General features: G+C 32.4%; 6 protein-coding genes and 1 long non-coding RNA gene across 11 annotated transcripts; 5 read left to right on the forward strand and 2 right to left on the reverse strand.

Moving 5' to 3' along the window:
* The first annotated feature begins 261 nt into the window (after window positions 1-261).
* LOC135122807 (cardioacceleratory peptide receptor-like) lies at window positions 262-173,853 on the forward strand. 3 transcript variants are annotated; one of them, XM_064047245.1, is made up of 9 exons: window positions 262-543; window positions 66,812-67,153; window positions 129,925-130,060; window positions 136,805-137,002; window positions 148,733-148,828; window positions 155,980-156,162; window positions 160,350-160,478; window positions 168,252-168,432; window positions 171,172-173,853. In XM_064047245.1, exons 2-9 carry the CDS (start codon window positions 66,917-66,919, stop codon window positions 171,440-171,442), a joined length of 1,431 nt encoding a protein of 476 aa, XP_063903315.1. In that variant the 5' UTR covers window positions 262-543; window positions 66,812-66,916; the 3' UTR covers window positions 171,443-173,853. The 3 variants fall into 3 exon arrangements, with proteins under 3 accessions (XP_063903315.1, XP_063903314.1, XP_063903317.1); XM_064047244.1 differs by having other exon boundaries at window positions 262-539; XM_064047247.1 differs by having other exon boundaries at window positions 262-539; window positions 171,214-173,853.
* Window positions 161,763-162,794, reverse strand: LOC135122808 (uncharacterized). Its single transcript, XR_010279463.1, has 2 exons — window positions 162,226-162,794; window positions 161,763-162,178 (listed from the first exon to the last, which is right to left on the reverse strand). It is a non-coding gene; the product is annotated as an uncharacterized LOC135122808 (long non-coding RNA).
* A 5,005-nt stretch (window positions 173,854-178,858) lies between the features above and the next one.
* Window positions 178,859-190,119, forward strand: LOC135122809 (uncharacterized). The gene is made up of 8 exons (XM_064047248.1): window positions 178,859-179,012; window positions 179,278-181,675; window positions 181,731-182,111; window positions 188,183-188,337; window positions 188,387-188,606; window positions 188,660-188,884; window positions 188,939-189,061; window positions 189,114-190,119. Exons 2-8 carry the CDS (start codon window positions 179,285-179,287, stop codon window positions 189,234-189,236), a joined length of 3,618 nt encoding a protein of 1,205 aa, XP_063903318.1. The 5' UTR covers window positions 178,859-179,012; window positions 179,278-179,284; the 3' UTR covers window positions 189,237-190,119.
* On the reverse strand, window positions 190,108-191,240 carry LOC135122812 (large ribosomal subunit protein uL29m). The gene is made up of 5 exons (XM_064047253.1): window positions 191,046-191,240; window positions 190,830-190,991; window positions 190,549-190,782; window positions 190,360-190,500; window positions 190,108-190,307 (listed from the first exon to the last, which is right to left on the reverse strand). Exons 1-5 carry the CDS (start codon window positions 191,153-191,155, stop codon window positions 190,166-190,168), a joined length of 789 nt encoding a protein of 262 aa, XP_063903323.1. The 5' UTR covers window positions 191,156-191,240; the 3' UTR covers window positions 190,108-190,165.
* A 412-nt stretch (window positions 191,241-191,652) lies between these two features.
* Window positions 191,653-195,272, forward strand: LOC135122810 (uncharacterized). Of its 3 annotated transcripts, none has more exons than XM_064047250.1 (11): window positions 191,653-191,866; window positions 191,922-192,167; window positions 192,220-192,430; window positions 192,476-192,612; window positions 192,667-193,036; window positions 193,315-193,466; window positions 193,524-193,831; window positions 193,883-194,281; window positions 194,409-194,612; window positions 194,662-194,871; window positions 194,924-195,272. In XM_064047250.1, exons 1-11 carry the CDS (start codon window positions 191,800-191,802, stop codon window positions 195,086-195,088), a joined length of 2,469 nt encoding a protein of 822 aa, XP_063903320.1. In that variant the 5' UTR covers window positions 191,653-191,799; the 3' UTR covers window positions 195,089-195,272. The 3 variants fall into 3 exon arrangements, with proteins under 3 accessions (XP_063903320.1, XP_063903321.1, XP_063903319.1); XM_064047251.1 differs by having other exon boundaries at window positions 192,667-192,806; window positions 192,864-193,036; window positions 193,315-193,831; XM_064047249.1 differs by having other exon boundaries at window positions 193,315-193,831.
* Window positions 195,273-196,355: 1,083 nt separating this feature from the next.
* Window positions 196,356-212,403, forward strand: LOC135122811 (plexin domain-containing protein 2). The gene is made up of 9 exons (XM_064047252.1): window positions 196,356-196,509; window positions 206,270-206,409; window positions 206,675-206,779; window positions 210,012-210,308; window positions 210,356-210,487; window positions 210,539-210,941; window positions 210,996-211,150; window positions 211,220-211,585; window positions 211,643-212,403. The coding sequence occupies exons 1-9, from the start codon at window positions 196,425-196,427 to the stop codon at window positions 211,709-211,711; spliced, it is 1,752 nt and encodes a 583-aa protein (XP_063903322.1). The 5' UTR covers window positions 196,356-196,424; the 3' UTR covers window positions 211,712-212,403.
* Window positions 212,404-212,487: 84 nt separating this feature from the next.
* On the forward strand, window positions 212,488-215,070 carry LOC135119739 (germ cell nuclear acidic protein-like). Its single transcript, XM_064044125.1, has 7 exons — window positions 212,488-212,758; window positions 212,807-213,532; window positions 213,585-213,729; window positions 213,777-214,141; window positions 214,192-214,558; window positions 214,611-214,718; window positions 214,769-215,070. Exons 1-7 carry the CDS (start codon window positions 212,686-212,688, stop codon window positions 215,025-215,027), a joined length of 2,043 nt encoding a protein of 680 aa, XP_063900195.1. The 5' UTR covers window positions 212,488-212,685; the 3' UTR covers window positions 215,028-215,070.
* Window positions 215,071-225,637: the final 10,567 nt, after the last annotated feature.

Consider the following 225,637-nt stretch of genomic DNA (forward strand, 5'->3'; position numbering starts at 1 on the left):
CGCAATTATCCCGAATCGGGAATCGCCATGAGGCAAGATGTGCCAATTAAAATATCGTTTGCAGGAGTGTTAGCCGTGTGCCGTTAATCGTCCATAAGCGTTGCGCATCCGGTAGTCGCCGTCGATGTCGACAGAATAAGAGGCGAAGAAGAACCTCGCCGTGTTGGACACACTCCTCATCGGAAACGAGGATAGTCGCGAGAATCGCGCGTGCCTTTGGGGGCGTACCACGAATTGTGTGGACTTAACCGCGCGGCTGTTTCTTTGCTTTAGTATCACCCGGTCTTCGAATGTTAAAGCACCGATTCTAGCTCCAGGGGCCTCCGCACGACGACGATCCCTCAGGGAGCTCATGAATGTTCGCAAAATTACCGTTCGAAATTTTTGTGAATTGTGCTCCGAAGGGATGACGATGACGCTCAGTGGTTAATGTTGTGTGGGGCATCGCGATAACAATGCTAATTTCGAAAGAGGATTTGCAACAGACTCGGTGCCGACTTTCAGGAGATATGACTTCACGTTTCACTTTGATTGTAGAAGTAGGTAATGTTTGTCCGCTTTAGAAAGAAGTACAAATTTTCCTATATTCTACGGTTTTTTTGTCCGTCGGCATACGCTTCTGGTGATGAGAAAGTCATTTTTTTAGGTGTATAAAAATTTTTATTTACGCAAAAGTTGTACTTAATTGGAAAATTTTAATTATTTTAAGGTTCCGCATCTTTTAGTTAGCGAAGTTAGGAGATGTTATGTTAATTATAAGCATCTTCTTTTACGACTTTTTTTTTAATTTTTAAAGTCGGTATGAAAGTTTTAACTAATAAGGAAATAAAACGTTATCAACGGCGGATCAGATAGTATGTATTTTATGCGATATTTTTTAGAATAAATAGTTGAGCGTGTTCGCTTAACATATTTAACAAAACTGTTTCAAGTTTCTTTGTTTTCAGTATATTAATTACATTTGAACTGATCAGTATTATCGTTATAAAATCACTGAATTAGATACCTATATAATATAAATATGAAGTTCCTGAACTATGAACACTAATAACCGTACACGATGCTTAGATAAGAAACGTGCAAGCAAGTGCATTTTAATTAGTTTTCCCATAATTAATAAACATGGGAAAAGTAATTACAAAATTGAAAATCAGGTGAATACAACAAATTAGAAAATTCTTTTTGGGTGTTTAAGAAAATAGTCTACCATCCTCAAGCACTTTTATAAAAAGATTTATTACTTGAACTGTTTTCCTTAATGAGTTACTTTTAACACAAAATTAACAAAATTTTATTAAATGTCAAAGAAAGTATTACTCTTAAAATTACCCACAAAAAATCTAGTGTGGTTAGTATGATATACCGTTTCACTTTTTGTAAGGAATTTTATGGCGTTGCCACTATTAGAAACTTTTCCTGGAATAAATCATATTGTGGCTGATATTTTTGCTACATCTAAAATAAAATATACCACTATCAAATTAAAGGAAAATTTGTGGTATCAAAAAACTATTATGTGAGGTAGCCAAGTAGTTAAATTGTGTAGTTTTTAACAAATGAAATTTCCACCATATGTGCAGAAATTCGTAGTAAAGTCTATTAAGATATCATATCATATTTTGTTATCTTTTCAAGTCGGCCAGATTAAGTACTCTAGCGAATCTATTTCTCAAGGATAATAAAAAGCAAATTTGTTGATTGTAAATATATTGTAATTATTAGACAAAAACTGTATATATCGGAGTATACTATTTTAATAAGATATTGTTATTTATATTACAATTTAACTATAGTCGACGTTATATTATTTTTACGGATAAAATTAAAAAAAAAGTTCATTTACTTCGTAGGTAAACCATTGAAAAATGTTTGAAATTCTGAATTTTTAAATTTTAAAAATCATTTTATTATTAAAAAACGGTGTTAAAACAGAATGGTTTAAAAGTGCGTTTCTTTTGCATGTTTTTGATTAAAAAATCATAATCGTTTTTTTTTAATTTTTGGTTGAAATAGTGCGTCATTATTTTATATTTGAAACAGTTTTAGACAAAAATGTGTCGAATTTTTTACGACATTAGTTACATCTAAAATGTAAGGTTTAGAATAACAAAAAGCAAGTCAAATTCAGGAATTTTTTAGTGCTGCAAGTGGTTGAATTACTAGTTTATGAAAACAAGGAGCGAATGATTTTGGAGACTCAGAAAACCGGGAAATTTAATGAACGTGTGAAAAAAATCTTATGAGAGCGTGTACACGTTGCACAACAGGAGCATGTAATATGTTGCGAAATTGTTAAATTTTTTCACAGTAGAAGAAATCTAATTTAAAATTCTATTAAAACATGGTAATATTTTCTAGTCCAAATGAGAATTAAATTTTACGAATCATTAATATTTTAAACAATAGAACAAAATCTGTTACGAAATTGTTAAATTTTTTCACAAAAGATGAAATCTAATTTGAAACTTTTATTAAAATATGATAGTATTTTCTAGCCCAAATGAGAATTAAATTTTACGAATTATGTATATTGCAAACAATATAACAAAATAAGTTATGGTTTTCAAATGCACTTCAAATAATTTCCCTCTCAGTTTTTCCACAGCGAGAATACCGGCACACGTTCTTCTCCACTATTTATTTATTTTAAGCCATATGAAATCCAGACCTTGTTGAAATTTCCATGGCATAAATAAGATATTTAAATATACTTTTTAAGGAGGTTTTCATTACACTGTCTCCCATTTAATTAATATTTAGTATTATTATTTATTTATTTATCCTATTAATTTTATCATCTACATAGTTACTAACATTTTTACATTTTAATGGTTTACAGTACACTTAGATTTTTACATAATCTTCTGGAATTGTTTTATACATTTTTCCTTTCATTTCGTGGTGACTATGTTTGTTTCATTATTCTATATATTTTTCAACAGTTTCAGTATGTTTTTTTTTGTAGTTACTGTTATCTACCAGACAGGATTACCCTTTATATGTGATATTTATGTACTTATCACTTTGCCAACTCAATGCTATTCACGATCTTTTTGGATAAGGGCCGACTATGGAAATTTGGCAGTTTTTTTTAGCTTAAAAACTGCTTTGAAAATGAGGTTATGAATTCAATCATTCACTGTGATAAATTGAGAAGCTGCTTTGCCAAAGTGAGATTTTGTTTATGGGATGGTACGATAAACGTCACTCTATTTAAGACCATAGGTATATAATTAATAACAAAGCACATAATAATTAGTTCATTAATTTTTAGAGTTAGTGATTTGAAAACTTTCCTCTTCCAATTTTGCTTAATAATTTCACCATAAATCTGGAGCCTTTAACATATGAATTTGACTGGGTGGTGTATAACTTTCACTTTTTAGCATATTTTTTGAACTTCATCTCTGCTGCAACAGTAATAAACAAGTTAAAATTTTAAAACAAACGAGAGCAAATTTACTGGCTGAGCTTAATCTTTCACTTTGAAAATCAAGATTATTAAATGTTAACATAATAATAAGGAAGTATTTAACTTTAAACCTAACATAACTCTGACAAGTTTAGTTCATTATCTTCCATCCATATTATTTCACTGGAGGAATCTAATTCATTATCTAGATCATCGTCATCAATTCTGATTTTGATTCAGAATCTCCTAACGAGAATCGTACGGTAAATTTCCCATTTCTTTTTTCCAGTCGGCCAAAATAAGTCCTTCAGTATATTTACCAAAAATTTTTCATTTGTCAGGATAAAGATAAATTTGCTATCTTATCTGAAGATTTAGGTCGCGAATTTAGGAAATGACAATAGTATCGGGGTAATCTAAAACTTCATAACCATGTTGTTTCACTATTCCATGAGTCACGTAACGTCACGTTCTTTTTTCGAATTTTTTTCATTAATTGGCTTACTCAAACCAGGAATAAGTTGATTATTCACCCAATTTTTGAAAATATTGTTTTATGGTAGTCCCTGTCGTTATTTTTTGAATTTAGTAAAATTACCGGCTTGTCCAAATTGCGGCACATTTCTAATCCGCAACCCAACTGCGGTGCAATATTTTGCAACTACCAAACAGCGGTAAAATTCTTACTTACGGGTTAAGTTGTCTCGGTTTAATCAGGTACCTAAGTGAATGATATAGTAATTTAATACTTAAAATTACGAATGAAGAACTTAATGAAAATTTAGTAACTCCATTTTGTTTACTTTTCTGTCCTGTTATGTAAGTAAAACGAACCTAAATTGTTTAATAAACCCATCATAACTCTTTAAGGCAACAGAATATATTGTATTACATGTAAGATACATCTTACAAGCTAAAATTATGATATGACAGACACTAACAAATTTGTAGTTGACACGAACGACATCTTTTTCAATATATCGTTTTTCGTTTTAATGTAAACATTTGATTTTATTCTTTGATTCTAAACAGAATTTGGTTTTCCTCAAGATTTAAATTTGTACCACTAAATACTAACTGACGTTTCTATTCTTTTTTAAATTTATTCAGTTGCTTTAAGAACAATGCTGAAACCATTCGTTCAGAAGTATCACGTTCAGTCTACATAATTTTTCGTGCCACCAACGTCTGCAATTAGCATTGAACCATCGTCACTTATGTGGTCAAGAGTCATTTTTGCCAACTCTGTACTAGATTTTTTTGATTTATATCCTTTATGAATGACTTACTTTTTATATTTCCAAATATCTATGTATCATTTCAATTTGAGTGTGAAATGTGCCTCCGTAAGGTTGATGGTTTTATTTTTTTCTGATGTACATTGGTACTAGTTCTTCGATTATCTGTTTCACTTTTTTTCCGTTGCACCATGAATCAAATTTCTGAAAAACTTTTTCCCACGGCACAGAAGGTATCAAATTTTCACCTTAGCGTCCTTACTATTGTTATTTTCACACTCTAAATCACTTTCCTCGCTCATTCTCAGTCCAAAATTCACGAAAAATTGTAAACAGAATCGCCGATTTTATAAACTGAAAAATGTTTATTGACTGGTTGCTAAAGCAACACACGGGTAACATTATAAGCAGCGTTAGGCACAGCGGAACTGATGGGGAATCAACCAAACAAATATTAAAAACGCCTGCGCGACGTCAGGCGATAAATTTGACCGACTGTGTAGTCTCAACCACGTCTCAACCTCAGTGACGTTTGATGCAAATCGGGGTTTATCTAGTCAAGATCATCACGAAAATTGTGATGTTGAACAGTCATTTTTAATTTTTAAAGCACTCTTCCTGGTCTTTGCACACGCAGTAAAATCGAATTTTCCGAACTAGATATGTGTAAATTACCACAATAATTTAAACAAGTTGACAGTTAGCGTTTCTTTTCTTAATCAAGTAGATTGACGTAACAGTGGTTGCATACTTCCTATGCATTGATGTGTGTTTTTTAAAACTGATAGGGATTAAGCCCATACTTTTTTCAGATGTTCAAACTTAAAAAAAGTCCTGGTGTATTTATATACTTGTTTAAATATCTACAATTTTTTATATGCGCGGTGACTTCTAGTTTAAGTTGCTCAAAGTTTAAAATCTTCATATTTTTATTTTTTTGTATTGTCGTAGGATGACTATCTAAAAAGTATTCTACCTTACCATAAATAGAACACTTATTACTTCCGATTTTTTAATTGTTGAGCAAATCGCCATAAAACCAATGAACATTTTAACAAGCTATGAAGTGCAGATGCGGGCTTGATTTATGTACAAGCTGTTACCACAAAGTAATTTTTTAGCTTCGCACAATTTTATTACACATTTCCTATAAAAATTAGGTATCATTCGCGTAATCAGCAATAAAAATTTTATAAATGCCATCTACCCATCCTTGACAGTAAAACTGACGCGATTTAACAATGATGGGCCGAATTTAATTAACTTTCCTTAAAACACTGAAGTAAAAGTCTTATTAAAATTATTCTTCTTATATCAACATTTAAATCTTTTCATCACAAATATTACATTGTATTCATACTGAGTTTAATGAAAATACCTAAAATATATTTTTTGAATGCAGTACAACCTTAATTTTTCCTCGATAAAAAAAGGTAAAATAACCACCTGTAAATGTTTTTTTTTCTTTTATTCTTAAATATTATGCTTTGCTCTTCATCAATAGATGATAATGGCAATAATAAATTGTTACACGAATTTATGTCTTGTTAAAAATTGATTTTTCCATACATATTTACAAAGTTGTAACTCTTCTAATTAAAAAACTTGTAAACTTAGTTACACAGAAGATCACTCTTTTATAATTTTAAGTCTGCGATACTGCTGATTATTATAATATTAAACAATATTAAACTTTGATGGATCGTAGGAGCAATAAAACGGTGTGAGTAACTCGTCCCGAAATTGTTTTTGCGACGTTCTCGTAGGTATAAGCGTTCGGCTACCTCTTACACCTGCGTATTGTGTTATATTTCGAAGATAATAGGGACATTATAAGTTGTAATATGAAATTCTCATAAAAAAGAATTAGGCCTACGTGACAACCAAGTATGCCTTTAGAGCGTCTTTAGCAGCACTTAAAAAAAGATTATTGTGGACATATTCCTGCAGTGATTATGCTAAGTTGTTTGAAATTCTGTTCCATATGTAGGAATAAATTTCGCAATTTTAAACCATATTTAGAAACAAACCTTGAAGTAAGCACGTAATTATGCTAAGATTCGGTAAAATTATAAGAATAATAATAGAGCAACAAAATGATCAATAAAATAAAGACTAGTTTTTATGAAAGAACCGTGAAATAAATTGTCAAATTGTTTTCTTGCGAAAATCAGCCCATATTTTAACAAAACCTAATTTAATTCTTTCGGCCGCCAACTACAGAACTGGTCATCTAACCCTCCCCTGACCCAAAACTAACCAAGTCGTTCCAGATGAAAGGCCTATTTTCGGTTGATAACTTATCAGATGGATAATTTTTATTGCGCTTCCTTCCCGTGCACTATCTGCTCGTTTGTAGTCATTAAATCCGCCTGAAACAGCAATAATAACAACCTTACTTTTTTAGCGGCGAATAATGACACATGATACTTTTAGGGTGCCATTACAGGCCTAATAGATTTTTTCCAGCAAGTAGTTTATTACACGATCACGAAAATATTTTTGCTTGAGTGCATCACGTTCTTTCTATATGTCGACGCTCGGAACATCAATATTTCTCAAAAATTCACTCAGCCCCTAATTCCTGCAATTTATTATACCAACACGTTGTAAAAATGTCGCAGTTCATTTGCTACTCCGTTGATTAAATGGACACGATACATAAAATTATAAAGTTACGGCTCTGCAAATTTATTCTGATTAACTTAATTTCTCGCTCGGCTTTTATAAATTTGTTTTGTTTGGGAGAACCGTTTTCGAGTCACCTAAATGAGCAATAAGCCTTGAAATATTTTTTTATCTACCCACTTATAACTGATGTTGATATATTTATGAAATGTTATTGCTGTGACATTTTTATATTAAAATTTCTGAATGTTGATTGGTGCGGGGAAAGTAGGGTTCCGAAATTGCGGAGAAGTGGGTTTTCCGTACAAAGAAATATTTTCTCGAGTCTTAAAGTTCAACAATAACTATAAATCGATTGCAAATGTGTCCCTTAAGTGCATTCCGGAGAGTTTGGTCTGTAAATTTAAGTATGCTTGGAAAGCGTTCTTGGATTAACGCTGAAGGAACTTTTTGCAAGCTACTATTGTTTTGCGGCAAAAACCACAGCGATTCGTTCCACTGTGTAACATAATTTTTTCGTATTTATGTTCTACATTTGTTATAATGTTCTATGTAATTGTCAGTACCACTCAAGACTAACTGATGTTGATAGTTTATCTTAACAGATTATGACTATTTAACTCGGTCGTTTGGAAGATTATCTGTATACTTCTTGCTGTCACGGCAGATTATCTATGTTCCGTAACAGCACCAGTTATAGTCAGTTGGTAATCTTATTTTATGTGGTGTTATGGTTTAATAAACTTAACCTGAGTGTCGATAAAATTCGGGACGAATTTCCTATGTGAAATAAATAACGATATACGAAACAAAATTAACATAAGCTTTCTACAACACATCTAACGCTATTATTACAATAATTCTCACAGTTTACGACATTAACTAAATATTATGTGCAGTCGCTTCCACAGGTTCCATTTCAGAATTGTCAGAAGTTTAATTAATTTCAATATTTTTAGGTTGAATTGATTCAGTGCATGCAATGAGCGTGCTGGTGGTACTGTCACCACAGATTTAGCCGACATAAATCGTCACACTAAATGTTTAGTTCTGTAGAGATTTGCTTAACATTGGAAAGTTTCAGTGTGCCTTTTATTTATTTATACGATTCTAATTGTGAAAACTTTTTAAAATTAATATTAAACAGAAAGTGTAGATAGATTAAGAGTGGAATATTGTTTTAAAAGTTGTTGTTAAAATTAGTCCAAGTTAAATAAACTGGGGCCACTTTCAAAGTCATGGAATTTTCAAATCATTTACCAACTTGAAACGCATTAGTTGCAGCCAACTCTGACTCAGTTTGTTTTTGGTTGCACGGAATGTTTACTCACTGCTTAGCGTAAGACACATTTAAAATTATGGAAACCGATTAATTCTACTGACAACGTATTTCCTAGCGTTGCAAGCTCTCTCGTATTGTATTATATTAAGGGTCCAATTATCTGTTTCTTAAGAAAATTTTTCTTGCACCCAATTAATTTCCAAATATCATAATTAACAATTTAGAAACACCGACAACTTAGACAAATATTACTTGTAGTCAGTGTTTGTTGTTTGAAAAATGTATTTGCTGTCTGATGGACTTTACGGTTGACTATAAATATAAACACCACCGGCTGCAACGTGTCTCTGTAATTGACGGTTGTAACACTTAATAGGCCGCGGTTCTTTAAAATAACAATGTTTATCTCAAAAAGCAGGGTTTGTTTTCTTAATTTCTCATTTGCAGGTTGTTAACATTCGTAGAGCTAATGATTGCGTGTCTTCACAAGGATGCCGAACGAAAGCGAGCATAATACCAGTTACTCTAATAACACTTCTTTGTTGGGGTAATTATAATTAATCATAATTAAAATTCCCTTACGCGTTTTTTGTGCATATGCGAAGGAATTTTTGTCGAGGAGAGGAGTAATTAAAATTAATAACTGTGTTAATGCGCGGTTACCTTAATGCATTTTTGTCGTGTGTACTTTAAATGTCGCAAGAAATAATTTTATTCATGCAAGTTACTTGTAGTTATGTAATAGTTCTTTCAAAATAAAATTAAACAAATGGGTACTATTACAAGATGATTGGAAAAATTTTCAGGTGTTTCAAACAAACAAGTGAATGTTTTGTTTATTTAAAGGATAAAGCACAGGTACTTTTGTGGAGATTTTTATGGATTGGTTTATTCTGCGTTGTGAAATATTCCTCGCCTTCAGACGTGTTCAGAACATGTACCTTTAGTTTTTTGTGAAAGAATTTTTAATTACTGAAGCATAGTTATCTTACAGTAAAATCTAACATACTTAAATCTCTTTAGACAGCATGCTAATACAAGTGAAACTAATAGAGTTCATGTTAAAGACGAACCTCAAACCTTATTTAATTAATCTGAAACCCTGACATTATTTCAAATTAATTGTTTTCAATTTATAGTTTTTGATAATTATAGACATTAACACATTATCAAATGATCTATGTGTACGCCATTCGCTCACAGAGAATTTATTACCTTCATATTAGCACGGGAATTCTTTATACGAATCATGTAGAAGTCGAGAACAATAACTAATGACACACTCTTAACTTTTCAACTTGACTATGAGTTTTTACTTACACTTGATTTCTCTTCCAGCCCACTTACACCCTTGGTAATTGCGTACTCATGATTTGCAGTATTTTTGGGATCCTCTTATTTAAAGGTTCAGCCTCCACTCAAATAGCACTCAAGACTTAAGTATGTAATTTCTAAAGACCTTTCATTGTTGGATAGAGTCATTTTAATATGGTCGGAATACTTATACGGAATAAAAGGCCGTTTAATTCGTGATTAATGACAATATAAAATTATAACTAACTAAATTGAAACCAGAAGTGGGGTGTGCAGAACACGGCTGCGAATATTGTGCAAACATGAACGTCAGCATTATACAGACAGTACGTTGATGCGCGAATTTTGTTTGACCAGGGCTCAGATTTTGTAAACAACCCTGTATTATTTGCTTTTTTTGCAAGTCGATGGAAATAATATGACTGTAGTGTGAACGTCGACAAGACAAGCAAATGTTTATAATAACAAAAAATAATGGTAAAAAATCGTTTTAATGTTAAATTTACTACAATAAAGTAATAAATTAGCACTTTTCCTTTTTAAGATTTTAAGTTACATTTTTTCCTTCATCGCAGACAGATTGCAGGAAAAGGATGTGTCGAATTGCCATTAGATCGACGGATATTAAAAGTTAAATCTGTTGCTATGCCGAAATAGGCAAGAATAAGGCCAGCCGGTCCTTCATAAGAACCAATGTAGACATGGAACTTGCAGTGATTACGGAAAAAAGTACCTGCTGTTTTATTTTACATTATTTCTCAAATATGTTTAATGACATAATGACTTTAAAAGAGAAAGGGCCGACTTGTGTTTGTATTTTTATGTCTGTAATAATAATTATAAAGCGATCAACATTTTGTTTAAAATTTAACAATAAGTTACAGAATGATTTGTCATGAAATATTTATTTCTTCCACTTTCTAGAAAAAGCGTAAAATATAGTAGTAAAGTGTTATTGTAATTTATAATGTCTAATTTCGTGATTTCATGAAGTCCACAGCTCATAGAATACGAAGTTATAGGTTTTTCGTTTCCGCCAGTTTATTTATCAGATTTTTTTCGACTCTACTGATTATTTACCATGTTGAGAGAATAAAAATTGATAATGTGACATCTATGTGCTTTACTTATGCCGCTTATTCTAAAAAAAAACTCATAGTTTGCAGTTATCTCAATTATAGTAGCAATTTTGTTGAGACTTTAATAGTGATTTAAACTAAAATTGATTTATCTATCTCCTTTAGAGAGCTAATAACTGAATTATAATAAAACATATCCAGTTTTTTCGAAAAACTATAAAATTTGATTTTGTGATTTTTTTTTTAAGCCCTTTAAGTTAAAATAAAGATGTATGTAATATTAAAGTAAATCTAAAGAAATGTGCTATACGCGTGTGTTTCAAATGAGTTTTTCCTTTAACAAAATTTTGTGATGACATAATCAATATTTTTGTAAAGGCATATACTAATTTGGATATGTGCAGTGTAATACTATAGTAATAACAGTATTGCATCCCGAAATTTTCGGAAAAATGGGGTGAGCCGTTTCTGATTTATTCAGTAAAATAAATTGATTCAGTAATTAATTTTTTGGAGTCACCCTCTGTATAAAAAAAATTATAAGTATAGACTCATCATATTCTGCAGATTTTAGATAGGATTTATTCGGCAAAATTTTGAGTTGACGTGATCCATTTTTTGGAGAAGAAAACAGATCTATTTTAATTGAATAATTGTTTGCGATATTCTTAAAACGTCTGCAAGATTTCAGAGCAATCGGTTGTACAGTTTGACAATTAAAATGCAAAATACATATTATTGTACAATTTTGAGTTTTTTTTCCAAAAATCTGGATGTTTCATATAAAAACTCCACACAGATTCATAAACTACACATGTAGGTCTGTGTTATTTTATACAATTTAAGACCTACTCATTGTGTACAATTTTGAGGTTACGTCATCACATTGTTGGTGGGGACGATTAGACAAAGTTTGGTTAGCGTTTTGCCATCTAGATGATATTCCTCATAAATATGTAGGTATATATAAAATTTGACAACGATCGGTTGAGTAGTTTCGAAGATTATCGCCACAGGCAGACAGACGGAGAGACAGACAGTTGAACAAACGGATAGACGGACAGACGGATAGACAGACCGACACGCGATCCATTTTTTCGTAGTCCAAGGGTAATAAAACGTCGAGAACACATGAAATTGGCAAGTCGCCTACATACATATAGGGTTCATCAAACGAATGGCTATTTTCATGTTTTCTCGACGTTTCATGGCCTCTAGCGTACGAAAAAAATCGATTTAATCGATTTTACGTTTTCATCTGTCTGTCTCTCTGTTTTTATTAGGCAGATATAATATCAGAAACTACCGGACCGATTGTTGTCGAATTTGATATGTATGTTAGGTATATCGTGTGGATGATAAAACGCTAACCAAAATTTATTTAATAACCACTAACAATTGGATGACGTTCCCTCAAAATTTTTTTAGTAATCCGACAAACGGGCTACTTTTATGTTTTTCAAGGTTTCAAGACCCCTATAGTATGAAAAAATAGGTTCCTTGTCTTCTGCTCTCACCTGTCGTCTGTGTCCATTTTTATTAGTTATATATTATCTTCGAAACTACTGGATTGATTGTTTTATACTATTTTATAGGCATTTTAAGAATATCCTGTATATAGTAAAACGCCCAATCAAAATTTCTGTAATAATTCGTACTAACAATTTAATGACATCACTTCAAAATTTTGTGTGGTAAATGTTTTCTTCATTTTGTCAAATAACATACTCTGGTACCTGTGGTTTATGAATCAGCCTTGATTTTCATCATAGACATCCAGCTTTTCCCAAAATATCAAAATTGTACCAATACTAACATATACATATGAGAGGATCGTTCAAGAAGGTTTTGGTGTCTCAGATGGTATGGCGGATGCGAAAGTCGCTATTCTCGATCCCTTCACGGGCCACTTTTTTTGTCATACTCTGTCACTGGTATTATCTTTTTTTAACTTATAGAGGTTATTATTAAATTAATAAAAATTTTCAAAATTAAATCTTATAATTTTCCGAATAGCTGGATTTGGTGGACAGTACTTCAGGGTCGTGGGCCAAAGGATTTGCGTAAAATTTAACATCATGTTGGAAAATTATTTTACTTCGGAGAAAGAAATTTAGTTCTCCTTTATAAATTTTGTTTGGCCAGTTCTCAACACTTTAAAATAAACTTATCAGATATTCCGACTGTAACCTAAGGAAGTATTGTAACAGGGTCCATCCGGCGAACGGCTACATTCTACATTTCATTACCCTTAAAGTTTCCGTCTGTCTGTCTGCTCTATATGTTGTCGTCTCTCTTCTGTCTGTCGTTTGTGTGGTTTTCCTGAGCAGTATTGTAGTAGGATCCATCCGACGAATGGCTTTTTCATGACTCCTAGATTACGAAAAATGGGTCCCCCGTTTCCGTCTGTTTGTCGGTTTCTCTGTCTGTTTGTCATCTGTCGATTTTTTATTAGGTAGATAATCTCTGAAACTAGGGGACCGATTGTTGTCCAATATCGTGTATAAGGTTAATCACTAACCAAAATTCTTCTAATAATCCCCATTAACTATTTAATTACGTCATCTCAAAAGTTCGCATACTAAATGCTCTATAAATTTTATAAAATAACGTACTCAGATGTATTTGTTGTTTACAAATCGGTCCTGTTTTTTGCCCTTAGACATCTAGATTTTTGAAAAAAAAAAATGCGTGTAACAATATTTTGCAATTTAATTTAGAAAATGCAAAACCGAATGTTGTTTGTAAAATCTTGCAAAGGTTTAAGGCTATCGTAAGCATGGTAAATCGCTAATCAAAATTTATCCGTATATTCCTTCCAAAAACTTGACGATCTCCTTTCAAAATTTTGAAACATATGCATACTTTTTACCGGTATTATAACAGTCCATACATATCTTTATTTTAACTTATAAGAGTTATCATAAAAAAATAAAATTCGCAAAATTAAATTTTATAATTTTTCAAAAAAGCTGAATTTGTTCGACTGTACTTGAGGAGCGAGGGAAGTTATGTCTAAATAACTTTAGACCAGTATTTTTAACTAATAACTACAAGACACTAATGATCCTGACGGAACTCTGGTAAGCACTATTTGTTGTCTTTTCATCGATGTGATAGCCTTAGACTAACATATTAGATCGAGAGAGCAATAAAAAACACGATCAACGGCAGCAACGTATTTTTAAACACTTGTCTTTTTCAACTCAGTCTTTCAAATTCACGGTAATTCCACACGACGAACATTATATCAAAGAAAAATTTTCAAAAACCCATGGCTGTATTTGATCGTGTTTTTTATTCTTCTCTCGGTACAAAACTGTAGGAAATATATAATTACGTACTGAGAAAACATGTTAATACTTACATACTGCAAAGCTTGTACAAACATATTATACGTACTAAATGTTTTAATGATTGTTAACAATTAATAATACTTTTATTGTAAAAAGTGATTATAAATTCACGAATATTTAAGTAAAATAGAATTTCTAGTGTTGATGTTTAGATTAATTCTTAAGTATGTAATTCAGAACTAAAAACTACAATAAATGTGGTCATTTTTCCCACAGAACACACAATTATTATTAGTCAGATCTGTTATATTCAACATTCGATGCTTCGAAGTTTATTTTAATATGCAGAATTATGTTCAAGGTGTTGAAATGAACGATTTATCATAATTCATAATCATCATTATTATTTGAGGTGATAATCACCATAACTTCAACCTTCTTGGAGTGAAATAAATATTAACCGTAAAATTCATAATTCTTGTGCACGTAGCGTAGATCCATCATTTTGATATTCTTCGCAAATAAACATTAAAAATTTTAAACACTATAATAATGTTCTACATTTAACGATGGGTCACTGTTCCAAATTTCAAAAAATTTGCTCCATAAATAACGAACATATAAGTCAAGACAATCTTAGCAGAGGCACGGTGTATGGTCAGTTTAAAATCTTGTTTCTAATAATAACGTAGTTGTACAAGAGCATTGCCATACGTATTATTATTCACCTGTGAAGATTTCGTGTTTTTGAAATGTCATTCTATTTTTAACCAGCTGCATTAACTATCTTTTTTATTAGCGTGTTTGTTTTATATTAAAATGGATACAAAAATAAAAATAACAAAACCACGTAACACACGTGTATTTTCATTATAAGCTAAATTTAAACGAAACCAAAAAAGCAGGTATGCTGCGGTTAAAAGCTTCAGGTTGTTTGACTAATGCGACAAGCTTTAAATGAATGACACACACGCACATCAAAATTTTGAAACAATTTAAAGCTGTATGAATATGCTGTTGTTTTCTCGTATTTGACTGCTTTTGCATTTTCGTGTTTAATTAAAAGAATTCCAAACGTTATTGCGCAAACATTGAGAGTAAAATTACTGCCAGAGGCAGACATAAATTGTAAGAATAAATAGTTTTTGTGTATTCGTTAATTTTGTAACGTATCTACTAGGCTTGGGGGTCATTATTCAGTGGCTAATTGGATAAATATTCGGGACTTTGAAGTTTACAATTTACAGTATAAAGGTTATTCAATTTAAATGAAAATGAAGCAAATAAAGTTAAAAAATTACACCGCATTGTGTGGATTTCTTGAAAAACGCTTCAGAGGGGTTCTAGTTGCTTCCAAGCACAAAATGAATCGCCCCATCATTAATTCGTTGTAATTACAAAGTGAGAATAAACTCGCCATTCTGTTCACTACACAACTCCGAATAAAACTGCACACGAAGTGAAATACTCGTTGATCACACGCTTGCAAGCGAGTAGTAAAAGAATTAAATTGAGTCGTAAATTAGGTGGAGTGTTCCTATGTTGTAACAAAAATCTGAAGCATTTGCTGTATTCTGATCAAAAAGTTATTTTATTATGGTGACGTGTTTTCTCAAAACAGAAAATAAAAAAAAAAGCTGGAAAGTTTTATGGAAATATAGCCGTAAATCTGAGGTTTTGTTAAATAAATCGAGAAAGAAACGTTTAATTGATTCGTGTCGCAACAAAATGTGTAAACAATCTTCCCTGTTGTGCCACAAATTCCTTTTGGTGTATCGAACTTGTAACAAAGATGACACAAAATAGTTGTTTTTTTATGTGAAACTCTAAACTGAATTTTAATAATCTTGCCGAGTGCTCCTTTTAAGAGTGAATCCATTTTCAACGTCTAAGTTTTAATTTAAAAGTAGGGACGGGCGGTGTAGTTGAATGCTACTTTTATTTTTAAAGAGAGATTTATAGCTTTTCGATTAGTTTTCATTTCGTTCGGATAAAACATTCTAGAAGCACACTATTTTTTTGAAAGAGTAAAATTTAGGTCAAAAGCTCATTGCTGGCTGGGGATTTATAAATCTGACGATTCTTATGTAGAAAACTTCAAAGTTTGACATCAGTCAAACAGAATATTGTACTTAAACTTCTTACATTTTCTGCAGCTACAAAAATTTTTAAGCATCCTTAAGCATAATTTTAACCTTCTAACTTTAATTCCGGCTGTTAAATGACACCAATTTGCAAAGCCAATTTTCACACTCACTTCGCGAAATAACGTCAAACTTGAGAAAGTTGCAGACGTACTTACCAGCCCTCACAGCCTCCTCGGGATTAAAAGTGACTATATGACGGGTTTACATAATTCAGTTTGAAATAAACGATTTATCTTAAATTGAACTTCGTAAAATCTCTCGAGGATGACGCTGTCTGCTTTTGATTGGATCCACAGCAACCCCACATTACACTGGATAAAAGGTATGTAATGTGTGTAAAACTCGTCACCTTGCCCCACGACTTATTTAATTTTAAACTTATCACTCAAAATAAGTGCTGGAACTTTTAATTTATTCGGATAAACCACATTTAACAATAATTTTCAGACATTATCAGCACCTTTTTCAATTATATAACGTACTTTATAGCAACATAAAACGTCCTCAAGTTAGCAATCGACGTTCGATTGTTTTGTGTCTCTTGGTGAGCAATTTGAGTGCAGGTAGGCGCAAGTTAAAAGTCCCCATCAGTGTTGTAAAGTGGTTAAATTACGAGAAAATTACCGGTAATATACCTTAAATGAGCGTAATGTACCAGACGGTGCTAATTTTGAAGTGGCACCCTCTGTTGGTCCGTAGACGCAATCTACGCACAAATTTAAAAGGAACAAGTTTTGCTGACAAATGGCAGTAGATTATAATAATAACAGTTTCACTTTTTTATAATTTTTTAAATAAAGAGTTTAATTTTTCTTATATTCTGCAAAATTACCCAAAATTAGAGCAAAATTACCAAAATGACCGATTTTACACAGCAGATTTTTAAATTACCCTAATTTTGCAACACTGGTCACCACCACGGCGCCAACCGGGTCTCTGAATTTTGATGGATGGGATTTAAATTTTATACTATTTTAACATACTCCTACACTTGTGGTTTATGAAACTGTTTCGATGTTTTACTTTAGACATCCAGATTTTTTAAACAAAAATCAAAATTGAACAGTCAACCTGAAAACAAAGTTATTTTTTACTGACGTATTGTTTTTTAATTTATGAAAATGCAAACCCTGCAGACATTAACAATGATAATGAAAAGGTTGAACTTCTTTGTTAAAAACTGGAATGTGTGATTTCTTTTCCGACTTCTTTTTCACGAACACTCATATGGTAGTCATTTTTTTTCTTCATTTTCCACGTTTTGCCAAAGTATAGTGATAAAATAAGGAGTACAGTCAATTTTTGTGTAAAAATGTTTTTTTTTATTAATCTCAGCTGAGGATATAACATCCTGTTCTTTATTGTCTAATTCAGATAAATAATATCCAATGATTCCTTTTTCTTCATCTTTAAAATTAAACTGTAATAAAAAGAATATTTTTAATATAATATGTGCTCGTAACCGAAGTTAGAATTTGAAATATGTTATCCATCACCCTTCAAGAGTGAACGAACAATGGAAGAAATTACAATTTATAACGACGCCGTGTTGGCGACATTTACCTTACTTTTTTTTCAAAGATGGATTTATGTTTCTTCGATAGTAATAAATTCTGGTATGCAGAATAATTCTAATTCAATTTAATCGCGCAAGTAAACTAAGGAAATTCCAGGCAGTGATTTATTTAAGGAAAAGTAGCGAATTTAGAAATGTGGGGGCAAAAATATTTTAATTGTCACTTTTAATTGGCCATTCTTTACCTGAATGAACTCGATTCTCATTCAATTAACTTTGTAAGTTTTTCCATTATTCAAGGGTTATTGACTGTGCTCGTAATAACGACTAATTAATTTTCCGTAAAACGATGGGTAAAAAAAGGATTAGCTTCAATTTCCAATTCATTTAACTTTCTTATAATCCGCAAATATTCACTTAATGAAGCAGGGAGAGGTATGGCAGGATTTTATCTCCAATTCAGCTTCCAAATTGTTATCTTTGGTAATTTTCTTGGTCTTGCTGCGGCCGTTCGGTGCCATATCAAGGATCAATATGGCAGCTATTACACGAAACCAAAAATCTCTCGGAATTTAAGTCAATAGCATCATTTTAGTTTTTTTGTTGTATCAGCCCGCTTTCGGAGATCAAAGTGTATTATTAGCATTTTCTATAATGACCGAATGACTAAATATATAAATTGTGAGATCCCGAGACGCGGTCTACTAACCCGGAATTACTTCATGTCCCGACAACGTAATCTATAATCAGTTTTTTATCTTGGGGTAAATACTATTTACATACGAGCAATAACAAGCGCGTTTTTAATAATAGCCACCAAGGCTCCCGTCCATAATAAACCAATCATTCTAAGCTTGGAAGTTGATATTATAAATTTCCCACATGTAATTATCCTCATCTCTCAATACCTCGTGGAGATTTATGATGATTGATTTACTCGAACGCTGCAGTTGACCAAGCTGTTTGTGTCTCCGCTTTTTGTCTTTTTCTTATTGTGATTTATTGGATTTTGCAACATAGAAAAGTTGATTACACGCAATCCGGCCCGAATAAAACTATTATATAAAATAATAACAACGATATGAAATAATAAATTTCCGTCGGTTGTCTTTTATAAATAGGCATGGGTTGTGCCTTATCTGTGGCGAGTATCTTGAGAGCCACACAAACGTGAGCAGCTATCATACGCCTAATTATACGTTTAATTGCATCAGTGTTATTATGCAATTTATAGAAATACCATCAGTGTAAATCTTGCGGGACAACTCCGCCTGAATCACACTTAGGGGAGAGTATAACAAAACGGACTTCTAAACTATCGTACGACATTTTTTTCCAAAATTTTTATGAGATAAATTTCGAAATTTTGAATTAAATTATAAATGTTACATTTTCACAGAACGGTTTTCGCTTTGTTCATTAATAAAATTCATTGTGCTGCCATTTCACCCACGAATATCGAATGGAAAAAACGATTTTATGTAATATCGAATGGTTGTTTATGCGACTAGAGGTGTTGTTCCTTTTTATTATAACTATAGATTTCATATTGTTGTCAGAAATGAAACAAGTAAAATAAAGCATTAGCATATTTTTCCGTAAATTATTATTAACGTTTGTTAAGTATGTATAAAGATTTTAGTTTTAATATAGTATATGTAATACATATACTAACATAATGCTACTTTTTCTACGAACTTCATAATAATAAACAAAAGTTGGAAATGTGGGAGATCCAAACGGGCTTTTATAATACTCTATTAGTGAACTTATACACCGTGTGCTTTACGGCGTTGATCCTATGGTATTTACAGAGCAGATCTGACTATAGAATAAAGGAATAATAAAACTACTTATAAGAAAAAAATTAGTGGATAATTAGTTATAATCTTTAAATTAAATAATAATAATTATAAAAACGTTATAATAAATACAGTAGTAAAATGTCAAAATTGATTATAAGAGAAAATGTAGGTAACCCCAAAGGTTATATTAACCAAAAGTCGAAAAAAAATGTAGCTAGCACAGCTCCCAATGAATTTAATGCCCTTTTTCGTCAGTAGCTTCAAATATTATTTCCAAATACTTGCACCAAAATTCAATTTTAACAGTGTTCTACAAATGTTTATATAAATAGTCTTAATTATGGCAGTTTTTATTTTATTTAAACAGCTTCAGAGCCCACTTAGGGTTTTCGCGTCTGTTATAATAGACCTCCAGCAGGTGTTATATTTAAAGCCACACGCTTCCATCCTTTGACATTGAGTTATTTCATAATAGACTATTAATCCTCTATTATGTCTATCTATCTTTATTTTGGCCTTCTTTTACCTCTTTCTCCTTCCGCTGTACATTCTAATATTATTCTGATCACTCTTTTCTCCTCTTTTGTAGTATAGCTTTTCTCACTGTTCCAAATACTTTGTATCCGTTGTTTAGTTTTAATAACAATGCTTGATTGTATCTTGCTCGATACTGGCCGTTGTCATATCTGTATGGTAATAAATTTTTCTCACCTTCTTTAATGACTATGTTTCAGCTCCATCTAGTGGTACCACCTTTCTCATATTGCTCTTCTTCTTTAACGTTTTCTTCTTTTCGATTCTTAAATTTTAGTAACTTCAGCTTAATGTACTTTATTTTGCTTATATTAACTGCTAGTCTTCTGTTTCCAAATCTTGGAACGACTCTTTAAGGGTTTTTGGTTTCTTGATATAATAATCGTGATTTCCTCGTATACGAGTTTTTATGTTGCTTTGTTAAATACCGTTCCTCTTTTATCTACTTCAGGTCTGCTTACCATTGTCTCTAATACTATATCAAAAAAATACTTCTATATTCTTGAGTCACTTTTCCATCTCTGACCTTTTTCATTCTATCATTCGGATGTGCTTTTCTAACAAGGCTCGGAGTGTAGTTTTTCCAGTGTGCGTTTTTCTAGCCTATTGCAAAGAACAACTGCTAATATCTTATAACTGTACTTAGTAAAGGAACATCCATAAAGTTCTGTCTTTTCTCCTTTCTTGTAGATTGGATAGATGACTCCGACTTCCCACCCCTTTGATTCCTTTGTTATGATATACTCGCGTGTTGCCTTTCCGCTTTTCATTTTCTTTATTGCATCCCTTATTTCATCTAGATCTGGAGCGTTCGGGGATTCCTTTGTGCACTTCTCTATTTGAGCTAGTTTTTCTTCTCCAAAGTCTACACCACTTTTAACTCTGGGGTCCAGTAGTACTTTGAAATACTCTGCCGTTCTTTGTGTTCTTTCTCCTTCTAAATTTATTATCAGTTGACCGTCTCTGTTTCGGCACATCCCTATTCGTGTGTTAAAGCCTGTTCTTACCTGTCTCATCTGTCACACTACTATCTTATGATTCTTTTACAGGTTCACTTTCGAACTGGCGTTTCATTTTTCAAAACAACCTTCTTTGTTTTTCTTCTGTTAATCTGCCATTCTCTATTGTTCCTTTCGATTTAATTTGTTAAGCACTGTAATCTGTTTTCGTTTCTTTGTTTGACCATGTCCTCATGTTACTGATCAAAACACCCTTTTTCTTTTTTTAAATAGTTTCTTCCCTATTACATTTTCTGCTATCTCTTATAATATCGTTTACAAGCTATTCCATTTATGGTTTCCGTTTTCTTGATGTTCTATACACTCCAGCTTATTCTCGATTTTTTCGTTCCATTTTTCTCTTGCCTCTTTCTTCTTTCTTCCTTAGAGCTTCCATGTATCACTTTTGTATTTTCTCGTGCTTGGTTGTGAATGCTGTGAGTTAATAAGTTTAGTGTTTTTTGGTCTGGTGACATCCAAAAACACGTCAGTTTTACTAGAAACCTTGCCCTTTTTCGATTAAAAATTAAAAAAATTGGTTGACAGTTCAAAAAATTATTATCAACGTTAACTATAGTTTATTTAGCATCTTGGTGTCTTTACGATTCCTATATTCTAGTGTCTAATTTTTTTCAGATTTTCTAAAATTTATAGATCTTAAGAGGCTAAATCTTTGGAATTTTGGTAATTTCTGGAATCTTTACAAGCAGAAGAGAATTTTAGCTTTTGACCCTTTTCAGTCTTTAGACCCTTTAGAGCCTTTAAAATTTTTAGTCTTTAGACTCCTTAGAGTCTTTCGAATCTGTGGAAATTTGGAACACTTTGGGAATCACTAAGAGTTTTATAAAGCCTGAAATTTCTGCAATTTCTAAAATCATTAATTCCCCCAGGTTCTTTAAAATTTTTAAGATTTTATTGACTCTTTTTTTCTTTCCATTTAAATCCATATTCCCTTCTCGATGTTTCGCAATCGAGGTCTTTCTCGAATCCAGCGCGACTTCCGCTTCCAGGCCTTTCTTTAGTGAACGCCGCTTCGACCGGCCGATGAGTCTTACAACATACTAGAAGAAACATACATACTAGAAGACCCATAGGCGTCGTAATGGGGCGCCGTATGGGTTTATTTCGTAACAATATTGAGAACATTAGAACTTTAGTTTATTTAATAACTTTAAGTGTCTGTATATTCGCAATTTCTAGTGTATGTATCTAGAATCTTTAGAGATTTCAGATTTTGATTATTTTTATATAGTTCAGTATCTCTAGAATTTTTTATCATCTTTCCAATTTTTAAATATTTGGAACCTGTGAAATCTTCGGAATTTTTGAAATCCCTGAAATCCCTTTCGAATTTTTAAATTGCCATCTTTCCTATCCGTCTTTAATTTTTTGAAATTCCTAGAATCCTTGTCCTTACAGTTTTTGGCATCCTTGAAAGCCTTAAAACTTTTGAAAGGGTTAGAATAATTGGGACTTTCACAACATTTGGAATCTTTCCATAAATTCGGCCAGAATTTTAGAATTTCGGTAATTTCTAGAGTTAACATTGTGCATATTTTACATTAAATTTATTCGGCAAAATAAACGCTATATTTTTGGAATCAACACGTCGGGCTCTATATCCCTGAATTTAATCAGAATTTTTAGATGACTTTTTGAAAAATGAAATTTCCCACTATGTATTCGTATTAAGTACCTCCCTTATGCATATTTCGACCCATTCTCGGCATGTAGATTTTAGACCGCAAAAGTCACTTCTGGCTTCATTTCTTCGATAACTTAAACCGTTTTTCCAGAATCGTCCATTGAAATAGCGCAATTTTTTAAAATTTCAAAAAATTTGAACTTCATAACGACGTCGGGGTATATATATCTGAGTTTTTTCAGAATTTTTAGACAACTTTTTCAAAAATGAAATTTTACACTATGGTAGTACTTGTCAAATAACCTACCCTCTAAGAAAATAAGAGGCGAGTGGGCCAGGCTAGTATTTGCCAAAATAAGTCTCATTTTTTTATTTTTACTCTTCTAAGAAAAGGTACTAGAATCTACATATGGGCTACATATTCGTGTAACAGTGTTTCTGGAGCTGGCCAAGCCTATAACTCTTATTAGTCCATTATCATTACAGTCTGTGTAAACTATGTCTTCCTACAACTTTTTCTAGATGTTTTTCTCCTCCAGTCACCTAATAGAATTTCTATATCGTATTCTGGTATTTTTATCTACTTTTTCTTCTAATTGCCTATTTCACTGCCTCTACTTTTTCTTCTGTGAGTGTGTGTATTTATGCAGGTTATGTTAAAACTTTTAGTTTTTATGCGTATTGTACACATTTTCTTTCACTAACAGATTTGAAATTTGTCACTCTGTCTTTGGTGTCTTCGGGACCAAAAAGCCTACTCCAAAATGACTCTTCCTGGCTCCAGAATGCAAGATCATTGCACCTATTTCTTTCAATGTTCCATTTGCCTCATTTCTTGCACTGCCATTATCGATATTCCATGTTTTCGTAGTTACAGTAAGAAGTTTTTGTAAGCTCTTGGTGATTATGATTATTAGGAATTGGTTCGAAGGACCAAAATGAACAGTGCGACCGTTGTACTTGGGATTTATTCCAGAACTCTTGTCTACATAATTGTGTGTACCGGTACCGACTAAAATGGGGTGAGTGGGACACACCCCCACCTCTCACAACCCCAGGTACCTGCTAAAGATGATTGGATATGGAATTTCCAACACTTGGTTTCAGCAAACTTACAACATTCCAAGTCGCGAGACTAAAGTCATTAAGTAGGTAAGTCTTTCCCGATTATTTGAAAAAGTCAGTAATTATTTTTCTCTATAAAAAGGTAATCATACCGTTCAATATACCTAATTGTTAGTCATTTTTTCTAAAATCTTTGAGAGATTATTGTTGTGGTAGATCTTAAAATTCTAGGATAAAAACAATGTATTACCGTATAATAAATTCAGATTTACAAAAAAATAGCTCCACGGTAAATGCAGTTTTTACTTCCTGAGTGTGAACTACGGAAGTGTTGTAATGGAATCCCTACGTTTATGTTTTCTCGACCCATAGAGTACGTTTCCGTCTGTCTCTCTGTCAGTCTGTCGTCTGTCTACTGAATCGATTGTCGTCAAATTTTGCATGTATATTAGAAACATAGAAACATCGTGTACATGGAAAAACGATAACCAAACGCTAACCATAATTTATCTAATCATCCTCATCAACAATATGATGATTGGCTCCATTGTGGCTTAATTTATTAACCAGTCCTTTCGTATGTTTAAAGGAGACAAAACCACTCGAATTTCATTTTATTTTAACACAAATGCATGAGCTCTTGATACTTGTAATGTGAACGTGCTAATAGTAGAATTCCTTGGAAGTATAAACATAAACATTTGAAGTTAACAAAGTTATTGTAGTACGCGCTCCAGTCCCTTTGCACTTTGCATCCCTGTGATGCAAGGGCTGCGGGGATGTTTTCTAGGCCACTAGTTTTTATTTCTTAGAGGTTATCACAGAGCAAAAATCGCAAAATCAAATTTTATTAATTCAAAATGTTTTCGGTCGTTCTGCATGGTGTGCCGCAGGAGATTATTCTTGGACCGCTTCTATTTGTGATTTGCATTAACGATTTGTCGCCGTACATGTCTGATACTATATACTTGCAGAGGTGAGAATTGTAGCAAATTTAAAACGTAGATTTGATTCGCAGGGATATTTCAAAAAACTCAATATTCTCATCTTGCCCAGTCTGTACATTTGCAGATACTTAGAATATGTATACATCTTATGTCAAATTACATACTGGCCGTGATTATAACATTCGTAATTCTTACTAGGCACAGATTATTTATTAAAACTTGTTAAAATTATTCCTATGTTGTTTTTTGTTAAAAAGAATATTTTATACATTCACAAATTATGTTACCTGCTCACCTGTCAAGACCTAGTGTAATTTTCTTCATTTCAATTCTATATTATTTTATCTATACTATATTGTTCAATTTTAGCTAATCTGAAGCTACATTAATACTTGTTGTAGCTACTAATGTTATTAAATTATTGACAAAACAGATTTGAGTGGACAAGCAGCAATTAAAATAAATAAAAAAAAAACCACAAAGAACATAAAATTTCCTACTAATTTGAGATTTTTATGCTTATTTTAATATGTCCAAACCATAAATGCATCTGTTATATTTAGTGAATGTCATGTTTATATTACATTAAATCATCTGAATTAACATCCAGTTTGGATGTTTTTTTTTTAGTAGTAGTGCGACCATTTTTCTGATTTATAGTGGACCGTGTCTAATAACCCGCGATTGGCATCACTCATTTGAAATGACAGTACGCCAACTTGAAACTGGTTTCTTTGCCACACACAACATAAGTGACACATGATAGATCTGTCATATCTTACCACCCTGACGTTTGCACACGTGTGCAAATGCTACCAACTGCAAGTTTTACGTCACAGTGACGTACAAATCAAAAAGTAAATGATCGCGCCGTATTTAAATAACCACAATTTCAGTTATTTTATGTAGGTAAAAATACCCCGATTACGCACACAATAGTTATTTTTGTTTAAGGTTAAAGTGCAAATTCTTTTTGCGTTAGTGATAAGTTAACCGTGAAATCAAGAAACGTACTAAATATCTGTAAATGTTTGTTATTAGTTTAAGCATTAATTACATAAACACATAAGAAAAATGGCTTTATATAATCTGCAGATTTTATAAAAGTGTTATAATGGTTTTAATGAAAACCACTTTCAACGATCTGACGTTCTAAATCAAAACAACTATCCGCTTTTTCTCCGCTCCCCTAAATAACTGCAAAGTAGTGTATCAAACCGCATTGTACGCATTAATCAAAATGATGTAGCCTGAACGTTTGAATTACAAATTTATTACAATGTCTTATTCGACACTTTTCTGTTCACTATATTATTATCATTTATAATTATTATGGAGGCACAGAGCTATAAGCTCGCTTGCATATATATTATTTTTGTGGTCTATTGTTGGCAGGCCCGCACCTTTGATGTGGTCTATTAGTAATCAATCCTCCTAGGGCTTTTATTATTCAAATAGCGTTGCATTCAGTCGAACTAAAATCTATACTTTTTGGAAGAGGTTGGTCGTTGCGGTGTCTCGAGTTTTAAAAAAGTAAGTAAGTTCCAACTCATGTAACCTAAATAGCTGAATATTAATGGCCTGTTTTTGATATTTACGTAAAAGTTGAACAAACGGCGACATCGACATTTCTTGGATTCGCTAATCACGATTCAGATTGTTTGTGAGGTCACAATGTCACTGTTATGTTGTGTATAATAAAAGTTTGAGGTAGTTTATATGAAAATGTGCCTAATGTCGAAAAGAACGTGTTTTAGCGCTGGTTCTTCATGTTTTTGGTTTACATATTTTAATTAATAATTTTAGAAATTTGAATGAATTTGAATTTGAAATCCGATGAACTTAGTCGCTAATTTGTCAGGTTATAAATTGTGGACTATATTATCCAATTTCCATCGTTTTTAATTTTTTGATTGTTGCGACTTTTGATTTATTGCATCGAATATCAACTTGTCATAGCTGTATTCATTGTAAAGCTACGGATTTGTCTTCAATAATGCCTGTGTTTCCGGGTCGTTTAATAATGTTCAGCTTCGTTGTGATTTTACGTCAGACTGATGTTACTGAATAAGCAACAAAATATTTGGGTTTAAACGGTGTAATAGTGTGTAAAATGAAAATAAGTTGACGAACTTGACGCGATTTCTGAGCAAATCTTGTCTCAAGTGTGTGTTACAGCATGCATGATAAATTTCCATATTTCTTGAGCGATAAGTAAATATATAGAAAAAACGTAAAAGCTTTTACCATAAAATAAATCTTAATTTATCAGAATTTTCGAATTTATGTTTGGCAAGATTTGCTTCGGCTTGGTGGATACGACAAAATATTAGGAATAAATCTACGTAATATGTCAACAGTTCTGTTGGAGTCATAATTTCTGAAGTCCGATACCGTAAATTATAAACATTTTGTTAATATATAACACAGTCAACTGGATACAACTCCACATTGAATTATTTTTTACAGTTATCTGTTGTTCTCTATGAAATTAATCAAGGGGTAGTTCGTTGGAAAGGCTGACCATAATAATTTCAGTCATTCATTTTAAATGAAAAAGGTCTTTGTTGGTCACTCTAATAACGTAAATATTTTAGTGCTATTGTATTTGGTACTAAACCTGCATCCATTAATTTCATTAAAGCAGCCAGAAATTCGGTGGGTGGTGAGTAATTAATTGCTGTTGACCACTTTCTGACTATAAACTCATTTTTCAAGGTAGATTTTAAAATGTCACGGTAAAACAAATGGAGGCTGAAGAATGCGACAAATTCAAAATGAAACAATGACTTCTAAACTTTTTATAATTAAAATTTATGTTGTAACTGTTATGATAAGTCTGAGAGTTATGTTAATAAATCTTCTTTTTGAATAAACGGGTTATTGAAACTTAATTTTGAGCTGACCATAAAGAATATACATAGATGAGAGCATCAGAAGACGTCTTATTAGTTGCTCATGCCGCCGTAGACATATATTAGACGCTAAATTTGGGAAGAATATTCACAGATTCCATTTATTAATTTTGTGGTATACGGGAAGAAAACAACACTTTTTATTCTGAACGAAAGAAGGGAGGGAAAGTTTTGTTTTCTATAGTCTCTTATGAAACACGTAGTCGAGGTAATTTAGAGTATTATACACAGATAAATTAAGTGAATTAGAGAGAAGGAATAGAAAAGAAGAGCGATAGATGAATTTGTACTTATACTTGTACACGAAACAAAACTGATAAAAATATCTCGAAAACAAAATGTTGTTTCCTCTGGTTAGATTTCTTGTATGGAACTTCCATGATGTGAGTAAATTACAACAAATTTAATGGTGAATTCAGACGAGCAAAATTAATTTAATTAGGATTTAATTTTAGTTGCATGAACTCTGGCTATTCCTGTACGTTGTATGACATATTCTAAAAAGAATAAGAGATAAATTCTCGGTTTATGTTGTCAAGGTACTGAAAGACTTACTGCTATTACGACTGCGTATGACATAACTGTTATTCAATAAAATTTGAAACTTCCTGACGATATAGAATTTCCAACTCCGGACAGGGAGTGATTAAATATCGAAGTTTCGTTTACGTCGGTTTGAAACTGTGTCGTTCAGTTTGAACTTTTCAGTTGTATACACATTAAAAAACTTTGCAGAAAATATATTATCCCCAAGGATCGTTTTTATGCCGCTTCAAATTCACAACCCTTATTATTTTAGTTCGTTTAATAGCTTTCACAAAAATTAATTTTGCTTGTCTTATCTGTGTTCATCATCGCTTCGCCAACTTCCTTCCCGAAACCATTAATTTTCTTGTATTTCTTTTTTAATAAATTAATTGTCAATAAAAATGTCCGACGAGAATTTTAATAGCGACAGTTTCTTTCGAATCGTATGATTAATGGTTAAATAATTACGCATTGTTTGAACATTCATCATTATTAATAAGTAAAAAATTATAAATGGAACTTTAATTAAACCAACATATCATCGCCTACATTTTCGTTGTTATTCAAAGCATATAGTTTAATCACACTTAGTGTGGGGGCGGATAAATCAAATTAGGCACCTGCTCTGAATCTTTAATAACAATAATTTCTGACAAGATTTTCGATTCTAATTAGAATTTTTAAGCCAAGTGGAATTAACGCACCTTCATTAATATCATGGCTGGCAGTCATAAACATATCAGTTCATCCAATGCGCTTTCAGTTTTTTATCGTAATAAATAAAATTATACTTCTAGAATTCTCGTTATATTGCGAGAACTCCATGTTCGATCAGATGGAAAATGCAAATTAGTTTGCTTTTTAGCAAATGGTCTACATTTATTTTTAATGATATCTTCGTTATGTTACATCGAGTGTAACTTATTCTATTGGCAAACAGAAATAACTTCTGCGAAATACCTCTAAAGCGTTGAAATTGCTAATTGATGAGTGGAAAATAGATTTAAAGATTAATTAATACGTGAAGAACCTTTGCTACAGAGGTTCAAGATGGGTGTAACGTAATTTTAAAATCGTGAGAACGTTCATTTAATTAGTGAGCAGCTTAATAATTTTTCTTTACATGAAACATTTTTCCCCCAGTGCAAATTCTTTTTATATTCTGAATTTCTGAGCTTTATTGAGTTATTGGCCGATTTTTAAATATTTTATCTGATTAAATTTTTCTCCCTCGTGAAGGAAAAGCGGAGAAATTATGAAACAATTAGTGTCAAATTTGGGATATCAAAGCCTTGTCATTCGCTTGTAAAATTATTACTCTCGATTTAAATTTCCCTTGGTGAATAATAATTATTGATTGGTTCATGCTTTGTTACTGAAATTAATGAAGTTATTTTCTTCTTTTTTCTTCTTGAAATCAAATTATCTTTATTGCTTTATAACGTCTAATTTTCGGACGTTGCCTCAACGTTCTCTTCCTCTTAATAAAGGGTATCATCTAAGTTCAATAATTAAATGTCTACTTCAAACATAATAAATAAGCTAAACTTGAAGTCACAAATGAAAACGTTTCTACTTTAACAAGCTGTAGATAGCATCTCTTGGCATTTCAGCCTCAACGATTAATAAAAAATTTCAAGTGGGAACGGTCTGAAAAGCACTGTGAGAAGTTGGACGTAGTAATAATTGCTCTCAAATGTCTTTTCGAAAAAGATATAATTAACAGGCAGATTAAAGTAGTTGGACTCTAGGCTAAAAACTGAATACTAAATAGAAAAAAAATTATCTTGATTTTGTCGGTTATTGATAAATAGATCAGCTAAATAGGATCTGATCCACTGACAGTAACTTCATTTAAAAAATTAATGTCAACACATTTTTATCAAAAGTAATTATAATATTGGACAGCGGAAAGTTTTAAAAAGGTTAATTTATTTTTTTGCGCTTGTAACTATTCAAAGGTTATATTAAGTTGTATTTTCATCTGTCACTCTGTACACGTCCTTATCATCTTTCATCTTAATACCAACAATTTGCTTGTCAAGTTCATCCTTAGAGAAGATTTTGTAGGCTCCTATTGTATGAATAATGAACTTAATTTATTGACGACTTAATTTTTCGTTGGCATTACAATGATGGCATCAAAAATGCAAGCATGTTTACTAGTTTGCTTTTCTGAGTATCAAAAGTGCCTATTGTGATTTGTCGCAGAGATGATGTGCACATAGAATACCAAATTAGTAAATTACTCACAAATTCGTGATCATTTGTAATCATTATCATAGATTTTTCGTCCGTAAACTCAGAACTTATCACATTACTGTATATGAAGACAGATCGGGTTATTACAGAATATCAGCACTTGAAATTCAGTCTCGTCGGGGTATTAAAAATAAATTCAAAATCACTTAAGGGTGCCGGATCACGTCGTTTCCAATATTTTAGCACGACTAAATATTTAGTTACACAGACATTAAACTGCACAGCTTTTAATGCAAACGGGTTTATTTTGCTGCAAGATTTAAATAGAACCCGATTTATAAGCAATTATTTTAGTTTAAACAGACAATGGGAGCGTAATTAGGTCTCCTGGTTTGAAGAATTGCAGTTCTGCGTGAATGTGAAGGTGTTATCTGTTTATGTTGCACATTAACACCTCAATGAATCTTTAATAGGTGATGGTCGCTTAGCATTCTCTTTGATGAAGAAAACTTTATGACATTCCTTTTTAATATCGTTGCAGGAATAGAACGAAAGATATTATTTCCAATGTCGCTTTCAGAATTACTTCTCGAAATGATGAATTTAATGAACTTTCGTCATTGTTTTATTGTAGAGAGAAGTAATAAATATATCCTGGGAAAATGCAAAACACTTTTTTTCCCGAGAAGATATTATGAAGTTTTTCTCTAACTCAAAAAATAAAGTTCCAAATCTCTCAATAAATAAAATTACGCTTGAAGTTACAAACATGTTTATTTATAGCGTTTTTTGTTGTCCATTTTCATATTCAGTGTAGCATTCTCAGGAATTAGGGGTGAATCCGCATAAAGGATGATGGTTTTCCACATCGAAAACCGAATGAAATTTCAATTCCGTTGTTTCGCGCGACAAAGGTACGGAAAATATGACAAAGATATATAAGCCTATCAAGCAGACTAATAAAACACTGGATCGACAATTTGATTCGCATTTCTTTTTTATGCACGGGGGTAAAATGAAAACGATTTCAGACAGTTTTTTGCCACTTCAACACAGATATTATGTAGAATATTAAATTAGGGACTATATACTTTATTAGTATTGGATAAAAATATTTGAATTCTCATTTCTCTAATCTATTTTGCGACATGTTTTCATAATAATTGAACGGTTAATCTACAACTACTCGTATCTTGAACCTCATTTTTATAATTACACGCTTTAATGCAACTTAAGGCTATAGTTTTATCGTAAAATAAATTTTGAAATCATATGAAAATCGCATTTTATGTATTTTTGGGTGAACAGAATATTTAGTTATCATCCAATCACACCAAGGCGTGGATTCGTGGTTTCGGGAAATTGTCACTATTTCTAAATTTTGGTTTAAAAATGCACCTTTTTGATATCGTTATCTGGTCAAGTGCTCAGTAACTGCACCTTATTTTCATTATATTTAACAATATAATGTAAAAGATATGTTATCACCACCAAAAATTTCATAAGGTCATTCCAAAATTGCTAGTAAATCATACTTAAATTGTGCAGGATAACGTACTTTTATGTTTTAATGGACAGTTTGTCTGCCGAATTTTGTACTAAACTATTATTACTGTACCTATGCTATTAATTCACCCCTATTTTAACCTTATTTATATACCTACTTTTTGAAAAAAAAAATCAAAATTTTGAATAGGTAATCCGATCCAAAAATGTGATGACATCATCTTAAATTTTTGTTGAGTAAATATGGTTTAAAATTTATAAAGGATGTGTTTTTTTATTTTTGGTTTAATAATGTAGATATCAGTCACAGGTATGAGAAAAAAAGTGGGCGTTCTGGGAATCGAACTCGTTATTAGCATGACGTTCTAACCAACCAACCTAATGGGCAGATGCTTAGTATTCCCCGTATATTATTGTACAATGTTGCTATACAATTTTCATTTTCGTAAAACATAAATAGTATCCTATTTTATAAAATTTAAATAGTATCTACCAGGCAAAATTTTTAAATTGTTGGTGGGGATGATTAAACAAATTTCGGCTAATAGCGTTTTACTGTACTCGATATTCTGAAAATACCTATAAAATTTGATAGTTAATTAGTCTAGTAGTTCCAGAGATTATTCTGTTTAATAAATATCGACCCAGACAGTAGACAGCAGACGACAGACAGACGGAAACGGGCGACCTACTTTTTCATCGTGTAAAAGTTATGAAATGTGGAGAAAACATGAAAGTAGCCGTTCGACTGGTGGATCTTATTACAATTCGTAGGAATTGATCCGAGACTATTTCTTTATCAGTCTTACTGCCTAATAATCAAAATTTGATATCGTCATCTCAAAACTCTGGTAGTAAAAATAAAGAACAAAATCTCATTTAAAATAATAGTAAGTACCGTCGTTTCCAAAAAATTTCGGTCAAATGACATTGACATGAAAATCATATTCCATTGCTCTTTATTGATCTAGGAGAACCTGATTTGCTCATCTGACCCGATTTTTTTTGGAAATGACTGTATATCATGGGTCTTTGTGTTCTAATTCACTCCAAATTCACAATAAATTGTGGGAGAAAGATCTCGACAAGCTGAATCGAAAATCATAGCTCGTCAAAGATTTTGGATCTAGACAAAATAATCGATTTCAAATTGAAATTTTTAAAATACCTCAAAAATTATCTTATTTCATTTTGGAAATTCTACAAAAATGTAGCTATTGGAGTCAGAAACAACTTATTAAGTCGAAATCAACAACATCTTTTATGTTAATTTTGGAAGATACTCGAAAAAATAATATTGTTACGAAATAAACCCATACGCCTATCCGGTACGACGATGGGTTCTAGTGCACGGGGAATGATGACTCATCGCCGATGACGACCGCCTGGCGGCGTTCGCTACAGAAAAGCCTGGAAGCAGAAGTCGCGATGGACAATCGAGAAAGACCTTGACTGCGGAACTTCTAGAAGAGAAGTATGGCTTTAAATAGAAGGCATTTCGGGGACGAGGATTATTCAATTAACAAGTCGAGCCGAGTGCATGTTCAGAATCCAGTTGCGCCGGAATTATTTTGTACATAATCGCTGTGTAATTCGAGTTATTAAGAAATAAATTGATGAGTTTTTCCCAGGCTGATTTTTAAAGCACCCAGTCATCGTAACAATATATAGGGTTCTCAAAAATTATACACCAAGTTCACAAGTCAAAGTGCAAGAAAAATCATTAAAAGATCCTTACGTCAGTTCGAGGTTCATTTCCAAAAACAAAATATCTATTTAGACGGAAAGATAAAAAACGTGAAAAATTAGCCACTGTTGTCAAACTCATCCTAAACAATGTTCCAGTTTTTTATTATATGTATTATAAAATGTAAAATATGATAGATACCGCCAAAATTTTGTATCGAAAAGAAAAATTAATTGAAGGGCTTCAACATTTGGTTCCAAGAATTTTTTAAATTATTTCTTCTCTGCTCCATGAACTATCATAGATTTGCTGCGCTATTTTTTGACAACCCCCTATAATTCGTAAAAAATCGGAATGTTTAGAAAAAATGATTACTGTGTGAAATTTTATGTTAACGAATTGCGTTTTTGTTCAGACAAAAATTTAGATTAGCTTCCTCTCCTGTCTTCAGAAGAAAATAATTTCAGTCTAGAAAAGATTTTCGAAATTTTAGGTATAAATTGTTTTTCATTTTTTTAAAAGGACGGTTTCCAAATTGATGTGCATTTTTAACTCCCGAATGTCCATACACTTGGCGAATGACTACTTTGACGTTTTTGCGACATTTCGTGACCCTTAGAGTATCTTTTACAAATGGATCTCCTGTTTTTCTTTTTGTTGTCTGTTTCATTTGTATGTATATATGTATGTTAGGATTATCGTGTAGATGGTAAAACATCAACCAAAATTTGGCTAATCATCCTTGACAACATTTCGAGAGCGTCCCCTCAAATCTTTGCTTAATAAATGCTGATTAAATTTTATAAAATAACGTACTTCTGTACTTTGGTTTATGAATTCGCCTTGGTCTTTTTCCTTGGGTATCTAGATTTTCGCAAAAGTATCACAATTGTACTCGTATATTAACGTTTTATATGAATCTAAGAGCCGTCTGCCGCAAATTTGATCCCTTTTTTTTCTTACACTCCGATTGATATTGTCTATAATGAGTTTTCTAAACAACTAGATTTGTTTAATTGTGCTGTAGAGGCGAGGGAAGTTCTGTCTAATAACCTAAGACCAATTTTTACATTCGAAAAAGATGTGTCTATTTATATAAACTTTCTTACTAAGGATATTTATAAAAAAAACCTGAAATAGAGTAACGTTAAGAAGTGTTACATTGTATATACAGGGCGACGACAAAAAACCTTTGACGCTGTATGCTGATTATTTTTTACCCGCTTCGAACAAATGATAGATTAAATGAAATCGTTACAAAAATACTTTATTGTGATCTACTAAAAAAAATGTGTTTTAGTTTTTGACAGCCTTGTTTTTTTAAATTGCACATTTTTTTTTTGTTTATTTTTCTAGAGTTTTGTTTTCAAAACACGACTCCATAAGATTTAAGATTTTCTTTTAATTTAGTCAAAAAAAAAAGGAAAAAAGGCACACGTAATCATTGTTATGGTTCATTTTCCGCAATTCAATTTATTTATTTAAATAAAAAATTTATACAGTGCCAATTAAAAATATTAAATTGAGTATGATGACAGTGTTATCACAACGATTTTATTTGGTATATATGTCGTTTATTCACATCGGGTAGAAAATAAGTAACATACAACGTCATGGGTTTTTTGTCACTCAACCGGTATATAAAACTTACTGGAGTTTTTTCAAAATAATCCTGATTAGAGTATTGCTTGAAATTTTTATAAAAATAAAAATAGATTTATTTTATTGATTACTTCATACATGGCTTATTTTTCATTATTATTATTTTTAATTGGAAAAATTCACAGAATTAAATAATATGGAAATATTGATGACCTAAAGTCAAAAAATTATTAATCTTTGGTGTACTGTCTGACAAGCATTTTAAATATTCAACATTTAAAGAAAATAATATTTACACGTCCTACTTTAACTATACGAATTTTATTGGATGCCCTGGTAAGGTACAAATTACACTAAATTACAATTTGCATAAAATGTATTATTTTACAGTGCGAAAACGTGTTTTATAGGGTTATAATTTTATTATTCTAAGCCCTATATGGCGTGATGCAAATGAAGTTCTTAAGAGATTTTTTTTGTAAATTGATCATCATTTTCCTCTACCCAGATTTTACCGAGTACACTTCTATTGGTTCACTAGTCTTAAATCATTTTTATTACAAATGGACCACGGAACAACCTAAGCTTAAATGTAATAAAACTCAAAATGTTAAAACATTCATTACCAAATCATCCATAAAATCGAAAATTAACAACTCCATTACAAAGATTTTTTGGTCAAAACTTTATAACGCTGTAATAAATCGCTGTACAAAATTTTTAATTCATTAGGAAGTGGGAATAAAAGTTTTTTTAATTTATGGGCATGTTTTGGTGAAATTGGCTATCAAGAGAACGTAGCTTAACGATTATTAATTAGCAGAGGCTATTGATTTCGTCTAAAGCTGTAGGTTCGATGTTGATTAATAAACCAAAAGTGTAATTTTATACGAAGTTACTTATCTAGAGTTGCTATTAATTTTACAAAGTATTTTAGACACAGTAAATTGGTTCGCGTGTGCCAGATGAATAGCCATATAACTAGACAATTAACATACCTTCCTCGTGTATTTCAGTTTGAATTTCCAAGTAAATAAATAAAGCTATTTTAATCATCGTAAATGGAGGTGACAAATAAACGACTCGGGTAAATGATGGTCTGCTTAAAAATTATGAATTATCGGCGCCAGCGGAAGCAGCAGGAAAGGACTCCTGAATCTTTTGCAAATTTATAAACGTCAAAAATCTTAACATGCGTACTTTTTGGGTCATCATTTACATAGTTGTGTGTATCTGTCGTCGTGTTTGCTTTCAACCAAAATACTCGTATTTATTTATAGAGGTACATCGGCCAACATGCTAAAGAAAGATGAATCGCTATTGTTGTCGCTAAAGCTCGATGATTACATTATCGGAAATCCTTCAGTAGGTACGCTGCTGAAAAATTTTATCACTGTCTGTGGCAGAGATAAATTAATTCGCGGAAAATGAACTGTGCTGCTGAAAAGTGTGGAATTTATGAGCACATTTCTCGCGGAGAGAATAAATACCGGTATTTATTATTTTATTGTATCAACAGGATCTTATTATTAGCAGCTTATTTCTGAGCTGCATTATTAAAGTTATTTATTGTCAATATATCTCGCAAGAGGATTATCGAGACAAGAATTTTTTAGAGACTAGATTTTGAGAAAAACAAATTTATGAGAGTCGGGTATTAAGAACTAAACTAATTCAACGGACGTGTAACATTTCCAGACGAATGTTATATATTGCAGCCCAATACAATGTGACAAAAGTACTTTTTTTAGATATCACTTATCACTAATTAAATAAACCAAACTGTGTTCTTTAAAGGTAATTAGTTGTGGATTGCACTGCAGACCTTTTTCTTTCATTTATTTATATAAACACTGAATGTAATCTTATTCAGTCTCTATACAAAATATGGAAAACGAAGCCGAGAAAAGAAGGAATGAGGATCAACTGGGTTTCTCTAAAATGAAATTCTGAGGCCAACACGGACCGATACAAATTTGATTGAAAGCCTTCTCTTGAAAACCTTCACTAAGCTGTTTATTTTTTTAATGTTTGCAGGGTTGGAGTGTCGTACAAAACTATCCCAAATTTATAATCTTAGAATTTAAAACGTTTCTCATACGATTATATTAAATGGTGAGGTAAGCCTGCAACTTCGTTCAGATACTGATCAGGTCCCTCTTTACTGAAGGAACTGAAGAGGTTTATGGAAAATGAAAATTTAAAATTTTGACAGTTTTGGTTATACATTATATGGTTATGTATAAGTCTATGGACTTAATTACTCTGAAAAGCGTTGTTCTTCTTTACTGAAATTCTAATTGTTTTTGTGTATCATCCAAAAGTTTGTCTGCAGTAAAATATTAATTTTTTCATTTCACAAGAATTTTTGAGACAGTTGTACATACAGCGTACTTCCCTAAGGTTTGTCTTATAAACTACTAAAACAATACCACAAAAAATAAAAAATCTAAAGAATTAAGATTGCTGAGTGACCAAGGAAAGGGACCTCATGTTGTAAAAAAATCTAAGTAATTTTGGTTATTTAATCGATTTGGTAAAATCATTAAATTATCATTATACAACCAGTCCACGCAGTTATCGAAAAATTATGCTAAGGGTGAATTATTCTGTCAATTAGTCTGTCAATATTGATCAAAATTTTTCTTTTTAGAAATCGCTGTCTGTAGAGTCTTACTTCTTCTCTACCTTTTTGTCGAGTTTCTCGGTAGAATGCTACTGATTATAGAGGGCACTTTTGAAAATTCCAAGAGAATTAGATGAAAAATAACATGCTACATGTTTCTAAATGAATTTGGGCAACGGGTTTTGATTAGCTTTCTTAATATTTCTCCAGTTCTTAATAGAAGGGTTTTGGAAAAAAAGCGTCCAACAAATATTACTTCTATTAGTCAGGGGGATTACCAGTTGAGAGTCGTTCCTCCATTTACATAAATGTCTGGACACTTCTTTTCAAAAATTCACTAAATGTCACACATGTAAAATCCAGTAACATTAGAATATATGAAACACTGTGCTACGGTGTTCTTAGTAGTGGCAATATGGTACGGAAGCAATTGACAGCTAGTGTTTATTCCGGACACATTATATGCCCGTCGATATCTCGGTGATGTGTTAAGGCCCATTCTTCTTCTACTACTATAAGACTTTCCAGAAGTCAGTTTTCAACAAAATAATGCCCGCCTTTATATCGCTAACATAACTTTAGACTTCCTAACCGAAAATGTCAATCTTTTGTCCTGATCGCCACGGTCACCTGATTTAAATCCAATCGAACATGTCTGGGACATGATCGATAAAAGACTGCGTCGTTTACCTCATCCTCCCAACACATTAGATGAATAACGTCCACCGCTACAGATAGCCTGGGACACGTTGCCTCTAGATGTAATCGATCATCTAATTTCCAGCACGTCTAGGAGGATTGCTGAGTCATTTGAGTGCGCGGCGATGAAACACATTATTAATTTTTTTGTAAATAAATATTGTCAGTTTTTGTTAAAAATTTAATCAACTGTTTGACTTTGTGTCTCACTTTTTTTTTTTTAATCGCAGTGTATAAAATTTAAATATTAACATTCTTTAAGTGCGTGTTGCAAATTATTTTAAATATTCATTTAATTAATTTAAATTTTATTTGTGTGGTGCAAATTTGATATAAATACCTTCGTATATGAAACATTTTATTAAAATTATTACAGTTGATAGTAAGAGCATTAAATTAATTAATTAATAATATTCGCAGAGGTTCAATACAAGTATATACTTTAGAGTTTATAATTACTACTGAATTTGCTAAATGTCAATGATAATGTGGTCTCTTGACAACAAAGAGCAAATCATAAATTCATAAAATGACTTATTATAGAATAAACAAAAATGTAATATGGATTGCAGTAATTTTCTGGTAAGAAACTATTAACTGAGTGATATAGTAGTCTTTCTTAGGTTCATCAGTTCATCATATATGCCAAAGTTGGAAATAGACATTTTGATTAGCATAAAATCACAATTCTTTTTGTAATAGTTTTGTATACAAATCAATATCAGCGAAACACAAACTGGATAGATGTCTTAACTGATTTTATTATTTTAACAAGGGAATATATTTCAGCAGTTTTTTTCCGTTATTATCATATTCTCCACATAAAAATGATAATAACTAAATTAGATTGATACTTATTTGTTTCTTTTTACAATTGTATTATAGGCACTCTGTAAAAAGCTCTTTGATAATTGAAACTATGTATTGATGAAAATCTCGATATCTGATAATGCAGAAGCATGATAAATAAAATTTTAGGAAAAATATCTTGGTTAACTTTAAAGCAGCTCATTTTTGGTTAAATGGTAACGAAGTTTAAACTGTATATGTAATGACGTTTGGCAGACTATTAGATACACATTTTAGTTTTCAACCTCATTAAAAAATAATGTCAACATTGTTCATTTCCTGAAAAAGAAATGACGTTAGTGAACACAGAATTCAATAATGTAAGTTTTGTATGCTAGTTATTGTTAAGACGGAAAAGTGACCATTCAAACTGTTTCAGTGTTATTTATGTTATCAATTATTTCGTCTACCGTTTGCTTCAAAATTAGCCTGAAAATAAAATAGACTGTATTAAGTCTAAGACGCAGTGGAACAAATTACCCTATCATTGTTGGCATGTGGCATTTTGAGGTTACTGATCTCCAGAATTGACACTGACATGCATTATTGTAGAATTTTTATTATATTATATTCATCAATTATCTATCAAAAGTGTTTGTCATGTAAGGAAATTATTTTGTGCAGATCATTGTTGTAACGCCTCTATACTCGGGTGACACAATCATTTTTTTTTTAATTGTCCTTAATTATGTAGTTCATTTGTCATGTCTAAAATTTTGAGATTATTTTGGTTTCTGCAAAATAAAAAAAATACAGCTTTTAACAACTGTTGGAATTAACCCCCTTGCGTAGAGTTTGTACACCCGTGAAATGGTTTCAGGTCGCTGAAAAATATCAAAATCAGCAAAACATATTACGCAAGAACAAGTGTGCTAATGTCTAAAATTTGAGTGAATAAATAGTAGTTGAATTTTTTAAAACCCCTCGTCTCGTAGCGACGTTGTTCGATAAAAGCCTGACAACGATTCTTTTTCTTCCTTTAATGATCGTTTCCTATTTACAGCAGCCATTTGAAACTTTTTCAGTCAAGTTGTTGTCTAGTCGTTTCATACCACATTATCCGATAAAAACTAACAAGTCTGGGATGAGAAAATCTGAGCCTTTATGTGCTCTCCGCTTTGCAAATAAATGTCGTGTTTTTAAGTCTGGTACTGATTAAATGTTATAGCCTGATTTAGTGACCGCTTACGTAATTATGTAAGGATAAAATTAGGTCGTCTTGTCTTCTAATTAATATTTATTAGTAGGAGACAAACGTGCTGGATTTGTGTTAAATAATGAGGATAATAACATGTGTCGCAACTTGAAAAAATACAAAACAGTCTAACTTTGAAATATCACGGCGATAAATCCCAAGTAAAATAGTGAGGAAATTCGCCCACTGAATAAAGTGCAGTTTAATAAAAAGCTCGTCTAAATGTACATTTATCAAGACTTTAAATTGGTACAACTTAGTGATACGCATGTGAAAGTGCGTCGTGTCATTATTCATTAAGCACTCTCTAAATTTTCCAATTTGTCTTGTATTTCTCTAGCCAGTTTTGTACTTTGTGCTTTATCGCATCTGACAATTAAACTTTTTCTGCGCTGTTGTAAAGAACATTAATTTATCCTTCTAAAGAGGGGCCGACAGGATAAACGATCCGTGCTTCTATAGCTTTTTAACTTTTTTACTTCCCGAGAGTAGCTAGGGAAAATTGTAACAGGGTCATTTTGACGAATGCCAGTTTATGCAATACGAAAATGTCGGTCTCCCGTTTCCGTCTGTCTGTCAGCTGTCAACACAAGTTTATTGTAGGTTTCGTTGCACAGATTTATTCTTTATAACATGATTTACCCTGTGCGTCAGTCATTTCATTATTTCCAGGTAAAATATATTTCACTTTTTCATCGCCGCCACGAGTGGGAACACATTTGAGTTTTTAAATGTTCAATATTATCTTCAAACAAATTATATGCTTTGGCTAACTGTGAGACATTTCGTATTTATTAACCCAAGTTTTTTTTTGAATAATAATTTGTAACAAGCAAAATTTAGTTAACTTACTGACATAACAAACATGTTAAAAAGTCGTAAAAATAGTGACGTTTATTAATAGTCGTAAAGAAGATTGTAAAATGACGTCATTTACGGGACATGTGCATGATTTTAAATTATGCGAACACTATCTTTTACTATTTGCTTAAGAGGAGTCGCTATCTTTGGCGCTTGTGGAGTATTCAATGCATTTTTAAAATGTTATTGTTATGAAATGTTTCATCACGTATTTTTTCAGATATTTATGGAAATTTCGAAACGCGGTTTTCACCACTGTTTTTAGTTTTTAAAACTTTAGAAACTGCAGGAAAAATATATGCGCTTTTTTTGTGGGAAACTCTGTGCAAGCAACTTTGGAGTATTTTTAACAATAATGTGTTTTAACTTTCTGTTAACTCGGCGTTTAAATATTTTGAGAATACAGTTTTTGCACGAATATGTAGTTACTCGCATTTAAACACAGCGCTCCCTGAATAATCAGAGTTCAAGGAAGAGCTTTAATTACCGGATTATTTATGTGCTTCTGTATTTCTGCATCTTGTATGTTTATAGAAGTGGAAATGCGCACGTTAGCGTAGCGCTGGAAATAACAACAGCAGTATGAATGATTAAACGAATTACCTAGCAAAGTGTGCCAGATTATACTAATGCAAGTGACATTTCTTTTTTTAGTAGCGACATTTTGTAATCTTGTATTTGAATACAGAGTAAATTACTTGTTAAACTTTCATGGGAAGAGATTTTCACGTTTTGATGCTTCGTTAGTGCATTTATGAATTTCTGCAACTGTTTCTATTTCGTAGCGTCACTTCTCCCCAACCATCTATTAATGGAAAATGTTTCTCTCAGTTGTAACTAAATTTGATATTAGTAAACCTATACGAGACTGTTTGTTTGATTAGTTTTTGTGGCCTTAATTAAATATGCTGTTGCAGTATGTTCTGCAACTGTAAAGTACATTAGATAAAATGAACTACAGTATATTTTACCCATTGTATTGGCAGTGTTACTAAATTCTAGATAAAATCTAAACGATAAGCTAGATATTTCGTAACAAAACTGAAAAATGTTAATTGAAATATTGTTTTGCTGACATTTCATAATCTCTAGAGTGTGAAAGTGTAGGTCTCCTGTTTCCGTCTATCTATCGTCTGTCTGGTGTCGATTTTATTACACAAATAATTGTTATAAAATTGCGTATACAAGGACTGTAATTAAAGAAAGCTTCTTTATTTATAGTTTAACAATTCTCACCTACTTAGTTTATAAAGGCTATCATAAAAATAAAATGCATAAAATAAAATTGGCAAAATCAAATTTGTAATTTATTCAAGAAACTGAATTTATTTCGTTGTACATCAGGGGCCATATCATTATCAAAACAAGCACAAAATAACTTTTCGCGTACATTTTCAAATAGATAAAATTTATGGTAAGTAAGGAATTCAAGAATTCTATTTTTAAATGCTTAAAACAATAAAGCGACCGACATCGATATAGTGACTCGTGTATATATTTTATTGCAGTGTTAAGTACGGATTATTTATTGACTGAACGCCTAGGATGGAAATTTTGTGCATAACTTTTAGAAATACATGCCGAGTTAGGTCATTTAAGTAATATTTTTATGACTATCATAACATAGCATAGTTTGTTGACACTTATTTTACTTGCAGTCATTCGTATTAACTTATAATGAAAATTAAAATATGGCGTGAAATCGCATAAAAATAATGACAGAAATGATCTTAAATCTGTGAATTTATTCACTACTGTTATGTTTAATGCTTTTTAAATTTATAGTCCACTAAAAACATTTTAGAGTATATTTTATTTAAATTATCACCAGTATAAATTTTTATGAGTTTAAAATAATGTGCATTGAGAAGACATAGGCGTTGAATTGGAGATTAGCAAGCTTTTAAGAAGATCAGACACCCACCGTAGCAACGGTAGCATATCTAAAGAACTCGTAGAGAAGCATGTTTATTTGTTTACACACTTGAGTGGATAACGAGGATCTCATCATTAACAAGTATAAAAAAGCGTACAAAGGCGACTAAAAAAGTCACCTAAATGTGTACACATACCTATTCATTAGTTTACTGGTAGCTGTCACAGAAATTTAACATTTGGCGCATACTCTTAAAAATATTGCACCGTCCTGTGGCATCCACGAAATTTAAAAAAGAAAAGTCTTAATTTATAGCTTCCAAGCTCACTAATTTATCAGATGTATTTGAAAAACTGTTGATTAGATGAATGACAACCTGCTTGTTATAAGGCGCCAAGGAAAAGATTCCTTCGCTTCTGAACGTCCTGAAAAAGACAAATTTTTCGAATCTATCATCTTTTCGAACCAACTGACTGCAAAACTTTAATAAATCATGAGACTTGTCGGCCCCGCTTCCGACAAAAAATACAAATAAGGTTGTCAATTTATGTCTATTGAAAACGACAGTTTGTACAGACGAGACGTAGCGCCAGCTCATTAATTCTGGTAATCCAAGATTTACGCACGCACAAAAATAGGCACATTCCACGTTCAATCTCTGAGTATGTAAGTAGGTAACGGCTTGCATATGTTGAAAATCAAAGCTAATTTTTCTCTTAAACGAATGTCGTTAATGTAATAGTTTCGTTGAGCAATAAAACATGAATGTATTTTTGTCTGGTCGAAAATTATTATATTTTCTTCTCGCGCTGACGAAATTACGACAGTTTTATTGTTAAGAAGAAAATCTTCCCAGTTTAATTAGCCAAACAGTTTTACTCATATTTTCTTGACGTTTCATGACCCCTAGATTACGATTACTATTCCGTTTCCGTCTATCTGTCTGTAAAAACATTAATCAAAATTTTTCCAATCATCCCTAATTTGTTTCTTAGTAAATGCTATTGTACTTGTGGTTTATGAATCCGCTTTGAGTTTTTGCTCTAGGCACTTAGATTTTCGTAAAAAAATTGTTTAATAATAATACTAAAAATAATTTTTAAACGGATTTGCATACCACGATAATTTTCTACTATTTGTGATGAACGTATCACTTGTTGGAAAAAAAAGTGTAGTTGAAATGCACGACGGAATGTTTCCGGAATGGTTATACGATCAAACAGCGCTCAGTAATCCATTAGCGATATTTTTAGCAGTTTTATTAACCTTTATCAAAAAAATTGACATTAAAAATAAATTTCGTTGATAACCGCGAAGAAAAATTGCAATTAAAATTAGATTTAGCCGCGCGGCGGTAGATTTTTTTGCAGACACTCCACTGCCGTCTTGTAGAAATAGAACGACCCACCGTGCAGATTATTATAATTAAATAAAAAGTCATTCTTTAATTAGAATTTAAAATGTAGGTTTACGTCAGTTATTAGAGGTGAATTTCATTCTTAATTTCTCTTTAAATAAAATTTATGGCTAATATCGCCGTCGAGTTATGAATATTGCAATAAAGTGTAGAGGTTCAAAGAAATATTAAATTTAGAAGACACTTCTAGAGTTATTAGACAAACAAAAAGCCCGTGAAATAAGAAATAAGTGGAGAATAAAATAACGAGTGTGTTTGAATAACGCGGTCAGCATATCTGTCACGTATATGTCATCATTCGGGTAAACCCACGAGAAACAGTAAAAAGGTCATAAAATGTGGGCTACAACTGCGGTTCCACACTAATGTCTTGTTAAAAGTAATTTTACGCACATTAAGAATTTAAACCCTTCCGGGGTCACACGAATGTAAACCACATCATCATCTTCGTAATGTTCCTATACATTTTCCTTACGCCTTTTCCTTTCACTGTATTTACAACAAATTCATAATGGCAAGATTTATTAAGTCGGCTTTTTTGATCATGTTAAATGTTCTAGCGTTTCTCCGTACGCTTTTACATTCATTTGTTGAAACGTCTTAATTATTTCTGCCTGCAGGATTTGTATTAAGTGTATCTCATTTATCATTTTTTCCTTCGAAATTTATAGTCATGCAATTTCAACATTAGCTAGTAAATGAAATAGTAATTTACCTGTTTTGTGTTGTGATCGTATATAAGCTTTTACACACTACGATTTAGTCGGCAATTATCTTTCTTTCCTTTCGACGTCGAATTCTGAAAGTGGACAAACACATTTCTTTTATTAATTTTGGGATTTGACCTACACATCCTGGACGTTTCTCCGTTATTCATTCATTTATCAACTTAATGAAAAGTTTTCTGGCACACTTAGTCAACTTTTTGTTCGATAATCCATCTGGCACAACATTCAAACAGAGATTCCTAAGTTCACGCGTTTGATTATTCTTTATAGTGCTCATATTTCAATAGCTTATTCTTGTTTCGGCACAACTTCATTGTTTGTTCACACAAAGTGAGTTTTCCTGTTGTTTTTGTTTTTGTTGAACAAGTAGCCATGTTATCGCATTACACAAGAACAATTTAAGTTTGACCTTTTGTTTGAATACATTTTTTTTCATGACGGTACTTTGTTCATTGGTCTAAGTATGTGAAAGAAAAGTCAAGTCATTCTCCCGTTAAAATTAAATCGGTTAGAAGTGAAATATTAGAAGAGTTATTTTCTTTACGGAAGCTAAAACGGTACAGAACCTAACATTGTTTTATCAAAAAAGTGAAAAAAGCAACAAAAGTATAGCTTTCACTCGCAGTAGTAAATTAAGGACCATGCGGAAGACTTCACAACAACGATCTGTGGCCACAAATTTCCAAAAATGTCTTAAGGGTTTTAATTAAAAATAGATGATCACGAAGTATAACGAGCTTAGTGGTTCATGATTGATAGTTTCGGTTTACTTCATGTTTTCTAAAACGCACAAGTGACTAGTTTAAAGCCCACAATATCTTCTTTGAAAATAAACAAATATGATTCTAAATCTGCTTTATTTTTATATATTCCCCTAATCGTAGTGGTATAATCTCTTTTGTATTTTGGTTTCACTTTCAATAAAGAAAGCTTTGAATATCTGGTACATTTAAATTACGGTAACGAAAAATCAGCAACGTTCTATAGCACGTTATAACGAGAACGGAATTTAAGTTCCTTGCCGTCACCCTTCCTCGATGCTTTGACAGATATAACATACACACCACATCTCATGCCCAAACAAATCTGCCGCATATTATACTCTTTACCCTGCCATTGGCTAAACAACAAGCCATTGAGCCAAGCTGCGCGTTTAACGCGGACATAAGTCTCTCCATGAAGTTTTCAATTTTACATTTGTTATGGCACACTGACATGAGACAAAAACGGTCAGCTTTAACTAGAAATCGTGTCTTCCGCTTTGGCCCCGCGATTTTGTGCTCTTATATGTCAATTAAAATGGAAATCCTAGGTTTCTCGAATTTATAACGGTAATTGAATGAGTATTAGAATTACAAGGAATTAAATATGCAACATTTAATTACGTCGCACTTCATCAAGAATTTCAAACAACGAATTTACATGATGTTAAAATATGCATTAATTCAAATTAATAACTAAATCAAAAATGTGTTCACAGATTATATCGTTGTGAATCAAAAGTTTGCTAAACCACAAGTTACATAAAATAAAGCACATATGAAAATAAACACAGCATAATGATAAAATCTCCAAATTCAGCTTGTCGAACAGTGATACACAAACAACAACAAAAAAAAAGGGCAAATTAAACTCCATATTATATGGGTCCACGATGCTATTAATTTGAAGCATGAAAATTTTTAAGGAACTTTCTCTCAAAATGAATAATCTTTTAAGGTTAGTTTAAATGCCATAAATGAACTACCTATTATACTTATAAATCTTCAGGGAGAAGTTTATGAAGTATGGATAATACATATAATAAATTCAGTAAAACCGTCTAGAACATTTAGAGGCAACGTTAATCCAAAAATCTAAATAAGTCAATTTTCGTTACGTTTTAACAAGAACATTTTTCATTATTGCATTTAAATTGTATTAGGTATAGAACCATGGACCGTTAAAAATCTTAACGTGAATAGTGAATTTACACGTGTTTGTGGAACAGTCAAAATTTTACACATTTCACCAGATTAGAAAATCATTACTAAACTGATATTGCACTAATTACACTTGTTAATGCTGACTGTGGTCTGACGTACTTACGGGTCTTTATTTTGGCAAAATATTCTATGAAGTTATCAAAACTTACTTTCCTCTCTTTTTCAATTGATAAAATAGAAAGAATTCTGAACAGCTTCTTTCACATGAAACCACCGAAATGAATGGTTAAAAAAATCTTAGACACAACGCTAGACTCGGAACAGACTCAGAATCGCCCCATTTTACGATGAATCTGAAAAGCTCCAATGTAGTCCACTAATCCGCTTCTTGGGAAGAAATGTTGGCGGCTTCCAAGTGGCGCTTCAGTCGTAAAATTTCCAAAATTATGTCCTCTCCAGAAAATTCATCGTAAATTTTTGTCAGATTTGGAACGATTCCATGAACATCTTTTTTTGATGACGTTAGCAGTGGGATTTATAAACTTACTGTTGACGTTGAAGTTCCCGTTGCAGTTGCTGTTCCCGCTGACGTTGCTCTTAGAGCTGAAAATGCTTATTTATAAACTTGATTGCCAAGTTGCCATTGATAGTAACTTTGATATTCAACTTTTGCGGCATTTAAAGGGGTTGTAGATTAAAAGTGGAGGATTTTAGTTTATTACATAAAAATTAAAATTTACCATTTTAGGAATGTTTTAAGTTTCTTGTTGTCGAAATAAGTCTACACATACTAAGAAAAAAAGGCAAAATGTATCCCCGCCCACCCGCCCCATCTCAGTTGTGACGATTTTTTTTTATTCATCGTAAGCCAAGCAATATCCTTATTTCTCTACGAGAAATTAAAAACATGTTTTTGAGTATCGTGTTGTTCAAAGAATACTATGTATATTACGAAAAAAATAAAGCCAAAGATTAGGCCCCACCTATACTCGCTCCGATCTTTTCAATTGTCATGAATTTTCATTCGTTTTATGTTTCTTGTTCTGAAAATACGACTACGTATATAAAGAAAAAAGGTAAAATATAAGCCCCGCCCACCCGCCCTATCTCAATTGTAATGCTTTTTTTTAATCGTCGAGAGACAAAGGAGCGGAATTTAAACGCTAAATTCTTATTATTTCTGTATAAGAAATTACCATGTAAAACATATTTTTATGTGTTATTCAAAGAATACTCTATATATTAAGAAAAATTAAAGCCAAAGATTAACCCCACCCATACCTGCCCCGATGTAAATAGTAATGAAGTTTTCATTTGTTGGCAGACCTAGGGGCGGAGCCTTATTTGAAAAGTCCATATTTCCCTACAAAAATTTACCATTTTGAACGTGTTTTAAGTTTCTAGGAACCAAAAAAATCATCACATTTGTATAAGGAAATATTGATTTTGCAATTATGCTCCGTCCCATAATTGCAAAATCCATACTTCCTTGCAAAAATATACTATTTTAACCATGTTCTAAGTTTCTTGAAAATATGGGTATGTATATTAAGAAAAAAAGGAAAAAATATGAGCCCCACCCACCCGCCTTATCTCAATTCTGATGACTTTTTTTATTCGTTGCAACCTGAGGGGTGAAGCTTAATTGTAAAATCCTTATTTTTGTATGAGAAATTATCATGTGAAATATGTTCTTAAGTAATCGTGTTATACAAAGAAAACTAAATGTATTAATTAAAAAAAAAAAACAAAAGTGAACACATTTTTTACTTGAAGGTTGGTAATAATGCTCTTCAACACAACGGTATCGTCTACGCGAGCGAAGCCGCCAGCGAAAAGGTAGTTAAAGCTATAAGGTTAGAAATAAAAACAGCCAGAGTACTTAATAACTAAGTATTTCTGTTTCATATTTATAATATCTAAAATAATTTTTTCAAATCGGTATGGACGAACATGGTGAATGGAAGTGATTTATCGCTGATAATTTCACTTCAAATTCAATCAAATTAAGTAGTAAGTACTAAGTAGTGTAAATCGATACGTATACTATTGTTCTAGCACGAGATAAGTAAGTACAGTATAAGTATTTACAGAGTAAACATTTTCCCTATCATTAGAAAGTAAAATTATAATAGTGTAAAGACTACAGAATTTTAGTTCCACGCGAGTTTATTTGCTAAACAAACGATTTAGTGTCGATAGTTTTCACAACAAATAAACGCTGGGTAACATACTATACGTTGCTTCTGTACTGTCAAACATTAAATCTTACACAAACTTAAGGGTTTTTTGATGGTTTGTATTGTACTTACGTAACGACTGAACTACACATCTCAAACGTCTAAACAAAGGTAATTGTGACAATTTATGTGGGTGTACATTATGCCTATGACAGTGTGTATATCTATGAAAAATTCTGTGAAATTTGTTATGTAACTGTGTCATAAATTTTTCAACATTTAATACGCAAGTTCACGACGAATCTAAGATTCACGAGATTCCTGCGTTGGCCATATTTATTACGAGGTTGCTTTATTTTTTTATAGGGTATTTCATTATTATATCGTAAATGTACCCAGTTTTTGAATAAATAAAGTTCCGTCGATGGTGACATCTCGTTTCATAAATAGAACTAGTACACAGAAAAAATTAACCCCGCAGAAAAAGTCTAAATTCAACTGTTTCTTTACATTAACGTTGCAAACAAGTTCATTTTGACTTAAGTCAATTATAAAGAAAGTAATCGTCTTAAAAACAGAGTGTTTTTCACTCGTAATGACCTAAACAGCAAATAACCAGTCACTTTTCCGTGAAGTAAGAGCACAAATTGGCCAACGTTCAAACTTAAAACCAATTTACTTTGTAAACTTTTCGAGTAGCTAAATTATGATAATGCCTCCAATAGAGTAAAAATTTTAAGGAGTCGTTTCCGTAAATGATTTAAAGAAGCTTCAGTAAGTTTCCGTTTTATATCTTGGCGATTGTAATTTCCCCTTATCTGTTTGTTCCAATTTCGATTCTAAAACGTACAACAGTTAGACAACGGAACCGCATTTTAGCGCTCTTCATGTTTTCATATCATTTCCGTTTAATGAATAGGATGATTTATTGCATACATACTCCTATCAGTTGCAGACAGAGTAAGTCGTCGTGCTTAATGTGCTCGAACTTTGCATTCGATGTTCGTTGCTGATGTAAGAAAGCTGTCCCAAATGTGACATTGTTGATGATGTTATTGTGCAGCCCTCGACAAAGGGTTAAAATTGGGCCAAATATTTCCCGTCTGGCACACTACTGAAAAATATCGGGGGTTTTCACTTTAACAATATATCTTATTAACGTAAATTGTACCACATGCTGAGTTCAATTTCCTTCATTATTGTATAGATTGTTTGCTTTTCACCATTCCTGATTATGGTGAATTACTTTGATTGCGCAATATCGAATGAAATTTCCAAATCGACATCTCGCCTTGCATACACCGTTTTATGTACATGTTCATAAAGTTGTATTAAACTTTGTTAATAACTCTCTTCGACAACTTTTCATTGTAGTAACAATTACACAGCGAGGTGTATAAGGTGGCTTGTGGTGTTTGTTTTTGCTTAACGAATTGTCCAATAATAATCTAGTCTATCTACTGTAAACTATAAACAGTCTACGTAAATTAAATTAAACTCGACACAATAAATTAGAGCTTTTGGTTTCTGCAATATAAGTACTTTGGAAATTTGTCTGCTAGAAAAATATATGTTTATATATAGATGACATTGTGTAAGAGGACGCTTTAAAACTAAAGTCATGCTAGTATGTGAGAACAGTTGTCTAATTTCCTGAGAATTAAAAAAAAACACGAAAACTGCTTTGTTATATGCCAGTAAATTGATTTTAAATCCCCTAGAAACACAAGTCTATTGTAACGTCTTCGTAGCTTGAAGATAAAGTTAAACTAATTATCTTTTATAGGTTTCAACTAAAAAGTACGCTAAAACTCTACAGCAGAAGAACCGTGGGGAAGATAAATTTATAAACTTGATCCTACCGTCTTACGATTTAACCTTTGCTTAATGTCTTATGTTCTTACAAAGAAATATCTCAACATTTTGTGTTTTTGTTCGTTTAAGTAAAGTGCAAAGGGAAATTTTTCTCATCGTAAAGGGATGTTCGTCTAATAATTATGCCATGATTAAAAAAAAAACAAACTTCAGTGTATCTAAACCAAATGGAGTAGTTAAAATCAAGTAACTTGTAACAGATAATACTTATAACTCAACTGACAACACAAGAAATATAATAGATAAAAATAATTATTACTAGTAATTCTAACACTGCGTTTGCGAAATATTTTTGGCGTTAGTTACACAAACAGCTATTTCAGAATTGCGTTTGAGAAAAACATTCCCGTAAATTTTATCATGTGCTTTAAAAGTTTCGAACCTGTTGAAATAAGACTCACTTTTAACTTAATCTGTGTAAACCGTTTACAATTAATGGGTGATGTGTTTCAAAAATCTGCTGCGTGTGCCATCAATTTACAAACACGCTATGTAGAAATTAAAACGAAAACAGTTTTATTAGTTTTTTAGTGGAGTTAAAACTGTCTCGTACTGAACTTCGTAGACACTCTGCTCGTTAGTGGTTGAAGACTGTGATGTACAAAAACAAGTTTAATGACAAGTTGGGTAGTATACCATGATGGAGTCTGATCATTTGAGACTCCTGCGGTTGGCGTCAATTTTTTAGTGTCATATATGTAGAACGATATTTTGTTTGCAATGTCTTTTGATTGTGCATGTTGGGATTACCCCAGTTTCAGTCAAAGGAACGAATTAATGAACGGAGAATAAGAGACGGAATATTTTTGATTTTAGTGTTAAATTGGGAAAAATTAGAACAACAGGTTCTGAGAAGTTCTACTATTTTACTGAAAATAAAACTTTAGTGACTTTACTTAATACAGAATGGGTTCATATTAGTGAAACGTTCAAATTAAAAGATTTAACCAAAGCTTAGAATTTCCGGGAATTCGGGATGAAACTTCTGGTCCAATTCTTTTGTCGTCCACTGTTCGACTTCGATGCTTTCGAGGTCTCCCATCACATTGTTATACCATCTTTTTCTTAGTCTTCCTTTCTTCCTCTTCTTTCTAATTGGTCTTCTGTCACTTTTGGCATTCTTTCTGTACTCATCCTCTGTATGTGATCTAACCGTCTCAGTCTCTGTAGTGCAGAGAACGTACTTATGGTTGGTTTCTTGTATAAATTTTTAATTTTCCTGTTTGTTCTTCATTTCACTCCCAAATTGATTCTGCCGATTTCTTCAGCAGCCAATTCTCGTTTGCGTAAATTATTGTCTGGTATATTTGTTTTTCTTGTAGTATTTTAACTACGTAGATTATCATATTTTTGACTTTCCGTCGCTACACTGTAATTCATTTGTAAGTCTTCCTTTCCATATTCCTCTGTTGTACCCCTAGGTACATACATTTTTCACTCTTTCAAATTTATATTGTTTTCCTGTTTGGGATATTACTCGTAGTTGGTTTTTTCGGCTCCTTCTGTGTATTTACATATACATAATTATTTCAACTTCTTTTGGTTAATTTCTAAACCAACTTTTCCAGCTTGTTTTTCTACTTTCCATATAAATTTTTGCAGTTCCTTTTTTGATTTTGATATTATTGCTAAGTCGTCTGCAAACGCTCATTGCTGAAAATAGTACCGTCTGTTTTTAAACTGCTATTTTTTATAACTACTTCATATATAGGGGATCGCCCTGTCTGAATTATCTGTTTACTTGAAATTCTTGGATTAAAGACCTTTCCAAATCATTTGGTTTTTCCATTGTTAAGCGTTATTTCGATTAGCCTTAGTTAACTTCGTAACAATACTGAATTATAGCTCTTCATATATACGATTTCTGATTATTTGAAGTCTGCAAAGTCTGTACTTCTTTTTAGTGAAAAGATCTAATTTGTTATTGATCTGTTGGTTCTAAAACCTGCTTGGTACTCTCCCAGAGATTTTTCAATATGTTTGTTCAGTTTTTCTTCTTAGACTTGTTATTAGCATTTTATATCACCTATTCAGTTTGTCTTCTTTTCTGTGATCGGTGTTATCGACACTTTGAACTTTTTTTGCTTATAACATCTCAGCCACAATCTCACTATCTTAAGGCCTCTTGTTATTTTTTATTCAATTAATTATATTTTTTGTATCATTTTTACTCGTTGCCTTGGTTTTCTACTTCTGTTCCATTCTTCTCATAGAGTAATTTCCTAAAGTATTTCATGAGTGATTTTTATGGGTTCACATATTAATTATACTTCTGTTGTGATCCTCAATTGCTCAGTGGGTTTTTTCTTATTTTATCTCTTTTTTCAGAAATGTGTCTTCTATCATTTGTTTCGTTATGTTGTATTTTCTTTGTTCTACATATTTTTTGATACCTGACTAGCTTTTAATATCGTACATTTTATCCGTTTCCTTCGATCCTTATTAATCATATCAATATTAATTTTCGCTACATATCTTCGTGCTATTTCCACGTTATTTAATTCCGCTATGTTGGATTGTATTCTTCTTGCCTTAGTTGGGGATCTTTTTCACTTTAGGATGCTTCAGTATTCAACCAGAAGATGGTCTAAGTCACATTTTGCACCGGTGGGACGGGCCGGTGACGGTCCGGAATTTCGCTGAAATGGAAACACGTCTGGCCGACCTAAGCTTACGCGGGCACCGGGAGCACCAGGAGCACCGGGGTTGCTCTCAAGCCGGAGACACGGATCTCCGGATGGTGAACGCCCGCGAAAACAAGAGAATAAAATAAAACAGAAATAAATATTTTATAATAAATCGGGTTTCTTCCCTGCCACCAGCTACATGGCTAAAATAATAAATCTCACGTCTAAAATCAACTTAAATAATTACAATACGAATTAAATAAACAATAAGGATAAGAAAAAACGTCCGACACGGTCGTTCTCTCTGGACTGCGACTTCCTGGAGGGGCTCCTCCTGGACCTGGGGCGGCGACCTTGAAACAGGAAATCGCGCGGGGACGGTACGGCGACCAGGGAGGGGAGCGCGGCGGTGGAACAAGACCCGTGCTCGACGGTTTTGACTTTTAACGGTGACCACAAAAAAAGGTGACAACGGAACGTTTTCTCACTCGGGGGCGGCGATTCAAAACCGGTACGCAGACATGCAGAAAACCCACTTACGGTGGACTCTGCACTTCTAAAACTCACACTCAAAAACTGTTTTCATTGCTACAGCAGTTCTCTTTTCAAGGGCTCAAGCAAGAATTTCCTTTTTGGCCGCGTCACCGTGGCGATCGCGGATTTTCCCCTCAACCCTCTCGGTACGCGTCCCGGTTTCCGGCACGCTAAAATTCGCTTCGTTACAATACGAATTAAATAAACAATAAGGATAAGAAAAAACGTTCCTGGTCAATTTGATTGGCTGTTCTCCCGTTGGGTGATATTCATGTTTCCTTATATACTTCTTTTCTTTCCATCTGTGCACTTCTTACCACCATTCTCCAATGAGAAGCCGATCAGTCTTTGCTCATTATCATTTGTTACGTCGTGCCCACTTTAGTTGCCTGTTGTTGTCCTAGATATGTATATCTTCTTTTCATGTTTTTGTTTTGCAGTCACCCACAACTACTTTTATATCGTACTTTGGTGACTTTCATATACATTTCCTAACTGTTCATAAAATGGGTTTATCTCTTCTTCTTTATCTTCTGATGGATGTATATTAATTGTTTTTAAGTTTTCTTTTCTGTTCTTTATACATATGGATCACAACCTCTCTGACGCAGGGTTGAGTCTTAAAACTTTTTCTTTGATCTTCGTTACCATGAAACCTGTTCTCTCAGCATTTTCTTCCTATACTTTTCCTAATTCCACTATCTCCAAGCCTAGTTGTATTAAGCATTTTGTTTTTTCGCCAAATCTTCTAACTATTTTTATTAGAACATGGATCTCTAAGGTCTTATCCGCAAAACTGATTATTGCGTTCCTTAGATCCCTGGTGTTTGGATTGTCTATCCCGAGCCTGTACATTACCACAATATTCTCTTTCTCCATGCGTTCCAATATTTTTTGGGTGCTATTCTGTTCGTTTCTCATTCTTCCATTTTTCTTTTCTATGCGTTCACATTTAAGTTTCGCACAGTTGTGTTTCTTATTTGAAAGTTCGATTTCTTTCTGAGATTCCCTCTGTCATTTCCGATTTCATATTCCGTATTAACTCTAGAATCAAAGATTTTCAGAGCCAAAGTCTTAATGAAGTAAGACGTTTTCCAGATTTGAAATTCTCGTTCTTCTTGTCTGTTATTTTATGAAGATGCGTCTTACGAAAGTAAGCGAAACATGGAAACCTTTTTTAAATTTGACATGATCCAACCCAAAAAACGCTTTACTGTTATGTATTTAATATTTGTTGTTTACAGAATACGGAATAGTAGATGTATGTTATGTCCACTACCTAAGAAGGTTAATTTGACCATTAAAATTGTTAAAAATTTGCTTGCAGTTTTAACCTTAATCTTTCAAATAGACCCAATATATTTTTGATATGCTTAATTAAATCATACAATCTTATGTTTACATTTACTTTTTGAATTGTTTTTAACAATAGCATGTAATATTGTATTAGATACTCTATTAAACACCACAACGTGCAACGTGAAATGTTTGTAATTGCGTTTCACTAATGTACCAAACAACCTAAAACACTAAATTTACACAGAAATCCATTATAATGTTTCAAATACAGTCCCACAACAATTTTTTCCTTTTAACCTTACATTACAGAAATATTTTCAGTGTTCTAACATGATTGACGTTACAATGCTAATTGTGCAGCAAAATAGTAGTCGCTGCATACGGTTGAATTAGGTAAGTGGTTAGAGGAGGAACAACACACTAATAAAAATATATCTCCTTCCTTTATTTTGTATGGAAAAATGTTGGTAAATGTTTGACAGGAAATGTTTTATTGTCCACAACGACTTTTTTACTATTTGATAGTAGACAAATATATACAGTGTGATCCATGTTACGCCCTGTTGTCAAAACTGACATGGTTGACAATGACACAAATAATTTACATCAAAATTTGTTATTGATTATTACTACTAAAATGTCATAACCATTAATCAAACTTTCTTGAGCGTTTTAAAGTGACATAGCGCCAAGCATTTGAATCAGGTTTGGCAACTCAAACAGTATGTTGATCAGGCTTCATTAGTACCAGATTAAGAGTACACACTGTCATTCTCACTGTGTCTGAAATGTAAGTTGGATTCCAGGATTCTACAGGCTCATATTCGTACATAATATAATTTGAAAAATAATAATGTGTCGAGTTACCCAAGGTCATTTAATTGTGTTAGTTTTAAACAAAATCAAAATTGTGTAGAACAGTTTGGAACATGACGACAATTTTTAAGCTGAGAAATTGTGTAAATTAAGTGGTGACTAATTTTTGTCTTCGTTGATTTTTGACACTTTTGGATATAATAAATCGTACTTGACATTTTGTGTAGTTTCTGAGCACAGACACCTACGTATGTGATGCTGATGACTTGTCACCAGAAAGTCAGTCCGATGACATCAGTGAAACCTCTTTAAATAAAGAATTATTCATGAACCACCTACTTGTCACATGAAGTTCGAAACTGACATACGCTACATGTCAAACGTGACCTTCAAGCATCAGTAGTATTAAACTACTTCATTAAGAAGACATTTAGAAGTTCACCAAGTATAGTAAAAATCACGAAGGAAAAAACCTCATTGGCATCATCCTCCTTAACATGTTCATTAAAAAAAGTAACGGTACAACTCATAATACAGAAAAAATCTTTCACAATACAATTAATCTCTCAGATTCTTGATTACTTCCTACATATGTCAATAACTGTTCGAAGTAGTCGTCCTAAGGTGGATTCCCACTGATATCTGTCGAAATCAAACCTGATAAAAAACAATCTTAATAATAGACCAACGCGAAGAAACAATGTGCCCCCATATTTTGTTGCATAACACCTCTGGAGCAAGCGACTTTTAAATATCTCACCGCGGTCGGCAGAATGGCGAATCTGTTAAGAATTTTTTAAGTCGAGTGAAAAATATGACAGCAATAAAAAACGTGCAGCATGAACACGGATAGCTAAATATCCCAACCGGTGACAGTTTTATGCTAACTGTCGCGAACTACACTGGTATTTATCTAATAGTGCGTGGACAACATGCTACTTCACATTAAATTCCACAATAAAATGGTGAAATGTAAAATATGTGACAGGACATCCAGTTCGCGTCCAATCGCAATATCCTGAATCCATTTGAAACCCACGAGTTTTTATAAACTGTTGTTGATGCATTCTTGTTGCATCTCAACGGTGTATCACATCAAGACACCAATTCAGGGCCGGTCATTCCACAAATTCTCCAGAAAAGGAGTGGAATTCGCTGAAATTTTGCAAGTACAAAGTGTATTTAACGTAGCTTAACCCCATAGCGTAACTTGAACAGCTTTGCGAGCATATTTGCAGTTTATAGATAATTTTCGATATACGTGATCGCACTTTTTTTATAGAAAGTCAACTACTGATAGCCGCGTATTAGGTTCAACTTTTTAGCACCGTTAACAGTATTGACAATTTGTTGTCGTTAATTAGGGCTGCCGTTATACTAGTATGCCGCCTTGGTAGTATGTAATAATTGTCGTTGCTGACAGATTTATAAAATTCTTGTATGAATCATGTTGAGGTAAAGGTAACTTTTTATCGCATCGCGTGTTTCTCATCTCGGGCGTACCTTGATGTTACAGTTATATTATTAGTGATATATAGAAACACTTCTACCACTTGTTGCTTGAACAGCAATTGTCCTTTCCTTTGCTATAAATCCGAACAAATCGAAAGCAGTTGTTTTACTTTGATCATAACTTTGCTTGACACACTATTTTATACATATTGTATTACTTTAGAAACAAATTTAATCTTGAAATAGGAGTTTATCAAAATACTTACTACACTATTATTTACAATCTAATACACAACTACAATGAATACTTACATACATCAATGGGTGTTTCAAATTTTAATATATAGTTAAATATTCAATTGTAAAACAAGGACAATGGCGATTTATGTTTATTTTTTCAAAAACAATTTTTATACCCTTATTTCACTACATACATTTTTATCGAAATGCGTAAGTAGTCATCCGGAGATTGACTACTTTCATGTTTTGTCGACGTTTCATGACTGCTGGAGTATTAAAAAATTGGTATCCCGTTTCCGCCTTTCTGTAGTCTGTCGTCTGTCATCTGTGGTGATATTTATTAGATCGATCTCCAAAATTCGTAATTGATCGTTTTCAAATTTTATAGAATTGTAAAACGCCAACCAAAATTTGTACCCATAATTTGATGACGTTACATCAAAATTTGTTCTCGTAGTAATATAGCTTTAATGCAGAAATACGTTCAATATATTACAGACGAATACGCTTTTATTATTTGCCCGCAAAAAAGGAGGGGAGATAATTTTCACTTAGTATTCCGACTGACATTGCCATTAAACTTAGTTTTTATCACACATGGAGATCTCAAATTGCAACCAATAAGGGTACTAAATAAAATGACCACACAACAAAAATTTATTCTCCGAACATTGTGTCTGTAGTAGAGAATTACTTTGTAGATACAAAAGTTCTAAACAAATCGAGACCTGTATTTGTTAAAAAATGAATTAGGACTGGGCAATTATGCTAAGATTATTGACAAAATAAGGCAAAAATAGTATCACTTTCTGAACAAGACGATAAAATCGAGTTGAAAACTGGTTTTCCTAATGAATGCGGATTTCTGAAAAAGGATGATAAGTGGTTATTTAGAAACAATTCATCAGTGGTTAAATTTTATTCGTCTTTCACAGCTCTGTTACAAGTTGGTCTTAATTTTAATTAAACAAGATTGCTTAGTGACGCTCTAACATTTGGTATTCAATTTATTTTTGGAGTTGTGATAAGATCGTGTCAAGTTATGAATTAAATTTATTTTTTGCACTGGATGAGAGCACTGTAAACTAATGTCCAAAATTTAAAGTATATTTATAAGACTAATTAATGATAAATAATTGATAATTACAAGCATGAAACTTTGAAAAGTGTACTAGAAATGTGAGAAAAGTAAAGTAAAAGAAGAGTACAATAATTTATTTTTCTTCAGATGTCAAAAAAAACATGACAATTTACAACAATCTACACGATAGATAATAGAATAACCAACAGACAGACGACAGACCAACAGACGGAATCGTATTGTATACGTTATGAAACACCGAGAAAACATTAAACTTTCTGCTAAAAAGTGGATTCTTTGAAGAGTGTTACACAAAGAAATTACTTTCGGAAGTACTAAAAATAAAAAAAAGTTAAAACTTTTAAAATTCGTTACATTGATCAACAAAAAGGCAGCAAAATCACTCCGTATTGCTTTATTTTTAATCGCTTTAAAATTGTTTGCTCAGAATTTCTTTATAAATGTCGTACAATAAATTTAATATAATAATCAACTAGGAAGTTTTGAAAATAATAACAATAGTCTGTGCGATGTGTTAGATGAGAATATTAATAGATAACGAATAGTGCCGGAATTAATTATTGTTTTAGGTGACAGTAGCGAATTACTTCCTTAGCGACTAATCTCGTACCTAAATAATGCACAAATAAGAAATTATCCGTATTTGTGTTGATATATTCATTATTAATACTATTACTTGGCATTATTTTGTCACATTGATGAAAGTGATGTGTTAGCTAGACACTTTTACAGCCCCTTACGTTTAAGGAACAGTCAAGATTCGTGAAAGTTAGTAACCACTTTGGGTCGTAATGACACTATAAGGTTAGTTGAACCATAAATGTTTTGGATAGCTGACGCGGATCTCACGATATAGCTCTCATACATTTTTAAATCTGCTTTGGATACGATTTTGTCTTGTTTTTCTTATTAATAAAGAGAATTTACACAAATAAACGAGATATAACATTCTGTTTCCCCTAGATATTTAATCATTTCTGTTGTTATGGTGTCATGTTCGGGTGCTTTACCTATCTTCAACGTTTTAATAGCTTAACATAATTCTTCGTATGTTATATTATCTTTCTCTATGTTTGTCTTGGTTAATGGTGGTGTGTGTTCGTTGCATTTTTGAGTAGAGCCGTTTGTACATAATCGTTCTTGGTAATATTCTTTCCAGAGTTTCATAATTTTTTATTCCTCGGTCGCTAGGGTGCCATCTTTCTTTCGAATCTGGTTAAGTTGCTCTTTTTTACTTGATCTCATTGTGTTTAATACTCTGTAATTTCTTCAAACCCAATTCCTACTACAATAATAACTTATTTTCAAAACCTTGTAAAGTTCTAATGTTCTAAATGACCATAAATTTATACCCAATCTACAAATGTAAAAATAAAGAAACTAAATAGGGCTAACTCTTTTATTATTAGAAAAAAACTTATTAGTAAATGTTATTTATTTTCCTTACATACGTATTTTCATGTTAGATGAATTAATTTCTACGTCTGTAATGACTGGAAAAATACGAGGTTCCTCTGTGGCCATGTTAAAATCCTGAATTTCACACTCACATGCTATACGAAAGTACTCGACGATTGCAGTGAGCCCACTAAAACTCATTACCGTTACATCTTTAAACTATTTTCCTAATGATCCTTCATCCTTCGGTAATGGTGCTGCTGTTACTATCGTCGTACTCGAATTCAATAGGTATTTTTATTTTTCAATTGATGTATCCTCCAAATACACGCTGGTTTGCAATTACTTCTAGCCGACTCCACTGCAGTAATAAAAACATTCTTAAATCAAACGCCTTGAAAAGCTTGCTTGGCTTCGTCTTTGTCAAGCTCCTTCAGACCAGGCGCCTGACACACGACCGAGGTCCTATATTTTGATCAATTTCAAAATTTTGAAATCATATTTCATTTTGTAAATACAGTACAATCTCTATAATCCGAACTCACGATTGTCTCAACATGCAGTAATCCGAACAAAGGCTATTTGAAGTCGATGCCTCTTTAATTCGAACAAAAACTCTGCAATCCGAACTGAACTTGAAAACATGCATCTACTTCCAAAAATGACGCAAGATCTTTCTGCATATGTTGTATGGAATATTTTGAAATTTTTAAAAATTGCGATATTTCAAAGCACTGAATTAATTAACTAATTCTGGAAAAACGGATGAAGTTATCGGAGACCCGAAATCTACAAGAGAAAGTATTTAGCTAAATTTCGAAAATCGTCGAAAATGGGTCGAAATTTGCATGAGAAAAATTTCATTTTCGAAAAAATTTTCTAAAAATTCTGAAAAAATTCAGAGATATTATATCCCGACGTGCTGTTTCCAAAAATATACCATGTTTATGGTAACGGAGCAATATTTTCGGAAAATTCGCTGTGAAATTCGAATTTTTCGAAATTTTTAAAAATTGCGATATTTCAACGATTCTGGAAAAATGGTTTAAGTTATCGAAGAAATGAAGCCAAAAATGACTTCTGAGGTCCAAAATCTACTAGAAAATATATTTAGTTAAATTTCGAAAATCGTCGAGAATGGGTCGAAATTTGCATAATGGAGGTAATACGAATACATAATGTAAAATTTCATTTTTGAAAAATTCATCTAAAAATTCTGAAATATTTCAGGCTATAGATCCCGGGATGTTTATTCCAAAAGATAGCGTGTTTATGGTCACGGAGTAATATTTTTTTAGAACGTATCTATTATCCATTGTTGCTTAAGAATTCTTTAATTTTTGTTTAATAAAATTTAGGTTTATTTCTTGAAGTTTGTTTTCAGTTGTGGATGAAGTTGTTATTCAATTCCCTTTCAGATTTTTGAGAAAATTGCTGATCCAAACAAATCGTTAATCCGAACACACCTTTTCCCAATTAATTAGGATTATCGAGGTTCTACTGTACACTATACGTGTATTGAAAAGAACCAAATGTCACCCATGTTATGTGAAAAAGAGTATACTAGCTAAAATTTTATAAATTTTCTTATTTAGAACGAATTTCTGGTAGATAGGTAAAATTGCACAAAAATTGCCCCCCCCCTGAACGAAATCCTGTATCCGCGCCTGCTTCAGACAACCAATAAAGTGTGGTAATTTTGCTAAAATATTTATAATAATCTACATTAAAAGGCAAACAGATACATACGTATTAAAACTTGCGATTAACGAGGTTTGGATAACTTTCTAATAACCTGACTATACGGAGAACAACGTTGCACAAAAGCGTTCATTAACGTCAAAAGTTTTATGTCGCTCGACTTGAGCGGTCATTAACAACACTTTAAAGCCACACAGAGTGCTCTCTTCCCTGGTGGCGTGAAAGTGACTCCATAAGCCTAGGTCGGCCAGACGTGTTTCTTTTCAGCGGCACTTGTCGGCCCAGGGCTTGGCACTGAGGTACGCCACCCCTGTGCGATATCGGTGAAATTCCGGACCGTCGCAGACACCGCCCATTCACCGGAGTTTTGTCGCATATTTTTGGCGCCCGAGCAGGGACCTAAAGTGAACCGCCCCCGACCGTTCGCTACCACCTACGGTCATCGTCCGCTATCAGCAAACCATCGTTTTTGTACCGTCACGTTTTTTCCCGACGCTGCCGAAGCGAAAAGACCAGTTTTCATTCCGTTTTTATTTTGTTTTTGTGCCGTTCTGTGGTCGCCGCCACTGTTCTCGAAGTTATCAATCGTCACCGTCAATATTGGTGACGTCTTAGGACATCATGGGTAAAGAGGACCAAGTTCGGTTGTATTCAGCTTCACTCGCCACGTGGGTGCACTAGCTGCCGCGTCACGAGCTGGAAGCAGCCCTACGCGAGATTGGCATCTACGCCATTGGCTCCGTCGACACGCTCCGCCGGCGGCTGAAGAACTTGCATTTACGTCGTCAGGCCGAAAATGACCTGGAGATGGACTTGGAGGAGCTGGCCACGTCTCTTGGTCACCGTCGTCTCGTCTCGATCTCCACCGCCCCCATACCGACGCCGACCAGCGGGTACGTGGTGGTGAATTCGGCTGCAACGACATTGCTGACCTGTAGCCTTTCCCTACCCAGTACGACAGTACATTTGTTGAGGTGACTTGCGGAATATCGGGGAGTTGGTGAGGGACATCGACGAGTATGAGCAGCTCCAGATCGAAGTGAGGCGCCGTTTTCCAGTTCCGACTCCGAGCCGAGCTTTAGCTGCCAAGTCCATCGACGCCACATTTGTAGGAAACCAACCGCCCAGGTCCGAAACCCGTCTGTTCAGGGCCCCACTGCGAAGGCTGGAGACCATCCGTCCCCCGCAACCGTGGTCCAGACCCGTGCAGCCATCCAGAGACGTCACCGCCAAAACCACAGGCACCGTCCGATGTTGAAGATGTAGATAAACTGGACATTGCCGCTCGGCCTGCAGGAAGCCGTCTGGATTGTTGTGTTTCAGGTGTGGGCGAAGTGGAATCACGTCCAGAGACGAGCAGAGGGTTTTTGCCACGTCTAGGACTGTTCCACCAGTCAGAGCAGTCACCGCCAACGCTGCCGCCTCCGTCAAGTTTTGGAGCTGCGGATAAATCGGGCACTACCGTTCGGGCTGCTCGAATCCGCCCCGCTTATTCTGTTCGAGGTGCGGACGAACTGGAATAATGTCCAGGGAGTGCCCCGGAATAATGTCCAGGGAGTGGCCGTATGCCTGAAGAAACGAGTGTGAAGTATGCGCCAACTTCTCCGACCGAAGTCTCTGTCATCCTTTTTGGCATCGTTTACAAGGCCCTGTTGGACACCGGAGCCGTTAGCACGTTTATTGGCCAGGAAGTCCTCGCCGTGCTGCGCCAACGAAACGTTGCGCCTGTATCGGCCCCCTAGATTCGGATCTGCATGGCGCATGGCGCATGGCGACATCATCCCGTCCGCAGGAACCTTGAGATCGTTGTTTGTTAAACTGACTTATACTTTTATACTTATTTAATGTTAGCCGTAAGATTATTTCAGCCGTGTAGCTGCTGGCAGGGTATAAAAACCCGATTGTTAGAAAAATTCCGCTGTTTTATTTCTTGTTTCCGCGGGCGCTTACCAGACCACCTGGAGATCCGTGTCTCCGGTTTTAGAGCCACCCCGGTGCTCTCTCCCTAGAGAGGGAGCTGGAGCCCGACGTGTTTCTTTTTAGCGACACTAGTCGGCCCAGGGCTTGACACTGAGGCACGCCACCCCCACGCGATATCAGCGAAATTCCGGACCGACATTCACCGGAGTTTCGTCGCAGTATAAAGGTTGCTATGTAGAGAATTTTTTCAATACCAATTAGACATATTAGGAGAAAGTGTGACTTATTATGTCACTGATAGTATAATCAAAACAGGATGTCTATTGGGAGATTGGACCGATGAATTAGGTAAGGACGGCTGAATTGTTGACTGGGTATCAATAGGCCAAAGAGTTATTGTTATAAGACTAATACACGTAAAGTTGCTTGTAAAATAAAATGATTTACACTAAATTATGAAACGTCCGAAATAATTAATTCCGATACTACGTATAAATAATATTTTAGAAAACAAAGATAATAAAATCAGTACGCAATACCATCGAATAACTAGAGATATTAAAACTAAAGAACTTAAAAATAAAATAGAAATAAAAGAATTCGATTTTGTTTATGACAAGAGAGTAATTCTAGAAAATGTTGATGCAATACCATTTGGATACTTTAATCCTTTTCGTTGTTAATTAATAACGAATTAATTCCAAACTTTATATCCCTAAATTTAAAGGAGAATGATATCTATACAATTCAATTAAAAATAAATGATCAAGTTTTTGAAATTAATCTTGATGGAGAACAAGAATTTGAGTCGTGACCAATAGAAAATACTATCAGAAAAATGAATAAGGTTTTCAAGATAACTTTTTAAAACAACATTGTTTTTATCAACTGTATTTTATTTTTATCACTATATCTTACTATAGTTTTAAAATCTGATTTTGGCTTATCAGTCGTCAGTTTCAAAAAAATAAGACAGATATGCCCACACATATTTGATAATTTGGGCTGTATTCTTTTTCATTAAATGCAACTACATTGTTTTAAATAAATTGTTGTTTTTTTATAAAATATTTTTTGATTTTTTGGCCACTAGGATCAAGATAAATTACAGTATCATTTAGAATTATATAACAAGTGGCATCATGATAGTTGGACAAAACTGCACACTCATTTTTTGTAAAAGTATATTCAAATTTATTTTTAAAATTGTTAATTTTCAATTTCTTTGCATTTCTTAGAGTAAAATTTTTATCCGTTGGAACAACAAAAAATTTGTTCAGCTGTTTGTTGTATAGACTTAATACACAAACACAAGTATTGTTTTTTATAGCTTTTTTTGCTTTTGCTTCATTTTTTTTTTTTTAATTTAATTGAGGTGTGTGATTTTCTGCATAATCATTGTAATGAGCTTTAGAAATTTTCAGTGTTATACTCTTATTATTGTTCCAGGCGTCTATTTTTTCTTGATTCTTAGTTAATTCTGTTTCCATTTAATTAACTTTCTTTTATCTCTATGTTGAATTATGAAATAATTCCTTTCTAAATTCTACGTCGAAAAGATACAAACCTAATTTATTAGCAGGTAAAGTAATAACTTACTTTGTTAAATATACCTTAATACATCAAATATTTGGTTCTTGAAACAAGCATTGAATTTCATTGGTTCCATGTGAATCCTGTGGAAACGTGGTATAAATCCTTAAATTTTAATTATTTTCCGATGGTGAATTTTTTAGCCGAAATCGAATTTTATATTTCTTCCAAACAAGACAGAATCCTTAAAATTTGGATTTTTTTTAAAAGGAGCCTTACAAACAGGGTAAAGTCGATAAAAATGTAACTTTTTTAAATCTTTGAAATATTTGCTTAAAAACGGGATAAATCCTTAAAAAAGTGTTGTGTTGTGAAGGGGCCCTACAAGTAATCAAATTGTATGAAATTTGTATGCAGCCCCATCAAGACATTTCATGGTACATGAAAGACCGCTAAATTATACCTATTGTACGCTTAAAACAAATTAAATAAAACGTTTTCCGTCATAAAGTTATCCTGTCAGCATGCGCTAGCTGAACAAAGCTTCAACAAAATCCCACTTCTTTATTCGGCGACATTTCCCACCGTCCTTAACAGAAAAACTTGTTCCAGGTTTGAAGATGACCTCCGATTCTGTGGCGGCGGTTAATTGACGAATAAAGAGAGATGAAAAGTGATAAGAATGCGTCGTCAATAGGCCGGTCTTAAATCGAGTGAATGATGAGCGGAGCTCCGATACCGGATGTCCAGTTCAGCGCACCCTTCATAGATATCCCGCTGAGCGGCGGCAACTACAGTGCCACACCAGGACTTCAGGGCACACACACAGTCATACTTCCACCTCTGAATAAAGGAGCTCAGCCGACGTTAGCCGCCTTTGACGTCAACTCCTCAGAACTATTGACGACACCGACGCCGACGCCGACTGGTGTTAATTCGTTCTATTTCTACAAGGTAAGAACTAGCAAATTCACTAATATTGCCAAAATAGTCCTGGCGAGCTGAGGGGATATTTGGAATAAAATTGTAGAATGAACGAGCACAGGACAGGGCAGTTGAACTTGACGTTAAGTCGCTACAATGGACATAAGGGAGTGAAAGTGATAAACTACTGGAAACTACGTTTCTTACATTCCTCTGCTCTTGGTATCGGGTGATCATTTAAATCTGGGAGGTATCAAGTGACAAAAGCGGATGTCACACATTGTTACCTCTAGTACTAGATTAACCTGTCATCGATTTTAAAATAATAATTTAATACCAATGGTAATACTGTAAAGTAAAGTAGTGCAACAAATACAGTCGGTTATGACGGGCCCAAAAACAATGAATCTTTTAAAATACATATATAGTTATTTGCAAAAAGTCAACATTTTAGTGTCTTCAAAATCTTGTCAGGCTAGAACAAATTCTATGTATAGAAATTATGGAAAATTATTTTCGACCTACTAGTATCAAAAATACTAATAGAAGAGCTTTCACAAATGATTCGTAGATTCGAGTGGGCAGTGATTTGTTCCGCCTCTTTCGGAGCAACGAAACTTCAAATGTCATCAATTCATCATTGTTCTGACATATGACATATTAATATATTAATTAAAATTTAAAAAATGTCTACCATTACAAAGACGTGGCCAGTGTTAGGGACAGATACTTTTAAAAGTATCTAGATACAGATTTAGATATATGGAAGATAAAAGTATCTAGATACACATTGTTTTCGATTTTTTCGAAATGTATCTAGATACAGATACAAGAAAACAGATACTTTTTGAAGCTTTGGCGAATAAAATAACTGAAAACAAGTTTATGTATTTTTTTATGTATTGTTTAATGAATTTTTTAAAATTAACAACATTTCGAACATATTGTCACCTAAATTATTTCTTCTTGGTGTCAGAATTTGGTTTCCGCTACTAAACACCCGTTCAACAGGTGCAGAAGAAGGGATTGTGGTATTAAATTTAAAAAATAAACAGTTTACTGTAGCATATTTATTCAAGACTGAAAAATCTTTTCTTTTTTCCTGCAAGTAGGCCATCGTTTCGCTGTTTGATGTGTTGCAAATTGTGCAATATTTATTACGTAGGCTTAAAAAGAATATTTTTTTCGTTTTTATTCCCATACTACAGTGTCCAAATTGTGTTTGAGTATATCTAATAATTATCTCCAGCATTAAAATTAATATTTCAAAAGAATACGGGAAATGATTATTCTGTGCTGAAGGTCTGTTGTCGGCAACCTGTTATAAATTATTATTCTTCAATATCGGCTTACGATGTTTTTATGACCATGGCCGGTAATCGTCTATCCCGGTGCGGCAGGTATATACATTTTAAGAAGAATTGTTGGTTCCGTTGAAGGCAAAATAAGTACAATTTCTTAGAAAGGTATTTAAACCCCTTATAGGATCATAGGCTGCCTGGCAGGCCTGAATCACCAGAGTGCAACTTTAAATTTTCAGATTTTTGTTGAAACTCATTTTATTTTAATCTCGTTTCACGATTTCTGAGAATATATGACGATAAATTATTCTACCGAGGGTTGTAAAAATATTAATTTTATTGCCCAAGATTTACACTTAAACATGATCGGCACATTCTAGGGCAAAACGGACCTGCCAAGCCCGCCTCGCGTTAGGTCCAACAATGAAAAAGTGAAGAAATGACACATATGGCAACAGGAAAAGATGCTACATTTGTCTGAAAAATAAAGGTATAAAACAGTAACAAATATGCGATTTATGTATGTATTGAACATTAGATTAGTCGATTACAGAACTAATTTGTGCTAATTGAAAGAATTAATCATTATGTAACACGCAATTATTATTTTCTAAAAATAATACCATACCTTAAACAAATATTTTTACTATTACCAGTACTCTTATTTAATAACACAAATACAACCAGCGGGCCTACCGGACCCGGGTTGCTCAGGCACACAGATAAAATGCATTGCCCCGATAAGCGTAAAACGCAGTGAATAGTGAATTGTGGTTTATGGTTTTTATAATACCATCTTACCATGGCTTAGATTTATTATCCCTCAGGATTATATTTAAAGATGTATTAGTACTGAAGGCTACAATGTAGGAAATGATGTTATTTAAAATATGAAAATTTCCGTGACAGAACACTATTAATAATAATATGTTTAATAATAATATGTTTATTGCCCAACAGCTCATATGAACCTATTACAGAGCAATTGACACAAACTAAAGTATTATCAATACAAAAAAAGAAAAGTAAATAAATAAGTACAAATAAATATACCGGATACCTGAATAATAATTATTAGTGGACCTCTTACCTCTATTTTTGTTTATGTGACCAAAATCACCAACATGAAGTATCAAAAATTACTACTAGTATAACTCAACTAATAACTACTGAAAAAAAAGTGAAATAAAAAATGTATCTGTATCTGCGCCATTAATTTTGTATCTAGATACAGATATTTTGTGCTTAAATTCGATTTTATCTAGATACAGATACTAGATACCCAAAAATGTATCTAGATACTTTATTTAGATACAAGTATCTAGATACTGCCCAACACTGGACGTGGCATTTGGAAATTTCGTAGGTCACTAGATGAATTTATGAAAGCCCTATATAGTGAATTTTACACAGCCCTTCTAAATTAATTAAAAAGGATTATATCTTTGTATTTAGCCGCTCATGTAATAATTTTGACCACAGAATTCCAAACTATGGTTTTTATAGTTTTATTATTTTTCTTTATAATTTTGTATAAATAAATAAATGCAAAAAAGTGAATTTAGCAAGTATAAACTGATTTAAAAATCAAGCCTAAAGATGTTTTACGATGCTTAAACTTCCTCCATAGATTGCATATTATACTGTACTGAGTTAAATCAAAGACTTGTTATCTGTAAAATGTCATGCAAAACAAATACCGCCAATTTGCTTCGCAAAAATATGATATAAAAAAATTTGTCTTATGGTGTTAAATAGAACTTGTAGCAAACAAATACAATGTTTTTAGAAAAATGTATAGATAACACTATTGACAATGTAAGAAAAAAAATTATGGGCTACTCTATTTTCTTAAAGGGTATGTCTTTCACCAATATCAGTCTTGTCTTAACAAGTACTGGCCCCGCCCACCCGCCCTCTGTTTCTTAGAGGGTACGTCATGCGCCAAAATCACTCTTATTTTAGCAAGTAAAAATATTAAAGAAATGAAATAGAAGAAATAAAATTGGTGGTTGCTTCAAATAGTTCAGTAATTCCTAATTATAAAAAAGGATCTCAAAAATAAGTTTCAGATTGACAACTTTTTTCTTCTTTTTTTTTAATTTTTGAAGAAGTGCCATCTTTTCTCCAATTACATATATTGAATTAAATGATTTTATCTGACTAATGTTGTTCAGAGAGAGTAGGTACGTTACTTCAGAAAATTTAAAAATACACGAAAAGTAGTAAAGTAGTTTATTTTTATGCATTTGTATTATTTGAACAAGTAAGTATTGATTTATATTTGTTTATATTGACCCTTACGTTTGTATAGTTACACATTTAACTGTTTTGTAAATTATACGTTCTACTTTATGGCGACATTTCTAAAAGAAATCGAAAACTTTCTGAGCTGCAATAGCCTGTCACAAATAGTACGTAGTTGCCTTCACTGATTTAAGAATGACAAAACGTCAATTACAAATATATGCTTTTAATCAGACGGATTAAATTCAGGCGTAATGTGGAAATACTACTTGATGTTGGGTTATTACAATCTGTCACTTATTGGGCTTTTACCACCGGTGTTTTGAGGTGGTGTACTCTGGTTGTATAAATGCATGAATGATGAACGATTATTGAAATCCATAAACCAGGCCAAGACGAAACGAAACATTGTTAGGTTAAAGGACGAACAGTCACAAAACAGAATGACGAACACCGCTGATCCTATGACCAGTCAAGTTTTCTCCCTCCAAAGTAACAAGGACCTGGACGCTTTTACATCTAGTTTTATTGATGTGTTTTTCTTAAAGTATTTCCACTCTACTTGTCATATGATAGGTCAGTCGGTTTGTCTTCGTTTGTGAGCTGACTGTGCGTAAGTCTTGTGGCTCCGCAATAGTTAAATGGGGGAGTTTTTAACAAAAATAGTAATAATATTGGTACATTATATATCTGTTTACCGAAAAGATGGAGTGATCACGTGTCTGCACAGGGAGCGTCCAAGCATACACGATAACATCAAAATTGAATGTAAAGACTTCGTTAGAAAAAATTTTTCTGTTTATAAATGTGTCTTTCCTACTTCTTTCCCTCGTAGCCCGCGATAATCTAAATAATATTAAACAACCATCAGTAATTGGCAGTCTAAATTTATTTCAGACATTTCAATAGAAACGTTATTATTACATGGTGACTGGTGACACGTATTCAAAATGCATTATATTGTGCTTGCGGATATTTTAGTCACTTAATAACAAGTTTTAAATTTTTAATTTAGAAAAAGGACATCTGTTTGACCCAGATTTAACAGAAGTATGAATTAATACTGAATGAAAAAAAAATGCAAGTTGATTCAAATTTTTTTTACAATTCCAAAAATTATTCATCATCATCACTATCAGAGAAACTAAATTCTGTAATTTATAATCAGAGCCTCCATTACAAAAGAAAGTAAGAGTCTTTAAAAAGACTGTGTTACATAAAATATCGAATAAACGATTAAAAAGGCTCAACGATATTTCAAATTTCTCAGTTTCTTCTATAACGCGATTTATAATATGGACATTGTTTTTTTGTTATATTTCAAAACTGGTATAACGGACTAATCATCCCATTAATAATAATATACGTAACAAGGTATTGAGTTATTATTATTAAATTGTTACTTGTGTGGGAACTAGTGTTATTCCCGTTGAGGCCATTTTTTTTAATTTAGTTTTTATATAATATGTTCTCGTATTACATTAATTATATATATGTAGTAATTTAATTTTTCTGTACTTCTTGATAATATCTTTAATTATGGGATCATTAATGTCACATAATTTACCACCATGTAAGTCAATTTGTTTGAAAGTAGTCGCAAAAATTGCTTAACGTCTTCCTGAACAAACATGTTTTTAGAGGAGTCAGATACCGGGTGTCTTTCATTTACTTTGTAGCTAATATTCGCTATTCAAGACTTTAACATACAATAAAAGTGGTGACAAAAAGCGTCAAAAAACAATATCTGTAATATTTTATTGTCAAAAATAACTACAATTTTTTATGTTACAATTATATACCAGAGGAGTAACGTAGTATACAAAAATATTGGGCACACTTCATTTCATAGAATATTAGTACTTTATTTTCCGTTATTTACGTGCCCTTTAAAGATTCATACTACAATTGTAATGAAGTTCATTAAAAAAATTATTCCATGAATCTTTTTAAACTAGGGTTGGTAGCAGATGAAAACCAATAAATAAATAACTTATGGCATGGCGCTCCGTTTATCAAAGGGTGAGGGCGGGACTACTATTTGTCAAATTGTTTGAGTTCGTAACAAACTTTTGCTATACATAATATGAAGTTGTACAGGGTCCCGATCTCTAGATCAATCTGTTTAGATTAAATAAACTCTATTCGAAATCAGTGGACCTTGTCCAGTGTATCGAATAGATAAATTTTCGACAACACAGGCAATCAAGCCAGTAGCAACCGAAACACTTGTATCTCTACCTGTCAATAAAGAACCGAAATTTTTGTCTTGTTTGTTATAACACATCTACGTTAATCGTTTAGATGAAAATATTTTCACCTACCTTTAACTGAAAAATGTCATTCTACGGGATGTACACAGCCTAAAAGTATACAAATGGTATTTTCACCGTTAAATTACTGAATGATGTTTGAGAAACGGATGAATGGACCTTATCTAATTTATATGATTGTTAAACTGATGCATCCGTGAATGAGTAGTAATAAAATTTTGGTATGGGGCAATTAGGTGGTTATTTTTGACGCAAATGGGCAGATGTTAAGCTTTTTCAGAAGACGGCGTTTTAAAAATAACTGTAAAACAGGTTTCTAATTGCAAAATCCGTTTAATTTAATACGCTTCATAATCAAAATGTCGCTTTTAAGTCTACGTGATGGACCCGCTGGAATTTAGATTGTTTACATTAACGATAAATGCATTAAAATTTGTTTAAAAACCACATTTATATTATAATCCAATTGATTATGGGGATTACTCGAGCATAGTAGTATTCAAATAGAAATTTTTGTAATAATTAGTCAAACAAATCTTGAAATAATTTTTACGTGAAGCGTGAAAAACGCGCGCAAATTAAAATTCCCTGACCACGCATTTAATGAGATGACATACGGACGAATAAAAAGAGAAGACGACATGCAATCGCTGTAGGAAGCTTAGTGTGACCAGATACGAATCCCTGGGGCGAAGTGGATGAGGAAATGGTAAAAAGACTGAGGACAATGGCACTTGAGAGCGATGCAATTTATGCACTTAAAAAGCTCCGACAGATATATCTGTGAAGATCCGATGAAATTGACGCAGTAGCATTTTTAATTAAATTTTACAATTTCGTGAATTGCTAAAATCTGCAAATTCATAAAATATTAAAAATAAGCTGATTAGGTTATGAATATCAAGGGAACATTATATTTTATGTGTCTTACAGAAATAATTGTCGAAAAGAATGCTGAAGATTCACGACTGAAAAGAACTGAGTTTATAAGTTGCAATTTTTTATTGAAAAATGCTGCCTTAATTACCATCTTCTTGACGCGTTACTGCAGACGATGCTAATTTCAGTTTGATGCTTTATGACACCTGAAGCCTGTACTTATTTTTTGACGCGTAACAAATCATTCGGCGCTCATAACTTTTTTTGACGATTAACCTTGATACCTTTTTTCTAATCTAAAATTAATTTAATTGGATATCGTATAATTAATGACCGGTTTATAAAGATTTCTATTTCTCCTGAAAGATGTTATTAAAGCAGATGCTTGCAACGCAAGGACGTTTTCGTTGCATTTGTGAAACGTCTTTATGTTCCGTGGTACAGGAGCTTTGTATTTTCCAATATGCAGTAAAATTTGTTTTACAAGTGTGAAGAAAACTAAGTAAATAAAAAACATAAAATAAGTATGCGGTAATGCAAGAATAAGATGACTAAAGGCTGCTCTGTGTATTCTGTTAAAATATGCATTAAAAACTCAACTTATCATGTTAAAAAATGTCGTTGATATTAATTCTAAACTCGCTAACAAGAAATTTCAAACTCTTCCCAAAAGAAATATGGCTTGAAAAATCAATTTTATCCCTGTTAAAAGTTCTGGCTCCACATGTATGATAAATTCGACGAAACGCTACGCTGCGCATATATGTAAAATGAAACATTCGGAAGAAGTGGAATTAAAGCGTCGTGAAGTTAAAAACACGAAAGTTGCTAGAACTACGGCACTTGAATTTTTGCCATATGACTGATGTGTTGACTTATATTAGAACCGAAAATTTTACACAACTACACCTAGTTTTTTCATTCTTTCAAAATATATATATGTGTATACTGAGGATGTTATTTTTGTACACACTAAAATTTTAGGAGGGGTTGGATGGCACAATAGCAGAGTATCAGAAATCAGTCGTTTGGTTTCTTGCACAGCCAATCTATTTTTTTTACACTCCATTAGGTATTGTCTGCGTTATGGAAAAAATTCCTCTATATGCCGTGGTACACACCACATATTTTTCTTTTACTCAATGTTATCACAAAAAAAATATAGCATTAGGGTCATTTTTTAAATTCATGTTACAATATTTTGAGAACACATAAATAAAAGTATGTTCTTTGTTGTGGTATAAATAATGGTATTTAGTCTACAGTATAAAAAGTACTCGTATTTTTTTGAAAGACACACCGACATAGTGAAAGAAAAAAAAAAGAATAAAAAATGCAGTAATAAAATACAGACTGTTGTGGTTGAAAAATCTGAAATAACTGTATTTGAAAATTGTAACGTTTTAGAATTTTTGTATAAACACTCTGTATATTAAAATTTAATTTAATTGATATCACACAAAGCCCGTATCTCAGATTATCACCCTATGAAAGATTGCAACACTGTGAATATTTCAAGAAAATTCTAAATCGGAATTTCAAAAATGAACTATAGTTTATAAAGTCTAGGAAGAAGCTAATGCGAAAATATATAGGGTGTTCTATTTAAAAAAACTGAGTTGTGCACTATTCCCCAAAATCAAAACACTTAAAGTAGACAATATATATTTTTAATACATGTTATTCAAAGAACCGTACAACTTTAGTCTGTGGCGTTTCTTCTATCTCTAACAATAATAATTAATGAAATGCACTCTTATTGACTCACTCTGTATATCAGGTGTTCAGCTTGTTGTTTTTTACTTCCCGAGCGTAAGCTAAGGAAGTATAGTAATCGAGTCCATCTGACAAATGGCCACTTTTATATTTTCTCGACCTTTCATGATCCCTAGAGTACGAAAAAAGTAGTCTCCCGTTTCCGTCTACCTGTCTCTCTGTCTGTCTGTCTAGTGTCTGTATCCATTTTTATTAGACACATAATCTCTGAAAGTGCTGGACCGATTGTTTTCAAATTTTGTATGTTATTAGAAACATCATGTAGATGGTTACATGCTAAAAAAATTTTGCTAATCATCCCACCAACAATTTGATGACGCCATTTCAAAGAATTCTATGTTTATTTGATTTAACTGTTATATAACAATATATTCCTAGAAGTATGGTGTACGAATCCGCTTTGAGTTTTTACTTAACCCTCCAAATTTTGCAAAAACATAATGCACGGGATAATAACAGTTTACCATTAGCGTAAGGCATCTCGGTGGTAGTTTAGTTGTTACAACTCGGGAATGCTGACCGGACGTCGCGCGTTCGATAACAAACTTTGACTTTAGTTTTTTTACATAACTTTATATACATATACCTAAAATTACTTATAAATATACAAATGTTAAAAAGAAGAAAAAAACAGCAAAAAGACCAATTAATTATCTATGTTTATGACGTCATAACAAATTTTTTATTGATAAAATAACCACACTTTCTCGAAAAGGTGAGAATACTTACCTACGCCCCTCTTTATTTAAAAATGTAACACCTCGGAGGTCCCAATTGTCTTTTGTAAAAGTGTAAAACCTTCTCGGGGGCGCCAAATGGTTTTTTTGTGTGTGAAAGCTTCTCGGAGGCCCCAAATATATTTTTTTAAGAATGTTAAACATTCTCAGGGGTCGCAACTGTCTTTTTTAAAAATGTAAAACTTTCTCGGGGGCTCAAACGTGTTTTTTTTTAATGTGTAATCTTCTCGGGGGTCCTAACTGTCTTTTTAAAAATGTAAAACCTTCTCGGGGACCCCAAATATATATTTTTAATAATGTTTAACCTTCTCGAGGGTCCCAATTGTCTTTTGAAAAAGTGTAAAACCTTCTCGGGGGCGCCAAATGGTTTTTTAGAGCGTGAAAGCTTCTCGGGGGCCCCAAATATATATATTTTTTAATGTTAAACCTTCTCGGGAGCGCCAAATGTTTTTTTATGTGAGATCTTCTCAGGGGTCCCAACTGTCTTTTTCAAAAATGTAAAACCTTCTCGAGGGTTCCAATTGTCTTTTGAAAAAGTGTAAAACCTTCTCGGGGGTTCCAACTGTCGTTTTTTAAAATGTTAAACCTTCGCGAGGGTTACAATTGTCTTTTTCAAAAATGTAGAACCTTCTATTGGGTGCCAAATGTTTTTTTTCAATGTAAAATCTTCTCGGGGGTCGCAAATGTCTTTTTTTTTTATGTAAAACCTTCTCTGGGGTCCCAACTGTCTTTTTTAAAAATGTAAAACATCCTCGGAGGTCGCAACTGTCCTTTTTTAAAAATGTGAAACCTTCTCGGGGGCTCGTTTTTTCTAAATGTGAATTGTGAAACCTGTTCAGGGGCCCCAAGTGTCTTTTTTTTTAATATTAAATCTTCTCGGAGCTTCCAACTGTCTTTTTTTAAGAAGATGAAAACTTTTTTTTCTATTACACTTTCTTATTTTTTTTACCTTCTACATTGTTTTTGCTCCATTGAAAAAATAAAATTACGCAAAATCAAATTTTATAATTTTTCAGAGAAGCAGTATTTGTTGGACTATTCTTCAGAAGCGAGGGAAGTTCTGTCGAAATAATTTTCGATAACTTTTTTCTTTTACACCATTTATCTACGGTTTTTGCGAATGCTGATTTTTTTTTGTGAAATTTTAGTTTTGAATGTTTGAAGACTGAAATTTTACGTTCGTGATTCGAGATTCTACCTGCTTCTGGTACAGTGTCATTTAAGAAGTGTACATAGTTGTTACTGTCTGTAAGTTATCAAATCATAAGTAAATAAATGTTTAGTAGGTACAAAAATAACCTTCTCAGAATAAATCTACAACACTAGGTTGCCCATAAGTGAATCGTTATGAGTTATGTTGCTTAATATGGATTTTGAATAATACCAGATTTTTGAAGATTTGTTTTTAGTGGAATTTTTTGCTTGTCAGATTACCGTCAGCTGAAATTTTGAGTTTAAAATACAACGATCAAAGACAAACCGTCAAAAATTCATGGCTATCTTCGGTCGTGTTTTTTACTGCCCTATCGGTATTTTGTCAATCAATGGTGACGAATTTTGGAGTATTTATTTTGTCTATATTACAATAGTATTTTAAAAATTGAGTAGTACACATATAGTATTTGAAAAAATTTCGCCCAGCCGTTCATTGTATAAAAAAATGCGAAATATCTCTTTGTCACTGGAATCAATAATAAAAAATAGAAGAAGGGTGTTCTAGAATAAGAATAAAAATAGATTTTAACTTTTAAAGAGGAACGTTTTTGACTGATGAATTAAAAAAAATGTAGGATTTTGTAGAAAAACCAAACAATTTATAAACATATCCTAACGAAAAATGGTTGCATTAATTAGTAAATAGCAAGTGAGGCAGGGTTTGGAATGGAAATTTTGAAAATATTGACATTGTTAAAAATAGATCTAATTAGTACTTCAAAATACGCACCAATTACGCCCACTGATTTCAAACGATGTTTTTGACACGTGTGTTATGTTGTGAACTATATTAATAGCAAGCTTGAACTTTAGAGACTGGTTTATCTCTTGTTAATCATTCACAATACTGCATTTTCAATGCAATTATACCATTAGAATTAAAAGCAAAATTGTGTACTGCATCCTACAGGGCAAACCTGAATGATGCTGAAGCCTTCATGAAGAGTTAAGTTTTATCGTAATCATAATAATTATTCAAATGATAGATTGCTATTCCATATAAGTGGCAGCTCTCAATTAACCTAAAGGTAATTTTCTCAATTACCGCCTTGAAGCGTTCAAAGTATCATCTAACATTAAAATAAGTAACTACCTGCACCTAATTGATTAGAGTCAAACTTCAAACGCATGATTTAACACAATTTTCATCCGTCTCGACAATGTCAAAGATTCAACGTACCAATTATAACGACGGCCATTACAAGAATTTGATGTCTCAACATAAATTGCACTTTTCCGTTTTAATAATGCCTTGTAAACATCATTTTGCATTTAATTACGCGCATTCCGTGGCAGGATCATCAAAACTCATCGCAATAACTGTACTAAAATATCGACGTAATGCAGACATCCGTAAATAGGGTGCAATTTCCTTTGGTTACGGTCAAAAGGATTCTGCTCTTTGTGACGCATTTGAGAAATGTGTTTTGTCTAAGGTCCTTGCGAAAAATATGATTTTGGCTGTGTTTTTTCCAGGACATTACATTATCGGCGTGTTCACTTTAAATCAATACAACTGAAATCTAATGTCATTTCCGGTCAAAATTCGGAAGCTTGAACGGAAACTATTAATCGGAATGGAAGGGGATCAGAAATCAATCTCGAAAGATACGATCGGACGACGTCCAAGCCATGTCGTTAGTTTAGTCTTGTATTCGGCTAGTTCGAATTTATTACGAAATGGATAGAGTTTCCTTGAAGGTACAACGAAGTAGAAGATTGTAACACTGGAATATTATTAAATTACGATAAATTTTAAATTGTATAATGCACGAATTAGGATTTTTTTTTAAGTAATACAGTACCTATTTGACGAATTTAATAACCCTCACTCTGCTCATTAAATATTTCTTGAGACGATAACTGCAAATTTAATTATAACTACTACGCGCTTTTCCGACGATAATATTTTTGGATATCATCATTGAGGAGGTGTACTTATCATTTTAATGCTAGATTGTGAAAGTGGGTTAAGGGTACTGTTAACGGTTTTCCGAATTTATTTATCATTAAAGATAGTAAGTTTATGTGGGAAATAAATTACTGGTGTTTTGAAAAGGATTTCCAACTTCGTAAAGAGTAAAAATTATGAATAAAAACACGTTTTTATTTGGCTGCGGTTTGTATCCAATTTTACTTTATTACGAATATGTACTTCATGAATAAAATATGTATAACATTTACATTGCAGATGTCTGCTATCCTATTTTGCCGTGTTATTACGTTGTGCATAGATTTTACCGTGTCAGTAGAATTTAATAAAAAAGCTATTTCTGATCAAAACTGCATAATAGATTCGCTGTCACATTGAAGATATAAATAACCTAGTAACCAAGGGCAAACCTTTGGGCTAACAGTACTGTACTCATACATTAAATTTTCTTTCTTTAAGATATTAATTTATCGCAACTAAAAAAAGAACTAAGCTTTTGCGAATATGGGCGAGTTTGCCAACCCGAGCGTTAGCGAGAAGCAGTTTCAACGCACGACGTGTTTAAGATGAGAGCTAGGTAATATCAGTTTGCGAAGTAGGATAATTTCCTCTGCAGTGAATGCATACCATTTAACTTTGTAACTATAGTATATACAGTTATATTTTCCTCGATCCAATAATTTTTTTTTTTGATCTGATAATAACCCATTGTGACTACGAACATCGAAACCTATATTTTACGATTACTTGCGTATTGTAGAGTAGCAAACCAGTAATCCTCGCTTTAAATTACTGGTTATTACCCCTTCATTAAAATTGTCTGTGGCGTCCACAAGATGCACTGTAATAATGCATGACAGAGCTAATGAAATTTAATCGAACATTGTGTCATAAATTTTTTAAGTCATTATCTTGCTTCTGTTTCGCCGATCTTTTCGACGGACACTGAGCTTATTATCATAATTTTCATACATAATAATCGTTTTCAATTTGTGTATTTCTGTAGCAACCAAACTCGACAGTCTGGCCGAGATGTCTGGAAATAAAATTGCCCCGAAATTGATTAATTTAGAAAGTCGCATTTTGCTTTGAATGACGACGACGAGAATAAAATTTTTATACTTAAACTGAAGACTTACAAGGCACTAGATAGGTAGCAGAAGTATGAACCTTGTATATTTGTTGTCTGGTCGACCACGTTGACAAGTATCTAAAATATGTATTGACAAAAGTCACATTAGAAACAAATACATATTTTTTACGTAAACTCCAATTCTCAGACAGTTTTTAGCGCCTCTCAATTTCAACTTTTCACACGTCAGTTTGTGACGCAAACCTCTCATATCATATCGCCTCTAGTTTCAAATTGCATTAAAGTGTAATTAAACAACCACATAAATATGACACGCCTTCCGCAATAGAATCCCTACGTTAAATATTTACCTTTGACGCAGAGTTTTTTCCCCAAAAAGCGTTTACACCATCACAGCTTTGTTAGTCAAATATAATTAATCAAATTGCTCTCAAAATCAATTACTCTTAAGTTCGACTTAGCTTTGTTTGATTTTGACGGAAAGCTAATGCCAAGAATCGATGACACTGGTGGAGTGTTTCAAGAAAAAACCCACCGCACCGACTAAAATAAATACCATCACGCAATTTAAATTCTAGAATACCTCATGTTAATGGTGTAATCGAGACTGCAGGTTTTTATGTCGGCGACCGTTCACCTGAAGTTAATTTGAACCGATATATTTTCGACTATTTTTAGATAATGTCACGACTTCTTAAAATTCTACACACTCTGATGCACGTATCAGGATAATAGTGGCATTGTATCATACCTCCACTAACTTTATTACTATTATTGAGAACCTATCTAGTATTTAAACTTTGCAGATCATGTTCAAGTCAATTTGATTATGCTGGAAAGGAGCACAAAGACACAAGATTGCTACAGTTATCGTAACGAACCGTTAAAATGATGTCTTGAAATGTTACAGGCAATAGGATTCGTTTGGAACAATAGAACAATCCTTTTTTGAACAATAATGAAGGTACTCATTAGGTATACTTGTAACTGTTCTTGCTAAAGCGATGTTTCAGTTTCTTTTCGTATTAATTCTGGCCGAGTCATGAAATAAGACGTGGATGTAATTTTTGTCTAATTAAATTTTTATTGTATAATCTGTGGGACAAAAATGCTCATTAGAATTAATGAAATTCCCAATTAATATATTTAAATGATGGACAATACTGTTTTATTGATACTAATTTGGTTTATTAGGACTTAATTATACCTACTGAATTAAGAATGTTGATAGCTATAAAATAAAAATTAAATAGCAGCTTTGAAACATTAAATTAATTTCCGTCTATTTTATGTCATAAATTAAAATTACACAAAGTATTAGCGTCTCTGATCTTTCGAAACCGCTACTTAACGTCTTAACATGACTTTTTGCCTGCTGAACATCTGGAAAACTGTCTTCCTAAACAGAACGCGGTCGTGGACTCGGAAAACTAAGAATTTAAACTATTCCGTTTAATCCCTGGTCTAGGGTGTTCGAGAATGGTACGATACCGTTATTACCGAGATTAAGTTCCTTTAGTTTAGAAATATGCACTGGAGTGTTGGTTTGTTTCAGTTTCCACGAACAAGAGTGGAATTCTCAAGGTATATTTACTTTTTCAGAATTTATAACTGCGGGTGCGCGCTTTTACTTGGTAAAATAAAAGTTAAGTGAAACTCTTTTTAGAAGTGAATTTTGTAAGACAATTTATTACGAAGAGAAAATAACGGCTGTTTTGAATTCCAGCAGGAATAACAATTTGTTCTACAAAATGCTTTGTGCTCATATGTGTGCCTTTATTAGTCGGATTTTTTTAGAAGGGACATAAATGGTTTTGTTCTTGCCAATTTACAGAATTCTAACGAAAATAAGTTCATTGTTAATTAAAATATGTTGAGAATGTTTACAACAGAGATTTTTGTTTAACCTAATTCTGTCTTTTATTGTACGCAGTATTATTGTAAAAAAATTTGTTGCGAAATCGAACAATTATAGCAACGACCATTTTTTCTCTAATTTGTTAATGAATAAATAAAAAATACTCCTAGTTTTTTAGAGACAATTCAATGTATTCAACATTATTAATATGACTAAGTAATTTGTAGGACGGCAAAGTGGGACTAGACACATTTAATTTTTCTGAAACTATCCAGACTCTTTTCTTAATTTATTTTCTTTTCTTGTTTATGGTTATTAAGATGCAGTATATTTGTTTCTTTTTTTTTGTTAAAACATTTTTGTGTTTCCATAGCTGTCTAGGAAATTGCCAATTGGCAACATTTCAGTATCCAGTTGAATTCAACTCTGCATTGTACAAAAAGATAACACATAAATGTTTAATAAATATTCGTTTATAAGTGGTCTCAAAATAAATCTATTACCTGAGCCCACATAAAATAAAACTAGTCTTGTACATGAAAGTAAACCTGAAACACAAAAGAAAACTCGAATATTTTTTACTATTTTGTCCTATAATATATGTATACCCGATATATTTGTAAATATGTAGTTTAAGTCCAAATACGTATTTATCTAAGTTATCAGTGTTGCAAGAAATGATAGAAACAAAATATCAATGTGTAAAAAAATTAATTTTTTATTTACATGTTTTTTGCTGCATATAATCCGAGCTTTAAGCGGGATTTATAAACTTGCTGTTGACGTTGAAGTTCCCTTTGCAGTTGCTGTTCCCGCTGACGTTGCTTTTAGAACTGAAAATTGTCATTTATAATCTTCGTTGCCAAGTTGCCGTTGATAGTAACTTTGGTGTTTTCTTGTTGTCGAAATAAATCTACACATATTAAAAAAAAAAAAAAAAAGCAAAATGTAGAACAAAATAAATATACCCGGTAGATATTTTAGTAATAACATTAAATGGTTAATACTGCGTTACCAAAAAAAAAGAAAAACAAATACATACCCATTCTTTTAACAAACAGTGCATAAATAAACAAAAGTCATAAAAACTAAAAAACAAATTTCGCTGAAAAGAGAGGGTTCCATCAGAAAAAATTAACGCGTTACAGTTAGGAATCGCAACAGATAAGTTGTCCTTAATCGCAAAGACATGCGTCTAAAACAAGATCTAAATAAGTCATTTCCCCTGATTATCTAAGAGCTAAGTTACTCTAATGATTATAAACACGAGTACATGAAACCGTCTCATCCATTTTTTACATAAATCTACGTTTCATCCAGCGATATTGTACGTAACTAGATTTTGTTGTAATTTACCCTTACATTAGTTTAATTTTAACTACAAGTTATTAACGGGCTTAACACTCGAATGACTTACAAATCACAATAATCCTTTGAGCATTGTAATTTTAGTTAGTGTAGGTCACTTTGAAGGTGAAAATAACCCGTATTATGAGATAATCAAAAGCCCTGTGAAGTCTGTGTCGAAGCAACTCCAAAAACATAAAATGTAATCCATAACTACGCAAACCCGTTTGAAATTTAAAAATCGATAAAAATAAATTTTAAAGCGACAAATAACTAGACATCGAAGTCAACGGAGTTCATATTGCGTTCGACGCTATCACGAAAACAAAAAAAAACAGTACGATAGGATGGATGTCTGGATTAAATGCACTTTCGTAAGAATCGTAGATGTTTGTAAGCATCACACTTTTACGTTCGTTTACATGCAAATTTATGTACATGTTTCAGTATCAGAGCGCTATCCTGCGTCAAACCATATGTTCCTTTAAGTTCTGATTTAATCAGTTACGACTTTATCGCAACCGTCATCTGCTAACACGCGGAAATGTTCCATCATGGGAAATCAAGTCGGATCTGTAATTGGTCGATTGTGCGATAACACCATTAAATAATGTGCGAGAGCCTTTATTAAACGCAATCGATACAGAGAAAACATAGCAAAACTCGACCGGCTAATTTTTTTCTTCATGAGTTCTCGTGCACTGGAATCACATAAGTTTTTTCATTATTAAGTTCATAACAAAGTTGGTAAAGTCAGTTATATGTCGTGTTACAGTTTACTGGAGCACTTTTGTAATTTTCATAATGGACCAGCTCCAGGGGCTTGATTATCGAAAAACACCTTTGGTTGCAAACTGTTTGTTACTGTTTTTTAAATGATGATTTTATTTAAGTTTCTGCAGAAATAAGACATTTATGAGTTAAAACGAAAGTGTAATAAGAAAAACTCGTTGCGGAGATTTTTGGGACTCGATAGTAAAAATACAGTTAAAGGGCAAATAAATTTCATATATAACTCCAGTTCACACTTAGTTGGCAGCGCATAAAGCCTACAAATAAGGCATTTTATATGAGAAATTTCCCAGTTTGTTAAAGCACTTCGAAGTCGGTACGAGTCCTGCACAATTTATCATGGAATTTTGTCGTTTCGTAACGATTGTTGTTAAAATGAGGTTTTTGTTCACTAAACTTTGGTTATAAACCACAATTTTTATATGAAAAGACATCTGCCACAATTTGGTTTTAAATTTTTAACATCAGTGTAAATAAAAAATAATTGATATACCTAACAAAAAAATAGTGCGCCAAGGCGATTTCATAAACCACAAGTACAGCAGCACGCAAAATTTTGAAGTGACGTCATCAAATTGTTGGTGGGGATGTTCAGACAAATTTCGGTTAGGGTTATGTTATCTACAAGCTATCCCTGAAATACCTGTAAGATTTGACAATTCAACTTTCAGATGAATGTTGTTTTCAATTTCTTGTGCAAGTACATCATCTTCTTTTCATAATAGTTTTCTTATATATTGTGCGAAAAATTACGATTGCTTAAAACTTTGTATCTTATTAAATTAAATTAAATTAAATTAAAAACACAAGCATTGAAATACAGAAGTATGCATATTTTAACAACATTTTAGTAATTTTCATAAAATCATTACAAAATGTTAACCTCTAAACTATAGTTAAACCGCTTTATATACGTGTTTAATGAAGTTGACAATAGTTTTATGAATTAATCATAATACGTCACTTCTTTATATTCGAAGGTGATAACATTGTCGTCGCATTTGTTCTGCAAGACTTGACATATGTGTATAGACTATGTCTACTGAAGCAGAAACATCAATAATAATAAATCTGAAATAAACTGTTATTAAACTGCATTCATGCATATATTTTTCTCAAATGGCAACTAAAAAATTGTGTTTAGAAAATAAATTACAAAACGTTTGCACGTTTAGGACAAGAAAAATGAGAATACTTAAAATATAAAGCAGAAAACAGAGGTAGGGGAAGGTGGGGCAAAGGGGTGTACTTAAGGCTTAGCGTAAAATAAAACACAAGTTTTCAAGGTTAAATAAAAACAATCACCTATTAAATCAACTTCAGCAGTTAATCTTTCGATCCGTATTAAAATAAACTTCACGAGAAAAAATAAACCCGAACTATGGTGGTTCCACATTTAGATGTGTTGTGGCGTTCTTTGCTGTCTTTATTTTTCTGTTTTAGGATGGGAAAGATGTACTTAAAGCTATGCACTATATGATTGTTTCTGCCAAAATAATTCAAACATTCGTAGCCTTTAAAAAAGTGGCATCTAAAGTACAGTGAAATATATCCAGCATTTTTGAGTTGAGTTTTTACTTTACAGAATTTTAGGATCACGTTATCAACATTTTTGCAAGGACACGTATATCAACTTGGATTGGTGCAGTGTAATACTAAAAATAACAGTATTGTATTCCCAAAATTTTATGGGAAAATGGAATAATCCGTTCCTGATTTAATCAGTAAAATAAATTGACACATTCATTAATTTTTTGAGCCACCTGTATAACCAAATCTAAAAAATATGAATGCAATAATAAATCACAAGTAAAACCTCATCATATTTTATATATTTCGGGGATTTAGGAATTTAACTCGTTACTATAGAAATTTGCAATTTAAGGCCTTTAAATTTCACAAGTTTTTACAAGATTAGGCCCGCCCACCCGCCCGCTATTTTCCCAGAGGATATGTCATTTGCCAAAATAAGTCTTATCTTAGCAAGCACTAGCCCTGCCCACCCGCCTCCTATTTTCTCAGAAGATATGTCGTTTGCCAAAATAAGACTTATGTTAGCAAGCACTAAACCCCGCCCACCCGCCCTTTATTTTCTCAGAGGGTAGTACTTGCGCGTACCTGCTAAGATAAATCTTATTTTGGCAAATGACATAAACTCTGAGAAAATAGGGGGCGGGTGGGTGGGGCTAGCACTTGCTAAGATGAGACTGATTATGCCTGTACCACGATACACTTAGTAAGTGTATCGTGGCCTGTACTAAACTTGTAAAAACTTGTTAAATTTAAAAGGTCTTAAATTGCACCATGTCCATAGTAACGAGTTAAATTCCTAAATCTGATTGGATATTTGTTTTTTAACAACTCAGTCATTCATTTTTCTGAAACACCCTGTATGATTTAAAAAATATTACTTTTATATTAAAAATAAATCAAAGTGTTGACTCATCATACAACGTGTTTCACAATGATTTTCATCTAGTTGCCTATGGCTGCAGATTTTCATCAAGTTGAAGCGATTTCAAAGCTAACTAGATGAAAATCATTTTGAAACACCCTTTATTTTACACATTTAAGATAGGATATATTAAGCAATATTTTGAGGTGACGTCATCAATTTTGTAGGGGGGATGAGCAATTACATTTTGATCAAAAATTTACCATGTTTATGATAACTCCAAGACTTCACAAGATTCGGCTTTGCAGTTCCTAATTAAAGCGATAAAATAAATTCAGACATCCATTAATTTTTTTGAGTCACCCTGTTTAAGTAAATTTAAAAAATATGAATGCAGTGATAAATCACATACTGATCATATTTTGCACATTTTAGAGAGGATTTATCCGGTAAAATTTTGAGATGACGTCATCAATTTTTTGCAGAGGATAAGCAAATATATTTTGATTAAAAATGTATTGTGTTTACTATAAATTAATATAAAACATCTGCAATCTGCAAGATTTCAAAACATTTAGTTTGGCAGATTCAAAATTAAATTGCAAAGTGTTGCTTTATAATTTTGATTTTTTTTCCAAAAATCTGGGCGTTTCGGGTAAAAACTCAATACGAAATCATAAACTACATATGTAGGACTATGTTATTTCATACAATTTAAAACCATTTACTATGTACAATTTTGAAGAGACATCATCACATTATTAATGGCGATGATTAGACAAATTTTGGTTAGCGAACATGAGCTAGGAATGTATTGAAATTTTGATTTTTATAACTCTAAAATATGGAAAATTAGGTCTTCCGCTTACGTTTGATCGTTGTGAAATTTTAGGCGCTTCTTAAGAATATTGTATAGATATGGTAAAACACTCGGCAAAATTTGTGTGATCATCCTCTTAAAGATTTGATGACTTCATCTTAAAAATCTTCCTAAGTAAACATTATTTAAAACGAATAAAATATACCTACTTCTAAATCCCTATTTTTGTACAACAAAATTTTGTAATTTAATCAATTGCTTAATAAATCTTGTTTGAAATTAATAGTGTACGGTGCTTTTTTATTTATATAACGTAAAGCCAGATTTTACAGTCTACGATTAAATTTTTTTTATTCATTTCAAAAATTTATTAAATAAATCTGTGTGTAAAAAGATGTGCTTCGAAATGCCACCTTGTTTGGGCTTCAGTTATATTATCACCTTTTATAATTATTAGTATGCTGAATGTTTAAAAAATTAAAGAATTATGTTATATTTTTTATTGAAAATATATATCCAAAAAAAAAATCTACACTTTTTCTCTTTTGGGGTATGGTTCGGTACTAGTTTAGAAAGTTACTCTCTTGCTTTGTTATTTCAGAAAATATTAATTTATTTTTCTGAATCAATAAATATGTCAACTAATTTCAAAATTTTGCTGTTTGTTTCTTTTTTTCAAAGGAAAAAACTGTGAAGGCAATAAAATTCTTAAAACTACTAACAGTAACAAACAAATCCCACGTAGCCTATTCTGTGGCTGCACCTATAAAAATGTGAGCCAACATCAAACTTGAACAAAGTAAATGCAAAGAAAACCACATTAAATTATATGGAACAGATCTTTTCAAGTGTATAATCTATGGCTAACACTAATTCAAAGATTAAAGGTTATTTTCACACAAAATAATATTCAGGAATAATAAACGAAATCTAAATTTACATATTTTTAAACTTAAAACTCATTACTGAGGTTTGCTGCGTATGTTCTGTAGTCACATCCTAAATTATACAAAAAAAATGCACAATATTGCATTTGATGCAGTAGTCTTGCTCGTAAATTTACTTTAGCTCAACTAAATATTTCTTTTACTGCAGTTCGGTAATAAGATTCCGTAGATCCAACGTCAAAGCTCGCAGAAATAGTTTGCTCTTCTCTGCAGCAGAAGTTTGAAATTTACTTTATCCCAAGGTTTACGACTGCATTAATTGTAAATATCAGTAAATTATCAAGTGTTTTTGTTGCTGAAAATGGCAACGCGAAAATCCACAAAAGAGCTTTTATTCGTGAGTAGTCCTAATTTAATTTCCTTTTAATACAATCAAAATACACTTTGTTTTCGCAGCTCTCATAAAATACTGAATTTCACAAACGCCGTTCGCAAATAAATACAACATGGAATCACATCTTCAATAAAAGTGGTAAAAATAACTGCAAACAGTTTTTATTCTGCACGAAATAAAAGGCAGACACTGACAACTAAAAAAACTTCAGCAAAGTGTATTCGATGTGGAAATGGTTTCGTCGCAGGAAGCAGAAGTGATCTTTGTTCAAAGCATAGTAAATTAGATAACCCACAAACGAACGGGACGGATCCAATTTATATTAAAATCGAGAAATTTTAGCAATGCAGAAAATCAAAATACGCTTAGTGAACGAGACGGAGATATTTCGTAGTTCGTTGCCCCCACTGGTTCTTAATTTGAATTTTATGACGTCCCTTCAAAATTTCGAACTACTTATTAAGGAAATATCTTATTACATCATTTGTCGGAGTGTTAATCGCTTTAACTGTTCATCTTGAACGCTTAAGTCACTAATAATTTCCTGTGATAGTTTGTTATAGAAGCATAAGACGGTGTTGTAATTAACAAATTTCAATGTCATGTTTTCGATAAGTTGTAGCGATAAAAGTGCTGAATGGTCCTTCCGACGACTTGCCTACATTTTTCTCACTTTTTAAATAACTGAAATTTGTAGTTATGGATGCTTTGATGAATTTGTAATGTTTTACAGATTGTGCAAATTTGTTTAAAAGAGTGGAATAAATTTTCAGATTTCTGGAAAAAAGTTTGATTTCTAATATATTAAAAGTACGAACAGGGGACGGTGGGACAAGATGACCAATATTAGCAAGTTCATACTTAGCCAAATTTTTGTTGTTGTAAATACGTTCTGTTTTTTCCAGTATTAAAAATGGAGGCATGTATTTCTACATTCACCGCAAATGATTCGCATAAATTAGTTTTAGTTAGCATTTAAAGTGTCGCTTATACATATTGTCTACTTTAATTAGAATAGCCAAATGAAAAAACGTCTCTTATATTGTAATCATCATCAAAACTGGAAATTTAGATGGTGTCGTGGGCGATTATGGCATTATTTACCATATTATTTCCTCACTCAGTTTAGAAAGTAATTTTTGTATAGAAACTTGACGACGCGCTAATTTGATAAAATTTTAATTTGTCTTTTTACCGAAAATATACGACTTTGCTCATGATCTCTAATTTGCTCCTTAGAAATAACAATTTTAATTTCCTTCCACCGGTTTTACTGCTTCCCTGCGGCAGGTAATTCACTCATCATCTCAACGATAAAATTTAAATTTACAAAGTTGTGATTTATTTAAGCCATAATATACCTTTTAACAAGATTTAGTTAATTTTAGCTCTATGAGTTTATTTTTTCTCGCGAAAATCACCAATTTTTATGTTTCTACACTATTAAAACGAAGCCCTGCTGCGTAAAAATAAATTGAGGCTGCTGTATTTTATTTTGCTCTTTTGGCCTTAGGGAGGGTTCCATGCGCCCTGTTTTTCGAAGTAATGAGTTACAGTTATTCTTAATCAATAAGACAGTCTATCAGGTTTATCGCCTTATAAAATTTATGCCGAGCCATTATGCAGCGACACGCTTGTTTTTCCGAAAATCAAACGCAGAGTTTTATTTGCTTCAATTATGTGTTGGATCGAAAAATTCTTCAGACTCGCTTAATGAAAAGCTTGGAAATGCACCATACATTCCATTTTCCGGTAAACACTCCCTAAAAAAAATTTTAATTTGCATGAAAAACCTCGTTTTTTCATGCAAATTTTTCGTGGTAGTTTACCATGTATTAGCATCACATGATCTCATTTATAAACATTGATTTTATTGACGTTTGTTCTCTGGAAATTAATTAATTAATGGCAAAAAAGCTAGTAAATTTCCAATGCTTTGATCATTTCACGTACGTGAAATAACGTGCGTTTTAAATAAACACCTCCAGTTACTACTCGATGCGCAAATGTTTTTGGACGTATGGCGTAGCTACCATCGTACATCGCATCACACTGTTCTGTCACTTCTGTCTTTGTTCTCATCTGTAGACGATCTGATACGACTTGTCGATCTAACCTCAAATTATTCTTCGATGTTAGTTATGCCATACGAAAAATAAGTAGAGGTATTTTTTACTAGATCGCTCGTTATATTTACTTTTGATATTGTGTTTTTTTTTTTTTAATTTTAAACCATCGGATATATGTTGTTCCTCATAGCAGACTTTAAGAAAAGCTCTAACTTTAAAAAATAATTGCTCCCCGTATATGTCTGCATGTAGTAACTAGGGCTTTGATATAGATCTCTTATACATTACTTTAAAAAATCGAGGGTTATTTTTCTCTTTTTATTACTTCCTAACCGTAAGCCAAGGAAGTAATAGGGTCCCGGTCCATCCAGGGAAAGACTATTTTTATGTTTTATAGACATTTGATGGCTTCTAGAGTATGAAAAAAAAGAATTTCCATTTCCGTCTATCTGTCTACCGTCTACCGTCTATTCCTCATTTGTGTCGATTTTTGTTAAACAGATAATCTCCGAACTACCTGACCGATTATTGTCAAATTTTATATGGCAAACCGCTGACCAAAAAGTGCCGAATCGTCCCCATCAACAATGTTTCATAGTTATTAGGTTTAAATTTTGTACTTGTGATTTATGAATCCGCCTTGAGGTTTTCTCTGAGAGATTTCAAATTTTCGCAAAGAAGCGATATTTGTGAAACTAAATAAAAAACTAAAAATAAATAAATCTTAATTCCGCCATCCATGAGGTATTTGTTGTGGTTCGGTGTTATGTATAGATAATTTTACTTTTTTTATTCTTTTTCTGTTTTTTACTGTTTTTGATTGAGTAATAAGGAAACCTCATACCAATTTAATTTACGAGCAATATAATTAGAAATTATTTTCAGACATACAGAGGTTTAAATTTCTCGGTAAAAATGGGGAAACATAATATCAGAAATAAGTTTTTTAAACAACAATTTTGAAAGTATTTAAATATGATGTAAAATGTATATTCAGGTTTATTCTGACAATATTTTTTCAAATTACTTTTAAGAGTAAAAGAAACGGTGTCACAAGGGGGCCTACTTTGACATAAATTCGAAAATATTCTAAAGTACAGGCTGTCCTATTACAAAATTCGCAAATTTAGTCCTCCTGTTCAAATTTAAACCTTATTCAATTTTTAAACATATGTCAAAGTAGATTTCAAACATTTATCTTTAACAATCATGGAACTGTCTATTTATAAATATGGCTATTTTTCCGTTGAAATCCATGTATCTATAAAACTGTTGATGAAAAAATCAGACATATTATTTTCCTTTTTTTCATAAAAAATCTAATTTTATCAAAATAAATGGAAAAAAATACAATTTTAGTGCTAATCTTTACATCCTTAGAATAATTGTAAATTATACGCTTACACTGCGTCCACAACAAATGTGTAATCTTCCGCCACCAAACAGTTGGTTGAGACACCCTATATACAGGGTGAGGCACCAAACGTGCTCCTCATTATTCATTAATTATTAGAGATACAAAAAAGTCAACGATTAAAGTTGTACGACTTAAGTAGCATATATTAAACTTATATGCGACTATACAAAGTGTTCTGTTTTCGAAGCATAGCACACAACTTGGTGTTTTTTAAATAAAAAACCTTACATATCTTTACATGTTCTTTTTAGCCTCTTTTAACCGTTCCATTATTCCAATTTTTTTTGTTTTACCAATGTAAGAGTTCATAAAATAACATTATTTTTAAGATCTGTGTTGCAATATTGTGTGGAAAGTCTGGAAAGGTAGGGGCTTTGTTATGGTATATCAATTAAATAAGATTTTAATATACAGTGTTCATAAAAGAAAATTAAACTTTATATTTTTTAAATATCAATGTTTCAGTTTTTTCAAATCGAATACACTATTATATGTTATTACTGCATATTACTCTATTTTTTGGTTTCTTTCTATCAATATGTCTGTGTGTTCCATAAAAAGTAAAAAATCTCAATAACTATCAATTTTAAATATTGAAAATACTTAACACAAAAAAAGTAAACAAAAACAGAATAACACGTAGTCATAAATTACAGAACATAAAAATATATAGAGATTCTATTTGAAAAAACTAAATTGTGTGTTCGCCTTAAAAAACAGAACAGTCGGTATAGTTGAAAATAATTTTAGTATATGGCCCGCAAAAAATTGTACAACTCTGGCCTTAGACTTTTTTCTATTTATAATAATTAATGAGATTAATTAGGGCAAAAATAAGCAAAAAGATCTCGAAAAAGCATGATTATTTGTTAAAAATAGAGAAGGTATTAATTTTTTAAATTTACTACGTTGTCAAAACTACTTTCCACCGGCGTTAATTTTATTAACAATAAATTGCTTAATACCTTAAAAAACACGTGATTTTCTTGACTGTTGCAACCGAGTAACTTTGTAAATTCCAGTATAACATATTTCTTTGGTAAATGTCTAAAAATTGAACGATCTATTTCAAAGGTCTCGAACTTAGATTTATAAACTGAATAATGGAAAACTGACTAGTGTGTCATTTTTTGAGCAGCCTTATATATGTATAACTATTTTTTTTTTAACAGAAAATTGATTTTGTACTGCAAATAAAAGGCTATTTTTCTAGTGTTTTTGCAAATCATGGCAAAAATTGCAATTTATATAGGGTGATCATATTTTGTTTATAACTTTGAGGACAAAGTCACTTTCATTGTAACTATAGAATATCTGATTACATTATTCGTACATCTTTGTTGTCAGACGGTTTCCTTGACATGCATCATCCATTACAATTAAAATACAGAAATGTGTATACTAAACTCACTTGACATACACCTAGTAAAACTTTTGACTTAAACGGCTTAAGCCTAACCATCCTTATAAGTCAAACTGGCTATTGTAAGCTTTATGGACCCGAATCGCAAGGATTATTACTGTCCATTGTTGCCACAATGGAGCTGTAAAGTTTTACTAGGTATATGTCAACTGAGCTAAGTTATATAATAGCCAGTATGTTTTATAAGGGTGATTTGGCTTAACCCGCTTAAGTCATAAACGTTTTACTAAGTGTATGTCAAGCGAGTTTAGTATAGTACCATCAACGCAAATAGTAAATTACACTTTGAAAGACTACTTGTAGTCGTAAGGTGCAAATTTATACGTTTCCTAAAGCATAAGATGTTCTTTTTATAAAACTTAATTTAATTAAAGTTATACGAAGAAGGTTTTTACTGTACAATAAAGGAGTGTTAACGCTGTAAACGTAGACTTTAATCAATAATCACATACTATCTCTAAGTGATTATGAAAATGATGTGGGGAAAGACGAAAATAACAATCGTCGGTGATTTCGAAAAGGGGCAGATGCAAAATCTGGGCAGTGAACTGACGCTAATGCTGTATAAGCATCATAAAACATGGTGTGATTTTTTTCGGCGAACCTCAACTCCGGTCCCCTTCGGACGTTTACTAATCCTACACCTTAACTCCGGTCCGCGGTCATCTTCGCTCATTTAGGCACGACATTAAATCCGGTCTGGCAAATGTCTATCTGACTTTAATTAAGTATATTTATTCAGTGTGAGAACACATTTAACTCATTTTGGATTAGGAATTGCAGTAAAAATTATTTTAACAATTTAAACAGTATTTACTCACATAACTAGTAGTTACAAAATTCTACAAATTGTGCAATACTAAAAGCAGCAAGTTATTGTAAATTATGACATAACATTGTTACATTTATATGAATCACGTTTTATAAAGTCATATCTAGAAATGAGGATTCCATTTTATTGATTTTAAAGTTATAACTTAACGGGGCAGTTAAAATTTATGCAAATTTTACAATCGCTGCTCTTATCTGTTTTACCGGGACTAAGGCGCCAAATTAAAGGACCTTGACCCGAAGTTGATAATTACTCGATTTAAAAAAAAGTACACAACTGTCCCATATTTGACTTACAGCAAATCGTTCGTTTTAAAAAATTCAGTTTCAGAGTATAAGCGTTGACATTTGTTTTTGAGTAGGCATGAAGTTAATTAGCTGTGAGAAGACGCTGAAAGTTTAATAGAATTACGTAATTCACAACATTCGCGTCGTCGAAAGTAAAGGTGAACAGATAGGTGCGAGATTTTATTATTTATATGTTTGTTTTAATAAGATATTCAGGGCAATTATTTCAAGAGAAATATTATTCTTAACTTAGCGACGTCTAAAAATGTTTACAGATTAACGCCCGAATAAAAAACACATCGACAAATTTGAAACTTCTTTTCGAAATGACATCGTTAAGACCAGATGTCTGGGAAGAGTAAAACCCGGGGATTTACCTGATCCCATCATACCTGCGTCTCTTATCACCAGGGCACAGGAAGCGCTGTGTACCGCCGCTTTAACACCTCATGAATTCTGTCCTGTGACATTCGTCCTTAATAGCCACATTGTCAAATGAGATAATGGCTTCGGGATCACTTCATCTCAGCTCAGGTCTGACAGAACCCTTTTTAAAAACAACAATTTTTTTTTCAACTAAACTACATTTAAATTTACACAAATTTTAAAACCATACTTTTGTATTTTTCTTGTTACGTAATCTATAAATTGTTAACGTGTCAACTATCAGTGTTCTCTGAAAATTTTAAAACTCGTTCGTTATTTCCCACAGGTAAAACGTGCTCTTACATCGCCAGACAGTTTTTAATCGTTTAACACAATTTGATTCAAATTTAACTAAGCATAAAGGGGTAACTGAATTAGATACGTTTATTCTATATTTGTTATATTGAGTAAGCAACATAATTTGTAATCTAGTCATCCGTGGAATAGAATCCGCATATCTTCTCTGAAGCGATATGGTTAAATTACCTTAAATTTACATGGTAGAAGAGCTTTTTAGAAAATTAATTTTAATTACCGATAATTTTATAAACCAAATATTTGAAGCAGACATCCAGAAAGGTAAGAAATTAAGAATGGCAATTTCGTTATATTCGTCATATGTGCAATGTGTTAAATTAAGTTTCTCCCTCCAAGCTAAAAATAATGGCGTTTACCGAATTTCAATTTCTCTACATTCTCAAGATATAAGACGGCAGAATTTTATCTCGACGCCTATATATTGAATAGAATACAAGCTGGACCTAATAGATGACAATGTTTTTATTCTAATACCTTAGATGCCGATATTAGGAATGAAATTTAAATCACTCTGGTGTTGGTGTGGGATCGGAAAACCTTTCGAATTCAGTTAATTAAAAGCTTCTGTCTTTACGATGCATTAAAGTTTTCAGGTTGGAGCTCAGTAAGCAAATGCTTTAATTTACGTGAAAAACCTCTTACAATCCTACATCCAAATTGTTTAAAAGGATCATCTCCCTCGCATTACTCCTGAATTAACCATAGCACGCTATAATTAGGTCAGTGGCGTACCCGGGTGGGATCACACGGGGTTAAGACTCGCTTCACCCTTTAACGAGTATTTAGTGCAACACCGAGAATCCCGAAATTACAATTTCCTGATAAAAAACTCGAAGTAAGCCTTCTTGCTTGACACAAACTTGTGAATGAAACACGCCTTGGGCGCAGTTTACCAAATTTTCATATCCCCTTTAATTTCGTTTTGGCAAAATTTCCGATAGAGCGAGCACTTCTGTTGTCTTTATCTTTTGCAATTATTTACCTACAGGGGGCGTTGAACTTCTTTGTGCTCCTGCTCGCTTTTAGTGCATGATATAATCATTACAACCATCGAAAATCCTTTTATTGCAAAAATAATAAATGTTAGCGCCTTCGGTAAAGCTGAAACAAAGGCAATTCAGACGTAATAGCGCCCCATAACTAACAAGAGTCAACAGTATAAAATGAAGTTTCATAACCCGTGCATTTCGAGATTTTGGGTCAGTTCACATGTTACACACCATATTGTATTCTTCTCGTCACATATTATCTATTTTTCAAACGTGATCCTTTATGCCGGTGGTAAGATATTTTGCCGGTTTGTATGCAGAAGAGGCTGTTTACTTTTCGATGATGTTTTATTCGCTTTTCTTTTATGGTTTTTGCTATTTTTAGCAAAATTAACGTGCTTCTCTGGCAACGTAAAATATGCGGGGGGTCTTAAGTTTTCTGAACTGTGAAAATTTCCAGTACGTGAGATGTATTTTTTGAGTAATAATAAAAGCTAGTATGTCAGAAAAAAATCCACAAGATACAAGTGGAAATGGCAATGAACAAAAGCTTTTAAAAGACTTTATCAAGTGCAGTTTGATGGTTTCTAAAGTCGATTTATTAGTGATTAACGTGTTGTGGTAAATTGAAATAATAAACAATTGTGGCAGTTGTTGGGTATGAAACTTAAACTCTGCTTAATTATTTATTGTTATTACTGATGAATTTCATTTTAATATTAAAACATTATCAAAAATCACGCGATTTGTGCGTTATAAATACTTACATATTTCCAATCAGGACGACAATTAATATAAATGGGTCTAAAGTTATTTAAACAGAATTTGCCTCGTCTCAAAAGTAGTCGAAAAATAATAAAATTTTATTTTACTAATTTAATTTTTTGTGGCACTCCCGATTAGTTAAAATAAATGTATAGACTGTTAAAATATAGGTAAAGAAGCATGCACCGGAGAGACGCACAGATACAGACAATATTATCTAACAAGTTTTATAAATACCTCTTTAATCACGAGTTTATTTAATCAAGACCTGAGCGAGTGTTTAAAAAACTAGTGTCTAGAGAGGTTGATAAACCTCTTACATACGATGTTTTTTCTACGACTTCAAATTAAAACCATAATTATCGAAACTCTGAATTTATTAAATTATTACACTACAAAAAATAAAATACAATTTTTGTTAAACAATTACTGCTACTTAGCAACACAGAACTAAGCATGAATGATTTGTACCACTAATACAATTTAGCCTTCAGCCATTCTGGTGCTGCGCCATCCTCTATGTCGTTTAAACTGTTTTGATTTGGTGTACAATATAGCATTTTAAAACAAATGCAGCAGATATCAAAACTTAAAAATTTACGAACTGTCAGTTTGACGAGAAGCAATTTCAGGCCGTGGCATCATAGGTGGTTGTTTAGTTGCGGCTCATCCGTATCTAAAATCTAAATTAGTGCCGTGAAGATGCCAACTTCAAATGATATTTTGGATACTGGAGTAGAAAAATATATTTAAATCCGATAACCAACTGAAAAAAATATGTTAATTATTATTAGTATACGCCTAACTTCCAATTTTTATGTTTCTACGTCAAACGAATCCAAACATTAAGTACGTATACCAAACTGGTTGAAATGATTTTGTCTTCTCAAAATAGAGGGGCGAAATTATGAATTAAGCTACAATGGAGCAAAAGAGTAAGTGGCTGATAACTATTATTTTATAATTATTAAATATAGGTGGAAGCAACATTACTGTATTTTCAAATTTTCGAGAAAATGGCGTGAATTTTTCTTGATTTGATAAAAAAGATTTTAATGCAATATTCTCACGGTTCCGCGACGGAGTTCTCCGTACGTCAATATTGTATGCAATTTGGATTTTTTTTTGTGAAAATCTGGCAAGGTAAAAAATCAAGGCAAATTCATAAACCACGAGTATAGGAATATATTGTTTTACAAAATTTAAGTGGCGTTTACTAAAAAAGATGTTGAGGGCACGTCAACAAATTTTTGGCGGGGATGGTTAACTCAATTTTGGTTAGCGTTTTACCATATTCACGATATTCCTAAAACACATAAAATTTGAGAACAATGGGTCCAATAGTTTCTAAAATTATTTATCTAACTAAAATCAGGCAGACAGATAGACATACTCTAGGAGTCATTACAAAAAAGAAGAAAATAACCAGTCGCCCGATTGACTTTTACAATACTTCCATACTAAGTTTTACATGCATAAAAAAATTAGTCTAATATTATTTAGACAGAAATTTCCTGGGTGAAGTACATGAGAACAAATAAAAATTATTCGAAAAATATAATTTTGCGAAATTGGTTATTTCAGAGAGGATTTATTCGTTAAACTTTTGAGATAAATTTTTTGGGAGAGGGGAAGAGGGATAAACGAATCAATTTTCATTAACAATAATTTACGATACTTAACGATAATCTTAAAGTTGGATTTTTTTACAAAAATATGGATGTCTTAGGGTAGAAAAATACGTGCAGGAGTATCTATTTTATTAAAAAATGTAGATAATTTTTTACTCTGTAACCGGTAGTTTCGGAAATTATCTGTCTAATAAAAATCAGCACAGGCGACAAATTAATATACAGAAACGGCAGACCTATTTTTTCATACTCTAGGGACCATGAAACGTCGAGAAAACATGCTCGTCGGATGGACCCTATTCCAGTACTTTCTTAGCTTACTCTGGGGAAGAAATATGCATTTTTTTTTAAACATTGAAATTAAGATAATAGTAGTGGAAGTCTCAATCTTCGTCAAAATGTGGAAATTTTCAATCTTATATTAATTCAAAAATACAAAAAAATGGCTGAATATGTTCATATATCAAAGTAAGCGAGCACAAGCTGAACAAAATAAATTTGATAAAGTTAAGTAATCCAAATTGTGATAATACGGTTGGCACTATATAAGTACCTTTGCATTACTTAAACGACCACATTTTGAGAAAACAGCAGATATTTCCGAGTAGGTATAACACATTCTCAAAAAGTCAAGAAGAATATATTTTCACTTCCCGAGCGTAAGCTAAGGAAGTATTGTAATCAAGTTCATCGGATGAATGGCCACCTTTATGTTTTCTCGACATTTCATGACCCCTGCAATACGAAAAAATCAGTCTCCCGTTTCCATCTGTCTGTCTGTCTGTCTGTCTGGTGTATGTATCCATTTTTATTAGACACGTAATCTCCGAAACTGCTGGACCGATAGAAATATCGTGTACATGGTTAAATGCTAACCAAAATTTGGTTAATTATCCCCACCAACAATTTGATGACGGCATCTCAATGAACCATATTTTAAAATAAGTTGATGCAAAAATATATACTCCTATACTTGTATACGAATCCGCTTTCAGTTTTTTCGCTAAACGTTAAAATTTTCTCAAAAACAATTGCACGGTATAAGAACGTTATATTACCACCACGAGATATGTGAGCTCGTGGCATAGTGGCTCAGCCGAATTGTGGGCAAACCGGTGACATTCCGTCGTAAGTTCGATGCCGAATTGGTGCTTTCCTTTTTTTTCCTACATTGATATAACGCTCTGACTACTTTTTTTGTGCTGTGACTAGAATTACCCATGTTGATGACGTCATTACAATTTTTTATTGGTCAAATTCAGAACGAGTCACCCCATTTTCTCGAAAATGTCAAGAATACCCAGGTCTTTATATAATAATGATAAAATAAGAATTATAATATTCAGAACATTTTGTTCGATTGTGGCTTAATTAATAATTTTAGTCTTCATTCAAATTAAACAAATTTCTACGTGACATTCTTTCGATGTATCAACATAAACAATCGAAGTTAAGCATGTATACTGATAATAATACAATCTTTTCCGTTGGTTATTTGCTTTTAATACATTTACATCACTGGTTTTTACTATATAAAGGGTATCAGAAAACACGAATTTTCCATAATTTTTCAAAGAAACGGAATTTGTTGGAAGGCCGAAGGAAGTTCTGTCAAAGTAACCTTGATAGCGATAAGTTAAGAAAGAATTGTTAATAGGGTCCACCGGACGAATGGCTACATTCATGTTATCTCGATGTTCTATAACCCTGAAAGAATGGGTTTCCCGTTTTCCTGTTGTCCTTCTAGCGTCCGTTTGTCATCTGTCGGTCGTCCGTCTGTCGTCCGTCTGACGCCTGTTTGTCATCTGTATATAGTTTACTTAAGTTTAAAAGTATAATTTATATTTAGAGAAATAAGTGATGGTACTGTCTTCCGTACATTTAATGTAAGTAATCGATAAAATTTTGACGTTTTTTGTAACATCATGTTGCTAAAACATATTTAGAATAAATTTGCCAGATATCAAAATCTTTAATAGTGGATTTTACTAAATTGACAAGAAGTGTCTCTTCAGCAACGTTGCTTATTTTTCGTAAAGATTGTTAAAATTTGCCAAACATTTTAAATACATCAGCAAACAGTTAAGTAGGTTAAGAGAACTTTTCTCGTTTTTGGAGCAAAACCAGTGGTCCATGCGTGAGCACCCTTCTAAATTTTTCCATCTATAAAGTTAGCTACACCTGTTTTGTATAAACCTTTGGTCTTCGGATAGCCTCCTCACCCCATTTCTGCTTCGGTCACGTTAAAATTATTGTTTTAGTAATGCTTGGAACAAATCGGATATGAAATTTATGAGATACCTAAACTATAAAATTTAATGATTTAAACTTATAGTAGTTAAAATTAAATTAAAATTGAGTATTTCATATGTTCATGATCATGGAATTCCGTTACTCTGTGTGCCAAAAAATGCTGCTAAAAAATCTAAAACAATAACAAATATTTCATTTTGCCTTTTTTCCTTTCTTCCTATTTTTAACTGCAGATTTAATTGTACGAATTGTTTAAAAAAGAAAATTTTGATAATGCGAACAGATTCTTTGGAAATTTTGATAATTTACTAACACTGATTTCAATCACTAGAGGATTAGTATGGTCACCAGACCTTCGGAGTTTGTTACAAAAAGGCTTTAAACTAAAATTTATTTATATATCCTCTTCTCAAAGTTGGTAATGATACTTGGCTTCGGGAGGCGATTTTTCATAGGTTATTGTAATATCCTTTTATTTTGCTGGAATGCTTACACATCTGTTAAAAAAGTATAAATAGATTTGTTTTATCAAATTGTCTTTTCTCATTTTCTAGAGATCTGAGAAAGAATACAGTTACTATATTTTTACGAAAGAAACCCATAGGCCGCCCCGGTACGACGCCTATGGGTCTTCTAGTATGTATGTGTTTATTTTGGTATGTACGGCGATGATGACTTATCGGTCGGGCGGCGCGGCGTTCGCTTACAAAAAGCCTGGAAGCGAAAGTCGCGATGGCCAACCCAGAAAAACCTTGAAGCGGCGTATAGGTTTAAATAGAGGCCACCGTGGGGAACGATTATTATTCAATCAATCCAGTCCACGAGAGTACAGTCAAGTTGCTGTGATTATTTTGTACATAATCGCTGAGTAATCGTCGTGTAAATTCCAGTTATTAATAAGAAATAAATTGTTGCGTTTTACCCACGTCGATTTTGTTTTAATCGCCAGTACAACGTAACAATATGATTAGTTTAGGTTGAATATACATGCATGTATGAATTAAAAATTTGTATACGGTTTTGATAATAGTACTAAAACTAGTTGATTCTAATACATTTAATTTTAACATAAAAATAGATATTTTCCAATGCTTAAACTTTGTTTGGGATTAATTTATGAACTTGATCGTTTATAATGTTTGATTGACGGATTATGTACTTAGTACAAGTTAGTAAACTTTAGAAAGCTTTTTTTCTATCGAACATGTTTTTTGTTATAAAAACTTATTGGATTAATTTCAAAACACCTGTAAAAGGTCGTAAAAGCCTGTTTCCATAGACATAACAATTATTTTTTTAAAGTATTAATAAACATTATCTGCTTCGTATAAAGTTAGTAAATACAGCCTGTTATTGAAAGGTACGTACAAAATAAAATCGGCAATTGGTCTCGAAGTATAGGTGCTAAAAGTTAAAAAAAGTTCAGGTAAAAGTGTTCTCCTTTTAGAGATAAAAATTATTAAAGTTTATGTCCGAATTCGTTTGTACGCCTCTGATAAAAAGTTCATATTTCGTTTCTGTAGCAACATTTAGTCTTGACAAAAGTTTTATTGTTACCGTTGCTAGGATTTACTGAAATAAATTAATTTTACCTATTTATCCTTCAGTAGCGTCTAAAAAGGTTGGATAAGGGTTAATTTTCCCGTTATAATTTTGATAACACAAAATAAGTTTTTCCGACTTCTTAGACTTCGCGAAAAACTGTCTATTTTGTTGTACGTACCTTTCAATAACACCCTGTATACATTAAACAACCATAACATTATTATTACAAAGATATTTCGATGCAAATTTACATAATGTCTACATAACGAAGAAAATTTTAAGTGAGTGGTTAATATAATATGTTAACTGATTTTTTCTGCTTCTAAAGCTCGTTTTTTGTGCTTATTTTTTTATCCACCTAGCAACTACTGTCCATCCATCAAAGAATATCTCGCCTCCTGGAGTTTTTAAGGTTTCAGTTTTAAGCTCTTTCTTAAAGAGATTCGGTTTTTTCATTCTAGAAATATAATTAATTGCCGCCATTATAAAGGGTCATAGATATTAAAACTTCACAGTGTGGATTAAGTGGTAGTAAAAATAATGTATCATTCTCTCGCGAATGTATTTATCACCTTTGTTCGGCCCATCAGAAACGATCCTGAGGGCGATATGACATATCGCCTTCAAGAGCAAGCTTTGGCAAACTCCAAAGCCCATAAAAAAGATACATACAAAGCGTTTATCTTGATATATCTTTGAACGTAGTGGCGAATTTACTCCCAGAAATGTCCCAGGCATTCTTTTAATAATGACCCATACATTATATGGAATAAGAGAAATAAATATCTAGCGTTTCGTAGCAAAAACCCACAAACAGCTTTTATAGTGTCAATTTTTTTTACACTAATCACATGTTGTTAAGATGTTCGAAATTTACGACGTTGTATCACATGCTTATAGTACACGCAGAGTTAGGGGTGAGTCGGCATGGCCTGAATACAGCATCCTTTCAGTAGTTGTTGAAAAGCAATAGGCATAAAATCAATATTATACTTTCTGTCTGATGCCGATCAGAATTTTGTGGGATACTTGACAGAAAAAAGGATAGTCCTTACAAAGTAAAACAGCAGACTCTTTGACTTTTTATTTTCTTTCGACGAGAATTGAAAACTCTTAAACTAAATTATCATATTCGTTTTCTTCGGATTATTGCCAAGACACAGCTTCCTACTTCATATCCGCTTTTCATCCAAATACACAATACTTCTTTTAGTGCAAGTCGGGTTCTACGACAGCTAGATGCAATTTTGTTGTTGTTTGGTGCTGGTGAAAGAATCTGAAGCTTCCCGGTTCTTTGCATTACAATAAATTGGTAGACCGTCAGACTCAGGACTGGATGGATTAAGTTCGCAAGCAGATGATGATATTGCCAATGAGAAAAACTTTCCGAAGGTTCGTCGCTAAAAGACGAGCCTAGCACGTAGATATTACTGAGAATGATAAACATCTAAAGAATTTTGTTAGTAGGAATCTGTGAAAATCATATTGCTGTAGTCTAACACGTAAATATTATAGAGAGCGATAACATCTAAGGAACGTTTTTAGTAAGGGTTGCAGAAATCAAGCCACTACGAAACTACGGAAGTTGCAAATAGCGTCAACTCATATGACATTTCTGAATATTGTTGAAGGAACTTAACAATCGCCTTAAAGCAAGTGCAGCAAATAAAACAGAGTTAGATATTGAGGCAACTTTTGTTCTTGACAAAACAAAGACGGAAGCTTGCTTTAATAAATATTGTGTATCAAGTATCTACAACAAAGTTCTGATTCGATAACATAATAACGGTCCCAAACTTTTCCATAAATCTGATAAGTATTAATTTTGCATTATTACAGTTACAGTTATGAGAAAAAATTCTTACGCGTTTCTGCGTATTATTTATGCAAGAATTAACTCAAATAGGTAGAAGAATTTGTTCAAATTAAAAGAGAAAATCAATATATAATGTAGCCTTCGCGACTAGTTTGACATGTACGCAGGAGGGAACCTATGAGGGGGCTTTAAAGTGAGAGGAGGAGTTATTTATATGCCAAGATTTGTTCTATTGGTGAAATCGATTACAACTTTAGACACATTTAAATTAATGACTGAAATGTCACGCAGCTATAATGCGTAATAATATAGACATTTTCAGTTTTTGTTGCCTACGCTGTAAGGAAAATTGAGGGCAACTGCAAATTGTACAATTTGTACTAATAAATTATTATTTCTGTATGGGTTGTTATTGCCGTGCTAGTTTTTTTGAGGTGATTAGGTTGTTATTTACTCCCAATAGTGCAATTTAATGAAATGGGTGAGTCTAGCCACAAAAAATATATTTGATTAAAAAATCTCTAACAGTAAATCATGAGTCGATAATTGAAAACAAGTTAATAAATTATTTATCCCAATTATTATGTTAGGTAAAAATTTTTATTGAATGACCTCAATCACTTAAAATTACACTCTTGAAACAAATTTTACATTTTAACACGACGAAATTTATAATGAAAAACATGAAATACTGAAGAATCATTACAACGTTAAAACAATAATCAAAAAATTGGTCTAAACTTATTTAGACAGAACTTCCCTCGTCCATGAAGCACAATATAACATATTCAACTTTATTCGAGAAATTATAAAATTTAGTTGAGGATCCAAAGTCACACCTAAAAATTCAACTTCTTTAGCTTTGTCGCAACAATTTTTTTTTTTTGTTTTTCCGTACTTAATTTAATTGGAGTTTATTGGCTTCAAACAAATTGTCGCCTTTGATTGTCTCTCTTACTTATTTGGTTAAGTCATTTATGTAGTAGAAAAAATGCACTGGCCGGAGTACGGATTCCTGAGGTACACCGTATTTCAGCTGCGCCATTTTGGAAAATTATCCATTATACCTTAATATGTAATCTGCGTCCGACTTGTTACACAGATTCAAACGAGTTTCCTACAATTCCATAAGATTTTAGTTTATGAATGAGAATATTGAAAGAAACACAATCGAAGGCTTTGGTTAAGTCACAAAAAATAGTTCAAAATCACCAGTGACGTGATTTATAAATTGTAAATTTTTTAGAACTAAACCCAAATTGCACATCCTTTAAAATTTTCTGTTCTTCTATAAAACTAATTACTTATTTGAATAATGTTTTTTTGATAATTTTACCTATACTAGACGCAATAGAAATAGGTCGATGGTTATTTAATTCATCTATATTTCCTCTTTTATGAATTGGAATTCCTTTTAATAACTTCAAATAGCGGGAAAATGACCTGGACGTAATTATTTAATTGGTAGGCTGATCATATTGACATATTTTGAACGTTGGTATTAATGCCATATAGAAATGTTTCGTGCTATTTGTTTTCATTTTGACTATTACATCCGTGATTATAAGGCAACTTACTTCATAAAATCTAAACATATAGGGTTTTTTGTAAATTTAGAAATTCAACTTGTATGTCTTTTAGGGTTTTACTTCCCGAGGGCAAGCGAAGGAAGTATTACAATAGAGTTCATCCGACGGATAGCTACTTTCATATTTCTAGACGTTTCATGACCTCCATAGAAGGAAAAAATAGGTCTCTCATTTCACTCTGTTTCTCTGTCTGTTTGACTGCAGTTATCGTCTGCCTGTGTCTATTTTTATTAGACAGATAATGTTCGAAACTAGTGGACCGATTGTTGTTAAGTTTTTTATATATATACAAAGTGTTCAAAAAGTGGCGCACCAAACGTTATGAAGTTCACAAGTCTAAGTTCGAGAAAAATCATTAAAAAATTCCTTGCGTCAGTTTGACGTTCAGTTACAAAAACAAAATATCGATTTAGATAGCCTTATCAAAGAACGTGAAGAATTAGCACTGTTGTCACATTCATTCTAAACAATTTTTAAATTTCTTGTTATATTATAAAATGAAGAATACGATGGATAAAGACAAGGTACCTCAAAATTATTGTGAATAATGAAAGTCCAATCGATTTCTACCACGAAATAGGTAATTAAAATATGTTGAAATTTCGAAAAGAAAAATTGACTCTCTACATTTGGACAGAAGAATTTTTTAAGTTAATTTTTTTCTCCTTCATATACAGTCCTGAACAACGTGTCATAGATTTAGTGCGCAATTTTTTGAAAGCCCTGTATGTTATAAATATCATGTAGATCGTAAAACCCTAACAAAAATTTGTCTAATCATCCCCACCTACAATTTGATGACGTTTCCTCGTCAGTTTGCGTGGTAAAGTGTATTTAAATAAAAAAAATTGAATACTCCTGTAGTTGTGATTGATGAATCCGTCTTGAGTATTATCACAAGTAAAAAAAGCTGAATTTATTCGATTGGAATTAAAGAACGAGGGAACTTCTGTCTAGATAACCTTAGACAATTTTTTCTATCATTGAGCTCGATATGTTTTAGGTATAACATTAATGATATAGTTTAAAAAAAATTAGTAGAAAGTTGTTTCGACAGAACTTCCCTCGCTCATGAAGTACAATGAAACATAGCCAGCATTTTTGATTGAGTTTTTTCTTTACACATTTTTGTAATGACATCGTCAACATGGATAATTCTAGTTACAGCTTAAAAGAAAAGAAGTCAGACCGTTATACCAATGCAAAAAAAAGGAAAGGGCCAAGTTTGGTGTCGAATCACAATCGCAGTACCGCAGGTTGTCACGGAGACGTTCAAACTGTGTTGGGAATAAAACGTTATTATACCTTGCAAATGTTTTTGTGAAAATTTGAATGTTTAGCGAAAAAATTGAAAGTGGATTCGTACACTACAAGTATGTAAAGACATTTAATTATTATAATTGTTGGTTGTTATGATTAGCCAAATGTTGGTTGGCATTTAACCATCTACATAATATTTCTAATATACATACAAAATTTGACAATAATCGGTTCAAGAGTTTCGGAGATTACGTGTGTAATAAAAATGGATACAGACAGACAAACAGACAGACAGACACACGGAAACGGGAGACTACTTTTTTCGTACTGTAGGGATCTTGAAACGTCGAGAAAACATAAAAGTGGCCATTCGTCCGATGGTCTCGATTACAATACTTCCTTCGATTCCGGTCTGGAAGTAAAAAACTAAAAAGCACGCATTTGTCACTGCTGTCAAGAGTACATTCAAATTTTGTGATAAAATTTTAGAGAGTAGAGTGAACGCCTACTTCTTGATAGTCCCAAATTGTATTGTCATCCAAATTACACACCCTTGCAAAGTTTCAAATCGATACGATAATTAGTAGTAGGTTAAAATCGACTTCCTAGATTTGTTTAGATACTTTAAATTTTGTATGTATATATGAATCATGTCATATAGATTGTAAAACGTAGCCAAAATTAATCTAGTAATTCCCACCAAGAATTTTATGACGTCAGCTCAACATTTTGCGTGGTAAAAGATATTTAAATTTTATAAAATAACATACTCCTGCACTTGTGGTGTATGAATCCACACTGATTTTATTATTATTTTTATTATTTAATTATTTAATTCTTCCTTCCTTCTTCTTTTCCTGGAGTAAGTAATCGAGCGCCCGTTTTGCAAAAGAAACCCCGGGTTGGAACTCGATCCTCGAGCCATTTCTAAATTCAGCCGATTTTCTTGAAAATGTAAGAATACAGTAATGTCGCGCCCGCCTATATTTACATTAGTAAAATAATAATCGCGAAGTGGTCATGTTAATCTTATGTGGAAATGGTGAATAAATTAAATCGATGCCTGATTAACACTAAATTATTATTAAAAAAGTTGGCGAACAATTTTCGGTACCCCCTGCTACCATCATTAGAACTAAACAACAGGTTAATTAAGCTCGCTACAAAAGCTTTGATGAAATTACCTATTGGGAAAGCAGAAAAATTAAAAAATTACATACTTATAAAAATTTTGAATGTTGACTTGCTGCTAACAGCATCAACAAGTAATGAGGAAATGGAATCAAATTAGGAATGGAATTAGTTTTAAATTAATCCTTTGGGAGAAGAAAAACTCAAATACGAATAACCAAACATGGATTTGGCTAAAACACGGAAAGTTTTAAGAATTAGCTTTTATTCGACAAAATTTTGAGATGATGTCATCAATTTTGAAAAGTTGTTATAAAATTTTGATTTTCCAAAAATATAGGGGTGTAGCGTAAAAATTCAAGACGGATTCATAAACCACAAATGTAGGAGTAAATTAATTTACAAAATTCAAATAACATTTACTATGCAAAATTTGGGGGTGACGTCATCACATTGTTGGTGGATACGCTTAGGGCCGGTTGCATAAACGCAAATCAAATTTAATCTCTGATTAACTCCATAGTAACGATTGTTATTATCATAGTTACAATTGTTCTTAATCAGAGATTAAATTTGATTTGCGTTTATGCAACCGGCCCTTAGACAAATTTTGATTAGCGTTCACCATCTAAACGATATTCCTAAAATACAGAGTGTTATTGAAAGGTACAACAAAATGGACAGTTCTTCGCGAAGTCGGAAAAACTTATTTTCTGTTATCAAAATTATAAGGGGAAAATTAACCCATATCCAACCTTTTTAGACGCTACTGAAGGATAAATAGGTAAAATTAATTTATTTTAGTAAATCCTAGCAACTGTAACAATAAAACTATTGTGAAGACTAAATGTTGCTATAGAAACGAAAGATGATCTTTTTATCAGAGGCGTACAACGGATTTGGACATAAATTTGAATAATTTTTATCTCTAAAAGGAGAACACTTTTACCTGATTTTTTTTTAACTTTTAGCACCCATACTTCTATACCAATTGCCGATTTTATTTTGTACGTACCTTTCAATAACAGGCTGTATATAAGACTTGTAGAAGAAAACGGGAAACCTACTTTTCATACTCTAAGGGCCGTGCAAAGTCGATAAAACATGAAAGTAGCCATTCGCCGCGTGGACCCTACTACAATATTTGATGGATGTTAGAGCAATTGAGCAATTATACACTGACCGGCAAAAAAACGCCCACCCTGAAATATTTCCCAAAACCCTATTCAGAATTACTAATTTAACTAGTGATTGTTATTTTATTAAAGAAACGTCACTGTTGACACACAGGATGTACAAATTAAAAAAGACAAATTAAATTTATTTTAAGTAACAGAAACTACGATATTTCGGGGTGGCCGGTTTTTTTGCCGGTCATTGTAGTTAGTATGAGATTGTTTGGTCTGCTTTTATTAATTCAATGGATTTCTGTGTACCACTGAGTGACTTTGTATTAGTTCGGTTAAATGGAGCCAGACTTCACCAAAAGTGATATTGATTGGAAATAGTGGAGCATCTCACACCACCAGAATAGGCTATTACTAATCAATGCGTGTTAAGCCACTCCACTCCACTTGTTTCACTCAAGTTCTTGAATTTAAATTGTTTAGAAAAAGCATTTGGTTTGTTGAAAAACGCACATTTCCCGAATTGATATCTTACCCAAGAAAATATATTGCATCTGTGATTTACTCTTGTGTTTTTGCTTTCTTGAGCTTCTACATTTATTGACACTTATACTATCCAATAAATTTTCTAAGCCACCTTGGCGGGCTATAAATCTCATTTTTTATTTAGAAAAGTGCTGGATTTTGCGTAATGCGTTCCAATAAATAATAACTGCAAAAAATTATAGTCTAGAACAAAGTGAAATATATTTTGCACAGCTGAATTCATTTGCGTGAAAGACAAATCAAGCAGTAAAAAAAAGTTTAGTTTCTTTTATAGGATGTCATTGTCACTGGCAGTTGTTGTCCTTTCTCGTGAATCTCACGGGTACACTTCTAATCTCTTCCTTCGCCCATTTTCCATTATGTAACAGTGTCGTTTTTATTTATTTATTTTTCCCCAGAGGATTTTACATCGAACATGTAACATTATCTCCATCATATTTCATTGTGAGGCATCTTTTCATCATCGCTTTAGATGCGTAAAACACCCCATATGGAAATTTAAATTTAGATTGGGAATTGGTTTCCATTTGCTATTCTTAAAAATGACATCGGTGGAAAAGAGCATTAACCTTACAATTTTCCGCCACTTTCACCGTCCGAATATAAAACAAAAGGAAAGCACATCCGATTGGATATGACAGTTGACATATCGCATATCACCATCAATAGTCTATAAAATATGGTGAAGTGACGGAAACAATATTAAATAAAACGAATTATTAAGAACTTCTCACGTTTGTTGACGTTTCTCATTTTGGTTTTGTCAGATGAACGTAAATTTTAAATTGCAGATCAAGGTATTGGATTTTCAAATAGATGGACGATGTACAAGCTTTATGTGCACCAGCATCAAATCGGGTTTTTGTGACACTTGAATATAAATTTAAATTTTACGTTTTATGCAAATTTACATTTAAATTTGAGAAAAGTTTGCTATGTGCGAATATTTATGAAGGTAAACTGCCAGTAAATTGTGTTGTTAAAAAGGGCTAAACCCTATCGGAAAACCAACTTTTACAAAAAAAGAATTTTAAACAATGCCGTAACATGGTGTGGATGTACTGAATGAACTCCAGTAGACGGAATATCAAAAGAGAACTTTTTAACGTAAATTTGCAATGTCAAAAAATACGGGGTGTTCCTTTTGATAGATTGAAAAAAGTCACAAAGAATTATTTTGAGCTTCGAGATGTAAAAAGTGCAATACAGAGTGTCCCATTTGAAGAAACAGAAATATATTTAAACATTGTAATAGCCTTAACTCCGCAGCCTTATGTTTTGACAACGAATAGAGATATTAAAATGCTGTAAACGCCATTGTTCTTAGCTACAAGGGAAAAGCTTAATTTTGTTAATTACAAATATGACCCATTATATAGCGTAGGCGTTGTGATGCATACCTATATTTTTTAAATTGCAACGTACATTTTTTACCGAATTTTGATGGATTGCAATGGTGTACAACACTTAGTTATTTATTTCATTTTCAGTTGATAAAAAAAATTAAAGTTGAGTGAAATAAAGTACTACCACCACTTTACGACAGTTCCAATATATGCTAAGAAAACTGCCGTTTAAAAAAAGACAGTTGGGAGCCCCGAGAAGATTTAATATTCTTAAAAAAAGACACTTGGGGCACCCCGAAAAGATTTCGCATTTTTAAAAAAAGGACAGTTAAGCCCCCGAGAATGTTTCACATTAAAAAAAAATTGTTTCACATTCTTAAAAAAAGACATTTGGGGCCCTCGAGAAGGTTTCACATTCTTAAAAAAATTGGTCCAAGGTTACTTCGACAGAACTTCCCTCTCCCTTGAAGTACAAACCAACAGGTTCCGTTTTTTTGAAAAATTATAAAAAAATTGTGTTTTCTGATAACCTTTATACAGTAAAAACCAGTAGTGTAAATGACACTTCGAGGTGCCGTCCGCAGATATACAGACAATATGAAAAGTATTCAAAGCAAATAACCAACGAAAAAGATAATTACTGTAGATGCTTAACTTTGATTGTTTATGTTTATACATGGAAAGAATGTTATGTAGAAATTTGTTTAATTTGAATGAGCTGTTTCCTCAAAACAGAAGACTGAGAGCCGATTTATAGAAGGCGAATTAAAATTAATTCTCGATTAACTTTTAATTGCGGTCCGTTGCTAGGCCACGTGCATGTTTTAACCAATCACGGGCTCATATTCTATATTTTAATCGTCTGTTAAATAAATCTAGGATTAAATATTTCATTCGCTGTCTATAAACCGGCCCTAAAATTATTAATTAAGCCACAATGGAACAAAATGTTTTGAATATGATTATTATTTGTCTCATTTGATCATAAAATTAAATAAAAACGTGAATATTCTCACATTTTCTAGAAAATAAGGTTCTTAATTTGATCAATAAAAAAATTAGTCGAAGACCAAGTATAATCCGACAAGTCCAACTCTTTAAAAAAATGATAAAATATGATTTTTCGATTTTCGTTTTGTGATAACCGCTGTAAAGTAAAAACCAGAGGCATAAATAACACCTCTTGTCCTTCAACAGTAGGTAATAGCAGTCTGAAGCTCAAGTCTTTATTTATGTTTATGCATTGAAAGAATGTCACGTAGAAATTAATTTGATTTGAATGAGTTTGTCTTCTCAAAATAGGACTAAAATTACACTGGTCAACAAAATTCAATTTTTTCTCTCTAACTTTGACATAATTGTAATGTTTTCGTTTAATTTGTCTCTGTGTTTGTAACAAAGGGCATAAACCTTCTGACTTAGCTCAATTAAAAAGAAAAATGCATATTTGATGCTAAAAACAAAAAATCAGGTAAAACAACTTAATTTTTGTATCTTTAACGGCAAAAAGTGATGTATTAACAAAAGAACAACCATAATTAAGAAAAAAACAACGATTGTAGTTTAAAAAACGAAAAAAACAAAAGAAACAGTTAAGACTGACGTTTTTTCGGTTGCCTCCTATAGATTTCATTGGAGATCTCTCGCTTGATGGTTCCGCAGTATTCTGCGAGCCTTTAGGTGTTCCATCGATCTTGATAACGTTTTTCTATCGACAAAATGCCCAGATGGAAGCGTTCTCCATGTCCGTCACTCACGTCGTCATAATTTTTGGGGAAAAAATCAAGATGCGAATACATAAAATGCACTTTTAAGAATATGTTAATTTTAAATTTTTTATATGATGATAACATGTTTTCTATTTACTAAACGTAGTTTTCTTATTGTTTCCCAAGAAGTTTGTAGCAATTTGATCACAAAAAAATACACCTTATAGAAAGTTTCCTATTACTTAATAGTACGATTTTTGTATTTTTCAAAGGATAATATTTTAAGATTACTTTTAAATGAGAGCTAAGTTTTGGTTTAGCCGTTTATAATATCATTTAAAATTGTTAATTAAATAATAATTGTCTGCTATAATAAAAGTTAGAGCTTAGCTGTTGACCAGTGTTATTAATTAAACCACAATCGAACAAAATGTTCTGAATATTATAATTCTTATTTTATTATTACATTTATATAAAGACAAGTAGTCACAACGTTATAACAATGCAAAAAAAAAAGAAAGTGGCAATTCGGCCGATGGACTCGATTACTATACTTCCTTAGCTTACGCTAAGTAGTATAGTTTTTACGGAAGAAAGGGCCAAGTTCGAAACCCACAATCGCAGTACCGTAAGGTCGCCGTTCTCTCCGATTCACCTGCTACGCCACGGAGACGTAAAAACCATGTTGGCAATAAAACGTTATTATACCTTGCAAATGTTTTTGCGAAAATTTGAACGTTTAGCGAAAAAACTGAAAGCGAAAATATGAGTATATTTTTGTATAGCATTCAGATCATTTTAATATATCATTGAAATGATGTCATCAAATTGTTGGTGGGGATGATTAGCCAAATTTTTGATAACATTTAACCATCTTCTAATAAACATACAAAATTTGACAACAATCGGTCCAGAAGTTTCGGAGATTACGTGTCTAATAAAAATGAATACAGACACCAGATAGACAGACAAACAGACAAACAGACAGACAGGGAGCGAGAGAGAAACGGAAAACTACATTTTTCGTACTGTAGGGGTTATGAAACGTCGAGAAAACATAAAAGTGGCCATTCGTCCGATGGACTCGATTACAATACTTCCTTCGCTTACGCTCGGGAAGTAAAAATAAAGTGTGGGTGCTTTTTTATGTTTATAAATTTTTCTTTGTTATCAACTGAAAATGAAATCAATATCTAAGGGTTATATATCAAAATCCGTTAAAAATATATATTGGAATTAAAAAAATCTATAGCATATGTGCGTCACATTGTAATGCACTAAATCAAGCTTTTCCTTTCAAGCTAAAAACTATGGCGCCTAGAGAATTTCAATATCTTTTATCGGTTCTCACGATGTAAGGCCGTGGAATTTTAACTGGGACACCTGTATATTAAAACAATATCGTATTCACAAAATTTTGGAAAACTAGGTTAACCATTTTTCATTTAACTAATAGAATTAATTGATTAATTCATTCATTTTTTTTAAGTATTCTGTATAAGCAATTGTATGACAAGCAGTAAAATTTAACTTTTTTTTTTCAGTAATTTGTGCATTCATTATTAAAAAAATTAAACCATAAATTTGAAGAGATCATATCATGGAATTTGGTAAGCGATTTACTATATTCATAATAAGCTTAAAGCACATGAAAAATTTTAGAACAATCTATTATGGAGTTTATAAGCTATATGAATTGTAAAATTTGGGATATTCTTCCTAAACTTAGAAAAAGTATGAAACATATCTTTACACAATTAAAAAATATAAAAGTGGTTATTGGTCCGATGGACTCTATTACAATACATCCTTGTTTATGCTCGGGAAGTAAAAAGGATCTAAAGGATGGACATTGTACTTTATAAATGCTGAACGCCGTACTTTTAATTCTTATTATAGAAAATTCGTAAATTCTGAAGGTCTTTCTTTTAATTTAGATTTGCGTATACAGGGTGACTTAAAAAACTAATGAATGAAGCATTTATTTTATTGATCAAATAAAGAATTACTATTTCATTGCACCTACCCAAACTGATACACGTGTCTTTGCTAAAATATTGATTACGTTATTACAAAATTTTATGAAAATAAATACTTATAACATACGCATGTCGCATACCTTGATTTTTTTGCCTGTATCTTAAAAGTCCACACATATTTTGTTTTAACTTATATGGGTTATCATAAAAAAAAACACAATTAAATGTTCAAAATTTTTGAAGGAGTTGTGGAATTGCATTCCATGGGCGAGGGATGGTCTTAAATCAATTTTTTACACTTTACTAAAGATCATCTGTTTTTTATTAACATGACTGTAATGTTATAAAGTTCCATGTAAATTTAATATCTGAGACACTCACTACATAGAGCCTTTTATCTCAACTCATCTTCAAAATTACGGGAAAATCTATAAAATAAACTTTTTACTTTCCGAGCGTAAGCTAAGGAAGTATTGTAATAGTTTAATGTTTTTTCGACGTTCCGAGATCCCTAGAGTACGAAAAAGTAAGTCGCTCGTTTCCGTCTGTCTGTCCGTTTGCTTGTCTGTGTCAATTTGTATTAGGCGATTGTTAAAGGAATTTGCAAACCCTAGTTGTTCAAAGATGTTATGTGCTACAAGTGTCACCTTCTAATAATATCATCATTAATAATAATAATAATGATTTTATTCTATAAATACCTAGCAGAATCGCAGGATCGTCAAATGAAATACATATGTTTCTAAAATATATATATGTAAACAAAAAACCAACATGAGCTTTAAATATTGAATACAAAGGTATTTTGCAGGAATTCGTTTACAGTATAAAATTAATGATTTCTCTGTTAAATATATTTTAAATTTAGTAAGATCAAAAGTAATACAATCAAATCCAAGAACTATTAGTGTTTGAAGAATCATCTTTTGCTTAATTTATTTTCTATGTAGGTGGCAGTTTTAAAATAATTTTGACAAATTGGTTGAAGTGAAGGTCGCATATTTGTTAAACAAAATAAATAAATCATTGCTTGAGGAAGCGAATCTATTAATTATAAAGTTATTTTATATCATTAAGTTTTTTTTATTTTTCCACGGTCTCTGTTTTTACACTTCGCATGTTAATTTCAATCTACTTATTTTTGAAATAAATCTGTCTTTGTTTACTTCGCACAATTTAAAATTAATGAACAGCAAATTAATGCAACGAATGTGCTTAAATAAAAATTAATACAATAAAATGTACTTTGTAGTAAACCACGCCGATGTGCAATTAAAACACTTAACACAGAACACGAACAAGTGTAATGAATATTTTAAGGAATCCTGCTACGATTTGCTGTCAATAACAATAAAGACCTACGAGGGAGTTTAACGGGAATAGTGCGAACAATCAGTTTACGTGGTTTAAAACCTCTTAAAATTTTATCGCTTTTACTTCTCCAACGATAGCTAAGCACTGTAATACGATTATTTTGAAGAACGTTGCGTCTTGCCCTGACGTTGGATAGATTCGCAGATTAAGACACCGGGACTTTAACAAATTAACAGTCTCTTCAACTACCGTAGCGATGTCTTTACAATTTTAAGTACATTTTAAGTAAAACGTTAGCACAGTATAGTCTAAAAAAACAACTTGATGCATGTTGTAATTGTTGTGCGTGAGAGGTTAGGAGAGATCTTTGTGGACGCGTTTTCAGATTCAAGATAAATAGAACACAGTATTTCTATTGTGGTGTGCACAGCAAATGTTTTAAATGTAATATACTATTTCTTCGCTCAAACAGCTTATTGTATGGTTTCGCAAAAAAGCAATACTTACCTACCTGTCTGTTAACTTTATTAAGTCAAACAACAAAAACTTACTTGTATTGTTTTAATGAATGTCTGTCTACAGTGATGAAATAATTCATTTTACATTCCACTCTGAATAATGCTGTAGTAAAAAATTTCAAGACATATCAAATAAGCTTCAAAGCGGCAAAGCAAGTCATAGTGCTGACGGTTTAAGAGAGGTCAATCGTCGAATAAAGCTATATGAAATTCTACCCTAGGCAACTGTACAAGTATAAAACTGAAATGTAGTCTTTTCAGTAATTTTCAAGTTCGCGTCATTTGCTTTGCTTACTGGCACGGAAACCCTAATAAAATAATTATGTTAAAGGTTTCTGGAAAATTGCGAACTATTTTACGACATAGAAAAACAATTTTATAAATTTCATCAGGATTTCGCAATTCTTGAAACACTTTTAATCGGTTTTATCGTTTCTAATAATGTTATTCGCATCGATCGCCATAAAAACCGCGGTCTTATGGGATCTGCTTCAACAGTAAAAAAATACTACCTCTAAAATTTCAATAAGTTGTTATCCTAAGGACCTGCATAGTATGTGAAGTTCTATGGTCACATAAAATTTAAATACGTACAACGCCAGCAATAAAGAGGCTTTAATATGGGCAAGAAGTTAGGACCCTAGTTAGCAAAGTGAATTTGAAGGTTTTTGTACTCGTTACATTAGCATTCGTATGAAAACTGACTCTCTCGTTATTAGCCACGTTTTTTGGGTTGCTTGCCAACAGAAATTACTGTTTGATATGGAACCAAATGTGACTCGGCTTTCGATGTTTCTCCTCGTTAAATGGAACAAAAAATTTACTACAAAATCACGGTTTCATGGCACAAAATTAAATTACACGTCTAAACAGCTACAGCCGAATGGAGTGTTTATTATTTTATAGCGACAGAATTTATTATTATCGTTTCACTTCAAAGCTACCTGAAATACACTAAGCAATATGTTACATACATAATAGTTAAATTAGATAGAGCATAAATTAAGGATGAGAAACCAAGAACTGTAAATAAGTAGAAAAAAAGTTATAATCAAAGATCGGTGATGTGTCAATGTGTAACATGTACACTTTTTTGACGAATTTTCCATTAAACTTTTTACATTTTCTTGTAGCTTTGATCAAGTTCAATGTCTGATGAATTGTTGGATATATCGATTTCAGTCGGTTTTATTTATACCATAGCTCATTGCTATCGTAAAAATTATTAATGATATCCCATTTTCCGCATTTATATAAAACGTCAGGACACCAAAAAAGCCATCAGCTGATGTTGACGGTGATTGCCCCGGTCTTATAAAGCAGTATCTAAACAACCTCAAGTGTCAGTATCCGACCTTTTTTGCATACGAGTCATATCAAGCAAAATTCGCCTAGGCATCCCTCAATTTGTATACGTCGCACGAGCTATATAACATCTCCGCTTTCAGAACTTCCCAAGATCTGGTAAACTTTTTGTAAATAGAGTAATTGTTCTCCGTGATAAACGATGGTAAATAAAATACTTCGCAAGCACTCGATATAAAGCCACGAAATATACGATAAAGGCCAGCACAAAAAGAAGTAGCTTCAAAGCTTCTAATGTTTTCATATTCATTGGGAATCGATTATTTTGTTTTGTAATAAATCTTTCGGATTACACGAAGATAGTGCTGCTAGGCATCAAATAGTGTTGTGTATACTTAGTGGGGCTTGAGTTATTGCCAAAATATCGGTTCTTAGAACGGTTGCTTATAGTTCCAAAAATCCCCAAACGAGCAGCCATTTCGTACAATAAACCAAATTAATTGGTAGAGGTATTAAGTGTTTGATGGTTATAGACCTGTTTTTAGGAACATTATTAGGTCCATTCGAACTTGTGAAGCAGTAGTTTGTTGTCACGAGTCGAATCTTGTTAGTTAGGGCCATTTTAATCACCTTATTGCGCTTCGTCTCTGATGGGTTGTAACTACCGGAGTGGCCTATGAGGCCTAAAATTCAATTCAACAAATTCGTGCCCGCTAAAATTGAGTTAATGTGAGCCCTGCGCATGTTTAATTTATTCAACGGACATCTTGTCACCCTTTAAATACGAATAATGACATCGACGATGCATTTTCACGTCATTCACTGCTTTATTTTTAATTTTAACGACTTTTACAACTGCAATTAACATTGCAATTAACACGAACTTAAGTACCATAAATGTTTCAAAACTGCTTTTATAGTACTACTTTTTCGAATACTAACTTGAAATTTAATCATTATTGTCCCGTGGTCCAATTAGGAATCGCTCAATTATTAGGAGTCATCAAATTATGTAGATATCGACTAATAAGCAAGTAGATAATAATTTTTACGACCTAAAAAAAAATCAAATTTAGATTTTAAATATTTTTTTCTTCCTTGCAATAATAAAAAAAAATAAAACTAGTTAGTAATTTACAATTCAATGATGAAACTTTTCGCAATATGTTAATGTCCAATTTTCTGTGCATAATTCGGGATTGCAAAGTTTATTACATGAATAATACCCTAGAATGTGACTCAGTTATAAAACAGAAGATAATTACCGAGAGCGTGAATTTAATGGCAGGTTGGGCATATGTTCAGGCAATAATAATAACTGTTTCAATCTAGAATTTTCGAGCAACTTATTTGTTTGGCCTTAGCGACAATAATCGCTGGAAAGCTCAATAAAACGGAGTAATTAATATTGTTAAATTAATTATAGCACAAGTGCCCTATTAACATTTACTAGATACAGAAAACCAGTTGCATATCAGATTTAGTAGCAATATAATAAAATTTTATTTTAATAAGTGCTGTTATGTTGCAGCTGTAACTTTACAGTTTTCTGCTGCATGTAAAATATTCGTATTTTTTTAATGTTAGGTATCACTGAATAACTTTCTTTTTACGATGTCTTGTAAGTAAGCCAGATAAAGAAATTTAGCAAAGCTTAGCACGAGAAGGCACACAGCTGTGTCTCATGTAATTGTAATAGCCTCTGTGCCATAAATCCACCCCTTTTTAAAAGGTCATAACTTTCATAATAAGTTAACCTGTTTAGAGGTGGAGCAAGTAAGAATATCTCTGATAATTAGTTCTCTAAAATTAATTAAAATTAAACATTATACCCTTGCAACGGAAATGAGAATTAAAGAAGCCATGAAAATGAAAATTTAAGCAGCAGAAGCAGCTCCTGCTAATTTCGCAGTCGTTAGTGTATCATCAAATATACATTAAAACAATTAGCTTCAGGAAATCAAACCTTTAGAGGCGTCGCTACTCAAAGTTGTCTTGAGATTGAGAATCCAACCACACGCTGCTGTCACTGCGAAGTTATTTAATTTTTTTTGTCTTTGGGAGTTAATTGTTTACACTTTTGTCAAATAAAGCATAATTTTGGCAGTCTTTCAAACGATTGTTAAAAGAAATAAGGTACTAGAGGTTTTGATAATAAATTTCGAAAATATTTTCGATTAATGTAACAGCTTCAAAAAAGAATCAAAAAAGAATCAAAACTATTATCTCTAGGATCTGTATTATTCACAATGAAGGCAATTTTCAAATAATTTTTTTATGAATAAATTGCAGTGTAACAAAGTGTGGTCATGAACATAAACTAAAACATTTGTTATGCATACTACACATAATTAATATAATAATGCAGAGAATAAAAGCCTCGTAACTCCTTATTAATAATTTTTAAGAAAAAGAATAAAAATTCACTTGGAGTAAAACCACGATTATGTAAATTATAATATTAATAAAGGACAATGATAAATTTGCTACTATAATTATCATTAATTAGTATTATTTTTAATAAAGACTCTTATTTTTGGTTTTTATTGTTCATTACTGTCTAATACTTATATGACGATAAAAATTTAACAAGTAAGTAAGTGTAGTAGGTAATAAAAACTTCCTTTAACTGGTCATGACACCGTACAAGTAGCTTTGACTGGTTTAACTTTCATTGCATTTACAGTACTTCAGTGTTCACTAATAATTCTTGAAAGTACTATAATTATTGTCTTGTACATTCATGGTAAAGCATTTATTTTTAAGAAGTGATAAACGAAATAAAAAGGAAAAGATTTTAGTGAGGTTCTTAGTTTGCACAATGCAGTCAAAGGGAATTTAACCTGTGTGTAAGTTAGTGATAATGGAATCTGCAAATGTCGTAGAGGACTGGGCCTTTCTGTTGTCCAAAATTCAATGAAGCCGAAATTAACAAAAAAATTTCTTCAGGTTTCTGAAATACAGAAATACGGCGCTTTCAGAAAAGTTGTCTAAAAATCCACAAAAAATTCTCAACGTGCTGATTCGAAAACATAACTTATTAATGGTCCCGAACCAAGATTTTGGAAAAATTCTACCTGTAAATGGAAATTTTAAAATATCTCTAAAATTGTAATTTTTATTTCATCGATTCTGGAAGAGTTGTTAGAATTTTCGAAAAAATTAAACCATAAATAAGTTCTGTAGGTCGAATCCAGACTTCAGGCAATTTTCTAAAGTTTTCGACAAATGGTCGAAAATTTCTGAAATACTGAAATATTAAGTTTTCTAAACATCCACAAAAGATTCTGGGAATAGAGTTGATTCGAAAAACGCAACTTGTTGAACTACCGTACAAAGATTTTCGAAAAACTGTCCGAGAATGGGATTTTTTAAATATCTCGGAAATTGTAATTTTTATTTTAACTATTCTGGACAAATTTTTGAAATTTTGGAAGAAATGAAGCCGAAAATAACTTCTGGAGGTCTAAAACAACAAAAAGTTCTTCCGACAATTTTCGAAAGTGTTCGAAAAATAATCGAAAATTTCTGAAATATCTACCGATTTTTTCTAAGAAGTGATAAACGAAAGGAAAAGAAAACGTTTTCAGTCAATGCTTTTAAAAACCACTGACACTCAGAAATTTATAATAGCTTACAGCTGAGTATGTGCTGGGATGAAAAAAACTTAAGTACTAACTCATATCTGAAAAAAAAATACCACAGTCTTCTCAATTTGACGATGTCTTTTCGAAATGTTATTAAGTACCTTTTGGTCTGTCTTCGGTGTGGTTTAGATTGACATATTTGCCATCAATTTCTAAACACTAGTAGCTAATATAATTATGTATTTGCACTACATTAAAGTGGTTGTGGACCACTATTTTAACACATTTAAATAAAGAATTAACGAACATGGTGTCTCGTACTTTTAAATACCTGTTATACTATGTAGCTAGTCACAATTATTTAAAAATTAGAAACGAACATAAAGTTAATCAAGTTCGTTAGTCTTCTACAGTTTCACAAGACTGCAATATTATTAAAATAGTTTGGATTCTTTCAATGTTTGATTTATTTTTAAGCGAGTTTTAATTTGACTCCATTTTTGAAATTTGACTACTATACTAAAACTATAATAAAAATAAACGGTATCAGTAACAATATAAGAGCGAATAAGAGATCTCTAGAGGCATTTTTATGTTGATGTGGTTTTTTTTTAATGTAACTGAAATAAATTAAAGTGCTGAGTAAAAGTAGTTTGGAAATAGGCTTATTTGCTGCTGGAAACTTAACAATATTCCTCATTATTTCAACAGAGTCAATTCTGTATGCGTGCGGGTCTCGGATCGCGATGGTACCGCCGTCTACATCGATTTTTTTCTGTACTCGGTGTCGCCATGCCACTTGTGACTGCCGATCCCGTACGATACAGACGTTCCCCTCTGTGTGTGTCATATATGTTTGTGATTTAATGTGTATTAGTATATGCTTACTAGTAGTTCCTTCCTCTTTCGTTCCTCTTCGACACAAAATCACGAGGAACAAACTAAAGGCGATATTGGACATAATCCCATAATCCTGCTCATCAGCTCAACTGAAGTGAGGCAGCCATTTGATTGCAACTCGAGGAAATTAACCAATAAGAACGTTTGTGAACTTTTGGCCAAGTGCTTCAACTAGGTTGACAAATTGAGTTATATGGATATGAATTTTGTTATGATCTTTCTGCAGGTTGCCTACGACTTTTGAAGTTTTTTGGTGTGCCATTATCGAAGCAAAACACCAGAGGTTCTTCGCATTAAAGTCATCGAGGAAAGCGACGCACGCAGCAACTCCTTGGAGGCCATGAAAACCAATAAAAATGGCGGATGGTGTGATTACAAGAAAAGGTCGGAAGCACCCAAGCAGAGTAAAGAAGGTACAAACTTAGTACTCCATTGCTTCAAGTGTTACATAAAGCGTGCGAATGCCAACAACGTGTGCGTACAGGTTTCGTCGCACGAGTCAACGTATCCAAACCGTGACTGGTGTCTGGACATCAAACTTTTTCTGAACATTAGTAATTCGAACCGCGGTACGTAAATAACGGCACGGCGGCAACGATGGACAAGGTACTATTCACTTCTCGATGAAGGCTACCGATGAAAGAACAGACGTTTCTCTAAAGACGATTCTACCCAACTTGTGTACAAATCTTATGTCCGTCGGCAGGATGATTGATCGCGGTTTCGAAGTTCGTCGTCGAAAAGAAGAGGTTGTAGTTCTGGACAAAAAAGGAATATTAAAATTATGTGTGGAGAGAGTCGATGATCTATATTACGTGCGCGATTTGAAAAGCGACGCGACTGCTCAACTGTGTCACGCGCAAATTCTTATATAGACGTTTGGGACACACAACAAGCGAGACAGTTCCCATTTCAGAGTGTTCGACAATAGAGTATTTTATTTGGAAAGAGAGCCCGAAAAGGAGAACCAAGATCATCGAATCAATATAGGATGTTTCTCGGGTACGCCGACAAATACAGGCCGTACCAAGTTTGGTCGTTAAAGAAGGGCAAGGTTCTGCTGAGAAGGAAGGTTCCTGGAAGAAGCTCAACTCCAGGTCAGCGCTGTCCGCCAGGAACAATTCCATGGCGGCGAGATTTCGTCGGTAACAGCGGACGGGATCGATGGTGGCGAGATGGTCCCGAACGACGTCGACGGACGTCAGAACCTGAGATCAACCCAAGATCATCAGGATGAAGCAGATGAAAGAGTTTCGAGTCGGACCAGCTGGAGATGCGGTACGCTGATTTCTTAACGAGGATGCTCTCCAAGGCGAAACACTCGTGGGGTTCGTCACCTTGGAACAGGAACACGAGCGAGCCTCCAGTGGAGAGCGCAACCCATGATTCACGGGGAAGTAGTGGAACATCTAGGTGCCTATGTGCAAGTCCCGTCGAATTTCTGTACTGGTTGCTGCCATGCTATTGCTTATTCTTTTTCACCAGTAACCGCCGTACGTCTCATATATGCATATTTATGATTTATGATAATATGTGTTAATTAAATATCTAATTATCCGCCATCGGTCTGATGGAAATTTATTAGACAAATAAGTTTTGGAATCATTTACTAGATTACTTGGAAATTTTATGTGTAATACATATGTTCTAAAAAAGTTATAGGAGTATATAAATCAATTTTTAATAATATCCAATCTTACATTTCTCCTTATTAACATGGGTTTATATCTGGACGATCAACAGTTACCAATCTTGTTACAATTACCCAGTTTATTTGTGAAGAATTGGATAATAACGGCCCAGTTGCTGTGGTATACACCGACTTTTCAAGTACCTTCAATGCTGTGGGTCATCAAATTCTTTTAGGCAAACTTGCTCCATTATTCCTGGCCCTTATAATGTCATATATCAGATCGAATTAATTATGTTTCTACAATGATTATAAGTCACAGGAATATGTCTCAACGTCAGGCGTGCCTCAAGGATCCAATCTTGGACCACTGTTGTTCATTTGTTCGTTGATGATCTTCTTAAATCATTATCTTGGCATGCACTTGCCTATGCTGATGATTTGAAGCTTAACTTTAAAATACTTATTTCTTTACAAGAAATTAAAACAGGTTTTTGAGTATCCTGTTTTTCAAAGAATTCTATGTACATTAAGATAAAAAGGCAAAATATAAACTCCGCCCACCCACCCTATCTCAATTGTGATGATTTTTTTAATTCTTAGAAACTTAAAACACGTTTAAAATTGTCAGAAACATGGATTTTGGCATGTGGAACTGACAGAAGAATCGTTAAAATCGTGTTAATGGTAAATTCCGCTCCTTTGGCTCTCGACGATTTAAAAAAAAAATCATCACAATTGAGATAGGGCGGGTGGGTGGGGTTTATAGTTTTCCTTTTTTCTAAATATACGTAGTCATCTTTTCACAACCAGAAACTTAAAGCATGTTTAAAAAGGTAAACTTGTATAGGGAAACATGGATTTTGCAATTACGCTCCGCCCTTCGGTCTGACAACGAATGAAAAATTCGTCACGACTGGGATTGAGGCGGATGAGTGGGATTTCTCTTCTGGTTTTCTTTTTTAATTAATACATTTAGATTTCTTTGTATAACACGATTAGTTAAGAACATATTTCAGATGATAATTTCTCATAGAAAAATAAGAATTTTATAATTAAGCTCCGCCTCTCGGCTTACGACGAATAAAAAAAATCATCAGAATTGAGACAGGGCGGGTGGGCGGGCTTTATATTTTGCCATTTTTTTTTCTTAATATACATAGTCATCTTTTCACAATAAAAAGGTTAAAATGGTACTTTTTTGCAAGGAAATATCGATTTTGCATCTATGGGGAGTAACCTAATTGCAAAATCGATATTTCCTTATACAAATTTTCGATTTTAAACATGTTTTAAGTTTCTTGTTGTGAAAATAAGTCTACACATATTAAAACAACAAGGCAAAATGTAATTATTATATGTTATCGCGTAGATTTTAACCAAAATTTCTCTTCATCGACTCGTACCAAAAATTGTCACTTCATCTTAGATTGGTGCTAAGGAAATCTTATGATAAATGGGTATGTGTATAGCATGTTAAAGAATATAGTGGTTTTATGATTTTAACTCTTCTAAGTTCCTAGTGTGCAACAAAAAGCATCTTAAATGAATACGGTCTTATTTGGAAGACACATATCAAAAACATAACAAAGAGGTCAAAAATTTGCATCCAATAAGGTGACAACAGCAGTAAAGGTATCAAAGTCGTAAAACTACAATATTCTTTGTCACACTATATTTATATAGTTTAACAAGCAAAGTTAATGCACATATGTATACGGACTCTTCTAAAATTAATGTTGTGGTTTCAGACTCTAGACTTACTTTAAGCTTTGATAAGATAAAATTTGTTTGTTCACGCCCCCAAAGGGTTGATGGTGTCATCTTAATTAAAAAAATCTTTAATACATAAAATAATTTTTCATCCTTATGAGAAAATCGTCATCTTAAAATACTAACAAAGTGTCTATTGTAAATTATTCTCGTAATGATATAAGAAATTGTTTGTGCTTTGGTGACAAAGATTGACTCCAGAGTACGAAAAAAGTGGTCTTCTGTTTCGGCTGTTTGTCGTCTGTGCCGATTTTTATTAAAGAGATAATCTTAGAAAATACTATACCGATTGTTGTAAAATTTTACCTGTATATTAGAAATACAGGAAGGAAGCAATCTAACAACTAACAAGGTCCGGAGATTGAAGCTGGCGGGCGGCACTCCCTTCTTTTGTTCAAATCAAGAACGGTTTACCCCATTGTCTCGGAAAAAAACGAATACAGTAATGTCGTACCTGACTATATTTACTAATAATAGAATAATAATTATCATAATAATAGCTCCCCGTTTTGTTTTATTGCAGTTTAGTTAATTAAATTGTCTCTTTTGAGGAGACAGAATCAATCAAATTTCATTTTCTTTTAACACAGACGCTTGTTATCGGAAAGTTCTACTAGTCGAATTCTTTCACAGGTATAAACATAAACAGTCGAAGTTATGCATGTACTGAGACATTGAGAAAACATGTTTTCTCATTAGTTATATGTTTCAAATAATTTCGCATTTCCGCACGTATGCGGACTACGCCGCCTTGGAATTTGCACCCGGCGACGCAGAGTTTGGGCGGTGTTATTTATGTCATTGGTATACAGGTGATTTGTTGGAATAACTTTGGGAAAATTTTTGAAAGGTTTTCTCAAAAAATCACTATTATATCAGTCGAAAACTATTTTCGTGACAAATATGGAGTAAAATCTGATTTTATAATTAAATAATGTCTGATTAGAAATTAGGATTAGCCTTCAGTTTCATAAACTCATTCCAATGTTTTACGGTTTTTCGATGTTCCCAACATATTCTACAAAATATTTCTTCTGTTATCAACAAAACCATAACTAAACAAATTTCGAGCAAGAGTTGTTTTAAAGTAGTTGTGCTTAACCCAAAGTAGATTGAGAGATAAAGATTTTTACTTTCCGAACGAAAACCCTGCCTTCTTCACAAATTGCATATAGGTATAAGAGCAAATTAAACCAAATGTATTTAGTGAACTTTTGCACTCCTTAGTTTTGAATTATTGTGAGAATAAAAATATTCGACAAGGCCAACTATGTATTAAAAACACAGTGGTATTCAGAAACCTCAGAATATAAAGACTTGCTGAATTTTCCGCACTGAAAATTTCCGCTCACTCTGCCCACTTATCTAATGGGAACGTTGAAATATAGTAGATAACATCTGCATTACGTCACAAAAGTTCCCAAGTTTAATTTCTCATTGAAAAAACAAAAAGCGGAAAATATTCAAGTGTCCATAAAGTAGCAACTACTTTTCAGACACCTCCGCTTCCACAACTTTTCCCCACTGACCCTAGTTCCATGTGTCAAATCCCTCAGATGATTGAGTTGTTTGTCTCCCAAGTAATATCCCAACACCAGTACATTCACCTCTCTCTCTCCCCTAAAAACTGACCGTGACAAGCCGAAGAAAAGTTGCCACAAAAGCGTAGATCGCGGGCCACCAAATATCAGATATTCTCAACTGATTTTACGAGTCGTAAATCGGGGGCGCGTAGGAAATGTTGACTGAAATACAGTTTAATGTCGCGGAAAGATAGCCTCACAAATTTTATTACAGAAATGTGCGTTGCCATTTCTTCTCCCTGATAATCGCTTCTGATTTTTCCAAGTGCAATAGCCCAATTATAACTGCAGATTGGTGCCGATATCGATTTCGGCAATTAGGGCGCGATTCGCCTTCACCACACGAAATTGAGCACGGTGGCTTCCCAGATGTCTTGGAATTTTCGGCTGAATTCACGCCACTTACAAGAAATCGAAATGACCAACTCTTAAGCCAGTTCAAATACTCGAGTTTCGAAGATTGCGGCCTGAAAGCTTTCTGTTGACTTTAAAATTAAGTTTCTTATCACTTAGTGCGTGCATTAAGTTCTTGCGGACGACTTCGCTCTTTAAAAATAGGAAATTTAATGAAATTATAAGTTTTGGCTTGGCTTTAATGTGTTCACAAGGAAATTTTAGCGCCGATAATTTGCATTAGTTCGCAGTAAGTGATTCTGGAGTACAGCTATAAATTTATTCAGAACGTGTTCCCTTGTATTCAATTTGTTGCTATTGTATTCAGTTAATGGAGACTTTTGTTGTTTATTTTTAAGCGGGTTTAATTTAATTTCTGGGTCGGCTTTTCAATTGATCCTTCGGAAATCTTGTCTTTACTGGAACACGGCTAAATTTGAGGGTTTATTGAATGAAGAAACTGATTTCTCGAAAGAACTACCGAATCAAATCTGTTTAGCCTCATTTGACGTTATTTATATACCTAGAAGGTCTTTTTGACCCCTATAATAAAAAGAATTTACTTATACCGACCTATTTTCATGTTAAAAGAGAAGGTTAACAAAATTTAAATGTACAAACAAGTTCTTTCAGATTTTCGATATTTAATTTGTAACACGAAATTGACTCAAATAATAAATTTGTAATGTACATTTTATTAAAGAATTATGACTCACTGATGGAAAACACAATTTCATAAAATAAAAAAATATTTAGTCTTTTGTTTTTGTGCTTTTTAATTTTTTTCTATTCCTCTGATATCCTCAAAAAACGTGTTTTTTGACATTCAATAAAAATAACATAAGATAACGGTGAATGTGACATTAGTGACATTCTTGAAAACATGATACCAACATTACAAAACAAATGTTACTTGTAGCTTCCATTTTGAAACTCTGTTCGTTGAACTCAGTCTAGAAAAATAATATAAAGTTATGTTAATTTCGTATAAGCGGTAATAAACTAGGAGAAAAAAGACTTCATTTCCTAATAATTTGTCTTAGTACCTACTTAATATAAAGTTATGAAACTCGCTCTTAGAACTTCCCGACTTGATTAAGTTACACGGATGTACGTAGGTGGGTGCATATTATTCCCAACTTTAGTTATTTAAACGAATAACTCAAATATTGCAAAGTTCTCCAAATTTCACAATCTCGGAAATTAGTGTTTCCAACTCCATTACAACGCAATGCCCTTTGGTAATGCAGAATTAGGTGTGAATTTAATTAAAAAAAGTTTGAAGAGTGCTTTAATTGAGAGCCAGCGAATCGTGGTAATTTAAATTACAAAAGCTCAGGTGGAGTTGTCGGTACATTAAGTAAGTGTGTTAAGAAGTTATCTGTTGTTCCAGGCCGAACAGTTCGCCGTACTCTGGGTGCTGTTTACAATGATCGTCTTGGGGAATTCGGCCGTTTTAGTTGCCCTCCTCGTTAGCAAAAGTCGAAAATCCAGAATGAATTTCTTCATCAGGCAACTTGCCATTGCGGGTAAGTAGCTATTGGTGTCTTTCTTTTTTCCAGTGACGGGTTAGTTTTCTTATTTGTTATGTTGGATAAACTAAATTTTAGTTAAGTTTAAAATCTCTTCATTTTTTGCGAACAATAAAAAACAGAAATTCGCTACAATGAAAACGCTTTTGTACTCGTAGCACTATTTATTAAACTAGACATCGCCGGCATGGGACAGGCCATTTTTTTTCTATAGTGTCACACGTTCCAGCCATGCCATCGTCCCTTCCTCTTACCTCTTCTGTGTTTTTGCCGTTCTTATTTCCTAATTTTAGAATGTCGTCGTAAAATACCCGGGTTAGTCGTATCAGTTTTGCGTTACGTCAACTTTTATTGTTCGAATAGTTTTCGGATACGTTGTAAACTAGTTAGAGATCGATTTTGCCCAATCGTTTGTCCTTCTGTAATTTACCCTTACAAGCTGCTTTGTCGTAAAGAATCTCTATTAACCGGGCGCATCCGCCAAAATTGCATGCTGCCACTTTCCAACAAATGCATAGTTAGTCGGCTCAATAAAACGCAGATGGAGACGGCGTAAATCTCTGCATAGCCGGTGCATTCGGCTTTAAGTGGTAGTTAGATTTCAGATAAGCTGACAAGTTAGTCTATCTTAGAGATCTGAAAAGCTTAACTTTAACAACATTTTCACTTGGTTTTATTTCGATTAGTTGCCGTTTTCCAGTTACCGTGTCGTTGAGCTTAAGAAGTAGGGACGTTAATTTGGAACCCATACATATTATACAAAGTGGAAGAATGTAAACATGCTGAAGACGCAGGCGAGCTGAACTTGATTGCATCTAGTATTTTTAACGAACTCGATATACGACCATGTGAGAATGAAAAAGTATTTTTGAACGTCTAATTTTTGTTTGTCTGTTAGGAATTTTATTAGATGGATAATTTTAGGAACTACTGAACCGATTACTTTGAAATTTTATGTATACGTTAATACTATCGAGGAGGTAAAATAGCAACCTAATTTGTTTATACCATTGGCCTGTAGTTTAATAATTCAGAGATCAGTTAGGTATTTTAAAGCTGTATTTATGCTGGAAAAAAACTAACTTATATAAACAAATTTTACACTGTAGTTAAAATGCTGCATAAGACACTAACATTGATTTATGGACTACACATGAATTTACATTAATAAGATTTTATTCCCAGAAAGTTGTTGACGTCTTATCAAAAAAGTATGAAACAACTGTATTTTGAAACGCATGCCCTTGAGTATTATTATTATTAATATACTCGTACGTTTATTGCAGGTGTGTATAGATTGATTTATTTTACGATAACAAGGGTTTTTTTACCAACAGTTTCTCAAAATATTTCTATTTTATAGAAAAAATTCACAGCATCACCATTATTCAAGACATTCAAGTTTGGAATTTTTCTCAAAACATTTTAATCAAACAAAATTTATTAGTATATACTATGTAGCAAGTTTTATAAACGATTCGTTAGATACGAGTTTATTTAGGCACAAGCGCTAATGGAACAAAAAACGAGTGTCTAGAGAAATTTATCAACATGTTACGTACTATGTTTTTTCTACGACTTCAAATTAAAACCATACTTATTCAAGGTTCGAAAGTACATGAACAAAACATTTTCCCAAAATGTGGAATGCCTATGAAAATATCTTCATTTTCAGTAATGTTTGCATCCATCTTCATTCAAATGCACTTTGTCCCAAATCTTTTCGAAATGACAAGTGATAAGAAAAAATATTATTAGAAGCAACTAGATTTCAGATTGTTTTTAGCCAAGTCGAAGGCACTCAAAATGTGACTAATGATTCCGAATACAAATTCAACCCATGTTTAAAGACTTCAAAGCCACGGCTTATGATTAAATTATTATTTACGTACGCTAATCAAGATTTTAGACACGAAAATAGAAAAACTTATTTTTGAAGGATGACTAAATCTGTAAATTGTCAATTTTAGGAAATCTTTCAAAAATGAAACATACATGTTATTTTAAAACACTTTTGAACTTTTTTGTTAGATATGACGTCTGTCAATATTTATTTTTTTTATTTTTCCATATTAAATGCAAATAAAGAATCCTAATAATAGGGTCTGTAACTTTGAAAATAAATATCCAGTATATGTGAAAATATCTATCAAAATTGTACGCCCAAATGACTTCTATGAGAGTGTGTTAATTTTTTTTCTTAATAATTCAAAATCAAAAAGAGATGAAACTATTTATCAAATCAATTTTAAAATTATTTAGGTAGAACTTCTCTCGCCCCTGAAGTACATGCGAATGATTAATAATAATGTTAAAATACAGGTAAATAAGCACGCTATGCGCATATTTCAAATGAGTTTGAGCCGTTATTGATTTGATCAATAAAACAGATTGCCTCATTAATTTTTTTTAATCGCCCTGTATAAATAATTCTAAAAAACTTAAATGCATTGATAACCCATAAGTTTAAAGATTGTTTGTGATCATTGAAATAAATTGCCTAAGTAGCTTTTGTCAATGTTTTTTAAACACTAAATGAATTACAAAAAGTACAGCCAAAATGCGAGCGAAGCGAGCACGTTCAGGTGTTGTTAAAAAAATATTTAGTGGTGTAATTGAGAAGCTAAAAATTATTAAGAAAAATTTTGCTGTCATTAAAATATGAGTTTAAAAATTGTTTGTGATCACTAGTATCTACAGAATTGAAAGACCTCGACAGGGAGATCGTTCAACCGTAGTTTGTGTAATTTGATTGGTCGAACGTGCATATGTTATTAAAGGCGCTCATTTGTTGCTTTGTGACACTATGGCAATTAATATAGGCTTCTGCTAAAGAAAAACATGATTTATTTAAGTCACTGAAAGTTTGCGGTGTTTTTTCGTTTCATTTTTGAGGAAGAATTCGATTATGATAATCTCGTGTGACAGTAAAAGTTGTTATAAGTATATTAATTTTAACGTCATTATAAGTGTGGCGCAGTGTGGCCAGATGCTTCGAATGAAATAAAAGGGTAAAAATACATCATTCTAACCTCAAATTCAACATTTGAGATTTTAAGTATTATATTAATGAAAGAAAACTATATATCTTAAGACAAAAAAAAAAAAACAAAATTAAGCCCCTCCCATCGGCTGCGATCTGATTCTCATGAATTTTTCATTAGTTAACAGAGTGGGGGAATTTTAAACTAGTAAGTGTTTTGTTATGAAAAGAAGAACGTATATTAAGAAAACAAGAAGGCAAAATATAATACTGTAACGAAATACACCCTTACGCCGCCTCGGTACGACGCCTATGTCCGTCGAGAACTCTCTGGTCTTACGCCGGTGATGATTCATCTTCAATGCGACTGAGAGAAGAATAGAGATTCCGGAGAAGTCTAGAAGCGGTGACGTGGGCTTCGAGAAGGACCGCGTACTGTTTGAATAAAGTCCACCTTTTGGGGAACGGATTATTGAATTTTACCCACGCCAATTTTACTCGCCCACCCAACGTAACAATATTAATATAATATACATAATATTTTACATATTTTAGATAGGATATTTTCGGCAAAATTTTCTTGAAGAGGATAAATAGATAAATTTTGATAACATTCGGTTTTACAGTTTCAAAATTTTCTTGAAGAGGATAAATAGATAAATTTTGATTAACATTCGGTTTTGCAGTTTCAGAGTTAAACTGCAAAATATTGTTCTAAAATTTTGATTTTTTTTTCCCAAAAATCTGGATGTCTATGGTAAAACTCAACACGGATTCCTAAAACACAAGTGTAGGACTATTTTACTCTGTAAAATCCAAATAACATTTACTATTGTAAATTTTATAGATGACGTCAACGTGGGGATGATTAGACCAATTTTGGTTAACGTTTTACTATAAACATGATTTTCATAATATACATATAAAATTTGACCACTATCGATCCAATAGTTTCAAAGATGAACGGTCTAATAAAAATCAACACAGACGACAGATAGACCACAGACGATAGACAGACCGAAAGGAGACTATGTTTTGGTGGAACCATGAAAGTAGCCAGTCGCCCCATGGGCTCTATTACAATACTTCCTTCGCTTACGCTCGGAAAGTATAAATTAATGATTTGATGTTTTTAAAACAAAACACGTCACCTAATATTTTAACACTGTCCAAAACCTCAAATTATTCTAGAAGAAATTTATTTGTTGGGTTGTCTGTGAAATTTTGGATCAAAATTACTGTAAGATCAAATGACATAGTTCCTATTTGTTCTTAATAAATTCTTTTTAGTTTTATTACTTAATGTATTTTAAGATCGGTAACTCTAACAGCGGAATTTTAATTGCATTTGTGTCTCTAAATGTTTTCATTTTTTTTTCGCATGAAATGTTCTGGGTTCTGCTACTTCTAAGTAAATGTATTCCAATACTGACTGAATTTAAGTAATCTTAGTCTTATGATAGCATTTATTACCCAATATCTTCTCAAAGAAAAAAATCGAAGTTATTTAGACAAAAACATTTCCAGTTGTTTACATAAATTATAAAACTTCGTTTTGCAATTTTTTTTTATAATACCTGTGCACAGTGTTTGCTAAATATAGGCAAGCATTCAGAGAGTCATCCTTTTTGTTATTTAAGATTTTTTTTCCTTGAAAATACAGAGAAAAATAGAGAGAAAACAACAATACTTTATTCATTCATATTTTATGTAAAGATTCTTAATCTACAAAAATTGCTGAAAATGATACAGACTACCCAATTTTCTCCCCATTGATTGCCGAACTTTTGTAAAAATACGAGGGTTGTATGTATTTCACCCCTCATTTATCTGATTTCTCAAATCTTCTTCATTTCCTGCTGGAGTAGTGTTCATTGTTTACAAATTGCCCCATAAATAAAAATCCAAGGAATTTAAGTCTGGGGGTTGAGCAGGCTATAAGTGAAATCGACCGATGCATCGTCGTGTGCTGGTGCATCATCGTGCATAAACGACACTACATGTCTCCTTCAATCATCAATGGTAGCTACATCCTCTAAAAACCCAAGCGGAGATCCCGTGTCTTGGAAACAAAATGTCTTTTCGAAAATAATTCAAGATCAAAAAAACTTAAAATAATCTCAGGGATAACTCCCTGAATTTTTGCGGTATCGTTAGTAAAGACCCTGTATATTAAAATAAAAAATATCAGTGTTATAATAAACAACGTATACGATTTAGTTAAAAAATTTTGAGGTAATTTGTATTATCAATATTTTAATTAGGTTGAATAGACACATTTTTCGAACTATGAAGTGAATTCAAAAATCTGCATTTGCAAGGTCACAAATATGGTCTACTTAAAAACCACAAGGGTAGACGCGTAATATTTTACTTATTTTGGATAGAATTCATCAATTTTAAGACGACCTCAACAAGGTTCTGTAAGCAGTAGAATAGACAGATAACTTTAGATTAGCGATTTACGTTGTCGACGATAATCTTAAGTTTTAAATTTTTTTTATAAAACTTTTGAATTTTTTTCAAAAATCTAGAGGTTGAAGGTAAGCAGTAGAGAGGGTTAGGTGTAAAAGCATAGTGTTTTATAACAGTTCGAGATGATGTCTTCAAGATACCTAAAATTTGCTAATTTGCAATATACAAAGTGCCTATAAATAATTTTGGCATCAAAGGCGGCTTTGAAAGTGTCACTCTCTACGTTATGAGATCTCTGCAATCGACATGTCGTCAATCAGTCAGCTGTATAAATGGTCACATAATTAGAAGAAAAAATTCCAGAGTCATCCTTGATACTTCACTCATTATGCATCTTTAATTAAATCGCCAACAGACAGACGATAAGGTGAGACCGACATTTTTATATTAAAGAGGTAAAGAGTAAAATGTCGAAAAAATGTGTAACTATCCATTTCCCAAATATACCCAAACTTATGCTTGAAAAGTACCCGTTTTGTCGACTTCTTAATAACAAAAAAATGGTAATGTTTTTAATGAGAATAGTTAAGAAAATAAAAAACAAACTTACAGCCAAATTTTGGTAAATAAGGATCAAATTTGACTGCAACAAAGATTATATGCTAAATTTTGCAAGATTTGTGTACCTCCTACTGTTTTGAGATGTGGAGATGTTTGCATCGAATTAGCGATACCACTGAGAAATCTCATATAAAATGTATTGTTTATGTATGTTATACGCTGTCAGCTAGACATGAACTGGTATATGGACTACATTATCTTACTTCAGCTGTTACAGTACTGCATTAGTGTCAAGAAAATTTATCTGATATTTTCAAAATTACCGCAAGCCTCGTTACTGGACAGAATTTACAAGATCTATAGAGATTTTCAGTGCAAATTGGACGGACATGCCAAACAATTGGCAGTCAAGTCAGTAGTAGCAGCAACATTTATTTAACTTTACTTTGCATGTCAAAATTCGTACATAAATTAACTCTTCACCAAAACTTGATGACATCATCTCAATCTGGACGTTACAAACTTTACACACGTTTTTAGTTTTTATTTTCTCGTGTCACAATTAAGTCAACAGTAGGAAAACACACAGCATTATCTGATCCTTTCAACAAGAACATCAAAATGCAAGATATAAAGGACAGATTAACTGTCCGACACTGTAAACATCTTACAAGTACTTGAGCGTTTTTTTGTGAATTTTCACTTAGGTTTGTTGTCGTGTCGTGCCTTTTCCTCCATTATACTTGAGAATTAAGGAAGTTTATTTAACAACTTTGTTTCAGATTTAGCGGTGGGCTTAATTAACGTGTCCACCGACATCGCTTGGAGAATAACAGTGGCTTGGCATGCTGGGAATGTTCTCTGTAAAATTATACGTTTCCTCCAGGCCGTGGTCACATATTCTTCTACTTATGTGCTCGTTGCCCTGTCCATCGACCGATACGACGCCATCACTCATCCGATGAACTTCTCAGGGAGTTGTGAGTATTTATTGCATCTTATGCAACTTTACGACCACGCTGTGATTGTCTGGTAAATTTACATGACCGCCCATCAAAGAGCGTTCAACCTGGTTGTGTCGACTGATGGAGTGTAACTGTTTTTCCGGCTCACTAACTTTTTTTGACAAGAAAACATCGGTGAAAACATATAAAAGTACAATAAACGTCGACGAAAATCGTACACAAGATGTATGTGAATTGGTTTTTAAGCATGTGTTTTTTGGTTGATTTGACGAGGTTAATTTAGTTTTACAACTTGCCTCCAATTAGACTTTGACGAATAAAGTTGTTAATTAATTTTTAATTTAAACGTGCTCATCAGGTGGGTCGTTATAAATACTTTTTTAATTTGGCAAGTTACAAGATATTATGATGGAGTGATAAATTACGGTTCACGTGGAGTAAGTTATAATTATCATAATTAGAGCAATATATAAAATTTAAAACATGTAGGCTGTAATAAAATACCTAACTACACAAAATTAGGGTCTGGTCGAGTTTTTTCTAGTATAATAATTAATAAACAGCTGAACAGATTTAGAGCTGTCAGCGTAGAAAGGGAACACTTTAGCAGTTTAGTAAAAATATAGCAGTTTTATCATAAAGTCTATCTTAATTGTAAATTTGAATGTAAAACCGTAAAAATAATGAGTTAATAGCCTCACACGGAACAGATTGCCGTTTACACAGACAAATGCTAGTTTTTTTGTGAACAGTAATTGAAGAACATTAAGCTTCAGGTTCTTATTAACAGCCGAAAGAACGCAAATCACTTAAAAGGAAAAAAGCACTTTAGATGCACTGTTTTTCATGGACTCTTATTAGAGTAAATTGTTGAAGCTAGTATATTATTATTTCCTTTTTTGAACTACAAATTAAATTTATTCGATCTGTTTTTCTCAGTAAAAATTAGCTTCATGTTGCATTGTACCGTAATATATGGAATAATCAGATAAAAAATTTAATTTGACAGAAATACTTGTAAAGATTGTTTTTTTTTCCTAGCACCACGGTTTAATAATTTCTCAAAAATAAGTACCGTTGGAATCAAAAGACGCAAAAAAATAATATAGCCTTTTCAGAAAATATTATTATAACTTTATGGGTGCTGTGCACTACTTATCATCTCTGTGTATTCTTAAGAAAATAAGAACAATGTTCAGTAAAAATATCACACTGATAAGTTGTAACCCACTGACAAGAATAGTTATTGTTTTAGAATATATCTTACTTGTGTCAGCAGTACTTTATTCATTCATTATACTAAGCGATTTTTTGCTTTCAATACACTTGCCAATAATTTTTAAACGGGGTCCAAGTGCCAACAGTAATATTTAATGTTTGATAGCCGATACTCGTAAATATTGAGAAATGCGGATCTTAAAGGAAAGTAATGGAATAACGCAGTATTTTCATTCCTCGAATGAGAGCCAAGGGAAATGTTGCAAAAGGATTACTTACGAATGCCTAATTTTATGTTTTCTTGGTGTTTTACCACTCGTTTAGAATATGAAAGAGCAAGTTTCCCATTTGCTCCTGCTTTTTGTGTATAAATTGGAAATGTATTATGCAAATAGTGTGCAAAGCTGCAGAACCGATTGTAGTAAAATTTTAAGTTACTTTCATGTTATCGTGATAAAACGGTAACTTAAAGTTGCCTGTTTTTTTGCACCTAAAATATATGCAGCTTGGCAAACTTCTTTACTGGTCGTTTAATTTTTGTTTATTTTTATGTGATCTTAAAGGAAAAGAAAAGTAATCCAAAAGGTAAAGACTTCCATTAAAGTAAATATTGTTTTTTCTTTTGACATTTTTATACAATATTATTATTACGGTATTATAATGCCGTAAGTTCCCAACACATCGGCTTCTGTAAAAACATGATTTCAGAATGAGGAAATGTTAACTATAAACTGCCTTGTTGGTAAACGGATGTATAATTCTTAAAAATCACCAGCGTATGGATTAATGAAGCATGAAAAAGCACGGTTATCAACCTTAGATTGAAGGTAAAAAAGGCCAACCTTTTAGACCCTCCCATTCCCTTTTTTATCATCAAATGCATTTTGTAGTAATTGAGGTGTAATCGGATCCCTCGCAACAGTCTGTTGCTTTTCTCAGTTCTTAAGAGTGTGTGGGATTCTGTAAGTGTTTGGCAGCTGCTAAAAAAACGTAAATACAATGATTTCATTCATACGGAAGCGTAGAATGGTCAGGTGGAATTTTTTTTTGGAAAAAACTCGACATGTCGAGATTAAACTCAACATGTTGAGAAAAAACTCGACATGGCGAGATTAAACTCGACATGTCGAGATTAAACTCGACATGTCGAGAAAAAACTCGACATGTCAAGACAAAACTCGACATGTCGAGATTAAACTCGACATATTGAGAAAAAACACGACATGTCGAGAAAAAACTCGACATGTCGAGTTTAAACTTAACATGTCGAGTTTAATCTCGACATGTCGACTTTTTACTTCCCGAGCGTAAGTGAAGGAAGTATTGTAATCGAGTCCGTCGACCGACTCTCTACTTTTACGTTTTCTCGACCTTCAACAACCACTACAGTACGAAGAAATAGGTCTCCCGCTTCCGTCTGTCTATCTGTCCGTCCGTCTGTCTGCCGTCCCGTATTTTTATTACACAGATAATATCCGAAAGTACTGGACCGATTGTTGTGAAACTTTGTACTTATATTAGAAATATCATAGATGGTAAAACGCTAACCAAAATTTATCTAATCATCCCCACCAATAATGTGATGACGTCACTTCAAAAATTGTAAATAGTAAATGGGTTCTAAATTGTAAAAAATAACATAGTCCTACACATGTAGTTTATGACTCCGAATTGAGTTTTTGCCCGAAACGTCCAGATTTTTTGAAAAAAAAACAAAATTATGAAACATGATATTGCAATTTAATTTTGAATCTGCAAAACTGAGTGCTTTGAAATTTTGCAGATTGTTTACAGTTATGATAAGAATCATAAATTTTTGATTAAAATATATTTACTTTTCCCCTCCAAAAAATTGATGACGTCAGCTCAAAAATTTGCCGAATAAATCCTATCTAAAATGTACAAAATATGTTGAGTCTGTACTTGCGATTTATCATCCCATTGATATTTTTTGGATTTGCAAATACAGGGCGACTCAAAAAAATTAATGAATGCCTGAATTTATTTTATTGATTTAATCAGGAACTGCAAAAAAATCTTGGAGATGTTTCAAGGTTATCATAGGCATGGTAAAAATTGATGTCACCCTAAAATTTTGCTGAATAAATCCTATCTAAAACATACAAAGTGTGATGACTGATGAGTCTATACTTGTGATTTATCACTGCATTAATATTTTTTAGATTTGCTTATATATGGTATTTGAAAAAATTAATGACTGAATCAATTAATTTTATTGATTAAATCAAGAATTACAAAACTGAATATGTACTTTGAAATCTTGACGTTTCGAAGTTATTGTAAGCATGATAAATTTTTAACCAAAATGTATCTGTTTATCAACCCCAAAATAGTATATTATTAGCCAAGGTTGCAGAGCCAAGCATTCTAGACCGAGCGCAAATTAGAACCCGAGACGCGCAGCGTCGAGGGTTCTGAAGCGCGAGGTCTAGAAGTGGCTTTGCAAACGTGGTTAATATACTATTTTTTTCACTAGTAGAAACCATAAGACAATAAACTGAAAAAATAAACGTTCAATTTTTTGACGCAACATGATTTTGTTTTGATTTCTAATCAAACTTAATCTAAATCTTCAACACAAAGAAAACCGTTTATACTTGTCGCTGAGTTAATCATTTTATCTTCTACCGTCTACCAACTACCATGCGTATACTCAAGTAATGTTTGTAGCACACATTTGTTCATTTTTTAAGAAATAATCACATCAAACATTGCGTACATAACCTCAATTTTTCTTTTTGAACCGGTGGTCGCAAAAGTTGAATTTGCTACCACTAAATGAGTCGACATTTGCATGCGTCATGGCTGCTAGTGAAAAAAATTAATTACGTCATCTCAAAATTTTGCCATATAAATTCTTTCGAAAACGTGCAAAATATGATCAGACTGTACTTGTAACTTATCATTGCATTCATATTCTTTAAATTTGCTTATACAGGGTGGCTCAAAAAAATTAATGAATCAGTCAATTTATTATTGATCAGTTTAAGAACATTTTCTCGAAAATGTGAGAATATGCTCGTCTTTATAACAATAAAATAATGATAAGGTAAGAATTATAATAAACATCCAGAATATTTTTTTTCAATTGAGGCTTATGAATAATTTTAGTCATCGGTTTTGAGGCGATAAACTCATTCAAATCAAACAAATGTTTACATGACATTCTTCCGATGTATAAACATGTAATAAAATAAAATAAAATTTATTTGTTTTTAATTTGGTTATTACAAAAATACGATTTCGTCTTTGACTGATCGTTTGTTGACACAAATGATCTCGAGATTGTGAAAAATGCAAAATTGGTCACTTGCTTCCTCTAATTTACGTGTACCTATATCTTGCAACCAGGCAGCCACCTGTACAAAGAGCTGCCACCAACGTTTTGTCTGCAGTATCGTTTCTCACTCTTATTTTGCTCTTTGAATTCATATTTTTTCGATTTGCTTATACAGGGTGATGCAAAACAATTAATGATTCAATTTATTTTATTAATTAAATCAAGAACTGCAAAACCGAATGCCTTGTAATCTTGCAGACGTTTTGAAGTTATTGCAGGCATGGTAAATTTTTAATCAAATCTCTTTATCCCCCCCAGAAAATTGATGATGTCTCATGTCATAATTTTGCCGAAAAAATACTATCTAAATTGTGCAAATCATGATGAGTCTATACTTTTGCAATAACATTTTTTACATTTGAATGAATATATTAATTTATTTTACTGATTAAATCAAAACGGCTCACACCATTTTTTCCAAAACATTTTCCAGTTTCCACTTCTGGCTTAGCATGAATTTCATTGAAAAGTGTTACTACAAAACTTCGTCTTTTGTCACCGTAACCGATAATCATTATTAATGTTACGAAGGAAACCCATACGCCGCCCCAGTACGTGGGTTCTATAATTCTAAAATTTTGTAAAGTAAAAACATATTTGAAACATACGCGTAGCATACTTCTTTACATTTACTTTAGCATTATATATTCACGTTTAACTATTTCAACTTATAGGGGTCCTCCAAAAGTATAAAATCCGCAAAATCAAATTTTATAATTTTTCGAAAATGCTGGATATGTTTCATTGTACTTCAGGAACGAAGGAATTCCTACATTGTCCTAATTATCATGAAGCTGGTTTAAGATAGAAATTACTTAGTATGTTTTTATCCACTAAATTTACGAAACGTAATAATTTCAGACACCAATTTCAAAATTGTTGTTTGTATAGGAAAGGACAACAGAAACATAAATCGTTTTGATAGATTTTTACTTCCCGAGCGTAAGCGAAAAAAGTATTGTAATCGAGTCAGTCGACCGACTTTCTACTTTTACGTTTTCTCGACCTTTCATCACCCCAACAGGACGAAGAAATAGGTCTTCCGTTTCCGTCTGTCTGTCTGTTTGTCCGTCTGTCGAGATTAAATTCGACATGTCGAGTTTTTTCTCAACATGTCGAGTTTAATCTCGACATGTCGAGTTTTTTCTCGACATGTCGTGTTTTTTCTCAACATGTCGAGTTTAATCTCGACATGTCGAGTTTTTTTTTCGACATGTCGTGTTTTTTCTCAACAGGTCGAGTTTAATCTCGACATGTCGAGTTTAATCTCGACATGTCGAGTTTTTTCTCGACATGTCGAGTTTAATCTCGACATGTCGAGTTTTTTCTCAATATGTCGAGTTTAATCTCGACATGTAGAGTTTTTTCTCAATATGTTGAGTTTTTTCTCAACATGTTGAGTTTAATCTCGACATGTCGAGTTTTTTCCAAAAAAAATTCCACCTGACCATTCTACGCTTCCGTACATTCACGATGAAAACGCTATGCTTTTCCTAATTGGCAGCATTGTTTTAGTCAGATTAGGTTGTTCCGTTCCTCTTGTTGGAGTTTATAAAGATTCAAACTATTAAATAAAATTTAATTCATGTAACACCACAATGGAATACTTTTTCGTAAATTTTACCTGTATCAACGTTAACCTTAAACCAGAATGCAATCGATCGAATTTCAATCTAAAAGGCAACCACAAAGTCATATTATTTTTTCACAATCGTAAACATACTATCACATACAATAACAATAAACCTGCAGTAATTTCAAACTAATTTAAGAAATTGTTAATAATAACAGTAATTTCAATTTTTTCGCGCCGCGAATACAATTTGGCAGTCATAAACATTTCGTTTTTTCACCTAACAATAAGATTCGTGCTGAAATTTTTATTGAAGTTGCTTCATTCCTCTAGGTCATTATAAAGTAATCAACGTTTATGGGTTTGCTTTTTAGGGGATATGAAATTAAAAATTCTTTCACGAACACTAATTAAAACAAAACAGTTATATAAAAGCGCACTTAAGTAACACTTAGTTTTAATTGGACAATGGAAATGTAACCAATGAAGGGCCGCATTTGGTTTGAATCGACTAATCACACGCAAATCACAAATTCTTGATTATAAATACTTGTGGTTGTTCTTCTGAAAAAATCTTTTATGTTATAAATGTCGGATTAAATTGTGAAAGTTGCCTAAAATTCTAACTTCTTTGTTATCAGATATTTAAAATGAATATGTTGCAAGAATTCCTAGTAACAAACACAGTGGTATATATTTATATTATATTTTACTTTAATCTTATATCTTCTAAAATTTATCAAACGTCAATTGATAAAACACATAAATAGAAAGGTCTTTTTTGTTGAGAGTTTTCTATATTTAGAGTTGACAATTTTTGTTTTTTTTTTACTTTTTTGAAAGACATACCACAAGTCGATAGAAAAACTGGATTAAGATGCAGTAATAAAATACAGGGTCTTTTATTAAAAAAAAACTGAAATATCGATATTTGAAAATTGTACCGTCTTCGATTTTTTATAAACACCCTGTATATTAAAATTTGGGCTAACTGAGACGACCACAAAGTCCGTACCTCCATAAAATATCGCAATACATGTCTTAAAGATAACATTTTTGCCATTTTTTGTGAACCCTTGCACTAATAAAAAAATTCAAGAAAGCTGGAATAACAAAAATAAACTATGGTTATAAAGCCTAATGAGAATGTATAAAAATCTATAGGTGTTCTATTTAAAAAAACGAAGTCGTGTGTTATGCCTAAAAAAACTCTCTGTATACTATAAAATAATTTAATTTTATTTTAATCTATGTCTTCAGTCTCTGACTTTTTTTTTGGTCTCTAATAATATAATTAATGAGATATCGCAAGCTCGTGACTCACTGTGTATATTACTTTGAACTAATTTAGTTAAAAATTTAAGCTTGTACCTACTTAATTACATTTAAAAATTGGTCTCATGCTTTTAGACAGAACTTTCCTCATCCCTGAAGTATAATCAAACAAATCTAGTCTTTTAGAAAAAAAGTCGATAATACAAGTCTCAGTGTAAGAAAAAAAGTAGTTTATAAAGGATTCGAACCCACGACCTGCATCATGTGAGCCAACGAGTGCTTACTGGACTTATTAGTATAAAATGTTGTTTTGGATAAAAAATCAACTCGAATTTATAAACCGCAAGTACAGGAGTATGTTATTTTATAAAATTTAAATAGCATTTACCACCCAAAACTTGAAGGAAACGTCATCAAATATTGGTGGGGATGATCAGACAATTTTGGAAGCGTTTTACCATCTATAATCTGCACTATATTCCTAAAATACCTATTAGTTTTGAAGATTATTTGTTTAACGAAAATCTACACAGACGACGGACAGGCGATAGACAGACGGAAACGGGAAACCTCTTTTCATACGCTAGGGGTCATGAACCGTAGACAAACATGAAAGTAACCATTCGCCTGATGGACTCTATTACACAACATCCTGTGAAAACAATATGAAATTATGCATTCCTGAAAATTAATCTTACAGTGCTCTTTTTCGCTATCCCTAGGAAAATTGAAAACTGAATTAGTCACATATAATTTTAGGACAACTGTAGACACGTGCTTTGCCCGCAACAGGGTTTAAATTATTTTCATTGGGAGTTTTATATTATTATGGCGTTTTATTTTCCGCGTTAGTTTGTCATAATATATATCAACGTGCTTGTTCATTGATTATCAGAATAACAATATACTAATAATAATAAATAAATAAAATCACATGTTTGTGTGCAATATCACGTATATTCTATTTTCACAAAAAATCGTGTAATTACGATCATATTACACCAAAAATTCCACAGTCGTGACTGTCATTTCTTTAAATCGAATAAGCAAAAATCTCGTACAAAACTGATGCGTGAAAGTTCGTTTTTTAATATATATTAGATTTTTTATGTGTCTCTTTGATCACGATCTGACCCTGTACACTCTGACCTTTGCATCGCTCCAAGTTTGGACTCTTCTTTGTAATAATATTAAGTTTCACAAATCGGTTCGTTCTGAAGTTGGAAACTTTTTTTTAACTCAAATAACGATTTTGGTTGGACGTAGAGCTGATACTTCATTCTGACAGATGTATTTATGTATGTCTTTTCAAAAACGTATTTCATTTAGGTGCATTTTACTAATTTTTCTTCACATTTATTAAAAAAATGTAGTGCAATAGAAAATATAACCTAATATATTAAAACAGAATTTTTACGTTTATTTTAAGAGAGAGATGTCCACTAGACAGACAAGTGAAAAATATACATATTAAAATGTACACTGTAAAACTGTACTAATATTTTGTAAAACCAATTTCTGAAACTATGTACGAGAAAAAAAAAGAAAGTTATAACGCCTCGGATGCCTGAACACTACGATTTATTACCAGACCCTTGCGTAAAATTACATAGTCAACCAACAACTCATTATAACTACAATAGGTCCAATCCTCTTGAGGTTGTTCGATAATTTGTCATTCTCCAGAAAAATTAAATTAACCGCCACCGGCGCCAGATTTTAAGGGAGACAGTAAACATAAATTGTGATGCGTTGGACAGAAATAAAGACAAGAACGTATTTCTTGGATTACTTTTCCCATCAGAATTATTTAGTTACAACTATGTCAGTTTGCACCTCAGCCGCTGTCTTTAATGGGCTTTTAGAGCTCCGAATTGTAACCGTTTCCTTCCGGGTTCCGGACAAACATAATATGCCAGTATTCAGAGAGATACCGGGGAGTATTCTGCTAACTCTACATATTCATTAGCATGTGCCCAAACTGAATGAAAATTTGTTGTCCTTGGAAACAATTATCTATTTAGTTGTGATTTTTATTATTCGTTTGAAGCTTAGCAGTAAAATAGTTGAAACAAGTACACACTGAGTTAATATAAATTAAGAAAGAAATAAAACACTATGAAATTAATAAAAAAGTATGATTAAAAGTGATTTCCAGAGAATAATAAATATTTTCTCTTATAGAGTTTTTCTTGCTGTTAAAACTCACTGAAAAATATAAACATGTTTTTGATAAGATTGTTTTAAAAGACTCTTGCGCTGAACCCACGTACTTATTTTTTTGATTATTTTTATTATTGGATGAGTTTCATTTTTCTGTCATTTTTTCGCTGTTATCGCAAATTTTTACAAAAACTGTAATTTATAAGCGATTACGGAACAAAAACATGGACTGAGTGCCTTCTTGCTCATAATGTGCATAAAATATTGTCTGGCATTTCCAAGTCGCAACGACAGTGAGCTATAATTTTATGTAAATTTTTAATATCAATAAAATTTTCTTTTAGCCGTGGGCAGTTTATGTGGGAAGGGGACGATTAATTTTTTAATGTAATGAAAATTAATTTGTGTAGTCTTGTTAAAATTCTTGTCGATTCATGACAGCCGTTAGCACAACGCCCACATTTTCTTCTAAATATTTCTGTAAAGCATTTTGTGTTTTACTATAAATAAAAATCCTCTGAAATGCTCCATTTTAGATTTTATAAAAATGTCCTTCTAAAGACAAATTAATAATTACGAACTTTTTTCTTCAGAATATCCATTATTCAATTTTTATTTAGAAGTTTCTCTATTTTAATTTTGAAAGTACCTAAATTAAAAAGACATAGTTACCAGTTAATGATAGGTGATAGGTATTCGTGAAGTGCATACATGCAATTCGCTGCATTTTAAAATTATAAAGTGGATAATCACATATTATTATGTACTAAACCAACAATACTCCATTTACCATAATGATAAGTACAAAATTACACTCTGTATGTTCGTAACGTCAGTTTAGTTTGTAATGAGATTAAGGTATTATTTATCCTAAAAACGAATAGAGATATTGAAATTCTGTAAACGCCATTGTTTTTAGTTGGAAGGTGGGAGCTCAACTTGGTACAATGCAAATATGACGCATATTATGACGATTTGTATGTGTTGTATTAGTTTTAACTGTAAATAATATAAACTATCTAAATGAATAGATGCATCCAAGTACCATATATTATCATGGAAACAAATATTCAAACACTATTACTTCACAAAAATATCGCAATAGGCTTTTTTTATGTGTTTTTAATTGACATTTTTCGTAGGTGTTATTATTTTTGAAATTAAAATGCATTGTTGCGAAATTATTTAATTTTAGTTTAGTCAAGAAAATTGAGTCTTAACATACAACATGAATTTGCAGCACCGAGATGTGCACGATAATTTTTCTGTGGACGTTTTCTACAAGCAAATTAAAATTCAGTGCAGACATAAAAAGCTAAAACTAAAAAAACTCTTTTGCATTTCTTGTAACTATGTGAGTAAATATTTTAACTTTTTTCTTGCCGAATCCATTCTACATCTACATGCACGCTTGTGTTTACTACTGTTCCAAACTAGCACTGTTTTCGCGTTTTTTTATCACAAATGATTTAATGTCTTTCCCCTCTTTCTTTATTTGTGTCTAGGCAAGCGCCGCAGCAATAACCGTAATAAAATAACAAACATTTTTTTCATTTCTTTTTATTTGTTTCAATCGGAGAATTCATGTGTCGAGAAGAAAATCACAGATTAAGGCCACATTTGATTTAGCAAATGTTTCAGACCCTAATCTGCGTTCGTACATACTTGTGCATTGTTTGCGGTACGCTTTACGATCCATAAATCGGAGTGTTGCGGCTTAAGATGCCGCTAAAATCAGCGCGAATTTAATTGTTAATTCCAACAATAACCCTCGTCTGTGGCGCTTAAAGGGCGCGATGATCCACTTTTTGCCCTCACCAAGTTAACGACTATATTCTGAGGTCGGGTTCCGGGCAACAAGCAAGAAGTCAATGTCATTCAATCTTCATTTTAGTGTTCTTAAAATTTCCCACTTTTTCCAGCAAGATATTTAGCTTTTACGACAAAAGCTTCGTCAACGACACACTGAAAAATTCAATTACTGCAAATACAAGTGCGAAATGAAATTTTTTGATTATTAAAATTGCGTTGTGAGATGAGTTGGGGTATTTGACTGCGAAGTCTACAGGAAATGCTTGGCTTGGAACAGTATTTGTTGTATGAATTTATGGTCCCATAAAGAATGTTGATATTTATTTGTCGTTTTTCTTTCCAGGGAAGCGTGCGAAGGTTTTAGTAATCTTGGCGTGGTTTCTCAGCATTTTGTTCTCCTTACCCACGGTTTTCCTCTTCGAAGAAAAGCACGTTGAAGGTAAGGGTAAATGTTTGTGTGAAATGTGATACCGATTTTGTTAAAAATGACGCAGGCAGACGTTCATTATATAAAAAAATGTCGTTTTCATGCTTAGCGTCCTATTTCTTATTCAGGCTTCACGTCTGACAAATTGCTTAGAGGGATTCTTAATTATAATCAAAGTCTCTGGTGAAAGCCTTTAAATCTTGTATTTTTATTGTCTTATCGTTTCACGTTACGTCAACTGCAATGTCATGGTTAAATGAAATTAAAGCCGAATCTTCTATAATTGAATAAAAGTTCTTATATGAAATTTCCACACACACTGTGCGATTTGCGACGTTTTAAATCTTCTTATGCTGATAACTAAAATTACACATCATTTTTTACTCAAATCCAAAATCAAACCCTTATCTTAATCCCTTGGTACGTCATCGTTCTAAGAACAATTAAGAATTAATTACTACATTACTTCTTATTTTGTAAAAATGATTCACTAGCGCCTTTTCACCAATTACACAAAAAATATTGTTTAATAATAAAGCGAACGAATTATTTGTAAAACAGAAGACATAAAACAAAACTCATTTATTGTTCTCTAAAAAATTAAAAAATGATATTATTGTTGCACAAATACCGAGGGACTATTAATGTTTGTGATTTTTTGTCAGGCTAGCAACATATTTAAAATTTTATGGTGGCATACCTGATTGCCAAATTGACATTTTGAATTGTCAACATAAAAATTGGTTTCAGCCGCCCAGTAGTTATTATAACTGATATTTTAATTACAACTTATTAGAAAAATGTCATTGAGTTTTTATTCCATACTCTCCAATAAAATAAGTAATTAAAATCGATTAGACAAAATTTTGCAATAAAAACGACTATATACGTAGTGATATAAAGGGTGTTTCAAAATGATTTTCATCTAGTTAGCTTTGAAATTGCTTCAACACCTATCTTTCCCTTGATGAAAATCTGCAGCCATAGGCGACTAGATGAAAATCATTTTGAAACACGTTGTACTTTCTAGTAAATCATTAATGCCACCTCGGAGGATATCATTCACTGTTCGTCCAATTGGTCACTGTTGCTCCTATACATTGTTTGGGGAAATAGTTTAATTTTCAATCTTCTTTCTATTGTTCCATCGGAACATCTATCTAGCTATAACAAAATAATCAACTGAACCTCTTTCAATAATTTTTTAGTAATTCCAAAAACGGGTTATCCTGTTTTATCTATTGGAAAATGTTCCTCGGAATGCCTGTAATAGAAAACAACAGAACATGTTTTTAATTCCCGCCCCATAATTGCAAAATCCATTTTTCCTTGCAAAAATGTACAATTTTAACCATGTTTTAAGTTTCTTGTTGTGAAAAGAGAGCTATGTATTTTAAGGAAAAAAAAAGGCAAAATATAAGCCCCGCCCACCCGCCCTTTCTCGATTCTGATAATTATTTTATTCGTCGTGAACCAAAGGGGCGGAGCTTAATTGCAAAATTTCTCTACAAGAAATAAAAAACATGTTTTTGAGTATCGTGTTGTCCAAAGAAGACTATGTATATTAAGAAAAAAACGAGCCAAAAATTAAGCTCCACTCATATCCGTCCCAAGCTCAATTGGGATAAATTTTTCATTCGTTAACAGACCGAGGGGCGGAGCCTAATTGCAAAATCGATACTTTCGTACAAAAATTTACCATTTTAAACATGTTTTACCTTTCTTGCTGTGGAAAAGAAGACTACAAATATTAAGAAAAGAGGGCAAAATATACGCCCTTGTAGTTATAATACCTAATAGCAATAAATCTTGTTGATTTAAACGTCGAGAACTATTGTCTTTGCCATTTCTATTGAAACACCACCTGTTGATTTTGCTTAAAATTTAGGAATTGGTAACAGCTTTCGGTTGATTGACAACGTCTTTTAGTTAGAAAATTGTCTGAATATGAACGTTGCCAAATTTACGTTCAACAAGTGGTGTTTCAATAGAAATGGCAAAGACTATATGTTTAACCATAGAAATAATATTATATGGAAGTAACTTAGAGAGAGACGCGCGTTGTCAACACAGTGGGACAGAGATAGGGCTCTCTGGGTGGTAAAACATTGACGCGAAACTGCAGAGCACTGTGTTTCGAAAGGTTTCTTTCGTGCTGTCCATGGGCGCCGGCAGGGGGGTGCAAGGGGGTGCACTTGCACCCCCCTGGCGAAGTATAAAATATACACTTTAATTTAAATCCAAATTGCAATCTTCTAGGAAGTGGATAATAGTTTTTGAAATGGCTTCCGGATTCAGTTCTTGCAGCACATATCCTAAAAATTCTTCGCAAATTATTGAATTTTTATTATCTTGATCACAACGCAAATACCAAACTCCAATCGATAATTGTTCTGTGCCACTAATATCAGCAGTCTCATCAGCCAACACCTAAAAAACGGATGCCTGATTCACCTCTTCAATTATTTTGCTCTTCAGATCATCAGAACAAGTTTCAATCAATTCATTTTGAATTTGATGCGATATATACAAAGAGTTTCTTTCTCCTGATTCTAAATGATTTTTTTAAATTTCATCCCCAGATTCAATTCGAAAATGAAGTAAATATACTATATCCTATAATGTATGGGTGCACCCCCCTGCAAATAATCCTGCCGGCGCCCATGGTGCTGTCGCATGGTGTTTGAAGGTGTATTTTTGCAAATTTACGTTTTTTAGGCTCAAGTTACCTTATTTAAATGTCTACAGTCTTCTTAAGTTGTATTTTATTGGAATATTTGTTAAACATCGTGAAATCGTGTTGTGAGTATAATTGAATAGAATGTGCAAAGAAAGCAATCCTCTTTCATTTCATAGGGAATAATCACATACACAGACGAAGGATTTCGTAAATAATTTAAAAAATTTTTTAGATTCCCTAAACGTTCCGAGTTACGAAAAAAACGGATTATTGCCACAAAAAGAGGGAATTTTATATCTATTGATTATTGTTTTAGTTATTTGTACGTGGATTTAGAAAATAGATTTTAGTAGAAAATTCCACACAATTTAATATGTTTAATTTAATTAGGCACCCTGTCACTTTTATCGAAAGTTTAATTACTTTTATCCTAAAAATTTCAGAATTACCAATGAGCATACACTACAAGATTTGTTAACTTGTAGAAGATTATTGTATTAACTGAATTCGTAATATATTGTAGATTCTCTATACATTTCATTTTATTAAAAAACTATCTCCACCACTTAACATGATTTTTGTTGTTTCACATTACACATAATTTTAATGTAAACTGAAAAAATATAGTTTTCATTGAAAGACGTTTGTTATAATTGATTTTAACAAATTCGTAAGAAAACGTATTAATTCCCGTTCAAATGAAGCGTTTCTTGCCACCCAGCACGTGATACGTGGTCAGCCATCCTTTCCCCACTGATGCATAACCGCTCTAGCTATTTCTTTCTTATGTTGATTACACTCGCTGGCGTATGGAAACGTATACAAGGCTCCATCCACTCCTTTATTAGATCAATGGTTTAACAATGCATAAGTAGGTACTCACATAAAGTTACAGTGTAGAAAATGATGACAGCTATTTAAAATATGAGGGTTGGGTTTCGGTGAACAGGTGATTAAATGGCTTAACATTAGTGGACCTCATAATCTATCAAAATTTGATTTTCTAGAAATTAGTGCTGTCAACCAAAAAAATGTCCCTCCTATTTCAGGGGCTTTTTCTTTCAAGTTGGCAGCACTGCACACCATCGCAATTTGATTGGTTGAAAATCCAACGTCAACGTATTTTAGACTTATTACCTATCATTACACAACAAGGCTATACTGTTAGCATAATAAGAAATACATTATTCGGAAAACAAAATATCAAAATGAACAACAGATGAAATTTGTAGATGGATTTTCCTTGACTGCTGAACGAAAACCTAATTTTATATTTTATTAAATCATGACATTTTCACAACAGTACCGATTAAGTCAAGTGGTATAGAAAATGGTCTAATAAATAATCAGGTGGCATAAAATTCCAACCCATATGTCGAAGTTATTCATATTTATGCACTGGGTACTTTCTTCTAAGACTTTTAAGATCAAAATATTGATTCTCGGACAATTTTATCAGTTGACTTTACCGTTTAAAGAAAATCCACATTCGTTGGTAAATAAATTTCGAACAATAAAATTTTTATCCCTACTTGTGTGCTCCATCATCTTTTTTTTTATCCTCCTCAAATATTTACCGATGTGTTTTTAAAGTTATAAGAATTAATTTCTAGTTGTTGTTTGTTTACTCAAAATTCTCAAAACAGTTGTATTATTTATTCACAAATTTTGTTCAATTTGCTTCCGCGAAATATTTTTATTTCACATAACACGTAGCGTTTTCAACGGTTTGTAGTTGGATACCCTTTTTGGAGCCTAACAAATAATGATCGTAGAACCGTTTTACCTAGCCAAGATTAAATAGTTAACACAAAATAGAACAAAGATTGACAGACTTTACCATAACATGAGTTATCTTTGGGAAAATTATGTACGTATAACTGACTAGTCTTGTCCTAACAACTTCAAGAAACGTAGGAATATAAAGGCGCGATTATTACAAACGTAAACCCAACACGTAATAAACTTTCATCTACATGAGTAATATTTTCTTTCTTAAAATTTTAATATTGTTTTTGATTGTGAAAATATCGACTCTTTAATATGGTGAACTCACGATTTCCCCTTTGAGGACCGATAATAATTCAGCTTAAATCCGATATACCTTCCTGGACCCAACTTAGTCCAAACATTCCCTATGCTTCTGCATAACTCTCTCGCAAACTGTAAAAGTTCAGATTTGGTCAACCCATAACCATATTTCGCACGTTCGAACAACTATTTGCCCAAAACGTCTTCATCTATTTACTTTCGTGTCTTCCTACCGCCTCCTGTCTTCAAAGATTAATGTTTTCAACACTTTTGTGTTTCCAATGTTGATTTGGGAATATTATATATTTGCGAGACTTCTTGCAGATTATTTCCTCTCTAGAGCTTTTTATAACGGGTTTGAATCATAGTTAATTAACTCCTTTATGTTAACTTTTGTATATACGTAGAATTTTCGAAAATAGAGTAAAATATAAGCAAAATCCCATTATTAACCACAAAATGTAAATAAATATGCCCACTATTTATCACACACTTTGAACTTGTGACGGTAATAGTGGACGCTGGTTTACTGAAACTGCACACAGTGTAAACCAACTGACCTTAAAACAAAAATGTTATCCGTTTGCTATATTTTCGACGAAAAGTTGGCCACGAAAATTTAGTTTTTTATTTTAGTAGTCGGTACAGAATAATCAAAATTCCCTCAATTTTTCTTGCTTTGCTTTAAATGTAAGTTTAGAAAATCTGTCAAAAACGTTGTTGCTAATTGCAATTGTAAAAAGATATCAACAACTATTTTTTTTCTTCAGGTGTTCATCCAAGTAACGTTTAATTAACTTGTAGTAGTAAATTCACATACTACCAATTTACTTATTATTGAAAGGAAAGAAGGATAAAAAGATCACCCCCTTTCAGTTCAATCTATTTCCATTATTTTTTTATTCTATCTTCAACTCAGAATCCGAATTACATTCATTTAGCGCAATAATAAAATGAGGTATAGATTCATACGAAATATTTCTCATATTTTTCCCAATTTGCCAAAATATGTTTATTTAGAAAATGCTTCAAGGCATAAATTCGCAATTCTATCTGATGAAGGTTGAGATTTTATACACATACTTGTTATATATAGTAGTTCTTATAAAATGATATGGGGGTAATCCAAAACCTTCATTTTCTTAATATCTCATCCACCATATATCGTTTTTCTCTATTGTTTCTGAAAGGTTTATTTGAATCCCACAATTATTTCTTCAGATTTTTTGTATAAAGTGCAACTATAGGTACTTAAGCATCCGTTCCTGCATGTTATTGCATTAGACTTTTTTTACTAGAAAAAGTGGGTGGTTTGCCCAGCTAAACGGAATGGTACGGTGCATTGTCCATAACCACAACACATTTTTGGTTCAACTTCACCAAAGTATGAATAAACTGGTTAACCACCTAATTTTGAAAAAATTGTCACGTCCATCGTTTTATGGTAGTCTCTCTCGACATTTTTCGAATTTAATAAATTTTTGTTTCATTCAACTTTTTTTAATGTCCTTCTTTGTATATTTCTAGCAGCTGTTCCTTCTTCAAATATTTTATTATTCAATAAACAATATTTCTGCTAAAGCTCGCTCTTTGTAACACTTTAATTGTTCAAAGTAGTTACAGAACCATATTTTAAACTATTGGTGACAATGATTTGACACTAAAAGTATTCAACAAACTTTCAGCGTGGAGTTGTAATTAAGAGCTTTATACCAGAACTATTACGTAATTGAATTAACTTGCCTGTCGAGACAGAAACATCTGAAAATGTTTTGTTCGAATAAGTATGCTCTCAATAATGAACCAGTCAGCTTCTTCAGATATCTACGAGGAAGTTATTTTTTAGCGTTCAGCTATTGTGTCTCTGTGTACTCCATACAAGGCATTTGTAGCTTTAATTGGATGCCGCTAACAAACGTTAAATTTCTTGAACATAAATGTACCGACTTGCTTTGTATTTTATTGCCCGACGCTTTCATCGTACGATGAGTGGTGCAATTGCGCTTTGATTCAACCTAGTGGAATGTGAAGCGTTGCCAATACATAGGAAATATCAAAATTTATATTACGCGGAACCCAGTGTCATTTGCATTGCATAAAGCTGAAATGACGACTTTCATTTCCTAAAAACACATTCGTCAATTCGTCACCGTTTTAATTAAATCCTTCCGAGGAACGAGACATTGAAATTCGGGGAGTAAGATATCGGGAGTAAAACCTCAGTGATATTTTCTTCTCCCTTACGAGATCGGTCAAGATACGTTATCTTACTCAGCGAAATACCGATATTTATTGTCTAAGTTTATGTCGTTTTTATGATAGTTTATGATGAATTATAGGAGCCAAGAACTTGGTCTTCAGGCTAGAATTTATTTTTTAGTTGTCTTTTTATTATATTCCATTGTAATTTCTAGAAAGTAGTGAATTTACGACTTAATAAAATCTTTTTTAGATATACCACAGTGCTGGATAGATCTGCAAGCGTGGCAGTGGAAGGTTTATATGACCCTTGTAGCCCTAGTCCTTTTCGTTTTTCCTGCTCTTATCATCAGCGCTTGTTATGCAGTCATCGTATGGACTATATGGTCCAAGAGTAAACTGCTGATACCAGTAGGACACATCCCCATTCGTCACAGTAAGTACTCAATTCATAATAATTAGTTAACTGACTTTGAATTATGTTTCAACGAAAATTAGTTTAAAAGAAAAAAATAGTTGCAAACTCAAAATTTTTAAATGCTGGAACTACAGGATTTCTAATGGTAACTGACGTTGCTATGTGATGTTACAAAGGCTAATTCGTATTGGAAGCAAGGGAAGACATGAACTGAAATTTAGTTCAACTAAACACTTTATAGTTATGTCTATAAAGTTTCTTTTTTGTAGAAAAAAGACAAATTCAAAATTCAATTTGCATACAATTTTGGCGACAGAATTGTTTCATGATGAATTTAGTCAAAATTTAACCTTTATTCACACGTAATAATTATATTCGAAGTAATTAGCGTACTTTCACCACTATTGTCTTTACTGCGACATTTGCATTAAAATTACGGAAATATTCTATAATTTAGGTAATATTATATAAAATTTACTTTAACGCTTGTTCCAGTTTTGAATATATTACATTATAAGTGTAATTAAGGGAATTGGAAGCATTTATAGCAACAAAAATGATTGCACGTTATACGTTATAGTTACATAACATACGTGGAGAATGATTTATGCACTACAAAATAAAGAAGATGACATTCACGAATTGAATTATTTTTTTCAAATATACGTCTAGTAATTAAGTCGATTTTGAAATGAACAAATAAAAGCTGTCCATAACGTTCTTTATACATATAACGCAAGGACAGTTTGGTTCAAAACTGTTTGTCATCATACTTTTTTTTTATTTTAGTGAAATTTTTCCACAACATATTTTTAAAAATCAATATCACAATTGTTTAAGGAAATTTCGGAACACGGTTTTCAACACTGTTTTCACCTTACAAAACTCCAGAAATCGTATTAGATATATCGTCGACTTTTTTTATTAGAAACGTATCGTAGAAGCTGCTAAACGTTTATTTTTACTATATATATCTTAGTTCCAACAAATAAAATCAAAAATAGATCTGCTAGGATTTCTGAAGTTTTCAAGCTGAAAACACTGGTGAAAACCGCTTTTCAAAATTTCCATAAATAACTGAAATCTATGTAGTTTGTTTTTTTTTAATACGTGATGCAAAAATTTCAACAAAATTTTAAAAATATATCATAATAAACTGTTCTTTTCTGAGTTTTAAAATTTTGCCCTCGCAGTTATATAGTGAAAGTTGTGGACGAGTTACATTTAGATAAAATTTCATAACAGTAATAATGGAGATATTACATTCTGAAAATATATTGAGACCATAAGAGCCAAACGTAGCGACTCCTCTTAATTTAAATTTTAAAAATACTTAACAAAAAAGAAAAAGGACAAATAACAGAATAAGATGCCGTAATAAATTCAGGGTGTTCTAGTTGAAAAAACTGACATAGCGAACTAATTATTTATTTTTATAAACAATCTGTATACTAAAACCTAATTTAATTATACCACAACAAAGCGCATACCTTTATTTATTTCTCCACAAAATATTATAACACAGATTTTAAAAATAAACGTTTTTTTTATCTGAAACCTTTTATTGCTAGAAAATTTTAAGAAAATTGGAATAACGTGGCGACATTGCATCGGAAATTCAAAAATAAAATGTGGAGCCTAAAAAGAGGTAAAGCAAAATGTGTAAAAATATATCGGGAATGTATACAACTTTGTTTCAATTTTTTTTTGTTTCTTATAAATAATCAGATAACAAGGAGCGCGCGCTTAGTGACTCACCCTGTACACATGATTATTCTTTAATATCTGTTAATAGTAATAATCAGTAAAATATTCTATTCTATTCATCGCATTAAATAAAAAGTTTAATTACAGTTTACCGCTGACACAATACATACAAAGAAAAAATACATAGTTTAAGCACACTGGTGAAACTGCCCAAAAAGTATAAGTAACAAAAGTACGTAACCAGCAACGGAAAATATAAATGAGTTAAAAAAACTATTCCGCGATATTTTTGGCACTTTTTATTACAACATTTGTGTTTGTTTCATATTTTATTGAGACAGTAATATATAAGATGATGATCAATTTCAAAGATCGTACATCAAGCTGGATTTGAAATTTCGAAAATTTTGCCGCCTCTCTTTGACAGTTTTTTGTAGGGATGTTAGATTAAATACAACTAAAGCACACAATATAAGAACATAAGAAAATAAAAAACAAGACTTTGTGTTTCTTTTGTTGTAATAAATTATTTGGTGAAATAACGAAGTGGCAAATTCTTATTAAAAGTGCAGTGGCAGATGACTAATTTAAGAAACACCAACCAAAACTTAGCAAACATCGACAAATAAAGCATAGATAGTAAATGAAATAGGCATTTGTTACATACTTTTTTCTGAGATGTAAATAAAATATCCTTTACATATTTTTTTATACCGAAAGACGATCATAAACAGCCATAGATTTTTGAAAATTTATCTTTGATTATTGCATTTTCAACTCAGACGTTCAAATTGATCCTAATCTGACAAGGTGAAAATTATCTCAAAGACAAATCTTCAAAGATCTATAGCTGCCTTCGATTGTATTATTTATTGCTCTTTCGGTATTATCTACTAAAAATTACGAATGCTTTAACTGTTTAGCAACTTTTGAAAATCCAATAATCAAAACAAATTTTCAAAAATTCATAGCCGGCTTTGATAGTGTTTTTTATTGGTCTCTCTATAGAGTTGCATGTTTAGACGAAGCGTGAATTAGTTTCCTTACAATTATTTTTTTTAGTTAAAATCACAGCACATATTTTATAAATTACACTTAAAGCCTGAAACAGCGTTCTTTAGGCTTAACACAAGCTATCTTCATTACTCAAAAATTCAGCTTCTAGATATAGTTCGTTTTTGTTTTCGGAAGAGAGAGTAAGTTTTGTTCTAGTTCAAAAACATAATTATCAATAATTTTCAATTTACAGTTGAACAGAAAAAGTAAAATAAGTGAAGAGCAAAAACACAAAACCAAAGTAATGTATAAAGTTAGAAAAGATGATGTTGCATAAGAGCACAAAAATATACGTATATAGGTCACATATATATGCAAAAAAAATGCAGTAAAGGGAAAACTAGACTGTATTATATTAACTTATAAAGAAGGGAAATATCAAACCGAAAAAAAAATATAAAAATTTTACTTTTATTTCTCTAGGAACGACTTACGATTTTGACAGAATACAACGTTAATATGACAGTCCTTGGAATAATTCAAAGATTATGGATGGACAATGAACCTGTAATAAATGTCCAAATTGTACATAATTTGATTCATTTTATTATTTACAATTGTTCAACAAGATAACACATCTTTTCATTTATTAGGTAAACGACGACACGTTTGAAATTTTTAAAAATTCAGTTCATATATTGTTAACAATATTATGAGCCTAATTAGTTGTCCATGACTGTACATAATCTACGTTACACAGCAAAATTTTCTAATAAATTCGAACTAATAAGAAGAGAAATATTAGCATAAATCGCAAAAAGTGGTTATTTTTATAAACCAAAAATTGTTTCCATTTCCACTGAAGCTAGACGTGTTAAATCAATTTTATAGTATGCTTAATCGTATAATTTGTTTCCCACGCAGGTAGTAAATATAAAGTGGCCACTAAACTGCGATTAAATTTCCTGTATTATACTATCCAGTAATAACGTCAAAGTCAGTTTACTACAGATTTATTATTTTTAACATACTTCCATTTCTGTAGGTTTCAGTTATCCTGTATTTTCCATAGTGGTAAATAGAAAATTGACCAGCCTGTACATTTATCTCGGTAATGTAACAATAATTTCAAACCGCCAGTAATAAAATTATATTATGAAATCTTTCTCTGACACCGAGAGCTGAATTTATTTACGGTGAATAATGAAATTAAACTTTTCTGAAAGAAAGTGGCCTCCGCTTGAAATTGATTTGGAAACGCCCCCAATTTTCCTCTCAGAATAAATTTATGTGCAGACATGACCTGCATCATTGGAAATTTATTAGGAATCGCTTCTTAATGCCGCGCACGACGATAATTAAATTTTTACGACATATTTTAGTGCATTATAATTGGCTTTTTATTGCGCGAGACGAAATGTAACAAACAGGCGGCACTTCAGCCGTCAACTTTGACGGCTTCATTAAAAAAAGCAAGAAAAATAATCGTTGGCGATTTTCAGGCGAGGATCATCGTGATAGACCACCTCGACATTTCCACGAAGAACACGATACTCGTCGTGCCAGCTCGAGGGGAGTCATTCCTCGTGCGAAAATAAAGACTGTAAAAATGACTTTCGTCATCGTTTTTGGTAAGTTTCGGCTGTGTCGAGGACCTTGTTGAATTTTAGACGCTGCCAAATTGCAGTAGTAGCTCTTAATAACTATTTCAGCTGTATCATCTGAGATAGTTAACAGACACTTACTTTTTACTGTATTACCGTTTTGCTACGTTACCTGTGTATTTTATGAGGCCCTGAATTACCATGTCTGCAGAATTACGCCGAAGGGTGGGATTGTCTGGCTTCAGGGCAAACTTGCTCTCTTTCAGAATGACTATTCGCACGCAACGTTTGGCTTTTCGACGGATGCACTCTAGAAACTTAGTTAATTTCGTTTTGCTTCGTCCATTCAGAATTAATTTTCGGTTTCTTAGTGCTTTCGGGGAATTTGCTGTTTCTGATTATTTTTCAGACTGAAAAACGTATCTTTATTTATCTCGATCGAAAAAACGACACAAGGGAGCACTAAAAGCTTTTGTTTGCAGTTGCGAAACAGCACTCCTAAACGCTAAATAAATTAAATAAATACAAGAAGTTAATTATTTGTTTGATTAATACATATATGGTATTGTAAAGTCCTTCAGATATATCTAAAGACGATTAAAATCTTCCATTTATAGATTTTCGTTTTCCATAGCGATTGACGTTGCTGAAGTTGCTAACGAACGTCTAAATGGTGCGCAGTATATTAACTTGGAGTGAGCAGAAGTATCTTTAAAGTTTTTCAACTTGTTGAAGTAATCCATAACAATTTCTAAATATTTACTTGAATGATGACAGTCTGCTAAAAATTTATTACATTTTGAAGTGAACCTGAAACTCGTGTATTTAAGTTAACTAATATAACAGGATTTACGTCTTTAAAATTTTAAAATAAACAATCAATCATGTTTTTGTTTTAACGATTGAAGACCGATTAATTTCAAATATCTTCGTAAGTTAAAGACTTTTTTTCGTTAGAAGAACCTTAGATGTGGCTAGATAAGCTACATATAATAATAATCCGCGACTGTACATATGTTTCTAAAAACCCAACACTATTTTTGGACGAATGTGGATAATTTGGCAAATTTTGTAAACATATCATTAAAATATCTCGAAATGAAATAGTGACAACTTGTTAACAACAATTAAGGCATCATTTTACTAACGAGTAAAAGTCTGATTGTCTTTAAAATTGTTTATCCACTTTCATTATGTAATGTGCCAGATTACAGGTTTGTCTTTGATATTGTAATGGTAGTTTTTACCGCACTAAGTGCGGTAAAGGAACAATTACCGCACTAGTGCGGTAAAGAGTGACTTTTAGAAAAGAAAGTTTCAAAACCATTTATTAACATAAATTACACAGTTTGAAGCATTTATAAAGTTAACACCAGACGCTGTTCCCATGTTGAAGCTGGGCTTCTCCACCGTGACCTAATTTGTTGAACCCACAGTAACTGAAGAACCCGTTATTTTCGTAGCAATTATTTTCTTATTTTCGACAGATGTTTCAACATATCCTTCTGCCATGCTATCCGACTTCCAGCCTCTATGACCAAGCAACATGTTAATTATTCCCTGAAAATTTCCTCTCGGTATAGCAAATTCTACATAATTTTAGTTTTTGAATTCAGTAAGGTGATCTTGATAAATTCTTTTTCGGCTCTAACGTCTCGTGTCGTAAAATTTGTGATCTCCTCGTGTCGACAAGCACCAAACACTCCGACTATCAAAACAACCTGAAACTATATAAATTTGAGATTGTTTTTTATCAATATGAGTTGCAATTTACCTTCAAAAATAAGAAATCCTTATCATTCATTTTCTTAAGAAATTGATTTATCTCTTCTTTGGAACAAATAAACGATTTTCTGGGTCGGGAACCTTCTGATTTCCGAGAAGAAAGCCACAACCTGATGATATTCAGAAATATCAACATTCTTCGTAATCAACACCAAGGTTCGCAACATGGAATATCGGCACCATAAGGAGGATGGTTTTAACTTCTCTGCTTGTTCAGCAAAATAGGAATGCATCACCTTGTTCAGAAACGTCACCAATTTTCTTAACTTCCATTCATTCATCAAAATATTTGTACGCTATCTCGTAACGTTCTTTAGATTTACCAGGAACTAACGTATCGATGGCAGATTGAGTAGCCACTTCAATATCGGAAGGCAAATTATCCTCTGAATCACTAATTTTTGCACATAAATTGCTTTCACTGAACGCTTGTGAAAAACGTAAACAAATCAGTAACTACGGTTACTAATTTAGCCGCCTTATTTTTTCTCCATAAACACAATTAAAAAAATTACAAAAATATCTGTGTTAATTTTTATGAAAATTATTGAAAGTAGATAAAACGTTGTACAATATTTGTATCGTAATGTTTCTTTACGATCCTTGATGGATTATCCAACTCGCCTTCGGCTCGTTGGACAATTTTTCCATCGCGTATCGTAAAATTCCACATTACGATACACATATCGTAAATATCTATTCTTTTTTATGTATGATTGTAAGTCGAATAATAAAAATTCACATTAGTCCGTTACATTTACATCTCTTATAAAAAATAAAAAAGTATGAAGGCAGTCTTGGCTTCCGTGCACTGCGCCTGATGTTTTCTAAAAAATATGATGAATCATAGGTAGTGGACTCTATTAAAAAGCTTTCGGAACAAAGGAAAAGTTGAATACCATATTTACTTAACTGACATTTAAAAATATACATTCGAAAAACGGTTTGCTAAATATGTAACTGCTTGGAATCAAGTTATCAGTTTCAAGGAAATTGGATGAACTGTTTCTCAAGTCTTCAATAAAATAAGTTGGTCCACACGTTAATTTATTTGAAACTTTCTACCTGACAACAACACATTTCCAGAGCGTACAGTTGTGAGCACAGAATCTCGGCCAGGGTTTTTCTGTCACCTAAAAAAATTGAATAAGCTTTATTGTCATTATAACTGACGTGTGTATGTCAAAACTCATAATGACAAGTCCACAAGTATGACTGAAATTACAAGTAAGGTTATGCTACCTAAGCAGTCTTTCACACATTATGTGAGCGAAATAACGTTAGTGTTCCAAATACTGGGTTCGCAACTGTATTTTTCGTGTTTTTTTTTATAAATTAAATAAACCAAATATAAAACTGAAAAATGTGTACAAAAAGCATGGTACTAAATACATTTTTTAAATGAGATTTATTTAATAGTATAACGTATATTTTTAATTTTTTGCGATAATGCTAAAACACATTTTAAAATAATAATTGATTTGTAGCTTCTGAAATTTTTGTTTAATAATCTAACCCAGTAAACAATTATCGGACATCTAGAAAGACAGATGATCGAAACGGGAAACGTTTATGAAAATGACACGATTTTGTAATATACAAGTATTGAAAATCTCCAAACGTCATTATACTTAGTAGCTTCAAGGGGGAAGTTTAACTCAGTAATGAAAGATAATGGCGGATTTACGATCCTTGCGTGATTTAGAAGATTCAAAATATTTAATTAGGAATGTTTGTGCCTCTTTAAAACGTTATGCTCTATTGAGCACTTCAAGCTAAAATCAGCGGCTTTTACAGAATTTCAATATCTCTACCCGCTTTCACGACATGTTGCTACGGAGTTTTATCTGGGATACATAAATATACTGAGGGAGTAAAAAAATGGTCGAAAGTTAATTTGACAGAACTTCCCACGCTTCTAAAGTACAGTCCAACAAATACTGCTTCTCTACAAAATTATAAAATTTGATTTTGCGGAAGGTATTAGTCACAGTGTAATAGAAAAAAAAGAAGGTTTCACCTTCTTAAAAAGAGGCAGTTGGCCCTCGAGAAGGTTTCATATTTAAAAAAAAAAGATTTGGCGCCCCCGAGAAGGCTTTACATTTTTAAAAAAGACAATTGAGACCCCCGAGAAGGTTTCACGTTCTTAAAAAAATACATTTGCAGCCCCCGAGAAGGTTTTACATACTTAAAAAAAAAGACATTTGGGGCCCCCGAAAAGGTTTCGCATTCTTAAAAAAAGAGAGTTGGGACCCCCGAGAAGGTTTCACATTAAAAAAAGACATTTGGCGCCCCCGAGAAGGTTTTACATTTTTAAATAAAGAAGGGCATATTTTCACCTTTTCGAGAAAGTGGAGTAGTTTCATCAATAAAAATCTGCTATGACATCATAAACATAGATAATACTCAATGCGAGAGAAAAAAAGAAAAAAAAAACGAAAGGCCAAGTTTGGAATCGAACGCGCGACGCCCTGTCCGCATTCCTGACTCGTAACCAATAGACCACAACCGGGATAATGTGCATTGTTTTTGCAAAAATTTGGACAGTTAGCGAAAAACTGAAAACGGATTCACACGCCACACTTATAGGACGATATTGTGGTCTAACAGTTAAATCAAATAAACATCGAATTCATTGAAATGACGTCATCAAATTGTTGGTGGGGATAATTAGCAAATTTTGGTTAGTATTTAACAATCTACATGATATTTCTAATATACACACGAAATTTCACAACAATCGGTCCAGCAGTTTCGGAGATTATGTATCTAATAAAAATTGGTACATACAGACTACTTTTTTCGTATTCTAGGGGTCCTTAGTTTACGCTCGGGAAGTAAAAAACTAGCATCAAGGACAGCTACTGATTTTTTAAGGTTTGTCGTTGATCGTTGCATTTTCACTTTAAACTTTCAAATGACTTTAATATTATAAAACAATATTCTACTAATGACAAACCTTCAAAAATCCATGACTGCTTTTGACTGTTTTTTATTGCTTTCTCTGTGTTTTACACATACAATATAAACTGTAATATTTCCCTTAACAATCATTCGAAAAATAGGCTTACACAAAATTATTGCCATTCTGCAACATACAAAAAACTAATTTCATGCTTTCTTAAGGTTTAATAGCTTCTAGACTACGGAAAACTAGGTCTCCTCTTTTCGTCTGTATAGCGTTTGACCGCCGTCTGTCTGCCACTTGTCTCTCGTCTGTCGGTTGTCTGTCTATCGTCTGTTGACAATTTTGGCTTAATTCCAGATGCATTTTAGGAATATCGTGCATCATCCCATCCACAATTTGATGACGTCATTTCAAAATTTTACTAGGTGGACTCTCTTTAAATTTTATGAAATGATATGATTCGATATTTGTGATGCATTAATCTAAGTCTTTACTTTCAACACCTAGATTTTTGAAACAAAAAACAAATTTTGCAATTAAAACGCCAATCAAAATTTATCTAATTATTCCTATCAACAATATGATTACGTGTTTATTAAATGTTATTTAAATTTTATAAAATAACATACTCCTACATTTGTGGGTTATGAATCCGTCTTGACATTTTACCCAAGACATCGAAGTGTTTGGAAAAAAAAAAATCATTACAATTACAACAGTTAATAATAATTTAAGTATAAAACAACAAAACCGAATGCCTTGAAATCTTGCAAACCTTTCAAAGTTATTTTTAATCAAGATTTGTCCGTTTGTCTCTTCCTCCAAAATTGATGACGACATTTCAAAATTTTGTCGAATAAATCCATCTAAAATATGCGAAATATTGTGAGTCTAATTGATTAAATCGTAGACTTTATAGTTATCGGTTTTTGTTAAAACTTTGGGAACACAGTATTGATATTACTGCATCAATCCAAAGTAGTATTTTTGGCTAATCTAAAGAGTTAATGACGTTACCACAAAATTTTATTAAGAAAAACTCGCTTAAAATATCTGCATAGCGTATTTCTTTGCCTGGAACTTAATAATCCACCCCTATTCAAAGCAAAGTCAAATTTTACAATTTATCTATGAAACTGGATTTGTTTGATTGTGTTTCAAGAACGAAGGCAGTTCTGTCTATTTTATGGATTTTTTATATATTTCCTGTTTAGGCTTTTGTCAGGCGTTCATTTTTCATTTTGTTTCAAAAATATTGACAATTTGAAAAAAATCACACACACAATTTACAATTTAACGTTCTATTTCATGCTGGTGTTTCACGACTTGTAGATTACGAAAATTTCGTCTGTTGTTAACGATGACAGATACTTCTTAACATCCGAAACTCATTCACTGATTATTTTGAAACTTGTCTGTTCATTCTCCCAAAAAACTGATGGCATTATTTCAAAATATTCTTAATTAAATCCAGGAGCGGGTGGGTTACGGTGAATCAGCGCGGAAAAAGTAAGACATGCGCCTGAATGTCCAAAATTTTACTTCATTTCAAAGTAAATATTTAAAATATTTTAAATTAGGAGTCAGACACCCGCTACTGGAGCCTCTGGAAATGTTCCCATTTTCAGATGGTCTTTGAAGTAATTTGAATGAATCTCAGGGATCTTTCTCTGTATCGCTTTTGAAGTAATTTGAAAGAATCTCGAGGGCCCCTTGCGTTTTGTTTTTGAAGTAGTTTGAAAGAATCTCGGACATCCCTTATCTTGTTTTTCAAGTAATTGGAAGAATCTCGGGGACCCCTTGTGTTTCGTTTTTGAACTAGTTTGACAGAATCTCGGGGACCTCTTCTGTCTGGTTTTTGAAGTAGTTTGAAAGAATCTTGGAAAGCTTTCTGCATATTGTTTTTGAAGCAATTTATTAGAATCTCGGGGGCCCCTTGTGTTTTGTTTTTGAAGTAATTTGAAAGAATCTCTGGAACCCCTTGTGTTTTGTTTTTGAAATAGTTTGAAAGAATCTCGGGGACCCCTTGTCTTGTTTTTGAAACAATTTGAAAGAATCTCGGTATCCCGTGATAAGGGGCAAATGAGACCTGTTGAACCAACGCGAGAAAAATTTAGACCAGCTTCTGAAAGCTCTATATTTTACTTCATTTAAAAATATACATGTAAAACTTGGATTCGGGCGCCAGTGTGGTGTACCACGGCTACCGGCGCCTCTGCAAAATTCCCGATTTCCAGATGATCCCATCCACCTATGATTAAATCCCACTTAAAATGTACTACAATATACAGGATGTTTACTAAACATGCAGCAAAAATTTAGGGAATTATTTCTTGGTTTGTTTTAAGTCTTTTTGTCCTTGAATGATTTTCTGGAAAAACGCTTTATTTCGAAGATACGGGTAAATTAAAGCAAAAGTACTCGATCACCAGACTTAAATCCTTTGGATTTTTATTTCTAAGAACACTTGAAAACATTAGTGTACACCACATCATTGGAAAATGAAGAAGATTTGAGAAATCGGATAAATGAAGGATGCAATGCAATAAAAACCATTTTGGTATTTTTTAAAAATTCGGAGTCAATGAGGTATTTCGAAACAAGCCGTTTTTTTGAAAATCATTCAGTCAAAAAAATTTAAAATAACCCAAGGCATAACACTCTGACTTTTTGCCGCATGTTTAGCAAACGGCCTGTTGGAAATATAGTCTTGGCGTTGACTTAGTCGGTAAAACTGCCCTCGATTCAAGGTAATTCACTGCCAACATAACCTTTAACTAATCACTTTTTGTCATTAGGTGTTGACATAAAATGATTACATCTCTGTTGCACGTGTTGACATTGACACAGGTAACAAGGCTGTTAGTTGACAGAATCATGCGATATGTCAGCTGTGTAGTAACTCTAATGCGATTTATTGTCAATCACACTGTATATATCGGTCATATTTCCTGAAATTCAGAAAACAATAAAATAAATATATTTCATCCCCAAAAACTATTACAACCGTTACAGAAAAATACGCCCTGAAGTCCAGTGATGTTCGAAATAACACTTTATACAAATTTTATTAATTATTTATTGAAATAATGTTTTACTTTTTGCAGTGTTCGTGCTATGCTGGAGTCCCTATATAGTATTCGACTTGCTCCAAGCGTATGGTCACATTCCGAGGACTCAGACAAATATTGCCATAGCTACATTAATTCAAAGCCTGGCACCGCTGAATTCAGCTGCCAATCCAGTAATTTATTGCCTCTTCTCTACGCACTTGTGTAGAAATTTACGGTGAGTTGCGTACATGTTTAAATTCTACTCCTACAATTTTATCCTCGGTCGAACCTTTTCAAATTATTTCATTTTAAATCACGCAGCTGTCTTTTAAATAAATAATGCGTATCATAAATGATCATTTTAAATTGTTTGAAAGCATAAGACAAATGGGACATTATATAGTATAAATTGTGAAGCAGTATATCGTCAGTTTTCATGGAAATGGAACGGTTTTCGTTATGATTCACACTCAGGTTATTGTGATTCAACGGTGTGTTAAAATAAGTCTTTTGTAAAAATGTGTGCGAATATGTTACAGACTAATGTACATATAGAAATAATTCTAATTTTAACATTGGTCGTGGGCGCTGGCAGATGTTTTGGTATTTGTATTGTTTGTGTTGATAAGTTAAAAAGAAAAACTGCTTAACTTGTTGCTTTATTTTTATTCAAAGCACATTACACTGAATTATCGCTTGTTTAAGTCAGAAATGTTTTGATAATTTTAAAGCACAATTTAATTTTTAAAAGTATAAATTCTTAAAAATATGTACAATATCAAAATTTTATTGAAATCATGGAACACTAACACTACACTTACAACTACACAACTTGACTATAATAATTACTATTCTATTTTTGCAATTAATCTTAGTCTATTATTAACTTTTAAACTTTCGACATAAAACACGAATATTAGAGTTAATATTGATCCAAAAAATAAACTGATAAAAACCTGTAGAACCATTATTCAAATTAATTAATTGTACAACTTTGCAAATATAAAAATAAGTACTATTGCAATAATGATTAAAAGAATTATTATTTGTATAGTAAGTACCCTAAATTGTGTTGTACACATTTTTTTGCGAAATTTACTTCTCAAATTACAAACATATTTCCTCGGAGAAATTTTCTGAGAAATGCCGGAATCGCGTACTTTTTGTGGGGGTGCAACATGAACCTGATTATGACAATCACAATCAAGAACTGTTATATACTCAGGTGCAGTTTCGTAAACTTGATCACTACGCACTTCTTGTATAGTTTCTTCTGGAATAGCTGGAAGATGTTTTATATTTTCTTCCACCGTTATATATTCTGAAAAATAGTTCTCGTAATGACAGCTTTCATCGTTAAATCCAGTATCTTCTAATTCGATGGTTTGCGTAGCTGACGACAAATTTTCATTCGGTTGATCGTTTAAATCTTGCAAACAATGATGATGAAATAACTTACTGATGGGGCCTGAACATGTAACATGAGTTAAATTCTCTTTAGTTTCTCCTTCAGCATCTTCATTGTTTGAGTTGCACTCCGTAGTCGGTTGGGCCATTTTTAACACAATTCTAAGTACACTGTCATCGCAAAAAATGAACTACAGAAGTGATTGACTGAAACATTGTGGTTTAATTGTAATATCCATTAATGTGCTTAACTTATCTGTAGATTTGTTTTGTGACATGTTAAAAGTCTGTTCTGCTTTTGTTCGTTATTTCCGGCTATCTGAATGTTTCGTCATCTGATATGGCTAATGGAAATATCTCAAGGTTTTTTCGAAACACCAATTCACATAATTTTTGTAATAAGTTAATTCAACTTTGAAGTTTAATATTTTCAAAAGTTTGGTGCAAGGTTTTTCTTAACCATCCGTGAATTTTGGATCAGCCTGTATAAAATAATATTTAATAAAGTTACTAAGTTCTCAACGTTTAATTAATTAGTTGAATAATAATATTCCTTGACAATCCAAATTAACATAAAGAATGTCAGTCTTTTCAAGAAACTTTAGCTTAGTAATATTGATTACCAACCAGGTTACTAGATTTCCATGGTTTGCTATGATCTAAAAAGGTCATGAATGCATATACGGAGTCAGTTCCAAGTGACAAATTATGTTGTTAATACGATATTTGAAATGTTCAAACGACTAAAAATTGGATCAATCAAATAGATATATATGTAGATGATGAGACGACTTTCGAAAAAATTTAAAATTTACATCATCTTCTCTATACACGAAGATGCTGATACTGTTGACATTTCGTTGTATACTTACGAAAATTTATCACTTATAATATTAAGATTCCTAAAATGATTTCAATAATCTTTTGTGCACAAGTTAGTAACTGTACACAACCAAAAAAAAAAATTAAATAAGGGTTATTTTAAAGCCGATACGGCCATACGTTTAAAAAAAATGTAGGTTGCCTTAGAAAAGTCACTTTATTAAACAGTTACAACAAAATTCCAGGTTAAATCTACACTCGCCTCGCACATTGTAGACACAAGAAATCAATTGTTTGCACACTTACTGATTGACGTTGATAACTTTCCTGAGTATGAAAATTATATAACGGAAACTACAGTTTTCTGTTATCAAATTAATCACAGCAAAAAGACAATGTTTTTAAACATTATGCAAAGAATTATTATATTAAACACTTAACTGTAATAATTATACTAGTATCCATTTTTAAGTATAATTAATTTAAGTAAAAACGATGAAAACTTATTTTTGAAAACTTCGACTTGGATAAAATTGTAGTTACATAAACAAAAACTAATTTTGTTACCGTGTTAGCTCTTGAACTGTGTTTTTCCCAGCACATTCAACTATATTTTATTTTTATCTAGCCTAGACATTTTATTCAGTTAATAGATACTCACTCGCTACAACTTACATCCCTAGCTGTAGAATGTTAACTGTTGTAACTAACATCCGACAGACATCTTACACAGTTTTCTCTATAGATGCTGTTCATTATTAAAACATTTAAAGTTCGATCCGTGCAGAAAACTGCCACCGTTCACATGGATATCCAACTGCCTCTCGTTCTGTTTTCCTGGAGTCCACGGTCCAGGTCACTGTCTTGGTTATGGCGGCGGCGACTCCAGCGGAACTGTGACGACCACACTGACCCATTCCTCCAGAAGATCAGGATCTGCGGCCTCCCTTAGGCACACAATTAGGCTGCAGCCTGCCCTTAACAACAGTCATAAGGTTACCATCTCTGTTGTCTAGTCACTCTTCTACCGTATGTGTTACGTTTAAACAGGAGCTGGGTAAGCCCCAGAGGCGTTTTCAACTCCCGCGCTCTATTACCGAAAAGTATTACAGAGTTAATCAGAGGATCCACTTTTGTGTTTTACATAACTTTCAACGGGAAACTTTCTTACGAGCTTTTATGAATGGAAGCGAGAGTAAGTGTAATTAGGTGGAGACGAAGAAAAAAACAAAAAAAATTAGCGTTTTAAATTGCAAGCCGTCGCAGAGATTTCTCTCTATCGCCTCTTTCTTTACATTGTAGATAAAAATTCATGTACTTACGGAATAAATTGAATAACTTAAAAAGTAATAACTTTTATAAAAAATTTCGAACAACTAAACGGGTTTTCTTATTTCTTATTTTTTTAGATTTATTGAAATTGTTCATTCGTGTGACGTTCTGGTACAACATATTCTATTTAGATAGTTATATATTACCATTTTGGATATTATTTAATAAAAAAATAAAATGTATATCGTACAACGCCTCTGTCTAATTTAACTTCCATGTAAGTACAATATAACCAAAATAAATACAAAAGCAATCACAACCATTACACTTTGTCCTACGATAAGCATTCGCAAATGTCAAACATTAAAGCTTTTGGTATTTATGTTATCTCCTACCACCGAATGCTTTTATAAATTTATCTTTTTTATCGTGTACTATTCAAAATGAGAAAACTCGATAAATCCAATGTGGTTTGCCTAGTTTGCAATCTGTTGCACAAATTCCTTTGAAATTAACCAAACTTTTTTCGCACATCCGACAACAGCTTTGTATTTAAGGATTAAACTGTTGTAGATACCGCAACAAATTTTTCAGAAAACGATGCTGATGGTACGAATATAACAACAGTTTAATTGGCACTAATGGACGAACGCGCGTCAAAAGCAAAACAAATTTAATATAATGCCGCGAAATTAAAGAAATTTGCGTTTTAACCAATTAGTCTTTCAGCTGTGTTGTTGACTGAAAAAACGCTCTTCTTGTTATTAAAAAAACAACTATTTCTAAAATCATATGTATTTGTTTTATCTGAAATTAACAAGTACAACTATGAGAAAACTACTTCATTGTACGCTGCCAAAACACATTTAAAATTGCTAGTACTTAAGAAAGTTTGCATTCAATAAAATGATAGTTGAGCACACAAATTGGAAACGTTTGTACAGATACAACCACAGTTCCACATTCTAGATCTCATTTTTTGCATTAACCAACTAAATGTAGCACAAAAGTGTGATCCTTTTTTTAACAAAACAAATTGTTTTCGACTGTTGTGTATAAATGTTTTTTGTTAATAGTATTGCTTCTGTTTTTGCACTGTCAGTATAAACTTAAACCGTACTTAATTTTTTCTTGTAAAAACTATGACAATAGATCTACAATAAAATTATCGTACCTAGTTAGAATTTTAAAATGTACGTCCATCCGCTTTTATTATGTTCCTTCCTTTACATTGTACATATTTGTAATTTTGTATATATATTTATTCTTTTTTTGTAAATATTAAATTAATTTATCTGTAAAAAATTGCCTCGTTCAAAGATATATGTAGATACATTAAAAATTAGATATACTCTCAAACAGGGTGTCAAATAGATTATCTATTTTCACGTACACATACTTGCATTAGCAATGACGTAAAGTTGTTTATAACTGTATGGGTTTGTCCAGCTCCAGAATTAAGTGTGTGTACTTATAAGTAAATAATATAAATACATAACCCATTTTTTACATACGTTGTAAAAATAAATAAGCCATAAAACTTATAAACATATGTCTTTCTTATGTTCATTTTTGCAACAACTACATGCTGCCAGTCTCAAATCATGTATGATTATGCTAGCAAAAAAGGGTCTATATATGATTATCATATCAAAGTAGGTGTTGACTTTTGCCGCTTCGTTGAAAAAAGGAATTATAATCAAACTGTTGAATAACCGCTACATGCCAGTTATGATGAGTGATGAATTTTACTATAAAAGCATGCGGCAGCTTTGAACAAATGAAAACATCCAATGGTAATTTGACTTGACAATCATTATATTAGACGTCTAACCCGGCGCATCCACCATTAAAGATGAACCACTAGACAGGCGTTTGCAAAAGAAATCAAGTATACTTTTCTAGACGAAATGACAAGGTAAACTATGAGTAAACACATTAAAAGAAAGGCATTTGTCGTAGGCAAGTATTTCGTAATAAATTGAAAGTGCAGAATTTGCATTTAATTTATTTATACATAATTGAAGTTGTAATTTATTACGTACGTTTTCTAATATGTTATATATTAGTTAAGCCTGTAGAAGACGTGAAAAGTTGTTAAATTAAGATTGTAGTGTAATTAGAATTTTTGTAAAAATAAAATTTCTTATGCTCAAAAATGATGAGAAATATATTTTATATGTAACATATATTCGGTGTATTATATGTATAATAAAGACGTAAAAGCTATAACTGTTTTTTTTTTGTTGTTGTCAACATTGGTGGTTTAGTGTCTATGCATCCACTTCTAGGAGGCCTCAGTACATAGTGAGGTTCGTTTCTTTTATTTAACCATGGAATATCTAACAAAAGGTAAGTAGGTTCAATTAGAAAAAGTCATTTATTGGGACAACTGAGATAATTTGCAATCTTAACCACATATTAAAACACAATGTCATTGTGATGGGCACCCAAAATACAAACATGATATAATTGGAACAAATCAATAAGTATTGTGTGCTAACTGTTCTCAAATTGACGTTTCATTGTTTTGCTTCGTACCTATTCCAATAGATGAAGGTAATTTGTATACGATATTTTATTTAATTTTTTCTAAAAATGTTTCAAATTACATCGTTGTGGTGGTGAGGATGGGTGGGAAGATAAGTGATTAAGACAACTTAAAATAATTCTAATGCATTCATTACACATTGGAAAATAATCATAATAGTAAGGTTTACAACACTGATTGGTCTTTTTGTGACGTAGACAAATAAGGCGGTTTACTGCAGAAAAATTAATCTAAAGTTCCTTGTAAAAATTCTAAAATTGAAATTTACTTCGCAAAATTCTGATGTCACGTCAAATTTTTGGTGGGGATGAAAACACAAATTTTAGCTAGATAGAACTTTACTATTTATATAAAAATTTATGATAAAATAATTTTAAAGTGTAGCTAAAACTTCACGGTGGACAGTTTCGATATTATGTGTTTAATAAAATCACCAGTACAGAGAAGGAAACACGAAAATGACATTTTGTATTGTAACATTTGTTTTGAAACATCTTCAAAAACAAATTCGTGCAAACAATATCCTGGGTCGAATCATATTTTGAAAAACATTTTTTTAAGATAACATTCTCGAGTTTTGGACGAACATGATAACATTAATTTCCAATTAAGGTTCTCTAGTTCTTTCTATGTATTTTTTTAAATAGCTTTTTCTTGGGAGTCTCTCATTGTCTTTGCTATTATTCTTATGAGTTTATTCGGTACATTAATATTTTTTAAGTCCTCGAACATATTTGTCATATTTAACTTATCAAACGCTTGTTTAAAATCTAAGAACAATAATAGTATACTTTCATATTATATTCATAGGTGTTTTCTATTATTATCTGTCTTAGAATGCGGAAATCATCTACTGTTGATTTTTCACTTCCAAACCTTAATTGGTAACTTCCTATGATTTTTCTGTGTAGCGTCTTTTATCATTCCTTTCATTATTTTATCTCCAAGTTTAGCAAGGTAATGCTTTTATAATTTTTGCACAATGTATGATGAGTTTAGATATAGGTACTACTGTTCCCAATTTCCATTCTATTGCCATTTTGTTATTTCCATATCACTCGCATCAGTTCGTATAGTTTTTTGTTCAGTGCTTCTCCTCCATATTTTATGATTTCTCCATATCGTATATCACCACATCCCTCTGCTTTTCCATTTTATATTTTCTATTATTTCTGCATATGTAGATTCTTCGTATTTTTCTACTCCCTCTACCGTCCATGTTATGTTCCTGTCTTGTGTTATCTCCTCCTCCTAAAATAATTTTTCCATGTTTCTTCTTCAATATGTGTCGTAAACTGTTAATTATTTCTTTTAAACAATAAATTTTGTATTCTTTCTGCTGCAATAAAATTTAGTAGTACTATTTTTTTTTTTATAAAATGAATCACCAAAATGGAGGCGGGTGGGTGGGCGGGGTTTATTATATGTTCTTCTGTAGAGTGGGAGTGGTAACTGATATAAATAAGGCTGTAAAAAAGCGCTAATCGTAACTTTTTTGTTGTACTATTTGTTATAAGATTTATTTCTTATTTCAAAAGAAAAAAAAACATAACAGTACGTATAATTTTGTCTTTGTTATTATATTCCTTAGTGATACCATTTTTAAGTAACCAACACTCAATTTACCAATTTAAATTTTTCCTACAATAAATAAGCAATAGCCCCGCCTACCCTTCCCTATTTCATTCTAGTTATTACTCTTAATATTGTTCAGTCTTATCGTTGCAAGTACTAGCAAATGATATATTTTCTAAGAAAACAAAGAGCGGGTGGGCGGAGCTAGTATTTACTAAGATAAGAAGGATTTTGGCAGATGACATACACCCTAAGGAAATAAAGGGTGGGTGGGCGGGGCTATTACTTGCTAAAATAGACTGATTTTGGCAAATGACATATCCTTTAAGAAAAAAGGGCGGGCGGGTGGGGCTAGTAGCTGTCAAGATGAGACTAATTATATAATAAACACTCTAAGAAAAAAAAGGGGACTCTACCAATTCACATATGATTACTGCATTTGTACTCCTCAAACTCATTTTTTCTGAATAATTTGGCGTCTATAGAATTATTATAATAAAACAAACTAAGTAGCCATGCCGACTATTTATTATTTCAGAAAAGAACCTTAAGAATGCGAGCGCAACTAGCACGTTTAAGTGTTATAAAAATTAATCGTTAATGTCTCCGAGAAGCTGAATTATTAATGAGAGAATTTTTTATTTCTGTCTTTTTTCTCTCTAGTTTTAAATGACTGTGTTATCTATGTTATGTCTATTATTTTCTGTTTCTGTTTGCTCCACTCTTGTATTTTGTTTTCCTTTTTCTTTTTGCACTTCCCGACCTTAACCATTTTAATCTTGCTTTATTTACTGCTTATCTACAGTCTGGGTCAAACCACTTCTTTCTTCTTTATTTTGGGTTCTACCAATTTGTTTCTCTGCTGCTTTGTTTATTCCTTGTTTTATTTTGTCCCATTGTTCCTCAAACTACATTTTCTCATCTACTGTCAACAACATTGTTGCAAGCAATACTTCCCTAAACTTTTACTTAGTACATATTTCATACTGTTATGGTCATTAAAAAAAATAATTTTACTGTGACACAAATACAGTGACAATTTGTTTATTGCGTGCGAATAAATGATCTTCTTCAAACGGAATCGGAACCCCGCACGGAGACGGAAATAAATTCGTAATTCTGACTAATACAGAAGCGATCGGGGCGAAAGGCAATAATTGACTAAATTCATCCCTGGCAATCATCCAGTCAGAGGTGGAAGATGTGGCACATAAAAAATGTAACGTTCAAATTTTTCCGTTTCTGCTTTCCAATTCCGTTTGCGGAGTAGCTGTGAATGTCGTTTTTATAGACCGATTTTTATTTTATCTTAGAATTAACATAATATACGGTAGAATTCTTTTAATTTTGGAAGGGATTGTAAAACTGTAGCAATTACGGCATCTGGTATGTTTCTGTTTCCGTCTTCGTCCGGCACATTGTATGTACGCAGGTATACTAAACTCACTACTTTTGGGTCTTAATAAAATTTTATGATCACTTAGGCTCTATTAGACGAACAATGCTTTAACAAACCAGACGGTCGAAATACTCGTCAAACTGAGGACAACATACGTGTGCCTTTTGAAATACCGTTGTTTTTACAACACCTTGCCAAATTTAAAAGAATTCTGCTAATTCAATTTCACGCTATAAAATAATCTTGAGAGCACAATGTAGTTCGTTTGTTGACATGTTTCTACTAATTAAATACAATTAATCATAATTAAATAAATCATCTCCTATTAAATATTTATTACTATTAGTGCTTAACTGCTGCAATTTAGTGCTATATACCTACATAATCAACTCTTATTATTACTAATTACAATTAAATACCAATTAGCCGACTATTCCTGTCAATTAGTTACATACTTACGTTTACATTAACTACAATTATTATCGATATAACTATTGATCAATTGATTATTAGCATAATAAGTTTATCAAATTACAGTGAAATTGTGTATATTAATATGACTTTATTTTAGAGGTGTCGGTAAAGATTTGTTTTTTCCTTTATAAATAAACAAATTGTGCTGCAGCCACAACGAGGAAATTAGTATAAGTAACTACAGTGATTAAAACTGGTTTAGTTTCATACATTGTTGTGTCATCATGACTCATCATTCATCACATCAAAGAGTAACAGTCCACAAACTTTGCAGTTGTGATTTATTGCTCTAATTTAAAACTTTAACAATGACAATAATGATAAGATGTAAGGTTCTTATCGTGTAAATTGCGGTCGTTATAATTCATATACAAAAATGAGCTGGAGATTATGATTCACTTAAACTGTGTTAAAATTAGGAACGTAAACTACACCCACCATCTACTCGCAAACTATAAAATTACAGAAATACAGAATTCTGAGTCACTGTGCTCCAACAAATTTTATACCAGTTGTGTTTTTCAGGTTCCAAAGGTTAATGTTATACATCGCACCACCATCATAAACTTCTAAATAATGTCGAAAATTAAAAATTCATATTAAATAATTAAGTTAAGTTTTTCATTGGTTATGTAAATTTGCGTCAGTTGGTTGAGATCCAGACTGAAATCATGCTCAGGCGCAGTAAAATTAATACTTGGAAAATTCCATATAACTCTTTAAATGAAAATACCAACAACAAAATGCTGATTGTCACGTATATGTGTAAATTTGAAAACATATTTTTTATTAGAATTAAACATATTAGTGACACCGATCTACACGTACAGCATCTTACAACATAAATTGGGTCATTTTGGCTAGAAAGTTTTTTTTTTTCAAGAACTAGTATATTTTTTTCCAGATATTTGTTTCTGGGGCGATGTTTCAAAATTTAAGAAAAAGTAATTAATCATGATTCTGTTCTACCACATTTTTCATGTCTTTGAAAAAAAAAAAAACTATTTTATTTTTTTATATCTCTGTTTCCTACTTTAATGCAAAAACCGTAATAATTACTTAATGCAAATAATCTTGGAGTTGTGTTATTTAATACGGATCTGTTGTAAGTCCGGTCCTGGCCTGCTCCGATGAAAATCAATGTGCGTTTGAAACGTCAAAATGACAGCAAACGCATGCTCAAAAGTGTCAAGTCGAGCACCCCAACAAAAATAATGACGTTTTTATGCATTGTGTGCAATTTCCTCAAAGTTACGATGATAAGAGATTAAAACGAAAGCCGCAAGGACATTTTCTCGGGGACAATAATAACAAGGTAAGGATTTTTACTATTTATTTACTGCCGCCGGGTGACTCATCAGTCATATGTGCTTGTTTATTTTTGTACCATCTGTATTCAATATTTTTTATGTTGGTGGAATAAGGTCATTCTTATACTTAGCACAGAACCACTTCGCAGTTTGTATCTTGTCTTTGTGTCAATCACCGCTTGAACAGTGTGTCACGTTAATGTACATTAAGAAATCAATAATACATTTTAGGGTGTAATTTACTCCACTAGTCCCATTTTACTATTGCAGCAACACAATGGAAATTCAGGACATCGTGGAAATTGATAACAAGCACAAAGGAATGCCTGAAATTGGTAAAATCAAGAAGCAAAACAGTCAAGATCTTCAAATGACATCAAGTACAACATCGAGTTTAGCTTCGCCTGGTGATTCGGGAGTCCAGCTGCTGGACAGCGAGAGCGAAATCACTTCTGTGATGTCCGTGAGCGGAATTGGTTGTGATATTGATGCCATACCTAACTTAGAAAATGATTTAGTGGAGAAGAAAGACATTATGAAAGAAACTGATATTATACAACGTACAGAAGAACTCAACTGGAAGAATATCAAAAATAATGAAGCAATAGAAACTAAAAAGGACAATAAAAAAGCTGACGTGGAGCACAGTGATCTCTCTAATCAAAATGGTAGTCATCGTCAACTTAACGTGTCCAAGTCAGTAGCCAGCTACTTCGATAAATTTGAGGCTGAGCTTGAGTCCATTTCGTTAAAATGTTCATTAGAAAAATCCAAGAAAGAGGTGCTGAATAAATCATTAAGTGATGAGGTATTTGAAATGGAACACCCTATCAAAGATACACACGAAAAACCAACAGATAATGATTTAATGAACGTTTCTTTAAACAGCTACGAACTGTTAGATTACACTCTACAAAATAAATTAGTCACGAACGTGGAAAACGACCAGATGCACGTCAGTATGTCTGAAGAAGTGAACGAAAACCTAAAGGTCAACGTACACAATCCTGAACCTATAGTTGAAGACATCCCTGTTGTTGAGAAACCAGCAGAGGAGCAAATAGTCTTTCGAAGACAGCGCAAGAAAAAATCAAAATCTGACACTCCAAAAAAGAGAGTTTCTTTTCACGAAGATATTCTGAATAGTACAAAGATTGATGATATTCATATTAATCACGGTTTTATAACTCACGAACCGGACGTATCTCTGAGTTTTTTCCAGAGGGGCTTTGTTCGAAAACCTGATGTGGTTAAAGGACGGTATAGTTGGGCTGCTGAAGGTGATGCTCCATATTATGAAAAAACGCCTTCTGAAAGAGAAATTAAATCTGATTTATACATCCAGCACAATACGCGATTTTCATCAACTTCATCAAGTTCTACTGGTAGTATATCCAGTTCAATTGATGAAGATAGTGAAGAGAATTGTGTGAAGAAGGAGCCGACCTTGATGCAACCGAAATCGAGTTGTTTGAAGAAAACTAACCCCTCAAAGAAATACATTGATACAAATATAGTACAAGAAGAGATTAGTAGAAAAAGAAGATCTGATAGTAATTTACTTGATTCAAATATTTTTGGTAGTTTGAAGAATATATTGAATTTTTCTACGTCTGTTCCACTGGCGGAGCGCGGTGTTCCTGAAGGTCAGGAGGACTTTGCGATTTACTCTTCATCGCACGAGTCGAACAGACGGAAATCATGCACAAATTTAACTTATAAAGGGTTTGAATCCCTCCAAGTTCAACCACTACCAGTGAAGAAAAATGACAAACCCTTGGTATGCGTTAACAAAACTAATCTGAAACTAACTGCAAGTGAAGGATTTTACCCTAATTATCCCAGCAACCAGAACGTACCAGCGAACGTAATACTTTGTGACAGCAACGTCTATGAACATAAAGGCATAAGTTACTCCTATGAATATGACAAGTTCCAGAAGTCCTTTGAGCAACAAAACAAACCAAAAAGTTCCACCGTTTATCAAATGATATTGAAAGAGTTCAATTTTTTTCGTAGAAAGGCCAAAGAGCCTGAATCAATACCAGACGACTTTGAAGTAATTTCAAGTGCAAATCCTGCACCAGAAAAAAGCGACAGTATTGAAGAAGTTCAAGAAATTGAACTAAAAAGTCCCAAAAATTCAGTTAGCAAATACGCATCCACAACAAAGATGGATTGGTCCGACAACGAGACTATTTCTGATATGTCTTCAGAAAACGTTAACAATAGTCGGCATTTACATTCACCAAAACGTAAAGTGAACAGGAGCAACCACTATTCGTTGAGTCCGTTTAAAATCGCCCCTTCCGAATCGGGAAAAAGCGATCATGAAGGAAACATGGTGTCTAGTAAAAGTTTGCAAAACTTAAAACCCGCCACTTCTAAGTCATCTTTAATTAATCGTTTTTTACGGAATGTTACTTTGAAGAAAATGTTGGATGTTAAAGCTCAAAACAAACAGAAGAACTGCAGAAAATACATGGGACTTTATGTCAAAAATATCAACTATGAGTATAAAGGGAGGGATGAAGTTGATGAAGCTTTGGAAAGGGAGATTTTACAAGGTAAAGAAATCTGTCAGACTGCTGAAGACACGGTTGATAAAAAATTCGCCATCCAGTTGAAGAAAGAAATCTTTAGAAGCAGACTAGAGCGTCTTTTAAGGGTAAAAACCAAATTATTGAGTGTAAAATTAATTTTCTACGTTTTTGCGTTTTTAGATATTCCCTGTAAGAAGCGCTTACGCTACTAATGGCGAGAGTAAACCCCTGCTGTTGATTCTTACGGATTCCACCCTGTATATAACGGGGATTAAGTTGGGCACTTCCCTTTGTAATCACTTTGTTTTACCCTTCACTGAACTCAACACGATTTTGATAGGTCCAAGTTCACAAACTATACATCTGTCTAATTATGATAAGGATATGCAGTGTATTATCACTACTGGTTGTGCTAAAATTACGGGTGATCTTGTGGGGCAGCTAGAAGTGGCAATGCGACGAGATATTAATAAACCACGTTTGCCTGCTGTAAAACACCTCAGCATGAGGGATATGGCGAACTTGAGGAGGGCTATCTGCAAGCAGACGTCTGTGGATAAGGTATGGAATGTTAGTAAAAAATAGTAAATATTTATCAACGCTTTTGTCGCATTGGGATTTTTAGCGATTTATATAATGAAATCGTGAAAATACGTTGACCATGTAGTAACCTTGACCATGCCAAATTATCTGAATGTTTTTGATAGCAATTTTAGTTGCAAACAAACATTCATAAAATGATAAAACTTGTAATATTATGACTCACTTGTTGCAGTTGAAAGGTCATAAAGAACTATATACGTATCTGCTAACATTTTTTGAACGCAGTATCCGTCGTAGTTATATTTATAGATTTTTATTTTTACTTTATCTTTTGAAAATTTTTAATTTGTATGTTATAAAGATACTCTAAGATTTTTATAAAACGTGTATTTTTTTCTACTTTCTACTTTTAAATAAAAATTGGAATTTTTAAAATTTTGGGGAATGTTTTCGTGGTTAGTATGACAAATCAATTGTAACATTCGAGGTTTAATTTTTCACAACAATAAATTATTAATAATGTATGAAGCTGAAGCCAATCTTATACCCCCTGAAATACGGAAAATTTCCCAAAGTGATGAATATGGTGTAATAGCTCTGTTATGAACGCGAAGCAGAAATAGTTATGTGTGCAACAAGTGCGTAAAGTATACCTTGTTTTTCACAAGAAGAAAAAGAAATAACTTTGCTCACAAATTGCATGAAAATTTTTTTTCACGTTTGTAATAAAAATCAAGAATTACCTACTTCAAAAACAGCCTCTTCCAAAAAACCGCATACTTGTTTTTCAGCTCTCAATTTCATAAATAAGTCGTGGCCCTTGGATTTTTCCGGCAATATATTCAGTGCGGCCGTATTTGCCCCAATTTCTTCAAGGGCGCACGAGAAATTTTCATCTCGGTTTGATTCCATTGTGCGAGTAAACAAATTACCACAAAACACCGAGAAAACTAACACAAAGCACTCGAATAAGAATTAAATTGGAAAATTTTTCAATGCGTTCTAATTTTTGACAGATGTGTTGATCAATTGTCATAGCAACGGCAGCCTTCTATGTTTTCTGTTTAAATATTTTCTGTTAAAAAATGATACGCTATGGGACTTTTTCACGTTTCTAGCACAATAAAATAGACGTATCTTTTATAAACAAAAATGAATGAAAAATGTTTTCACGGACGTTAAACAAAATTTTCCCGAGTTCCAAAACTTCGCTGGCGAGAGCAATTGTCACTTGTCACTGTCAAATGTTGTAAGATTTTGAAACACAAGATTCTAAATTTGTTTTTGTTTCTACTACAGTAGAAATATGATACATATGTTTATAATTTATTTCAAAATCAAAAATCCCTTACCTCTTGAATTCAGTTAAAAAAAACTTTGATTTCATAGTTTAATTATTCTTATGAAAATGGCACTATAAGGTTTGTCAATTTGAAATTAAAAAATGAACGGAAACTGCCAATGAAAATGAATTGAACATAACCTTAACTCATTTCACACTAGAATAAATCACTAAAACCAACAGTGGCAACGTTGCCAGTTGTATTTTGGATGAAATTGCGGTGTTGATAGATTTTTGATTTTGTAATAACAATAACATTATGGAGTGTGTATTGTATATGCAGCATTTATTAATTTAATACTTGGTTGTTACATTGCTTATAAAAAAATATCCAGTCGCTATTAATGTTTGTGATTCTTTTTGTAAGGTTGGCAACATTTTTAAAATTTAATGGTTTCATATCTGATGTCAAATTCTAATTTTGGGTACCAGTCAAGGTTACTTAATAGTGACTAGGTTAGTGCATACAGCGAGTTTGTGGACAGACTTGTTACAGGGGGAAGGGGAGCCACCACTCGGTTGTGACGTAGAAAGTACCTCGCTAGGGTTTTTAGGATCTTGTTGTGAACTACCCTGACTGTCATTACGTCCTGGCTACAAAGGTCTTGTAACCACAATGCCAGTTTCGGCAAAATCGCTCTTGTAATATAATGGGAAAAAGTAACTAGATTTAAAAATAACCGCGCAAGAGGTACTTTCTACGTCATCAACATGTCTCTTCAAGGTCATGATATACCCTAACCTAATCACTATAAAGGGACCTTGGGCATGATACAAGTAAATATGGTATGGACATACGCAGGTTTGCTGACGTCACCTGGCTGTATTCAGGCGGGAAATTGAAATATTTACCGAGCCCAACTAAAGTCACTAGATCTACTATTACTTTTAGAAAGTACGGCAAACTGCCTGTGGTCGGAATTCGACAGAGAGGAACCTAACCTATGTGTTAAACAAAGATAGCGCGAGGCTAGTAATTTTCGCTATCTGTCAACGAAAGGTTGATGTGTTTACGATTTGAGGTTAGGACAGACTGTACTAGAATTATTGAGTTAACGGACCGGAAAGAACACTATTCCAGTCCCTAAGTAACTCCAGCCCTATTCAACGAGAAAGTGTCACCGGTAACCAGCAAACAGTCGTGGAAGACGTGTTACCACCAAGGCAATTGACGGCCAAATGACAGTAACAGGATCGCCATACTGGAAGCAAAAAATACCTGCTGTCGAAAAGACGGAGCATAACAAGGACACATATTTTCAGTATTTTCTTATTATTTGCTATCATCCCCGCTATTTTTTTAACAACGCTAGGTCGCTAGCAAACCACCAATTTGTTTTTACGCATCAGTTTGGTAACAATAAACAATAACCCTCATAACCACAAAAACTCATAACTGCCTCATAACTAGAGAGCGGATTTCTGTCGGACTAGACAAGGCCAAACTCGGTACGGCTCGTACGGGTTGGGAATTCATTGCAGTTACCGGCTGCACTTCGTTTATTTGAGATTAGAATAACGCTGCTTCGTTGCACTCTGCTGTTAATTCCAGTTCTTATTTAGTTAGCCGTTTGATTAATAAATCGTTAATTGTATTTATGGAATCAAGTGACAATTAAATTCAGTGATTACCTATGACCCGCTACTGAGTCCCGGCGATGCAGCGCGTCCCCACTAAAATCGTGACGTAGCCCGACAGAAATCCGCTGTCTACTCATAACCCTTAAAATTGATATTTGACATCAGATGTCAACACAGAAGTGGAAGGTCATTCATTCCACATGACGTCAGATAACGTTGCGCAGAAGAAGACGAGTTTTGGTTCATGGGATGTCCATACCATATTTACTTGTATCATGACCTTGGGTACCAGTTCAGTAGCTACCATCTTCTCATCGGTTTTTATGTGCGTTCATGTCAGAATTGACCACTGAACTGAAAATGTCAACTTAAAATTGCTGCCAATAATTCAGAATTACCAACCCAAAATTTGCTTCAATCATTTTAAACATGTTTAACGTTCATGTTGTGAAAAGAAGTCTACACATATTAAAAAAAAAGGCAAAATATAGCCCCGCTCACCCGCCCTATCTCAGTAGTGATGATTTGCAAGATCCATATTTGTCGACAAGAATTTCCCATTTTAAACATGTTTTAAGTTTCTTGTTGTGAAAAGACGACTACGTATGTTTAAAAAAAAAGTCAAAAGTTCAACTTTGTGCACAAATTATGTCAAACTTATGTTAAAATCTAGGGACTTTTGAATGCTGCTGTTGAATTCCCTTTGACAGCTGGCACTTGGCACTTCACACCTTTGATTATATTATATGTATAAATTATAATCAAAGCTTCACACTGCGAGTCTGTTCTGTATTGCGAGTTGTCAAGTTCGAATATCGTATGAAATTGTAGGTTAGATATTTTGATTGACTCAGTTTGAGGTTAGCCGTTTCTATGTTTAGCCGGGAGTTATTCCGTTCTGCGTTTGCGCAGTTTAACAATTCTTACAGAGTTCACTCTGTCCACTGTGAACGTAGATAAGCATAAGCCAGACACAAACCAAAAACGTAAATTATGTTATGCGCTCGTTCTTATGTCTTATGTCCATTGTGAATGGGCAGTAAGCCCCACCGATAGCTGCCCTGATTTAAATAGTAATGAAGATTTCATTCGTTGGCAGACCTAGGGGCGGAGCCTAATTGCAAAGTCTGTATTTTTTTACAAAGATTTACCATTTTAAACGTGTTTTGAGTTTCTAAGAATAAAACAAATCATCACAATTGATATAGGGCGGGTGGGCGGGCTTACATTTCGCCTTTTTGTTTTAATATGTGTAAACTTCTTTTTACAAAATGAAACTTAAAACATGTTTAAAATGGAAAATTTTAGGCTACACCCCATAATTGCAAAATCTATATTTCCTTGCAAAAATGTACCATTTTAACCATGTTCTAAGTTTCTTGTTGTGAAAAGATGGCTATGTATGTTAAAAAAAATGCCAAAATATAATAATTATTAATAGTCACCCAGTATTTGACAACGCGTTGGTGCTACCAACATCATTATTTTAAAAACAAATTGCACGACTTACTAGAGGAGGTTTTTTTCGATCATTTGGGATACTATATAGAAGGAAATGAAAGCAAGGGTTTGTGGTTGTGGTATTTAAGTCTTGTTGCTGATTTAAGTGAAAAATAAGCGAATTTGAGCTTTTGTTGTTACATCAATACTATTCAAAGAAACCACAAAAAATTCACGCTCAAATATAAATACACTTGAATCTGAAAAGTCTTCGCTGTACAAAATCATATGTCTGAGATATTTAGCCCAGTTATACAATTGTTGTATGATGGTGCCACCTGTAAATGTACAAAGTTCCTAATTATATAGATCTACTATGATCCGCTGGCTAAATAAGTAAATCTAAACGACTAAAAACTCATACAATTTATTTTAAAAAAATCACTAGTAAGTTTTGAAAGCATTTCCTTTCTTTGATAATCTTAGACATGATCATGGCCTATTTTATAGTTATAAATGCCGAAAGAAATACCCTAAACACGTTTTTTTTATTTAATATTTAAATGACTACGGTAAAAAATTAAAAGAGTTTATTTTATGGACACATGTGATTTCAGTTATTTAAAACTAACAGCAATAGATTGAAAAACTTTGCACAGTTTTAACTTGACGTCACTAGAATGTGGTTGTGATTCTCCCTTACTTAAAATATATGAACAGCATACATTGATGTCATCTATCAAATCAAGATATAGTCACACTTTCCTTAAATACTCCATATATCTTGGTACCAAGTACAAAGTTGTTGGATAAGAAATAACTTTGTTTTTTGGAATATTTCTGAATAATTTTGAAAAATATCACACAGCTTTCACATTAGTTTTAATTCTTTAATGAGTGCAAACATCATAACCAATACTTAAGGTAAATTATTTAATTGATTGTTTTTCTATTTAAATGTCTTACTTTGGTAGTAGTCGTAAAATTGAGACGACACCCGACCTTCATCGCTGTCCAGAAACTTCCCTAGTCCTAAAATACATTGACATTTATCACACGTACTGAAATATTATATTATGTAGCATATTTGTAGTTTTAAAACTTTCGAAGTTATAAATAGGTACCCACTTTTTTTAACTTTTTAAATGGTGCAAACTATCGTATTTCAGTTTTCCTGGCTAATTTTATTAATCTGCACGAAACGTGCAACTTTTTTAATTTAAGCTACGTCGTATCTGTTCCAGTTTCCAAGATTACAATGGTGGAAAAAGGTAAAAACACATCCACGTATATATACGTAACCATATTTAATTTGATTTATTTCTCCTAGACAGTTTACAACCATTTGCAGAGAATCAGAAAACTACAAAAAATACAAAGGGAGAATATAAATCAGAAAACTTAAAGAATCGTGATGTATAGGGCTTTACAATGTACATTCACACTTTTTTAATCCACTTCAAATTATCTTACTAGAAACAATTGGTGCATGTGTAGCATGTAATAACTTAAAAAAACCATTATGCTATCACGAAAAACTTTCACTCATTTCGTTTAGAGTATCACGGCTTATTATTATTACAATATTTACAAAAACACAGTGTCTAATTAATAGCAAAATACTTTAAAATATGACAACGGACTTAAAGTAAATATCTTTTCAAAAACATTTAAAATCGATATAAAAATATGTAAAATCCCATTTACAATTGTACATTTTTTTCAGGAGGAAGAATATTTTTATTACAGCATAGTAAACATACAAGATTTCAATCCAGACATCCCCGAAATTACGCCACTAGGCCCTAATAAAGAAGGCCCTCTTATGTTTAAAACACCAGACACTGAAGTCCGCTGGGAAACGGCGTATTTTATCCTAAAGTAAGAAAAAAATTTATCGTAAGATCGTTCTAAAACACCCATAATCCAGGGCTGGAGTTCTCTACATGTTATCATCAGCATCCCAACGTGTCCCAATGCGAGTTTTCCCTCTAATCAACGGATCTTGTCAAGGTGCTCGACGAGTCTACAACTGTCCGCGACCTCACACTTTCCAGTTAATTATCGAAGGCAACACCTTACACTTGGCTGCACCTGACGAGTATGTAGCTAGTGATTGGTTGCAGTGTTTAGTACATGCGGCTAGTGGGGTACTTACCAGAATTTAATAACACAAATGCTCGATTCTAACTTGCGTTTTTAGGGGTATAACTTAAAGGAAAAAATGTTGACTCAGTCTTGTTCTCTTTTGATGACAAGTGATCACATTTTAACAGTACGAGAGGCGTTCCCGTGCACTGTTTCTTCGTTATTACCTCCCAGAAATCAGCATCAGCCTATAAAAGGTCCTCAAGTTCTATCTTGTGCGGCCATTATCGATTTGATAGCGTTTCGATTGCCTTCAGCAGAACAGAGTTGGTGTGTGTTGGTAAGTAAAAAAATTCGTGGGTCGTTGTAGGTTTTAATATTATTATATGTTTAGGAATTTTCGTGTAGAGAGGTTCATGAGTGTAGTGGTGACTGGATTTTATACTTTGCTACGAATGTCGAGCTTGAGAATTTTATATCCACTTTGGAGGTTCTATGGGCGTACAATAATGAAAATGTGAGTATTATTGAGTTTGGATTAAAGTAGTACTAAAGTCGAAATTTAACAGGGTGATAGCTTTCCACTGAGTACTATTCCTGAAACCGACCCTCTTAGCAAGAAATGTGTGGATGTTTACACTTCTTTAAAACAATTATGGCCATCTAATACTGTACATTTACAGTTCTTGTAAATGTGCAGCTGCTTTATTTTTCCGGTTTATTTTTATTGTATATATGGTTGCGTTAATTTAATTTAATTCTGAATAGGGTGATATATTTTTGTAGGCGACAAACTAATTCCATATTTAATTTAGTATTCTAGTCATTTCTTCTCTATTTATTGATATTTATGAATATACAAATGTGATAGATATTAAATAGTTTTTGTAATATCATACCTGTAATAATGCTTGATCTTGTACTGTAATAATGCACATGTAGACAATGCACAGGTTCCTTAGTTACTTTATTAATTGGCATGTTAAATTGAAATTAGTAATAATTAATTCCGAATCTATGTATCTACAGTATAACGATTATTATTTGCAAAGGCTTGGTTAATTTTAATAATTTCGTTTAAACTTTTTAGCTGAACTGTGATATTTCGTTACCTTTTAAAATTTAGAATTTTCCAAGTCTTCAAATAAGAATATGTATTTAAAGGGATATTAAAAGTAACTTAACAATCTCTTTAGGGAATACTCTGTTGTATATCCAATACTGTTGTCATTAAACATCCTTTTAAACCAGTCCATAAAATTGTAACTCTTTGTAGCTTTGGTGGTGCTTTTAACCAGTTAATTAAAACAATTTAGTTAGGTGAATAATTTGGTGCTGTTAATAGTAAAAGGTTATTTTAAAATCTTGTTGAAACTTTTATAACTTGGACGGCAGTGATACAAATTGAAAAATTCTGTCTTGTGGAAGAGACTACATCTTTATTTGTTATGTCATAAAGTATTCTTTGCTCAGAAGTAGTATTTTGTATGCATCTTAAAATATGTATCTGACAATTACTTCACTGTATGGACAAATAACAATGTAGTTAACTTATTCAATAAATCAAAGAAACTATATTGTGTTTATTTACTTTTGTACAAGTTTTCAGTAATTTTTTCAATTATGTAGGAACAAAATGCCCTCTACATTTCCTACTGGCTTTCGCTTTTTCAATATCAACATCTGGGTATTGTTCTTTAAGTGCCGCCATATCGATGTTCGGAAATCGTCTCAATAACCCAACAACATGATTAAAGTCGCGCCTAGAAAAAAAAAACAATAAGTACACTTAATTAAAGTCAAAATGAAACCTACGTTTTCTGTTTTCTTTTAGTCAAGTAAAGTTTTTCTCTATATTTTAAAAGGAAATCTTCAACATCTTTATCAGGAATAAATTCTGGGTATTTTTCACGATACTTCCTGTTCATATGTTTTGGAATTAAATACTGACACATTCTGTAAAAGAATTTTCAATCATTTTGCGACAGTGTTTAACAATATTACTTATGATAATATTTAATGCCAAAGGGTCCGGTTCGCACTTTGCCTGGTCTTTCACCTGTCTCACCAGTCTCCAACTGATGATAAGCCACATTACGTTCTCTTACTATGGCTTCTAAATTGTCCATAGAATCTTCTACTTTATCCAGTCGTTCTGGACTTGGAAATAACTTCATTTCATCTTTAGCGTTCTGTTCCATAGTAAGCAACATATTACGCTCCTTCAATAAAACAAACCTAAAGCGGGTGGATTAAAATCGCCCCTTTAAAATGTGTACACTTACCAGAGTTTGTGTAGATCAGAATTGGATTTTAATCGAAGCTCCTCTTTCTTCCACGAGCGCCCACTGCGGACCTCGTTAGCACCCCAATTCTTTTCATCATCGAAAAATTCCATAATACCGCATTTCGCGGGCGTTGATGATATATTTCGAGATATTATTCGACTTGAATCAGAAAGTTAGGTTATGGTAGAATTTATTACCAATTTTTGTTCTTACCTATTTGACGCGGCTGGAATACTATTTTTATAAATATTAGGCAACTGTGTAACTGACAATCTACTAAAACTAGCACTCAATTGAGTTAAATTTATTATTTTGCTACACATTTTTTCAAAATGTCAACAAGCTGTCATTTAAACGTCAATGTTTGAAGTTTCGCACGACAATCATGGCGCTTAAATTGAATGTCATTTTTTGATTTTTATATTCTCACTTCTATTTTGTCGTCATTTCAGTTTATTTACAACCCCATACATTACTAAAAATGGAGGGCGAATATGGCGAGACAAAAAATAACTGCAGACCAAAAAATCCTTGTCTTTTGATAAGAAAGCTTGTAGAATTGATGGACCATCCCATTTCACAAAACGCAACTGAAAGACACTTACAACTTTTGAAGGATTTTTTAAATGTTTCACATTATGCATTTGTATCCTTTTCTCATCGAAATAATCATTAATCAGTTTCGCAGAAACTTAGATAAGAGCTGTGGTAAGAGGGCTACTCATTGTCACCAAGTAACTAGATGGCGCTGTACACAAACTACAAACAAATAATTAACCAAAAATGTTCATAAAAGGTTTCATTAAACTTAATAAAATGATGCTACCACCTTAACTACCAAAAACATTGGTTGCAAGATATACCCTACATTATTCGGCTATATGAAAATATCACGAAAAGACTGGAAAAACAATCTGAATTTAGAAAACCGCTCGAATGGTTACTGCATTTTAGTTCCGTTCCTCCCATGATGACCAAAATGTCCGACAAACTGGAATTTGCGCGAGATCTTGAACAATATTTTTCCACTTTAGGTACACGCTTGGGGTTTTGGGTTGTACTACCTTTGAAAAAAAAACTTTGTTGCAGGTTATTTATTACTTTGTCTGCAGGACGACGATTTAAAAAAATTAGTAATTGGTACAATTAAAACGTTACTAGATTATAAACCACCTATTGGATATTGTTGCGTACTTCTTGAAGATTGTAACGCAGCAGTGGAAGCCAGTCAACTCCCAGAAATTTTGGCTCAACTTGCAGACTTTGTAAATGACGATATATATCCCTTGTTGCTCAATTTGATGTACCTGGTTTGTACAATATCCAAAAAGACATGTAAAATAGTAAAAAAACACTGGTACAAAAAATCAATATATTGTAAATTTAGGTCAGAAAATGTTATCGCAAGGTGTACTTGAATTTTTGTTAAAAAGATTCGAACCGACTTGGCGTGAACGAGATGAACACACAAAACCTGTCAATCCCTCAGTCAGAAACACTATTCCCACTTTTGAAGACACCTGTTGCGTGTTATGGAAACTACTGAATGCAATAGATAACACGATACATGTTAAAGAGCCATCGGAATTTGCCTTGTGGTAAGAATATTAGTCGCTGTTTTACGATATCTAACAAGTGTGCAGGAGCCTGCAGTACGCATTTCGATGGTCGAATGTCTGCCCAGAACAGAAGTTTAATCGCAATAATTTAACAGCGCTCATTTTGAAAATCCTGCTAACTTTTCCTGCAAAGGATTTTTCGACAACTGACATTTTCGAGGGTAATATTACATGAGTGTTTATTTAAAAAAATCTTCGGTTTTTACTTTGCACAGATATATTAATACTCTCCGTAACTGCAGCAGGTTGTGGATGTCTTTCAAATTTAGAGTTTTCGGAAGACGAGATGGATTTTCAGTTCAAAAAAATTATCTGGTCGTGTCTACACTTCTTTCAACCAACAACACCTTTTGTGGTATGTAAACGGTACAACATGCGTGTGTTTATGGTGTGGACAATGCATTTTTTGCAGTTTGTCGAAAAAAATGAAATTACAAAAGCGTTCCTAAAAAAAGTATTTGAAGAGCATACAACTGATAAAAATCACATTGAGCAATACTGCGAACTTGTTAAAATTGTACTAAAGATAATACCCAAATTTGTGTCCTCAGTGGAAACTTTACTATACTTAAATGGACCGATTAAGTAAGGACCATACTTTACTTACTCATTATGTAGTGATTTTGAATATGTTTAAACGTATAGACAAAGTAGAAATATTTTACAGAAGCAATAAGGGAATGGAAATAACACAAAAACTTCATATTGTGTGCTTTCTTTTTACATAATTTGCAATACCTATCTATCATTTCGAAAAGAAAACTTGGGCCCATTAGATGCCAAAATTCCAATACATAGATTAGGACAAAACTACAACATAATTTTTACTTTTCGTAGTCACATTAAGTAAACTCCGATTGCAGACTCATCAGCATAATTGAAGGCTATTTGTTAAAAACGTACAACATAGAAGTACTAGAAGCCTATCTGTACTGCTTAAGTCAACTTCTGTTTCCACATGACGAGGATATCATTGGTGTAGTTGGAGAATATCGAACAGCCGACATAGTCTTGGGTAGATTAACTATACCTACTACGCAAATAATAAATTACGCACCTTTTTATTTGGCAGATGTTTGTGTCAAAATTCTTGACAACACAACTACTTTGTCAAGAATGTATCAAAAGGCTTTGGCACATGGTTTCTGCGTTTTATACGTTCTTTGCACATTCGATTTTTTACGCAATTTCAACGCTATTAACTTATGTACTAGGTTTCTAAGACGTGTCATCGACCCACCACCAACCGATCCCCTCATCGACGTTCGAGTCATCATTTGTGGCATCCATTTGCTCTGGGAGTGTATGATTACGTCTAGAGAATTCTACAGAGAGTTTCTGAAAGCAGGAGGAGTCTATCTTTTACTTGACGTCACAGAAGTGACTTAACTTTAAGTCACTAGTAAAGTTTTGGTTGACCGCGTTTTTCAGGCATGTACTTTTCCAATAAAGTCACTGTCGCTTGGAGTCCTTGCAGACGCCTCCAAAAAACTATCCAGTATTCCTTATTTCATCACTTGGAGAAAACATGGGAAGAGATTACGACCAATGCTTTTGGAAATATTTAGAAACAAAACAGAGAAAGAGTGTGACGGTGTAAACAATACCGAAATTCAGAAAGGAAAATTCAAAAATGTGTGGCTGTCACTGTGTCAAAAGCAGAGAATCTATTTTCACACTGGCTGCGTTCGAAACGATGAACTTCTCAGAATATGTAGGTGTAGGATACATGGGATATTGTTTTCCCTAAAAGTACGATTTAAAGATAAAGTCGCGATTGCGAATGAACACTACAAGCTGTTTAACGAAAAATTAGGGCTTGATGATGAGGTAAGACTTATTATTATTAATTACAATACTTAATAATAGTTATATTTTAAGTGGTACACAAAAATTTGGTTTGAAACGGTCTATGAAAAAACAAACTTAGTAATAATGAAACACAAAAATTTTGTAGATAACAGCCCTATTTGCCGAGAACTTCTTGTCTTTGACCATGTGTAAATCGTGGTTAACAGTGGCCAAGGAATTAAAAAATGAAGGAATCACACCCGTTGACACCGACTATGAGAGACTAAATGAACAGGTTGAAGTAATTAAATGTTGGAAGTCCTTTCTGAGGGACTTAATTCAAACCGCTGTTGAAAAACAAAAGAAAAACGTACAGCTTCTGCACCATAAACAACAGAAGTTGAACTTTGTTCTTTTAGGAGAAAACGAGCGAGCTGGAGCTGTACTCAATTTTAAAAGAGGCGCGATTATCAGACGCTTTAGATGCCTTAAAGGAACTACGTTACATATCAAACTGCACAGAAAGAATGTTCCAGATGAGGCAAAAATTAGTGCAACAGCAAGACATTGAACCGAAACGGACTCCAAGTCTCAACTTTCATAGAACAATATGTGAATTGCCGTTTACTGTAAGTTTAAAAGTTATGAAATAACAATAAATTAGTAATCTTTGTGTTTTAGAGCATCTACAATCAAAGTATTAACATACAGAGCAATATTATTTATGAGAAGAAAGAAGAACAGATCTCTCCTACTCCCATTTCTTTGCATTACAGTGAATCGCTTTCACAGGACAGTTCTGACCACAGTTTAGACGAATATTCAGTGAACTGTGATATGGATTAAGCAAATGGTTATGGTTATTTTTTATTCAGCATGTATTAAATACAAAAATAATTTAAATACAAAATTAATTGTTTGTTTACATGAAGCTAGATTATTTCTTGGTATTCAGTATTTGACATTTTAAAGTAATGTTTAAGTCAATGTAATTATTGCTGTAGAAAATACACAGAGTTCCACGTAAACAAGTTTAATTGACAAAATATATTCATACATTATTATATACAATAAATACACCGTGTTACATTTAGATTACGTGAAGGGTTAACAACGTGAAATGACTAGAAAATACAGCCTGACAATAATTATCAACTACAAATAAAAACAAAATAAAAAAATATAAAGCTTAATACTCAAGATCAGTCAAAAATCATCTCTGGTGGAGCATTGTAAAAGAGAACGAGGCACAGTAATATAGAAAGATCCATTATTATTTCAATACAAACATCTGAGTAGTATTATTAATTCCATAAAAAAATGGCATAACTTTACAAAACACAAATACAACTCATTTTTGCGCAACAAAGCATGATATGAACATTGATTGGAATTTATGTGGAACAGTAATCAACTTTTCTTTGGTTATACTTGAGCTGATAATCTTTACCTTCATAATGAAGAGGTGTTTGTGAATCTTTGGGGACTACTGGGAAGCAACACCAAAGCACAAAGGCAACAAATGCCACGATTGTACCAATCAATAATATGAAATCTTCAATAGTCTGCGGACAAAATTACATTCAATTAAAGCACACATGAACAACAAAGTTAAATTACCGGCTCCTCTCCAAGAAGAACATTGTTTATGAGATACACAAAATCGTCGAATGGAGTAATCATGATCAGACTTTTCAGCTTTGCTACATGTTAAAGTGGTACCACTAGATTATTTTCAATACATAAAATTATTGCTTTTAGTTAATTTGCGGTAAAATGAGGAGATTTGCATAGAAACAATTATTCCGGACACTACTAAATTGACAACTGTCAGTTTTTGACAGTTCATCTGTCAAGCATTGTGAACGGACCATTATTCAGCGTTGCCAGATTGTAAAGACGTGCGTCAACTTTCAAGAAAAACAATTTCAGCTGGAATGTTTAAAACAGCGGCCGCTTTTTATAGCACTGTTAAAAACGAGCTACAACCAGCTTAAAAATTTTGTAAAAATGGTAATCGTCTCAATGCAAATAATACGTAGCTCTGTGTGGTGACACGCTCGACAACGCCGCGCCAGGTAAGTTCCGTTCACGTAGCATTAAGACAGTCAGCTCAGAACAAAGCGGTGTGAGTGGTGACTTATGACGTCAGTCGACTTAAGTTTTTAGTAGCAAAACAAAAATGGCGAAGTTATGTGTGATGTGTGGTAGTTTGTGCGCGTATTTTCTTTTATTTCTTGCAACTGCAGCCGTTTGTTCTGTAAATGGTATGTTTTTATTGTTCAGTTAGTGGTAAAGAAGGCCCGTGACGTTTTTCGGTGTCGTCGGCGAAAGAATTCGCGAGAAAAGTCCATTTGGGTTTGAAATTCGCACATTTCTTTTTGCTTACTTTACTTAAATAGCTTACGTTCACTTTCTGAGGACTGTTTTGAAAATAATTTCACTTGTGTGCGGAAAAAACGAGGAAAAAATATTGAAAAGTGACAAAATTTTGACACTAGCGCGATTCCACTTTTTCTGCTTTCTACATTTTTTTGGAGACTTCTTACCGATGTGGAATATTTCTGGGGGCTAATTGGGAAAAGAAAACAGTGAAATTGTTAAATAAGACAAGAACTGCCCAAGCAGTCGTGGCGATGGAAAAAAAATACCGATGACCGCATGACGTGCAGTTTAATTTTTTTATGGTTTCATGAAAGTAAGTACATTAACTTTGTACAATATTAATAAAGTGAAATAAACACGGAAAATTTGCACTCCTACGTCGTGATTTTAATTACTATTGTTAAAAGGTCTTCTACTTTTCCTTCCATTGTTGCGTATAAACAAAATTTTTGCGTTGAACGCAAAAAAACTATTGTTAAGTTGTAAATTAGCCATCACATAAATTTAAAATAATACTACAAAATCCGACGTTATCTATTTTCGCTGGAAAAATTTTGCGTTAATCTTAATACATCATATATTCCAAGGATTAAATGTTTGACAACCGCTTTGTACTTATAGTATCAGCACTAATCGTTATAAGTATGTCCTGCGCCATGTAAACATAGAAGCGACAATATTTTATTAATAAATCATCATAAAATTTGTTGATTAAGTTCAGTCAGTTGCTTTAAAATTCAAGACTTAAACATGTGCAAGGCTATGTGTGGTACAATTTTCATTGAAGTATCCACTACAAAGCAATTTGTTAGTTCCTTTAGGGAATTAAAGTCATTTACGTTAACAAGATAGTATTGCATTATGACTTTGAGCTGATAAGTCGCAAAGGAGATTAAATGCCAAGTTAGCATCCATTTCGACCAATTTAGGTTAACAAGTTCTGATATAATTGCCTGCGAAACTTGTTAACAGAACGTTTCACTTTATATGATTTTTTCAACCAGAAATATCTTCAAAATAGACTGTAAAACTCGCAGTCGGTTTTGTGGAAAATACACGCAACCACAAAAATCAAGAATATAAAATAATAGTGGTTTCGAGGAATTATAGCTGTGTTGTTTGGTAGAGAATGCCAAAATAAAACAGTAAAAATAAGTTTTTTGCGTTTTACAGCAAGTGTATCGTTAAATGCAACTTTGTTGTTAACAAGTTAATTCACTAATCATAGAGTCAATAAAAGACTCTTGTTATATGGGATCGTAATACAGAAATTGAACAATTACAAAAGCCACAATAAAAGTCTTCGTACGTGGTTTAATTAATTTAAAAATCGATAATAATTGTGTACATTAAGATGCAAATAGTTGGATTTGTTTCAAAGCGATGAGTTAAAAATATTTGAAGCGTTCTTTTAATAGAAACATTTATTTAATTTTACTACATGACTGGATGGTTCCAGATTTGAATATTTTTTTAATCGAAGCTAAACGTATTAAGCAGAAGCACTTTTTCGCGTTCGATATATACATTAAAATAGTGACGTTTGATTTTCGAAAAAATTAGCGACTTATTGTGGAACATAAATGCTAAACAGTTCCAATTTACATGCATTGTTACCCTGCTACAGAATTCATTTGATCAAGAACGGCTGACAGTTATGTGAAACTTAGATAAAGTAAACAAATATTTAAAGAATAAATTATTATTAGTACTATCAGCAGCTTCGGTTTTTCTAAATTTGCCTGGTACGATAGTGAGCAAAAGCAAATTTACTTTTCAAATATCACAAAACAAACGACCGAAATATCTACTAACACTATTTGTGCGCTTCTGACCTTTGATCAGAGGGTTAATAAATGTAAAATGGTATTATTTGCATCTTTAGTTTAATTTAGATCAACTGATGTGTAGCTGTCCTTATTTGAAATGGAAAAAAATGACTTGGGCAAATATGAACTTTTACAGTTGAGATTTTAGAATTCCATGATTGCAGAATATAGATGTTTGCAAAATTTTTCCTAAATGAGTTTTAATTTATGTGTATTAATCTTCTTAAGGGATTAGCTTGTTTTTACAGTTTGTCAAATATCGTGTGTGTTTGTTGATCCGTTAAGTACAGATAGAAAATGGAGGCTAATCCTACTTTGTAAATATTTGTATTTTTGGTAGCAAATTAATAATGATGAAATATAGATATGGACATTAATACAACGTAATTTTGTCGAACAATAACTTTATTGTAATTTTTGTGATATTTTGACACTATTCACAAGTGGATCTTGTGATTATCCAATTTTATAAACCGTTTCTCTTATTCTTGAATTCTTTATTTTATCCTTTACATGTTATACAGAAGTGTTCTTGTTTTTAGATTTTACATACTATTGATGGACCCGTTTCGGTTACTTCATCAGCACTAATTTACCCAGAAAACAAAACTGCTAATAATTTAACTTACAGAAAAGTGCTTATGAAAGCTAAATAACCGAAACGTGTCGGCTTGTTACAAATAATGAACAACGTGAAGAGAAAGCGTGCCGTCACAATAACAACCCAATATATTTTATTATGCTGTCTCAAATTCTTCAATTGTCGTACTGTTATTTTGTTTTGTTTAAATAGCCCGATATATCAAAATTAAATTTATTTCTAGTGTTACTATTTTTCTGGGGTCTATCATTTTTAAACTACTCCCACTTATTCGCATTGTGTTACAACAAAACAATAAAAAAAAAAAGAAAATAAATGAAACATCGCAAAAAGTTACAGAAAACAATAAAAACAAAGGCAACAAAGTGTAACAGCAGCAACAGTAAAAATAATAGTAACAATAATAAGAGATTAGAGAATAATAGCAGACTAATTTGTATGCTGTAATTCTAGAATCTCGAAAGTTGTTCTGTTAATTTAATCAATGCATATCATTACTTGGTCTTAGTACCCGTAATGATAGAAGTCTTGCCTGAATGCCGGTCATTTCCGGGTCAGTGGTGGGTCTTAATAAATAAATACTTGAGTACTTAATTAAAGTGACGTTCGAAATATGTTCTCCCTGATTAAATGATTAACTGATTACTGATTATGAACACTCGAAGCACATGACAGCAACAAGCATTTCAAATCAATGTTATTTTTGTTATTTATGTGAGAATTTTAACGTTTACTTTTAAGCTTGAACTACAAATACAATATTCTTTTTTTGAATTTATTAAATCTACAACAGTAGGTGGTAGCTTTTTTTTTGAATTTTGAACTTGTTGACAGAAATATCCCTACTAGAAATGTTTGTTGTATACTTTCTAGTAGCACCCATAAAAGATAAAATTTGTATGGTATTAATTTTTATTGAAATAGCTCTGCCACATTTGTGAAGAAGAAATTCTGTTATGGATTGCTTCTTAAATTGAATTGGCTAAAATAATATTTTTTCTCCGAATCCTTTTAAGTACTTATTTCTGGTTTTGCATTATCTATTAGAAAAGCGTTTAGTTGTTCTCATGCCAAATTCATTTTCTACTTAAATGTACCGTTCACACGAGAGTTTCTGAAAAAGAGCTACGTGGTTTAAGTTATTATGTATCAGAATTTTAAATCTTTAATTTATTTACTAGATATCCGGAACCACTTTTGTAACCATGATGGCCGAATATTTCTTAAATTTCTGTTGACATAGTGCATGAAATTTATGGAATTATGTCTATGTATACTAAGTATATATTTGTTATTAAACAATTATTTATTAAAAATTAATGCTAAAAGTCCACTGGATTTGCTAAGTAAACTCCCCATGATTATTTAACCGCAGTTAAACAGCCCGACATCCGGTTCATTCAGAGTCCACGAATAATGGATGTAGTGGCAAAATAAAAAAATGAACGTTCTCCTCTTATATTGTTATTTTCTCAAATTTAAAAAGCATTTACCATGCAAAATTGTGAGGTGACGTCACCATATTGTTGGTGGGGATGATTGGACAGATTTTGTTTATTATTTTATCATCTACACGATGTTTCCAATTCTAACACATGTACATCTAAATTTAACAATAATAATCGGTCCGGTAGTTTTGGAAAATATCTGTCTAATAAAAATCGACACAGACGACAGTCTACACACAAACGGGAACAGAAGACCTATTTTACTCTAGAGGTCATGAAACGTTTAAAAAACATGAAAATAGTCATTCGCCGCATGGACCCTATTGCAATACTTCCTTAGTATACGCTTGAAAAGTATGTAAAATCGTGAAACCAGTAAACTATTCTGAACTTGGCTGATTTTGAACGCAAAATTTATTCGTTTATCCCGTCCCAAAAAATTGATGACGTCATCTCAAAATTTTCCGAATAAATCCTCATTTGGAACTTACGCCTAACACGCTTCTTTACATTTACTTTAACATTGCATACACATTTTCATTTTAACTTATAAAAAAATAAAATTTGCAAAGTCAAATCTTACAATTTTGAAAAATCTTGATTTATATTTACCTTTAACCAATTTTTGAGATATTTTTTCGTTTTTTTTTCATTTTTCCATTTTTCAACGTTTCGGTTTCATAATTTTTCGTTTTTGCAACTTTGAGATCCGGTTTATGGAAAACGAATTAAAAGTTAATCGCGATTAATTTTAATTGAGGTTCGTTGCTATGCAACGTGCATGTTTTAACGGGCTCATGTTCTACATTTTAATCCTATGTTAAATTAATTGAGGATTCAATATTTAATTCGCTTTCCATAAACCGATCCTAATTTTATCAATTTTTCAATTTCACGCTTGAAAATTTTTCAGTTTAACGCGTCTTGAATTTTTCGTTTTGAAATTTTTCGATATTATAATTTTTCATTCTTCGCGTCTTCAATTTCTCAATTTTTAATTTTTCGATTTTTCAGTTTTTTGTTTCCTCAATTTTCAAGTTCTTTATTTTTATTTTTCATTTTCCCGATTTTTAATTTTCATTTTCTTGATTTTATTCACACTTTTTTGTTTCATTTCCTTTATTCTGTCAATGTTTCTTCCTTTTCAATCCTCAAATTTTTCATTTTTCAATTCCTCGAGTTTCCAATTTTAAAATTTTTTATTTTCCAGTATATCGAATTTACAATATTTTGTTTTTGTAGTTATTCGATTTGTAACGCCCGTTTGTATCGTACTTTTAATCACCTGATTAACGTTATGCTTTGTTTAATTTGACAGATTTGTTTGCCTTTTTTTATCATGCCTGTAGCCTTCTTTTCACAACAAGAAACTTAAAACATGTTGAAAATGGTAAATTTTTGTAGAGAAATATATATTTTGCAATTATGCTTCACTCCTCGGTTAATAACGAATGAAAATTTCATCACAATTCAGACCGAGGCGGGTGGGTGGAGTTTAATATATATTTTTTTAATATATAGAGTTTTCTTTCAACAACAAATTACCATATGAAACCATGTCTTTAAAAGGGTAGAATTTTCTCAGAAATTTTGATGTTACAATTAAAACCCATTGAGGTCGGGGCAGGTGGCTGGGGCTTAATCTTTGTTTTGTTTTTTTTTCTTTATGTACATAGTTTTCTTCCAACAATTTTTTGGCACAAAGAACAAGAGATGTTATAATAAAAAATATAGTATTAATATATTATTAAAATTGAGAAACTGAAAAATGTAAAAATTAAAAAATTAAAAATTCAGAATTCGTGATATTTCAATATGTATATGGTTGTTGTGAGCGACACCTTATTTAGAATTGCTTACACAGAGTGACTCAAAAAATTAATGATTAGGCAATTTAATTCATTGATGATTTCATGATTTTCCAAAAAAATTGGAAATATGGTATTGTTATTATTAGTATTAAAATTCACTTGAAACATGCGAATAGCATGGTTCTTTACCTTTACCAATACGAGTATCTTTATTTTAACTTGCAGGGGTAATCACAAAAAAAATAAAATTCGCAAAATCAAACCTTAAACCATTTTTTATGCTGTTTTTTGTTCATTTCAGAGTGGTTTAAATTGAGCATATGGTTAATTTTTAACTCGTTTAAGCATTTGACATAATTTTTGCCCCATTTCCTGCCACTCCTACCTTACCATAACCACATTTGATGATTAGTGTCGGGATAATTGTTAATGAATATAGCGGCAATAACGCTGAAAACTTAAATGAAATGTCAACATTTTTTTGGTTTTAGTTGACTTTTTTTAGGATTTGGTGAATGGCAACTACGAAAAAAATACGTTAAATTATTTTGCGCAATATCACAAAAACTGCGACCTTGATTTGATTAAAATCGGCAAAGCACAATAAGATGTCGTAGAAATAAAGAAAAAGATTGAATTGGTCAATAATAATTATTATTTAAGTAAATCGAATGAAATAATAAAATGTTATTTAGCATAGATGTGTTTGTGAAATAGTAGGAAGAAGTACAAGCAGCTTGTTAGTAGTCGTGGATTTTTTTTACTTGTTTGGCAGTAGTTTAAACCATTGAACTCACATTATTGTTTATTATTTACTATTACTCATTTACATAATAGTGGTATAATTTCAACTCTCACATTTTATCTATCCATGAGGAAATTTTCCCATCAAACAAACATAAAATCTAGTATTTTTTACATTACTGGAATTAACGGGTTATGCAACACACGTCGATGACAAAAATCACACAAAATTCTTTTCCGTTTGATAACTCGTTGAATACGGAACGTTTCCCATTTCCTCATGTCTGTCGTTTTTTTAACGAGTTAATGATTTCCGAAGCTACTCTCGATCTTGATCCAGCGGTTACCAAAATAATGTAGAAGTTCCAGGCTGCTAATTAGCCGTAAAAAACTAATGACGCTATTTCGAAAAATGTATTAATAAAATCTTCATTGATAAGCACGCTTTGAAATGCTTTAGTGCTGGTGTTTCAGGAGCACCATTTTATTACATTAGAATGAATAGGGTAATAAACTTAATAAAAATTAATGTAACAACCGATTTATTTTATTGATTATCTTGCAAACGGCTCATTTAATTTGATTGATACTCTGGAACGTAATTACATCGTATTATGTGTGTTACACTGTAAATGTCAAAATCGATGTATTGTTTTCCCCTATCGAAAAACATTTCCACGGTGTTAAACCACTGTGAAAATTTAATGTTCTTTAATTTTTGTATTTACTGTGACAATATTTTGTTGTTCGGCGACAATTATGAATCCAATTAATTTTAATAAGCATTTCGATTTGGTAAAAGTTGTTGTTCGTCGTGAAAAAATTAGATCTACCCAAAGCAATTATATCGAATTACGTAAAATACTCATGGCACAAAATTGAACATTTGTTGTGGGAGAGTGAAAACTTAAAAAAGTTAAGTTATAAAGTGTGTCAATATTATATTTGAGTAGATACCAGTTATCCGTAATTTTTCATTTCACACCTTTTTATTTAATGCTATATGTTACTTTATCTTACCATATATTTATGTGATATTGATAAGGTACATTTCCATGATACACTGTAAATTACTTAAATCTGTAGTACGATTAAACAACTTCTATATTTATCTTCAAAAACCAAAAAAAACGTTGACATTTCATTTCAGTTTTCAGCGTTATTGCCGCTATATCGTTATTCATTAACAATTATCCCGACACTAATCATCAAATGCGGTTATGGTAAGGTAGGAGTGGCAGGAAATGGGGCAAAAATTATGTCAAATGCTTAAGCGAGTTAAAAATGTAGCAGTTTCTCAATTTAAACCACTCTGAAATGAACAAAAAGCAGCATAAAAAAATGATTTAAGGTTTGATTTTGCGAATTTTATTTTTTTTAATGATAACCCCTGTAAGTTAAAATAAAGATATGTGTGTAGTAAAGGTGAAAAACCATGCTATTCGAATGTTTCAAGTGAATTGTAATACTAATAATAACAATACTATAATATAGATAAAATTGAGCAATTATGTGGTTAGCCCTAAATATCCACAAAAAATAAACAAGGGAAAACATTGTAATAGTCATATACGAGGAGTGTGTGGAAAAGATTGATACAGTACACTTTGATTTTGACCATTTGTAAACTTGGTACTATTGTTTGACCAGTAGGAAGTACACATGCCCTATTACGTCACCATTCGCAAATGTGATATAGTAGTGGGCCTTGGTATGTTATAAATACATATTGTAACACAGTTTGCATTCAATAAAGGCACTAATCACCTCTTTGACCTTTATCTGTTATTTTTACCCTAAAAACGAAAAACACGTTTCTTACTACCGTTTTATACAGAAGTTGTGGTGTAGAATTTACGCGACCAGAAAGTGCGGTACTACTTGCGACAAATTTTTTCCTAAACAATAAATTTTTGTTTACACTTTAGGTAGGCTGTTACTCCTTTCATCAAGGTGATAGTTAAAAGTGAATTTATTTTGAATGTCGTTCGAGAAAACGGTATAACGTTTCTTTACGGTCGACGTCCCACAAGCAATTATTAAAAAGTTCCTGATTTCAGCGTTGTGGATCCATCAATTTGGTAGAATACTACAATTTGAAAATACAGTTACGCGGTTTACTTTCATTTTAGGAAATAATGACACACACTTCAGCCCATTAGAGAGCCGTGGATGTACGCCTTTTTTTCTCCTTCATTGTGTGCTTAATGTACAATACTCGCATCATTTCCACTTTACCGTTACTCATTTCTATTTTTACATTAATCATCAGGAAATTAAACTGATATTATGGGTGAGACTGTGTCTTTGTTTGTCATCGAATTATTAAACACGGATGAAAAGTAAATCAGGTCAATGCAAAACAGCGATATGAAAAACAGAAGAAACCTAAGCTGAAACGATGCGATTCATGACATTTAAATATTCAGTGGATATTTACAGCACATGTCCATTCTGCTTCCGGTTTTCGTAGCGTTAATCCTTGTAACACGTCTTGCATAATTATATAGTTATTGTAACATTATCGCACAAAAACGTTTTATATTTCTGGTTATTCCGGTCGATTCAAATGACAATTTGAGGATGCATTTAGCAGAGTCAACGATTTTTCGAAGTTATTACAATGAAAAACGGAAACAAGGGACGATGATCTACGAATGGCGTTTATGATTTACATCACAAAATGAGGGTAACGACACGTAACCGTACGATAAAGAAGCATGAAATTTAGTCAGAATGCGGTAGCTTAAATCACGATTCCAATTTTCATTTTTAGTGTCATTAAATACAGTGTTGCTCAGAATATGGAATCTGGAAAACAATTAGATACCTAGAGTGCTCCCTAATTAATTTTTGAGATAGAAGGCTAACTGACAATGTTGTTTGCAATACGTTGTGTTTTTGCTTAAGAAATATACTTGTGTTAACATTAAAAAATGCAGTTGACCTTCTCTCGGAAAAAAATAATGACGGTAAATATTTGAAAAAAGACACTATATTAATTTGAAAGAGTTGGGATCAACAGTTCTTGGGATATTTGATCAATTCCATACTTCTGAGCGACTCTATAACGACAGCACAATGAACTTAGTTGGCAGCGTATAGAAAACTGTTGAACCGAAAAACATAAGAGCCTTCATTAAGTAATTAGCAACTACGTCAGAACGCTGTTTTTGTCACTGTCCTAATCACACTGTACAAATTTTCAGATTACTACTACTACAAAACGGACTTCCGAGACGACAGATACGAATTTCATTTACCACAAGGGCACAGACTTCGTAGAGATGCACAAATCGAAAGCAACCAAAGCAATACAAGAAATAGCACAGAAGTGCTGGCAAAACCAGTAAGTAATCTAACTGGGTGTGTAAACAAACTTAAATGTCACAAAGAAAACTGAATGGAAAAGTAGACTCGGTTGAGTTCCTTCATACTTTTCATTGTATTAATTGCACTTACTCGCTGTCGCTAATTGTAGTAAAATTGAATGTTGCGCGTTGATGTACCAATTTGAGGCCACTGCACTGGAAAGTCCGCTGTAAAATGCGAAAAAATAGTTCTTATTAAATTTTTTTCAAATGGAAAAACTAACATCAGGTTTGATTTTTCAGAATGAGACGAAAATAGCACCGAGTCAAGCAACGGAGAAAAGCAACGATGGACTTTCAGTCGCTAATAAAACGGTAACAGACAATAAACTCTCGTCAGTCAAGGCGGTAAGTATCTGCTACTAAATTTAATAATATCTACTTGTTAGAATTTTATTACTTATTGTTAATGCATATACACGTAGAGAAGATGAGCGTACGATGTACGGAGGCAAGATGTGATGGCGCTGTGTCGGACACGCCGACTACATCACGACAATCTTTGAATATAAAGTTTGTTTTTGCTACAGGGTTTTGAATTTATTATGCAAAATTGTTGATTTCGAATGGAATTAATAATTAAAACCATCCAGTTTTCAAAGTCTCGATTGTAAATAAAATATTTATGGTAATGAAAACAACGATTGTGTAACGCTGACTATGGAAAAATAACATAATGCCATTAATAGAATACCTATTGGCAAGAATTAATAAATGCACAATGGCGCCATTCAGTTGACGATTAGTTACTTTTTGCTGAGTTGTGATCTGATCAGCTGATCTCTCCTTTATTTATGTATATATACGTACGAGCTACAAGTTTTTCTGGTAGTCGAACTTTAATTAATTCGTAAGCACATATCTGTGTATAATTTGTCCTGCGGCATTTTTGTCTGCAGCAAAAATCATTTTACCGCACTAGCTTACGCTCGGGAAGCATTGTAATAGGATCGTTTGGACATTTCCGTCTGCCTATCGTCCTTCGTCTCTGTGTTGACTGTTGACGATTTTTTGAGACAGATCATTTCCGACACTAGTGAACCAGTTACGATGAAATTTTGACATAATTTAAAATCGTTGAAAAAGAAATAAAATTTATAGAATGAAAGTTTACTATCTGTCTTAGATTGTTTTAAAGTTTTGGCAATACACTAACATTGGTTTCATGTTTATTCTTTTTATTATTTTATTATTCTATTGTTTTACGAACAGACTTGCTCTGTAAACACCATAGTATCAATAACCTCTTTATAATTTACGAAATGTAGTCAAGGGTAAAACTATAACTTTAATAAAAAATACCACATTTTCAAGTTCGCAGACTTAATTACCGTCTACGATTTTGTAAGTTGGTATTTACAAACTGAAACCATTATAATTGTTAACCTTCCACAATTCTGGTATTGGTCTAATTTCAGCACCTTTATTAGATATTAAATGTTAAATTTTGATACTTTCAGACTGCATTAAAAATTAGCAAACGCCATCTGAAAAAATCAATCAATCTTAGTTCCGTTTGGTTGGCGAAACGCGTCGACAATTTTTGTAATTTTGTATTTTCGGTGTTTTAGGGTAATCAGATCTAAAATATTGTGCTATATGTATGGTAACATAGTGGGTGGGCCTACAAATATTGACTTATGTGGTAGTTTGAACCGCTACGCTTGACGGCTCACACACTAACAAATAACCGAAGTTAATTTTAAACAGTTAATAAGCTTTGTCATAATAACATTTCACACACCAATTCTAAACATCCATGTCGTAACTCGTAGGTTCATCCTGTAGGATGAATCATGATTCTGGTCCTTTGAAAAATATGTAACATTCAACACGCAATTGCATAGAATGTTGTCACGGGTTTGGATTGTATTTAAAAAATACTCGATGACGGTATATTTACTCTCCACTTGTCATTTTTTCTGTTCCTTAAGTTTTAAGCAATACCTCTGCAAAACCAGTGGCTGACATAATTGTTTATTTTCCCTTTCATGTAAACTGTTCAACACTATTTCTTAAACAACCAGAAATCTTGTATATTTTCCTTTCAACATCACCTCACTAACTTTTCATATCAGTGTAACTAATAAAACCGCAATGACTGATTTATCACCAAATTTCTATCTTTGCGTAACGCTGTATCTAACATAATGTAATGGTGCTTCTTGTTGCTCTTCTTTTATGTTTTAGGATACACCGTGCAAACAAAGGTAAAATACAGGTGACGTCAGTAGTTTTTTGCAGTGGCTACACAAATTTTGGCTGGCGTTAAAATTTCAAAATATAAAAAACGGCAAGAGTTAGTGCCAGGAAACATCAATAAGCATGAAATTAGGCATTCGTAAACAATTCTATTAAAGAGCTTCCCGTAGTTATAGTAGGGGAAGTATTTTTTAACACCAAGAAAAAACAATGTTTTGATGACCGATTCGTTTATTTCGTCGAAACTTTTGTGAATACTACTTAACGAAAGATTTGAATTTACAACTTGTTATTAGACGTTTATTTATAGAACAGCAAATATTCACAGTGCGACATCTGACACGATAATTTAGGGTTAGAATTTTTTTATTATTTACAGCTGTAGTTCTGTGGAAACAATTTATTTTAAGTTTGCAGAGGGCAAGGTCAATAGATTTTCTGCAAACACAGATGACTAGACGTAATAAATTTTAGTTATTTAAGCAAAAAACGCGTACCATTTAGAAGATTAAAATATTTTCTGTCTATTTATTTTTATCTTACATGACAGGAATTAACACTACAGGTTTTGTCGATCTCCAAACTTATCTTTTGCATATTTTAACAACTGAATGTACAAGTAGCTACTGATAGCCAATATTTATAGGACCTTCTGTTTGTATCGCGGAGGATATTGATATCTTGATCAAAGCAAGGGTAATAAACTACAAGGTAATAAACATAGGAAGAGGGGAGGATGTAATAACTTTGACTATCATAACAGTAAAATAATTATTGCATTGAATAGATTGAAGTGGCATTTTTGTACTTAGAGTTCGTTTACTTTCATAAAGTGTTGTTTATGATTTTTAAATGCGTAGTATAAAATGTTGGCTTTCCATTAGAATTGACCTCCTTTAATAATGTTAAAGACTTGTGTAAACTGTTAACATTTTTTGTGTTTGTTTTAATTAAAGGAATATCGGAATTGTAAAATGTGTGTAATTAATTATCACGGTTACAATCAGTGAAACTTTATGAAATGGATCTACTATCTATCACAAGATTGCCTCTTTAACAAACAATCGTACAAAAGATATGTAAATTGTTAATTACGCCGTTAACGATTGCTTAAAAGTTTTTAAAAATAAAACACTTTCTTTAGACGCCTGAAAAATACTTTTCAGAAATTATTTTTCAAAAATTATAATTTATGTTAATTGTTGATATAACATGTGTAAAGAATAAAAATACTGTATTTACAAAAGTCTTAGAATTACAAAATATGTATTTAGTTCACAAAAAATTAAAATTTAATTTAGTTTGTAAAGTCGTAATTAAATTAAACAAAAAAGTAGCTGCTAATGTAATATAAAATACTGATTTTTTCCGATTACAGAAATTGGAGAAAACAACTAAACCAATGTTGAATGGAAACACAACGAAAATCTCTTTGGAAGTTGTCCGCAAGAACTTAGGTGAAAACGGAACGGGCATTCGAAAAAACATCACAACTATAAAGCCTATATTACTATCTAATCAAACATCCACGACAATCCCCGATTTACAAAATATCACTATAACTGAAGAAACAACCGACGACCAACAACTGTCAATTGATAGGTTCCCACCGGACGAAGACAGTGAGGCTTTCAACAAAACTCTAACTGAACATCACATAACAAATTCAACTCAGGTAGATATCTATTCTTAATAAAAATTATTATATTTTTACCATTCTAGGACAACCACTTATACTACAACAGCACCATACGAAATGATCCTGAAGCAGGACAGTTTTATTGGGTTGACTTAAAGAACAATACAGACGTAAAAATCAACGAACTTTTGTCAAGATCACATCGTCGAGCAGCTGTAAGATGACCAAATAATAAATTTTCTTTTATTAATGTATTCTTTCGTTAGACGGTCCAATTAAATTTCGAATTTCCATTTTACGGACATTTGATTAAGAACGTAACAATTGCCACTGGAGGGTTTCTGTATACAGGAGATTACGTTCATTCTTGGCTTGCTGCCACTCAGTACATCGCCCCTTTAATGGCGAATTTTGATACAAGCATATCAAACGATAGTTACATAAGATATCTGGACAACGGAACGGCGTTCACAGTGGAGTGGGAAAAAGTATCATTACAAGATAAATCCAACGAAGGCGAATTCACCTTCCAGACAACGTTGCACAAAAACGGTGATATAGTGTTCGTTTACAAGAATGTTCCTTTATTCATTAAAAACATAACTGATGATCACCACCCGGTTAAAGTAGGACTTTCAGACGCCTACATTATCGACCGCACAATATTTTGTAAGTTAAACGCACAATCGAAATTGTTGTAATCATGAACACGGTACGTTACAGTGGTTCGCAGGAAGACAATATATGAATATCATCGTATCAACTTTGGTAAAGAAGATATAAGAAACTGGACTGTCATCTACCTTACAGCTTTACCCACGTGTTTACAACATGAAGACTGCATGTCGTGCATCAAAACAGCCATACCCTCATTTCAGGTACGTTCTTAGACGGTTTTCGGGTGATGCCGCCACCTCGCGTTGAATTAAACTGAAAATAATTTTTAGTGCTACTGGTGTCCAATCATAAAGCGATGTTCCAATGGGGTCGACAGAAACCGTCAAGACTGGTTGACCAATCACTGCCAAAGCAAACAGCTCAATGAAACAATATGCTCACACATAACCGGCTCAGACATTTTTGATAAAAGCAACATCACTTACGTACATGATGCCAACGAGTTCCAGCAGAAGTTGGCGTCTGGTGGAGCTTTTGATAACCCAAGGGTGTTAGCGGCGAATCAGCCTGTGAAAATGGGAGTTTCTAGTATCGTGGCAATATTATTTTTAATAGCGATGGTGGCTGGGTTAGCACTTTGGGTTCTCTATGCTTACAGGAATCCGCACACTACCAGCGGTCAAATATTAATTAGGGTATGTTGATTTTTGTTGTGTGTCGACTCGTAATAATTTTTCATTGTCGTTTTGTAGTATCGACCAAGTCAGTGGCGATGGCGAAGAGGAGAAGCAAGATACACGGCAGCTACAATACACATGTGACAAATTTTAGTATTGTATCATTCCATTCGCGTGGTGAAATTTTTGCTTTCCATCTTTGATGCAAAATTTTTGGACTTTTTAATAGGTTAATGACGTCGCATTATTGAGAGATATATTTAGATGCAATATGGTAATAGAACTGAGGAAAGTTATCAAGATCTGTTATATCTATTTACCATTAATGACGCTTTTCTGTGATAAATTTTACAAAAACGTCCAAATTGAATAAACGTTATTTCTTCTAATCAAAAATTGTTGCCTTCTGAAGTGCCTAAATTATACTAATACGTACATTTGAAATAATATTTTCATCATGTTCTATTAAAGTTTTTGTTTATTTGTACTTTTTATTGTATATAGGAATCTCGTATTCAAGTTTTTATAGATGAGTAGGTGTTACTGTGGCCAATACAGCTCTGTATTATTTTGTATTATTTTAACTAAAATTGTAGTATTCTTTGTTTGAGTAATTATTTGCCTTGATTTGGCCACATGAATATTTTACTCTTCCAAATATTTGGTATTCAGCCACAAACTGCTTAGTGTATCTTATCACCATTATTGTAAAAATTTTATCTATGACTATTATGACAATCTATAAAGGCTATTACTGGCTAGAAGTCACCCGTAAAAATTGTTTTTGAATTAGCTTATGTTGAACATTTAAATTCTTTAATAAATTTTATACTTGATCACGTTTTTTAATGTAAACCTGGCACTCTAAAACAAATAATGTTTCTGTATCGCTTAGTTTTGTTTGCGACTTTTGCTTTGATGAATACTTTTTGGTTATCCCTCGTACACAGTTTTAAAGTGTGCATGGTATTTACTGTCAAATCGTGAAATCTGTCAAAAATAACTGTCACTGCTGTCAGATTCGAATCTTAGGTTCGAATATGGTTCGAATTGTTTGAATATTTGTGCCGTCTTATACACTGTTTTATAGTTTTATTTTATACGACTTCCTTTTAAAAATGAATACGTCGTTCGAATTAGTAAGTTCCATGTCTCCAAAGGTTAATAAAAACCATAAACCCGTAAAAAAAGGTAACACCAACAAAATCATTGAACAAAAAAATAAAACGCTTTTTTCAGCCCCGACGATCTTAGCACTAAAGAAATATTTAAGAAAGTCACTTGCGTTGAATAACGCGTTTGCTTCTACGAAAAACGAATCGATTATAAGCATAAAATCGAGTAGTGCAAGTTCCACATCTGATACTCGTATTGTAAATTACAGTCCTATAGTAATTTCTGACAGTGAAAACTCTTTTTCTAATAAGACAACACCTGTGAAACTTGCAGTTGGGTTACTAGACAAGGAACACACATCTCCAGTGCGAAAAAAAAGTGAAACAGGGCTATCCAGTGAGAAATATAAAAATATACAACACTGGCTGGATAAAGTTAATAGTTCTAAAAAGGATTTGTCCGCATTTACTGAACTGTCTGCCATTGCTGGAGATGAAAGTTCTGGCTTCAAACCTCCAGAAATAAATGTTGCAGTCAGTTCAACACTACTTGACCCAGAAACAAAGAGGTTTGATCAATTATTTGAAACAAAAGAAACTGCCATGGGGGTGGATTTAAATATATCACAACAGAGTAGTTATAAGAGTGAAAAAGACTTAAATGATCTCTCATATAAAAGTAATAATTTAGTATTAAATGATAGTTTATTAAGTGAGAACGGTCCAAACGACTCTAAAAACACTATTGATGACTCATTTCATTTAGAAATTAATGAAAGTTTAAGCACAAGACTCCAAAAAGAAAACAATGACAATCTTGGTAAACGTGATAATGATAAGCAAAATCCTGGTATGTTTGTTTTTAATATATCTTGTTTTGAATATCTGTATTCTTGTTTCAGAACTATGTGATGACTATGAAAACTTATTAGACAGTTTATATGGTAATAGTTGGAGAGAGAAAAAAGAAGACATTTTACCATCATCTGAACCAAGAGCAAAGAAAAAAATTGATTATGTGTCAATCAAAGTTCCCAATACTGAAAGGTTTACAAGACAACTTTCCTATATTAATAATAATAAATCTGTTTTAGACACACAAATAAAATACCTGTTAATGCTCATGAAGACAATGGCTCAAATTTGTTGAAAGCTCTACAAAAAGCTAGATTTAAAAAGACTCTAGAATCACCTTTGATTACATCTGTAAAAAAATTGTGTGATAGTGATACAGAGTCAGAGAAAAGTGACAGCAATAATTACGTACTGCCTCGTATGAGACTTAATTTTAATGAAGATGATACTAATACAGAGAATAGAGAGAATCTAATACCTCCCAGTTCAAACATTTTTAAAAAGAAAGCACGGAAAAAAGTTACTATTGAAAAAAAAGCAGACCCACCTTCAAAAAATAAAATTACAAAAAATACAACATACAGTTTTTTGGCTTCACTGTCAGGTATTTTTTTCTGTAATTTTTTTAACTTCATTAATGTATAAACATTACAGGAAGCGTGCCTGTTGAAAAGTGTAATTTGTCAGCCCTAATCTTCCGAAATAATTTTCACCAACATAAAGAAACACTAGCTGCAAAGCTATTTCACTTATTTAATGAAAACGTTTTTGAGAATTTAATACCCAAAGAAACACCCATTGAGTGGAATGATCGAATGAGAGGTACTGCTGGAATGTGTTCATGTAAAAAAACCACCAGACGAACGGGAGTTGTCGAGCGAACAGCGAAAATTATTTTAGCCAAAAAAGTACTAGATTCAGCAGACCGACTAAGGGACACGTTGATACATGAAATGTGTCATGCCGCGACTTGGATAGTTAATGAAATTTCTGATGGTCATGGACCTTTTTGGAAGTCATGGTATGAGCTATAAATAAACACAATTAAAAATATTTATTCATTTTTACGTTAGGGCTTGTCGTGCAATGAAAACGTTTCCAGAACTTCCGCCGATTCGAAGGTGCCATAATTATGTAATTAATACCAAGTACACTTACAGATGTGTAGCGTGTGGATACAGGTTTGACTCCATATTTAAGGTGATGTGATTGTTTTTCCTTTTTTTTTTAGTATTGGAAGGCATACAAAGTCATTGGACATTGACCGAAAGCGGTGTGGATACTGCTTTGGAAAATTCGAGGTTTTGATTAATAAAACTAATAAACAAGGCGAAACCAAATCTGTTCCTGTGACGCCAAGAAAACCAAAAGGATTTGCGTTGTTTGTCAAAGAAAATTATGCAAACTGTAAAACGCCAGACTTAAAGCATGGTGATGTCATGAAAGTTTTGGGACAAAAATTTGCTGACATGAAAGTCAACAAAACTTAATTTTGTATAAAGACTGATTTTATAACAAAAACATACAATAAGAAAAAATGTACAATTTTTTAATAAACTTTTAGTTTTTCAAATAATGGCTTCGCATTTTTTCGCACGCCACATTTGCAAAGGAGACCGCCAGCTAAGCAACCTGATTCACGCCGGTGGAATCCGATATTGCAGACAAACATTGAGCTGAACAATGACAATGAGAGAAAAACTACACATTGTAACCCTTCACTCCACCGTACCTATTTTTATTCCCGTCTGGAGTTCCTGAATTTAGAACGATGACTAAATGAACAAGAAAGAAAGCAGTTAATATTTAGTTATAGCGTACAATTATCAAAAATTTTAAACAATGACGAATTCACATGATTTAAATCCAAGTTACTGATTAAAACAAAATAAAGTTTATGAAGATCATATCGAGGACCGAATCCCAGCATTACATAAGACAAATAAGATATGAATTACTCGTAACAAACACGTTAAAAACGCTTCGCCTGGAGAAGAGATGTGCTTTGAGAATAAACGTTCAAATTCAAGCCAGAGTATAGAAATCAATCAGTAGGGACAACTCGCTATTTTTACTGACCCGTTTTCATGGGTGGTCGTTTGTCTTGTGACCGTATGAGGGCGCGCAACGCAAGGTACTTCTCTTTCTTACGCATTAAAACATCGAACTGAAGTACTTTGGGTATCTAGTGACTTTAATGGGAGATATTTGAAATTTGTCAGTTCAGTTGCATTGGTTTTGATGGTTTAAGACTGATCTTTCGGTGGAATTATTTCAGTTAAATGTAATTTTGACAGAGACGTTCTAAAAAATATTCTTCATGTTTTGACGGGACGATTGTGTACTATTTAGTCTTTTGTAAAAAATAAAATAAAATGTATGTTAGCGTTTTCTAATAACGTTGAATTTTGCAGCCATCAAGACATGGAAAATAAATTAATAAAACACAAAATCGTTATCAGAGAAGCGGGGTCAAATCTTAATTTCAGCACGTCATCGCTATTGTAGGGCACTTAATTTAGTATTTTTATAACAGACTGTGTGGTTTCTAAGATCAACTACAAAATGTTATTGTTTTTACACTATTTTTAATTCATTTGCGATTGTGATAATTTTTAAATTGGGTGGCGACATCTAGAAATAGTTTAGGCAACGACCACCGATCACGGCTTAAAATTCGAGTCAGAAAGATCAAAGGCGCCGACACGAGTTGTCTCTACTGATTGATTTCTATACTGTGTTCAAGCTTAGAGCAATAACAACACAAAATAAACTTCAAATACCTCTTTGAATCCACGATGACATTAATTAAACTAATTATACTTTTCCGAGTTCTGTCTCTCCAAAATATGTTTAAGATTAGTTTAAATGTCACTATTGAACTACATGTTTTGAACTCTCGAGTGAGAAGTTATGAAGTGTGAATAATAACTTAGGGAAACCCATTCAGAACTTTAGATATCGTTAGAAAAACAAGTTAAGCCTAAAAGTGAATTTCCGCCATGTGTTTTACATTAAAGTGGGATTTATAAATTAGCTTTTGGTGTTGAAGTTCCCCTTGCAGTTACTGTTCCCACTGAATTCCTTTTAGAGCTAAAAATTGTCAGTTATAAATTCCGTTGCCAGTAATTATCGACTCCGTACATTTTCCTTTTTTGTTTTAATATGTGTATACCTATAGACTTCTTTTCACGACATGAAATAAAAACATGTTTAAAATGGAAAATTTGTATAAGAAAATATCGATTTTGCAATTAGGCTACGCCCCATAATTGCAAAATCCATATATCCTTGCAAAAATGTACCATTTTAACCATGTTTTAAATTTCTTGTTGTCAAAAGATGGCTATGTATATTAAGAAAAAAAAAATGGCAAAATATAAGCCCCGCCCACCCGCCCCATCTCAATTGTGATGATTTTTTTATTCGTTGTAATCAAAGGGGGCGGAGTTTAATTGCAAAATTTCTCTACAAGACATAAAAAACATGTTTTAAAGTATCGTGTTGTCTAAAGAATGCTATGGATGTATATTAAGAAAAGAGCGAACCAAAAATTAAGACCTACCCATATCCATCCCAAGCTCAATTGTGATGACTTTTTTTATTCCTTGTCAGACCGAGGGGTGGAGCCTAATTGCAAAATTGATACTTTCTTACAAAAATTTACCATTTTAAACATGTTGTGAAAAAAAGATGACACAGCACACATATTAAGAAAAGAGGGCAAAATGTAAGCCCTTGTAGTTGTAGTACCTAATCTGTTTTTGAGACAAATAGCAATAGATTTTGTTGACTTATACGTCAAGAACTATCTTCAACAATGCGTAAGTACTGACAGAGAGTTACAGTGTAGAAAATGATAGTAGCTTTTTAAAATATAAGGGTTTCGGTGAACAGGTGATTAAATGGCTTAATATTAGTGCAACGTCAACGGCAACATCAACAGATGACATAAACGAACAGTTTCAGTACCAAATTCCGTAAAAAGATATTTGAACCATAAACAATTAAAAATCCTAGGGGGAGCTGTGAATTTACTAACAGTAAAACAAATACATGTGTTGATGGGCTTGTCAAAATTTCACAACTTTTCAAATTACAAAAAGATTAATAAACTGCTCCTATGCTAATTATACTGGTCTATGGGAGGCGTAGCGTCAAATGCGATTTATTTTTGTTTAAATAATTGTCCTCTGGACAAAGTACAAAGAAAATTTAAACGGATCCTATGTTTAACACATGTTTTCCCTGATACCATAAAACGGATAAAACGAGAAGTGGGTCAAGTGACTCCCCAATTCACACTACCATTCCAACCTCTCCTCTACCACCCTAAAGGTGACATTCCTCTAATATCTTAGATGCGCTGAAGCATGAATGATTGCGTACATTATTATTGGAATTATAGGAATATTATAATTTTTTAAATCGGGACGGCACATTGTTAATTATACAAAGTATTTTTGACAAAACAGCTTTATAACTCAGGCCATGTTTTAAGCGTGGAGGTTTACATTGAAGTCCAAACAAGTTACCAGCGTGTCACCCCAGACGCCACACTAACAAACTATACCGTATGTGGATTTCAAATAATGCAAAGTAAGGTGAAAAAGCGTTGATGTTGGTAGTTTATTTACCATGCAGCGAAGACGATAGAAGTTTCAAGGGAACTTCTTATAAGGGATCCAGGAATAGACCTAGAAATATAGTATATAGTCTTCTTGGGTTTTGAAAAGTTGTTAATTTTTCTCTTAATAAACATAATTGGTGTAGTTTTATTATTATTTAACTTAATTTGTTACTATTAAACCAAAATATACCTAACGTCATTCTGCATTTTTTAAAAGGATTTCTATATAATAATTAATTCATTTTTATGGGGAGTTAACAATGTACCTATCATCTGCAAATGTTATAAGGCCAATTAGTACCGGATTCCTCAGCTTTAAAATCATTAATGTAGTACATTAGTGGGCCCAAAGTAGGAGCCTGGAGCACGTTGGCTTCGGTAAGTTGAGTAGAGGATTGATTAGTATTTTTGTCTTTTTTAGGTCAAAGAAAATTACACCTGAACATTCATCACTGCTAAAGATTTTAGTTCTTAAGTCGATTAGATGATTTATTGCATTAGATTTTGAAAAACTGAAAATTGTCATATGAAAAGTTATCCAAAAGATCTAGGGCTACCGAATCTAAAATTAATAATTTTCAAATTGATAAAAGCGTCTTTAAATAACACAAGAAAAGATTTCGAATGTGTAAAACTGACTCTTTAAGCATCGACTATGTACAATATTTTTATTTTCATGGACATATTATTTAGTTTTGTAAGTAAGCGGCAGGTATCCTGACACTAGACCACGAGGACGCTTATCTTTCTCCGCTAACCAATGTATTATTGTGCCGCCACAGTTCTAATATATTCATTCCCGATTCACACTAGAACCTATTTAAATTAACCAATCACTAATTGTTGAAATTCCGTACAAAGGACTTGGCCTTGATCGTTTTTGGGTTTTAATGTAAATTTTTTCGCTTTCAAATTTTATTACACTGAGCTGCTTTTAGTAGAAGAACAATAGTAACAAAAACAATTCTTGGTCTGATCTGATTTCTCCAACAATTTGAAAATCTCACATTAATATTTTGAAATTTAAATACTGAGTACCATTGCACTTGTATCACACGATTTTACATAAAAATAAATTTCAAGACTGCTCAATTCAAAATTTTCAACAATTGATGTTCAAACTTCACTATTTAACTATATATTTTTAAAATTTCAATGGTATCCATTTATCCAATGGTCATGCTACAGAGTATATTACGAGTATCGATCATTATTATACTAAGATCACTTTAAATACAGACTAGTAATATTTTAATCAAAGAACCCGCAAAACTCTAAAGCCATGAATTATACAGGTACGACCGCCAAAGACCGTCTGGTTGGGGCAACACAGGAAATCTGTAGGCACGCGACATGGCTTACAACTTTACAAAGACCCTAATGCGAAAAGCCGATTCGGCATTGCCAACCGAATAATCCTAATTATGTCATAAAATTTTATTAGTTTACTTTTAAAGTGATCTTGCAATACAAGTTAGGAAATAGTTATTTATGTTACAAGTGTTGAAAACGGTCCATTGCATTACGAACGGGAATACGGCGCGAGACGCAGTCGAGCGCTGTATGTAAGTGAGTAATGCAATGGAGTTTTCACACGAGTATCATACAATATTTTTTGCGTTGCCTTTTTGAAAAAATAACATTTTTCAATCGCTAAAAGAATAAATATTACTGAACCGAAATTATGTTGGTATTGAAATTATTACCAAATACGTCAAATACCAATCTGTCAATTTGTCCGGGCTAGATTTTGAATTTCAAAGTGGTGCGAAGAAAATAAAATACGCGAATTTTCTGTAACGACGCTCTTGGTTTATTTCCAAATTAAGTCGGAAATTATGAAAGCCTCCACACTGTGGACAATATATTCAGTTCTGAAAAGTACTCTTGGCATCAAACATAACATAAATCATTCGAAATTTTATAAATTAACAGGGTTTTTAAAGCGGCAGAATGACACAAGCCCAAGAAGTCTGAAATACTTACCAGTGGAAACATTTTTATTTACGGCTTAGATCAGAGAGAATCTTGTGATTATGATTCAGCGTGAGGTTGCGAATAACGTCAAGTTTCAACGGTTTTTTTAATTAACAAGAACTACTAACAAACAGTAATAACATAATAGTTGTCAACAACGTAAACCAAACCACCGAATAGTGTCAACTGTCAAATTACTACAAATCCAAATTTTGATCAACAAATTCCCCTATTTAAGATTACAATTTAAATTGCGCTTTTTTAAAATTTCGAACCACTTTTTGTTATAATAACTTTAGGTACATGATTATTACTTTGTGATAATCAATTTATTTTTTCAAAGCTTAAATTCCTCGTTTGTATTTTGCAACACTAGATACTTTTTCATTGCCATTGCGACACGCCACGTGTCAACGTAAAATGTAACTATGGCAGCGCAAAAAGGTTTTTTTTAATTAATAAATTCGAGTTTAGGTTCTAACATTCCGAAGTTAATGTGCTTATTTTTTTAACATTTCCCATAAAATCGCTATTTGATCTTTAATTTAATAAAAGGGTTAATAGACCAATTTTGATTAGCGCTTTACCATATTTATGACAATTTTATGACACCCATAAAATTTCAAAGTATAGTAGTTTCGATCACTATTTAAAAATATCAGCAGACATATAGTGCAGATTTATAAACAGAATAATGGATTAAGAACCGATTTATGAAAGCTCAACTAAATATTCGATTGTGATTAAATTTTTAATACAGCATTAAAATACCACGTGACCGACCCTACGCCAATCAGATGTCGCTAAACGCCTCATTAAATGCGTGATTAACTTATTCTTAATTAAATTATTCTGTAAACTGGCCCTTACAGACATACATACGAGATAAAGAAGGAAAGACACTGTTATATACTATCGGAGACATGTCAAATTGGAAACGCATGGAGTTAATAACGCGAAAGTTACTGATTTTATCCCCTCATGGTCCTATTTCTTTTTCTTCCCCTAGGACTGTTTTTTAACGCATAGAAGTTATCATAAAATAAAGAAAATTTCGCAAAATCAAATTTATAATTTTTCAAAAAAAGCATAATCCCAGTTCTTACTGTAATACTTGTTATGCATTTAAAAGTCGTCTTCATAGTGAGTACTAGATGAAAAAAAAAATCTAGTAAATAATATAAATACTCATAAAGAGAACAGAATGTCGTCTAGTTCGTTTAAAATTATGTTAGTAAGTATTTCAGGTTTATTAATTTCGGTTATAAGCCGTGTACATTATTACAAGGATAAAAGTGTATATTTTGCCTTTAATTGGACACGGAACAAAATTATACAGGTATACAGGTAGACAGGTACTGACAAGACGCTGCAGTTTCACTAAAATTTTACTAAATAAACATAACCTACCCGACTTTGAGTTTTAAATTTCTGAAATTTTTTTTTCAGTCATGTTCTATTTTTTAAAAACTTCGTCCGAACGTGATAGATCACAAAATACACATGTAGTTTATGACTCCGAATTGAATTTTTACCCGAAACGTCAAAATTTTTGGAAAAAAAATCAAAATTTTGAAACAACATTCTGCAATTTAATTTGGAATCTGCGGAACCGAATGCTTGGAAATCTTGCAGATGGTTTACAGTTATGATAAGAATGATATATTTTTAATCAAATTATATGTACTTATCCCCTCCAAAAAATTGATAACGTCTGTTCAAAAGTTTCCCGAATAAATCCTATCTAAAATGTACAAAATATGATGAGTCTGTACTTGTGATTTATCATTCCATTCATATTTTTTGGATTTGCATATACAGGGTGACTCAAAAAAATTAACGAATGTCTGAATTTATTTTATTGATTTAAGCAGGAACTACAAAACCGAATGCTTTAAAATATTGGAGATGTTTTAAAATTATCATAGGCATGATAAATTTTTGATCAAAATGTATTTGCTCATCCCCCTGAAAATTTGATGACGCCGCCTCAAAATTTTGCCGAATAAATTCTTTCGAAAATGTGCAAAACATGATCAGACTATACTTGTAACTTATCATTGCATTCATATTTTTTAGATTTGCTTATACAGGGTGACCAAAAAAAAATTAATGAACCAGTCAATTTATAAATAAAGTGAAACCAGAAGCGAGGGAAGGTCTGTCGAGATAAGTTTCGACCAATTTTTTCTTGATAATTTTGTAATTTTCTTACTCAAAAAGTTCCATGTTTATTAATAAATCGGGGTTAAAAACCTCTATACTCACTTCTAAAGCATAACAAACACCACACAAAAGTCAGGTCAAGTCAAAGATTTATTGAATGATTTTCCCATATGACGTCAACAGCTTTTTAAATGGGATAAACAAATATATTTTAGTTAATATTCCGCAATTCCTAAATCTGTGTTATTATTTCACGATAGTTTTGACACAGCAATATGTAAACTCATTCTTCTGTAGAACAAGCGGTATGCGTAGGAGTGGATTTTTAAGCCACAAATTAAGCATTATGTATGTATAAGTATAGTAAGTCGTTACTACTTTTGGTTAAGGTTTTACCACCTACACAATAATCTTCAAGCACACCCAAAATTTCAAAGCAATGACAGACTGACGACGGCGAACCGGAAATGAAAAATCAACATTTTTGTATTCTATGAGGTGTGAAAGTTTAAGAACGTATGAAATGAGACATTCAAAATAACCCTGTAACAATATTTCCCTTAAGCTTATAAGCGGGAAGTAAAAAAGTTTCATAACTTGTTTCGATATTACTATTGTATTAATTACAATTAAAGATTTACATATCTTTTTACACATTATACTCATGTACTTCTAGGCTTTAACTCTTAATTTTGCGGTGAGGTTTTTTGTTTCCTATTGTTGCGGTCTTGTTAGTCTTAATGTAGGAGGAACAGGTCTTTGCATTATAAATTACAAGGCCAAGGACAAATAAACTTAATCATTAAGAATTGAGAACATTAACATTTGACTCAGTAATCGAGTTGATTTATCATCTGCTTTACATTTTATATTGGCAGGTTTTTCTGAAGTTATATGTTTTTATAGTGGATCTAGTATACACCAATTTACGGTGATGAGTAATGACAGGTAGTTTTCCCCTATATTTTTTTTTTTGATAACTATTTTTGCAACTAAACAATTGTTTGTTATCAAATAAACATTCGCCCTAAGATAGAGCTCCACTTTTTATGTATACCTAAGTTAATATTGATTTAATTTATTTTTGTAATTTCATAAAGTATTGTTCAAATACATAACCTGTTTATTGTCTTAAGGAACAAAAAAAATATTTATCGAAAAAATCATCCACAATGCGTGAGGTACTTCCCGGTTTTATTTAAAGAGCTTTATAGATATCTTTACCTTACCTGAAAAATATCCAGTTGTTGTGCAAAATGGAGCATTGTACTTTCTTAAGAGAGCAAAATACACATCTAGCTTGATATAAGTCTATAAAAATAATAATGGGAGTGTTTTTGTTTGCACTTTGACTGGGTAACTCTTTATAGTCGCATTGTTTATTCGTAATATTTTCCAGGAAATGTACTGATTCATATAATGCAGCCACACTCAAAGCTGTTATGGAAACAAAGAGCAGTCCATGGTATTATGTACAAACATTCTTTGAATTAAAAAAATTGATTACCGCAGCAAAACTGATTACGCAGGAATTGGAAGTGAGTAACAGGACTTACCCCGGAATACTGACAGTAAGAAAACGATAAAATAGAACATTTTTATGTAACTGATAATTTAGTTACGTTATTCTTTCTAAACAATAAATTGCAGCGAAAAAGAGTAATCTGTTACATTTACATGTTTTAGTTTTTCTCATGTAAGGTCTCTTGGAGACGATATGCAAACATGGACAGAAAAACACAAGTTGTGTAAATCTGTTTAATGAGAAATCATTTAGACATAAATACAGATCTGTTGAAAATATCTTGCTAATTTCTACTTATTTAACAGATGGAAATATAAATCAGGCAGAGAATAAAAATTCACTTACTTACTGCTGTGGTAAACCTATGAAAGCTTCCAAAATTTTTACTAGAATAACATATAATTATAAATTTTGTTTAATATAATCCTATCCCTATGATGCGAGTATTTGCGTAAACAACTGCATTACAAATTTACGAGGTTAGTTATAAATTATCATTACTTAACAAAAATGTGTCATTATTAATTTAAACTGAAAATTAGGGTACTACAGGTATCTTGTTTATATTTTTTCTCTGGTTGTAAATATGTTGCACAAATATATGATTCAACGAGGAACATTTTTTGTTTGTTAATTTACAGTGATAAAAAATAACAACAAATTTCTTGTTAAAGTGTAGGAGAAAATTTAACAAATTAATTATTACGCTAACATCATAGTTTACAAACTTTGTTTACAATGTGTTTATTCATTTATGACCAGAAATTTTTTTTAGATTGTGACAATGATCTTTCGCAACAAAAAATAAATATATAAATAAACTAAAATGAAGTTAAAAAAATAATAAAGATACCGCCTAAACTACTACTTGTGTATCACTGTTTTTACCTATGTACGAGTATGTGTGTTGTCCCAGAAGAAAGGATCATCAAATTTTATAGGAGTATCTATTTTTTTAGGATCACATAAATGATTTCTTAGAATTGTTGATAGAACTAACGTTTATGTAGAGAAAGAAAAATTTCCTTTGAGACTTTTTACTAAAAAATGTATGGGCGTCAATAAAAATTTTACCCTAAAATATTTTTGTATATCTTTTTTTTGAATAAATTTTTGAAATGATTTCAGTAGTTTTCTGAAAGACAAAACTACTTAAGTGCATTTTAATCAATGCTCTAAATCAATAAGGATCTTACCAAAGTAATTTGGTTATATGGGACACATGGAAAATTTGAAATTAATTTTTTTTAGAATTGGTAGTGCAAAAAAATTGATAATTACATAACAGCATCTTACGTTAGATATTAAAAAAAATATGTAGGGGTATTTCACGAGGACGTCATCAATTTGTTCAAGGAAATTATAATACTAGACAAATTTTTTAACACTTCTTATACGTTATTCTTGATGAACAATTAAAAACTGTAAACTAATTAATAATTATGTAGTTTTAAATATGCCCTCCATCTAATTATAGACAATACATTGTTATATAACAGGTTGATTGATTATTAATATACATTTTTTCACAAACATAAAAAGATAATTCGTTGTTTTTTTCAGGTAAAATTTAAATTGTAAATTAAAAAAAAATAAGGTCTGATAAAAAACTATGACAAAAAAAATTGGTCGAAGGTTATCTCGGCAGAACTTCCCTCATTTCTGAACTGAAATTAGATTTTGTAAATTTAATTTTTTTATGAGAGTAATTTTTAATTTTTTGGTGATAATCCTCATGCGTAACGTTAAAAAATATGGATACATTGAAACATCATAGACAAAGAAGCATGTCACAGTACAAA

The sequence above is a fragment of the Zophobas morio genome, unplaced genomic scaffold, assembly GCF_036711695.1.
Source record: "Zophobas morio isolate AGI-343-1 ecotype UQ-CSIRO unplaced genomic scaffold, CSIRO_AGI_Zmor_V1 ptg000005l, whole genome shotgun sequence".
Lineage (NCBI taxonomy): Eukaryota > Metazoa > Arthropoda > Insecta > Coleoptera > Tenebrionidae > Zophobas > Zophobas morio.

Excerpts from the sequence above, each read along its gene's own strand:
- LOC135122807 (XM_064047245.1), top strand. The coding sequence starts at position 66,917 with ATGATGAGCGGAGCTCCGATACCGGATGTCCAGTTCAGCGCACCCTTC. Across the intron at positions 130,061-136,804 it reads CAGGCAACTTGCCATTGCGG|ATTTAGCGGTGGGCTTAATT; the intron begins GTAAGTAGCTAT and ends ACTTTGTTTCAG. Across the intron at positions 137,003-148,732 it reads GATGAACTTCTCAGGGAGTT|GGAAGCGTGCGAAGGTTTTA; the intron begins GTGAGTATTTAT and ends TTTTCTTTCCAG.
- LOC135122809 (XM_064047248.1), top strand. The coding sequence starts at position 179,285 with ATGGAAATTCAGGACATCGTGGAAATTGATAACAAGCACAAAGGAATG. Across the intron at positions 181,676-181,730 it reads GACTAGAGCGTCTTTTAAGG|ATATTCCCTGTAAGAAGCGC; the intron begins GTAAAAACCAAA and ends TTGCGTTTTTAG. Across the intron at positions 188,607-188,659 it reads TAGTACATGCGGCTAGTGGG|GGGTATAACTTAAAGGAAAA; the intron begins GTACTTACCAGA and ends TTGCGTTTTTAG.
- LOC135122812 (XM_064047253.1), bottom strand. The coding sequence starts at position 191,155 with ATGTGTAGCAAAATAATAAATTTAACTCAATTGAGTGCTAGTTTTAGT. Across the intron at positions 190,992-191,045 it reads ATTCCAGCCGCGTCAAATAG|TCGAATAATATCTCGAAATA; the intron begins GTAAGAACAAAA and ends TTCTGATTCAAG. Across the intron at positions 190,501-190,548 it reads GGCATTAAATATTATCATAA|AATGTGTCAGTATTTAATTC; the intron begins GTAATATTGTTA and ends ATTCTTTTACAG.
- LOC135122810 (XM_064047249.1), top strand. The coding sequence starts at position 191,800 with ATGATGACCAAAATGTCCGACAAACTGGAATTTGCGCGAGATCTTGAA. Across the intron at positions 192,168-192,219 it reads TACAATATCCAAAAAGACAT|GTCAGAAAATGTTATCGCAA; the intron begins GTAAAATAGTAA and ends TTGTAAATTTAG. Across the intron at positions 192,431-192,475 it reads CCATCGGAATTTGCCTTGTG|GAGCCTGCAGTACGCATTTC; the intron begins GTAAGAATATTA and ends ACAAGTGTGCAG.
- LOC135122811 (XM_064047252.1), top strand. The coding sequence starts at position 196,425 with ATGGCGAAGTTATGTGTGATGTGTGGTAGTTTGTGCGCGTATTTTCTT. Across the intron at positions 210,309-210,355 it reads ACATAACAAATTCAACTCAG|GACAACCACTTATACTACAA; the intron begins GTAGATATCTAT and ends TTACCATTCTAG. Across the intron at positions 210,488-210,538 it reads GATCACATCGTCGAGCAGCT|ACGGTCCAATTAAATTTCGA; the intron begins GTAAGATGACCA and ends TTCTTTCGTTAG.
- LOC135119739 (XM_064044125.1), top strand. The coding sequence starts at position 212,686 with ATGAATACGTCGTTCGAATTAGTAAGTTCCATGTCTCCAAAGGTTAAT. Across the intron at positions 213,533-213,584 it reads TAATGATAAGCAAAATCCTG|AACTATGTGATGACTATGAA; the intron begins GTATGTTTGTTT and ends TTCTTGTTTCAG. Across the intron at positions 214,559-214,610 it reads GGACCTTTTTGGAAGTCATG|GGCTTGTCGTGCAATGAAAA; the intron begins GTATGAGCTATA and ends TTTTTACGTTAG.